At 56.3% G+C, this 276868-nt stretch overlaps 6 protein-coding genes across 13 annotated transcripts; 3 read left to right on the top strand and 3 right to left on the bottom strand.

The window, feature by feature from the left end:
- Positions 1-3441: 3441 nt before the first annotated feature.
- Positions 3442-35241, top strand: YY1 (YY1 transcription factor). The gene is made up of 5 exons (XM_037031696.1): positions 3442-4532; positions 22798-22960; positions 31587-31647; positions 33286-33444; positions 34075-35241. Exons 1-5 carry the CDS (start codon positions 3863-3865, stop codon positions 34255-34257), a joined length of 1236 nt encoding a protein of 411 aa, XP_036887591.1. The 5' UTR covers positions 3442-3862; the 3' UTR covers positions 34258-35241.
- An 8317-nt stretch (positions 35242-43558) lies between these two features.
- SLC25A29 (solute carrier family 25 member 29) lies at positions 43559-55356 on the bottom strand. Its single transcript, XM_037031699.1, has 4 exons — positions 55010-55356; positions 50482-50525; positions 45549-45632; positions 43559-45292 (listed from the first exon to the last, which is right to left on the bottom strand). Exons 1-4 carry the CDS (start codon positions 55041-55043, stop codon positions 44543-44545), a joined length of 912 nt encoding a protein of 303 aa, XP_036887594.1. The 5' UTR covers positions 55044-55356; the 3' UTR covers positions 43559-44542.
- Positions 55357-64998: 9642 nt separating this feature from the next.
- SLC25A47 (solute carrier family 25 member 47) lies at positions 64999-70372 on the top strand. 2 transcript variants are annotated; one of them, XM_037031697.1, is made up of 6 exons: positions 64999-65116; positions 66393-66436; positions 66747-66818; positions 67516-67698; positions 68895-69237; positions 69507-70372. In XM_037031697.1, exons 1-6 carry the CDS (start codon positions 65089-65091, stop codon positions 69785-69787), a joined length of 951 nt encoding a protein of 316 aa, XP_036887592.1. In that variant the 5' UTR covers positions 64999-65088; the 3' UTR covers positions 69788-70372. The 2 variants fall into 2 exon arrangements, with proteins under 2 accessions (XP_036887592.1, XP_036887593.1); XM_037031698.1 differs by lacking the exons at positions 64999-65116; positions 66393-66436 and adding an exon at positions 66445-66614.
- Positions 70373-72716: 2344 nt separating this feature from the next.
- On the bottom strand, positions 72717-93318 carry WARS1 (tryptophanyl-tRNA synthetase 1). Of its 2 annotated transcripts, none has more exons than XM_037031694.1 (11): positions 93198-93318; positions 88047-88204; positions 82982-83186; positions 81946-82054; positions 79850-79969; positions 79308-79490; positions 77764-77864; positions 76888-77000; positions 76584-76757; positions 74442-74582; positions 72717-73804 (listed from the first exon to the last, which is right to left on the bottom strand). In XM_037031694.1, the coding sequence occupies exons 1-11, from the start codon at positions 93301-93303 to the stop codon at positions 73643-73645; spliced, it is 1572 nt and encodes a 523-aa protein (XP_036887589.1). In that variant the 5' UTR covers positions 93304-93318; the 3' UTR covers positions 72717-73642. The 2 variants fall into 2 exon arrangements, with proteins under 2 accessions (XP_036887589.1, XP_036887590.1); XM_037031695.1 differs by lacking the exon at positions 93198-93318 and adding an exon at positions 92330-92434.
- A 51-nt stretch (positions 93319-93369) lies between these two features.
- On the top strand, positions 93370-212059 carry WDR25 (WD repeat domain 25). Of its 5 annotated transcripts, none has more exons than XM_037031690.1 (7): positions 93370-93427; positions 96482-97326; positions 170358-170505; positions 181996-182126; positions 208646-208816; positions 211019-211159; positions 211586-212059. In XM_037031690.1, the coding sequence occupies exons 2-7, from the start codon at positions 96520-96522 to the stop codon at positions 211805-211807; spliced, it is 1620 nt and encodes a 539-aa protein (XP_036887585.1). In that variant the 5' UTR covers positions 93370-93427; positions 96482-96519; the 3' UTR covers positions 211808-212059. The 5 variants fall into 5 exon arrangements, with proteins under 5 accessions (XP_036887585.1, XP_036887586.1, XP_036887588.1 ...); XM_037031691.1 differs by having other exon boundaries at positions 93371-93418; XM_037031693.1 differs by having other exon boundaries at positions 93386-93427; positions 96486-97326.
- Positions 212060-215114: 3055 nt separating this feature from the next.
- BEGAIN (brain enriched guanylate kinase associated) lies at positions 215115-239049 on the bottom strand. Of its 2 annotated transcripts, XM_037031566.1 has the most exons (7): positions 239026-239048; positions 225501-225590; positions 222503-222664; positions 221111-221177; positions 219786-219893; positions 217919-218002; positions 215115-217105 (listed from the first exon to the last, which is right to left on the bottom strand). In XM_037031566.1, the coding sequence occupies exons 1-7, from the start codon at positions 239037-239039 to the stop codon at positions 215789-215791; spliced, it is 1842 nt and encodes a 613-aa protein (XP_036887461.1). In that variant the 5' UTR covers positions 239040-239048; the 3' UTR covers positions 215115-215788. The 2 variants fall into 2 exon arrangements, with proteins under 2 accessions (XP_036887461.1, XP_036887462.1); XM_037031567.1 differs by lacking the exon at positions 225501-225590 and having other exon boundaries at positions 239026-239049.
- Between the last annotated feature and the right edge of the window lie 37819 nt (positions 239050-276868).

Here is a 276868-nt window from a genome sequence, read left to right as displayed (position 1 = left end):
GAGTTCATTGCTTGAATCCTTCCCAATCTGCTAGAAATAGAACTGGTAGAATTAGAATTCAGTTAGCCTCCCAATAATCACTAAATGAGATACTCTGAAAAAGGCAGGGAAAGAGAGCTACCGGTCACTTGAAAACTACATTCTTTATTCTCCCGTCCACCCTGCCCCTTCTCCTACTGCACAGGTGTCCCTTCCTGAACCCTGGGCTCTCACAAGCCAGCCAGAGCACTCAATGGAAGGTTCAGGAAGGGAATCGTGCAGAAATGAGGTGAGGAGACATCAAGAGTTGTGGCTACTAGTCCACGTCTCCCCAGCCATTTGCGAGCTCTGACTTCTTGGAGAGTCTAGAAAGCTTTGTACAGCTCTTAGGATTCTTACGACATTCTTCTTTCTCCTGTAGTTGCTGACACGCATTTCCACAGTAGACTGGAAGCTTTGTATGAATCTGGAGCGTTTGAGTCAGCTGAGAAGGTCAAGCACTATCACACAGAACCACTGTCTGCGCTTTCCACTTCACCTTGTGATGAACCAAAAAGCAAACTGTTGTCCCATGGACAAGCTTGGAGCTGTAGAAGGTCACAGCCATGGTCTTTGCAAGCGGGAAGGGTAAAATCACCCAAACACTGGTGTAAGAGAAAGGCCAGACTACGAGGTGTTAAATCATTTGTCTTGCTGAACAAACAAAAGGACTCTAGAAGTTTAAGGGAACTCTCACTGGCTCATTCATTCTGCCCAAACAGAACAGACACGGAAATAGTGAGATTATCCCTACTCTAGAAGCCCCATGGCTCTGAAATTTCAATTTAACCTGTTCTTTTTGATTGATTTTCACTTTTAGCAGTAAGTACAAGCAGGCCAGAGCTGATACAGCAGTGTCTTTACATGTCTGGTTAGAAGCTATTGGCTTGGCCAAAAAGTTTGTTTTTTTTCCCTGTATGGTGGCTCTGTATTTTTCCTGTATTAGTGCTTAGTTTTTTTTAACTTCATTTGAAACAATTTTGTTAGATTATATTGTGACAGCATCCATTTTTTAAAAAGTCAAAATTAGTGAATTTTTGTGTAGCCATTTTAATATTGAAGGTGGAAAAATACGCAATATTTTGGGCATATTATGATTTACTATTTCAAAAACGGTAAAAACACAACTGAAACACAAAAAAGAGATTTGTACAGTGTATGGAGAAGGTGCTGTGACTGATCAAACGTGTCAAAAGTGGTTTGCTAAGTTCCTTGGTACTACTGACATTTTGGCCAAATAATTCTCTGCCGTGGGGCTCTCTTATGCACTGGAAGGTGTTGAGCAGCGCCCCTGGCCTCTGCCCGCTAAAGCCAATAGCAGGAGAGAGCCAATGTACTCAAAACATCCAAATCAACAAAGCTATTGGTGGAAATGAAAAAGATGTCTTTTATGGAAAAAGTGTGACAGACTTCCTGGCCACCCTAACACTCCACAGCTGAAGAGTGGGAAAATCTCTCTCACCACAGAACACTGGCAGGGGGTGTGTGTGGTGGTCTACCAGGTCACCTTCTCTAGGGCAAGTTTTAAAAGCTCTTCGGGAACAGGTGCTAGGAGAGCATCTTGGAGCATCTCGGTGCTTTCTCACACCTGCCACCCCTCCTGACAGTTTGAAAAACCCTTTTCGGCTCTCTCCACACTTGATCTCGCTCTCTCCACACTTGATCTCGAAGACTACAGACCCGTGTGACTCAGGAGCCAAGCTGCTTAACTGGGTACTTCCCCTTTCCTCTAGGATCTATGGGGAAGTGTCTGCGACTTGCAAAGACATTTTCCCATCCATTAACTAGACTGGGGAAATTGAGCCACGTAACAATTCTCCCACAACTGGTATTCACGTGTGAAATATTTATGCAAAGGATTTTATAAGCTACAAAGCTAGAAATGACTTGTTTCAACAGATCTGACTGAGCCAAACGGAGTGGGTGCAGCACTCCAAGGGATTACTCAGTTTTAAAACTCGAATTTAAAAAGACTATGATCTAATATTCTCAAAAATGAAGCCCAATACCACTTAAAAATAAGTAGGGACCAAATTAGACTGGTCAAATCACTTCTCAAACATCGGAAAAGTCAAAACGAAAATTTCTCTGATGTGGTCTCATATAAAGACATCTACTTATTTTAACAATGGGCTCTTTGATTAACTTATTACAGTTCATCTTCTTCAGGGATTTCAACTGCAAGAACACTATCCAAAAGACAAGAGTAAACATGGAGAACAAGCACGAAGTTCAGCAAATTCACAGGGGCGTTAAGTTGGCGCACAACAAAGACGCACCTTCTCAAGTTCCGTTTTTCATCACTTCTTAAAAAATCAGGCAAGCTTTATTTGTTACTTTAAACTACTGTCAGGTCGGCCAAAAAGAATAGAGGCAAAACCACTTCGCTGCGATATAACTAGCTATTCAGGAAGGTTTAACTTGCCACTAATTTATGAGGAGAAAAAAAACCTAGGCTGTTGGTAGTATAAAGAACAGGGCGGGAAAACTGGATAATTTTCAACGAAAAGAAGGCAAAGCCTGGTGGGTACGAGAGGCGCCTCTAGGAAAGTGAGAAGCGTGAAGACAGCAGTCAAAAGGAACCATGGTTGTCTGGAGGGCCCAGAAAGGGAAGTTCAGAAGGAAATTGTAGGAAACCAAAAGAAGCCACACGACGAGCGGCCGAGACCCGAGTTCTAAGATCTAGCGGGAAGTAGGCACTAACGGCTCCGTCCCAGGTTTCCGCGGGTCACAAAAGGATAACGGACACCCTCCCAACGGTGGACCGGGGGCTCCACGCGCTCCTTCCACCCGCTTGCCCCGCGCGGCCAGCCTGCGCTCCGCCCTGGGCCCAGCAGAGAGAGGTGGGAGTGTGGCAACCGGCGGACATTTTCCTCTGATGCCCGCCCGCCTTTGTTCGTCCGGCCCTCCTCACTCACCCCGCCGCCATCACCCGCTTGAGCCAGGAGCCAAGAGCAAACGCCATCCCACGCGAAAAAGAAGGCTCAGGCATTTCTCGTCAAAACAGATTTTATTGGGGCGCCAGGGGCGCCCCGCCCGCTCCCCCACTCAGCCCCCGACCGTGACCCTCGCGTTCGGTCGACCCGTCCTCCCCGGGTGCACGGGGCCGCACGCACCGCTCACCAGCTCCTGAGGCGGTGGCTGCTGCGGCGACGCCCCGATCCCGTGTGCGGCCCGAGGCGACGGGTTTTGATGCTGTTGCACCGCGGAGGGCGGGAGTAGCACGACTAGCGGCGGCGGCGCGCTGACGTCACGCGCCGCGGGCCAGCCAGCGCTCTCGGGGGCCGTCCCGTCTGCCCCAATCTGGGAGGAGCCCAGGAAAGTGGGCGGAGCCGAGGCGGTAGATCAGCAAACTGATTGGCAGAGGAGGAGGAGCGAAAGGGCAAGCGGGCGAGTGGAAGGGAAGCCGGGCGGGGCGGGAGAGCGCGGAAGTCTCGCGAGGCCGAGCCCGAGCGGAGTGTGGCGGCGGCGGCGGCGGCAGCGAGATCTGGGCTCGGGGTGAGGAGTTGGTATTTGTGTGGAAGGAGGCGGAGGCGCAGGAGAAAGGGGGAAGCGGAACGCCGGCCCGGAGGGCGGGAGGAGGCGCGGCTAGAGAGGGAGGCCGAGGCGCGGCGAGGCGGGGCGCCGGGGCTAGCAGCGGCCGAGCGAGCGCGGGGCGCACCGAGGCGAGGAGGCGGGGAAGCCCGCCGCCGCCGCCGCCGCGCCCGCCCCTTCCCCCCGCCCCCTCTCCCCCCGCCTGCCCGCCGCCTTCCTCCCTCTGCCTTCCTTCCCCACGGCCGGCCACCTCCTCGCCCGCAGCCTCGGAGCCGAGGCCGCCGCGGCCGTGGCGGCGGAGCCCTCAGTCATGGCCTCGGGCGACACCCTCTACATCGCCACAGACGGCTCTGAGATGCCGGCTGAAATCGTGGAGCTGCACGAGATCGAAGTGGAGACCATTCCGGTGGAGACCATCGAAACGACGGTAGTGGGCGAGGAAGAGGAGGAGGACGACGACGATGAGGACGGCGGCGGCGGTGACCACGGCGGCGGGGGCGGCCACGGGCACACGGGTCACCACCACCACCACCACCATCACCACCACCCTCCCATGATCGCGCTGCAGCCGCTCGTCACCGACGACCCGACCCAGGTGCACCACCACCAGGAGGTTATCTTGGTGCAGACGCGCGAGGAGGTGGTGGGCGGCGACGACTCCGACGGGCTGCGCGCCGAGGACGGCTTCGAGGACCAGATCCTCATCCCCGTGCCCGCTCCGGCCGGCGGCGACGATGACTACATCGAGCAGACGCTGGTCACCGTGGCAGCGGCCGGCAAGAGCGGCGGCGGCAGCTCGTCGTCGTCGGGCGGCGGCCGCGTCAAGAAGGGCGGCGGCAAGAAAAGCGGCAAGAAGGGCTACCTCGGCGGCGGGGCCGGGGCGGCGGGCGGCGCGGACGCCGGCAACAAGAAGTGGGAGCAGAAGCAGGTTCAGATCAAGACCCTGGAGGGCGAGTTCTCAGTCACCATGTGGTCCTCAGGTGAGCCTCGGCTCGCGCCGACCCGCGCCGGCCCCCGGGATGTTTTTGTTTTGAAGGGAAGCCATGTTTTATGTGTGTGATGGGCGCCGCCATCTTCTTCGCAAGGCAAGTATGGCGGCCCTAAAAGATGGCGGGCGGGCCGCGGCGGGGGTGGCAGGCGGCTGCGGCCCGAAAAGATGGCGGCGGAGGAGCGGCGCCACCCGCTAGGCCGCAATGGCGTAGTTTCCCCGGGCGGGGCGGTCCCACGGCGCGGGCGGGGCGGGGCCCGCTCGGGCCAACGGACGGCCCGTACGCTCGTTGTCCGCGGCCCCCTTCCGGCCGGCTCCCCGCGAGGTTCGGGGGCGAGGGGCGCGCAGGGCGTTGGTGGGGCGTGCGGACCTCGCGCTGGGGCCCGGCCGAGCCTTCTGCCGCGGTTTTCCCCCGCTTTCCTCTAGGGGGCGTCTCTCACCATCGCGGCGCCCCCGCCCCTTCCCCGGACCATCCACTGCTCCCGGGAGGCGCCTGCCGAAGGGGGCGGGGGCGCCCGGCCCTTTGCTCCCACGCACCGCGCAGGCCAAACCCCGCCCGCGCGGCGCTCGCCTTCGCGGGGCGGGGCTTGCGCGGCACGTAGGGCTGGCGCGTGCGGGCTCCGCGTCGCTGCCAGGCCTGGCCTGTGCTCCCTGCGGCGCGTCGCGGAGAGGGGCCGCGAGTGTTTGTAGATTGTAATTCTTAGCCTTGACGTTCTCGGAAGTCGTTTTCTTAAGTATTTGTCTCTTTGCAAATATGTTGGTTGGTTAAACCAGCAATTAATAAAGTCGAATACATTAAAGTTTTTAGTGTGCTTTTTGCTTGGTAGAAAGCTATCTCCTTATTTTCCCCGTGAAAAGGACTCTAGAAAACGTCTTTGTATTCTTAATATTGCTTTAAATCAAGGCTAGAAAAAAAGATCTAAGGCATGTGTAAATCTTTTACATGAGGTATTTATAACTCAAAAAGCTGGGGTTTTCTTCCACATCCGGGTCTTAGTCATAATTTTTTTAGTTAAGTTCCTGGGACAGTAAATAGATTGAGATTAATCCTGCTGTAGCTAGTTAATTTAGTACCTGTTACCGTTAAACTCAGTATTAAGGTTGCAGAGCCCTGCCCCCATAACTACTTTAACGCTGTTTCATGATTCTGAAAGTTGGATGAAGTCTCCAAACGGGACCTTGGAGTATTAAGGGATTTTTAAAATTCAGAGGGGCGAATGAAATAGACGGTGAAAAGGCTGGACTGAGAAGCTGGTCTGGTTGTATCTTTTGGAAGCTGCTCCGTGGACCTGTGGCTCAGGCCGAAGCCGAGGGGGTCAGAGCTGCTGCCAAAACCTCAATCACAAGTGCTAACAGAGGTCGCTCTGCTTTTCAGAGGCCTTTGAGGTTAACAGGAGCTCCGTGTTCAAACGAAACTTGTCTACTTGAGGACTTAGCGAGCGTCAAACGATATCTCCTGTACATCTTGATAGCTTGGAATGGTTGCCCAGTGATTATATTGCAACTAAAAGCCACGTTTTTGACCTAATAGGAAAGAAATGAGGGAGGGGAGGAGAGGTGAGGTTTTGGTTATGATGAGTTTGCTGAATGTAGGATATCATTCGAAAATAGGTAGAGGTAGCATTAATCACACAGAATTAAATTTACTTTTTCTTGTTGTAGGGCCTGTTGGTTTTATAGTAATCTAGAAACCAGGCATTTTACATGTTCTGCATTTGATCTTACCAAATTGCTAACCTATTTTCCATACCCTGAAAATGTTGTGGTGCGGCTCCAAGTGATACACATCCAGCCAGGTGCAGGGGTGGCAGTCCTAGCTCTGACTGCAGGGAGTTGTCCTCCACTGAAGTCCACACTCGAAAGTCGTACTTCCCCTGTGCAAGTGGCTGCTTACTGATTGCACATTGCACACTTTGGGTTTGTTGTTGTTTTAGAACTAGTTGTGGTACAAAGTACTCTGCACAGAGATGGTTGGAAATATTTGATGGTAATAACATAATATGGCCTATTTCTTGAGCCACGTTTTGTGGTGAACTATCCACCTTCCTCCTCCTTGTGGTTTGAAATTATTATCAAAGAGAAGCTAAACAGTTTGTAATTAACTATGCATGTCCTAAGTTCAAATTCTGAGTACAGTACACTGCAGTTCCATCTTCAGACCTAGAGTGAAAGAATTGGTGGCAGGTGAAGAAAGCAGAGCAGGTGACTTTTTAAGCTCAGTTTGCTCAGTTTGCGTGTGTGTAGACAGTGTGCTCTCGTTTGACCCGAGGCCTGAAGGTCTCAACTGCACTGTGGTTTCTCTCAGGTTGGCATGAGCCCCGAGGTGAGCTTTACCCAAGTCGGAGTTAGTTATCTGAAGTTCTAAAAAGTAACTTTACATGTAGGGTAATATTCTCAGGGTCTAGTTACTTATTAGTGCCTCTTAGTTTAAAAAATAGGAAGTTGAGCCCTGACTGGTGTAGCTCAGTGGATTGAGCAGGGGGCTGCGAAGGAAAGGGTTGTGCTTTGAATCCCAGTCAAGGCACATGCCTGGGTTGCAGGCCAGGTCCCCAGTAGGGGGCACTCAAGAGGCAACCACACATTGATGTTTCTTTTCCTCTCCCTCCCTTCCCCTCTCTCTAAAAATAAACAAATAAGCTCTTTAAATAAATAAAAAGTTGAGTAGGAGCCTAGTATGTTTGTGGAAACCAAGCATTTGGATTTTATGGGTTGTAGTGGTGGTTGTCATTGTTGTGTGCCCTCTCCCTTTAATTTCCACACAGTTAACAGTGATACGTAGTGTTGGTGTCTTCTGAGTGGAACAGCAACAAAGGACTGTAGTTCTAGAGGGTGGGTAGAGATCTGCTTTTTTTTTAAATTGATATAACTCACATGTGCACAGTTTAGTAGATTCTTATATATTCATCAAGTTGTGCGACTGTCACCACTGTCTAATTCCAGAACGTTTTCCCTGTCCCAGAGAGAAACACCATACCTGTTAACTCCCCATTTCCTTCTCTCCGCAGTCCCCGCCAACCAGTAATCTACTTTCTGTTTCTCTGGGTTTGCCTGTTCTGGACATTTCATTTAAATGGAGTTGTACAGTATGTATGTCTGGCTTAGTTTTCAAGGTTCCTTCATGTTGCAGAATGTACTTCCTTTCTGTTTATGGCCAAGTAGAGTTCCATTGTGTGGATAGTACAGCAGCACCTTCTTATTTTTCAAATGAGATGGTTGAGGCCTGGGTAAGGCTGAACACATTTCAGTATTTAATCACAGTTCGACTCTATTTTCAATATACTTTAAAAGATTTTGTTTATATTTAGAGAGAGGGGAAGGAAGGGAGAAAGAGGAGGAAACACCAATGTGTGGTTGCCACAACCTGGGCATGTGCTCCAACCGGGAATCGAACTGGTGGCCATTTGGTTTGCAGGTCAGCACTCAATCCACTGAACCACAGCAGCCAGGGTAGTATTCTTAATTTATTGCTTTAAGGCCCGTGTTCGTTTTTTTCCCCTGGCATTAACTAGTGAATATTCCAATATTGCCAGATTCAGGGCACAATAATACTCATTGCAACTATTTAGGAGTGACATACTATTTTACAGAGTTGTTATAAACTAAATCACTTAACTAAATTGTTAGGTTGAGTGGGGAAGCTAATGATAAACACTGAATATTTAAAGCATTTAGGTTTGAGAGAAGCCTAAGAAGGCTTTAAAAATCTTGATGTTTCATGTAGTTAGAAATTGTGGCCTTCACTCAGGGTTGTTGATACTTTAATTATCTTCTGTTAGACCAAGTGTGGATTGAGTAAAGCATCTTAAGACCAAAAAGCCTTTGATACTAGAATCAGTAAGTTGAAAGAAAGTCAAAAAGCCTTACATTTTTTCACAGTTTTATGTATTAAGAAAGTTCAGGTATGCCAAAAATCATTAGTTGTGACCATTTGCCATTCCCTGTGGATTTCCATTTTCCCCTTTTTTACCGAGCTGTTGTTCATCACGATGTAGGAATGCCCTTGAACATAAAGCCCCACAGAGCCTAGCCAGAGAAGCCCTCTCCAAAGTAATCAAGTCTGCCCTCCGTGGGGCAGCCACAGCCATAGATCCTGATTCCTGGTCTTGGTAGTTCCTGGAAGCCAGGCTTACTGGTAGAGTTTCTGCTGCTGGGGACTCTCCAGTCCCGGTTATTAACCTCTTTTCTGTCCCACCATTGACAGCCAGCTTTCTCTAGTAGAAAAAGAAAAACCTCTGTCAGGAAAAGGTCAGGGCTCCAAGTATTTTAGGCTTTTGGAAGAGAATAAATAAAATAATATTTTGAAAGTATGCCAGACTCCTGGGTATTTACAAAAGGCCTTTTTGTTTGTTTTGTTTTTGAAGTCTGCTTAGTAAGGTCATTCTTTAAATCCACAGCAGAGGACATGCCTGTTGATTTTAGAGAGACCTAGAGAAACATCAGCGTGTGATTGTTGGTCGTACAACGCTTCAGTCTCCTGAGCCACACCGAGCAGGGCAGAAGTGAAAACTTGTTATGATTTTAGGATCTAGATATTTACCTGTGAGTTGTATTCTGTTAGGGGGTAAACTCTCAAATTATATGTTTTTAAAATTTGGTGTCTTAAACATGACTTGGATGTTGAAAATAACATGCATTTCACTACTGTTAGCAAACTCTTAGGAAGATGTGGGAGGTCTTGGAAGTTAATTGACTCTCATGTAAATTCATACCTTCCGTGTACAGTGGGCTTTAATGACAGCGCAGGAAAGAAACCATTTCCTAGTGTTAAGTATCTGGTGGTGTTAGGTCCCATTCTGTTTAACTCTGTGGTTAATTATCAATAACAGCAAGCCCAGTGGTTTCTGGTAATCATATTAGTAACATCATCAAAGTTCCTTTTTAGAGGACACTGACCAGAGTGTCTCAGTTTGGCATATCTTAACATCTGACCTTGGGATGTTTGTAAAATGACTTGTTTGGAATAGGGCATCTGCAGAAGCATTTCCAGTTCCTTTGTAGCAAAGGGACTCTCCTTTTCACATGCCTCCGCGACGATAGGAAGCCACATACTCCATTCCTTAAAGCAAAGCTCTTTAATTTTTACATGACCTGGCGAATATTAGGAACTCTCTTGAGTAAACTTATTTAAAAATCACTTATTTATTTATTTTTAGAGAGAAGGAAAGGGAGGGAGAAAGAGGGAGAGTAACGTCAATGTATGGCTGCCTCTCAGAGCCCCCTACTGGGGACCTGGCCTGCAACTCAGGCATGTGCCCTGACTGGGAATCGATCCTTTGATATGCAGGCTGGTGCTCAACCCATTGAGCTACCCCAGCCAGTACTAAAAAAAATTCTTAATAATCATTCAGTTACTTTTGTCTTGCACAGTGGTCTCAGATAGGATTAAACATTAAAACAGTCTAAATGCTTGTGGTGGACTTTTTCCCTTATCTAAATGTGTATGGTTTCTTTTTTTTTCTTTTTTTTTTAAAGATTTTATTTATTTATCTTTAGAGGGAAAGGGAAGGAGAGAGGGAGAGAAATATCAATGTATGGTTGCCTCTGCTGAGGACACACAATGTATCGTGTGTCCCCTGCTGCCTGCAACCCAAGCATGTGCCCTGACTGAGAATTGAACTGCGGTCCTCTGGTTCGCAGGCCCATGCTCAATCACTGAGCTACACCAGCCAGGGCTTTAAATGTGTATGGTTTCCATATTAAGTAAGTTGAGTTTTTTCATAAGTATCTTTTTTGTTTGTTTGTTTAAGATTTTGTTTATTTATCTTTAGAGGGGAAGGGAAGGAGACAGGGAGAGAAACATCAATGTATGGTTGCCTCTCATGCGTCCCCTGCTGGGAACTGGCCTGCAACCCAGGCATGTGCCCTGGCTGGGAATTGAACCACGATCTTCTGGTTTACAGGCCCGTGCTCACTGAGTTACACCAGCCAGGGCTTAAATAAGTTTTTATAGATTTCTTAACAGGAACTGAATACAGACCTCTGGATGTCACACGAATACATAATGTATATTCTGAATTTTCTAAGACTTTGAAATCAGATGGCTTCAATCTTTGGCTTAAAAACCCCTCAAACAATGTGAATATGCTTAACGTCGCTGAGCTGTAGATTTAAAAATGGCTAAAATGCTAAACTTTGTGTCATGTGTGTTTAACACGCCCACATGGCACAGACATCCTGTTACATTCAGTAAAGTCCAAACTCCTTGTCATGAGCTGGGAGGCTGCACATGCTTTGGCCCTTGCTTTCCTTCCCCACTCCTCCCTTTGCTCCCATTTCCACTTCAACCTTCCTGCCTTCTTTCAAGTTCCTTAAACTTGTTCTTTAGCACTTGTTCTTACCTCTCCTTCCACGTGCTGTGACCTGGTGTTTGCGGTCTTAGTCTAACCACCTCGATTTTCAAGTCTTCACGAAGAGACCTTCTCTCCCCATTCAGACTAGTGCGCGCACACACTCCACTCCGCCACTCTGTTTCATCACTTTTATTTTCCGTGTAGCTGTCTGAGAATGTCTTGCCCTTCTTTCTTTTAACTTGCTGCTTGTCTGTCTACTTCCTCTAGGGTATAAGCCCTGGGCTGTAACCCTGCAGCTGTAGGGTGGCACTAGGCACGTAGAAGATGCTCAGTAATTAACTGAGTGCGTGGGAGTTGTGCCTGAGACCGGGTTGTGGCCTACAGACCCAAATACCGTTCTAGTCTGTTACCACAGGGGCGGCAAAGCCGTCCGGAGGGCGAGGAGCAGTGTTCCCTTAGAAAGGCACGGACTGGATTCATACTCTGGATCTGCCTCCTGCTGCGCTTCCTTAGATGCGTTCCTTGGCATTTCTGAGGATTGATTTCTTCAACCAAAAAACATGGGCTGGTCTCTTAAAGATTTGGTGGAATTGGGGAATGTGATCGTTCGTGGCATAAAACGGGTGCTGAGTAAGGGACAGTCTCCCTGTCTAAGTTCTCTGGTGGTGGGGAAACACCGAAAGCACCTGTGTCTCACTCTCGCCTGTTGCTTAGCAATGAATCTCAGATATTTGGCTCTCCCCGTTTCGACGAAGGTTGGGGGTGGCAGTGGTGAGGAGGTGAGGCCTTAATGGTTAGACCAAAGTTACCGGCCTAAAGTGGAAGGTGTGAAGAAACAAAATCTAGCCAACCCATAACTAATAGGTAAATGTGTGAGTTGGTAAAAAGAGGACATCAGGGTGACGGGGAAAAGGAAGTGTTAGGGTCTCAACCCCGAGGAGCTCCCTGGAAATTGAGGTAAAAAAGGAAACCATAACTCCCCCCATGAACTGATTCTAAGATGGGAGAGACTTGTAAGGAAAATCAGGCTTTTCTGAGGACCGAGTTCTAAAATAAACTGCTTTGTGCGTGAAGGGGACCCTGGCTGGCAGTGATGCAGTGGTCCTAACCAGTCTGGTGTTGCAGTTCTCGCGAGTTTTGGAGTGGCTAAAGACTTCAAGTAGAACCACCTGAAATGCTGCGTAATTTTCTGTGTTCTTTACTTGCTTACTGTAGTTTTTAAACAAGTTAAGCATTCTTTAAAAACCATTAAGCAAAGAGTCTACTGTTCTCCTTAAACCCAGAAGGGTGGGGGAAGTGAACTACAGGAGTTTTGCACACTCCTCTGTTCCTGACACAAAGGTTGGCATTCATGTGTTATCTTGTCTTAGCCTTATAAGGTAAGTGCCATTGTCTTTATTCGTTAACCAAGGAAGCCAAGCAAGGTTCAGAGACAGGAAGGAAAGGCCTCTTTAGGGATGGTCTGGGCTTTGGAGTGCAGACTGGGCTTAGTTGAGGACGATGAGGGGTGGGCAGGAAGGGGAAGTTGTATTTATCAGGTACCTTTTTATCAGACATTGAATCACCAGAGAAAACCAGTTTGGTTGGAGCAGAGGGCAGGTGACTTCTTAACGTCTTCTCTGGGCCTATAGGGGGCTCCCAGCCTTTCCATCTAGTTCCTTAATCTTATCAACAGAATTATTTGCCTCTCAAACTAGACTTACAGTGATTGTACTTTTGGTAACATGCAAGGAAATGGAATAGCTGAGATAGGGAGTTACTATATACCTTTTTTACCTTTTGAATAGTTTCATATGCAGAAAAATAGAGAATGTATTTAAAATGTGAATGAATTGATTATCCTGGTGAAATAAATCAAAATGTGTGCCCCATATATGGATAGCATATATGGATGGCTAGCTTTTGTTTTCCACCTTTCATTTTAAGGGTCAACTGTGTGCAACAATTTTTAAAGTAGTTTTAGACACTTTGCTTCATTGCCATGCTTCGTTCATCTGGACATGTGTTGGTGTCACCCTGTTGCCAGGCGGCGCAGCGCAGGGGTGCACATAACATCTGATATTGAGGATGGGTCACTTAACACCTTTCCCCTCTGCACAGCAGATCTGTTCCTAGAAATGGGATCTAATAATGGCCAGTGCAGACAGTGAAAGTTTTCTTTATTTGCATGCATTTTATAACAGTAAAACATGGAAAATAAAACTAAGAAAAGAAGAATAATAACTTTCATTACTATACTTTTTGAACAAAAGGGAAATTGTACATGTTCATATGGTCTGTAACTGTAATAAATATTAGTTTCTCTTTTGGAGTATAAAGTTAGCAACTTTTATTATCTGTCACATATTTCGCAGAAAAGAGAACATGGCAGACAGGTCAGGGTGGAATGAAGAAAAATGCAGCTTTGAGCTCGTTGCTCTGTTTCCATCAGGGAGCAGGCTCCCCTTCATCATGCACAGTGGCTGCACTTGTCTGTGCTCCTTTGCAGATGCAGCCCTGGGGTTGGTGGGCCCAGCTCAAACAGCTGCAGCTCTTGCGAGAGGTGCGTTTGTAGGAGCAGGTGCAGGAGCCACCATTGGAGGTGCATTTCCAGCACAGATAGGCAGGAAGGCCAAGCCAGAGGCAAAGAGGCACCTGGGCTGGCGCCAAGCATGGCAGAGCCTTGTAAATGTCTGCTTGGCAAAGACTTAAGATTTTCTTCTGCAAGAAAGTCAGTAAAAACTGCCAAATAATAACAAACACTAACATTATTTCATCTGTTGCTTTAATATATCTCCAGTTTTTGGTGAAAGGAGACCAACATTGTTTTTGATTTCTTGCCAGAGAACCCAGCATCATCTCATTTTTCTAGGAGTCTCCTTCAAAATGTGATAGTTTTTTCTCTATGTAATTTTTTTAAAAAAATTAATTATTGTTCAAGTACAGTTTTCTGTCTTTCACTCCCATCCCACCCCACTGTAAATTGTTTATTTCCTTGCATTTTGTTGTTGAATAGTGACCCTCTTTACAATTTTTATACCCTTATTTTTTTTCACCTTTTTAAAAAAGATTTTATTTATTTATCTTAGAGGGGAAGGGAAGGAGAGAGAGAGAGAAATATCAATGTATGGTTGCCTCTCATTCGTCCCCCGCTGGGAACCGGGACCTGGCCTGCAACCCAGGCATGTGCCCTGACAGGGAGTCGAACCGCGATCGTGTGGTTTGCAGGCCCGCACTCAGTCCACTGAGCTACACCAGCCAGGGTATACCCTTATTTTTAAGGAGTCCCAAATTAACTTGCAGGTATACACTGTTTACTGAGCAATAAGTAAAATGCATGTGATATTATGAAAGTGTTCAGTAACCACAATTATTTAGAACATAGAACGACAAAAGGTTTTTATTTTCGGCAAGAATTTATATGTATGTATGTATCACTGACATTGTTTAGAAACGTATAGTGATTGTCAAATGCAGGCTGACTTTTAATCGTTTTATTGTGGTTTTAAAATTCTGTGCATACCACATACCTGCAGCCTGTGCTCATGAGAGACTGCTTTCACTGTGAGCCCCTTGTACTGGGGTGTCATCGAGTGACCGTCCCACCAGACAGAGCTGGTTTTCTCCCCACAGCTGCACATGCCTCTCCAGCCGCTCTTGCCTAGTGTTCCTCATTCTCTAAGTATTGGGATTACCTGGGTTTGGGTTCTGAGTTTTCTCCTCTTTGTCTATAAGTTTTCTTTCAGTAAATAATACTCTATATTTGGTGGCTTTAAAGGTAGTCTTTATGCCAGTGATTTCCATGTATTTCTCCAATCTAGATTTCATTTTGTCCCCCACACTTGTAGTCTCCAAGTACCTCCTTGAGATCTGTCCCCTGGATGTCACACAGATGCCTCAGTGCAACTCCAGACCTGCCCCTCTAGTGTCTCTTCCCCTGTTGCCTTCCATATCAGCCAGTGACAGCACTGTTCTCCAGGAAATGGAAGCCAGGTACTCAGACATCCCTGTCTCACCTCCAGGCATCTGACTCCTTTTCCAGCTGTGTTTCCTCCTCCAGAGTAAAATTTGAGTCAAACCTGCCTGGGAGACTTGCTGATGGAAGTCTTGCTCAAGACTTACTTGAGATGTTCTTTTTGGTAGTAAACCCCACTGTGTATTAATCTTACTGTCAGAAATTGTTCCTTGTTTCAAATAGAAGACTTTCCGTTTTAGTTTAATCCCATTTTTCTCTAAGTGAAATCTCATCATGTAGACCAAAGGTCAGCAAACTTTTTCTGTAAAAGGGCTTGATAGTGACATTGTAGGTTTTGAAAGTCCACAGTCCATGGATGCATCTTGTCTCAGTAGCTGGAAAGCAGCCAAAGGTGGTATGTAAACAGATGGGCATGGCTCTGTTCCAGTAAAACTTTATTTGTAGAAATAATGGAATAGTTGCACACTGTCATTCGTAGCAGCATTATTCACAGCTAAAAGATGGAAACAACCCAAGTGTCCATCAGTAGATGAACCAATAAACAAATGGTGGTGTGCCCATACAGGAATATTAAGTAGGTATGAAAAAGAATGCACGTTTTGTATGTGCTGCTGCATGGATAGATCTTGAAAACGTTACGCTTGGTGAGATGAGCCAGGCACAAAAGGACGAATACTGTGTGATTCCACGTATAGAAGGTGCCTAGAGTAGGCAGATTAATGGAAGCAGAAAGCAGAACAGAGCTTACCTGAGGCTGGAGAAGGAGGAGTTATTTTTAAGTGGAACCAATTTTCTGCTGGGGGTGAAGTTTTGGGTGTAGTTAGTGATGATAGTTACACAATGTTGTGAATATATTTAATGCCACTGAATTACACATTTACAGAAGGTTAAAATGATGATAACTGTTAGCCCTGGCTGCTGTGGTTCAGCGGATTGTGCGCCGGCCTGTGAACCAAAGGGTTGCCAGTTCGATTTCCAGTCAGGGCACATGGTGTGCAAGAGGCAACCACACATTGATGTTTCTCTCCCTCTCTTTCTCCCTCCCTTCTCCTCTCTCAAATAATAAATAAATAGCTAAAATCTTTTTTTAAATGATAAATATTATGTTAATGTCTTTTACCAAAATTAAGGGGGAAAAGAATGAAAAAGAAACAATGAAAATGGGGGCAGTGAAGCAGGCCATGTTTGGCCTCCTGGCTGTATTGGAGAATGTAAAACCTTGCCAGCCTCTACCCTGGGCTTATTTCTTTCATGTTTTATATTCTAATTTTTAAACATAGTGACTGTTCCCCTGGGTGCTTCATCCTGAATTTTGAAACTAAGAACTGAGCCTTAGATATTTCCTCATCTGACTTCTGTGTCACCCCAAAAGTCATACACCGAAGCCCTTAACCCCCAGTGTGATGGTGTTAGGAGGTGGGGCCTGTCAAGGCCGTTAAGGTAGGATAGAGCTGTGGTGAATGGGATTCATGCCCCCTTAAGAAGAGACAGGTTCTGTGTATGTGGCACAGCAAGTGGGCATCTATCTACAAAGCAGGAAGAGGGCCTTCACCAGGAATGGAATAGGCTAGCACCTTGACCTTGGGAACTGAGGCAGAGATTTTGCTTCCAGCTCTTCTTGGTGCCTCGAACAGTGCCAGAAGCACAGGAGGCCCTTGCTTACTCTCGTGTTGAGCTAACACGAGGAATGATTTGGCTTGTGGTTGCTCTGTGCCTGGGGGTTAGCCTCTTTTCTGGCCCAGCAAGCTTGCCACAGGCTTTCAAGGGGGGCTTGCTGGGCACAGTGGTGCTTCTCAGGCTTGGTGTCATTCCTTTCAGAAACAGTGAACACCAGTGGGAGTGAGTGGAGGGAATCAGCTTCCCTCCTGCCCGTCGTGCGCCTCTGTGCCACCTGAAAGTTGATGCCCAATTGCACTTTTGCTACGTGGGAGAGATTGGGGTGTGGTGGTGGTGGCGGGGGAGGTTGCCACAGTCCTGAGAAAAGAAAGGAAAGAGTCTGGTCCCAGGGAAAAGCCGCAGCCTCATGACTTATGATCAGTTAAACTCCTCAACTTTCTTATTACTGCAGCCAGCTGTTGTTTTCTTAGGGCTATCCGTCCATGGGTGGAATTCTTTATCTGTAAATGGGTAACCTGGAAGATACTATCTAGTTCTTCTAGTTCCAGACAAACGGCAGTTGAGCTTAACAGTTACGCACCTAGGTCTTAGAGTTGGACTTCATGGGTTCACATCTGCCACTGACTAGTCAACCCTGAGCAAGGACCCTAACTAACTGCTCTGCCTCAGCTTTCTCCTCTGTGAAATGCAGTTGCTAATTTTCCCATTTCATAGGGTGATGTATGCGGCGATCAAAATAGTTCCTCTATGCAAACATTCAATGAAATGTCAGCTGCTGTTGTATTCTATGATTCCTTGTAGTGACCTACAAGAGTTCCTGAATGGAGAGTGGTGGGAGAAGAGAGGCATTTAAAATATAATAAAAAGGCTGTACTCTATGCTTTTCAATGCTGAGAGGGATTGAACTGGACTCAAACGAACCTATGTTCTGCCTGTATCTTGCGCTTACCCTCTGATGTCATAAAGTGTATGCTATACAGCTTTGGGCAGGGTTGATTTTTTTCTTTTTTCTTTTTTTTAAGATTTTACTCATTTATTTTTAGAGACAGGGGAAGGGAGGGAGAAAGAGTGGAACAGAAACATTGATTGGTTTCTTCTCGCACGGCCCCAACTGGGGACTTGGACTGCAACCCAGCTGTGTGCTCTACTAGGAGTCGAACCAGTGACCTTGGTTCGAAGGCTGATCCTTAATCCACTGGGCCACGCTCTTCTAGGGCAGCTTTGTGCATTTTTTTTGTTGTTGGTGGTGACATTAATTGCAAGATTTGGCGTGGTTGGTTTTTGGTTATGGGTTTTAACACTGGTGGAAGATAATACAAGGTAAGAGTTGAACAAGCCAGCTTTCGCTTTTGAAAGTTCTGAAGTTCCTGCTGTTTGTGAGACAGTTTGATGGAGAAACAGAATGTTTCAGTTAGCATTGAATTTTTGGAGTGTTTGTTTTCTGCTTTGGGCACCAGGGTTGTAAAGGCTCATTCTGGCCTCTGGGCCTTTTTGTCCAGTTTAAGAGGCTAGGCAGACAAAAATTCACAGCAGCATGATTTGGAGTTTGGCAGTGTAACTAGCAATAAGTAATCTAGGAGTTGAAAGAAAAGGTAAGAATCTGAGGCTAGAGTGGTAGTCTCAACAAGCTGTGAGAGAATTTGAGCTAGCCCCTGGGGGTAGGCTGGAATTAGCACTCAGGGGGAGACTGGTGCTTGTGGAATATCTCTTGCCAGGCATTTGTGAATTAGTCCGTGAGAAAAATGGCTGGTTGGAGTAGGGAGGGCATGTGCACAGGAGACATACAGGAAAGACTAGATGGGTTAAAATGGAACCAGACAGCACAGGGCCCTGAGTGCCCAGTTGAAGTACATTTCTGTTAAGGCTTGGTGCCACAGCTGAAAGTGTTTCAGCTCTATTTTGTGTATCCACTTATCCTTTATAGCAGGGGTCCCCAACCCCCAGGCCATGGACTGGTGGTATAGGTACCTACCTATACCAGTCCGTGGCCTGTTAGGAGCTGGGCTGCAGGCATAGCCAAAGGTGAGCAACGGGCGAGTGGGTGAAGCTTCATGTGTATTTACAGCTCCCCATTGCTTGGGTTACCCCCTGAGCTCTGCCTCCTGTTAGATCAGCTGCTGCGTTAGATTCTCAAGGGAGTGCTGGGTCCTGTGTTCCTTAGGAGAATCTGATGCCTGATGGTCCCGGGCGGAGCTGAGGTGGTGATGCCAGTGCTGGGGGGGAACTGCAAGTGCAGACCATCAGCAGCAGAGAGGTCTGACCACACAGACTGTAGTAAATCAGGTGCTTGCAGACTCACACAAAAGCCCTGTTAGGGAGTGGCAAGTGACAGTTAAGCTGCTTCTGGTGGCAGGCTTTAATAAAGCCATCCCCTTACCCCAGTCCAAGAACAAATTGACTTCCGTGAAACCAGTCCCCGGTGCCAAAAGGTTGGGGACCACTGCTTTATAGCATCACTAGAGCAGAAGACAATCGTGAAGATTAGTTAAGAACTTCCACTTCCAGCAAGTCATTTTAGGCTTGAGATAATAATCAGAACTAAGTTGATGGCAGTGGGACAGAGAGAGACCGTTTAAAAATGAGTAGTAGGATTTGGTATTTGCAGGACAGGAGGTTACTTGTGGGGTCAATATTCCTTATCAGTGACCTGAGATGATGGTCACTGACTTTGAGATGGTGGTAAAACATGAGTTACAGACGTCTTAAACTCTTTTTTATTATATTTTATTGATTATGCTGTTAGTTATCCCAGTTGCCCCCTTTTGCCTCCCTCCACGCGGCACCCCACTCTCTCAAATACTCCATATCCAGAGTAATATTCTGTCTCTTCTTGTTTGCTTAGTTTATTTTTTTGATTGAGTTGTTGATAGATGTGTATTTATTGCCACTTTATTGTTCATAGTTTTTATCTTTTTATTAAATAAGCCCCTTTTCAGTCTCATAATCTGAAGGTCCTGAGTTAAATAAGCCCCTTTAACATTTTATATAATAATGGCTTGGTGATGATTAATTTCTTTACCTTTTTCTTGACTGGAAAGCTTTTTATCTGGCCTTCCATTCTACTTATCTTTAGAGGGGAAGGGAAGGAGAGAGGGAGAGAAATATCATTGTGTGGTTGCCTCTTGTGTGTCCCCTGCTGGGAACTGGCCTGCAACCCAGGCACGTGCCCTGACTGGGAATTGAAACACGATCCTCTGGTTCACAGGCTCACGCTCAATTCACTGAGCTACGCCAGCCAGGGTTTGGCCTTCCATTCTAAATGATAGCTTTGCTGGGTAGAGCAGTCTTGTCCGTAGGTCCCTGCTTTCCTTCGCTTTGACTCTTTCTTGCCAGTCCCTTCTAGCCTGCAAAGTTTCTTTTAGAAATAAGCTGACAGTCTTACAGGGACTCCCCTGTTTTTCTCTTGCTGCTTTTCATATTCTTTCTGTATCATTAACCTTTGGCATTTTAGTTATGATGTATCTTGGAGTGGGCCTCTTTGCATCCATCTTGTTTGGGTCTCTGTGCTTCCTGGACTTGCATGTCTGTTTCCTTCACTAAATTAGGGAAGTTTTCTTTCATTATTTTTTCGAATAGATTTCCGGTTTCTTGCTCTTTCTCTTCTCCTTCTGGCACCCCTATGATGTGAATGTTGGATGTACTATAGTTATCCCAGAGACTGCTTAACACCAGGGGTGTCAAACTCATTTTCACTGGGGGCCACATCAGCCTCGTGGTTGCCTTCAAAGGGCCGAGTGTAATTTTAGGGCTGTATAAATGTAACTACTCCTTAACTAGGGCAAGGAACTCTGTGCTACCACTGGGCAAACAAGGTGGAGGGCCAGATTTGGCCTGTGGGCTTTGTGTTTGCCACCCGTGTCTTAGACTGTTTTCATCTTTTTGGATTCTTCTTTCTTCTTGTTCTGATTCGTGGTTTTTTTCTTCCTTACGTTCCAAATCATTGATTTCCTGGCTTCATCCACTCAATAGTTGTTTCCCTGTAAGTTGTTCTTTTTTATGCTGTTGAGGTCCTCACGGAGTTCCTGGAGCATCCTTTTGACCAGTGTTTTGAACTCTGCATCTGGTAGGTTGCTTAGTCCATCTTGTCCATTTTGTTTAGTTCTTTTAATAGAGTTTTGATCTGTTCTCTCATTTGGGCAATGTTTCATCTCCTCATCTTGGCAGCCTTTTTTTTTTTTCCTTTAAATTTTTTTTAGAGAGGAGGGATGGGAGGGAGAAGGAAGGAAACATCAGTGCGTGAGAGAAATATCGATCAATTGCCTCTGCATACCTCCGACTGGGAACCAAACTGGCGACCCCACAGTTTGCAGGTTGGTGATCAACTCACTGAGCCACACTAGCCCCGGCTCTGTATTTGTTTCTGTGTATTAGGTAGAGCTGCTTTGACTCCGTGTCTTGGTAATACGGCCTAATGTAGCAGGGTCCAGCAGCGCAGCCTCTCCTGTCACCCAAGCTGGGTACTCAAGGTGTGCCCTTCATGTGGGCTCAGTATATGCTCCTCTTGTACTTGAGCCTTGGTGCTGTGGGCAGATCAGTGAGAGGGATTTACCCAGGCCACTCAGCTACGAGGACTGGCTGTGACCATTGAGCACCAACCTCCGCCCTCCATGGAGGATCAGCTGTTGCAGGGGCAGCAGGGCAGTGGTACTCCAGCATGGTCTGTAGCTGTCCACTGGGTACACAGGCTCTAGGGTTTCCTGGGTGGTGTAGGTCAAGGTCAGCTTGCCCCACCTTCCCCCGTGTTCTGCCCAGGGCCACCCTGCCTGAGCTGTAAAACAGTCTGAGATGGCTGCTACTTGGGCTGGGCTCAGAGATTCCCAGGAAAGCCAAGCTGTGAATGTAGGCTGACTGCTGCTAGTGCTGGGCCTGGGGCCCCTTCATGAGAGGTCTGAGGGCTTGGGACTCACTGAGGCTGGCTGTTGCTTGTTTGATAGGATTTGGGAAGCTGTGAAGCTTGAGTCAGGACCAGCCATTCATATGTAAAAGTCATGGTTAATAGTTTGGGTGGGCCTGTACCTGGGTGGGACTGGAGTCTGGGGGTCTCCAGGGAGGGGCAAACAGTGTTAGCCAAGTTGGTGGAGTCTTTGATAGGGCACCGGACTGCAGGCTCTGTGGCTTGGGGGGGTGGTGTTCAGAAAAGGGACAATGGTCTTTGCCTGTCTTTCTGTCTGGGAGAAAGCTGTCCCCTGGCTCTTACCTTGATGCCAGACACTTCAGTTCCTCCCTATATGTCACTGATGCCTTTCAAGCTGCTATCCCAGTGCTGGAGCTCAGAGGAAGTGAATGAGTAGGTGAGTCTGTGGGGGGGTTCTTTAAGGGGAACTCCTTGAGGCTTCAGAATTTCTTCCACTGACTCAGTCCCCACTGATTTTTGCAGTCAGAAGTTGTGGGGACTTGATCTTCCTGGCACTGGAACCCTGAGCTGGGGGGCCTGGTGTGGGGCTGGGACTCTTCACTGCCGAGATATCCCTCCTCAATTTTTATCCTCCACCCGTAGGTGAGGGACCAGCCCATTCTGCATCTCAGCACCTCCTACCATCTCAGCACCTCAGTCTGGATGGATGTGGTTTCTTTAGTTCTGTGGCTGTCAGACTTCTACTGAACTCGGTTACTGACGGTTCTGAGTGGTGGTGGTTCTGTATCTTAGCTGTAATTTTGATGTGGTGGACGAAGAAGCGAACCATGTTTGCCTGTGCTGCTGTCTGGACTGGAAGAGCTGCTCTACACTCTTCAAACACATACTTACTGAGGGCCAGCTGAGCACAGGCTTTGAACAGGGCTTTGGGGACCCATGGGGATCAAGGCTGACCAGAACCCCCTCCTCATGGTGCTGGCAGTCTGGTGGGAGAGGCTGAAGGGTGTCATACAGCTGCGGTTTTAAATCCTCAATGCCAGTTGCATGAGGTTAGGGCCACGACTGTGAGACTAAAAGACCGGGGTAGCCGGACCAGAGTGAGAGGAGACGAGTGAAGAATGAGGAGGCTGGAGGGTTAGGCAGCAGTCTACTTATGGTGAAGTTGATGAGTGGGACTTGACCAGTCAGTGGGGCAGGGTTGGTGGTCTGTGGGAAGTGTGTGTGGTCGACAAAAAGCGGGACCCGGTGAGGTGGTAGGAGGAGGAGCAGGACGCTAAAGATAAGCCAGGTGAAGAGAAGAGAGCCAGAGAAGGAGCGCTCGGAAAGACCCAGTGGGTTTGGCATCAAGAATTTTGGCGCCCTTAAGCAGAAATAGGATTTTGAGAGCTTGAGGAGAAAGACCGGGTGCTTATGAAATTGAGATATGGCTATAAATCACCCACTTAAGAAGCTACTAATTGAAAACACTTTGCAGTTTTTAAAGTGTTTTTACCCACATAGACATTTTACTCAGCTCTGGTCATCTTTTGATGTGCTGCAGATGAAAAAAAAGATATTGACCATGAGACGGTGGTCGAAGAACAGATCATTGGCGAGAACTCACCTCCTGATTACTCAGAGTACATGACGGGGAAGAAGCTTCCTCCGGGAGGGATCCCTGGCATTGACCTCTCAGACCCCAAACAGCTGGCAGAATTTGCTAGGTAAGTTGCAAGAACTCTTTTAATCATACTTAAGTGTTTCCAAACTGTATTTTTGCATCAGTATCTTTGTGTGTCTGAGTTTGTGTTCTTACTCTAGGGAAACTTTTGAAAAGAGAAGCAGGTTGTGTTTAGTACTGACTGTGCTGTTACTGTGAGTATCACCATCTTAGATCCTTGAAGACAGTAAGATGAAGTAAATACTCTTTAATCCGTAAGTGACATTGCTTGTGAATAAATAAGTTGCACAAATCTGTTTGGAAATGGATATCTTTACACTGCAGGAGATCTGGGACTGCACTCCTTTGTACAGCGCCGCTGGGGAGGGTTCGCCTGTGGGCATGGCCTTGTAGCATTGGCAGCCATGCTGCCGGCACCTTGTTCATTTAAGCTGGTACGACAGGGAACGATCAGGTGTGCATGTCCTGGACCCTGTGACTGTCCAAGGTGAGCAGTCAGGGAGGGCTGAACCCACTGGATGTTTATTTTGCCTGAAACAGGCTAGGCTCCTCTGCCCCTGCTCCACCCTTTTAATCCTCCCTGGAAGACATGTTGATTGATTTTAGAGCCCCCCCCTTACGCACTGACCTGGGAATCAAACCTGCTACCTTTCTGTTCTTGGGGCGATGCTCCACCCAGCTGAGCCACACCATCCAGGGCACCTCTGTCCTTCCCTTTTTAAAAAGATTTTATTTATCTTTAGAGGGGAAGGGAAGGAGAGAAATACCAATGTACAGTTGCCTCTCGTGAGTCCCCTGCTGGGAACTGGCCTGCATCCCAGGTGTATGTCCTGACTGGGAATCGAACCGCGATCCTTTGGTTTGCAGGCCCGTGCTCAATCCACTGAGCTACACCAGCCAGGGCACTTCTGCCCCTTTTTATGTTATTTATTTTCCAGTAGTGTTTGGCCAAAAAGTTCTTTATAATCCTCACCTGTGGGTATGTTCATTGATTTTAGAGAGAGAGGGAGGAGGACAGAGAGAAAGAGAACCATCAATATGAGAGAAGCATTAGTTGGTTGCCTCCCGTATGCACCCCAATTGAGTGTGTGCCTTGACTGGGAACTCTAACCCACACCTTTTTGGGTGGGGTCAGTGCTCAACCAGCCCAGCCATAGGCCAGGGCCTGTTTGGCAGTTTTGATGAGGGTGTGAGAAAACCCATGAGTACTCTGAAATAAAATGAAAGGAACTGATAAACCCTGGAGCAGAGGGTCTCCTCCCCGCAGTCTGTGGTGGGATGGGGCCTGTAATGCCCAGGAAATTCAGGCGAGGGCTGGGTCTGGACAGAAGAGACCTGCGTACTCCTACACCTTCCGAGGACAGAGTGGGGCACCTTTGTTTCTTTCTCTTGAGAGCAGAGTGGAGTGAGAAAGAGTTGGAGGTCCTGGAGGGGTCCTGGTGTCTCCTCCCAGCCCTACCAAGAACCAGGTGGGCAAACTTGCCCTTTGGAGCCTCTGTCACCCACGTGTCAGATGAGTTTAAGAACTCTGTTGTGTCTTAGCAAAAGGGTTCCGACCCTGTTCTCCTTTCCAGTGAAACTAGCTGCGTGGAAACCCACATAGTCCTGTTGATGACAGTGCGTTTCTGTTGTTACTGCCATTCATGCCTATGTGTCAAATATTAGTACCACCCCCTCCCCCAATACAAATACAGATGGAATCCGCAGGCTATACAGTCATCAATGTATAGAGGTTAGGGATTTGAGGCAGAATGGGCCAAGTATCCTGCCCGTGCTCGCTGTTGTCATGTGTTCTTCAGGTCAGCCTCGTCTTCCTGTTGCCCTCAGGCTGCAGTGAGGACATGATAGGGGCTGGGACACAGGGGTAAAGGTGATGGGACACTGGGATCAGGGGAGCTTAGCGAAGGGCAGTGTTTGATCTGGGCCCCGAGCAGAGCGTAGCGCTCTGGTGGGCTGCTTGTTGGAATGGCGAGAGCACAGTGCGCACACCCCACATCCCATGTGTGCTCATAGCAGCAAGCGGTTGGTTTGCCTGGGACAGACCGTGGCAGCAGGTGGTGGGAAGGGTGATCTGGAGGTCTGCTCCTTAGATGATGGGAAATGGGGAGAGGGTGCTGGTCTGGGCTCCAGGGGGGTAGCCTTTGGTTTCAGGTGCTAATAACATACCATTCTGGTTTAAGGTGGTCTCTGGAAGTTAGGGCTAGAGTCCTCTTATGGGAGGAGGCTGAAAGCCCAGAAGTGTTAGGTAAGTCAGCCCCCAGGAGGTGGTTTTGGAGGGGAAGGCCCCGAAGAAAGTCCTGAGGGAGCCCTTGAATAAGTGGGTAAGAGGGACCAGGGACAGAGCAGGACGATCATTCAGATTTGGAGGAGGGAAGAGGCAGTAAACACGACATCACGAAAGCCAGGGTGGTCCCAGAAGGGCCAGGAGCGGGAGGAGTCGGCTTCTGCGTTGTGTGCTGTGAAGTAACATCAGTCAGTGAGTGGGGGGGGTTTGGCAGAGAGCCAGCCTGTGTGTGGGTGTCATCGGGTGTTGGTGACCTTGGTATTGTCCACCCTCGCTGGAGAACAGGGACAGCTGCTCTGCAAGCTTGTCCCCAGTCCTCCGAACAGAAAGTCCAAGGTCCTTCAAGTGCTAAATGCAGGCAGCATGTGTCACTGTCATGGAATGGAAGCCTCTGTGTTTGTTTCCCAGTGGCCTGGCCTCTGCCTCTCATGGTTGCCTGAGACCTTCCTCATGAGGAAGGGGACCAGCAGGGCCTGGAGCAGATGTCTCAAAGGGGCCATTCGTGAAATTTTGAAACACTAAGGACAAAGAACCCATAAACTTCCGGGAGAAACAACAGGTCACCTGCAAAAGTTCTTTAGACCTGAAAGAGACTTTTTTTTTTTTTAACAGCAATGGATAATTAGACAGTGGAGCAGTGTTTTTGACAAAAAAAAATTATTATAAACAATTTTTTAAGATAGAGGGGAAGAAAGGGAGAAAGAGAAACATTAATTTGTTGCCTCTCGCAGGTACCCCAACTGGGGACACAACCCACAGCCTAGGCATGTACCCTGACTGAGAATCGAACTGGGGACCTTGCGCTCTGCAGGACAATGCCCAACCCACTGAGCCACACTGGTCAGGGCCAGTCATCAAATTCTCCTTTTTTTTAAAAAAGATGTTTACTTATTTAATTGTAGAGAGAGAGAGGAAAGAAGGGTGCAGAGAAACGTCAGTGTATCCTGCCCACCTGCAACCAGGGATCTGGCTCCCAACACAGGCATGTTCCCTGACAGGGGATCTGACCAGCGACCCTTAGGTTTGTGGATGACACCAACCCACTGAGGCACACTAGACAGAGCCAAACAAAGAATTCTTGATTCGGCGAAGCTATCAGTCAGATACAAGATTTATCTTACCATTGCATGCATGCTTTCTGAGGAGGTTCATTGAGGATAAATTCCAGTAAAATAAGAGTGAACTTCAAAGGAAGGCGTTTTTAAAAGCTTACAGTGAAGCCCTGGCCAGATAGCTTAGTTAGAACTCTGTCAAGTACGCCAGGGTTGCAGGTTTGATTCCTGGTCAGGGCACATGCAGGGCTCAACCAGTGAGTGCATGAATGAGTAACATAAGTCATTGTCTCCCCCACCTTTCTCTCTCTCTCAGATCAGTAAATTAAAATTGCTTCTTGGTCTTTTGGCTAAGATCAAGTGTAAAATCAATACATTAAAAAAAATGCAGTGAGCCCTGGCTGGTGTAGCTTAGTGAATTGAGCGCAGGCCTGTGAACCAAAGGATCACAGTTTGATTTCCAGTCAGGGCACATGCCTGGGTTGCAGGCCAGTTCCCAGCAGGGGACACAAGAGAGGCAACCATACATTGATATTTCTCTCTCTCTCTCCTTCCCTTCACTTCTAAAGATAAATAAATAAATTAAAAGTGCAGTGAAAAGAAAACCAAGAAGACAGCTGTGCGAGAGTCTGGGAACTGTGTTCCAGCTAGTGAAGGAAGTCAGTGGGTTGTGAGAGCGTCTGCCAGAAAAGTAGACCCTGCTCAGTAGTGGACAGAGGGGGTAAGATGCTAGATCTTGGTGGCATGGGAAAGAGTCTTCTGAAAGTGAAAAGACACTCAGAAGCCCCCAGGGACGGGACGAGGGGTGCGGTGCTGACAATGTCTGGCGGGCGAGCTTGCGTGACGGCCCGGAGGGAGGGCTCTTCCGGCACCGCAGCTGCCCTGCTGGACTTCTAGAGCAAGAAACGCGGCCCTGGCACACAGTTGTGTTGTACCAGAAGGACTGTTCACATAATCACCTGAATCTGGTGTGTGTCTGTTTTCCATCACGGTCATTTGTGTGCAGAATGGAGTGTGCTCGTGCTCATCCTGACAGTGTACACAGAGTGAAGGCAGAGGGTGGGTACATTCTTGCCCCCGTTGCCCAGGGCACCCTGAAAATGGCATGTAAGAACTAAGCAAAATCTCTCTGATGACACAGAGGGCGGGTGAGACATACTGGAGCTTGGAGTGCCCCACATGCTAGGCCTCCACCGTTTGAGAATGTGTGTAACAACAGCTAAGTAGGATTTCCCAGAGGCCTCAGATTGGGGGCTGGGGCTCCAGCTTTTAGACTTGGGGACCATAGCCCATCCTCTCTGCTTACAAAGACCCACGGGCCCCTCTGCTGGCCTTCAGTCCTCATGCGCTTCCTCTGGGAGCCCCGCTGTTGGCTGCTCTTCCCTCTACAAACTGGGTTGCGAGGGCTCTGGGTGGGACTGGCAGTGGCCCCCCTCAAGTGTCGGGCCCCTGCACACTGACCCTGGACTGCTCAGGCCATTGGTGTGTGGGCATCTTAGAAAGTCATGGTGTTTGGGGGGTAAGACTGTGGGGTGACAGTTTTTTCCTGAAATGTCTTTTTATTAAAGACTTCAGAAAGGGTGAGTGGGACCTGGCAAATTCTACTTCCTGATTAAATTGCCAGCTTTTGAGCGTTTCTCATTATCTGAAGTAGAAGAGTGCTTAGGTCGGTCCCAGGGTGATGGCCTGTCGCTCACCGCCCACCCTGAGACCTTGTCCACAGGGTTGGTACAAAGATGGGTTGTGGTTGTGGAGCTGGGTGTGCCGTCCCCTGACCTCGCACTGTTATGGGGAGACAGTTCCTTTAACCGACGCTGTCTCGTTTGTCTAAGGCAGCATTGTTCTTGGCACAGTTCTGCACCGCGAATGCAAGTGCCCGCTGTACAACACGGGACTTCCATCCCGTCTGCGCAGGTCCCAGTTGGTGGTTCCAGTCTGAAGTCCGCTGAGTTGGCTGAGAAGAGCCTCATTCTCGTTCAGGAGTCATTGCTTCGAAACATTCATCTCGGCTTCTGGGACCTCACAGCTTTAACTTGGCGGGGACTGCTGGCTCGTACAGCGCCTTGCAGAAAGTTGCGCTGGGAACTTCCTGCAGTATCTGGCCCTGGAGTCCAGCCTTGACTGTGTCTTCCCACACAGACACAAACAGGGACAGTGCAGCACCAGCCGCACCGCAGAGAGAAGGCTCTCCATTTTTACTTGAACAGGGGGGCTTCTCTGGGTGGTGCCTGGCTTCTCTGTGGAGTTCCTAGCACATTGGGGAGGCCCTTTGGTTTTACCTGTGTCTGTGTGCCATCTCACGGGCCTTTGTTGAAAAGGGTGGTTCGGAGCCCCAGAACCTTCTGGGTTTTACGTATAACCGGCTTTTTCTTTTTCTTTTCTTTTTTTTAAAGATTTTATTTATTTATCTTCAGAGAGGAAGGCGAGAGGGAGAGAAATATCAATGTATGGTTGCCTTTCATGTGTCCCCTGCTGGGAGTTGGCCTGCAGGGAACCAGCCTGCAACCCAGGCATGTGCCCTGACTGGGAATCGAACCGCGATCCTCTGGTTCGCAGGCCCACGCTCAATCCACTGAGCTACACCAGCCAAGGCCGGCTTTTTCTTTTTTAAAGGAATTAACTCATTTTTAGCTTGGCCCATTTTACACACAGCTGGGGGGTAGTGATGGCTGTTGTTTTCCAAGAGTTGATTGTGCACCTCACCTTTTAATCTTCAGGCTCAAGGCAGGTAGCATTGCACCTTTTTACAGAGTAAGAAACTGAGGCTGAGAAGTTAAGTAATTTGCTCAAGGTCCTGCAGCCAGGGTTGCCAGGCGGCCAGCATCACGCCCCGGTCTGTCTCGTTCGTCGTGCCCATGCTGTCGTCGGTGTGGTCTCCGGTCAGAAGGTCTCTGGAGCCCCGCAGTCCCAGAACCCGGCCGTCCCCGTCACTTCTGACTGGGGCAGGTCAGGAAGAGACTCGGAGTGTGTGGTTGCAGTCTGTCAGTTTCACAATTTCTGGGTTGCAGATATGTAATACGTTTGTTTTTAGTTTGCAAGTTATGTGTCAATTGGTGCCATGAAGACTTTAGTCTTTATTCACAAAACAGGAGCATATATCTTTGGGAGATGACCTTTCCCGGGGTTTGCACTGGAATAACACGGAAAAGCTCCTGGCATCCACCTGCTGCCTCAGGCGCTGCTCCGCCGCGAACACGGTCGGGCTGCCATGGGACTTCAGAGTGGCCACACTTCCTTCGGCTCCCTCACTGTCCAAATGCACTGTAAACTCGAATTCTAAAGTTAATTTTATTGCTAAATGCTCGCACAGGTTTTGAAAATGACATTTAAGTGAAACAGCACTCAGTAATAACATTTTTAAAAAGTTAAGAGTTGCATAAATAATACATGGTACTATTCTCTTTACTTTTGTGTATATTTGAAGTTTTCCATGATAAGAGACATTTTTTTTTTCAAATGAAATTCCTGGGAATGATGTAAGGACGCGTATGTATGGGCATGGGGACCTAGCTGGGCCGCACGGGGCCTCACTGCCGCTCACCTCAGCCTCAGACCCGAGGCGGGTGGGTCGGGAGACGGCGGTCTGCACGGCTCCTTGGCCAGCCCAGTGGGCGTTTGTGAAAGTTGGTTCGTTGTGAGGATTTGCATGCAGTACAGTGGACTTGCTTGTGGGCGAGTGCCGTTCTAGAGTCTGGGTGCACAGCCGTGCAGCCAGCTCCACGGTCGAGACAAAGGGCGAGCACTCTCAGTTGGGAAGACCAAAGCTTAGATATTAATGTTCTCTTTTAAATTAATATTTGGAGTAGAGCCCATTCATGGGCATCACTGTAGTTTTTCAGACTTTGACACAGTGTCCAGGTGGTGCAGTGGCATCACATTTCTGTCCTGGTGTTTCGAACCCCTGCCCGAACTCCAGGACCAATGGCAGTTGAGACAGCAGAGGCCTCAAGTTCATGGCCCCACACACAGCAGGCACTGAGACATTTGTTAACTCAGCATTTGCCAAGGCTCTGAGGTACAGGGCCTGTAGGGTTGACGTGGGGACGGCACACCCAAGATGTTGTCCTCTAAGGTAGGACATTCATACAGTTTTGAACAAATTGTAGAGATGAGTTACGGCTGCCAGATAAAGCGTCTCACCCATGCTCCTCTGGGCACGGGAGTTTAGCTAGCTGACTCGTGAGTCCAGGTGATTTATAAGGTACAAAGCACCAGGTAGTCCTTATCCCCAGCTCGGGAAGAAGGGTGCTGCTGGGGCCTAACAACAAGACGTTGGCAGAAGTCTGTAGTAGAGGGGGGTAGAGTTGCCCTTGTGAGGGGCACGGACGTGGCGGCGCGTTAATGCACCTGCTCCTATCGGAGCGCGAGGTGGCGATACTAGGCCAGAAAGAACACCCGTGACAGAGGTTTAAATCGTTTTTCTAGGAACTCTTAATTTCTCCCTCCACCACCACACGCAGATCTGTAGGGAGCATTTGTAGAAAGTTTTGGCAAAACACCAAACATTGGTTCAGTGGAAATGGCCAGTAGGTAAGTCACGCACTCAGCAGGCTCCCTGGATAGCGATCCCATCAGGGGCCCACTTGGCTGCCCATGGGGTCCGGACTCCTGTTGCACCTCCTGGGCAGGGCCAGGCATCTGTGTTCCTTGTGAGAAAGTCTCTTATTTTGGGGGAAACCAACAGTGGACTAAAAATTACACGGGGTGCAGAGTGCAGGGTGTCCCCACCTGTCCTCTGGTCCGGGGGTTCCTCAAAGCAGCCAGCGCTGACAGTTCCCTTCCAGAGTTGTTAGACCTCCATGCATATGTGTCTGTTTACAAGGACTCTCGGTGCCTTTCAAAAAGAGATGAGAGATCGATTCTGTCGGTGTGAATGCCCACCCGCCTAGCAGTTGTATTGGGGTGTATGTTTTTAAGACGTGCCCCTTATCTATTGCTGCTCCTCATAAGGCATCTTTTTTTATCACAGCCACTGCCCTGGGACACATCACTGCACTCCCACTGGCGGGGCCATCTGTAGTTCGGGGGCTGTGGGGAGGAGTGAAGTACTCGAGTTGCACACGCAGATCGCAGTGCCGTCTTTTGCCGCCCCACTGGCCAGCTCTTAGCCATGGCCATGTGACCTGGGGCAGCATCCCCACCCAGGAAGTGGGAAGAGAGCTTCTCACTCCCAGGTGCTCCTGCTGTGAGCTGGCTCACCCGCCCCCTGGTGGGGGCACGTGGTAACTGAGCTGCCGTGCCTGGAGGGCAGCGCCGGAGGGACTGGTGGGTGCTGGTTGAGTCTGCCCACTCCTACAAATCTCTCTCTGTCTCTCTTTTTCTCTTTTGGTAAGAATGAAGCCAAGAAAAGTTAAAGAAGATGACGCTCCAAGAACAATAGCTTGCCCTCATAAAGTAAGTAACGCCAGGGGAGGCGTTGGCCTGCGGTGGAGTGCTAGAGAGCGCATGCGGAGTCTGCGCTTTCCTTTCTGTCTGCCTGTCTGAGGCGAAGTGAGGGACTAGAGTCCTCCGTGGTGCCGGCTCTGTTCAGTAAAAGCCACTTAAACTTAAATGCTACTAACGGGGTTACTGTGGGTTACCGGTGTTTTATCGTTACTGTACACTGCATATACTGTGTCAGGGTTTTATTTCTTCTTTTTGGATCATTAAGAAGACAATCTTAAGACATTGGGTTGTGTCTCGCCCATGGACCTTTGTGGGACCATAGGCTCATTATGGGAATTTGGAGATTATTTTGGGTGTTGCTAAAGTAAGCCTAATAAGACTTTGTTATTTCTTTCACAATTTTCTTAATTTACTCTGTTAATTGTGTGTTGCTAGAGAGATTCTTAATTGTTTTCAAATGTGCTTTAGTCTTTAAAATAAAAGGGTAGCCTAAAAGGTACTTGGGAGGTACTGGGTTGGGTCAGTTTGAAACTTAGTTGGCATAAACTGACCGAGACTGTCGCACAGGTGCAGACAGACAAAGGCAGAGTTCTTGCATGGAATAAAGAATTTTTTTTAAATGAAGGATTGGAAAAGGACAAACGTAGCTTCATATGTCACCTCTGATTGGTTCCTGTGCACTCACTAGTCCTCCGTTCTTTTTAATGCTCTTCGCGTGGAGCGTTTGAAATGTAAAGTGGTGCTCATTGGGGCCAAGTGCACATAAGCGTTTGAAAACAGTTCTGCCTTCAGGTGCCTGCCATCTCTCTCGCTTTTCTGTCTACTTCTTAAAAATTCCATTTTCTAAATGGAAACTCAGCCTAGGGGGCAAAGCAAAAACTGGCTTTTCCCGCCCACCCTTCTGCCTGTGAAGCTGTCCACTGGTTGGCTTGTGCTGTCCTCCTGTCGTGCTGTCTGTCGTTCCCCACCCACTCCATCACTGGGCAACAACTGCAGAAGAAATTGCAGGGCATGCTTCTCGGAGCGCCGCACGCCTGCCCGCCCGCCCTGCTCTCTGTCCGTTAGCTGCTGCTTTCCCAGTGTCTCACCAAATCAATTTCTTCTGTAGTTGCCATTCCTTGGAGACCCTCTTGCTTCTTTCTCTGTCAAGAAGGGGAAAGAGGCAAAGAGAGAAGAGGGAACAGTAGGCGATGGAGAATGACAGCCCATTCTTGCAGCACAGAATATGGGGCCCACCAAAGGTAGTGGTGGTCTGCCGTCATTTTAACTCCATTTATTTCTCAGGGCTTCTGTTGCTTCATGTGGGGGACGGAGTTGGGCGAGGCAGCTGTGGTGTAGCTGGAAGCCGGGGTGGTGGGTTCTACTCCCAGCTTCCTGCTGCTAGTGGTGTGACCTTGGGCAAGTCTACTTAAAGACATCTCTAAGCCTCAGTTTCCTCATCTGTAAAACAAGGGTTAAATGATAAGGCCTTTCTCAGCTGTCTGTTTTCTGTCTTAAATAATTTAATATTTGTACTGTAATGCTAAGTGAAATGAAAGTGGGGGCTGGGGGTGGTTTTGTCATGGCGTGTCAGTGAAGGCTGTTCAGTGGTTGACTCCTTCGCGCACCTTGCAGGGCGCACCACTAAGCTTCTCTCTCTGTTTGAAGGGCTGCACAAAGATGTTCAGGGATAACTCCGCCATGAGAAAGCACCTGCACACCCACGGCCCCCGCGTCCACGTCTGTGCAGAGTGTGGCAAAGCTTTCGTTGAGAGCTCAAAACTAAAACGGCACCAACTGGTTCATACTGGAGAGAAGCCCTTTCAGGTAGAGCCAGCCCCCCCGCTCCGCGCCCTGCGCCCCGCGAGTGTAGGCAGGCAGCAGCCCGCGCCTGGCGTCCGCATGGGCACCGGAGGGGCTGCCCTGGCTCTTGCCCTGCCCAGTGTGATCTGTGACACGCTGGACACCGGTGGAGTACCCATCTCATCAGGAGAAACAGGGTTGCTAAGGGCAAGCCTGACGCTAACTCGGTCTACAGTTGGGAATGTGTTGAACCACTAACTGGCCGAGAGCTTTTAGAGTTCATCCCAGTTAACATCCTGTCCCCCTTTCAGAAGCCCGTGACCGGGGGTGCAAACTCACAGTGTAGCCAGTGCATCTCACCTGGTTCTCCTGGCACTTGGCACTGGAGACCTTAACGTAGTACCCTGGGACGTCCTTGGTGTTTTGCCTAGTGTTTCTCTTACATGGTATTTAAGCAGCTTGGGGTGGCTAGACCCTGGGTCTTAGAAGACGTTTGTGCAGAGTTAGAGTCCCATGCCCATTAATTCTAGATTGCAGCTTGGACTCCTCCCCTCCCTCCCGCCCCCCAGGCAGGGAGGGCACGCTGGGTTGAAGGTGCGGTCTGTCCCCCCGGCCGCGGCGCTGAGCAGGTTCTCTCTGGTCTTCTCCCGACAGTGCACGTTTGAAGGCTGCGGGAAACGCTTTTCACTGGACTTCAATTTGCGCACGCACGTGCGAATCCATACCGGAGACAGGCCCTATGTGTGCCCCTTCGACGGTTGTAATAAGAAGTTTGCTCAGTCGACTAACCTGAAATCTCACATCTTAACACACGCTAAGGCCAAAAACAACCAGTGAGAAGACGAGAGAGGAGAATCTTGTCGGCCTTGGGAAGCATCTTCCAGGAGTGTGATTGGAAATAACCACGCCTCTCCTTTGTATATTGTTTCTAGGAAAGAATTTTAAAATGAATCCTACACACCTAAGGGACATGTTTTGATAAAGTAGTAAAAATTTAAAAAACTTTAATAAGATGACATTGCTGAGATACGCTCTATCTGGCTCTGTAATCTCGTTTCAAAAACACGGTGTTTTTGTAAAGTGTGGTCCCGACAGGAGGACAGTTCATGAACTTCGCATCAAAAGACAATTCTTTATACAACAGTGCTAAAAATGGGACTTTTCACATTCTTATAAATATGAAGCTCACCTGTTGCTTACAATTTTTTTAATTTTGTATTTTTCAAGTGTGCATATTGTACACTTTTTGGGGATATGCTTAGTAATGCTATGTGTGATTTTTCTGGAGGTTGGTAACTTTGCTTGCAGTAGATTTTCTTTAAAAGAATGGGCAGTTACATGCATACTTCAAAAGTATTTTCCTGTACAAAAAAGTTATATAGGTTTGTTTGCTCTCTTAATTTTGGTTGTATTCTTTGATGTTAACACATTTTGTATAATTGTATCGTATAGCTGTATTGAATCATGTAGTATCAAATATTAGATGTGATTTAATAGTGTTAATCAATTTAAACCCATTTTAGTCATTTTTTTTTTCCGAAAAATACTGCCAGATGCTGATGTTCAGTGTAATTTCTTTGCCTGTTCAGTTACAGAAAGTGGTGCTCAGTTGTAGAATGTATTGTACCTTTTAACACCTGGTGTGTACATCCGTGTAACAGAAAGGGCAACAATAAAATAGCAATCCTACAGAAAGAGTATGGCAGAAAAAGATCTGTAAGCACAGTCTTATTTCTTTTTGTTGTCCAGAATAATTATAATTCTTGAGCCTCCCAGAAATTGGAAGCTAAATAAAGCAACTCAAGTCTCCTTTATTTTGCACTCAATTCCAGTGACTTGTGATTGAAGCGATTTATGGGTATTTTAATACTTCCCGTGTGGACTGAGTTCTGAAAGAGTAGGTAACAGGCGTCCCGAGTTAAGGAACTACCTCAGAGCGCCCCCAGCAAAGGTGTGGCTGACAGGTGTCCCCGGCCTGTGTTCTCAAGGTAAGGTGTTACTGGCAGGGGCCGGCAGGCATCCATTGCCCGGCAGGCGTCCATTGCCCGGCCGCCCTCCTGCAGCTCGTGCTTATGGGCTGCTTGGTTGCGGCGCCTTGGTCCCGCGGGCAGGGTCTGCGTTGCCAGCACCTGCGGCGGCTGGATTGTGTGCTCCGGAGCGGGTACTGAGTGCTGGTTGGCGAGGTGATGAGACAATTGCGCTCACTAAGTACTGTACCTCTCACACGGTGACCTCTTAGGTGTGCGATTACAATTTTTGAATTTTACTTTGAGTCAAACATCAGGCCTGTGAGAATGTTTTATAAACCGCCCCAATAAGCAAAGTCCCGTTTGTTCAGAATTCAAACCTACTGTGTGTCTGTGCTGTTTGCTTGACTCTGCCGGGCAATTGACAAACGAGCTAATACCAGAGACCAACTGATGAGATGCCCAGGACACCAGCCAGTCAGGAACGCGGCCCTGTCTCTGCAGCTTCTCCATTGGTCCCTTGCAGGGCTGATGGCCCGGTCCCCGTGACCCTGTGGCCCTCTGGAATTTTGAAGTGCCTTCTGAATCATAGATGAAAAATTTAACTCGAGACACTTTTTATTCGTTCAGAGTCTGTTTTCCATTGCGTAGTCTGGTGGGACCCAGTTCATCAGAAGAGCCAGCTGTCGCTGGGTGAGCCAGGCTGCTGTGTCTGAAAGTGGGGAGCGTCGGGGAGCCCTGGTGGAGATGAGGCCCCCCGGCGCAGCCCAGTGCCCCACTGGGGCGTGTGCTGCTCTGGCTGGACCTGGGGCAGAGGCCTCCCCAGGCCCCCGGCAGGGCAGCCGTGTGCTGTGGGGACACACTGGCAGCCCAGGAGCCAGGCCCCCGTGTGGAGGGTGGTCCCCCTTGCCGTGCCTTGATCCCTATGGGGATGGCTTTGGTCATCTCTTCTGTCCCTGTCCCTGAGTGGAGTGATCATCGTTCCCCTCAGCTCCATCTCCGTTCATGTGTCTTCTCGATCTGCAGAGTTGGTTTCTGAAAGGAATTGGATTGGGAGGTTGGAGAAAACTGAGCGTGCGTGTTCCTTGTTGGCAGAGCGGCCCCGATTTACACAGTGTAGAAGATGAGAGTGAGCAGAGGTGGGCCTCGCTGGGTGCGGCTTAGACCCGGTTTGCTTGTGGTTCACATTCACGATTCTGCTAAAGACATAATTGATACAACTTTGAAATGGTGTCCTAACAGTGAGTCAGTGGTCTTGGGGGTTAATCTGATTTATAAGTAACACTGATAGACATATTTTCTTATATCTGAGCTGAAATACATGCATGTTTTTAGGATATGTAATATAAAAGCCCAGAAGATAAGTTTACATTTAATAAGATGTTGTTTTCTATTTTTGGATTTATTATTTCCCCCCTTTTTGGTAGTGGGGTTTGGGGGGAGTATAAAATTTGTATAAAGAACTGTCACCACAGAGTGACGTTTATTTTCCAAGGTGACGTTGAACTCACGCTGTTGGTTTCATATGGTGTTTGTGTGCTATGCTCATATTCAAGGCCTGAGGGTTTGAGGAAAATCAAAAGATTTTTTTTCTATCTGGTTTCCACGTAAAGTTCTTTTAAATGTCACTAAACTTGCTAAATTTGAGTCAAGTAAGACCTGTGGCAGAACAGGAAGCCCAGTGCCTGCCAGTGTCCCCAACGGGCCTCCTTTGTCTCTTCCCTGAGGAGTCCCTTCTGTCCAGTGGGCAGCCCAGAGCCGCTCCCATCCGCCTGGGTGGGCGGCACAGGCCTCTGGTGCTGCTCCCGGTCCGTGCGGCAGATCTACCTGTTGCAGCTGATCCCATAATTGTGGCACGCGGAAACCTGGCCTTCTAAGAGTGTGTCGGTTGGAAATCTGATCACCCAACCCCCCTTCAGGTAGAGAGAATTAGTCACTTGTGTCTGACCTGTGTCCCAGGATCAGCGTGGTTCAGGAAGGCAGGCCTTGGTGATCCTCTTGAGTTCTCTGAGTTTCTGGGTTCTCCAGCCTCTCCATCTGACCACCAGCAAGAACAAGGATCCCAGAGGTCAGAACAGTGGTGAGAGCTGAAGCTGGTTCCGACAGGCATCCACTTAATGCCATGACCTGGTCATGAGGCTTCCTTCCTGCTGCTCTGCTGGCCGCCGAAGCCAGCCCCTTGCCTGTCCCTGGATGGCCTCGGACCCACTGGCATTAGTGCAGGTGCAGCACCTTGTCAGAGGTCAGGCCCAGTGGGTCCTGGCAGGTGCATTCATTGCATCTGAACTTGTAACCCGGAGGCAGAGGAGGGAGCCAGCACTCCCAGCTCTGCCCCCTCACAGCGGGCCTGCGCACCCCACAGCCTGCTCTCCAGTGTTGCAGAAGGCACTGCTTGCTTATGCGGAAGCTTTGCCTGAGAGGCCGGCTACTCTGCACCCCAGCTCATGACCTTGATTGGTTTTGATTGTTACTGCTCAGGCTGTGTTCAAGTCCCTGCCTGCCATCTGAGCAGGGTGTTATGCAGGCCCTTCAGACTGCAGAGGCCAGGCCCTCTGCACGCAGGCGAAAGGCAGCCACCTCCCCTCCCGACCTGAGTGGTCAGCAGAGGGGAGCTTTAAGCTGGGGCTGGAGCAAGGCTTGCTGGGAGGGGTGCGTGCATCCTGTTGACACTTAATCCACACTCCTGTTAAAAACCGGAAGGGAATGTAGAACACTGGCACAGGTCAGCAGGCAAATCAAACCTCCCAGAGGCTGGGTGCCCCGTGGGAGTCTGCAAAAGGTGAGGGGCAGTGTCACATTCATCTCAGAGCACACTGATGGGTTTTCCACAGGGGCAGGTTTGATCAGGGTTTGATCAGACTGACTTCTTGTCATTAAGACACTCAGATGCCATAAGAAACAAGTGCGGGGTGCTGCAGGGTGTGGGGGTGTCGTTGTGCCGTGTTCTGTTGGCCACTCCACCTGAGGGCTGCATGCTCTCAGCTTACACTGGAGCGGAAGGGGCGTCAGTACCAAACGGTGTTCTACAGCATCCATAACTCATGAGGCTCGCTTATCTGCAGATGGTGATTGGTCAAGTGATTTTCATAGAACAGTTATGTTTTTACTCACTTTCTGGTAACCTCTGTAGGCCCTGGTTCAAGGACTTAGCATTGCGTCTCATGTACATCTTTTTCTTGAATGTTCTTTGCCATTTCTGGAATTGTCCTTGGTTTTTCCTTAGCTCATAGGTCATAGATGCAGAAGTATTATTGCATTTAAGGCATCCGCACCAAGCAAGATGGCTTTGCATCCAGAAAAACATTTAATGATAACTCAGTTTGAAGCACCAAGCATGTGTAACATGGTTCTATAAAATATAATAAACGCATAATGTTGTTAAGCTTTTTAATGCCTGTGGTGGTGGTTTGTTCCTCAAGCCTCTAGGCCGCCTCCCTCCCCGAGCCTCCCTACCCACCCAGAGCTCCTGGCTGCAAGGTCAGGCCACCTGCACCAGACGCGGTCCCCATGGTCGGTGAGGCCCAGGCTTGGAAGCTCCTGATTCGGTCTCACCAGCAAGGAACGCTCCCTTCAAGTAACTTCTCGACTCCCACTGCCTCTATTTCCCCTATTTCGCACTTGCCCTCGTCTCCACCTCACTGTAACACTTGTGGGGGGGTGGGTCCTCACTCTGCCTGGGACCATGCAGGCCACCGTGGAGATACGCCCCCCGCGAGGGGCCTGGCCGGCCCCGTGGACCCCACCACTAGCACCCCCCTAACTGACTCCCAGCGTGGGCTCCCCATGTTCTATGAAACCGGCCCCGGGCTCGACCTACTCTCTCCGCCTGGCCCTCCTTCACCTCCGGAGCCCCGCTCCCCTCGAGCTCCCAGGCTCTGGCACCCCGTGAACACCACCCCGTGGTTCAGGCCGCAGAGGTGCTAACGGAAGTCGCATGATGTATGGCGCAGGAGGAGACACGGTAAATGAGACAAGGGAAGAGAAGCCGGGTAAGCACTGTGGCCGCGGGGGCGCTGGGGAGAAGCTCTGGCCCAGGCTCTCTCTCTTCCGCCACGTGTCCCAGAAGCGGGGGTCCGGCATCCCTCCAGCAGCGGGCACTAGCCCCTGGTGGTAGGCTGCCCGTCATCCTCCTTTGCCTCAGCTGCCTCCCCTTGCCTCCGGCTCCATCCTTAGACCCCAGACCCAGATGGCACTGGCAGGGGGCTGGAGGGGGCGGCGCCTCCTCCTCCGGCCTCCCGGGGGCGCTGTGCAGCAGGGTCTGCGCATGCGCGCGGCGGCCTGGGCACGTCTGGGGCCGGCGTCTGGAGGTCTACGGCACCCGTCCCGCCGCACGCACACTCGGCTCAGCCTGGGGACCCACAAGGTCGAGGGAGGATGTCTTTGATTCGACCTCCGGCACTTGCGGGGCCTCCAGCTGCTAGCCCTGGGCGTGCCGAGGGGACGCGAACACGTGAGGTGGGAGGGGACACGCGGGGAGGCCAGTCAAATTGGAAAAGCCTCGGGTTTGGGCTGCACTGAAGGGCAGTGACCTTGGATCAGGCAGGAGTTTTATTTTCCCCTGAGGGTGGTGGCGGGCTGGCCCCCAGGAGACCGGGGCGGGAGAGGCACGCATCCCTTGTAGGACCAGAGGGGAGCACTTGCCGAAGGGCCCACCTGAGCAAGGCCTAGGTTTGGGAGGGCTCCTGGTGCGCCCTGGACAAGGTGAGGGGTGGCCTGACCACTCTCCTGTCCGGGATGGAGTTGGGAGCTGGTGCCCGTTGGGGAGGGTGTGGAAGCTGCTGTTTACTCTTGGTTTTATGCCACAGGGAGGAATGGGGGGGTGCCTCTTAGCCCATTTCCACCCCCAAGGCTTACCACCCCTACCCCAACCCCACTCTGCCACAGTCAGCCCTGTCCCCGCATTCATTCTAATGCTGGGTTCCTCACTCCCCACCCTTCTCCTTCGGTGACCTCAGCATCGGGGCTGGATGCGGTCCACCTGTGGCCTGGTCTTCCTGAAGCCCGACTCTGGCCACTGCCACGGTGGCTCCAGACCTTATGCCTCCTGACACCTGCAGCCCTCCATCTCTATCCTAGGGTCTACCTCTCACTGCCACCCTGGCATCCTTGGCCAGTCACCTGTCACCATCCAGCCCCACCAGCCCTGTGACCGGGCTTCACTCCCCCCTACATTCTTGCCTTCCCTTGTTGCTCTCTGGTGAAACTGGAGCTGGCCCTGAACTCTGCAGCCTCTGCCCTCAGCTGTCCATTCATTTCTCTTTCAATCAAACACTTCACGCCCCCTGGCCCAGCATACCCCAACCCTCCTGCTTCCCATCCTGTGTCCCTACCATCCACTGGGAACATTTAAGCCAGAAGGGGGCATCGTGGTGGCCTCCCACCTCTGGCCCCCCTACATTCACTCAGGCATCAGTTCTGCCCATTTGGCTTCCCCAACCCCCCTGGATGCCAGGGGTGGCTTTCAGGGCCTGCTCGACAGGCGGAGGAGCCCGCTGCACCTTGCGAGCTTCAGAGGGCGCTCCAGGGATGGGACCGTGTGCACTGCAGACTTACCAGCACCCTCCTGGGCTCACTTGCAGCAGTGTCTCGCTGTGTGGAGTACCGCTGCCTGTCCCAGCGGATGTTGCCTCCCCTGTGGGGGGCACACAGGGTCCTGAATCTGTCCAGGGTGTCTGTCACTGCAGCCACAGGAACTTGGTCATTAGCCAGCCCAGGCTGATGGTCACAGTTGGGGAACTCCTGCACCCAGGCAGAGGGTGGCTTCTGATGCACAGCCAGGCCTGAGGGAGGGGTGCGGCCCCAGCACCAACTGTGTGACCCTGGACTGGGCCCTCCCCGCCAGTGTCCCCCATTGCAAAACAGAGGCTAAGGGAACCCAAAAGGGTGTGTGCCCCGGCCTGAGCCACTTCCCCTGCTATAAGACCCTGCCGTCCCCAGCGAGGGCTGTGGGGGCCCCACAGTGTCGGACCCAAGGCTTTCAGTTAGGAGAAACGACTGAATGATGAGCAAAAGCAGGCCAGGCTCTGGCCAGAGAGGGGGTTGTCTGTCACATGGAGGGTGGTGTGTCACTGATTCTGTGTGCCTGAGGCCCTTGGGGATAAACAGGAAAGGGAAGAAGGCACAGTGTTTAGTCCAGTGTCCGCACCAGAGGAGGTGGGCAGGGCCACCGATGCTCCCTCTGCACTGCTGGTGCCTGCCCTGAGAACCTGGGAAAAGCTGGCCCCAACTGTCCCTCAAACTGCCACAGGGGCTTCATCTGTCACCATTCATTCCCCAGAGTGGCCACTCCCGCCTGCCAGGGCAGCTGTCCCTTTCTGGCCTTGAGATGCCCTTTGGCTCAGCAGCCTCCTCGGCCTGCCTCCTCTTGTCCCAAGTAGCCCACTCGCCTCAGAGCCTCCTGTGGTCCCTCCTTTGAGTAAAACCTGCCAGCACCTTGCCTTGGCCATAAGGCAAGTGGCTGCAGATGACAGAGAAGCCAAGGGACAGTGCATGAAGCAATGGAGAAGTGACTGGTCTTCTGCAGACCCAGCAGGTTCAGTGGCCTTACCAAGCCACTGGGCTGGCTCTCACTCTGCTGTACCTGTAGGCATCCTGTCCCCATGCCATCGGGGAAAGGTGTCTGTGTCCCGTTTACAAAGCTTTTTCAGAAGCCCCAGCCACTGACTTCTTTCATGTCACTGACCAGACCTGAGACCTGTGGTCACCTCTAGCTGCAAGGGAGTCAGGAAAAGTATTTTTATCTGGACACACAGAAGCCCAGCGCCAACTGGGGTTCCATTAGAAAAGGCAGGAAGACTACCAGAGGGTCTGCCAATATCCCCTGGAACCTGTGACTTGTACCCTTGTTTGGAACAGGTCCTTGCAGATGTAATTAGTTAAGATGAGACCATACTGGAATAGTATGGCCCCTTAAGCTAAGGATTGGTCCTTGGGAGAGAGATGTGCAGGGTAGAAGGCCATGTGAGGATGGAGGCCGGGAGTGAGCGAATGCTTAACAAGCCACCACCAGGCGCAGGAAGAGGCAAGCAAAGGTCTTCTTCCTCAGAACCCCTGGAGCAAACACTGTGACACTGAATTCAGACTCTGACCTGCCACACCTTCAAGAGAAGAAATGTCTGTGGTTGTAGCCCTTGGCTCCAAGATAATCATCAAGGGAAACAAAATTTGGCCACCTTTTGCAGGGAGTGGGCTAGTTCCCATGCACCGGGACTCGCCCAGGGTGTGCTGGGATATGCGCCAGGAACTGGAGACCAGCCTTGGCTCCAGGGAGGGGCAAACTGGAGTGTAAACTGGAGAAAATAAATGGATTAAAAACCCCACATCTCTCCCATCCCTCCCACCTGCTCAGTCTGTTGGTAATAATGTTGAACCACCAGCTTTTGGGGTGGGAGTGGGGGACCCTGGTTCGTAGCACTGGCCTGCATTTTCAGAGGAAAGAGAAATGACAGGCCAGGGACCTCAGCAGGGGAGGAGGAGCTGCTGTCTTGGACCCCAGGAAGGGGACAGCTGGGTTAACAAGGACAGTTCCCCCAGGGGTCACCACCAGTCCCTTCCTGGCCTCCTGTCCCTGGAACTGCAGACAAGCTCAACATTTCAGGCTGGTGCTGGGACTTCACAGGGTGGAGAGGCACAGGACAGCTGGCTCCCCTCCTAGAGGGAGAGCTGGGGGCCCTCTCACCTGCCCCACCCCACAGGTGGGCAGAGCTTTTTGGTGGTGTAGTCGCAAAGGAAAGGGTCCCCTCCAGGAAGCCCTCTCGGGCCAGCCTCCTATGCTGGGGTAGGTCTAATATCCGACGGGTATTTCCATTCAGCCCTCCTCAAGGCCATTTCTGACCTCAGCTGGCATCCCTCTCGGTGCCTTCACCGCAGCTGGGGCCTCGAGGCCAAGAGGGACCAGGCCTCCCATTGCTGAGATGACCAGGCACCCGAGGGGTCCCTCCTGGGCCAAGGCCTTGTCCGGCACGTCCGAGCTCCACACACTCCATCCTCATGCTCCGTCAGCCCCACAGTGCAAATGAGGAAACCGAGGGCCCAGGTGGGCCCCCAGCTCGCCCCAGGTCACACAGCTAGGGCTGCTGTCAGGGCCAGTCGACACACAGGCCACCAAGCCAGCCCCTCTGACTCCAGGGAGCAGTGTGCAATGAAGCCCTGTCTGCGATCCACAAAGCCGACCCTCTTAAAAAACAGAGAATTTATTCCCTTGTGGGCTCTGTACAATGACACCCAGTGTCCAGGGTGGGAGTGCTGTCCTCCTTGGCCACAGCAGCCTCCCGGGGAGAGCCTGTCACATGGCTAAGAACCAGAGCCCCACTCTGGGGCAATGGAGCCCCCTCTGCCCAGACTGGCCGCATCTGGGCCCGCTAACAGGCCCTTCACCACCTCACAGGACACCAGGCATCGAGGAGCTCGCCTGAGAGATGCCGCTGGCTGGGGAGGGGAGAAGCCCTGGCTGGGAGTAGTGGGCTAGAGGTCCAAGAGTCAGCTGACCCGCGCCCCCATCTTACACTTGGGTGGTCTGAGGCTCAGCGGGGGAAGACCTCCTGGGCCCTGGCTGTATTAGAGAATGTGGAGATCTCCTCCCGTTGGCCTTTTCTTCTCCTCCCAACCCCCACTCCCCGGGAGGAGCCTCCGGCAAACCCATGGCTTCTTGGTGGGACCCCAGGTCCCCTCCATGGGAGTGGCAGTAGTAGGGTGAGTATTCCCAGCACTGCTGTGTTGAGAAGCTGGGGTGCCGTGGCAGAGGACTCTGTCCCCCATGCAGCAGAGACTAGACAGGTGGCCACGGAGTGCCCTGGAGCTCCCCGACAGGGAGGATGTGCAGGGCGAGTCCCTGGGCCTCCCACCCGTGGGTCTTGGAGAGCAGGTGGTGGTGGGCAGCTGACAGCCCAGGGCTGGAGTGCTGGTGAGGCCGCAGGCCCCGTGGCCCCCTCTGTAGAAGGGCAGATGCCACACAGGCTTCAGTTCTGAGCTCCCTGGTTGCACAGGGCGGTGTGAGGCCCCGCTGCGCAGCTGAGAACAATGAGCCCATCAAGGTCCCAGCCGAGGGGCCCAGGTGGCTGGGCAGGGCGGTGGGCGGGAGGGGCCCCAGTTTATGTCTGTGCTGGGTTCTGCAAAGGGGCCCTGGGGGTCACACCCTACACCATGGGGGTCAGGCGTCACAGGCTGGAGGGCTGGGCCAGTGAAGGCCCCGAGGAGGCAGCAGGCACGGCCTCGTCCTCAGGCTGGGCCTCCTCGCCTCGAGCATAGGTGAGCACGACAGTGACGGTGGCAAAGGTGGCGGCGTTGACGGGGAAGGCACGCAGCAGCGTGGACGCCAGCCCCCGCGTGAAGACACGCCAGCCCTCCGCACGGTAGCTCTGGCGCATGCAGTCGAGGATCCCCTCGTAGCGCGTGGCGCCCCGCAGCCCGTCGGCCTGCAGCCGCGACTTGACCACGTCCATGGGGTAGGTGGAGAGCCAGGACATGATGCCCGACGTGCCGCCTGCCAGCAGCAGCTTGGGCACCAGCAAACGGTCGCCAGGCTCGCAACCCAGGGCGCGTGTCACCACGTCGTAGGTGAGGAAGTAGACCCCGAAGCTGGGCGTCTCGCGCAGCAGTGTGGACACCATGCCCCGGTTGACGCCGCGCAGGCCCTCCTGCTGGTAGATCTGCGCCAGGCAGTCCAGGGAGCCCCGGTAGGTGCGGGCCGGGCCCGCGTCCTGCAGCTGCAGCCGCGTCTTGGCCAGCTCCATGGGGCAGCAGATGACGCACTGGATGGCCCCCGCCGCCGCGCCCGCCAGGAACTGGTTCAGCGGCGAGTCACAGCCCAGGGCCCGCAGAGTGTTGCCCTGCACGCCGAACACCAGTGCGTTGATGAAGGTGAGCCCCATGAGCGGGGAGCCCATGCCCTTGTACAGGCCCAGCACCTGTGGGGCGCAGGGAGGAGTCAGGAGCCCACCTCCTGCTCAGGGCCGTGGGTAGCCCAGCCCAGGAGCCCATGTCCCCAGGGAGTCTGCACACAGGCGGCCGCAGCCCCAGCCCACCCCAGGTGTTCAGGAGGGCCTAACAGAATTTGATCAGAACCATTTCCAAATGCCTGATTTCCCCAGTAGGCCCGACTCTTCTTTCCTGGCCTGTGGTCCAGTCTGGCAGCCTCCCCACCCCCCACCCCCAGCCACTCACGCTCTCCTGCTTAATGATGGACTGGAAGCAGTGGATGGTCCCACGGTACTGTGGCTTCTCCAGGTTCTGGACCTGAAGCCGCACCTGGAAGGAGAGGGCCCAGGAAAAAGTCAGCCAGTGAGAACCAGGTAGCTGGCTGCCTGTGGCTTTTGGAATTCTAAGGTGGGCTGAGGCCAGGGACCTGCGCCTCTTCAGGGAGGGGTATCGGTGAGCCAACAGCCACTGGATGACACCAGAGGGGCTGGGACCACCCCAGACCTCAGACAGGCAGCTGCTGAGTGTACAGACGGAACAGAACTAGCTCCATCTCACATCCCAGATCAAAGTTTCCCACTGTGACCTCTGACCGTCCTCACTGTCCTCCCTGAGCTCCTCAGTGCCTTCTGGTTGATGGTCGGTGGTCTGTGCTCTTTAAAATGTGACCGTGAATACTTTTGTCTGTAACAGCTGGACGGCATGACAACCTAGATGAACATCAAGCTGGTGATAGTGTCAGTTACAAGCAGTCATCTGTCACAGGACCACGAGGAGGTACACGGCCCCTGGCACTACCGCATCCTTGTCCCCTGGCCTGGTCCGTCCCCCGGGCCCGAGCCGCACTGTGAACTGTGCTGTGCGGGGTCTGGCAGTGGAGAAGCAGGGGAGCATCTGCCGAGCTGGCGGGGCGGCTGCGCTCGCTCCGCCCCAGTCTTCCCGGAGGCCAGTTGCCCTGCAGTGAGTCCTGCTGTATTTGATGGAGTTGCCTGCTTCATGGTCTGGTGTGAAGACACCTTCTGGTTCTGGTGGCCACTGCACCTCTGCCCCACTGGGGGACTCCCGGTCCCCCATTTCACTGTCTGTGCAGTGTGCCCACTGATGCATGAGCATCTCTGGGAACCCCCCACTGTCTCGGTGGCAAATCATATTCAATGCCCCGGGGGCTCCTGGCCTAACACCCTGTCCTCGTCTCCCCTCATCAGGGACTGGCACCCAGCTCCGGGCACCAGACCACCACACTGAAGGCTGCTGCTCGGGTTCTGCCAGTGGCCCCTTGTGGAGACAGAGCTCACACGTTAGTAAAGTCACAGGAAAGCAGCTGACAGCCTCCTTGGGGACATCAGCAACCCTGGGGCCTGGGGATTAGGCCCATGGTCCCTCCCTGTGAAAGTCTTCTTTGTTGACTGACATCTTATCTCTGAATTGGCTACAGAGCCCCAGGTGCAGAGCAGGAGGCACCTTTCCAGAACTTGGAATCTGTGTCATGGGTGGGGTGGGGCTAGGCGAAGCCACATTCTCCCCTGCCTGACTCAGAAATCCTCACTGTGACCAGGACCCTGGCGTGATGGTCCGTCCGTGCCAGGCAGTTAGGACTGGGGTCTCGGGCACGCTAATCATCGGCCTCAGCCGGGGGGGTTCGACCGCTGCATTTTCAAAGACAGGGAGACGGAGGCTCAGAGGCGCTTCGTTCTCCCTTCCGTGTTCTGGCGTCTCCGGAGGGGCCTCTGTCCTCCCTGTGGCTTCCGACACCACCACGAAGAGGCTGTTAGCCGAGGTGGCATGAAGCAGAGCTATCCCCTCCTTGGCTCAGATTTTTTAACATTGGCAGTGTCTTTTTTTCTTTTTAATTTACTGATTTTTATAGAGTGAGAGGAGAGAGAAGAGAGAGAAAAGCATTGATTTGCTTTTCCACTTATTGATGCATTCACTGGTTGCTTCTTGTATGTGCCGTGACCGGGGATCAAACCTGCAACCTTGGTGCGTTGGGACAGTGCTCAAACTAACGGAGCTCCCTGGCCAGGGTCTCGACAGGGCCTCAAAGTCTGTGCGGACTGGACAGCCTCATTCGAGCCCAGGCCCAGGCCCGCTTGGGCCCCACAAGAGACCACAGAGGCCCTTCTCCCGTTTCTAACCCCTGGGCCTGGGGTGAGGGGCTTAGAAACAGCAAGGGCTTTGTGGTGTGAGGGGCTGGGTTTGGGGGGAATGTGGCCCAGGGAAGATCAATGGCCCCGCCCCTGGGAAAGTGGCCGCTTGGACATAAGCCCGGGAGCCTCCCAGCTCCCCCCAGGGCTTGGAGACCCCAACACGAAGACCCCCTGACCCAGAGGGGGATGATTTTCCTCAACCAGCCCCGCCCAGGTCCCAACCCAGGACCTGTGCCAGGCTCAAGTGCCCTTCCTGCTGTCCCCGCCCCCTGCTAGGACCTGGAGGGAACTCGGGGGGGGGGGGGGGTCCAGGCCCATGGTCTGGTTTGGGGAGGAGAAGAGAAGCAAGTGTGTGGTCTACCTGGGGGCTGGGGCTTTCGCTCGCCTATGATAGACTTCTGTTTCTGTCATGGGTGGGGCAACTCCCGCAAGGTTAGGCAACAGTTTCGACATCACCTCTGGACAGAGCCCCAGGGCCAGCCCCCACCTCCCAGCCCCTCCCAGCCCCGGGAGAGCCACACCCTGGCCATGTCACCTGAGGGAGGGCAGCAAACTACCTTCCTGGGAAGGTCCCGGGCTGAGGACAGTGGCTGCAGTTCTGGGCTCCACAGAGGGAAACCAAATTTTAATAAAATGGACTCTGGCCTCAGGAGTGAGGTGGCAGAGGGCCCTGGAGGGGAGGGGCTTCGGGGGCTGCCTTGTCCTCCTTTTCCCGAGGCTCCTAGATTTGGGCACTCAGCACCTGTGCTCTTTCCTGAGCGTTCAACGTCCATTTCGACGGTGGAGCTGGGAAATGAACCCTGCTTTTGCAAAAGCAAGAATATATGTGGGACTGTGCGCATTTCCATTTTGCAGGAGAAATCATTAACGGGGGAAAGGCTACCTGAAGGACTGTGGGGTTTTTTCTTTTGTTTATACGTCTCTGTAATGGTTACAATTTTTTGCAACTCGTATTACTTCCGTAACAGAAAGCGAACCGACAAACAAACGTGTGTGTGACGTTAAACACGTTGAAACACCAGCTGCCCACGGGGCCTCGAGGGCGGAGGGGCTTCCGAAGGTGCAGACGGGAGGTGAGAACAGGCCTGCCTGCCTCAATCCGTCCGCTTTTCTGCCTGTCCCGGTTTTCTTGTAAGGGCAGTGTTTAACTTTCATAGTGAAAAGAGCCAGTAAAAAATACAAAGCCATTAGAACATTAAATGGAGCCGAGTGAGTGTGCCCTCACTCAGCACAAGGCCACAGTGCGAGCCCCCAGGAGAGCAGAGCCGTTACCGTGGCCAGGGGACAGCGGCGGCCCTGGGGTTGGCCTTACCCTTTACCCAGAAACAGCTTGTCCGGGTGGGATGCTGGTGGGCCAGTGACAAAAAAAAGGTCACAAACGATTTCCTCTTTCCAGATGCCAGGTAAGAGGGGTTCCAAAGGGCAGCCACTCAGGGGGCACAGAAACTCCCACACCCCCAGTGCCACAGTGGGTGGAGCTCCAAGGGGTGGGGGTACCAGGCGGCGTGTTCCTGGCCTGGTGGGGACAGACGGAGGCCGGGCAGGGCCCAGGCTGAGGCACAGCTCAGAGACACCTCCGCAAAGCAGGACTGGGGTTGAATCAAAGCCACTTCCGGGCTGGACGCAGCTTCCAGTGGCCTTTCTAACATGTGACCACGAGGTATAAACTCAGTGAAACATGGCCACTGCTCGCCTGTACGGGCTGCTGGGCTGCGGGCAGGCCTCACGGGATACAGCTGGCGGAGCTCGGGTGGCCGTGCAGACAGGCAGCACCAGAGCCTCACTCTTAGTGGCCCAGGGGGGACACAGGCGGCCCCTGCATTGGCCAGAGAGCCTGGCCCTCCAGCCTCCTCCCCAAATCCGCCTGCAGTGGGATGGAAGGAAACCCAGACCACTTGGAACTTGCGCGTCATCCCTGGTAAGTTACACCGGGAGCACCGTTTGGGCCAGGACAAAAAGTGACAGGACCGCGGCACTGAGCCAGTCAGCTGGCAGCTCGGCCCCCGCCCAGGGCCCAGGGGCTAGCCTTGTCCAGGTCAGAGCCAATGCGCAAGGCCAGGCCCTGATGCCTCTGCCACTCGAGGGAACCCAGCCTGGAGTTCCCAGTCCTTTTCTTGGCCAGGGAACACCTGGGTTCCAGAAAAGAGGAGACACGAAGTCCACCTCAGCCCCAGCCAGGCATGCGGTGCTTGCCTGCACTCAGCCCACAGGCAGTGGGAGAGGGGCCAAGGTCAGCGAATACACTGGACAAAGGTTTGGCTTCCTGCCCTGCCGGTTACTATAGCCACCCTGGCCCTCTGCTGCCTGCCCCCGCATCCTGTGAGCAGTGAAGGTAGGTCCCGGCCTTGGCTGGTCTGCGGACAGAAAACCCCCAAACAGGGAAAATCTTAGCCCAGACTTCCCAGCAGGAGAACACAGGTCTCCTAAGTTTCTGTTCCGAAGCATCCGAGAACCAGGAACTGGCCGGTGTCTTGGGGCACGGGGCTTTCAGAAGAGGGAACAAGTGCCCACCCACCCGCAACCACGCCGCAGGCCAACACCTGCCCTCAGGAAGGGGTCACTTGTGTCTGGACTGCGGCCATCCCTGCTCGGTGCAGGTCGCCTTCACGGCACATGCCGACAAGTTGGATATCTCGCATTTATGTATGTTCCTGCTGAGCTTTTCTTTGTTTTAAGAAGCTGTCAGGAAGAGTTCTTCGAGAACACTGTGGGGTCCCCACTCTGGGTGAGGGTAAACTGGTCCCCTGGCCTCAGCTGGCCAAACCCCAGGGGGACGCCAACCTTCAGCTGCCGCTGGGAAGTGTGGGGACAAACCCTGGGGGGAAGGTCGCTCAGCTTAGAAGGTAAGCGGCCCACCTGAGCATCAGCGAGAGCCCGGATTCTGCTTTATTCCAGAGCCTGTGGGAAGACCTTGAAGGTGTCCCTAAGGTGGACTCTGGCAGGGAGCCTCTGGCCACACAGACCCTGCAGGCTTCTGTCCCACGCCTGCCCCTCCCCAAGGCCCGAGACTTACAACACGACAAGAAACTCACCTTGACCGTGTCAAAGGGGTGTCCCACCAGCACGCCTGCCACACCTGCAGCGAGAAAGCACTTGTGACCCAGATGCCCCAGAAACTTGCAGTGTCGGGTAGAGTGCTCAGGGGGACAACGCAGGGCTGCCAGACTGAGCAGGAGCCAGTTCCCGGCTGTGTGCCTGGCTCTGCCCCCATGAGCCCCTGAGTCCTTAGGTCGGGGGTTGGGGGTGGGGAGCATGTGAGGGTGACCTCCCAAGGGTCACACCATGATCTGTCCAACTCACAGCTGCTGTCTCTCCCTCACCCTGTTGCTCACTGCAGTTGGAAACAGTGAGCTGTGGCTAAGATGGTCCCAACGCCTCCTGGCACAGGTGGGGTACTCCAGAAACTTTGAACTTGGAGCCAGACCCTCACCCCGAACTGAATTTCCTCTCTGTCACTTACCAGCTAACCAAGCTCCCAGAGGACTCAGCGTCTGAGCCTCACCTCGACAGTCCAGGTGTGAGCACCGACTTCCCCCAGCGGGTCCCCGGGGAGCGCCCATCCAGGACCAGGTATGCAGCTGGTGCCAGGTGACTGCTTCCCTTGCCCCACAGTGGAGCTGCCTGGTGCCTGGGGCAGCTTGTGACCCTGCAGTCGTGCCTGGTTATGTGTCAGACCGGGCCTTGCCGCAGCCCAGCCTCCCGGAAGGGGAAGGACGAAGGCTTATAAACACTCTCGAAGTCCGTGCGCTCTGCGCCTCTTAGGCATCCCCACGACTGGGCAGCCCTGCTACCCCACTTCAGGGAGGAGAAACAGGCTCAGAGAGGTTGAGTGACTGCCACACTGTCCTCCCCAGAAATCTGCATGTGTGCATCCAGAGCCCGCTTACTGCCATGAGTGGTCGTGGGTAATGAAAACCGCGAACACGCGGAGTCTCTGTCTGCCATCCCTGCGCCCCGTTCGTGCCCGTGCCACCTCCCCAGATCAACACCTGTACAGAAAGGACTTTCGGCCCATCAGGTGCAAGAAGAACCTGGGGCACGAAGCTGGAAATGGTGGAGCTGGGATTCGAACCCCACGACACCAGGAGAAACGCCCTCTGAAATCAGCTCTTCTGCACAGGCCGTCTCTTCCAAGCCAGCAGAGAACGGTTCTGTGAGGTGTTCTGGGCGGGGCCTGCAGGGCCGCGGCCTCCCAGGCGCCTTCTGGCTTCCGGGGCTGCTGATGGGGGGTCTGCCCCCAGCGGGTGCTCTTCTCCTGGGTCAGTAACTGATCTGTTCTGACAGGAAGCCTCTGAGGTTTCAGGAATGTCACAGGAGGTGCCAAGGGTGCGTCCTTTTTCTTTAGAACAAGTCTGCTTGGCACTCAACTAGCCCTGTTGTTCTGTGGCCTCCCCTTTTCCTGCTCAGAGAAAATTCCCAGTGTCACTCACTCATTAGGGCCGTCACCGCCAGGCCGTCTCTCCTTCCGGAACCCCCATACCCACAGGTGCATGGGGGGCCTATCTTTGCCTCGAGATACCACATCTGTGTTTCTGGTCCTGAGACTCATGTCGTTTCCCGAGTTTGAAATCTACTTTTGTGTTCATTTCATGTTTTGAATCTGAAAAACCTAGTTCTAGAACCTCCCTTTTGGGGCTACCATTGGATCTGGGGGCTTGGAACCCTAGCACTTGCCCAGGGTGCACCGATCGGCCTTCCCACCCCCTCAGCCGGGGCCCCTCCAGCCCACCAAGCCCCTGCAGCCAGGCCCCCAGCTGTGGGGACCCAGGGAAGCACGTGCTGGACAGGATGGAGGTTCCCTTCCTGTGCTGGAGGGTCCTGCCTCCGGCTCCAGGCTTGTCTCAGCCCCTGAGTTGGGAGGGGCAGACCCTCACCCGGCAGCCTGGGTCGGGAGGCCCCAGGCAGACTCAAGGGCAGAAATTGGCATCTTCTCATCTGCAGGCATGGAGTGGGCCGGAGTGGGCCGTGGGGACTGCCTCCCCCAGCCTCCACCCAGGCCCCCAAAGCCACCTTCTTTCAACCTCCTGAGAGCCAGGAGGCCCCTCCAGGCCATTGCCCCGAAAGGGTCCTGAGGCCACAGTTGCAGCAGCTGGTGTGGACCTCGTCCCCCAACTCCAAACCCAGTGCCCACTGTCCTGCATCAGCTGACACTCCGGGGCACCTGCCATCCCATGACCTTCCAGGGCAGGACGGGGACTGCCATCCTTGAGGCACCTGGCCGCAGAGGTGGTGTGAGGGGGTACCAGGAGGGCCAACCTGTCCTGGCTCCGGGGGTCCTGCTGCCCACACTGGACTTCTCTCTGCACCTCCTTCTATCCATGCCCCCGAGGGAGGCCTCTGGACTGCTGGCCGGCAAGGTCCTGCCCCGCCTCTCTAAGGGCAAGCTGCACAGCTGACCCACTCTCATATAATCATAAGCCTGCTGTGCTGTCCTCCCCCAACTCGGAAAGTGAATCTGCAGGGGCCCTGAGGAGCCCAAACCCTCCCAACATGGAAGCAACGTCGAAACGTGGGGTTCTGGGGCCAGGCTTCGAGGTAGGGGCATCATTTGCACATGGTTCCTGGACAGCCTCCCTGTGGGGGCTGGGCCTTGCAAGGGACTGAAGGTGGGTCTGGTATACAGCCAGGTCCCTGTCCCTTGGGCTAAAGGGAAGAGGACAGCCCCTGCCCTACTCTGTCGGAGAAGCATGCAGCATGAGTTTGTGCTAGTCCCTCCAATTTTTAGGGCCTAGGTTTCTCCTGGGTCAGATGAGGCCAGGAGAGGGTTCCAGGGGACTACGGACCCTCTGCCCCCTTTCTGGCGGCCACTTCCATCCTCATTTGTCCCGGAGGCTGGGGCCTCAGCTCACACAGCTGGGAAGTTGGGCACCACCCACCCTGCCCTTGCATGTGACCCCCAGTAGGACAGAGGCTCGGCTGGTGAAGCCCTACCCCTCAGGAGGGCAGGGAGCTGGATGCTGGGGCTTGGATGGGATCTCTCCTAGGAAAGGCTCTCCAGGAAGGGGCCCTGCCGGATCAAGGGCGGAGCCACTGCACATGTGGGGCCCTGTCTCTAAGCTGGTGGGGCCTCGGGATGAAAGTTCCAAACCCAAGCTCGAGGGACGCCTGCAGAAAAGCCTGCCTCTGGGGAGAGAATCTACATTCCCCAAGAAGCTGGGAAGGGGCACTGGCCCCTGGACAGCCCCCACCCTCGGAAGCACACCCCCATGGTGACTGGGGAGAGGGGAGCTGGGGCCTGGGAGGGGCCAGCAGAGGTGGCTGACACTAAGGGGGAAGTAAAGGTGAGCAGAGTGGGAGCCAGCTGACAGCAGGATCCACCAGGCCCCAGCCCTGCTTCCAGTCTCCTCTGGTGCCTGGGCTCGAGGGAAATTCTCTGCCGATTTGCCAAAAACTCTGGGGTTTTGACCCCCTTTTCAGGCTCCAGTCCTCGGTTTCCTGAGGCCTGACTAGAGAACAGTCTGATAAATTTTTAAACCCCTTCCCACACATCATGCCCCAACACACTCCCTTCACCAGCCTCTTTCCTTCCAGAGCTTAAGGCCACTGAGAGTGGGCACTGCTCTCCCGCCAGGGCGCCCACCGCTGGCGGGTGTTGGAGGGGAAAAGTTCTGGAGGTCACAGCTGGACAGGTCAGGACACCCAACCAGCCGTCTCTCTGCCCAGGAGGCAGGGCCTCCCCCGTCTGTCAACTCATCACCAAATCCCTGGTGAAACCTGGCTCCCAATTAATATCTGTTGCATAAATTAACTCTCCGAGTAAAAGCTGAGAAACTAAAGGCCAAACAGGCAGGTGCCCCAGCCAGCCCACAGTCAGACTGCGGCAGAGCCAGGACTGCACACTGACTCCGGAGACACAGACTTGGATCAGCTTCCGTGAAGGTGTCCCCGCCGGTGACTTCTCCTTATGCCCAAGGGGCGTGTCGGGCCCACTTGCACACTCGTTTAGAGTCGACCCCCAGCAGCTCACTAATAGGCGTAAGAAGGGGGTGGCACGACAAAGAGTGACTGGGGTCGGGTCGGCGCCTTACGGTGCCCCCCCACCCCCCACCCCCGCCTCCAGGCTAGCCCGATAGCAGGTAGTCCGGTGGCTCCAGCTCCGCCTAGATGGCCGAGAGGAAGGAGTGGAGACAGCCTCGAACTTCAAGGGCTCAGGGTGGGGACGCTGCTCCAGGTAGGACGGGGATGGGGGAAAGGGGAGAGGGAGAGGCCCCCGGGTCCTCGGGCGAGGAGAGCGTAGGGGGCGGCGGGGCACCCTCCTGACTGTCCCTGCCTCCGTCAAATCACATTGCCGCTCCCGGGCCCCAGACCTCCGTTCCCGATGTGCCTCGAAGGACTTAAAAAACACTTGCCTCCTGGACAGTGCGCTAGGCGCCCTCGGGCCTGGTGTCTATTCACGCCCACGAGAGTCCTGAGGGACGAGGAAATCCCAGGGAGCGGGCCAGCCGCTGGACCGAGCAGCGGGCAGGTGAGCCAGCCTCGAATCCCGGACGCCAGGCTCCGGAGCCCGAAAGCTGGAGCCCCGCATCCCCAGCCCCGTGCGCATTCCGCCAGTCTCCTTACCCCCCGCGCATCCAGCCAGGAAGTCGAGCGCCATTGCAGGGATGGCCGTCCTTCCTCCGCGTCCTTCTCCTTCTCCGGCCCTTTGCGGGGCTGGTCGCCGTCGGGAGCCACCCGGCTCGCTGGGCTGGGGCTCGGTCTGGCCGCCGCCTCCTGGCGCGGAGCCCCGGTCAGATCCGGGGCTGGGGGGCGGCGGCGGCTCAGCGAACGACTCCTCACCTGGCTCGGGTTCCTCCCCGGGCGAATCCCGACCCCGCGAAGCAGTCCTCAGGCACCAGTGGTCCCTCACTTCGGGCCGTGCGCCCCGCCTCTCAAGGCTGCCTGCGGCCCTGGGGCGGGGCGCGGAGCGCAGCCAATGGGCGGAGGAGGCGCGGACAACGCCCCGGGGCTTGCGCGCTGCCACCGGGCCTCATTGGCTGGGCGTGCCGGGGAAGGGCGGGGCGCGGGGGGAGAAGACGCGCGGGGGAAGGTGCTGGGGCGCTGCAGACAAAGAGTGTGCTTTGTGCGCCCGCCCGCACCCGACTTGTAGTAGGGGAGACTTCGGGTGTGCGCGGAAGTGGGACCTTGGGTCCCGGCCGGAGAGTCCACACACTATTCGCAGCCTGTGAGGTCTGGGAACCTCTAGTGTGTCGCCTAGGCGAGGCGTGGAGTGCGCTCGCTCCAGACGGGGTCCAGAAAGCTGGGACCTGGGTTCTGATCCTCACTCCGCCGCCGAGCATCCGTCCCCATTCCTCGCCTGTGTAATGGGGACACTGCCGCGGAAACGGACGCTGAGAGCCAGGACCCTCCAGGCTTGCAGGCTCGGACACAACTAGTTGCGATTTTCTTTCGGCGACGAATCGCACCCTCCAGGAGCCTTCGCTCTCTCGCCTGCGCGCCCGCTGGGCAGTGGCCTGGGTTTTTTGGCCGCCCGACCCAACACGGGGGGTCTCGGGGACTGAGCGCTCCAGCGTTTCGGGCGGTGGGGAGCGAAACTGAAAAAGGAAAGGGGCCTGGGGTAAGAGGCGCGGCCCGGTCCTCGGAGTCCCGCACCTGCTGGCGGACTGCGGAAGCCACGGAAACCTGGGGAGCGGGGCAGGTTCCTGGACAGGGCCCAGAGCTGCGGGGCGGAACAGGCCAGATAGCAGCGTGTCTCTCCACGGCAGCCAGGGTACGGTTCGGCCAGAGGGGCGGCTCAGGGAGTGTGCTCGGCTCAGGACACAGCGGGTAGCTGGGCGGTGGGAGGAGCGGGTAACTCAGGCACCAAATCCACAGCCACCACCCGCACCCCGAGAGTCCTCGAGATGGGGCCCACTGCCTGGTTCCTGGGCACGGTCCTGCACGGCAACTTTCTCTCCCCTCCCTTCCCCAACCCTCCCTTGAAATCCGGCCTGTCCGGGTGGGGCTGAGCTTGGCTGGGATCTCTCCTTCACTTTGGGAGTCAAATAACAGCCAAGCCAGGGGCCAACTTCCTTCTCCATCCGCCGGCGGTCAGGACCACACTGCGGAGTTCCGGGTTGCAGAGCACAGAGTTCTCGTAACTCTCGTTTTAGCGGTTCTGATGTCAGGATGGAGATTACAACAGATATACCTCATAGACAGGTCTTAAAGATGCTATGTATTTGGTACTAGAAGACATACAGCAGGCAGACGTAAGCCGTCAGGAAAGCGTAGTGATACAGAGGCCACTGGGAAGCCAACCACCAGTGTGGTTTTTGTTTCTTCTTAGACTCTGAACAGCACAGTCCCTAAGAAGAGACCCACACCCAGGTCTGCTGACTCAGTCCAGTGCTCCTGATGGCTGGTGGGTCCTGAATTAGGGGTCTGGAGGCCTGGGCTCGAATATCACCAGCCTCTCTGACACAGTGCCAGGCTCAAGGAGGCTGGGGGTCGGCAGAGGGAAGAGGGGGAAAAGTGGCCAATGCGCCAGACAAGCAGTAGCACGTGGGCCTCAGAAGAAGCTCAGACTCGAATGGGCAGTAGTTGACCGTGGGGATGCTCAGGTGGCAGGAGGCCTCCAGACCATGACCATTGAACGGGACAGCCTGTATCCAGGTGACTCACCTCTAGGAAGGGGTGTCCCTGGGTTGTCCAGGCCCCAGGAGGCCAAGTGCAATAGCCTGCGGCATCCATCCCCGTTTGGGAGGTTTGAGAGGAAGCCAAGTACCTTAACTGTGCAATAACTCAAATGAAAAGGTTGAACAATACAGGTGCCTTCAATGTCCTGCCTGGGGCAGTCTGCATGAGCCCTTGTACAGATAGATGCGGATGGAACAGAACCAGCTCTATCTCACATCCCAGATCAAAGTTTCCCACTGTGACCTCTGACCGTCCTCACTGTCCTCCCTGAGCTCCTCAGTGCCTTCTGGTTGATGGTCGATGGTCTGTGCTCTTTAAAATGTGACCGTGAATACTTTTGTCTGTAACAGCTGGACGGCATGACAACCTAGATGAACATCAAGCTGGTGATAGTGTCAGTTACAAGCAGTCATCTGTCACAAGACCACGAGGAGGTACACGGCCCCTGGCACTACCGCATCCTTGTCCCCTGGCCTGGTCCGTCCCCCGGGCCCGAGCCGCACTGTGAACTGTGCTGTGCGGGGTCTGGCAGTGGAGAAGCAGGGGAGCATCTGCCGAGCTGGCGGGGCGGCTGCGCTCGCTCCGCCCCAGTCTTCCCGGAGGCCAGTTGCCCTGCAGTGAGTCCTGCTGTATTTGATGGAGTTGCCTGCTTCATGGTCTGGTGTGAAGACACCTTCTGGTTCTGGTGGCCGCTGCACCTCTGCCCCACTGGGGGACAGTCCTGACTCCCTAGGGGCCCAGCAGTCTGGGACACAGAAGACACTCGATAGCTGAGCTTTGGGAAGCTCCTTAGAGGGAGGTCCCCTTTGGGCAATTCCTGCAGGGACCAGGGGAGGGACCTGGGCGGGCGGCAGGGGACCCTGCAGACCTCCAGCTTAGAGGTGGGGCTGGTGTTGAGGGATCCGGTGTTCAAGCTGGGGCTTGTTGGGTGTGAGCACAAAGGTCCTGTCTGTGGGGAGCAGTGTAGGGCAGCCTCTGGGGAAGGGAGGAAGGGGTCAAGGCAGGCGCTGGGAGCAGATGGGGTCACTTGGGTGCACTGCTTGCTCGGTTACCAAACTGTAAAACCACGTTTCTCCTGAAAACCTCGCACGGAGGAGGCACGTACATCTGTGTTGTGAGAGAGTCACCCAGGTGGCACAGAGTGACAGAGCGTCACTCCATGCTGGTGGGCGTGGGAAAGAGGCAGACATTCCTCCCTGACCTCTGCTGCCTCCCTGGCAGTTAGGGAGAGACCAGAAAGGAAAACATAAAGTCATTGCCAAGTCCATGCAACACCACAGCTTCCAGCCTGCATTATTATACCAGTGAGGGGTCTGTTGTTTTCATTCATTTCCTAAGGATAAAATGACAGCACAGAAAGTGCTTTCTCAGAGTCCTCCTGTCACTCCCCTCCCAGGGGAGGGCCAGCGTTTGAGAGGCAGGAGGGCTCCAAGGACAGAGCAGCAGGAGCACAGCGAGTGAGGAGGGAGTGCCCAGGGGACCGGGGTTCAAGCCAGGTTACCGAAAAGTGTGGGGCGGAGTTTATGTTTGGTACAGGGTTTGTCATGCTTTACAAAAGGTAGGTTCGGTGTGGAAAATTAGAAACACCGGCAGGAAAAGCAAGCGCCTCAGTTCTCTTCTCCACCCTGTAACCCACTGAGTTCAGTGAAAGGGGTGTTTGGACCCGGAGTTGGGGGTGGGGGCAAGGCTGGAGCTCAGGGTGAGTGGGGGCTTGGGGGCAGGCCACAGACCTGCTGTGTGGCTGTGTGGCCCGGGGAGTTAGGCTGTGCAGGGGACAGTGTGCGGGTGGCCAGGGGCCTGCGGTGCCGGGGTGAGATGGCCTGGCTCTCTCTGTAGGTCTCTGTTGACACCTTTCCAGGAGACAGAAGAGTTAGTTTCTATAATGTTATAAACCAACATCACCTTGATTTTGAAAAAGAGTTGATTAACTGGCTGAGGCACTGAAGGTTTTCCTGAGGGCACATCCCACCCTCTGGACCAGGGGTGGAGAATCCGGGCCCCAGAAGGTCCTCTACCTGAAGACGATGCCTCTGGGAGCAAGTGCGTGGCTTCGTGGTGAGGAGCCGAGGACCAGCGGCTGGTGTGTGGCCTGGCCTCGACCGGAGCCGGCTCTGCCCGACGCACCTCTTTCTCCATGTGAACGGCTGTTGGCTGTGTGGCTGTCTCTTGGGCAGCTCGTCAAGTCCACCACAGAGTGGACAGGCCTCTCCGCTGAGCCTGCCCTGGGCCTCAGATATGAAGGACCTGGGGCCACCTGAGGACAGTCAGCCACTGTCCTGGTGGCTCCCCAGCCCCGACCCGTGGTGCCCAGAGGTCTCTCATTGTGTAGATATAGAGAAATTTACTTCTCTCTGTTGAATTCATTTAACCTGAAGTTGCCAAAATGCTGGGTGGGTTTCTTGCCTCTTCCTTCGGCCGGAGAGGTTCCGTTTCCCCTGGGCGACCTGTCTAGGTGTGCTGTGGGCCTCCCTCTGCCATGCTCCGTGGCATTTGAAGCTCACTCGGCCTGGGGAGGCCAGCTTGGCTGGATGAGATGCCCAGAAACCCAAGATGGGCAGTGATATAAATATACACTTGGCAAATTTTTAGTCTAAAAATAGAACTAAAGGGGGCCTGCTGGGGGAGTCCCTGACTGCCCTGAGGACCAAAGGGGAGGTCAGCAGCTTGGATCGAGCCTGAGCAGGACAGGAGGGCACAGCTGACAGGGCTCAGCCAAGTGTCACAGATGCAGTGCACAGCCAAGTTGTCCATAAAACCATGCAGGCCTCGCGGAGTGCACCCTCTGGGCAGGCCTGGGCTGGGCTGGGCCCCGGAAGCTGGCCGGGCTGTGCCCTCTTTAAGGGCACTGAGCATGTCCCTGGCGGACAGTCAGTGTGAGGAGGCATGGGGGAGGGGGCAGTGGCCAGAGGAGGGCAGTGTGCCCTCACTGGAACCCTGGGCTGAGTTGTAGGTGAAGCTGGAGTTGGCACCGCAGGGGAAGCGAGAGGACAGGAGAAGGCAGAGAACAGCATGTGCTGAGGCCAGGGGCTGGTCTCGGACACCACAGGCAGGCCCCAGGGGAGAGATGGCTCCGCCTCCTGTCCCCAGGGCCATTTCACTGGGACTGTGGCTGAACCCCAGCAGGAAGCAGTTCCTGTGGCACAGTGTTCCAGAGGCGCTGATAAGGAAAAGAAGCAAAATCGCGAAAAGATAGGGGGAAAAAATTCCTGTTTACCTGCCCCGGACTGGACGGCAGGGCCCAGGCCTGGGCGGAGGGGCTCTCACTTCCTGTGGTCTCTTCTGTCTGGATTTTTAAAATAACTGGTAGCGATTCCTTTTGTTATGAACGGTGAAAATGCATTTAGGGTGTGTCAAGTTTCTTGGGGCACCAGGGCCACCAGGGGGCCTGGCCCAGCCAGCCCAAGGGGGCCATCGCAGCGCCTCCTTTCCCAGAGCCCTTTGTGTAGGTCCGGGCTTGAGGTGTTGGCTCGATGTCTGTCTCCCCCTAGAGGGCAGTGTGGCCTTCCCTGCTCCGGCTGGGTGGGGCTGAACATGGCGCATTCCGGTGCTGGTGGAGGAGGCTGAAGACAGGCCTAACTGCTAATAACAATAACCCTTCCAATTGGAAGGGGTGGCCCCAGCAGGCAGCCATGGGCTCTGTGTCTTGCCATCCATGCAAGACTCAGCTTGAGTATTCCCCCCAAACCAGGCGAGGCTCTCCCGAACTAAGACCCCAGTCTGCCCAGCTACCCCAAGGCCTCTTTGCCATTTACTGAGTCAGGTCAAGCCAAGTGTGAGCATCTGACTCTGGCCTGGGTCCATTCAAATGTCCATCTATCATCGGTCTATCTATCCATTCATCCATCAAGCCATCTATTTATCTATCCATCCATCTATCCACCTACTCACCATCCATCTATCTACCAATTCACCACCCATTTATCCAGCCACCCACCCACTCACCCATCTACCCACCTACCCACTCATTCTTCTGTCCATCTATCCACCCATCTCTCCACACACCTGTTCCCTCATTTATTTACTCCCATCCACTCATCCATTCTGTCATCCATCTATCCATCAGTTCATCCATTCATCCACCCACCCATCCATCCATCTATTCATCCACCTCTCCATTCACCCTTTGATCCATCTGCCCACCCACTCACCCTGCCATCCACTCACCCACTAACCCATCCATCTATCTTCTCATTATCCATCCATCCATCCACAGACCCTCTCACCCATTTATCTACCCCCCACCCACCCACCCATTCATCCAGCTTACCACTCATCCATTCACTGACTTGTCTACTCATGCACTTTATTCAGCAAGCCTCCGCAGGGTGCCTGCCCTATGCTGGGTGGGGTGGGCTCAGAGACAAGGCCAGCACGACTCTGCCTACCAGAAGCTCACAGCTGAGTGGGGAGATGCTTGGACCTGTAGGAAGCAGCCTAGTCAGAGAGGTGGCATGTTTTCCATTTCTGCTGTGAGGAAGGGTAGGGTTTGGGCATGTTTGCTAGACAAAAGGCAGATGGAACTTGGCTGCAGTGACTGAGGGAACATGCTTGTCTCAAATACCTTTTCTAACACTGCCTCCCTCACCCCACTGCTCCCTGTTCCCTCCCCCCACATGTCTCTCTCCTTGGCCCTTGCCACCCTCTAGACACTGGTCTGTGTTAACTGCTGTGTCCCTGGGCCTGGAGCGTGCCACCCAGCAGTGTTTGTTGCATGAGGGGAGGGCCTGGGCAGGACTAGACTGTTGTGGGGGGGTAGATAATGCAGAGGGGGGCTGTGCGGATGGATTGCCAAAGTGGACCTGAACTTGAACTTCAGTGGTCTGACCACAGGACGTCATGCCTCACCTGATGTGGGTTGCAGGGAGAAAGGTACGCAGGGCAATTTCTGGGCTCTTGGCTCAGGTGCCACAGCATGATCGGCACTTCCCATGCTGAACGCTCTGTAGGAAACATGGGGCTAGATGGCCCCCTGTTCTCTCACGTAGACGACGCCCTTCAAGCTCCCTCATCAGCCAAGGCATCAGCCTTACACTCATGGATTCATCTGTGGGTGAATCCAAACACCGACTGTATTTGCCCTGTTCTCAACAGGCCTGTCACCTCCTTCCTTCTGGAACCTATGCTCCTATTGATGCAGCCTCGGCATTTGGCTGACCACTTCCACAGGGACATGCTTGGAGCTTGCCCTGACTGGTCGCAGATTTGAGGCAGGTACCATCCCCATTTACTGGATACAGAAATGGAGGCTCAGAAGGGTCAAGGGGCAGGCCCCAGGCCCCAGAGCTCTCATGAGCCATAGAGTGTGGTTTGAACACAGGCAGCTTGGCTGCTAACCAGACTAAACTGCCTCTCTCGAAGTCCAGGACAGGCATCGGGGCTGGCCTTGGATGGGCCACATCCTGCCCTTTGCCCTCTGCCGTGGCAGCTGCCACTGGCAACTTGTGTCCCCTGCTCCCAAATGGCTGGGCAGGCGTGGCGAGGCTGCCCACTGCTAGCTCTCAGCCTGCCTGGAGCCAGTCTGCAGGTCCACCTGCCAGGACATGTGGCCTGCCCTGACAGGGCTGCCTGGGCTTGCAATGTTTATTTTTATTTTCATTATGTTTTTATTGTCGTTCAGGTACAGTTGTCCCCATTTTCCCCACATTACTTTTTTTTATTGCTGTAAGTTTTGATGTTGATGAGAACTGGGCTCTAGCCCTGGCCAGTGTGGCTCAGTGGATTGAGTGCCAGCCAGTGAACAAGGGGGTCGCAGGTTCGGTTGCACGTGCCTCGGTTGCAGGCCAGGTCCCCAGATGGGGGCGTGCGAGAGGCAACCACCCACCGATGTTTCTCTTCCTCTCTTTCTCCTTCCCTTCCCCTTTGTCTAAATAAAATAAAATAAAATAAAATAAAAAGAACTGGACTATATAACACAAGTGAAACGCAGTGGTAAGCTGAGCAAGTACATTTAAAAGTGAAGTCGCAGACTTGATTTTTCTGTGCATTTTTTGGTTTTTCGTTTAAAGAAAAGTATAGCCCTGGCTGGTGTGGCTCCATGGATTGAGTGCTGGCCTGAGAACCAAAGAGTTGCCGGTTCGATTCCCAGTCAGGGCACATGCTTGGGTTGTGGGCCAGGTCCTAGTAGGGGGCGCATGAGAAGCAACCAGACACTGATGTTTCTCTCCCTCTTTTTCTCCCTCCCTTCCCCTCTCTAAAGATAAATAAATAAAATCTTTAAACAAATTAAAGAAAATTATAAAGTCAGCAAGCACTCCCAGGTGAAAGCACAAATAAAATAGATGGATTGGATAGTTAAGATGAGGAATGAAAATAACTCTTCAGAGTTAAGATGGAGAGAGTGGTTTATTTTGCAGCCAGAAAGAGAGCACAGGGTGGTGGAGGGCAATTAGTGGAACTTGAGGCTGCCCTGCCCGTCACGCTCCCCCCCCACTGCTGACACCCCATTTTCTGCTCTTCACAGGGCTCTCTCGAAGGACACCTTCGGCCAATGTGAGCAAGGCCTTTTCGATGTTTTTTTTTTTTTGCTTCCGCATTCAAAAACATCGAAACATTCGAGTCTCAAAAACCGAATTCCATACCCCTTTGTGGCACGATCTCCTCTGGGTGTGGCTCTCAGTCGTCCGTTTCACACTCACTCGTTTCCCACACTCACTGGCACTCTCCCCACATCCTCGCTGGCACACCTGTCCGCGCTTCTCAGCCTTTGCTGCTATCTTCAAAGCCTGCCTTGGTGGTGAGGTCGCACACTGGGTGACGTCACTCTTCTGTGGTAGGGGCTGTAAGGTGCGAGATTGCGCCTGGCCTGCCGCGGTGTGTCCCTTATCTGTAGCTGGATCCTCTTTCCTTGTAATTCGACTGTTTTGATCTTAAAGTCTATTTGATGAGAAAATAAAAAAGTACACGTTAAAATATCTCATGCAAAGGAATAAACGATGTTTCCCAGTAGGAAAAAACACAGCCTTCCTAGGTTGCAGAGCCAAAAGAAAACCATGGACCCCGTGATGTTACCACTTCCCCTCTCCCCTGCCCCTCCAGGTTTTTGGTCAGGGAACACCTCAGGCAAGTTCATGGTCTCTCTGAGTCTCAGGGTCCTTGCAGGGCTGCAATGGTTTTGAGTGAGGAAAGGACGGAAGCAGCTTCCTGGCAGAGCAGCTTCCCTTCCATGAGTGTCCTGTTTGGTGGGTCCCGTGGGGCTTGGTTCCCTGGCTCAGCGAGCTCTGCTCGTGCTGGGTCTGCGCTGGGCACTGGGGGCGCAGCGAGGAGGAGGAGGGTTTGCCCAGGCCCTGGGGACAGGGAAGACAAATGTGGACACAGCAAGGACAGTGTGGGCCCTGGGCACTGTGAAGGGCCTGGAACAGGCCCGAGTGGCTGGTGTTCATGCTGGATCCTGGAGGGCTCTGGCCGGCCTCCCTGGTGTCAGGCAGCGGGGCCCATTGTCCCCACTCCCTCCCAGCCAGCTGGACTCCTTGAGGACCTGGCCTGGCCTCCGCCCGGCCTGGCCAGTGTTTGCTGAGGGTGTTAGTGAAGCAGCCTGGAGGGTTCCCAGGGCAGGAACAGTTCTAGGGGCGTCAGGGAGACCCAAGGACACAAATGAGGCCTGAGCAGGGGCTCGGAGGGACAGGGACATCACATCCCCATCCCTGGACCTCCCCAGGAAGAGTCTAGCTATGGTCTGGGACCCCCACCTGCGGGCCCTGTGGACAGTGAGCCCGTTTCCCCAGAGCCTGACAGCTCCCTGGCCTCCCCCAGACTTCCCACAGCTGGGTCCTGCTCCTGAGGGCACCCGGGCAAAGGGCCTTTGTGGGGGTGGGGGAGATTCCAGGTGGGCATTGACCTGCCTGCTTCCCAGCATGACCTCTGCCTTCTGGGCCACTGGTCAGTGGACTCCTGCTTCCTGCCCCCTGCCCCCACTGCAGCTATTTAAGGGCTGAGAGGAGCTGCAGAGGCCATCCCGGTGGCGGCAGCCGCACTGTACTGTGCTCAGGCAGGGAGCCCCAGGGCCTTCCCCATCCCCCGCACAGTCCATGGATTTCATTGCTGGAGCCATTGGAGGTGACAGGGGGAAAGCAGGACCTTGTTTGCGGGGCTGCTCCTTCTCGGGGTGTCTCTGCCCCGGGGGTGGGCTCTGGCAGATGCAGGGTTTGAGGAGTCACCCCAGAAGTGGCTGGGACCTGGAGTGGGCCATGGGTGCTGGGTGCAGGGAGGACAGTCAGCTCCTGGAAGACTCGGGTAGCAGCGCAGGCTGGGTGTGTGGGGGGGGCTCAGCTGGGGAGGCTGAAGGCAGTTCCAGGTCTCAGCATAGGCCAGGTGGGGGCTGGGCATGGCCTGCAGGGAGAGGGCCAGGTGGGCCCTGGGAGAGAGTGGACAGCGACTTTCTGGAAGCTGTGGGCAGAGGAGGGGCGGGCCGGCCGCCCCCACCCCATGGCCACGTATGAGTGTGTAATCGGCCAGGCTGGGCCCTGGACTGTTTTGGTTTCTAAGGAAAGGGCTCGTTGTGAAAGACCAGCCCAGAAGGGTAACTGCCCTTTGGGAAACGGGCTCAGGCGGGGCTCTGGCTCTGCCCAGCCATCCCCTCTGCGGGCTGCTGAGGATGCTTCGGCCCTCGCCTGATCATGTGAAACAGTGGAGGGCTCCTGGGACCACACTTCTGAGAACAGGGTGGGAGGGGAGGGGTCTTGCTGAGGTCCTACTGTGTGCAGGGCCTGAGGCCAGCTGCTGTCTGAGGAGGAGGCTCAGAGAAGGGGATTGATTTGCCCGAGATCACACAGCCTGGAAGGGCTCCTGAATCCTGGATGTTTCCTCCGTGGCCCATGGGAGGCCTGGGCAGAAAGGGCCCCTTCTCTCTGCTGGGTCCTGGGTCACACGGACCAGGGGTAGGCCTTGTCCTTGGGGGACTCTAGTCCTAGAGGCAGAGACGGCAGGCTGTGAGACAGCAGCAAGGCCACGGGACAGGGCTCAGATCAACACACTCGGGGTTCCAGGCAGCCCTTGGTGAAGCTCCCACCCCCAGACAAACCCTTCACAGCCTAAGGCTTGAGGGCCAGCGCTGCCTGGCCTGGAGACAGGGCCCAGCAAGCGTTGGACCAGTTCTCTCAAAAGCTGATACTGGAGGAAAGGCCGGGGAGCAGCCTAGGCTTTCAGAAAGAGACATCTGTGGGCCAAGACTCCAGGCAGAAGAAATTGCCAGCAGCCTCTCGGAGTCTGTGTGTCCTCCTTTTCAAAACGGGGCGGCTCTTGCATTGATGAGTCATCATGTGGACGAGGAGTGTGTGTCTGTCCCTCCCCGCTGCTCCCTCCATCCTCACACATTCCTCTGCTTTCCTTCCAGGCATCTGCGGTGTTGCCGTGGGCTACCCCCTGGACACGGTGAAGGTGCAGCCACAGTCAGGCCCTGCCCCATGTCCCAGGGCCCCTGCCTGTGTGTGGGCCACCCTGAGAGTCTCCTGTACCCCATCCCCTGGCCAGAAGTGCCCTCTAGCATGCTCACCTGACCTAGCCCGCCCCACCGCCCTCACGACTGCTGTTCACTCTCTTCCAGCCTGTGCTTCAGGTGTCTCCTCTCGCCTGGTGCTTGCTGTCCCTGCTCTGCCCACCGTCAGCATGGCCATGGCAATCCAGGAGTGGGAGCTGCCCTTGCCCCAGGCCCACAGCCACCCGCTCCTGAAGCCCACTTCTCCCACAGGTCAGGATCCAGACGGAGCCCAAGTACACAGGCATCTGGCAGTGTGTCCAGGACATGTATCGCCAAGAACGGGTAGGCGGGGTCAGGGTGATGGGCAGGGGTGTCGGGGCCTTGGACCCCTGGCTTGCCACTCGCCAACAAACCAGACGGTGCTCATCCCTGCTCGGAACCTTGGTTCTCTCGCCTTCCAAAGGCGAACAGTAGCATTGGCCTCCTGGAGTCTTCTGGGGGCCAGAGCTGGGGTGTCTAGCATACAGGGATTTTGAAGGAGGTCCTACCTCCAGGAGAGGTTGAGAGGGGGTGTGCCGGGGCTCTGAAGGTCTGGAGGGTGGGCTGCGTTTTTGCATTTCTGTCCCCTGTAGCCTGGGCACTAGTGGTGCTGGGTGGAGGGATCTGTCCCCAGGATCCAGGTCAGAGGTCTTTCCAGAGGAGGGACACAGGGACATTTACAAAGGTGAAATTGGGGCTTGGTGCTGGCCAGGGATGAGCAAAAGGAACACAGCCACCACCAAGCACGCTAGTGCAGCAACCCCCTCCTCACACAGTGGCCCCAGGCCCAGCTCGGCCCTCTGTCTTGTCACTTCCTTGTCCCAATGTACGGGGACCCCCTTTCACAGCTCAGGCTCCTGGGGTGCTAGGCAGTGAGTGCTCCGCCAGAGCCCCACAGCCAGGGAGGGCCTGCATGGACAAGACGGGGCTGTCCCCTGGACCTCCTGGCCGGACCTCTGGCCTGACTTGGGCCCTTGGGTCCTGTTCACCTGTCCACCAGGTGCGGGGCTTCTACAGGGGCCTCTCGCTGCCTGTGTGCACCGTGTCCCTGGTCTCGTCCCTGTCTTTCGGCACCTACCACCATTGCCTTGCTCACATCTGCCGGTTCCGGTATGGCAGTGCTGATGCCAAGCCCGCCAGGACTGACATCACGCTGTCAGGTTTCATCTCTGGCCTCGTCCGTGTGAGTGGGCTGGATGAGGGGTCCCTGGGTCTGCAGGGGTGGGCAGAGGCTGGGAGAGCCTGGGAGTGCCTGAGAGGTCGCCAAGCCCAGAGGGCAGGGAAACTGAGGCTCAGGGCAGGCAGAGACTGGATGGAGGCTGGGGGACTATGGGTGAGGACTCAGCTGACTTGTTAGCTGAGGGGACGTGAGGACACCAGGGAGCCTCTCTGACTCTTCATTGGTAAGTGGCATCATGCTGAGGATTAAGTGACATCACATGTAAAGTCCCCCATGCAGTCTGACAGGCAGAAGTCCCCATGAAATGGCAAAAACATTATTAGTGGCATGATGTTACATCTTTTAAAGACATTACTATTATCTTTGCCCTGGCTGGTGTGGCTCAGTGGATTGAGTGCTGGCCTGGGAATCAAAGGATAGCTGGTTCAGTTCGCAGCCAGGGCACATGCCTGGGTTGCAGGCCAGGTCTCCAGTAGGGGGCGCATGGAAGAGGCAACTGCTCATCGATGTTTCTCTCCCTCTCTTCCCCTCTCTAAAAATAAATAAATAATTTCTTACCCTTGCTTGAGGACTTGCTTATTGATTTTATCATTTGAAGATTTTATTTATTTATTTTTAGAGCAAGGGGAAGGCGGGGGGTGGGGGAGAGGGAGAAACATTGATGTGCGAGAGAAACATTGACTGGTTGCCTTTTTTATGTGCCCTGATGGGGGATCGAACCCACAACCCAGGCGTGTGCCTTCACCGGGAATGAAACCGGCGACCTTTCAGTTTGCGGTACAACGCCCAACCAACCCACTGAGCCATACCAGCCAGGGCTCATGTTAAATGTTAGTATTATTAGCCTGACATTTAGTGCTTATGTTAATTAAGTAGTACATTGATATGTCATTAACAGATTAATTATGTGATTAAATGCTTTCATGAACCGGACTCACAGACATTTACCCGACACCTACTGTGTGCTCAGCCCACACTATGCCAGGGTGAGTGGGTAGCCGAAGATAGCACTGGATTTGGCTTTGGTGGGCAGAGTTGGCGTTGAACGCCCCTCCACCAGGGCCACAGGCCAGCCTGAAGCTTCTCTGGCTAAGGTTCTCCCATGTTGCCACGGGGAACTGGAGGCTGACAGGGGCGCCAGGTCCAGGAGTGTGTGGCAGTGCCGGTGCCTCCTCAAAGCTGCCGTGTCTCTGGTCTAGGTGTTCCTGACCTCGCCTACCGAGGTGGCCAAGGTCCGCCTGCAGACGCAGACGCAGGCGCAGGCGCAGACGCAGGCGCAGGCGCAGATGAGGCGGAGATCCTCGGCCTCAGTTGCAGTGGCGCCGCCCTTGTGTCTTGCGCCTTCCGCAGGTCCGGTGCCTGGGCCCAGGTACCGTGGGCCACTGCACTGCCTGGCCACTGTGGCCCGTGAGGAGGGCCTGCGGGGTCTCTACAAGGGCAGCTCGGCCCTGCTGTTCCGGGACGGCCACTCCTTCGCCACCTACTTCCTCTCCTACTCCATCCTCTGCGAGTGGCTCACTCGCACTGGCCACAGTCAGCCAGGTGAGTGGGGCGCTGGGGCCTGGAAGGGGGTGCAGGCTCTGCCAGCGGGAATTGAGTCGTGTGTCACACTGGCTGCCCAGTGCCTCCCGGGATGGGAATCTCAGTGCCCTCTACCGGGAGGGTCAGGACTGCTCCGTTTGTCTTGAGGGAGTCACGTGGGTGGAGTGAGCCCCGCTCCCTTATAACTGGGCCCTGCCCTGGGAGCCCCACCCGCTCTCCTCTGGCTCCACCTGTAATGAAGGCACTCTGACGTGGGTCTCCCCCTGCAGATGTCTTGGGTGTGCTGATGGCCGGTGGCTGTGCGGGAGTCCTGGCCTGGGCTGTGGCCACCCCCATGGACGTGATCAAGTCTCGCCTGCAAGCGGACGGGCAGGGCCAGCGGCGCTACAGGGGCCTCCTGCACTGCGTGGTGACCAGTGTGCGGGAGGAAGGGCCGCGGGTCCTGTTCAAGGGGCTGACGCTCAACTGCTGCCGCGCCTTCCCTGTCAACATGGTGGTCTTCGTCACCTATGAAGCCGCGCTGAGGCTCACCCGGAGCCTGCTCGAGTAGTGGGTCCCCTGCGCAGGGGCTGACCCGCTGGCAGCTTCTAGAGGTTGTTGTAGCTGGAGGAGGCAAAGGGGAGTATCCCCACTGGGCCACCACCCAGGATAGACAGGAGCCACACCGAGGACAGTCAGCTGGGGCCTGGTCTTGGCCTGCCCAGCTAGGGACCTGAGAAGGCCAGGGGGCCCAAGGGGCCCTGGTATTGGCCTGAGGGTCACATGAGCCAGGGGGGAGCAGCCTCTTGCATGAGGACATCAGTCACCTGGAGTCATAGGGACATGTGGCCAGTTGTTCCAGCCTCCCTGTCTCCTGTTTGGAGCACCCCTGCGTCCACACCTCCACCATTTCCTCTGCTGTCTTCCTGGCCACCTGCCCCCAGCCCCACTCAGCTGCCCACTGCCATAGGGTACTTTTCACCCCTTGTCCCTTAGGTGCAGCTCAGCGGTGCCCCCGATGGGTTCCCGGCTCTGGGCTGCAGGAGCAGCACTGCCGAGAGGCCACGTGAGCTGGGGAGAGCGGGCCGTGCACTCTCGCTCTGCTGGAGGCTCGGAGGGGGGCTGTTGCAATTAAACACGTGACTGAGGACATTCAGGGGTGCTGCTCTGTGGTCTGGCGACCAGTGTCCTTGCCTTCGAGTCATCCTCAGAGGCCAAGCCCTCCAAACCTGTGTGACTTGTGCTCCCACTGGGTGGATGGCTGGCTCTGCTCCCTCTGCCTTCGGGCCTGGGGCTCCGGCCGGTGGGCTGAGCCCTGCCACAGGGGGCTGCTCAGCGTTTAGCACAGGATCTGCTCTCCTTGCCGCCCCGCTTCTCAAATCCATCTGAGCCAAAGTGGCCCCGGCCTGTCCTAGCCAGCTGTCTGGTCCCACCATTGCCTGGACCCTAGGCTGGCAGCCACCTCTCTACAGGGGCCCAGAGAACTGCGGGGCGCCAGGCACCTGACACAGCTGATGCCAGGTAAGGAAACAGCTGAGGCGGAGCCAAGCCTCCATGAGGCTACGCAGCTGTTGGGTGGGGGGGCTCCCTTGGCCCCAGCCCTCTCTCCACACCACATGCCATTCGGAGATAGGGCCGTTGGGGGCTGTTGGGGCCCAGGGCTGGCAGTACAAACAAACTTGTTGGGTCCGCACGGCAGCAGCCCTTGGGTGAGGCCTGCCAGCATCTGCCTCAACCGCACTCAGCCCTCATAGACACTGGCCTTGACCCTGTCTGCAGACAGAAGAACCTCCAGTGTTCTGGCCACACAGCTTGCTATTTCCAGAACACGTGGGTAGGCCGTCCCGGCCTGGCTGCTCTGCACGCTAGCCTGACCAAGCCTTAGCGTACACCCCGTGCTCCCTGCCCAGTTAACTGCCCATTTCAGACCTGACTGCCTCCAGGAAGCTGTCCCTGCCTAGCCACCAGGTTTTCAGGTGTCCCCTGCTCAGGTCCCTCAGGGCTCTGGTGTTTAGTCAGGTCACTCACTCCTTCGCCCACCCAAGACTGGGAGCTGCCCAAAGGCAGCAGGTGTCTGATCTGGAGTGCGTTGGCTCAGTCTGGCCCACGGCAGCTGCTCGGGGCTGTGGAGTAGTAGGTGTGGACGAGTGAAAGCCTGGGGCCCTGCAGCACTTCCCAGAGGTCCACCCAGTGTAGATTTAAAGACACTGGCACTCTGGCCAGGTGCTGCGAGTAGGGTATCGGCGAACGAGAGGCTTTGCCACGTCAAATCTGACGCCGCATCTGCATGCTCCAGCCCTGGAGAAGGCGCAGGCTGGGGGCGGTGGGCCTGCCGGTGGTTGGGAAGTAGCTTTGCCGGAAGGCCTTGCTGTCCACAGCCTCTAGGTAGCAGGACCCTTAGGGCCGACCCAACCCTTCTCCAGAAAAGGAGGTACTGGGGTGAGGATCGGGGGTGGGCCCCAGAATCAGTGGGGCCAGAGCTAGGTCTTCCCACTAACTGCACCCCTTCACAAGCTCAGGGTGGACTGTAAGTACCACGTGGGAGGTGATGGGTGTTTACCCAGCAGACCCGAGCTGGGTCCTGGCCTCCGGAAGGGTGGATGGCTGAACGCCGCTGGGAGAGCAGGTCTGTCCGAGGCTGTGGGCGCCGGAGGCCACAGCGCCCTTCTCCCTCTATCTGAAGTGCTATCCTGGATGTGTGCTCCCTCTGGCTGCCTGTTCCCCCACTCAGTTGTCCTTGGCCATGCAGGGTGTCCTCTATGCTGTCCCCCAATGCAGCTCAGCTGGTGTCCCCACCAGACTGGGGATTGAGGTAGGTTGAGGTCTGATGAGTAGACATCAACAGTCAAGAGTTCTGGCAGGAGCCCCACCCTCGGGGGCTGGGAACCAACCTGGGGTCACCCACCCCACCCCCCGCAACTTCTGGTGGGCGGGCCACCACATTCCTAATCCTGGCATCTGGGGTGGGGGTGGGGATGGACTTCAGAACCCACAGGTTTTAGCCAGAGGAAGGACAGGTCTGCTGTCCCAAGAGCAGGAAGTTAGACTCACTGTGTGGTCTTGGACATGTGACACTCCCTTCTCCAACCTGTTTCCCCACTTTCTAGATGACAATGGTGGGTAGAGTGAGCCTGGGGCACCCTGCCTGCTAATGACCTGGCCTGTCACTAGACAGCCCAGACTCTGCCTGCCACACGGCGCCTCCCAGGGGCGAAAACCAGGACCTCTGCTTGCATTCTCCCCAGGCTGTGGGAGCACGAAATGAGGTGTGGGGCCAGACCAGGGAGACTGCAGAGGGTGGGACAGGTGGAATGGATGCTTCCCAGCGGGTTTCTGGGCACCTGTGTCTCAGTGCCACCCCACCTGCATCCCTAACTGGGCCCCCAGTGCCCTCAAAGGCCGCCCACAGAGGGGCCACATGCAGCTCTTAGCAGCAGGTGCCAGGGGCCTGAAGCGAGGCCCGTCCCTGCCCAAACCCCAGATAGCACACCACGCAGGCTGGACACAGTAAGTTTATTCAGGCCAACAAGCAACATGGGGACAGTGCTCAGGGGTGGACCCTGTGCCTCTCCGAGGGGCTCTCCCAAACTGTGGACGCACTGCCGACCCGGGCTGCTGCATGCTGTCTAGCCGCACCTCCCACCCCCACAGACCGCCACGCCAGGCAAGTGCCGAGACCAAAGTGTCTGCAGAGGCGACAGCCCCTGCCCGGCTCTCAGAGCCTGTGTGCAGGGTTACGGGGCAGAGGCAGACAGCACAGGGCAGGCCAGGGACGGGGGCGGGACTTCTGGGGACACATGCGGTCCAGAGAAAGTAAACTGAACGTCTCTCCCGCAAGGACTCCGTTTAATTGGGGTGGCCCATGCTAGCTGAAACCTGGTGTTCAAAGTGGCTCTCCGGCTGGGAGGCCTCTCAGTCACAAGCACAGAGTGGTTCTCACTAGCAGTGCGTTTGGTTTCAGGGGCAATGGGCTGAAACACTGTGTCCATCAGTCCCCACCCCGACTGTTGGAAGCACTTTCCAGTCTTATTATGATGGTGGCATTTGGATTCTGGATGTGCACAGACTATATAGGCTCCTTTTGCCAGCAGGCTGTAAGAGTCTGTTTGCAACTGCAGATATATTCACACAGGACTCCCACTCTGGGCCAGAGCAGGCTGGCCAGTGGGCACCAGCCCCCAGAACTCCGTGGCCTGAGGCTGCCTTACGGGAGAGACTCCAGAGGACCAGGCCCCACCCCCTGGCACCCAGGCAGTGCACAGGGCTCCGTCCTCGGGAGACAGAAGGGAAGACATTCACAGGGAGAAAGTGTTGGCAGACATACAGGACGCCCAGATGCCAGGCCCAGTGACTGCAGGGGGCAGGGCCTGGCGTAGCGGGGCCCCTGGGCTGGGGGGTCGGGAAGGGCGTGCAGGTAGAATAGGCATTACTGGAAGTCGTAGAACAGCTTCCGGGGGGTCATGAACTCTCTGACCATCTCGTCTGTGACCTCCCTGCGCCGGGCCTGGTGCTCCGCGACCAGGGGCTGCAGGGTCTCCACAAGCTCCTTCTTGAGCTCACCGGTGAGCATGGCTCCGCTGGTGTAATCCTGCCGGAGGAGAGACCGTGAGGACCGGCTCTGCCTGCCCTCGCATAGCAGAGGCGGGGAGGCTGCTGCCGCGTTCTGGTGTGCTCTCCAATTTCCTCCCCAGTGCATTGCTCTCCCTGCATGCCCACTTTATGCCCTTTTATCATGGTTGTAGGCTGTTACCATGGAAACTCCCCCCACCCCCGTGCCAGACCCTAGTGACCGCCACCTCTGCTGTTCGGTCTGTCCTGACTGTCCACACACCGGGTGCTCTTTCTTAATCAGGGCCATGAAACTGCAGAAGGCCCCAAGAACTGGAAAGCCCGGGGCAAGGCTGCAAGTACCCTGTGGGGTCTCCACGCCCATGGCAACGCTGCTCCCGGAGAGGCTGTGCCAGGAACATTGTCGCCCCTGGTGGAGCCGGCAAGCCTCAGGTTTACAACTGTGGCAAAGCCCTGCACCCTTGGGAGGGCGCTGTTCTCATGTGGACAGTGTCCTGACTCGCATGTGGTTACACCCTTCCATGTGGCTGCTAGGCAAACAGCAGCTTGCCTCTCCCCTTCCGTGAATATCTGTTCTCGAGGGTTTGGGGTGCATGGGTGCAAACCCATCGACCCCCTCACTTTCAGTCTCCTGGGCCCGGAGGTCCCCGTCTCACCTTCCTGATCTGCTCCAGCTTGTCATCGTCCTCCAGGAAGAAGGTCAGGTACATGTATGACACGTCCACGTCGCAGTTACCCCCGAACTGCCTGTGCTCCTCAATGGTGTCTCTGCCTCCAGAAAATGCATGTTTGTTGACCTGCATTGGCCAGAGACACAGACCGCTAAGCCAGGCCCAGCCGCCTGGCTGGGACCCGAGAGCCGGCAGTCACGCCGGATCCTGACCGGAGGGAGGCCGTGCTCAGGGGGGCGTCAGGAGGCCCGCCAACGGCTCAGTCCTGCCAAGCCAGGGTCCCTGCAACAGTGGGCCTCGCCGCAGGGAGGGGCTGCGGGGGGCGGATTCACTTCTTGCCCCCATGCACCAGAGAAGAGTTGGGAACGTGTCATGACGTGTGGGGGAGATGTCCTGGAAAGCTCTCGGGGACAAGCTTCGGAAAGGGGACAAACGCTGATGTCTCCAGAGAAACCTACACAGCCGGGGGGGCCGCCACCAAGGATGGGGCACAGCAGCCCCCCAGCAAGCCCAGCTGCTGCCTCCCCCCAGGAGAGAGTGGAGGCAGGGGTGGATGGCTCAGGGGCCGGAATTGGACCCAGGACACGGAGGTGGAAGGCCTGAAGGCACGGCCCACCTGACACTTCAGGAGCTACTACGGACAGACAGACTCACAGATGCATGTCAGGAACCACTGAGGAGTCTCGGAGAAACTGGGGCCATGAGGGAGAGGAGAAAAACCAAGGACAAAGTTCCTCTCGTGTTCTTTTAGTGGGCACTGAAGACACTATGTGCAAATGTCACCCCATTGTTTTTGAAGGGGAATGGGGTGCGCAGAGTCAGCGCACCTCCGCGGGGAGGTTTAGTGGGCCTCCCCAGGGGCCCCCAGGACAGGTCACCAGCTGAACGCAGCACACGAGGTAAGGGGAAGCCACCTGCTACAGGCAGCCCCATGGAAGCTCCAGAGAAGAGGAAGCTGCCTGAGGAGCTGAGGTGTGGCCTGCAGGGCAGAGTGGGGGCTGGCAGGCAGGCCCCTTTCCTCTTCCTCACGGAAAAGAAGCGAGTCATGCAATCAACGTATTTGAACCGCAGAAGCTGCAGAAAATATGAAGTAAACAGGCCAGGGCTCGGGGCGCTCACAGCAGGCCCACGGCAGGCAGCCGGTGGCCATGCCACTGCGTCCTCGAGCGGTTCCTGCTGTGACTCCGAGAAGAGGCAGACACCGCAGAGTGGGGTTTGAGTTCAGGATGCGTGCTCAGGGCCCAACCCTGCCCTGCTCGAGGCCACTCGTGCCCCGGCAGCCTCTGCAGCCGTGCACTGCCCAACTTTGCTCACGGCCCACCAGCCTGCGGGTCTTTGCGGGTTCCTCAGCGAATGACAGGCGCCCAGAGCCAAGGACTTGTTTCAAATAGCACCCCAAAACCAAAGGGAACCTGCTCCGCTGCAGGGAGCAGGAGCTGCCTCTGTGCCCCGTGCACACCCACGCTGGACGCCTCGGCCAGCTGGGAGAGGCAGAGAAGGAAAGGAAGCTCGTTGCCAGGGGGGTGGGGTGGTGCCGTTTCCTTGAAGAAGCGTTTTCCCGTTGTGAACCAGAGCCTGCCTGGGGCTTTCCCGAAGGCCGGGGCCAGCAGACGGCTGCACTGCATGCTTCAGACACTGGTCTGTGCCCCTACCGTGACCTTCCAGTCTGCAAACACACGTTTGGTCTCAAACGAAACAGCAGCTCAGACTAACTCCTAGTTCACATTTCTTTGGTGACTCAACAAATATTGACTGAGAGCCCTCGGTGCACCGGGCCAGGCAAGGCCGTCCCATCAGAGGGCACTCGCAGGTCCCAGGTCCCGGTGAGCACCCTCTGGGAGAACACCCGCCTCCAAGGCCCGTGCTGGTGGTGGCTGCTCAGGGGCCAGGGGTGCCGCTGGTTTTCAGGGGTGGAAACGGCGCCACACTGGTCAGCCCAGGCCTCATCCTTCCCATCTCTAAAAGGAACACACTGTGCTCTCCCAGTGGGAACTGAAATGAAGAACCGTGAGTGAAGTGCTCGGCCAGCCCTGGAGCCAGCTCTGCTCAGAAACGCCCCGAGCTGCTCCCTGCGGCTGAAGTAGAAGGCAGTTTGGGGCGCGTGTGGCCCTCCCCCGCCCTGCTCACCTTGTCCCTGATCTGCTTGGCCGTGTCTGTGAGGAAGATGGAGGAGTTGGCGTCGCTGGCGCTCATTTTGGTCTGGGCCCCCTGCAGCGCAGGGAAGAAGGTCGAGTGCAGCAGCGCTGGTTTAGGGTAGCCGATCCTGGGGGCGACGTCCCTTGTCATCCTGAAGTAAGGATCCTAGGGGCGAAGGGAGGCCTTTGGAGGACACCCGAGGGGCCTTCACAGCGGCCCCGTTTCCAGTCTGTGTGCGGAGCCGCCTCTCCCACTGGCCCACACAGTCCACCGTGACACCCCGCCCTGCCCGGACCTGGTCGATGGCACAGGGGATGAGGCACTGGACGTCCGTCTTGTCTCCAAAGATCTGGGGAAAGGAGTTGCTGAAGGAGGGAGCGGCCTGGATGGCAGGAAAGCTGATCTTCCCTGAGAAGGACAGAGGGCCTTCAGCGGGAGCCCGCTCCAGGCGGTTTCTCCCCCGACTGGGAGGGAGCGGCTGACATAGGCTTTCTCACCACTAGAAAGGCAGTCTCACTAACGGAATCCTGAAAACTACAGCAAAGGAGAAGGAAAACACCCAGGGGCCCAGTTTGTGTCTCTCTTCATCTGTTTTCTCTATGCATTCGAGTTGTGATCATATTCTACGTTTCCCCCTTGCCTTTTTCACTGAGGCACTGGCCCAGGCTGTTGTTAAATACGTTCTATCTCCTAAATGTATCACTTGGCATTTAGTGATTTCCACCCCCCCACCCCCGGGTTTTAAGTTGCCCCTCACGGTGTGGCCATCCAGTGCCGCTGTCTTAATGCTGCCACTGTCACCTGCCGAGACCCACCCAGGGGGGACTTCTGGCGGCCCCCTCGCTGCGGTCCCGGGCACTCAGCGCTCATGCACGCTCAGGGGCGTACCACGAGCGGCTCAGGGGCTCTGAGGCCGTCTGTGCCCTTCCTGCTTCCTTCTCAGCCTTAGAACAGACAACTAAGGAGAGCGGCAGCCTGGGACCCTGAAGTACAGCTCTGTGTGCCCAGGGCAGTGGCCAAGGGCATCACATTGGCTCTTCTTGTTACGAGGAAACCCCTTGGAGGTCTCTCAAAGAGACCGGTGCAGGCGCTGCCTTGGTGGTGGCAGCCCACCCTGGGCCAGCTAGCTGTGGGCAGGTGGGTGGGCGGGCCGGGAGCAGTGACTCCTCACCAATGGAGTCACTGTCCGTGAAGCCAAAAATGCCTTTCACTTGGTTGAAGGTCACATGCTTCTGAATCTTCACCACGTTCCTGTAGAAGCCTGGGCTCGACCTGAAGAGACAGTAAGAATCAGAGCCCAGGCACAGGGCCTTCAGTCAAGGTCAAACCCTCCAGTGGTGAAACCGATAGGGGCCACGCTGGCTGGGTTCATGGACATGGGAGGGAGGTGGCCCACAGCCACTGCAGGCACGGCACTCGCAGCCGGACTGGCAGGTGTGCCTCAGCCCCCAAAGTGGCCGGCACGGGGGGTGTGTGTGTGTGTGTGCGCGTGCGCAGCCCACTAGGAGACAGCAGGCAACAAGCAGAAGAGGCTGGAACACAACCAGGCTCAGGCCCAGTGGCCGACAGGAAGCTCCGCATGCTGCCAGGCTCAGTGGCCGGCTGTCCTGGGGGGCTCAAGGATGGGAGCCCCAAGGGGGCGCTTCTGGACAGACAGTGTTCTGTGTTGTGGGAGACCATCACCATCTGCAACTTGGTACCAGGCAGCTTGCCTGGAACGACGCCCCCGAGCGCAGGAAGGAGGGCCTGCCTTGGTACAGCCAGTCCCTGCCTCTGGCTAGCACAGCACCTCCACTGTGGGGTAGCTGTGCTGTTTGGACGGGGTGGGACGGCCTCGACAACAGGGCTCGCTCGCCTGCGTGGGGAGGGGTGTGGACTCGAGGCCTGGATCTGTGGCAGCCATCCTGTGAGCAGAGGGAACTTGGCTAAGACTGAAGCAAATGGGGAGGGGCAGTAGCTGATCGTAAGACAAGACCCTGGCCCTGTGGCATCTGAGCAGTGTTTCTGAAGATGGCCTTGACCGTTCCCAGGAGACAGGCCCCTTCCCTGCTGCAGCGGCGCCCACTGGTGAGGAGTAACACATTGGGCTGCGTCCCACAGATGATGGCCTGAGTATTGGTCCACCCCTGCAGAGAACACCTGCCCTTCACACCTCCAAGGCTGAACGGGCGGGTCCCAGAGCAGCTCACGTGGCCAGGCAGGGCCAGGTGCAGCGTTGGGAGACCACCGACGGCAGCACTCGTGAGCACTTGCCGGGCACCAGGTGCTGCTTGGGGCGCATGGTGTGTGGCGCCTCAGCAAGCCATCGCGAGGCTCTGCGCACAGGTTTATTTCCTCCCGTCCTCACAGGGCTTGGCACCACCTGGCCTACTTGCTGTGATCTGCCCGACTCTCCTGGTTGGAAGGTGTCCTGAGAGAGTGGGTGGACTGTTGCCTCACTGGCCATGGGACCCCAGCAGCAGCCTGCCACGCAGCAAACGCTCTGCCAACACCTGTTGACTAAGGGGGCTGGGCGAGCAGACGGGGGCTGCCCACTTGCTGCTGAGTCTCGCGGGAGGCAGAGGCCAGGGTGTGAACACAGGTGCTGTGGGCCCCTCTGCTGGGCCACCTCTCACTGGTACGGAGCCCCTTCACAGGAAGCGGGGGCTCAGAGAGTGGAGCCCCAGAGGCAGGAGGTTGGCTGGGAGTAGGCTGGGTCAGGTGTTCCCTGCTCACCCCATGTAGTCGAGGTCGGAGAAGATGAAGGTCTTGTTGATGTCAAAGCCGCAGGCGATGATGTCCTTGGCGTTCTCCACGGCATAGCCGTAGGCCTGGTCCAGGGTCAGGTCCTTCCACAGGTACTTCTCGTCGTCTGTCATCTGGATGACCAGGGGCACGTTGAACACGTCCTGCAGCCACCTGAGAGACAGAGGGAAGAGGCCGACGTCTTATTCTCCCTGCAGAACAACGCCGTTCGGTGCCTGAACATGCAGTTCCTACCAACAACTTGTATTCAAACCTCCTCGCCACCCTGACTGGTGCGGCTCGGGTCAGTGGGCTGGGCAGCATTCCGCAAAGCGAAAGAAAGGTCGCTGGTCTCACTCCCGGTCAGGGCCCACACCTGGGTGGCAGGTTCGGTCCCCTGATGGGGCCTGTACAAGAAGCAACTGATCACTGTTTCCCTCCCATTCAGGTTTCTCTCTCTCCCCGTGTCTCTAAAAACAATAAAATCTAAAAAAGAAAAAAAAAAGGAGGAAAGTCCCCGACACAACACGTACTTTGTGAAAATGAACGGGATGAGGTGGCCCAAATGCATGGCCTCGGAGGAGGGGCCCCGGCCCGTGTACAGGTAGAACGGCTTCCTGTTCTCATAGGCGTCCAGGACTTGGTTCATGTCTCTGTGGGGAAGAGAGGGGCAGCATGGGCTTTCTGGGGAAGCCAAGGGGCTCGTGTTCACCCAGGAGTGTTGGGACGCGCGTGGAGAAGCTGGTGTGTTACCCTTGGTGCTTGTTAGAAAAATGACAGGAAACATCTGCTGGAATGGTCTCTCCTGTGATTGTTTTAAAAATAGAAGACACAGAGGTTTAGAATAACGTGTTAAAAAAAAATGGAGCTCCGGCTGGTGTGGCCCAGTGGACTGAGCTCTGGACTGTGAACAGAAGGGTGGCTGGTTTGGTTCCCAGTCAGGGCACATGCCTGAGTTGCAGGCCAGGTCCCTAGTGGGGGATCTGAGACAGGCAACCACACAGTGATGCTTCTCTCCCACTCTTTCTCCCTCCCTTCCCCCCTCTAAAAATAAATAGAATCTTAAACAAACAAACAAACAAACACTGGACTGGGGAATTTTCCCAATTACCAACACTGATACATCATCTGCTTTACCCACTGTCCTGGGTGACGCCAGGCCAACCCTGCACAGTTCCTGTTTGGAGCCACCAGGTCCGAAGAGCCAGGCTGGGGAGATGGCAGGTCCCATGGAGTCTGACTTAGGGAGTCATTCTGGAGTCACCTGCCCTTCCCGGGGCGGGGTCCACAGACGAGGCCCCCCCAGGGACCCCTTCCTGGCTGTGTCAGAACCGTGCGGCTGCTGTTTCCACATAGCACCTGCCCGGCCCCATCCTCAGATGTGCCCAGGGTCTGGGGTGACATCTGGGGAGCCGCGTTTTTCAAAAGCTCCTCCAGAGACTGCGACATGGGGGCAGGGCGTGAAACCACCTCTCTGAGGTGAGACTGTCTCTTGGTTCTGGGCAAAGTCTCCCAAAATAAGAGAGAAGCAGGGGCCCTTTCCGGAGGTCTGGGCGGAAGCCACCCCGCAGGATTCAGAGAGGGCCTCTGCCGAGCCCTGGGCGGGGCCCCCCGAGCCCATCTCTGGGCTGACAGGGTCAGGGGTGTTCTGACTTTCTGTGCTTACACTCCCCCACCCCTGTGGGGCCACAGCGGGCATTCTCACAGTTGAGGATGGCCCAGAGCTTGCAGTCCCACGCTCCCCTCGGCTGACACGGGCACTCGCTGCGTCTCTGTTTGTGCGGGACATGCAGAGCGGGCCCGTCTGCAGACTCAGGGAGAGGGCTCATGGTTGCGGTCAGGGAGAGGGGCGGGTGGGGACCGGCTGCTCAGGGCAGGGGTCTCTTCTCAGGGTGACAGAAATGCTCTGGAATCAGTGGTGATACCTGCACAACCTGGTGAACAGACTGGAAAAGCAACTGTTTATCTGCAAAAGCTGAATGAAATCTCACGAAGGAAAAGGCTGGTGAGGCCTGGGGCGCTCTGCCCCTAGGATTCGAAATGTGGGGCTGCCTGGTGACCCGTGTGCCCTCCTGTGACTGTGAAGTGGGGGCAAAGCAGACACCCCCGGCGCCCTGCGGTGGGAGGCAGAGACCCTTCGGCAGCAGTTCACTGTCTGATGTCGTCATGGCGTCCTGGTCTGAGCGGGGGTGGGGGGGTTGGGGGTGGGGGGGTGCGTTCTGCTGCGTGTACGCTCCACTGGTTTCTCTTTTGATAGGATTTGTGAACAGGCCAGCACAATGCAAGGAAGAGGGCCTGTGGCTTCAAAGGAAGCCTCTTGCTTACTGTGTGGGAAACGCTGAACTTGGACGTGATCTGGCATGAGCCTCATTGTGAATTCCCCTTGCGAAGCAGGCTGAATGCAACCTTCCCCCCGTGAAGTGGGCCGTCTGCAGGACAATACACTAAGGGCCAGTGGGCGGAGGGATGGGCACGATGCCACCGCCAGCTGCTGATAGGGCAGAAGGTGGGTCCGGGTCCCTGACAACTGCCTTCCATGGTCCCCACAGCAGCAGGCAGCCTGAGGGAAGGGCGCCCACCCCGTGTGAAGGACTGGAAGGGGTGAGCGGGCCTGTGGCCGGAAGCTGACCTGTGGGAGAAGAAGATGCCTCTGCGCAGGAAGCGGTGCGGTCTTTGGCCGGTGGCTCTCTCGATCCGGTTCACCAGCTCTTTGTCAATTTTACTGCTCCCAAATCGAACTGGAAAAAGAATTGGGGGTGAGGAATCAGCAGGAGGTTTGGTGATTGGGTGTTACTGAGACAAAGGGGCAAAGTAGAGATCCATGCAGTCTCAGTGAAGCCAACCCCCAAGGTCCCTGCTCTGGCCCTGCCCCGAACACAGAGTCCAGTGTCTTCTGCGGTGATGCCGACAGCTGAGATCACCACGGGCTTAAACGACGCACAGAGTAAAGTGCTGTTTGGTCTGGGACTGGGTTCTGGTGGGAAACGTCCAGAATGCACATACGGTGCTAGTGTTCATTGACTTATGGCTTCCACACGCTGACAACGAGACTTCTAAATATTCAGCAGCGGTGGGACCGCTCTGATGCCCGTGCCGAAGCGAGCTCACCGTCGCCGACAGGCTGCACTCACACAGCTTGGGAAACGGCTGTGATCTGGATTGGCACATCCCAGTTCTGTTTCCTTGACGGTTAGCAGTGGTCTCAGAGGAAGGACTTCCTCATGCAGCAAGCTTCTTGAGGAAGGCCCTGCAAGTGATGGGGGGCCACCTGCCCACAGCCACCTTTCCTGAGCTGACTTCCAGGCTTCCAGCTGCAGGAGCAGCCACCTGGGGGAGAAACTGCAGCGACCTGTGACGGACCTCTAGCCACTGAGCAGAAGACAACGCCAGGGGCTGCAAAGGCGTCCGTTTCCGCAGACCCTTCCCACGTGCTGCGTGCTTCAGGCAAGGGCAAAGGCCCCGCGAGCTCTCTACGAGAGGTCGCTGCTTTGCAATCAGCTTTACTTACAGCTTAGTTTAAAAGTCACGCTTTAGGAGTGGAACGCACCACCAAGAGTCGAGGCCATGGGTTTTCTTGGCACGGGAGCTGGACTGGACTTGGAGCTAATTCAGCAGCAGGGGCGTCCCAGAACCACCTCTGCAGGGCGGGCTTCCCCAGGACGTACCGATGAGCTTGTCATAGTCGATGCCCTTTGCACTGCTCGTCTGTACCGTCCACGGATCCACGAAATCCTCCTCGGCTTCCGTGGCACTCTGACCCGCGGGTGCCAGGTTCCCGGGAGGGCTGTCGACCTTGTAGTCCTCCCCGGTGGCAGCTCTGTAGGCCATTTTCAGTGACATCAGCAGCTTCACTGCAGAATCCACTTCATCCTGAGCACAGGAGACAGGTGCAGGTAAAGATGTCAACGAGAGCCAACACTTGCTGAGTGCCCCTGCTGCTACCCACAGCGCCTCGGTCACCACCCCCAGCCTCCCCTTGAGGCTGGCCTTCCCATCCCCGTCCTTTTCCAGCTGGAGAAACTGGTGACGCACAGAGGTGCAGGAGCCTGCCCGTGGACACACAGCCAGCGTGGGCCTGACTGCACTCTGTTTCTACCTGTCGTTCTAGTGCTGCGGCACCACCCAACTCCGCGGGGGTAACAGGGACACAGCGTCCACAGAGCTCCCCAGCACCGCCAGTGCAGGGCCGCCCGCGCTAGGGCCTGTGCTCAGGCCTGCCGGGCTCTGCACTGAGCCTGCTCTCACACTCGCACGGATGAGGCGGATGTTTACAGAGGCCTAAACAACACGTCAGCAAGGACAGCGGCAGCAGCTCGAGTCGACAGCACAAACAGAAAAAGGCCAAGAAAAACTGCAGGCTTTCAGGCCACGAACTGAGGAGGGAGTCACAGGAAACACCTGCACTACTGCCTGAATTCTGTGCACGGCGATTGTTTCAAAATAAGCCTAAGGAAAACAAAGGCGAAGTGTACCCTGGGACCCTCTGGAGACGAACTGAAGACCCCTCTTCCAGGAGCCCGATGTCTGGCACTTCACAGAGGCCCTGATGAGGCAGAGCCGCCGCATAACTGGCCTGGCTGGGTCAGCTCACAAGCGAAGGACACCCACAGTCCAGTCTGCTTGCCACGGAACACACATGCCTTTGCGTTTAGAGCGTTTAGGTGACGTGCCGTGAACTGGACTTCCCAGCACGCAGCCGCCCGGCAAGCTCCACTCAGAGAACCGCCCGTCTGCTTGGCCCCTGGGCTGCAGGGGCCGCTCCCGCAGGGCGACCCTGCAGACACGTGTTCCCACTCTGAGACCATCTGGACTTCAAACGAGTTGGAGCTGCGCAGTCAGTGAGCCTGGGGACAGACCTCACACACAGCAGAATGTGCGCCCTGGCGAGAGGGGCAGGCGTGTTCCTCACTTCCTCTCTGCAGTGCCGGGCTTGGCGCTCGCAACAAAGCAAGTGGTTGGCAGCGTGGCCTATCCAGGGAGCTATGGAAAGGACCAACGAGTGCACTGCAGTCAGTGGCCCTGTCACCTCCTAGTGTGGTGCCCTCGCACAGCCAGTCTCATCCAACTCTGCCGGCAGCTCAGAGGCCTGGTGAGTATCACTCACACAACCAGCGTCCCTGCTCGGAGACCGTCTAGACTCTGAATGGGACTGGAAGAGATAAGCAGGCTTGTCTGTCCGTTTTCTGCCCACATTCTAACGTGGACCAGAACACTGAGATGGAATTCTGATGCTCTGAAAAAAGGCCAGACACCAGAGACTATACACTACCGCCTAGCACACTGCTGCCGCCCCGTGTGCCGCCACCCCGTGTGCCGTCGCGTCGCATGCAGGTCGAGCTCAGGCCAAACTGTCCGAGGTGGAGGAGTGGGGCGAGGCGGGGGACCCTGTCGAGCACTGGGAGTGACTGGGGCCGGTCACACCAGTGTGGGCCTCACCATGAATACTCACTGAGCTGCCCGCCTGCAACCCCCACCCCTCGGAATGAGCGGCGGGTTTCAGTGGAAGAAGTTCACGTAAAGGAGGAGGACGGGCTCCATTCTCCATCCCCACCCCCGTGACCAGCGTCGTTCTCGAGTCCTGCTCCAGCTGTGTGTGACCCCTGCCACTGTCCCCTGCCAGAGTCCCCGATTCTAGCTCCCAGAGTGGCTTCTTTGGCTGAAAGCAACTTTCTGGAACATCAGGAAGTCAGGGGCGTGGCAGGGGTCAAGCACAGTCTGCTTCTGAACTGTCTCTGCTCAGCTCTGGTCCAGTGTGCACCCCGACCTGTCTCACTGAGTGGGCGTCAGCTGGCCGAGCGCAGGTGAAGCCATGCTTCCGGGAGGAACGCCACGCTGCAATGAGCACCGCCTGTCTGCTCAGATATGAATGTAGCTGTGACCACTAAGAACTACTAATAAAACATTTATTAAATGTTAGTCGAATTTAATGTTAAATGGACAAAATGATCACGGTCAATTCCCAAAATTGGGAATTTATCTATGGGATAAATAATCAACGGTTTGGGTCCTTCTTTTAGGTTTCTTTGCAAGGGCGTAGCCTCACCCACGAGACCTGGCCGGTGGGCAACCTTTCTGTGAGTAGCCAGCTCCCTGGTTTTGCCATCACTTTCTTTCAGTGCCACTAGTTCTTTCCTTCTAAATGTCATGGTTTGTTCGGGGCCCAGAGAGACAGAGCACTGTCCTGGGCGAGTGCGAGGTAGTGGGCGCTGTCTGGTGAAGAGCCGGGAGGAGACTTTTGAGAGGAAGACAACGGGGTTGAAGGTGTGAGCCGAGGGGACCCCGGGGCACGGGCACCCCAGAGCAGAAGGGCATGCCGGGTGCTGCTCCAGGCGGTCTCCCTCAGAGACCCGCTGCCCAAACGGCAAAGAAGTCTCCAAGGAAAGTGAAGGCCTAACCCTACGAGGACAAAGGGAGCTGAGAGGACACCGGCAGCCGGAAAGCTACAGGATGACCGGTAACGGTGAGAACGAATGCTCGAATGCTGTGGGAATACTGGGCAGTGACTGGACTTACTGGTGGGGAATCCCAGGAGGTCAAGGCCTCAGTAGCCTCAGATCCTCCTGGAAGTGAGGGGGCAGTAAGCGGGTCACAAAAATAGGAGTGCTGGTTGCATGTGTGTTCAGGAAGCCGCTACTCCGGTCTCCCCCCAGGGTCCTCACACAGCCGAGTGGGTGCCCCACCCCACCCAGAGGTTTAGGGTCTAGAGAGGAACGGTGAACTCTGTCCACCCTGGGGCTCTGCCTCGCAGGGCAGCACCCTGAGAACAGGGAGCCCGGGGTGGGACCGGGCTGCCCCTCTCCTCTGCTCTACTCCACTGCACGCTGCTGGCAGCAGATTGCTCCTCTGGACAGCAGCCTGGAGGAGCCCCTTTGGGCACTCTGCCTACCTCAGAGAACAGGCCTGTAGACCCCAGTGCTGAGGACTGCGGACCAAAGGGGGCGGCCGGGCTGCTCTCCAGGGCAGGGTGACCTGTGCTGGTGAGCCCCTCCCCCAGGTGGCCAGCCCACCACTGGTGCCTCCTGTTTTCCTCCAAAACCCCAGCGGCTAGCTGAGCACCAGCACATGCCAGCACATGCCAGCACATGCCAGCACATGCCAGCACATGCCAGCACATGCCAGCACATGCCAGCACATGCCAGCACACGCCGGAGGGTTGCCCCTGATGTGAAGCACTGAAGGAAGAGTTANACAGGCCTGTAGACCCCAGTGCTGAGGACTGCGGACCAAAGGGGGCGGCCGGGCTGCTCTCCAGGGCAGGGTGACCTGTGCTGGTGAGCCCCTCCCCCAGGTGGCCAGCCCACCACTGGTGCCTCCTGTTTTCCTCCAAAACCCCAGCGGCTAGCTGAGCACCAGCACATGCCAGCACATGCCAGCACATGCCAGCACATGCCAGCACACGCCAGCACACGCCGGAGGGTTGCCCCTGATGTGAAGCACCGAAGGAAGAAGTTAACTCGGAAGGAATGGAGTTTATAAAGGGGGCAGAGAACATCGGGAAAATGATTGCAGGGTCTCAGAGAGAAAAGGACACAGTAAATTGTGAGGAGAGGACCACTCAGAGGTCAAAGAGCATGTGGAAGTTAAAAATCATAGGTTAAGTGGAAAAACATGAAGAACAAGACAAAAAATAAGTCAAAAGTAAGATCAGAGGACCAGTCTTTGAATTAAATAAACCAGAAAAGAAACAGAAAACAAGACACCAAAGGAAGTGTGATTTCTGAGACGTGCAGCTCACGAATTTCTGGTTTGAAAGGAGCACTGAGTGAACACCCACCCCAAGAAATGTCCAAACCCCGGCACGGAGAGACAGGCCCTGCAAACGCGCGGCGGCGCACTTCCGCCTCAGAGCTCTACACCAGGCCCAGCCTCAAGTGCTGGTGGAATAAAGGCCCTTTCAGACCACCTGCGAGCCCCCCCCACCGTTTCCTTTGCAGTCATTTTCTCAGACCACTGGAGGGGGGGCTCTGCCCAGCGACAGCTCACCCAGAGCAGTAAGACACAATATCAGGAATTGGATCCCAGAGAGGCGAGGGAGCCCTAGGGGGACAACGAGGGAAGGGCCCAAGGTGGGCAGGGTGGGACTCCAGTCCAGAGCAAAGCAGGCGCAGGGTTGGGGAGAGACCCGCCCCCAGAAGGACTTGATAGCCTCGTTGGTATGAGGGCCTCCAGGGCAGAGCCACCCAGTGAGGGTGAGCGTGAGACCCACTGCCGTCGGTCCCTAGCACAGCCAGGCAGAAAGGGATGCAGACGAACGGACTCCAGGGAAGACAAAGCTGGGCAGGCAGGGCAGGCACTCAGTGTGCACAAGGGGCCGGCTGCAGGCAGCGCTGCCTGGGCCAGACTGATGTCAATGCTGCCATCACCCGAGGACACGGGTCAGGAGGCTGGAGGGACAGGGATCGCTTATGGGAGTGCCAACTCCCTACCTCCCTCCGGGAAAGCCTGGGCCTGTGCGGTCACCGAGGAGCCATGGAATGAGCACGATTTTTAGAAATACAGGAGGTTACATCGCAAAAGATTCGGCTAAACCCACCGAAAACACGTGTTTCTGGGGGCAGGAAGTGGGGAGCGTGGCGGACAACTTGGCGATGTGCGCCCGCACGGAGGACGGGGACATGGGCAAGGCTGCAGCCAGTTAGAACCAGTCACCGAGGGGGCGTCCGCTCCTGGGCAGCGCCACCTGACAGGTGAGGCTGGACGCACACGCAGAGGCCCCGCAGAGTCACCTACCTTGGACGCCTGCCCCGCCTTGAGGGCCCTCACGCGCTCCCCTTGGGCAGCTATGCTGTGGAACAGCTCCAGTGGGGAGGTACTGCTTCGCTCGTCCGCCATGTCCCGAACCTGGCTGCGGCTGGGCCGTGCAGGGGCTGCTCGGTGGCCCGGACACGCTGTGAGCGAGAAGAGGGGAGAGAGTAACACAGCATTGCAGTGGCTTCTCCCTTCTCGTAGTTAGTCCTTCTTTCTCAAAAGGCTGGAGGGGAGTCATGATAAAGAGTGTGGATAAAACACCACTGATGGAAATATGAGCAGGAATTTGGGACCACGAGTAAGAACAAGTGCCAATGGTGAGCACTGAGGGAAGCCTGCACTCCGGATTTAAGGGCTGCCGAGGGGCCGCTGACGGAGACCGAGCACGCCGCACGCAGGATCCAGGGCACAGGAAGCACTGGCGTTTGCTGAGGGTGTCGACACCAAAGGGCTCTGATGGCCCCGAAGACATTGGGCAAACTGCTGTTTACCCTTCAGCTGTGCTGCACATTAACTCCCAGACGGTGGCCGCTCTGACTTGCGCCGAACAGCGGCTTCCTGGGTGGGCCAGCTGCCGTTCTTAGAGGAAGCAGGACTTGGGTTTCAGACGAGGTGGGAACTACATGTAGCCCGTCCATCAGACGTGCAGAACTCGGAGGTGGGCATACCTACCTGCACCTGCTGCTAGCCATCATTTACTATTAACCTCGAAGCTGGAGGCACAGGGCAAGCCACTTGGTGCCGCTTTGGGGCGGACACTGGCCACGACCAGTCCCCTCTGGGTGAGTCCCTCCCTATTCCTGAGATCTGCTTTCTTGTCTATAAAACGATGCCATCAGGAACCTTTCCACCTACCTCAAGGGGTGGTATGAGAACAAACGAGAAAAAAAGTACATGGTAGTGTTTTATAAACTGTAAAGCCAGAGATCAACCCCTCTGGAGTGCTGTTCGTGAGGGCTCTGCCCCGACTGCTGCTGCACCTGGACTGCGGGGGACAACGGCAACAGGGCCGTGACAGAGTGCTGTCCTCGGGCACCTCTGTACCTGGTGCTGCTCTGGGCACCTTCCACACGGCAGTTCACTGAAGCCTCAGGAGACAGCTTTATCTTGCAGATGAGTAAACTGAGGCACAGCAGGTAAGTGGCAGCAATGGGACACAGAGTCCCGCAGTTGGACGGGAGAGCCTGCACCCTCCAACAGTATCCCACAGGCTCCTGGAGGGGCCTCCCTGCCGCCGACCCCCCCCCGCCCCGCTGGAAAGCAGGCGCAACGTTGCAGCACGCTGCACCACCGCGCAGACAGGTGTGCCAGTGCAGGTGAGCACGCAGTCTAGCCCAGCCGGGGCCCGTGGCAGAGGTCTTGTGGACGACTGCTTTGTCCTTTAACTGTCTGAAATCGTTCCTAGTAACTCAAGGACCAAACACAGGTTTGAGGGGAGATTCACTTTCATTTTCCAATGGCTAAACGCCCGTTTGGGAAGTATGTGCATCCCCACTAAGCTGTTCCAAGTGTGGTCAGAGACCACGATTCTTTTCCCTCCTGGCTGAGAATCGCCTCAATTCCCAGAAAGGGAAGTGTGGGGGCATACTTAGAGCAGGAAGTGGGAAGTTTAGGGAAGTCTGTAAAAACGAGAAGAGCCCTAACCTGTGTGGCTTAGTTGGTTGGACGTTGTTCTGAAAAGTGAAGTTGATGGGTTCGATTCCCGGTCAGGGCCCAGGACTGGGTTGCAGACCTGGTTCCCGGTTGGGGTGCATGTGAGAGGCAAGTCTCCTCTCTTTCTCCCTCCCCTCCCCTTTCTAAAAATAAATAAATAAAATCTTTTAAAAAAAGGGAAGGAATGTGGAAGAACCTCTGCCTGGCACTAGAGGCCCATATCAAATAACAAAGGGAAGAAAATTACTTTTAGGCACAAGTGATCAAATATCATGTCCAGATTCTTGATATATACAGCTGGGTGCACAGTTTACTAATCCTCCCTTAAGGTCATCGATTGGCTCTGCCACTTAAAGCAAAACGACATGTCAGCCGATTTTACCACAGGCTGATTGACACACACGAGACGTCAGTTCCCGCAGCACCTCCCCGCACTACAGCAAAGCTGCGAAGTCTGTGAGTAGGATCCAAATCAAGCACAGACGGAAAGTGCCCTGGGAAACCCCTGGGGAAGTGCCAGGGGCCCTGAGCGGCTGATCCCCGCAGCCAGTCTCCGCCTGCCGTGGAGGCCACTGCAGATGAGCAGCCGGACAGGGGTGTGCCTGGAGGGTTCGAGTTGTAGGGAACACGTGGACCTTCCTGTTTTTTCTTCATTCTCACCAAGGATATGTTTTTTGATTTTAGAGAGAGAGCAGGGATGGGAGGGAGGGAGAGAGATGGGGGGAGATATCCGTTGTCTCCTGCACGTGCCCCAATTGGGGATTGAACCTGCAACCTTCTGGCGTACGAAATGACGCCCCAACCAACTGAACCACCTGGCCTGGCCAGCATAGATCTTTAAATATCAGAATCCCATTTAAGAAGAGGCACATGGAACTAAATCTGACCGAGGGGAAGATGAGTCTCCCTGCTCCTATGATCACAAGGCGTGGGAGTTCCCACCGTGCGGGAGCCGCCTGCACCGAAGTGTGTGCACGTGTGATGCAACTTCATGAGAGATTACACCGGGCAGGTCGAAGACGAGGAGGGAGAACGTGCACCCACCCATTTGCCACCATTTCTCCCACCTAGTCAACACCCTCTTTCATTTCTTAAAAAAATTTTTAAATCCTCATCTGAGAATATGTTTATTGATTTTGAGAGAGGAAAGGACGGAGAGGGAGAGACCTTGATGTGAGAAACACCCATTGGCTGCCTCCCCTACGTGCCCCAGCTGGGGATCAAACCCTCAACCTAGGCACGTGCCCTGACCGGGAATAGAACCTGTGAACTTTTTTGATGCATGGATGATGCCCCAACCAGTGGAGACACCCAGGCAGGGTGTCCTCCTTTGTTTGTTTATTTGTTTGTTAACTGACTGTCAGAATGCAGTTGGGCTTCAGAGGTGCTTAACCTGGAGTTTGGAACTCGGGACTTCACCACTAGCTGGCAGGCACGTCGGTGCACACAGTGTTCCCAGCAGAGTATCCAGGTTCCATTTTCTTTTCAAAGGGGTGCAAGAAGCCAAAGGGCTAAGGACCATTGTCTTAAGCGGTAACCCCATAAACTGTAACATTATGGAAAACTGTTTCATCTATTTAACCAAGACTATAACTTAAAACAAAGAAATGAAAGTACAATCTGTGAAGCCATCTATTATCTCCTCTAAAAAAGCGCTGGGAGTATAAAGTCCAACATGGCATATTCCCTAGTGGATCACAGCACAGCTCAGAGAGAAAGCAACAAGACTCTTCAAAACTAACTCTCACTCCCCTTCAACTTGAACCTCGTACTCATTTGGAAGGTCCCATTGTTCTGGAGGCACACACCAGGCACCCAAAGAAACTGGGTGCGGTTTTGGGATGAAAAGAATAATCACAGAACGTTCCAAGGAAAACACAGGGTCGTAACTCAGCACACAGCTCAGCTCAGAACACACGGGTCTGCCAGGGCCCTGCCGTTTGGTGTGAGGGTGGCCTCAGGACAGCCAATTCCGGAGCCGCTGGGAACCACTGGGGAGGTGACACAGAAGTTTCTGGATGCCTGGAAAACCAGGGGCGGGATACCATCCCTCACATCCTGGATGCAGGGCGCGGGTGACAAGGGCCTTGGACTCTCGAGTTCCCAGAGGACAAGAAGATGGCTTCTTTAGAGCAAGGGATTCTAACACCTCTAACCTCAGAACAAATTATGTTCACTTTCTCTTTCATAAACCCTGAAGAGGAAAGGTTATTTTCCTCCCCAAATGAGAAAATGAACATTACCTTAAGAGGCAAAGAAGACATTCATCTCTACGAAGTCAGACAAAAGGTATTTGAGCATCACAGTGAGGATGCTAATGTGTTTGGATGCTGGCTCTTTAAGGGGGTCTCGTTGGTGAAGAACATCACAGCCAACACGAAGGTGCTAAAACTCAAGCCGGGACTCTAGACAGACAGCGGGCGCCCAGCATCTCCATCTCTGGGGAAGCTGGGAACCACCTGAACTTTTTTGGTCAATGGGATGAAACAAAATGCCCAGCCTTGTGATTCTAAGACAGCCTCTTGCTCTTTAAGCCAAGGTTTCTAGCACTTTAGTAAAAGGCTGGTAAAAATATTATTAAGCTAAGCCTAACCAAAGGCAGCAGTACATACCTGGGTTGTGGGAGGCACCGCAGGGGCGGCAGTTGGAACAGCTGAGACTGCTCTCGGCAGCTGGGCTCTTCTTTTATAGTGTTTGCCCTCTTTCTTTCAGTTTCCTTCTTTTAAAAGCCCTTTTTATTTTAACCCCACCCTTCAACTGTTTGCAGAAGGGGTTTCTTAGAAATCACCCTGTTTCTCACCAACACCTGACTCTTGACCAATTTCCCTAATGAGACTGCCCAATCAGGGGCGGGTGGAGACCAATGAAACCTTTTTGACAGTCCAGCCCTTCACTGCATTGCATGGAGAGTCCAATCATTGCATCAGCCACCGCATTCCCCACGCTGGCCTCGGGATAACCTTCCTGCCCTCTTCCTGGTCCCCACCCAGACATCCTGGAATGTCCCTGCGACTGTTGTGCACTGAGGCAGCGCAGTGTAGTAGAAGGATCAGGAGTCTGGGGTCACACGGACCTGGGTTTTAAAGCCAGCTTTGGCACTTTCTGATTTCAAGACCCTGGGCAAGTCAGATTACCCCTCTGCTTCATCCTCGGTTTCCTCTTCTGTGAAATGGGCATGAACAAGACTCCCAGCTTTACCGTGGAGGGGGCTAAGTGCGATACTAAAGGCAAAGACCCTGGCTTTGAGAAAAGGGACGGGGTGGGAGAAGATGAAGGTTCGGTGCCGGCCGGAGTGGGCGACAGGCCGGGTGTGGGAGCACGGAGAAGGGCGCGAGGGGCGGGGTGTGCTAGAACTGGTAGGCAGCGAGCGGGCTCTCAGGAAGGCACTGCGGACCCTAGGGTGCGGGAAGCTCCAGGAGGTCCAGATCATCAGGCGCCGCCCCGGCCTCCCCCCCCCCCCCCCATCATTCCCTCACTTACCAGCCCATGCGGGCCCGTCAGCACTCGGCAGCACCGGTTCAACCTCCTGGGCGTCCGTGGAAACGCCGTCCGGCTGGAACAACTTCCGGGAACGACTGCGCCTCATTGGGGGGGAGCGGACGTAGGTTACCGCCGATTGGTTGGCGGCCCTAGCGTCAGCGGAACGAGGCTGGGAGGCGGAGTGCAGGCTGGAGGGGCAACGGGAAGACCGAGCCCTTCCGGTGCGTGCGGTGAGCGGCGGGCCTGGGGCGGGAGGTTGGCTGGTACCCGGCGGCGCCCGGACTGCCCCGCGCCCTTCAACGTGGACCTTTCCCCGCCGCTGTTCAGTCCTTCCTCTCCGGTTCTTCCCGAACGCGCGGTGTTCTAGGCCATCCTCACCGCTCGCTTTGACCGCTCGGCTAACTCCTATTCATCCTTCAAACCCCGCCTCTGGTTGTATCTTGTTTGTTGCCTTCATTAGTGTGTGGCCTCCGGCATAGGGTCCGTGTTTTGTGTTGAACCGCTGCCCACACCAGACCCAGAATAAGGATTAGCACATGGTGGGCGATCAGGAAATTGAATGAGAATATCCGATTTTTTGGTGCTCCCCCTCCCACCAGGTGCTGGGGATCAAACAGTGAACAAAACACGGTAAAGGTCCTTCCCTCGAGCCGCTGACACCAGTGAAGGTCATTGTCATGCCCTCCTCATTTCTCCCATGAGCTTTCCTTCTTGCTGTACCTCTTCCTTTTAGTTTAATCACCCTGTCTTTCCGTGAAACATTTCCCATTTCCCCTTCGGCTTTAGAAAGAGAGAAGGCAGCCAATACTTTCCCCCTAAAATTTGTCTTTGTCCCAATGGTTCCCAGTCTCCTCCATTTTTGTCTGCTTTCTTTGTCATCCTTGCCTCTTTCTCTCCGACCTCATTTGATTAGATGTGTTGCTTCTCATCACCTGTTCCCTCACCTCCCCTGAACATCACGCAGATGCCACCTGTTTTAGGGCACCTGTTTTTGGCCTCCCTATAGCAAATTGCTACCCCAAGCCCACAGCCCCCTGTATTCAAGTTCCTACTCCCCCCCTTAGGATTTCTCACCGCCTGGCACCCCCTATTTCACTTGACTATAGTTAGTTTTCCCTACTGGCATGTGAGTGAGCATGGGGCGCACAGGGCATGGTTTACTCATGTTCACTCACTGTGGTGTCCCTGGGGCCTAGTGTGGGTCTTGGCGAGTAGCCCATCCTCCAGGGTTTACAGACGGAGTGAATGGATAGTACATGAAGCGGACACTATCAGGATCCCTGTCCTGTTGTCCACCTTCCTGCTTCCATCCCATCCTGCCACTTTGCCTCGTTAGGAAGTGGGGCCAGTGGGCCCCAACCCTGTTGCACTCGGATGTTTTGCTGTAGACCTTGCCTTTAATTCTAGTCATGGGCTCCTGTGAGCTGACTGCTGTGGACGACTGGGAAGGTGGGAATCCTAATGGCTGAGCACAGGTGGTGGGAAGGAACCTGGTGGGTTCTCCTTGACAGGAAGGAATGGGATGATGTGCCCAGGAGTTGAGATGTCTGATCAGGATGGGCCTCAGGATGGCATTTAGAGAACAGAAATGCCAAATCTTCCACAGGGCTCAGTCCCATGAGTTTATAGTTAGTCCATTGTGTTATATTTCTATTTGAGATGGGAAGGCTCATTGTTGAAGTTTTCTTTAGAGGAAGGCTTTGTGTGTAGATTAGGCTGCAGACGGAAGTAAAATTTTGGGAGGAGGCAGATGACCTAGTTTGTTTAGGGGGAGTGGCACCCTTTGGGGAAAAGGTGTGGAAGGGGTGGGGTGTTCGATTCCAGGGGGTGTGAAACCCACTCTCTAGGGGGAGACAGGCTGTCTGAAATGGCTTGGAGATGACCCAGAAGGACTCTCCCGGCTCGGCCATAATGCACCTGCATGGTTTATTAAGCTGTAAACCTGGCTTTCTGCAAAACTTGGTCCTTGCTTGAGCTATCTATGCTGCTCCACCGCGCCCTCTGCTGTCCAGGATGGGACATGTTCTGCATCCTTGTTTTCCTTTTGAGGGTACTTCCTGTTAACATCAAAGAACTGAACTCCAGATGGCATATTTCCTTCTAGAACCTAGTTGGCAACAGTTTTATCATGTGTGATGGTTCAGAACTTCAGGAGGAATTTTTTAGACAGGGGACATTCACTGTTGTGTGAGTCTGTGTGTTGGAGTGAAGCAGGCAGGTTTGGATGACTGACACACTCAGGCACCTTCGCCTTGGGTTGTGGGTCTGCCTGTCCCACTGGCTTAGAGTGGAGGTGGGGTGTGTGGGGGGAGTGTTCAGGGCAGAGAGAAGATAAGGACTGGAGCACAAGGAGAGGGCAGCGCCGAGGGCAGCACGCTTTCCCCACCATGTGGTGTTTTTCCATTTCAGTGTTTTCAGACCTGACCTTGTCCCTGTCGATGAGGGGGAGGCCGGTGAGCTCGCTGCAGGTGTCTTTGTGTACCTGTCTTTGTGTGCCTGTCTTTGTGTGCCTGTCTTTGCACACATGTGTTGGTGCTTGTGTAGCAGGGGTGTTGCAGTAAAAACTCGACGTGTTTACATTTGTAATTGTTTTTCCAAAGGTGTCTATTTTTATTAGTATCATTTCTCTTTTATTTTTATTTTGATTGTGTGATTGACATATAATATTGGTAAGTGTAAGGGACACACATGCTGATTTGAGACATTGTCCTGTTGCACTGTGATCACCACCATAGCGTTAGCTAACACCTCTGTCATGTCACATAACGGCCATTTCTTTTTTGTGGTGGAAAAACATCAGCCTCTGGGTCAGCTGGGTGACACTTCCTGGTTGCTCCTATTTTTTCTTTTTTATTGACTGTATTGGGGTGACATTGGCAAATACAGTAATGTAGGTTTCAGGTGTACAGTTCTGTAGTACGTCATTTGCATGTTGCACCGAAAGGCATCTTTATAGTCCTGAGTCTTTCTGTGCAGGTATCCTGTCTGTGGTTAGTCAGGTCCTGTTTCATATCTTTCAGTAAAGCTTTAGTTTTCCTCATGTAGGTTTTGCTAATTTTTTTGTGGTTGTTAAACTTATCCCCAAATTTCCATAGTCTTCATTTTAAAAATGACATCCTCTAACGCATCAGGCCTGGTGTATAGAAGAGCCCTCACATTTTATGTTTGTTCCTACGGGTTTTTCCATCTTTGACTTGCTGGATGGCACGCTTTCTCTTACCTCTGCGTGGTGGTCAGTATGGGTCCGTGCATGAGTCCTGACACCTGGCTTTGTTTGGTCTTAGGTAGTTGGCGCCCGAAGGACAGCAAGAAACTGTCTTCAATGGCTTCACTGGTGGCTTATGATGACTCGGACTCGGAGGCTGAGAATGAGCCCGCGGGAAGTGTCATTGCCATCGGCCGGGCGGAAGACACTTGTGATGCGGTCCAAGCGCGTGGCCAGGGTTCCGCATTGGGAGCCCCGGACGGGACGGAGCGGGGTGCACTGCCCACGAAGCACTGTTCTTCTGAGGACCCAGCTGGCCCGTGTCTCCCGCCGGCTCGACTCTGGAGAAGTGGCCCAGGGTCTTGCCCCAGCCAGAGGCTACAGTGGCCCAGGACAGAGCCTGAGGTCACCATCGCCACAAGTGGGCCTCCTTGTGCTTCCCTGTGGCTCAGTCACGTCCCTGCTGGCCATGTGCCCCTGGCAGTAGCCCTGGTTAAGCAGGTGAAACCCTCCTGGGGAACTTGTGACCCCCCGGAACCACCTTTCTGTGCCCAAACCCAGTCTGGAACCCCAGGTACACGAGGCAGCTCTCTTCAGAAGAAAAGGTGTGAGGACTGTGTTGTACCCTACACCCCCAAAAGGCTGAGACAGTTGCAAGGATTGAACACAGAAACAGGCAAGAGTAAAGCTGCGGAAGCCAAGGGTCCCCCCACGGGGTGCCCCCCAGCCCCCCTCGCCGTGGAGCCCCGGGTGTCAGAGTTTATTCAGCCGTATTTGGACACTCAGTATAAAGAGACCAGGATCTCCAGGAGGGTGCTCTTCCACCTGAGAGGCCACCGGGGCCCTGCCAACAGCGTTCAGTGGTGCCCAGTCTTTTCGAAGAGCCACATGCTCCTCTCCACTTCCATGGATAAAACCTTCAAGGTAAGATGCGAGCGGAACTGCTCTTGTCAGTATCCTCAGGACCAAACTGCTGGGTGTTTGATTCTGCACGACAGTGGTGTGGGGTCCCAGGCTGAATGTGTCTTCTTGGGAATCTCTGGGGTGCTCTTTGTTGTGTTCAGGAGGAGGCTCTTGGTGCCCCCCCCCCATCGTCAGTCCCTTCTGTCACAGGCCTCACTGGCACTGCTTTGCCTAGGCCTCCAGAGTACGCTAATGAGTCCTTATCCCCTGTGGGGGCGCTGAGGTCGTCAGGACACTCTGTAGCCCACGGGGCTGAGGTTGTTGAGCAGGACCTGCCAGAGGGATTGGAGAGCAGCCCAGGGCCAAGCCCTGGGACCTCAGGGCCCCTCTGTGACTCCTGTGGCACGCTGAGCAGTGCCAGCCCTGTGCCTGTGCTGTGCTGGATGCAGGGGCGCTGGGGGGCCCTGGGCAGGCGCTGTGGGGTAGGTCATGGCCACGTGGGAGGCCACGTGGGAGGCACTCACAGTGCTGGGCTTAGGGCTGTGAGGATGGGACCCCCAGCTGGACACAGAAGCACCACAGGAGCCGCGTGGAAGGGATGGCGCCCAGCCTGGGAGGGCTTGGTGAAGGCCTGCAGGAGGCACATGGTGACGCGGGTGGGGAGGGATGGGGGCATCCTTGGGTCTAAGCACGGAGGCCTTCAGGGGCCTGGTGGGGGTGAGGGGCCAGGCCAGAGAGGACTGTGGGTGCCCTGCTGGGGACTTCCAGTTTACACAGAAACTTGTTTTTCCATTGTTATTTATTTATTCATTTGTTAAATGTTATTTATTTTTGGAGCAAGGGCAAGGGAGATAGAGAAACATCAGTCAGTTGCCTCTCCCACACCCCCTACTGGGGACCTGGCCTGCAACCCAGGCACACGCCCTGATAGGGAATCAAAGTGGAGACTTTTTGGTTCGCAGGCTGTCACTCAATCCGCTGAGCCACACAGGCCAGGGCTGGTTGCTCTTTGTTTAACTTACTCTGAAGTAACAGACTGGCAGGGAGCAGGCCCCAGCCGCACAGGTGTGCAGTGTAGCAGGTGTATGGTGCGTGCCCGTTACCTGCCCCAGCCTCTCTGCGCAGTACTGTGTCCGCCCTCACTCTCCTTGGCACCTGGCCACCCAGCACGTCACTGGTGTGCAGTGGGGGGCTGAATAAATTTGGGCTGAACCCAAGCTCCTGGAAAAAAATGGCTTTGGAGTTGGAGCTGGCGGTAGCTGGTTAGCCGGCTTGAGCTGCCCCCTGCAAGTCCTGTGTCTCCTCTGAGAAGGGCAGAGTCATAACCGTGTGTGCGATCTTGTGAGAGAAAAGTGCACAGAGCCCCGGGCACAGAGCCATTCGCCCCTGAGGTGCCCCGTAGATGCCAGTGACTCCCTCCATTTCCTCGGGGTTCCGGAACCAGCCTGCCCGGGACACTGTTTGCAAGTTCTCTTTCGAACCTCTGCCCTCAGGAGGCAGCTTCCGCAGTGAAGAAAGGAAGCCCACCCGCAGTGACACCTCTGATGGGGGCCAGTTACCGGTGTAATTTTTTTTTAAATATTTATTTATTTATCTTTAGAGGGGAAGGGAAGGAGAGAGGAAGAGAAATATCAATGTATGGTTGCTTCTCGTGCATCCCCTGCTGGGAACTGGCCTGCAACCCAGGTATGTGCCCTGACTGGGAATCAAACCGCGATCGTGTGGTTCACAGGCCTGTGCTCAATCCACTGAGCTACACCAGCCAGGACCGGTGTCATTTTTAAGCAGCTGCTTTGAGTCCAGAACTGATTTGCCCGTGATCTTCTGCAGCAAGGCTGGAGAGTCATGCGGGGGCAGTGTCGCGTTCGGTCTCCAATCTAGAGCCCAGGGGTTTGTGCACAGCTCTTCAGGGCTCCTCTCGTGCAGCTGGGGATTGGAAGTTTGCTGGGAGGCTTCTGGCCTCCCGGTGCACGTGGAGATGTGCTTGGGCCGGCCCTGGGAGCCCCTGGAGGGTGCGGGGGGCGGGGGGGTGGTCTGGGCCAGGCCAGGCGGGGTCTGGCAGGCCTCGGGTGGGGCTGGGGTCAGAATGAGCCTGGCTTGGGGTTTGCTTCCAAGCCCAGCAGCTTTGTGACCTTGAGCAAGGCACTTGACCTCTCTGAACTGGTTTCTGCCTCAGTAGAACAAGCTTCTAGATGGCTGGGGCCTCTCAGGTGGAATGAATGTCCAGGTGCCAGATGTCTAAAACCCTGGCCCGACGCTGAGCACATGGTGGAGTTTTGTGGGGCGCAGTGTGGTTGTCGGTGGACCACCCGAGGGATGTGGGCAGCCCCTGTCTAGTCCCTTGAGGGTTGGGGGTGGTGGCAGACACTGACAGAAGAGTCTTGAAGGGCAGGCTGGGTCGCCATGCACAGAGATGAGTGGAGGGGTGCAGGGGTGGCTGGTGTGCCCTTCTGGGTGCCTGCTGCCCACCTGTGCATGTGATTGTGTCTCCGGATGGAGAGGGGCAGGCCTGGAGCCCCGAGGGGGTCAGTTCCCACCTTGTATCAGTGGGGGCTCAGAGGGCCCTGCTTGGATCCTGTTGGCCAGGAATGTGTAGGTTTCCTGAGCAGAGGCGTCCCCATGTGAGTTTTTGGACAGAGAGTGTCTGAGTGAAACCACTGATCTGTGCGCTGCATTTGTTCAGTCGTGTATCGGGTCCTGTGGAGTAGGTGACTGAGTGTCGGTGCACAGGGGCCCCCATGGAGGGGCCCTGGGCAGTCAACTAGCTGTGGCACCTCGTGGCCAGAAGAGGGCGCAGTTGGTCCAGTTTGGGAAGGCTGCTCTGGCTGAGGGACTGTCACTGTGCTGGGGGTGATTCACTGAGATGGGGTCCGGGGCCTTCTGCTGGGGGCTGCCCTGGGCAGGCCCACCTGTTCGAGGAGCTAGTGTGTGCTGCTCCGCCCAGCAACCTCCAGGGGGCCCTATCCACCGCACTGTTTGTCCCTCTTGGCGAGGCTACAGGGGTGGCATTGGAGGTGGCCCCAGGGGCAGAGCATGGCTGCTGTTGTGGCTGCTGGGGTCAGGGTCTCCCAATCCTTCCCCCCCTGTGGTGCCTTGACAGCCGGGGCAGTTAGAAACCACAGATGCAGCCGTTAGCCAGGGCGCCCTCTGCTTTGAGGTGTTCGAGTTGTCACTGACGGAGGTATTTGGCGGATCAATGTGGAGCGACTTTTCAGGGGGAGGCCTCGTGGCAAGGGCTGGGGGAGCCCGGGTCCAGACAGACAGGGCAGGGCACTGGGCGGGGCGGGGCTGGGGGCGGGAGGGGAGGTGCTGGCCAGGCCATCGGGTCTGTGTGTAGCCTGGCGGGCAGCTGGCAGCCCTGGGCAGGCAGTGCCAGAGGATGGGCGTGTGGTGGGCCTTGGGGGTCTGTGGTCCGGCGTGTGACGGACGTGGGCACAGGAGGCACAAGGACACTGGCTCTGGAGGCTGGAAGGGCCGTGGGTGCAGGCAGGTATCCTCACTTGCTTCCTCCCAGTTGTGGGTGGAGAGCAGATGGTGGGTGCAACAGGCAGGGGCACCCCCAACTCTGTGCTCCCTTCTGTAGGGTGCTGTCCCTTTGTTCCTGTTAAAGTCTGCCGGAGTGCCTTCTCCCCACTGGATCAGGAAGGAGGGAGGAGTTTGGGGGCGGGCGACACAACACTTCAGTTTGAATTCTCTGCCACTGATTGGCTGTGTGATCTCTGGCAAGTTACTTAACTTCTCTGACCCTCAGCCGGTGTACAAGGCCTGTCTAGAAAGTATCCAGTCATGTACTATGAAAAATAGAGACATTTATTGAAGAAAACACAAGATACAAGAAACATTGCAGAGGACAATGACGCCCTAGTCCCATTTAAAGTAGGCACTTTGGGACCTCACAGAGTTCTCCCAGTCACCATCAGCTGCCCTGTTGTATTTTCCTGAATCTCATTGATGGTCTGAAATCTCTTCCCTTTCAAAGGTGATTTTAGTTTTGGGAAAAGCCAGAAGTTGCAGGGCACCAAATCTGGGCTGTAGCGGGGCTGAATCACCTGGTGATTTGATGTTTCACCAAAAAACTCAGCACGAGCTGTGAGGCATGAGCAGGTGCGTTGTCGTGATGACGCTGCCAATCACCATTTACCCATAGCTGCAGCCTGCTGAGTCATCCAAATAGGTTCTGTGGAGGAATGTTTGAATTTAATGCAAAAATTGATACAGATTCGTTGTTCTACTCACTCAGTCGTTTTGAATGTGACGGCCACACAGTACATGTGCTCACTCAGCAGCATCTACTGGCCCTGCTGACTGGTACAGTGAAGGTGTCATTGTTCCCGCATGCGCATTCCAGTCCACTCTCCTCGGCTGCCAGGTTCCATTGATGTCACGCAAACCGTTCTCCTTATAGTAACAGTGGCTGGACTCTTTCTGGACAGACCTCGTGTGTAAAGTGGAGCTAATGACACAAGCCTCTCTAGGCTTTTGTGAGAAATACATGATGCCGGCTGTGCGTTGCCTAGTGTGGCGTCTGACGTACAGTGGGCCCGTCCCGTGCGCTCCTGTTCTCGCGGCCTCCTCTCCTTGCACCGGTGCACCCCTGGTTCCGGGTGTGCCGTGCTGCGCAGATTTCACGCTACTTGAGCAGGGGTCTGGCGAGACCTGCTTCTATATTCTCTGTAGCCCCCGGCACAAGGATTTGTACATGTTGAGTGACCAGTGAAATTCTTTTAAGAAATTTTTGAGTTTTATTTCCAGCCTTGGGGAAAGAATTGTGTTTTAAGTGCGTAAATCCCATTTGCCACTAGGGGGCACAGTAAGACTTAATACAAGCAGCTCACTGCCAGCTTCTAGAATCTGGAAGAATCCTTGGTTCAAGGTAACAGTTACAGAAATACGATTTTTTTTTTCTGATCAGGAGAAAAACAGCACAATCATCTGATTAATCCACAGAACGTGGAGTGCCAGTTCCCTCACCTCTTTAACGTGTAGCTTTGGAATCCTTAAGTCTCAGTTGGGCACCTTACAGTGGGAAGACACTTCTTTTAATATATTCTTACTGCTCTGTGAGCTGTAAAATATGCTTCTATTAGTTTTGAAAAATTTACAGCTTGAGAAATTAAGCAAAATAAAACAATGACTCATAACTCCGCACTGCTGCCCTGCTTTCCTGCTCAGCGGTCCCCGCCTCCCCCACCTCTGCTCCCCGTAGCTGAGATACCCTTCGGAGACCCTGTTATTATGCGCTCCTCCCGTCCCTGCATGTCCCTCTGGGCCTCAGCACGTTTGCACGCCCACTGACCGTGAAGGCGGAGCTCTGACCCGTGCCCCCTCTGGAAGGAGGCTTGCTCTTGGGGACCCATTGCCCATGCGTGAAGGCCTGGAGTTCTGAAACACGGGGTTACAGATGTGGCGTGTGAACGAGGGGCTGCTTATCTGCTGCGCGGAAGGATTTGCTCGGGGAGTTCTTTCAATAACAAGCTCCCTTCAAACGCTGAAAAATGAATGTTTCCTTTTTGATCATGAATGTAATAGACGCTTATTGTGAAAAACTTTGAAAATGCAGAAAATGTGAAGCATGAAGATTAAAAGAGAAACCATTGTTAGTCCCAACCCTGAGCAGGCACCTCACTGACCCTGGGGACCTCGCCGGTCATTCGTTGCGCATGCGTGTTCACAGAACGGGGCCGTCCCCCGTAGTGGTAGAAGTTTGGAGCACCCCTCTATTTTTCATACTGTCTGTAATGGGGATTTTTGTCACTTAAGAAAACTCCCTGAACATTCTCATGGCTTCTCGAACTCCAGACTTTGCTATTTCCATGTCATTTCCTATGGCATCCTGTTTTTTGTTTTAAAGAGTCCATCCTTCAGCCAATGGCTGGATGTAAATATTGTCCTTTTTACTGCCTTGGTGCATTCAAGACGGGCTTTAGCTAAATAAAGCCTTTGTGGGTGATGAGTGGAACCTGAGTAGATTGGCAGCCCCGGGTGTGTTGTTACAGCAGACTTCCGGGTTCCCATTCCCTAACAGGTGCTTGGTGGCTGTGTGACGTTTGGAAAAGCACTTAGCCTCTCTGACCCCCTAGTTTTCTCATTGGTAAAATGGGGATAATGGCCACCTATTGGGGTTGCTGCTGTGGAAAAGACATGGCAGGCGATGATGTAACTGCTCTGCACCTGTGCTGATTAGTTAGCAAAGCCGGAGAAAAGACGAGTCCGAATCCTCCACTTAACGGAACTTCTGCTCTCATGAATCTCCGTGCAGTCTGCCTGTAGACACATAGTTTTCAAGAGTTTCAATGCCAGTGTCCCTGATGTCGATACTTGAAAAGTGTTTGGTGTTGTCCGCCCCAGGCCATTTGCCCGCACCCTCTTCACAAACTGCACCCTTGGAAGGTACGGGCTGCAGGGCTGGGTCCACGGGCTCAAATTGATCACGAGTAAATGTTGGCAGGTTTGCACAGCCTTTGCCTTAGCCTTGGGCACTGCTGGGAGGAGCGATTGACACCTGAAGAGACTCAGGAGTGAGTCCCACTTTCCTCTGGCCAGGGCTGTGCCAGATTCAGTTGGGTCCAGTCCCCCTTCTTGTGTGCATCTGAAAGAAAGGACTCTGCTCTGGAGGGTGAGCACCCAAATCGAGGTCCCTCCATGCGGCCAGTCAGTGGTGGGACTGCCGAGGGACCGTGAGGCCATGGCAGAGGATGGAGAGAGCTCACTGTTCCCGAGTGTTGGCCACCTGCTAGGCAAAGTTCCAAGCGCTTCATCTGGTCTGAGGCCAGGGCTGCCCTTATCCTCACCACACAGATGCGCCAGTGGAGGCACAGCGTCAAGGTCAAGGGGGCTGCCCACATGCCAACCGGTGGGGGCCAGATGGGAAGCTGGCTGTCCAGCCGCACTCCCCCAGCCAAGAGCTCCCAGCCCCACTCTGCGCTCCAGCCTCTGAGAGTAAAGGGTGGGAGAGCACGTCTCTCCCCCAAGGGGTGCCCGAGGTCCAACCCGGCTCCGAACCCTAGGGCTGTGTCCCAGGCACGTGGAGAAGGGGCGATTTCCGTGGTAGTTCGGATTTACATTTTTATGTATTGTAGGATTTGGTTGCTGTATCACTGTTAGCGTATTCTGTTAGGGTATCTTAGATGTGCTTTGTAGAAAGTAATATATCTCAGGTTCAAAGACAAATTTATGGATTCAAGTGCCAGAGTGAAGGTTTATTTCAGTTTTGAAAGAATTATTCTTGGTGGATTTTGCTGGATGAGGTGGAGACATGACTCGCTGTGTGGAGGAAGGAGGTGGGGGGCATCACGCAGACCATGGGCAATGTATTCCGAGCAGGAGGCAACACCGCTGGGGGTGAGCACACACAGCTGGGGGGGGCGCTGGGCGGCTGGGGAGTCAGTGAGTAGCTGTGCATCCGGGTAATTAGGTGGAGGCCAGGAGGGGGTGGGTGGAGTGTGCCTGCTCGAGCCGAGGTCACCTGACTCCGTCTTCATTTGACGGGCCCAGAGAGGGACAGGCTCTTGCCTGAGGGCACCCAGTGAGGTCAGGTGGCCGGTGGCACTTACCAAACACAGCTCTTCTCCTAGCAGTGAAGGTTCTCACCTGAATTGCCCCAGGGCTGGAAGTGAGGGTGTCAGGCCGCCCCCTAGGCCACTGGGGCTGCCAGAGGGCCATGCGAGCCTGCACCTCTTGGGAAAACCCTGAGGTTGCAGGAGGACTGAGGAAAGGACCGTGTGGCAGAACCCAAGCTGCGTTTTCTGCTCTTTGAAGACTGCACCTGGTCCAGCGGTCCGGGTCCCAGGGTGGGGTGGCGTGCTGGCCAGCCGCTGACCGCAGAAAACAGCCCCGGGGAAGGTGCGGGCTGCACTCTGGGAGCCAGTTTCATCCAGTCTCATCCCTTGTCATAAAGGGAAGNAGGGTGTCAGGCCGCCCCCTAGGCCACTGGGGCTGCCAGAGGGCCATGCGAGCCTGCACCTCTTGGGAAAACCCTGAGGTTGCAGGAGGACCGAGGAAAGGACCGTGTGGCAGAACCCAAGCTGCGTTTTCTGCTCTTTGAAGACTGCACCTGGTCCAGCGGTCCGGGTCCCAGGGGGGGGTGGCGTGCTGGCCAGCCGCTGACCGCAGAAAACAGCCCCGGGGAAGGTGCGGGCTGCGCTCTGGGAGCCAGTTTCATCCAGTCTCATCCCTTGTCATAAAGGGAAGAATAGAGCAATTTGGGAAAATGCTTTTAATGTAATTGAAAAATGCAGATTACAAAATTGGCACACTTAGGCGTTGAGACAGTCTAGTGAGTTATTTCTCTCCGCTTTTAAAGTTTGGGCACAGAAGGGTCTAAAGCTGCCCATCTAGTGCCCAGGGATGGCTCTGTCTTTCTCTCTTAAAAAATGAGCTGTTAATTTAGGTTCCAACTTTGTTTTATCGTGAAAGTAGTAAAATATTGAGGAAACAATGAAAAAAAGATAAAGAAAAATGGCAGAAGTTAAAGAGGTAACCACGCACTCTTTGCTGAGACGTCGAGACTGTGAACCCTGCTTTCCAGGCGGCACTTCCTTCCAGTCTTTTTTCCCACCCGCCTCAGGTTCTGACCAGATTCCAGGCACTTTGGTTTTGTGACCAGTGTTTCACGTTTACATGGTGGTCACTTCCCCTGCAGGTTGATAGTATTTTCACCCCTCACAAGATGGGGTGGGTGAGTCACTCAGCGTCTTAATTTCTTCTCCCAGCTTCTGCTGTTTCTGGTTGGGCATTGTCCCGGACGGACGCCAAGCGACCCCACAGTGCTGTGCGGCAAGGTGTGGTCAGGAGGTGCCACTTGATTGAGCCTGGCCGGGGCAGGACCCCTGGGAGCCCAGTGCCCATGGCCCTTCTCTGCCAGCTTCCCAAAGCCCCTTCCCTCAACAAGACAGAAGAGAGCCTGTCTCAGGCCCCCTTGTGGATACTGTGACCCAAGCAGAAAGTCTTAGAAGCCTGGTACCCACGCGGCCCACAGCTCTGCTTCGTCAGGGGTCCTGGAGTCACTCACCGGCCTGTCCCTCCTGCCTGGAGGGGGGCCTCCGCCCTCAGACAGGGGCCGTGGGGGGATGGGCACTCCCCGGGCCGGGGCCTGGCACAGGCTCTGACTGGGGCTTGGGCCGTCGCTCTTGGAAAGGCTGGGTGTTCCTGGGTTCAGCTTCTAATTTTTTAGAATCTTTTCTCTCTAGTTTTCTATCTCTTTGCCTTTATTTTTTTCTGGGAAATTCCCTCTACTTGTTCTTTCAATTTTTTTTATTTCGTTTTTCTGCTGTCATAAACTTTAATTTTTTATTTTTCTGTTGAACAGCTGACGGTTTTTAAAACTTTATTGATTTTAGAGAGAAGAGAGAAAAACACTGGTTTTGTTCATTCCGCTTGTTTAATACACTCATTGGTTGCTGCTGTATGGGCCCTGCCAGGAATCAAACCTGCAGGCCTGCGTGTGTCGGGACGGTGCCCTGACCAACCGCACCAGGTAGGCCAGGGCTATATGTAAACTTTTTTACTGATGTAGAACGCAAATTCAGAAAAGTGTTCTGTCCTATCATATTTTTACATTCCAAGAGCTTTTTCTTGTTTTCTGAATGTTTCTTTTAAAAAAATTATTGCATATTTATGAGGTTTTCTCTTAGCTCTCTGAGCCACTCAGAAGTTTTCCTGTGTTTTCCCAAGTGTTTGTCTTCTCAGTCCTTTGTCTTTCTGTACTGGTGTCTGTTCCGGGGTAGAGCACGCTGGTTCTGATGGCAGAAGCCGGGGTCATCGGGGGACCGCACGTGTGACATTGGTGCTCTCTCGTCCCTGCTCTGTGTCCCAGAGAGGAATCTGCACCCTGGGGCTGGGGCTCTCTGCAGCCTGCGTTCTGGCCTGAGCCAGGGGTGGGGGTGCCTGGGGCGTGGCTGGGCTCGAGACCCGAGTCCCCCGTTCCCCTGCGGGGTCTTTCCCTGCTGCCTGCCGCCCGTTGGCTCCCGTCAGGGCACCGGCCGCCAGCCACCGGCAGCCTCCACTGTCTGTGGCTCGCGGCGCCCGCTGTGTGGAAACGTGGCCGTGCAGCCTCAGCCCCCACTGCACAGTCTCGGCTCCTTTAAACGTTTGCTGATCTGACGGGGTCTTGTTTGAGAACCAGGGGCATTCGTCTGCGTGCAGCTCTTTTCGAGCCCAGGCTGCACCTGGTTGATGCCGAACAAGTGTGTGCGGGCCTGGCTCCCTCCGTCAGTCTCCTGCCACCTTCCTGGGCAGCCCACACGCTGACGGCATCGACCCGTCCTCCTTCGTGCCCTCGCTCGTGTGTGTGTGTGTGTGTGTGTGTGTGTGTCGTTGTTACCGGTTCTTCTTCCCCACAGATGGAAACCTTTTTTTGGTGGTCGAGTCTGTGGACCTTTTCCCCTTTGTAACTGTCCCGTGGCTCTAGAGATGGCATGCCCTCCCCCATCCCCAGAGCAGTGACCAGCTCCAGCTGGTTTTGGTTCTCATCATTGCTCCAGGCCTTCCGCCGTGGCCTGGGCGGAGTGTGCACTCACCGAGAATTGCGCTCTGTAGGAGGGAGCAGCCCCGCCCCCCTCCCCCAACGAGGCTGCTAATGATTTCAAAAGACTTCGTCCCCACCCACCTTGTGCCTCAGGGCTAAGCCACAGCTACCCAGACCTTTCCTCAAACCAGAGGTGTTGCTTTTGACCGCCAGAGAAATAGACACACAGCGCGGGAGGAACAGGAAGGCACAAAGAAAAAAATTGCCCACCCCTTCTCCACCCAGAGGCCACGACAGTAGCCTTCTTGGTACGTTTCCGTCCCGTCTTCAAAAGAAAATTCCACTGTGGCAGTTGCATTCCAGCCACATGTATAATTTTAACGCTCCCACTGCCTCGGCCACTGCTGTGACGCGCTCTGTGTGCCGGTTTTCAGAGTGGTCTGCGAGCCCCCAGGGGGCCTGTAGACCCTTTCACGAGGTCTGCGGAGTGAAAGTTATCTTCATAATAGTGCCTAGGGGGGACTTGCCCATCCCACTCCCACCCTCCTGAGCGCACACGGCGCGTTCTTGAGGCCATGGGGAGTGTGCTGTCACCGCAGATTAAAGACGGGGCAGCCACGAGAACCCAACTGTCTTGTATTAAGCCAGCCGTGAAGAAAAATGGCAACAGTGTGAACAATGCCCTCTCACTAAGCTTTTTTCTTGGGAAACGTGCTTATTTTTCATCAGAAATTTTACGTTGACAGGTAATGGGTTTATTAGGGTCACTTTTACATCAGTTGACACTCCAGATGCCTCGGTTTTGTTGCCTGTGTGTTCACCGTAGATCTGTGACCCGCCCCTACAGCGGCTCTCCCAGATGCCCCCTGACCTCAGCGAGCGCCCCGGGCCTCCGTGCCTGCGTTTGGGGTGCACGTGCCTGGGCGCCGGTGGACGTGCATCGCCGCTGTTGTCGCCCGCTCCTCTTTGGTCAGATTGACCCTGCCCCCCCCATGTGGAGACAGTTTTGCAGTGCCGCACGATGGCACTGAAAAGATCTCCCAGCGCCAGCAGACACCCCAGTCTCGGCCGTCCTTTTGTCACCCGCCCGTCCGTCTCCCGCCACGGGGGAGTGTTTTTTGCAGAGCACACACAGTTCCGCAGCCGGCCCGGCCTCTGGGCTTCACAGGGCCGTCAGTTTTCCCGGCTCCACGACGCTCTGTCGCGTTGATTAAGGGTAATTTACTCAGCTGTCCTTGGACACTTGGGTGGTTTCTAATTTCTGCTATTAGAGATAATGCTGCAATGCTAGTCTTCGTGCACGAAGCCCTTTGCCGCTGGATCGTCCCTGTCAGGTTGATTTCCAGAAGTGGGGCCGCCGGGTCGGGGCCGCCCCTTCTCTCGTCCAATCTGTCTCCTGTCAGCCTGCGTTCCCGGAGGACTGTGCCGATGGGCGCTGCCGCTGCCGAGCCTGCCCAACCACCACCTATTCAGCTTGACTATCCTGCCGAGAGTTTTCCCCGGGAGCCCCAGGGGGCAGGCCCTTATCTAAGGGAATGGGGTCTGGAATTATTTAGACTAACACCAAAGTTACTTTCAGAGCATTTGAACCTGCTGCCCGTTTAGCATTCGAATTCCCACACGTGCCAGCGTTGAACGTCTCCCGGGCAGTGCGCTCTCGCCCCTCCTGTGCGTGTTCACACGGCCCCCGCACCTGGAGGGAGGTGAGCAGGGCTTCCACACACAGGTGGGCTCTTTCTGAGCTGCTTGGTGTGTTGTTTTGAAAGGCACACACACACGGATTAAAGCACATCTTCCTGGTAACCCTTACACAGGTGGTTGGCCTCTGTCCTGCTCTCGTCACGTTCTTACCTCTCATTCGTGTGTGTTCTGCAAGGCCCTGTTTCCTTGGAGACTCATCCTGATGCTGCAGCCAGCGAAGGGGATGGCAGGGGAGCACGGTGGCGGTCCTCCGGTGCTGGGGCAGATGAGTGAGCCGCCCTCCGGGTTGCTCCTGGGTCGGCCGTGTGTGAGGAAGGCCTCCCAGAGCCCAGAACTGGCCACCTTGGGGTGTGGATTCTGTGCAAGGGGGACAAGTATGGGAGGTGGGGGAGGAATCTTGAGGCCCCTTCTGGACAGGTGTGTGCTGCCCTTCAGGGAGCCCCGCACTGGGCCCCTGGAGCCTGGCTCTGTGTCAGGTGCATTATGAATGCCTGGAACGAGGAGGGACGCCCCCGCCCTGATTTCTCCAGGCGTCCGTACTCTCCTCTGTGAAGCGACTACCTCACAGCCTGCGAGGGTCCAACAGGCCGGGTGTGGGGGCCACTCTGTAAATGTGAGGCCTGAACAAATGGAGGGTATTGTCAAGAACTCCAAGCTGGAGTTGGTCCGGCATTTGCCTCCGGAGCTGCGTTCTTCAGCACCGGAGCCTGCAGCCCACTTCACCTCCGGTGACCTTGACTCGTTGATCAGGCGCCGGTGAGTGCTGTGGATGCCCGGGCCTCTCAGGATGAGTGCTCTCTGGGCTGGGCCCCCCACTTGCAGCTCTGCAGAGGGCTGGGCTCAGGATGGCCAGGCAGCCGTGTGAGCCTGCTCAGGGTGAACCCCCCAGGCCTGTTTCAGGGTCTCTGTCTGTGGGGCAGGTGGCCAGGGCCCCCGAGGATGAGTGGGTGCTGCCACAGGGTCTGGGACAGAAGGCCTGGTCTTCCCACATCTTTCTTCCTTTGGTCATTTGTTCCTCCACCTGCTAGTGCGGAGCTGGCTCTGTATAGCCCTGGGCCCAGAGGGAACCAGACACCCCCTTGCTGGTGAGAAAGCTAGTGGGGGAGTAGGTAGTCCAACATGCCGGATGGAGTGTGACAGGCCCTCCTCACTGGGGATGGGAATCCAGAGGACAGAAGGATGGGTCACTGGAGGTGGAGGGCAGGACAGGCTTCAGGGAGTGGGGAGGCCCGGCTGGGTCCTGGAAGATGCAGTGAGCAGCTGGTGGGTGGGGGTGTGTCCTGTTCCCACGGCTGTGCCGCAGGGAGGGCCGGTCTGCCAGTATTGGGGTCTGGTGAGGGGAGCTGGGTGGGGCTCCATTTGGGTTTTAGGCCAGGACCGTTGGCCACAGGAGGCCGGCTGCTGCTTCCTGGGCTGGGCTAGGGCAGGCCCACACTGGTGTCACATCTTGTGGGCCTGCAGAGGGGTACATGGCATTTGGCCAAACTCAGGAGTCTCTCTGTGGGCTGGACCCAGGCCCCGTGCTGCCTAATGGTGCAGCTTTGGGAAAGTCAGAGAACTCTTGGGACCTCAGTTTTCCCATCAGTGAAGTGGGGGTAACAGTAGCATCTGCCTCAGGCTTCTGAGGACTGACGGGAAAACCCATGGAAAGCTCCTGGGAGAGTGCCAGGCGTATTGTGGGCACACTGAAATGGAAGCCGGCATCATCGCCGACCCTGTGCCCATTTTACAGAGGAGAACACGGAGAACCAGAGAGGGCTATGGAAGGGCATGGAGCTCCTAAGCACAGAGCCGGCGTTGCTCTGCATTCCAGGCTGTTCTATGTCACCTTCCTGCTTGGGGATGCTAGCAAGTTGTCACGTGAGTCTGGGCAAGGCCCTTGGTCTTCCTGGCTGTCAGTCGATTCATCAGTAAAGTGGGAAGAGCTCTCACGCGGGCTCTGCGATGACAGGAGTTTTCTTTCCTTGTTCCGGAGGAAAGCGGAATACAGAGTAGGTGCACCTCTGAGTGGATGGGCAGCCCTTGCCCAGGCTACGCCACTAGGCTACGCCATTAGGCGGCTTCCCTAAACCTTAGGAATGGAGAACTTTGGGGGTGGTCTCCCCACCTCCAAGTTGTGTAGGAGATGTCCCCAGGGGGGCGCCAGGCTCTGGCAGGGGCTTGGAAGCTAAGTCAAAGTCACGATTGTTCTGCGTCGCTGAAATGTTTGCATTCACGCTCCTAGGTCATGGGCTCTGGCTGATGCTGGCAGCCTGTGTGTTTATTTATTATTATTAATCATGAACCCAGGATGGATTTGAGGAGATTTACAATAAGAGATATGAATACAGGGAGGCTGTTAAAACACAATAGACCACGAAAAGCCACCCCAAAGGAGGAGGCACAGAAACCTGGTTCCGAGCCAACTGCTGGTCCCTGGCTGGCACCTCCCATCCTGTGCTACAGCCCTGGGGCAGGAGTGAGGGGCCGAGGCCAAAGCGCAGCCTACACAAGTGGCCCAGCTGTGCTCAGGGCCGACGCGGTCTCTTCCTGGGGCCACATGTCCCAGCTGCCCTGTGGCGGGTTGGTGGCCAGAGCCGAGGCCGGGGGGTGTCTCTCGGAAGGTCAGCCTGGGGAGCTCACACTGGGGCCCTCGCGTGTGGGCCCTGGGCCGGGCTGCCCGGGCTGCTGCCGCCACTCTGCACCTCACTGTCTCTCCTGCCCAGTGCCAACACCACCACCCAGCTCCACCAGCCACTGCGAGGACTCGACATGCTGGGGTCAGAGCCTGGCTCTCGGAGGCGTGGTGGTGAATCTGACCTGCGGGGGTGGGTTCTTGTGGTGGATGTCATGGGGCATTTGGCTCAGGTCCTTCATTCGGCCCCCTACGGAAGAGGACATGTCGCTGGAGGGGGTGGCTGGGAGGTGCCCCTGCGTACCCTCAGCCCCGTCCAGACCAACACTGTGCACGCTGAGTGTGGCCTGTTTGTCACGGCCTAGAAACACTTAGAGAGTTTGAAGCAAAGGGAACATACTTTTTAATTATTTCTTTGCTTGTCTCCAGCAGTACTGTTGTCAAGGAAACTGAAACCTTTGAAAGCGTCTCAGCTTCCCGGCTGGAAGAGGGTACTCGTGCGGTGCTTATGCTGTCTGCGGAAGCGAACCTGCCATTCGGAACAGGGTCTGTTTCTTTCAAAGGGGCTGCTTCCTTCGCTTCTTACAGATGGAATCTTTTGACCTTTTAACAGAAGATGGAAGGCTGTTCCTGGTATTTTCTCTTATAAGAATTGCCTGTGTTCTTGACTCCAGTGTTTAATTCACACAGTGTGTGCTGCCAGGTGTGGCGCTGGGGTGGAAGCAGGCTACTGAGGTGGGCAGGGTATCGTGCCCTCCCTCCCAGCATGCCCAGCCTCTGTGGGAAAAGGACAGGTGGGCAGACAGGTCCGGGGCAGCACATAACTGCTCTGGTGGGGTGGAGGGTAATATGATGCCACGGGGCCCAGGGGACAGCCTGGGGAGGGGCAGTGTCCACGGGAGTCCCAAGGGGTCTCAGAGCACGGATGGAAGTTATTCAGCTGCTGAGGGATGGAAGAGCCTTCTGGGTGGAGGAAACAGACTAGGCCGGGGTGCAGGGTGTAGCCAGCACACAGAGCCCTTGCTCCACAGTGCAGGGGTCACTCCTTCCTTAGTTCCCAGCTGCCCAGGGAAGGGACCCTACTAACACGCTTCGAGTTGAGTAATTCCCTTTTGCTGCAGGGGCGCAGCCTGCGCTGTGACGCTTCAGCCAGCATTCCAATAAAACTTGTGGGAATTAAACCCTATCAAGGGCATTGGTTTGGTATGAAAAAGAGAAATCATTGTTAGAAAACCAGGAGTCTTATTTTTAAATGGCCCTTGTTCTTTTTTTTTAAAGTTTAAAAGTAATTTTAAAGGAGGAGTTGTGAAAGTAATCCAGAGGGTTCCCATGTGCTGGCCGCCCAACTGCCCCCGTGGTGACAGCCCCTGTGGCCCTGGGGCCTCTGCAGAACCAAGGCCCCCACGCCAGCACAGCTCTGCTCCCTGTGGGCTTGGTCTGGGTGTTACCTGCTTTTCCACTGAGGCCCCCTTTCTCTTTCAGGATCCAGTCCAGGGGTCCCATGTAGCATTTAGAACTTGTCATATTTTTTAATGATTTGTTATTTCTTAGGAGTGGGGAGTGGACTGAATCTTGTCCTGGCCACTTATTCTGAGTGGTCTGTGCTGAGCCAGCCCCTCCCACGGCCCCTGGCGGGTGCCCCATGTCAGTTGGTGCCGCAGCCAGGCTCAGGCCGGTCGGCGGGTGGTTTCACGGCCTGTCTGCCTGTGGCGTCCTGCACGGCCCCAGCAGAGGGTTCACGTGTCCCTGAGGCCTCCTGAGAGCTCGCCAGGTGCAGGCACCCCTCTCCTCATGGTTGCTGCTCGGTGATGGCGGTCCCCCTTGCCGCCTGTCTCCTGCCTGGATGTCACCCCGCTGGCCCTCTGGCCTCGGGGCCATGGTGGACGTCAGTGACAGGGTCTGGCCGTTTTCCCCACAGTGGTGGCGTCTGCACCCCCTTCCTGCGGTTTGTCCAGTGATTGAGTGTGTCTGGAGGCAGTGATGGAGAGCATTACATTTAACGAGTGACTCGAGCACACTGCGAGCAGATGGGAGCTCAGCTGTGGGTGGCTGTCCCTGACAGTCGCCTGCCCTTGCTCCCCTTCTTCTCTTTGGCTCCTCCCCATCACCCCCCATCCTAATCCTCTCTTTCCCATCTTCTACTTTACTGTTTTCAGCATGCTTTCCTCTGGCCCGACCCCCCAGACGCCTGCTTTCCTTCCGCCCAGCCCCTTCCGTTCTCGCTCCCTCACTCCCTCGCTCCCTCCCTCCCCAGTTTCAGTTCCCTTTTTCCAGTCCCTTCTGTGTGACAGGCCAGTGAAGCTGTTGCCACGGAAACAGAAGCCCGGCAGAAGCTCCTCTGCTTTCCGGATGTTTCTAAGATGATGACGCAGATCATGTTGAGTTTGGAATTCTCTAAGCCCTGGCCCATGGCCTCCAGAGTCCCTTCATTTTCCAAAGGCCAAGCTGCGGCCTCAGCTCATTGTTCAGCTTGGATGGTCGTTTTTTTGGGGGTGGGGTACTTCAGAATTTGAGAAATCTACTTTGCCGTTGCTCCCAAACGCTGGTTGCAGCTGTGTGAGAGAAATACTCAGCTGTGTATCCTTGTGCCCACGGAGGGCCAGCGCCTGTGAAAGGCGGGCCCCTCGGGCTCCTGGGCAGCAAGCAGCTCGTGGGCAGTGGGCCCTACACCTGAGGTGAACTCCTGGGGCAGAGGCTGGTGACCCCGAAGGGTGATGGGGCCTTGAAAACTCTTCAGAGGCTTAGTTTCACTTAACAGGTTCGAGGAAGACCGGGTGGCCTGGAGTGGCAGGGCTGGGGCGCGTCTGGGCCCTGGAGAGCCCACCCTGGCCCTGGTCTCAGCAGCCCAGTGGTCCGGCCATGTCAGCGCTGGGAGCAGCCCATGGGCCCGCACACCAAGTAGCTTTGGGGTCCCCTCCGAGGGCAGTGGGCTCCTGGGCCTCCGTGGTGCTGGCACGGGGTGGTGGCAGTGCTGTCCCTTTCTGTTTGCAGGGGGAGGGGGGCTGGCGTGGCCCTGCTTGAGGGCGTCAGGAGCGCCAGCTAGAGCCAGCTGAGAGCTCAGCCGGGGAGGGTCTGTTCACTGCGCGGGCCACGCTGAAGTTTGTACGTACTCCCAAAGGTGACGTCGCTTAGTGAAAACCTTGAGCCTTTATTACTGTGCCCCACGGGTGCCCAGGCCCCACCTTTGTGGAGATGCAGAAATACTTGTATTAATAGAGGGTGTGATGAAGCGGGAAAGGCGCCTCCTGCCTGGGTCTGACTGGGCCTGCGCTTGGGGGGTTTTATTTCCGGATGGTTTGAACCACTTCAACACCGCCCTTTCCACCCGTGACCTGACAGCACCCACAGTGTTTCTAGCTGGTCGCCGCGACCGGGGTTGGCGATAGACCCCACCCAGCAGTCACGAATGGATGCTAATCTGTGGTGTTTTTGGTATTGTTTTTATTTTAGAAGAAAGGTTTAAAATTAGCATAGTAAACCTCTGTGGGCTCTTTGCAAATACAAGAATATCCACGTTAAAAACAACTTTCAGGAAAGATGTGTGGTAATGAATGAAACATCAGTGAGTGAAAACAAGTGTGTTTAATTATTCAAGCAGAAGTAGTAATTTAAACTAATTATTGCTTGCGGATTTCATAATTCAGTTTTTGTCTTGAAATACTATTTCCTCTGGGCCTCCAGGGCGCGTTGGCGGCTGCTCCGGCTCCTGGGCAGGCGCAGCCTCCCCTCCCTGTGGCCACAGGGTCTGCCCCCCTGCCCCTGCCGGCCCCCTGGTGGCCTCAGCCTCCCGTGGAACCCTCTTACCACCCAGTTAAGCATTTTCTTTCTTACCACCTTTTCGGTTGCTTCTGGAGCCCTGGACCACCTGCCCGTGAGTCCTAAGTGCCATGGGGCAGAACCCCTCTCCTTCCCCAGTGCTCTAGGCCTCTCTGTCCCTCTCACAGCCCGACAGAGGTGACCTGGAGCCAATGTCCCTGTGGGCCTACAGGGCAAGTCCTTGTCCTTCTGTGCTGTCCTGAGTCCGGTGTCCTCTGCATGCGCTCCCCTACCCCCCACCCAGGACGCTGACCACTCCTTTCCAATGGGTTCTGGTGTTCCTTTCAAAAAAGTCTTGACACTTTGTCTTTTTTGGTTTTTCACCTTTTTTTCTGACTTGAAAGAAAAGTGTTTATTTGAAGGAACTGAAGGGTACCCGGACTGTAGGGCACAGGGAGCGATCCCGGCCTTAGCCTCGCAGCGCAGCCGTCCTCTCCCTGGGGCCTTGCCATTGCGCCCGGACTTGGCGGGGGTCAGCTGGCACAGACTCCTGGGGGGCCCAGCCCTCCTCTGCAGCGGCCCCTGCTGGGCTGTGAGATGCTGGTGTTGCTGGAGGAGCCGCAAGGCCGGGAAGCCTCCTGCACCTCTGCGAGAGACTCTGAGAGCCTGTGCGTCGCTGCTGCGCCTGGGAGCACTCCCTGCAGTGACAGGGCCTCCCAAGCCCCCGCATCACACTGGCTGCCTGGGACAGATCTCGGCAGTGCCCCTCAGAAAGTGAAGGGAAGGCTTTCTGTTTGCACGTTCTTCCCCAGCGTCCTCTGCCCAGCTGTGGCGACAGCTGCTCTCCTGATGTCTGGTGGCCATTACGGCCTCAGGGTAATCACACCCGTTCCATCCACTGCCTACGAGCTCCAGGGCCATCAGCAGATCAGGAAGGCAGCCTCTCCTTAAGATGCCCCCACCCCCTTCCTTTGTTATTACTTTTTCCTAAAAAACAGCCCTCTGACTTCACAGCACGATCTGGGCAAGCCAGTGACTCATCTCTTGTCGAGGTTATTACTGTGGACGGGGACAAGATAGGTGGGCCTCGGGGGCGGGAGGGAGCGATGAGCTGGCCATCCGGTGGGAGTCCAGCACGGAGTCTGCGCGCGTGCAGCTGCTGCCCCTCCGCCCCTGCTGAGCCCCCGAGCAGGTCTGGCTGGCTCTCCCTTTGGTTTCTTGTTTGGAAAACACAGAGCCTGACTATGAGCTCTCAGGCCCTTCCAAGTCCAATGGCTTTGAGACCTCCAAGCTGATGTTAGCTAGGTGAGCGGCTGGGCGGGCTGCATGTGGCCCCCTACTCCTCCCGAGGAGCCGCTGGAATGAGCTTTCTGGGTTCTGTGGTTAGGAAGGGTTTTCTCTGTGCGGCCTCCAGAGGAGGTGGCCAAGCGAGTAGAGAAGTTGCTGACACCCTGTGATGCTTGGGGAGTAGAACCCGGGACGAAATAAGATGCTGGGGGATGAAGCCCAGGCAGTGCCTTGGGGAGACCCCTGGGAGGACACCCTGCATTGTGAAGGTCCCTCCCTCGCCGAGGAGTTGACAGCCGAGTTTCACCACCTTTGTGAACCTTCCTGGCTGGCCTTGCATCCCAGCGGTGCCCCATAAGTGGTAGTGGGGACAGGGGGTGGTCAGCATTTCTGTCGGAGACCGAAGCTTGTCTCCCCTGTTGGATTGGAAGCCCCGATGCAGGAAGCAGAGCTGACCTGGGCTCAGGTGAACTGGGACACCCTGGCTGCATGAAAGCATGTCCTCTGGCCGAGGACTGAGGGCGGTCACTGGAGGTGGAACCCCGAGGGGCTTTTGGGATCAGTGGGCTCCCGGACGGAGCAGGGCTGACTTGCTCTGGAGCCATGGTTCTCTCTACTGGGGTCCCAGGGGAGGCCCTCAGCCCCTGCCCTCCCCCGTTCCCTGTGAAGCCGGGCTCCTGCTGCAGCGCCTGCAGGGCTGCTGCCCACGGTCCTTCCCAGTTCCTTCCCGGGAAGACGGAGCATGAGTCTGCATCCTGTGGAGACGCTAATGCACACACAGTCAGTGTGGAGGTGGGGCTCCATTGCTAGATTGCTGATTAACTCGGCTCTCTAGGAGACTGTTTGCTGCCCAGAGGGAAGCTGCCAGAAAGAAGCAGACTGGAGTGGCAGGCCCACTCCTCTGACTGAACCGCACCTGGAGGGCCGGCCCTCAGACCTCTGCACACCAGTGCAGGATCAATACTCTGGCTTGCTCGGCTGGCCGGCAGCTTCCAGGGAATGGAGTGGACGACAGACCCCGGGGACGCGATGCCAAGCGGAGCATTAGGTCAATTCCCACGGCTCTGGGTTCTGGCTTGCCTGATGAAGTACCTCAAGTAGAAGGGGGGCTGTATGGGGGCGGGTTTGTCGTGGCCTGTACCTGGTCTCCTGAGAACTGCAGGTGGTTGGCTCCCCAGTTTTGGTGGCGACCATGACTCCCGTTTGCTGAGATCCCACTGAGTGCCCAGCGCAATGCCTGGCACTGTACCCGTGGCCGGTGCCCCGAAACTGCCGTGACATGGATTGCACTGCCCGTCCTGTGGTGGGGGGCCTGGGAGCATGTCACTAGCAGGTGGCAGAGCTGGGACTGGAGTTCTGGACAGTTTACTTCCAGTGCCTGTGGTCTTGCCCCTGTCCCCTGTGACCCGAAGGAGTGAATCAGATACTTGCATTATCCCCAGGCTTAGAGCACAGGTGGCGAACACAGGGCCTGCGGGTCAGATCTGGCCCGGCACCTCGTTTCCGCCCGGCAGCAGTACGCAGCTCCTTGCCCCAGTTAAGGAGCAGTTATACTTATACAGTCCTGAAATTACGCTCAGCCCTCTGAAGGCGACTGAGAGGCTGAGGTGGCCCCTGGTGAAAATGAGTTTGACACCCTGCCTTAGAGGCTCCAGCCCAACCCAGACACGTGGGTGGGACCCAAGTGGAAAGCAGAGGACACAGCGGGGAGGCTGGAAGTCCTCATTGTCACCTGTGAGGTGTGTCCCAGCACGGAGACCTGCCACGACTGGAGGCCCAGTGGACTGTTGAGTGCAGCAGGTGGACGAGACTGGGCGCCGCAGGCAGGTGCACTGTTCTCGGCACACCCAGCAGGTGTGGGGACAGCGCGGTGGCAGAGGAAGGGCAGAGCTGGCAGCTGCGGTTGGCTGCGCGTTCACGTTTGCTGGGCTCTTTCCGTGGGTGGCCCCGCTCTTCTCACAGTCACTGGTAGGCACTTTGCTTCCACTTCTCAGTGGAAGAAGTCGAGGCTTAAGCTGATGGTTTTGTATTTAATGTGAAGAGCTGGGGGAGGCGTGGGGGACTTGCCCGAGATCACACTGCTACTACGTGGCGGGGCTGGATCCCACGCCATCCAGCTGGCTCGATTCCCCTCCCTGTGCCTCTCCAGAGCGAATCTCCGAAATGTGCAAGCACCCAGGGACCCCTGACCTGTCTGCACACCCCCCGGCCTGTGCTCATCATGGTCAGGGCCAGACCTTGCCTCTCCTGTGCTCTCTGCCCCGCACAGAGCCCGTGCTGGCATTTCCGTCACTAGTGGGAAGGAAGGGCAGACCCGGGGCTACTGGCAGATTGAGGCTCTGTGTCGAGACTCCACAGCCCCCGCAGACGGGCCCTGCCTTTCCTCATTCCCTGCGTTCTTAGCCCTTGGGACTCAGAATGGCTCTCTGGGCAGGACCAGCAGTGTGGAAGTGTGAGGGGCCTGACTTGTTAGGGATGGCAGCAGTTCCGCATGTGGCGAGTTCCACCCGGGGACCAAGTTTGCCGAAGTTCTTCCAGGGAAGAAGGTGGCTGCCAGGCAGAGCCTGAAGTTCGGTCTAACTAGTGACCAGAGGGTCTCTGAGAGGCTGTGATGAAGTGCACTCAGGGCTCAGACGTTTCATTTGCTCTGGGTCCTGTATTCCTGAGAGGTTGCTTTTGGAGTCTCTGGGATGTGCTCACATGTTGGGGGTAATTATCCTTCTTCAACAAGCCCCCCCCCCATTTACTCAGACCCACACGGCTCTCACAGACCAGGAGGTGAGGGGGGGGAAGGTTTTGATTCAAGGCCCTGTCCATGCCCCTCACTCAGGGAGACTGGGACTGGAAGGCCGCTTGGCCTGGGTGCATGAGGCTGACCCCCTGGGTGGCAGATGTTGGGGTTTGGACCAGACAGGTGGTCCTGGGCGGGAACCGAAGGCTGTCCCGATGCTCCTTGTGTCCTTTGTCTGGGTGCCTTTGGTGGGCGCTGGTGCCTCCCAAGGCAGCTGCTGCTGGGGGCTGTTTGGTCTGTGCAAAGCAAGGAGATCCTCTGGACCACCTCTCTGCCGGGGGCTCCGGCTCCGTCCTTTCCATGGGCTTTAGAGGCAGCTGTCCCTTGAAGCGTGACGTTAGGGAGGGTGGGGACCATAGTTCCACAGTTTAGTGCCCAAGCAGGCCCCTGTGCTCAGGTCCTGTAGACTGAGTCTGGGCACTGGCAACTGGAGCAGGGACAGACTGGCTGGTCCCTCCCTGAGAGAGCGCTCTCGGTGCTTGCCAGTGTCCGGACAAGGAAGCCAAGATGGGCCATGGGAAGGACCCTTGGCAGGGGCAAACCACGTGTTGGGGAGTGGAGAGGAAGGGAGCAAGTCCTGAGGGGGGTAGAGGACACCTGAGCCTGCTCTGGGGACCGAGGGGTGGGGGTGGGGGTAGGAGAGAGGTGGAGCTGGCCCATGGCCCAGGGAGCAGAACCTCAATCCAAGGGGGGGTGCTGGTGTGGGGAGTGGTGGTCATGGTAATGGCCTGCATTGGGGGGGGGTCTGGGCCCTGTGAGGCAGGTTGGGGGACCTAGCGTTTTTCTTGTAGAAATCGGAAGCCCCAGGAAGTCTGGGAACTGCTGTGTATGCAGTTGAGGGAAGAAAACCTGGGGAGACCCTGGTTAGGCTCCTCCGATGATCTGGGGGGGCCCTAAGGTACCGCGCCTGGGGCGGGGCTCCACCCCCCACTTTGATTACCTCTTCGCCGCTCTGCTCCTGCAGGCTCTCCAGGCTTCTCTGTAAAGTTAATTAAACTTTAGGGTCTGAAAAATGCCTCCACTTCCTCAAAACCCGTTTTTACATATATCGAATTCCAATATTGCTTAGCCCTGTGTGGCAGGTGTTAGGACTGAGGAAATCTGAGATGTGGGAAGGTCAAGGCTGAGCCCCCACCAGCCCCCCACCCCCAGTCTCTGAAGCTGAGGCCACCTGAGGACGAGGAGGAATTATCTGCACAGGCTGCACAGGGCTCGGTGACGCAGCCGAGACCCGAGGAGCGGCATGCTCAGTGACTCATCAGACCTTTCCCAGACACTCCTGGTATTTTGCTGCTCTGAAGAGATGAAAGTCATCAGCACTCAGCGCTAGAGGGTGACGCCAGAGCAGCGCGCAAGCGAGCCGTCCAGGCTCATCCTTCCTGCGCCTCGGGTCTTGTTTTCCTCCTGAAGTTTTGGGAATTATTTTTTTGTAATGATGTTTGTTTTCTTCTGATTATTAAAATAACGTATGCTCATTGTAGAAAACACATAAATGCATTAAATAGGAAATAAAATGCATGAATTATTTCTCCATTACAGTTTGATTAAGAATGTTTTGCTTGTGCAAAGCAATTTTGGAGCACTATACTTAATTTTATTTGGGGGCCTGTTGAGATCGGCAGTTTGCAGCCCAAGCCTTGGGGGCTGCAAGGGTTCCATGGATACTGTGGGGGGCTGTCTCTGGGGAGGGTAAGCTGGAGGGCTCGAGAACAGCCCCCCTCTAATCGCTCTGCTGCTCTCAGTCCCATGATGGGGCTTTCTCACATGGCTGCCTTTGAGAAGACAGCTCTGTGGCTTATTAAATTGGAGTCTCCACAATCTGGGCCCAGCCTGCCGTTTTACAAGTGAGGTGTGTTTGGCCTGAGGTGGCGCGGCGGCTTGGGGCTGGTCTTCCTGCTTTCGGTTCGGCATTGCCTTTTAGAATATGAATGAGTTAGAAACAGCAGCAATGAGACGTGAGTGCCCCTGTCACAAGCCATCTCCGTGCAGAGACCCCCCCCCCGCCCCCCCGAAGCGGATCAGGGGTCTCCAAGGGCGAGCTTTTGAGGGGAGGGGAGGGCTTGGAGCAGCTGGCACTGGAAGAGATGAGAGGTAAAAGCCCCTCCCCGCTGTTAGGTGCTGAAGCAGGAGACACTGCTCTGGGTGACCCCTGGCTGTACGAATAATGAGAAGAAATTAAGTAAAGACCGCTTTTCCTGACACTGATGTATGAGAACATGGAGTAACTTTCTACAGGAAATTGGAACAGGGATCCCTTTAAATTGAATTTGCAGCTGTGAATAGCAAGCCCACGTTGGCCCTGCATGTCCTAATGCAAGTTAAGTAAGCAGTTTCCTGGGTAAGAGTTAAGTACTTTAGGGATGCAGGTTAGTGTCGAGGCCAACAGGGCGCAAGTTAATAAATTGCCTCTCCCGTGTATTGTCTGCAAAGACGCAGAAGTAATTTGCTCCCCGCAGAGCTGCGCCGGAGTCTCAGACTTGTTTTATTACGTTTTTGGCCTGATGCGTTTGTTCCCTCTCATTGGTTTTGTTGATGATCATCACCCAGCCCCCTTCCATCTCCACGGATCTCTCTGGATTTTCATTGTTTGCGGTAGCCACCAAAGTTTACCATTTTAGAGAGTGTTGTAAAATAAGAATACTCTGGGCCAGGGCTCTTCTGGGTTTCCAGAAGGTGATAGCTAAAGCTCTGTTTTTAGAGGGCCACGCAAGGTAGGAAAAAGCAAGAGCCGCCTGCCTCAGACGGGTCAGTGTCAGTGCCGGGCCTCCGGCAGCTCCTGGGGAGTGACTTCCTGGGGTGTGGGCAGGCTCCAGGCCCATGGGCGGGTGGGGGCAGGTGGGCGCCGGCGGGCACAGAACTCAGGCTCGCAGCCGTGCTGCTGTGCAGCTCTTGACCCTGAGGGCCCAGAGGAGGAAGGGTGTTGCAGGCAGCAGCTGCACAGCCCTGGCTGATGTGGCCTAGTGGGTTGAGTGCCGGCCTGTGAACCAGGTCACTGGTTTGACTCCCAGCTGGGGCACATGTCTGGGTCTCAGCTGGGGGTGTGTTAGAGGCAACCATACGTTGATGTTTCTCTCCCTCGCTAAAAAATCTTAAATTCTTTAAAAAGAAAAAAGAGAATAGCAGCCACTGTTCATTGAGGACATTGAGGGCCTGCAGGTTTCTGACACCATGCCGGGCTATCCCTAGCTCACAATGTAACAAATTAATTCATTAACAAGGTAATTATAAATTGTAGAGTGCTGTGTACTGGAAAATAGAAATGGCCGGCGGGTAGCGGAGAGTCAACAACAGGCAGGCCTGGAGTGGAAGTGGGAAGAGGCTGCGGGGGTGGGGTGGTGGGAGCAGGGCATGGGCGGGACTGGCAGGAGCGTGGCGTGGCCGGCAGTGGCTGGCAGGGAGGGGATGCTCCCTTGCAGTGGCTCTGGGAGGTGCTTTCCTGTCTTTGACTCACTGTCCATCACACAAGAAGCCTTTGGTGAGCCAGTCAGTGGCCACTCAGTGAAGGCCACTTGGGCATGCTGAGCTTGAAGCCCTGCTTTTTAGCTCTGTGACACTGGGCCAGCAACCCCTTGGTGCCTCAGTTTCCCTTCTATGAAACAGGCAAAATTGTCAGAGGGTGTGTAGTTCCCTTAGTTTACAGTGCCCACAGTGTCACTATCTGTTTTCAGGATCCCCTCGGCCAAGCAGACACTAAGGATTTGAGGCTGAACAACCGCATACGTACCTGTGTCCTAACACTGTCACCCCTGTGGGTCACACACAAGTTCCCGAAAGTCAGAGGCAGGTTGTACTGCCTCCTCATTTCCTGGCCCACATTGGTTTTCATGGGATACTTGCTTTTTGTCCCAGCAGCGGCTAAACCTCCAGCTTTGCAAAGACGTGGTGTCGCGGAGGGAAACGCGGAGCGATCTGGCATCGGCGCGGTGGGCCGCCTCCGTGTCCACAGGCGCTTTTGCTCTCGTTCAAAAGTTAAAGTCTCCCACCCTGGCCAGGTAACTGCTTGTCCACCTGATGTGCCAAGGTTGTGGGTTGGAACCCCAGTTAGGGCAGAAGAAGCAACCAATGAAGGCATCAATAAGGGGAGCAACAAATCGATGTCCCCCCCGGTCAATCAATAAATTTTGAAAAAGTTAAAAAGTCCCTTGGTACCTTGGTGAGTTTGCTGGGGTGTTCTGGGGTTCCTCGGTGCCCACAGTGAGATCTGTGGTGATACGTGTCTTGTGTGGCTTTGTGAAGATGAAATGACCCATGAAATGCTCAGGGCAGTGCCCGGCGCGGGGTGCTGGTAGCCAGTCGTCCCCCTCAGTCCCTATAGCTGGGATAACGGTGTGTCCTGGGAGTGGCGATGACACTGGTCGTGAGGGTGTGGACACGGCAGCAGGAAGAGATGGGTGTCTGTGTCTGTTGTGGTGGGTGGTGGTGAGCAGGCACGTGCATCCGAGGTGGTGAACTGGGTGCAGACGTGGGCTCTTTGGTGACTCTGCAAGTGTGTGTGTTCGAGATGGCCTCCAGCGTTTGTGCTGCGTCGCCCCCCCCTCGTCCATCCGGAAAGCCAGGGGGGCCCTTCGGTCCGCCCCAGGTTCTCCTGCAAGCGAGGGGGGGAGTGGTTCGGCTTGGGGTTGGCCCTCTGGGCAAGTCCAGGTTGTCGGGGGACACGGCAGGCCATAGGTTTCATTCAGAACGAAGTGGAAAGCCAGCGCAGGCTTTCGTGACTTTCTAAGGGGTGAACTTTATGTAGAGGTGTAATTTAAAGGTAATAAAATTCCCCTGTTCTAAGTGTGCTGTTGGGTGAGTTTGGACAAATCCTCACACTTGGGCGGTCAGCCCCACCCTCCAGCTGGGACGCGGAATCTCTGCTTGACCCAGAAAGTTCCTAGCGTCCTTCTCAGCCAGCCTCTGCCCACCTCGGCCCCAGGCACCCAGGGGCCTGCTATCTGTCCCTCTAGATTCGTTCCGTCTGCTCCAGAGTTTCCCATACACGGAATTAGACCCCAGGGGACCCTCTGTGTCTGGCTTGTCTCACATGACGACGTGATGTTTCTGATACTCACCGTGTTGTGTGTATCAGCTCGTTCCTTTTCTTAGCTGAATGGTTTCCACAGGCGGAGAAGGTCACTGTCTGTCTGTCCATTCTTGCATCGATGGGCATGTGGTTCGTTTCTGTTTGGGGCCATTAGAGGCACACTTTGTGAGTGTTTGTGTGGACATGTGCTCCCAATTCTCCTGGGCAGACATGGTCTAGGGTGGGCTGCTGGGTGGTCCGTGACTGTGGGTTTCCCTTTGCAGGAGGCCCCTGTTTGGAGCTGCGCGTGACGCCCCTTTATGCACATCTCTGAACCATCCCTGGGTTTCTGGCTGGAGAGCCGACAGTGCATGGGCTGGGCTGGAAGCAGGGATTCTGGCGGATTGGCCACTGTTGGCCATTGTTGGCGTTCCGCGAGTGAGGACAGTGGTCAGGTGGGGTGACGGTGGGGGGGCAGTGGGAGGAGCCTGGCTCTCAGGGGTTGTTTGGGGACAGACTGATTGAGACTTGGCTATGGATTGGATGAGGCCGGGAGTCAAAGGCAGCGCCTGGTGTGCATGCAGACTCAGGAGGCTTCCGGCCTGTTACCTCATTTCTCTGAGGCTCACTTCCGTGCAGCCTGGTAGGACTGGCAAGTGCACGCTGTATTTTCTAAACAAAGAGGGGGCGTGCATGGGGGGCTGTTAACAGGCAGCCTGCAGCAGTCGCAGGCTGTGCCGGCTTGGTGTCCATCCGGAGGCCGCTCCCCGTCCTGCCTGCGCGGTCTCCGGAGCACAGCTGCTGGCCCGCCTTCTCCGGACGTTCATGCAGCGAGCAGCTCTGGCAGAGACCTGGCGCCTCTGTTTGGAGCGGGTCTTCCTCCAGCCCAGGTGGTAAAGACGGCGTTTCCGCAGAACAGAGGTTGGGCGGGTTTATCGCAGCCCCTTTCCTTTGTCAGACTCAGGCTTCCCCACGTTCGCCTGCCCTCTGACCAGCAGTGCCCGGCCCTTGTGCTCTCTGGGAGTGGGGCTTGGGGAGGAGCGCAGCGTCCTTCCTTCATCTGGCTCCTGCTGGTGCTGCGAGTCACCCACTGTGTTTGTCTCTGACCGGGACTCTCGTGTCTTCTGCAGTCTGTGTGACACGGTGACAGGCGAACTGGTCAGCTTGCTGGCAGGGGTTTCTCTTGGGGCCTGATGAGGCCTCTGAGCTGCCCCTGCTCTCCCGCTGTCCCTCCTGCTACAGCTCTGTACGTGCTGCCCCCAAGTGTGCGAGTGTCAGTTCGGTGGCAGGTCTCGGGTAAGGGGACAACATGTGACTGGGCAGAGATGGCTCCGGCCTCTGGGAGCACGTGGTGTTCAGCCCTGCGATTCTGCTGTCACTGAGATGTGACTTCGTCTGCTCACCTTACTGTCCCGGATGCACCTCGCCCCTCTGCACTCAGTGCCCCGGTCTCTGCGTGTCCTCCTGGCTGCGGCAGGGGCGAGATGCGGTACTTGGACATGCCCGCCTGCCGTGGGAGCTGCCAATCCCCAGGACTGCTGCCTCCACCGCTGCTGTGCTCGGGGTCATGAATGCCCGGGGCCGCACCTCCAGCTGCGGGGCTCGCACTGAGGAGAATCTGCCCCCGTGCCCGGCCCAGGGAGGCTCACGCACACAGACCGGCTCTGGGGGGCCTGTGCTGGCCGGGGGTGAGCGCTGAGCTGATGGTTCAGAAATCCCATTATTTCTGAAAATCAGCTACTTGGCTGCGTAAACACACTTGGAGGAGGGAGTCTAGCCAATCACCCCAAGCTGGGGGTAGAGCCTGGCCCCGCCCCGCCCCGCCCCGCCTTCCTCCTGGGCGGGTAGCAGGCTGCTCTGCTGGTGGGCTCCATGGCTGACGCCTCCGCTCACATTCTTACCTACCTGTTACCTGTGGGCACCCCTTTGTTAACACCACCGGCTAAGGGAGGGAACAGCGTACCCCGGGGAGTTCATCAGCAGGACGCTCAGCACCTGCTGGGTGCTGTGCATCCCTCGCAGTCCTCAGTTACCCAGTGAGCTGGGGGGACAGAGGACCGTGGTCCCAGAAGTAGACAAGGAGCTGGGGTGGGGGCAGGCTCTTTCCCAAGACCCGGTGACCTCCCCAGGGAGGACATGAGCGCCTGCTGCTGCTCCAGCCGCCCCTCCCTGCTGCTCGGCTGAGCCATACCTCCTCCTGCCGACAGGGGTGCTAGAGACCAAGCCTCTGCCTGGCCCGCTCTGCCGCCTGAGTCAGCAGCCTGTAGCCCTCACCTTGACTCTGGCAGGCACAGAGTCTTTGCTGCTTGTTCTGCCCGACCCAGATTGGCTGCAGTGACCCTGAGCTGTCCCTGCCCATCCATGTCCGTTGCCTGTCATGATGGGCTTTGTCATGGCAAACTGCCCCTGTGCCCTGGCCTGGACGCTTGTGCTCCATGTGTGTTCATGTAGGTTGACATGAAGGTCAGTACTGAAGTCCTTCTGTCTTGCTCTCTCACTGCCTGTGGTTTTGTTTGTCACACACACAATGACACCCCTAGGCTGACCTTCCAACTTCTGTGCCTCTGTGACAAACGAAATGTTCGAGCAGTGGCGTGGCAGTCTCTGCCACGGGGGAGGACAGGTCTGCATGGAGGTGGCTTTACGGGACAGCCCTGGGGGTCACCGTTGGGCTGTGCCGAGGGGAAGTCCCCTCCGAGCCAGCATCGGCCTGTGGTGTGGGGCAGGGGTTGGGGTGGGCTCACACCCACACCTCTCGAGACTCCCACGGCCTCTCTTCTGCCCCCTGAGACCAGAACCTGGCCTTGAAAGGCCTTGCCCAGGAAAGTCCCCTTCTGCTTCTCTGTGGACAGCCCCCCCAATACCCTGCCGCCTCTCACAGCCTCTCCTGCTGTGGGCCTCGTCCTGAGGTGGCCTTCCCTTGGGGTCCTCAGATGAGCAGCTTTTAGAGTTGTCGAAAGCTCTGTTGGAAAACAGAAAAGGCTATTTCATGGGAAGATGATGACCTTATTAACTATGATTAGGCAATTCGCAGAGGTTTCCAATATAGTCCGGCATCGTGCCTGGTTGAAATGGGGGCACATTCTATGGTAATGTATTTGGGGATGTAATAGTCTTTAACACGTTAACAGTTTAATTTCTTCTGGAAGGTTTGGCAGCCTGGTGTTTCCATTTAGAAAGCCAAATGTAGTTTTACAGTCATCGCATTAATATAATCATTGTAGTTTTGAGCAAGTAATTTCAGACACGAACACCGAGAGTTGTTTCCGTAGCTGGAGGAGGCTCTCGGCCGGGGAGGCGGTGCCTCCAGCTGACCTCCCGCAGGCCGCACGTCAGGCACGGGGAGTGTGCCTCCCGACCCCGGCCCGTCCTGGTGCTGTGGGCCCCGGAGGCGAGTCCGCAGGGTCCTCGCCTGTGTGACGCCAAGGGAGCCGCTGTCCTCGGAAGGGGTCTGCGCACCGGAGCTTGTGCTCAGAAACGTCTCCTGGGCTCCTTGTGTCAGGTCGCCCTGAGCCCTGCGGTTGTGTGAGAACGTGCCTGGGAGTGGCCAGGACTTCTGAGGGCACCTGGAGGCTGCCACTATCAGGGCAGGGAGGCCACTGATGCCTCCGCAGCTCCTGCCCCCAGCCCCGGGCACGTAGCACCGGGTCCTGGCTGCCCCCTGTGTCCCCACCTCCCTTGGCCAGCTTGGCCACCTTGGCCACCTGGCCACAGCCAGTCACTTGGGGCCCGTGTTTTCGCCTTCCCCTCACAAACTTGTTTTTGTAGCTCTGCAGGCATTATTCCTACACTGCTTTGGGTTCTGTTTGTAAAGCTTCACCTCTATTCCCACTTCCACAGCCTTCAAAACAGCTGTCTTCTTCCGTGTGGTTTACCACGATCGACTACATTGTGACCCTGCTGTCGAGCACTGAGGTTTGCTCCAGCAGGTTTTTATTGTCGTTTTATGCGCAAGGCTGCAGTGGCCGTCTTTCTGTGCACAATGTTTAGCTTCTGCGTGCTTGTTCACTCAGGCTTGATTCCCAGGGCTAGCATTATTAGCTAAGACTACGAACAACATTCTTTTTAAATAAAAAATTTCTTATGATGCTAATAGAATAGGATAAAGTAGAAAAATAAAGATGTCTGGTTGTCCCCTCCTGCAGCATTCACCACCAAGTCAATTAGGAGTGTTCTAGGCTGCAAGTAACAGACCCCTGCCTGGAGTGGCTTCCCTGGGCCAGCGGCTGCGTCTCAGGGAACAGGATGTTCTGGAAGGGTCCTGGTCTGGTCCTTGGGAGAAGCCAGGCCACTGGCTGTTTCCCTCTTTCTGTCCCACTGTCTTTTCTCTTACTTTTAATTGAATTTATTGGGGTGATACTGGTTAACAAACTCACACGGGTTTCAGGTGTGCCATTGTACGGCACATCACCTTACACTGCGTTGTGTGTCCATGCCCCCAGCCCAGTCTCCGTCTGCCCCCACTTACCCCCCACACCCTCCCTCTCTCCATGCCCCTCTCTGTCCCACTGTCTTGGTGGTAGGGGCTCCTGTTTACACCGTGTCTTCCTCCCCCTCCCGCTTCCCCTCCTCCCAGACCTCCCTCTGCAGCTTCTCCCATCTCTTCCACTTGATGAGCGTTTCTGCCTGCCTTTGGTCCTCAGAGTGTCCCCCGCCCTTGGACCGTTCCTCTGAGATGCTCACCCCTGCTTCTGCACGCCTCGCCTTGGCAGCTGCCCGCGTTTGCCAGACTGAAGCGGGACGGGGTTGGGGCAGAGGGAGCAGAGCAGTGTCGCAGGGCTCTGACTGTCTTCAAACGAGTCACCACTCCCACTGTTTCTAGTTCTGTGGAGTCCCTTGGTTGGAAATAGCCTTTGCTCTCTGCTCTCTTCCGTGCCTCTGGGGAGCGGATGGAATTTTCCCGGGGCCTGTCGGTTCCCCTGGGTGGTCTCTCAAGGAGAAGTCTGTTGAGCGCCCACCACGTGAAGCGGGGCTCCCAGGGGAGCGGAGGACACAGGCGGGAACTCGTCACCTTGTCACCGTTGTGCAGAACCAGTCCAGGCAGGTATAGAAGGCGGCGATGGTGACCCCCAGTCCTGTAGAACATTAGGGATTATAAGAGACTCCCACAGACCCCTCACCAGATTGAACATCTATTCATATTTTGCCGAGTTTGTGTTGGGTTCCTCTTGTTTTGTAAAGTGCTGTAGGCGAAGCCAAGCCCAGCTTCTGTCCGTGCCCTGTGGGGGCCTCTCTCCTGAGGCTGGCAGGGTGCTCCTGAACATTACTGTGTGTATTCTGTTCCATAAGCAATATTGGCGTTTTAAAGATGTGCAGAGACGTCATCATACTTTATATTGTTCTGTAATTTGTTAAGACATTAAATATATTTTCACAGGGCTCTCATGCATGTGCCCACCCATCTGTCTGGCCCATTCATCTTTAACTGCTGTGTAGTATTCCAGGGTGTGAACACCCTAGAGTTTATTCCTTCACTTCCCTGCTTGTGGGAGGTTGCATTGTTTTTCCCCCGTATGTCATGCAAATAGCATTTCAGTGAGCGTGCTTTTCAGTTATCTGTTACTATACGTAAAGCACCTCCCAATTCAGTAGCTTAACACAGAAATGTTCATTTTGCTTAGGAATCTGCGGTTTGTGCTGAGCCCGGTGGGGGGAGCTCATTTCTCTGCCCCTCGGCGCGGTGTGGGGTGGCTGTGGGTGACTCTGCCTGGCTGTCAGCTGTGTCTGCGTCACTGTGCCGCTGCTTGGAACAGTGTGTGTGGCCCCTCCACGCGGCTCCCCTCCACGTGGCTCCCCCCACGTGGCTTCCCCCCACATGAGCCTCCCCCATATGTGGCTCCCCCCACGTGGTGGCTGGCTCTGTTAGAGGGCGAGCTGTCCAAACTGCGGCCTTTAGGGCCTGGCCTCAGAAGATAGGCAGCGGCCGGTGCGTCTAAGCCAGCGGCTGAAGCTGGCTGCCCTTGAGGGTGCGGAGAGTTAGGCCGAACCTTCAGTGGGACAAGTGTCACCAAGTTTGCTGAGCACTTTGAAACTGACACCCTGAGCTGTGTCTCCTCGCACACACCTGTGAGGGGTTCCGGACGTTCAGGGGGTTGGCAGGCCTCGATGCGACACGTGCCCCCCGGGCCTGCCCCGATGTTGCTGGAGTGCTCTCCTGGGTGCTGGCCCTGCCACCGCCGCCAAAGTGCGGGAAACTCTGTCTCCCCACAGCCTCCCCCACATTTGCTGTTGGAGGATTTGGTTTTTGCCCCCCGTGGGGGAGTGCGGAAGAGAACCTGGTTTTTTAAATCTTCCTGCCCTCTGGCGAGGCAGAGGCCCACCACCTCCCGGGTGTTGGATTCATTTTCCCAGCTGGTCGCCCTGGAGAAAGCAGAAACGTCAAAGTGGTGTTTTTTGGCTTATGATGTCAGTTTTCAAGAGAGAAGTGGTGAGTATCCCACAGAGTTTATTGCAAACTATTAAGAAGACCTCGGAGTTTCTATTGGTGTGAGTCATTTAGGGAAAACATGTGATTTCAGTAACTGCAGGCTGTATTTGTAATGTGACGGATTTTCATTTAATCTCTCACCTCTCTATAATTTGCCCAATTTAAAAATGCCCTGAAGCTTGCTCTCCCCCGGTCTGGGAGTTCTGTTCCTGCTCTGTGTTACCACAATCGCTGTGATAAGAAGCAGTGCCGATGCACGTCTGTCTTTGAGCTCTCGCTGTCTCCTCGGTCATTTAATTACTTCTGGGCCCGATTTCCTCACTCTGGCCTCCTGCCAGAGTGGTGTGTTTGATGCCTCTGGGGACAATGCCACCCATACTGACCTGCCGTTGGGGGTCAGTGGGCCTCCAGTTGGGGGGCTCACCTGGACCCATGGGCTGGGCCCTCTCTGGGCCATGTGTCACCTGCTGCCCACACACCCCTTGTTCACAGAGACTGAGGAGCGGCGGCAGAGAGACCGGGCCTGGGTCCCAGAGCCTTGGGGCATCTCCAGTGAACGCACTCAGAATTGGTCGGTATGAGCTACTGGCTTCCCTCAAAAACAGTTAGGAAATAGCCACATCGGACCAAGAGTTTTAAAATGAATTCCAAAGCTTTCCTCGAAAAGTGAACTTTGAGCTATTTCTTCACTTAATCCGTCAGAACAGCCTGTCCCCGGCCAATGAGAGAACATCCTCTCTCTGCCCGCCTCCCCAGGGCTGTTCAGCTTCCGGCCTGTGTTCAGAGCCTGAGCCTCTGCCATGGGCGCGGGGCCCCATCTGTGTGTGCCAGGCCAGCCCCGGGCCCCTGCGGGCGTGGGGACGCAGCTTCAGACTCCCAGCCAGGCCACCGTGAACTGGCGTGCCTGCGGGTCCTCTAGATTGGTTGAGAGCCACCTGTCCTCTTAGGGTCGCTGCCACCTTCTCCAGGCCTTGCTGTGGGGGTGCAGGTCACTCTAGGAAGCTCGGGCAGCAGCATCTGTCCTGGCCAGGCTTGGTGCCGGTCCTGGGCATCCCTGGCCAGAGACCGGCAGGCCCAGCCAGGGCCCCAGTGGCCGTCTCGTGGCGCTCTCCCTGTACCAGCCGGAGTGGGTGGAAGGAGGAGTCTCGGTCTGTTCTGTTGGCCGGGGAGGCTCTAGGGTGTGTGCCTTCGCTGGTCCCTGAACCGCATGGGCCAGGCCAGTGGGCCGGGCCCTGAGCCCCGCCTTGCCCAGGTCGCCCCACTGCCAGGGAGTGGAGCTTCGGAGCCTGTGTAGTTTTCACACCATAGCCTCGGTGCCAGCGAAAGTCTGATGAGGGCAGGACAGCAGCCTCAGCGCTGTGACAAATTTGCAGCCTGCGGGTTTGTGTCCTGTGTAAACAGGCACCCTGCCTGCCATGCTAACTAGACCTCGGATCTTACTTGCATGCCGCTTGTTGTGTTGGACATCGGGCACCTACCCAGGGTTCCTGTCCAGTGACCCAGGTGTGACGGTCCAGAGCTTAGCCAAGGGGCCAGCCTCCTGTGGGCTCCTGAGGTCCCCGCTGCCTGCTTGGTGTTTAGGCTGGAGCATCCTGGGCCGGGGGTTCGGAACCCACATTCTGGGACCAGCCCTTCCTGGGTGGGGTCTGGGGTGGTGAGATTCAGGGGCCCGGTGGATCTCGGGGGCCCCTTTGAGCAGCTGCCTCCGCTGCCACCGCCCAGGGGGTGCCTCCTGTGGACCAGACCTGGCTCCTTCGTCCTCTCCCATCGGTGGGTGAGTGTTAGGTGGGGAGAGACCCGCCAGGCCGAGCCTCCCGTGTGTATTCCATAGTAGACGGGTCTGGAGGCCTGGCTGGCCTCTGCACAAAGCCCACCAGGCAGTGCTGCTGTCCGGGGCGATGCTGGGAAGTTCCGTGCGGACGCAGGCTCTTTGGAAGGCCTTGTTACCTTTGGTTTTGAAGGAGTTCTCCCAAACGGAAGGCTTCACTCCACAGTCTCCGTTGGAATCTCACAGCATTCCCTGGCTGCGGCGCATGGACTCTGCACCGAAGCTGTTGCGTGTGATGGGTGAGCCAGGGACAGAATCAAGGTGGTTCCAGCTGCGTTTCAGGCACCGGTGTGTAGCCAGAGAAGCCGTCTGGGGGAGGAGCCCAGGCACATGAGGGCGGGGTCAGGGTGGGGCTCGCTCCCCCCCCCCCAGCTTCTTAGAGCTGACATCTCTACCCCACGGGTTCGCATACTTGCAGATGAGCCCAGGCTGCTGGCCTGCGGGCTCCTGCAGGTGCATTCGCAGCCTCACGTGGGGTAGTTTAAAAATTAATAGGTATCTCCTTTATTTCTCTTTCTAACAGCCAGTGCTTGGAATTAATTTTTTCTGGCCCATTAACTCTTGTGGTTAAGAGGACAAATGAGGCTTTCTGGGACAGTCCATCACAAAGTCACTGGGAGTCAGTGTGGAGAGGAGAAGGGGCCCCATCCTGAGCTGCGTCCGCCAGGTGGTGGCTCTCCGCAGCGATGCTCTCCTTTGTCTTTCTTCCTCTGCGCTTTGGGGAATCAGCCTGAGAAAGGGCTGCCAACTGGGAAGAGTTAGTGACTGTTCCTCCTGAGCGGGGCTGCCCTTCCAGAGAACTGCGGGCACCTGCCTGACAGCAGGCTATAAACTCGTGCTCCAGGTTCTCCGGAGAAAGCCTGACTCTTAGGCCGCGGAGCTGTGGCACCGCGTTTTAGGCAGTCATGCGGGGCTATCGGAAGGCCACGAGTGCCACGAGGTTCCCCGGTGCCAGCTTGGGAGTCCCACGGTGTCTGTCAGTTGTCCTGCCCGTGCTCTGCGCAGGGTTGGAGGGCGGACCAGAGAGTGTGCCAGCACCTTCTCTCTGCAGCTGCCTTGGGTCCCGAAGCCCATCTGAGTGCGTCCTCCATGCATGCCCCAGCCGTCTGGAGTGAGTGCCTGGCCCCGCACTCAGCATCCTTTCCTTTGAGGAGGAAGAGCCCTGCTCTCCGTGTTCACGAGGGCCCACTAGGCGCCGGGTCGGTGCCTGGCAGTGGAGCACACAGATGCTGCTGGTGTGGCTGCGCCCTGTGCTCTTGCTGCCGGCTCCCTAGACCCCATCGCCCTGCCATGTGGGCCCTGTGCCCATGGCCTCTGGTGGCAGCTGCTGCAGTTGCAGGCAGAGGGTCTCGAACACCTCTGGGGGATGGGGGTGCTGAAGAGGGACGGAGCGAGGCCTGTGTCCTTGCCCAGCACAGCTGGCTGCATCTGCAGGGCCTTTGCTGGTGCTTCTCCACCTGGAGCTCGCCGCTTCACCCTCTGCTTTCCTGGGGAGGCCTGGCCCCCCTGGGAGCGCTAGCCACAGGCACTCCCCCCCCCCCCCCCCCGCCAAGGAAACGGCTGTCCTGTTCTCCTGTGCGAGGGGGCGTTGTCTGTAGCTCAGGGTGCAGTGCTCGCCATCTCAGGTCCCCAGCCGCAGCCAGAGGCAGGTGCCCTCCAGGTGGCAAGGGTAGCTCGGTGGCAGGCAGCCCGCAGGCGGGAGGACAGTGACTGAGTCCAGGCATTCCCATGTGTGGCCAGGCGGGCCCATGTGGAGTCGTGAGCCATGCATGTGCGAGTCACCGTCGTTGTTCCCTCCTCTCTGGAGGGCGTCTACCTGAGGCTGAGTGCTGAGTCCTGAGCCTGTCCCTAGGGCTGCTGAGCCATGGTTAGCCCTGGTGAGGATCACCAGTGACAGACCCTCCCGGTCGCCTCTCCCTTCGAGGCGCCCTGCCTGGAGCCACCTCACTTCCTCAGTCAAACAGATTTGTCAACCTATTTTTATCTGATCCCTCCCTCCAAAGTACCCTGCCTTAGTTTTTATTCTACTTTGAAAGGAACTTTGATTGAGTTGCACATTCATATTTAAAACCTCCTCTGTATTACTTTTATGAAATTGGTTTGTTTTTCTTCTCACCTTTCACGAAGCAGCGTCCCCCTGAGCCCCCTGCGTGTCTAGCAGCAGTCACTGAGCCCCTCGGGGCTCCTGAGTCATCTAATGCAGTGTTCCCGAGCACGCAGCCTCACTGCCATCTGAATCAGCGGGCGGGGCTGTCACCAGGAACTTTCCTTCCAAGCTTCTGGCGCTCATTTGTAAAACTTGGGGATGTTGTTTTTCCACTGGGCGCTCGTGCTTTCTCCCGTGGGGTTGGCAGGGTCTGCAGAGCAGGGCCGGTCCCAGCCCTCTGCACCCCCTGCCCCATCAGAGGGGGCCACCCACCTTCTAGAACTCTGGCTCTCCCTTAGTCACCGGCTGCTCAACCCTGCAGACCAAGAGGCCCTGCTTGGGGCGTGCATGTGTTCTTCAGAAGGCGTGTCCTGAGGCCGGCTTGTGGCTCTGGCCTGTGAGTGGTGGCAGGCCAGGGACAAGGTTCACCTGGTCCCTCATCCCCCTTCCCTCTTGGGGAGGTGGAAGAACCTTGGCGTTCGGCCAAGGCGGGGGGTGCTATTAGTGGGCCACACACGGGGAAGCTCGAATTCTTAGCCTGTTTATTAATAGTGAGACCTTGTTTTGGAGTGATTAGCTCCAGGAGGGCAGAGGGTCTGACCCCATTTCTACCAGCATGTAAAACAGTGCCTGGCACCAGTGGGGAGCCCCCCGGGTGGGTGTCGGCTTCACTGAGAGTGGCAGGTCCTGATTGGTGTGTAAGCCACATGATTTTCTGTGTTAGATGGCTCCCCGCTTGGGCCAGAAGGGCTGCTGTCCCTGTTGGCAGGTGAAGGCACCGAGGGTAGAGGGGATTTGTGGTTTGTTCTGGGTGACCCAGTGAGAGAGCCTGCCCCCTGCTGGGCTCGGGGAGGACCTGCACAGATGGGCTTGTTCCATTGCACCCCTGACAGGTGGCCTGTGCCTTTCTGGCTGGCGGGGAGGGGCCCTGGAGGTGTCTATGGCAGAGGCACCCTTATCCTCAGCCTGCAGGGACAAACCCCTGGAGAAGGCCTTCCTTCTGGCCTGTCCTGGGTCTCCCTGGCCAGCCTGTAGGGGGCGCTGCCTGAGTGAGGGAGTCAAGGGAAGGGCATGTTACCCTGCCTGCAGGTGTAAGTCCGCGCCTTGTCTGCCCCCTGGGTAGGTGGCGCCTTCACTCCTAGGTGTACCCCTGTTTTATCACTGTGGTTAATGAATGCAGGACATGGAGATATTGACGTGAATTGATTTGGGTGTCTGTCCTTGGAGCTTCAGTTAATAAAACAACTTTTCATAAGACTAGTGGTTTTAGAACATTTAGACTTAATTATATTTTCTAAAGGATTTTTCTAAAATTATATAACTGCTTCGCAAGGTACTTCAATTCCCTAGTTAACTGAAAGAAATTGGTTTTTCGTTTGGTTTTGCTTAATACAAATTTAAAGTAATATACGTTTGATAAAAGCAGTTAAAGGATTATTTATTAAAGCCCGCCTCCCCATATAGTGGGACAGAATCTGTGGGAGCGGACTTAGGTGTGCGGTGACGTGAGGAGCCCCAGCGGCCGGGGACCCAGGTGGTCGCCCTCGGGGAGGCCCCCCAGCCCCCCTCCCAGCGTCTCTTCTCTGCGGTGTGCATCCCACCTGAGCGTGTCACTCTCAGCGCACCAGCCAGTTTTGATCTGTGACAGTGAGGGGTGTCAGGCGTTTATCCTCACCTCACCCGGGTTTGGGAGTCGGCCAAAGGGAGCAATTTGACAGTAAGGAAAGACGCGAGAAGACAGGAAGTGTCCAGTGGAAACGCCAGTGGGAAAGAAGGCGTGGCCAGTCAGCGGGAGTTGGCCCGCTGCTCAGAGCCGCCGGCTCCTCTCATCCCGGGTTTTTGGGGCACCTACCGCGTGGCACGGCATCCCCCAGAGCGCAGCCTGCCAGGAGGGGCCTCGCAGGGCCCTCCACCACGTCTATCTTCTCTCATTCCTTCCTTTCAAAAATGTTTTTGTTTATTGCTTTAGTGAGGGAGGAAGGGAGGGGGCGGGGAGAGAGAGAAACATCGTTTTGTTGTTCCACTCATCTCTGCACCCATTGGTTGATGCTCGTGCGTGCCCTGACCGGGGTCGAACTGAAACCACGGGGCACCGAGGTGTTGCTCTGACCGAGTGAGCTCCCCGGTCAGGGCGCTCCTTTCTTCTTCTTTTCACTCAGTGTAATTGCAGACTTCCAGGAAAGTTGGGGGGTTGCTGCAAAGAGTTCCGGACAGGCCTTTACCCAGATGCCCCACGTGCTAGATAGAGTTGTCTCCTCTCCCTCCCTCTCTGTTGATCGGCCAGTCTCTCCATTTTTTCCTGAACCATTTGAGAGGAACTTGCAGACCGATGGCCCTTTACCCCTGAATACTGTGATGTGTATTTCCTAAAACAACAAATTCTCTTACCTAACCACAGTGCAGTTTTAAAATCAGGCAAATAACACGGAAACAGTACTCCACCCACTGTGTGCACCAGATCAAGTTCTCTCTCTCTCTAGCAGCATTCTAGTAGTGTCCTCTGTAGTGGCCAAGTCCGGGATCAGGTGTCCATCGCCTTCGTGGCCATGTCTCCCTCATTGGTCTTCGTTCGGAGCAGGTCCTGTCTTTTGGGACATGCACGCATCTGAAGAGGACCAGCCAGCTGTTCTGTAGACTGTCCTGCATTTTGGGCTCACCTGGTGCTTCGTCCTGACCAGGTTCAGATGAGGGACTTGGCGGCAGGAATGTGGCAGGCGTGCCGACGTGTCCCTCTGTGTGTCCCGTCAGGAGGCACACGCTGTCACTTAGTCCTGCAGCTGGAGAGGTTAACTTTGATCATGTGGCTGAGCTGGCACTTGCCAGGCTTTGCCAGTGAAGTAACTGTTTATAATTAAGAGGTACCATGTGGGAAGATACTTTGAGATTCTGTTATTCCTCAGACTTTTATCCACTGGTTTTATCCACAAATCTAGTGCCCATAACGATTCCCTTCTGTGTCGGTTCCTGTAATAATGGTTAGCGAATGGTGGTTTTTAAGTATCATTTTTTTTCCTACTATAAAGAGAAGTTTCCCTTTCCCCCATTGGTCTGTTCGTTTATTTTACACCACTGTAGATTCATGGGCTCTTAGTTTAATAAATCTAGGCCGTTTATATCATCTGACCAGTAGAAACTCCTTGGAGATGACTCCATCATTCTTTGGGCACATTTTTTAGGGGGGTCACAGAAGGATGTTCCAGGTTCATCTCGTTTTGTCTGTGCTCCGTTTCCAAGGACCCATCTCCTAGGAGCTCTGGTTCTGTGTAGCGGAGAAAGTCATTTAGAGACCAAGATTTCGGAGTTGGGGTGCTCATCGCCATTGGGGTGTCAGTGTTTCTCAGCAGACAGGGCTGGGCAGGGGACGTGTGCTTGCTCATGCACACACACACACACACACACACACGTGCATGGGCGTGCCCAGACACACCTCTCGTCAGTGCCTTCTGTTCAGCCTGGGAGAGCATGCGGCTTTCTCTGATCCCAGCCAGCACCGCCGGGCTCCTCCTGGCCGGTGCCATTTCCACATCTGTGGTTCTCAGCCGGGGTGTGAGCCTCGGCACCCACCTTCACAACACAGTTACAACCCACTCCATCTAGAGTTCCAAAAAGTTGCTTCTGAACTGCCGCCCCTGCAAGTCTGCTCGTTGGAATTCATTATTGGAGGGTTTTTTGTGTGTGTGTTTTTGTCTTTAACCCGCCGATGTGTGGTCCAGATGTGTTCAGGTGTTCCTTGGGTTAGTTTTCTCCTTCTCCCTTCAGTGTGGTTTGTTGTTTGTTTCAGTCGCAGTTTGGTTCATGTATTGTTTTTCTCTTTTCTGTTTTAGGGTTTCCCTCGAATCTTGGGGACTTCTCCCCTAACCCTTCCCCCACTTTCCTTTTTCCTCCCTCCCTCCCTCCCTCCCTTCCTGGTGAACCACTGACGTATTTCCCAAAGTCCAGTCTGTACGAAAAGCTCTATTTAGAGAGGCACCCCCACCCATTCCCTTTGCCTCACCCCCCACCCCTCAGCCTGCCCTGCCCGTCACCAGTCTCATTGGTCTTCGGGGTTTTTTCCCCAGATGGGTACTTTCTTATTTTCCCTTCTTTCTTCATAAAAAGTAGCATGTTTTAGCTTCTCTTTTGCATTTTGCTTTTTTTTCCCACTTAACACTGTGTCCAGTCAGGCCACCACTGTCCCTTGCGCCCCCTGGGGCTTTACCACAGCTTGCATTGTGGTCCACAGTGTCCTCCCCTCTGGCTGTCCCTTGGGTGCGTGGAGATGAGTGCATGCGCCGTGTGTGTCCTGGTGCTGATGAAGCACCATCCTCAGGACACCACCCCATTCCCACCGCTGTGCTCGGAGGAGGAAACGGAGGCTCAGAGTGGTAGTGGGAACGCGCTGAGCATGCGCAGGCTGGGTCCCGGGTCCGAGGCCGGTCTGTGTGGTGCCCTTTGGGCCTGCGGCTCGTTTGTGATGGCTTCCCCACGTGTTTGCTGTGCCCGCCCTCAGTCAGAAGGTCAGGCGCATGCAGAAGGTGCTCCTAAAAGCCAGGCTCATGTGCCTGGGGCCCTGTGACAAAGCCCCAGGGCAGGGCCGGGCCCCAGGATAAACCATCAGACATTTCACTTAACTTACAGCTGTTTTCTATATCGTCCTTCTAGAACTTGTGTTGGTGTGTATACGTGTTTTATAATGCTTGTGTCCATAGAATAATATTTATGTACTTACAACTGTGTGCTCAAAAAATTTTTTTAAAGATTTTATTTATTGTTAGAGAGAGGGAAAGGGAAGGAGAAAGAGAGAGAAACATCAATATATGGTTGCCTCTTGTGAGCCCCCTACTGGGACCTGGCCTGCAACCCAGGCATGTGCCCTGACTGGGAATCGAACCAATGACCCGTGTACAGGCCAGCACTCAATCCACTAAGCCATGCTAGCCAGGGCCAAACATTTTTTTTAAAGTAATAATGATATGTGATTAAGACAGTTTGGAGGCCACTGAACACTGCTCATCAAGCTGTCTGGGAGTTGAAAGGGCCTGGCCGGGCCTCTGATCCAGAGTTGGGGCCCGGGACCCCATCTGCCCCTCTGTGAGGACCCACGGGGCAAGCACCCATTGGTTCATGCCACTCGGTTGAGCAGTGGGGTTGCCGCAGGAAGCGGACTTCAGCTGGTGGCTTCAGTGCAGACAGACGGGGGGCTGCCCAGCTGAAGGCAGTTAGACCCCGAGGGACGAGCTCAGCGCTGTGCATCACCCAGGAGCCATGCCTCTGTGGGACCTGGGGTCCGACATGACTTCAAGGAGAAGCAAGTGATCGCTGAGGAGGTGCCTGAGCATGGGTGGGAGTCCTCAGGGGAGAGAGCGGTCCGCCTGGAGGAGGGTGGAGAGGGGCTGCGGTCCACCAGCCGAGGCTCTCTTTGGCCTGGGCCCTCTTCTCTGCTAAGGGGGTGGGAGCAGCGCCAGCCCCAGGGGGAGCCATGCAGTGTCCTCCGAGGGCAGCCCCAGGCCCTGCACTTGCTGGTTCCTCCACTGAGCAGCCGCATGTCCTTGGCAGGTGGCCTGTCTGAGCCTTGCTTATGACTTTCTGCCACCTCATCTGACGTAACCCTCCCATCAGTGCGGCCTTTTCCATACGGGACCTTGAGGCTCAGGCTAAGTGCTTTGGTGGGTCACACAGCTCGTCGGAGGCCACAGCAGGGCTGGGCTTGGCTTCGCAGCACGGCCTGCGTGCGCTTCTTCCTGAGGGTCCTCTTGTACTTGAGAGAGGGGTTCAGTCTGTTTTCACGTTACTTTAGTGTTTTTTGGAACACATTTCCTCGGTTTATTGCACAGCAGTCTAACTTGCAACGAATAGTTGTGCATCAGGCTCACCTGCTCGAATGGTGTTTTATTGGCATCTCAGTGGCGTCTGGGTGGATTTGCAGTCGGATGCTCTGGTCCTCCCAGCTGCCCACTGACCGGCACTGCGGCGTGGCGTGGCCCTGGGTGTGGCCTGCGCTGCTCTTCGGGCAGGACCAGCATCCTCTGGGCCGGGTGTGGAGTGACTTTCAGGGTCAAGGGGGGCGCCTGAGGAGCAGGGGAGGGAGGACCAGTCCCCGCATGGCGGGTGTCACTTCGCCATGTCGTCAAGCCCTCCTGAGGTGGGTGTCTACTTGGCCACGTCTGGCCAGGCTCACCTGTGCAGAAGGCAAGTCCAAGTCTCTGCCTCCACACCCACCGAAGAGCGGAGGGCAGCGCCCACCCCAAGAGCAGGGGGGACGTGCTTCGCTTGCCGGGCGCCCTGCTGCTGGTTGTCCCCACGCTGCTCCATATGCGGAGCCATCTGCGCCGCCTTCTTGTTTGGGAAAGCGTGGCACAACAGTCGTAGCGGCGCCGGGTGGCTCGCAGAAGGCCTCCGGCGCTGGGGCTGCGCCTTCGCTATTTGAGTCTGTGGGAACTTGGTGTGGGGCAGCAGCAGCCGGGCTTGCGCCTGCTTGTTGAATGAACGAATGAGTGAACGAGCGGATGGATGGATGGATGGACAAGTGAGTGCTTGACGCATGTGGCAGAGGGCTGAAAGTGAGGGCGGAACAGGAGGAGGTGAGACCCAGAACCACAGGCGTTTGCTGGGGACTCTCCGGCCCTGCGCCTGGGAGAGCAGCTGGCCTAGGGAGCAACCTGCCCAGCCCCTCTGTCTCTGCTGCTGGCCTCAGCCCTGCCTTCCCCTGGTCTCTGCCAGACCCACTCCCGGGGGACCCCCAGTGCCTGTTGTGGCCTGGCCTTCCTGTCCATGTGGCTTCAGCCCCAGTGCCTGGGGCCAGTGTGGTAGAAAGAGCCCCCAAAGCTGGGCTCGAACCCTGGCCTCGGGCTCCCTGGCCGTGTGGCCTCGGATGCCTCACCCATACGTGGGGCAGTAACCCCTTAGTCCGCAGAGAGGTTGCAGGGAGCAGGACACGCTGTACTGCCAGCACCAGACACTTGGACACACGGTCCTGCCCGTGGCTCTCATCTCCTGTCCCCTCACCCTGTCCCCCGCAGGCTCGCTAGGGCCCTTCCTCCTGAGGGGCGGGGGAGGGAGGGAGGGAGGCTGCAGCGGGCGGCATGCCCACGGCGCTGCTCTGTGGCCTGAGCCAATGGCTGGGGGCCGGGGGTCGCAGGGGTGGCCGCCTCTTCCTCTTGCTTTCTCATCCTCATCTCTTCTCAACGCCTCTGTTTTCTCAAAAGAAAGAAAGAAGTGGTTTGAGTCAGGAAGAAGCCTCTGGGGCCCTGTCTCACACAGTGTCCCATTTCTGAACCGGAGTCAGTGAGAGTAAACAAGGCGGTGGGCGGATTTGCACAGGAGAAGAATAGTTTTCTGATGATTATGTAAATATTGATGTATTCTGGCTCTCTCGTTTTGTTACTGGTGTCTGATTTCCTAGTCTGATAATGAAGTGTAATTTGGAGAAGCGTTGCCGAGACAGGCACGGCCAGGATGGAATTCAGTTTGTTCAGCAAACTCAGATTCAGTTGTTCCTTTTCCTCCGTCGGTGGGGAGCCCCTCCATGTCCCTGTGACCTGACGACAGCCTTCAGCCCAATGAAGATATGCATCTTAAACACAGCTAGGAATTCAGGAGAGGGTTATAATATTGTCGCTTAATAAGAAAATGCGTTCGTCGGCAGGATGTAAGATTTATGGGCTTCAGATGGGTTGGAGTCTGTGGGTTTAGCCCTCTGTGCTCCTGTGACTCCTGAGGCCGTGAGTAAGGTTTTTAAATTAAGTCAGATCGAATCGAGTGAGCTGTTACTAAGCGCCCAATCCTGCTAGACGGCCCCCCTAGCCCACGCCCGCCTGTGCTGTGGCTGCAGGGAGGGCTGCTGAGCCCCGGCAAGGCTAGCCCACCTGCTCAAGAATGCCCAGCTGGCAAATCTGGGTGGTGGGGTTTGAAATGAGGTTTGATTCCTGGGCTCTTTCCTCCCCAGCTGGTCACAGGCAGAGCTGATGAGGGAGAAGACACAGGTTGAGTGGCTTTGCACACGTTATCTCGGTTAATCTTGTTTAATCTCAACCACCCAGTGAAGTTCAAGTTTGTGGCATTTTTTTTTTCCTGTTTTACATCTGAGAAAAGTAAGGCTCAGAATGGTGCAGAGATGTGCCTTAGGGCCACACAGCTGGTAAGAGAGAGCTGGGATTTGAACTCAGAATGGTCTGGCTCCAAGGCCAGAGTTCTAACCAGAGCTGTGCTGGGGGGGCCTGCCTTTCCTACAGCTCACGACTGACCCACTGGCCTGTGGAAATGGTCTGGCATGTGCCTGGGGCGCTGTCCTGTCAATTGAGGTGTGGCCAGTGCAGAGCTGAGGCCAGGCTTTGGGGTCCTGGGCACCTGCTAACTCTGTCCCTGGGCAAGAGGCACCCCTCCTCTCTGGCCCTCAGTTTTCTCACCTGTGATGGGTGGGTGTCATGACGCCATCCTGGGGTGTTGGGGGATACAGATAATATACATGCGGCACCTGGTGTGTTGTCCGGTGTGGTCTCGGGCACGTGAGGGACCCTGCAGGAGGGACCCTGCTCTTGGGATTGTGTTTGTCTCTGGCACCGGCCGTGGCTCAGAGCTGCTGTGACTTCAGCCCCCAGACTGCTGCGCATCACGGAGCTGAGTGCCAGTGGAGACGGGTGACTCATTCCCGGCATTTTGGGTGGCGTTGCGCAGTTCAGCCTGGCACAGCACGCCACACCCACGGCAGGTGTTCAGGCACCGTTGGTGTTTGTGAAGGTGATAAAATTGCCCGGATGGAGGGAAGCTGTCACAGTAAGAGCCTGTTCCTGTCTCATGAAAGTTAACTTGCAGCCCCAACAATTGCGGGGCTGTTGGGAAGTGTCCTCTGGGTTTGTCGCTGGGGACAGGAGTCTGCGGGGGGCCGCCGTGCAGTCCCTCGTCCCTGGGAGGACGGCGGTCTCCATATGTTGCGTGCTCAGCAGGCCCCTCTGCACTGGAGCAGATTTAAAATGAGCCCCCGGGACAGCTGTTTGTCCTTCATTCTCTCCAGGTGGCTTTGGATGTCTGCGGTACTTGTAACCGAGGTCCCTGCCACCTGCAAAGTGTTCGGTGCACACTGTGGTCTCAGGTGCTGTGGTGGGGGCCACAGGAACCCCGACGCACGTGTGGTACTCTCGTGAGTCCCTGAACAGCCCTTTCCAGGCACCCCCTGAGGAGGCAGCACGCTTGCCTTAGGCAGACTGAGCGGTTGCAGTGTGCACTCTGACCAGGCCTGGGCCGGGGCTGTGCTCCTCCTTCCGAGACTGCAGTCGGATCCTCCTCCCGTCTCTGTGTGAGGCGGCGGTCACACCAGGGTGCCCGGTGCTCTGAATGTGCAGGGACCCCTCGACTGCTAAGTGGCGACTTCCAGGTTGCAGACAGGCAGCCCTCGAAGGAGGCCCTGACCGCGGGCGGCGTGGGGGGGGGGTGGCAGGTCGCGGGGTGGAGGACAAGTTGTCCCGGTGGCATGCTGCTCGTCTGTTTGCAGCAGCTGTTGGCTCGCTTGTGGAATGGGACTCCCCCGTAAGGTTGTGGGGTGGGGGACTGGCCACTGAGGGCCATTTCGACAGAGAGGCAGGCCGTCGCCCCATCAAGGGGAAGGAAGGCTGCGTGTCCTGGGCTGCGCCCTCCAACCCATCCAGGCAGACTTCCCCTTCTGGGGCGTGTGGGCTCCTGTGTGGGAGAGGCATGGTGGCCATCCTTGGGCAGGTGTCCGGCAGGTCTGTGTTACTTCTGGTTACTTACGAAGAGGCAGGCGGGTGGTGGGGGAGCCAACCCCATGAGCTCCTCAGCTGCAGGTGTGTTGATGGAGCAACCAGGCTGTCATTTGGCCAGAGATGGTCTGCACTGGGACTGTCCCCCAGGACAGCCCTTATTACAAGCATAATGGACGTTTTCCTGTCAACCCTGCAACGGTGGAGGGTGCAGTGGCCGTGTCTGTCTGGCCTCGGCTCTCCGCCTGGGCTCTGTGCTCGCTGCACTCTCGGCCTCTGCTAGATGGGCCGCCTTGCTGGGTCTGCACAGTGGGCCCAGGCGCCGAGGCTCTGCTTCCTGGACTGGGTTTCTAGAACGTTCTGGTGCTACCATTGTGCTGGACACTTAGGAGGCTCTTTGGTCATTTGCTCACTTAGGCATCAAGCGTTTGCTGAGCTCCTACTGTGTGTTGGGGCCCAAGGTGTGCAGAGCTGTGGGCTGAGGGCCCGCTCTTTGAGGGGACCGTCCTGGGGGTAGGGGACAGATAGACGTCCATGGCAATGATTGTATGACCGGAGGGTTAGGGGCGGACCAGGGCCGCCCTCCATGCCAGGGGAGTGGGAGGGTGGCACAGGCGATTTGGGTCCCAAAGGGATGAGATCTCCTTGTGGGAAGACCTTACCTCAGGGGTTTTCTGGGGGGGCTGGACGCTGGGGCCTAGGGCCTCAGGGCGCATGGGGGCCATGGGGATGGGGTTGGGGGTGGCTGGGGGGGCCCCAGGGCCTCTGGCAAGAGCTTCTCTGGGGGTGTGTGGCTTGGCCTTGCAGACAGGCCAGGGCTTCGTGGAGAACAGCGGGCAGCAAAGGTGCTGAAGCTTCTGCTCAGTGTCCTCATGGGTCACAGTCCCGCACCCATTAGGGCTGTCGTGAGGCTGACGTGAGTGGGGACAGCGAACTTGACACGCCCACTCATCCGGGTGCTGCTGGGGGTGGTAGGCGCGGCACGTGCTGCCTGCGCACTGAGTGCCAGGTGCTGGGTCTCTTGGGTGTTTGTCCCCGTCTGTGGCGGTCGCCCAAGGGCTCACACGGCCAGAGTGGGGGTCTGAGGCTGGGCTGCCCCTCTTGGGCACGTCCATACAGGAGGGGTGGGGCCCCTGTGAGGGAGTGTGAGTGTAGAGGCGTCTCTGAGCACAGCCCACCACAGCGGTGGGCTCGTCACACTGTCTGTGAGCTGGGCAACAGATTGGACATGTCCTGAGGACTTGTTCTGTGGCCAGCCCTTTGCTGGGGGTATATGTCTTCACTTGGCTACTAAGCCAGTATTCAGTAGGCACCAACTGTATGCCAGGCATTCTGCCAGACCCTGGTGCCCTGGTAGGTGCCTGGTGGGAAAGAAGGAAAGTCATCATGTGTCCAGCGATGTGGACAAGTGACATTTCAACATTGAAATAGGGGGCATATGCTGCTAAAATGCTACATTCTGGACCCTACCCTCACAAAACAGCCATAGGCAGCCCCCCTGCCCAGCCCCCAGCAGTACAGACTCCAAGGGCCTCTGTCCCTGGTGACTCCATGGCCGCCCAGGGCCTCCCGTCAGGCCCACCCTTCCCCCTCCAGCCACGGCCCGCGGAGTGTCGCAGGGCCGTAATTTCATAGCGTGTGCAGTTGGTGACGCAGCTGCTGCTCCGTGTACCAGGCACGTTTGCCAACCTTTTCAGGGAAACCTCCAAGCTGTTCTTGGAACTTGGTGAAATTGCAGGAAAAAAAAGTTATGTTTAATAACATTTCATCCTGTGGGGCTCTGCAGCCAGTCAAGGTATAAACGAAAGCCATGTCTAAAAGCCATTCCTTGATGTGATTCAGGGACTCAGGACAGTGCAGTCACACCGTGTATGAGGTTTATGAAAACATTGTGCCTGACGAGAAGAAAACATCTCAATGAGTTACTTGATCTGCTGCCTGGTTGCTGGTTCCTAGTTCAGACCTCATGCTTGCGAGGCAGCCCACAGGCGTGTGTTCACCTGGCGCTGCGCTCACAGCCTTGTCTCTCCCAGGGGTGGGGGCCTGGGTGAGCTGGGGGTGCCTCCTGGCCGTCGGACGCCTGTGCAGGGACAGCCTCGCTAGGCTTGCACCATGTGGGCCGCTGCATGAGGGGCTGGATCAGAGACGTGCCTTACCTGCCCCCCGCCTGTGTCTCCGCTGACCCAACACGCAGGGGTCAGAGTGACTGCCGAGCTTTGTCTCTCCACCTGGAAAAGCTGTCGGTGGAGTTGCTCTCGACACCGGTGCCGTTCGTGGCAGCCGCGGAGCTGGGCGTGCAGTGGGGGCCGCGCGGTTCCCTGTTTTCCGTGGTAGCCAAAGCCTTAATTCAAAAACAAATCAAGTCCTGCAGCTGTCACTCGATCGTCTGCGCCCCCTGACCTCTGGGGACGAATGCCATAGCTCCTGCCTCCCGTCACTCTCCTTCCCCGTCGCCCCCCCCGTGGTGTTCCCCCGTACTTTCTTCGCTTTACCCAGAACTCAACATTTCTTTGACAAAAGCATGCATTATTTAGAGCCTGTCGCTTCTTGAAGTTCTTTAATTACAGAATTAAAGCGAAGTAATGACAGTTTAATTTGTTCTTTCATTAATTGGGAGCGCTCGGGGCTGATGTGAAAGGAGTACATTTGGGAAACAGGAGGGATCTATGTGGGATGAGGAATAGCCCTGGGCCTTCCCTGCCCCCGCTGGGTGCTCCAGCCCCTCCTGCAGCTTGCCGGTTCATCGCCCAGCAGCCTCGAGGAGGAGACAGTGTCTTTTTCTGCCCTGCAGATGAGGAGCTTGAGACCCACAGAGGTGACATGACAGAGCCCGACCATCCAGGCAGCCAGAGGATGAACCAGGCCTGGGACCCCTGTCTTGTCCATGTCCATGGCCCCACTAGGTCCTCAGCCCCCAGCAGTGGCCTTGGTGCCGCCAGGGGCTGCCTGCGGGGAGACAGATGCACCCGGCCGGGTGCACCTGAACAGCTAGCTGCATGCAGTCATGCCGGGCTGGACTCGGAAGCTGGGGGAACACGGTTGCCCGAGAAAATGAAAGCGGAGTGGGGTAGGGGGCCGGCGCTCCAGTGAAGCGGATGGTAATTTTTCTATTTGGAAAGCAGCAGTTTACCCTTTTCAGAGACATGGCAAAGTGCAGAGGCGTGCCTGCAAGCACATCCTGTTTCATTTAGTTGTGGGTTAGGACAGCTGCCATGGGGACAGCAGGACGCGAGTCTCTCTAAAGCCTGTGGTGCAGTGGAACCAGGTGCCTGGTGCTCCGTTGGAGCTGGGCCCCTGGGCTCTACTCCGCCTGGGTTAGGACAGGTCACATTGCCAGCTGAGGCCAAGGCCAGGGCAGCTGCTGGAGGTCAAGACGACAGTTGTCAGGGCAGCTGCCTTTCCACGGACACGCGTGGCCAGGTGTCCTCCTCTGTCTGCATACTTGAGACCCGCCTCACTATGGACCCTGCTGCCTGGCTGGGGACGTCCCTGTCACACCTGCATTGGCCCTGGTGGGCCTTTGCCACTGGACTGAGGGAGGATAGTAGGCACACTCCCATGTGCTGCTGACGTGGTTGGCAGCGGCCGGACGGAGGCCCCCAAACAGCTCCTCGTCCTTACTTTTCGTGTGCCCATCACAGGGTCATGCCGGCACCAGGCGGTGCAGGAGGGGAAAGAGTGCCGCGGGCACGTGGGGTCCTTTGCAGTGTGCCTCCTACTGTGTTACTCGAACCCCCTGTGGGCCACTGCCCCCACTCCCAAGTGCTGTGTTCTTCCTGTTCTCCGGCTGGCGAGACAGCAGCCCAGACGTGTGGTCATCTGCCCCGGCTACGTTGGTGGAAGGGGCACAGCGGGGTCAGGGTGACAGGTGTCTGCAGAGTCCGTGGGATCCCACCCAGCCTCAATGGCCTTGTTGCTGTCACCCAATGTCCCCTAGGCCTCCTGCTTGCTCCCGAAGCGCCTGTCTCCCCGCAGTCTCACATTTCTACCCTGCAGTCCTCCCTTGGAGCTTCGGAATCTACTACTCACGCGTCTCTCGGCAGTGAAGTCTAGATGAATTCAGGATTAGGGGATTCGGTTACATTTCATTATTGTTTATTAAAAACCATGCAGATGAGCCATGGAGGAAAGCAGCTCGCATTGTGCTGGGCCCCAGACGGACAGGGCTACTGAGACAGGGGACAGTGGAGCGCCCCGGGTGGAGGGGCGGCCGGCCTCCCAGCCTCGGCCCTTCGGCGTCTTGGTTTGTAACTCCTGCCCCGACAACTTTCAAAGGAGCTTTTAAACTAGTTTATCATAAACCTGTATACGCAGTGAGAGGATTTGAAAGCTTGCTGTTGTAAAGACGAAAGGGGAGCTTAGAAGCCACGTCACACGGGTTGGGGGGGAGGGGGGACGACCTGGGCCCTGGGAAGGCAGCCAGGAGCTTCCGGGCTGCCAGAGGTGAGCCTCAGGCCTGCTGGGCCCAGGTTTCTCACTTGTGGATTAACCGGAAGCTTCTGTACACCTTTGTTGTGAGGCCCCTTGGTGGCCTCATTGAGCTGCTCACTTCCCTGTGGGAACAGGTGGGCATGGAGCCCATTTAGGACCATCTAGGAGAAGGGCCAGGATAGAAAAACACCCTAACCAGAGTGTCGGGGGCCCTGGGAGCCCCGTCTCCACTGCCGAGGGGTTAGGGCCCCTGCGTGCAGACTCTGTGCTGCGTCGCACCATCACCTGGCTGGGTGGCTCTGACTGAGGGCCCAGCAGTCCCGGTGAATGGCTGTGACCCCCCCCCCATCCTCCTGGCAGTGCCCTCAGGCCCCATCAGCATCAGAGCAGAAGGGACCCGCCCAGCGCCCCGAGCACCTGCTCCTGGGGTCTGCGGGGCGGCTCGCAATGCCGCCGAGCTGCAACCGCTGCATTGTTGCTGCTGGTGAGCTGCAGCAATGAGAACGTGAACGTTCAGCAGGCGGTGCACAGCGCAGTAATTGTGTCCCGTAATAATTGTTGTAGGAGACAACTGCCAGAAGTTAAGCAGCAATTGTGCTTAACTCAAAAAAAAAAAAAAAAGGAAGCCACAAGCCCTATCCTTAAGGTTATGAGCAAGAGTGCAGGAGGGACAGACAGATGGCCTAAGGGACAACCGGGCTGTTTGTGATCCGTCCAGTTGCGGCTGATCACACCCGGCTCCCTGGGGACTGCTGTTCCCTGATGTCTTGAGTTCCCGCTGCTCTGAGTCCAGGTGCAGATAAAGGGGATTAGACTGTTACACTCACAGCCAAGCACTTTCTGTAAATTACAGGCTATGGGACCACAAAATCACTGACTTAAGTGCTATAGACTTATCATTATTATCCTATTATATAACTCTTCTTAATCCTTTAGAGTCACTTGTTAAACTTTTATAGGTAAAAATAATTTTGTGCTCATTGAAGTAATGTAATTATACAGACTAATTCAAGACTATTGGAAAATTTTTGAGCTCCATTTATAATACTACCTAACGCATTCAAGACACAGTTTGTTAGGGAAAGAGAAATATCCAACCCAACAGAAGCCCAGGCCCCACATGAGTGGGTGCCCAGGGCCTCTGAGTGAACCGGAAGCTTCTGGAAGCTGGTTAATTAGCCCTTACCTGCCCCTTTTAAAAGGAATTAGACTTAAGGTTGTTTCTGAGCAGTAGATGAGACCTGTAGACCTAACAGGGTTCTGTGTTTGGACGCCCACCTGCAGATCACAAAGGTAATTCCTGGGGAGTGCCCAGCAGCCCCGGGGGCAGAGCAGTGTGCATCCCTGCAGGCGGACACAGGCGCTGCTCGGTGTCCAAGCAACTGCTCGCCCACTGCCCCGAACAAGCGGTCGGACGGGTCCGTGGGTCCTCCTCTTCTCAGCAGGGCTCTGGGTGCTCTGGGCTGGAGTGCTGTGTCGTGATGTCTGATGCAGTGATGTGGGCACCGTCGGACAGGGCAAGGGAGGTGGCAGAAGCCGGGTGCTTCTGTGGCTTAGTGATTTTCAAAAACCATTTGCGAGATTGAGGTAATGTATTTCCCAGACTCAGGCTGTTTACCCCTTCCCACCATGCTGAATCAGGCTGTTAAGTCCTCTGGCTGCGTGCACTTAGGGGAGAATGGTCAAGTTCAAGGCCCTTGCTGTTATCTGTGTTCTGCAATTCTGGAATGGATGAGTAACTGCATTTTTAAAAATGAAGTTTTTAAGAACATTGGAAAATGTTAAGTGCACAAAGCAGGATGTCAGATTGTGTATTCAGTTGGGTCTCGGAAAAACAAAGCCTGTGCAGGAAAAGACTGTGCGACCTTGGCAGTGGGGCCACGGCGGCTGCAGTGTCTGAGCGTCTGGGCACCAGCACGGGGCCCTCTGTTCTCTTCAGCCCCTCCCCGGCCCTCCGACCAGGGCACCAACCCAGGTGCCCAGGTGCGAAGCAGCCGGAGGGGAGCACAGGACCCGGGCCCTGGTCCTGGGCCCTGGTCTGGGACCTGTTGCTGCTCACTGTGTGGCCCTGGGTGGCTTCCTTCACACCCAGAGCCTCAGTCTCGTCACCTGTGAAGTGGCCCGGGGACACCCGCCTCAGCAGGGTGCTGTGGGAATTCTGTTTCCCGGGGTTAACCCTCTGGCATGTGGGGGTAGGGGTGTCCAGAGAAAAGATGCTGACGGGGTGATAAAAATGCGTGTATCTCTTTCACAATCACAGGCCTTATAAAGAGAATAAAGTGGGAGAGGAGCAATGACTGAAAATGGAAAACAGCCCTGCTGACCACTCTGTCCCGAGCATGCTGACCACTCTTTGCTCGTCCCGAGAAAGGGGGAGGGCCTGTGGTCCCAGATTCTCACTACGCTGCACCTCCAGCCCTCACGGAGGGGAGGCACAGTGTGCTCTGGGAACATCTACTGGGGCCTTTAACAGCTTGGGGGGTCAGGAGGGCTTCCTGGAGGAAGGAGCATGTCGACTGAGACTGGAAGGAAGAGCAGGGGCTGGCCAGGGAGAGAGGGAGGCAGTTGCTTCAAGGAGAGAAGGGCCCAGGTCAGACCAGAGGTTTCGAAGGGTGGGGCTGCCAGGTGACAAGTGGGTGAAGCCACTGTGAGCAGGGGACAGGGCCGGCAGGTCCTGCCCCCTGCTGGCCCAGTTCCACATGTAACCCCCACTGAGCCCACTGCTGGACAAGGCCTTGTGCCAGGAGCTGGGAGCCGGCACCTCCTTGCTGGGTCTCTGGATGGACTTTTGGGGGGAGGGGTGGCATTCATTTTTGTGCATATTGAGAAATCTTGACAAAAACAATTGGGGAGGGGCCCTGGCTGGTGTAGCTCAGTGGATTGAGCATGGGCCTGCGAACCAGACGATCGCGGTTCGATTCCCAGTCAGGGCACATGCCTGGGTTGCAGGCCAGTTTCCGGCAGGGGCCAGTTCCCTGCAGGGGATGCACGAGAAGCAACCATACATTGATGTTTCCTTCCGCTCTCCTTCCCTTCCCCTCTAAAGATAAATACATAAAATATTAAAAAAAAACAATTGGGGAGGGCTGGCAAGAAGCCCCTTGGCTGATGGCGTGGGCCTGACAGAGTGCGCCCACTGGGCAGCCCTGAGTGGCCTCCTCGGCGAGCGGAGACTGCCTGGCACGGCTGTGCTGGTTGCTATGGCCGCAGGACCTGTGTGGCCTCACTTCTGAGAGTGGCCACCTCTGCGGTGGGTCCCTGCCCTGGCTGGCTGGCCGGTGGTGGTAGCAGAGGCTGTCTCAGCCAGGTCTCTGGGCAAGCCGTCAGAAGGCTGTCCCCGGGACAAGGCTGTGCACTGCAGCCAGGACCCAGGCCTGGCCCCCAGCCTGAGGCAGGGGGCAAGTTGAAGGCCGTGAGAACGAAGTCAGACTGCTCTCAGGAGCTGCATTGTGACGGCCACTGCCCACAGATGAAACAGACATGCCGACCTGGCTCAGGTGACACGTGTCCCCTCGCCCTACCTCTGCTGTCGCTTACAGATGTGATGCCATGATATGGCTATGGGCACAAGAAGTCCCATGTGCTGTTCTCTCTGCCTCTATCACCACGGTGCCCACACTGCCCGAGGCACCCCACCTTCCCCACCGCTCTCCTCTGCCTCACTGTCCCTCTGACCCACCCCCAGTCCTCGTGGTCCTCCTCTGGACAATGTGTCCTCAGCACCCCCAGCTTGCCTGCTGCCACCCTGCCCTGGCCTGCTCTCTCCCTCCGGACACTCTCTTCACTGGTCTCCCCCAGTGAATGGTCTCCCCCATCGTCCTGGCCTCTTGGGCAGCAAGCAGCCTGCGTGTTCTTTAGGAAGGACGTGGTTTTCCACTGGGCTCTGCTTTGTCTAACCTTCAGCAGCCTCCTGTGGCACATGGTAGTGGCAGTGTTGCAGTTCTCCACATGCCAGCCGAGCCCTGTGTGATCTGTGTCTGGCTGTTGCTGTGTCCGCCCCCTCCCCCTCCCCCTCCCCCCTCCCCTGCTCCCCCGGGCTCTGGCAAGGCTGCCAGTTCCTCCTTCCTCAGGAGCCCGCCTCCCCCACCTGTCGAAGTGAAGTTTCTCGCACTGTTATCTTCAGAGCCCAGTCTTTTTCTTCCCCAGCTCGTGTCCCCCACTGTGACGCCCGCCTGGGTATTCTGTGCTATCTCTCTGTCCCACTGGACTCACGTGAGCTGCTTTGTCCCCCGGGGTTCCAGCAGCGGGCAGCGTTCTTGGCGCATGGCGGGTCCTGAATAAGCACCTTCTGACTAGAGCCTGTGGCTGTGTGAGAGTCGCCCAGTCTTTCTAAGCCTCCGCTTCCACATCTGTGAAATGGAGATGACATTCCTGCTGACATCACGCGTCGGCGTGAGCTTCCCGTGGGGCTGTACTTTGGAAAAGTGCTGTGGAGAGTTATGCACCAAAGTTAAAGGGTAGCATCATCCCTGCTCCCGGCCAGGTTGGACCCTCCTCTTCCCCTCCAGCTGCTGAAGGAGAGAGTGAGCGAGTCTGAGGCTGGAAGAGTGGACGGTAGTGCGAAGCCCCTTTGTTATCTGTGTTCCTGGTCAGTGCACCAAGGAGCAGAGAGGCCTGAGGCTCGAGGACGGAGGGAACAGTCGACCTGGAAAGGCCCCTGCACGTGCTTCCCAGGTGCTGTCCCTTGGGCTGGCGCAAGACCCTCCTTGCGGGTCCTCTGAGCACCAGCGCGTGCCCTGGGCTGGCCAGCCAGGCTGCGGTCCTGCTCGGGAATGACGGGGAAGGGGAGAGTGTGGGGAAGATTGGAGGCGGGCAAGTATTAGACCCATTTGCCAAAAAAGAAAAAGGTAGTGTGAGAAGCTGTCAGTAAACGGTCACTGTGGGCAAAATTCTAGAAGGGATTTGTGTTGGACTCTTGGTAGCAAGTGGCAGAACTCTCACTCCTAGCATTTTAGGCTGAACAGCGAACCTGTTGGCTCAAGAGGTGACAAGGCCAAGGGTGGAGCAGCTTCAGGCAGGGCTGCACCCAGGGGCTCAGGCTCAGGTGTCCTCATGCCTCAGTCTCTCCTTCTCTGTCATGGTGTGCTCTGGTCCCAGGGACAGGAGTCCCTGTGGCGGCCGTCTCAGATCAGGGCTGCTCTCGTGCAGCCCCAGTGAAGAGATGTGCCTTCCACTCGACTGCTCGCTGCGGCTTCGGGCTCACACCACTCTGCCTCTGACGGCCAGGCCCGGGGTTGTGTCCTTTGCAGAAGTCAGGGTCCAGGCCTTGTGTGCCACAGTGGCAGGGTCAGGCCCAGGTGGGTCCCCAAGGCAGGGTGGGTGCTCGTACCAGGAAAAGGGCAGATGGACACTGGGCAGTGGAATCCATGGCAGGGCAGGGTTGGAACACAGGTGTGCTTGCCGGGAGCCAGCATTCGTTTGCCAAAACCATTCATTCTTTTATGGGTTCTTGGATGATCTGGGGATGTGGAGGCCAGAGAATGAGTGAGCCTCGATTTGGAAAGGCCTTTAGAACGTTGGCAGTTTTATCTCGTCCTTTTTTGCCAAAGAGCAGGAACGAGCCCAAGATCCTTGTGATGCCAGAGTTCCGGGCTGTTCTTGTGAACATGGATGGGGAGGTCGGGGACCGCCTGGCGGTACGGTCCAATTGCTGAAGATAGCAGTCAACTCAAAGGTGTCATGATTTGCTCTCAGAATGAGGGCGTTGTGGTCTGCCTTCTTCTGTTCCGCAGCCTCGAGATAGGCTCACTGGGTGGTGTCACAGAAGGGAGGTCTGGTTGTCCAAGCTGTAGACGGCCCAAAGCGCGTGTAGCCAGTCTTTTGTCCATCTTCCATTAATGTGTGTCTGTTGGTCCATCCATCTGTCCATGTATCCATCCATCTATGCATTGCATCTGTCTTTTCATTTGCTCAACAAATACCGTATTTTGCCGAGTATAATGTGCACCCCTGTTTAGCACTGCCCATGTATAATGTGCATCCTTATTTTCCCCTCAAAAATTTGGGCACAAAGGTGTACATTATACACAACAAAATATGGTAGTTTTCAGCATACACCAGAGCCAATTCAAGACACTGGGCATGGAGAAGTGAGCAAGATGGACAATGACTACTGTCCTCACCCTCCCGGAGCTCACGTTTCAGTGGGAGAAGCAGACAGCACACGCACGAACAGATGAAGTACATGCGTCAGCGTGTAGCTGACACTTTGAAGAAGAGCAGGGCTGGCCCAGGTGAAGGCGAGTGGTGGGGCAGGGTGCAGGCTGGGTGGCCAGCGCGTGTCTCTGAGTGGAGGCCCAGGGAGCCCGTGCCTGTCTGCAGGTGTGCAGGCCCTGAGCAGGGGTCTTAGGTGCGTGAGGAGCAGCCAGAGTGCAGACACCCTGGTTCCAGGGGTGATGGGAACACGAGGGTTGGTCAGGGGGCCCAACCGGTTGGGACACCCGTTTTGAGGCTCTCACAGCCGTGCAGGGGGAGGTGATGGTGGCTCGGATGAGGCCGGTGGCGGTGGAGCTGATGAGAAGTGGCTGGGTTGGGGACATATTTTAAAGACAGAGCTGGTAGGTAAGGGAAGAGTGTAGAAGAGGACTGTGGCACTCTGGACAATGTAGGGTCAGTGACTCAGTCGGGGAGTCACCGTGGAACAGCTACAGGGATGTCAGTGGGAAGAGGGCTCAGAGTCTGCCTCCGTGTTGCGTCCCTGCTGAGAGCAGGGTGTGGCGGGTGGGGCCGTGGGCTCGCTGTGACCGGAGGTGGGAGGGTCTTGGTGGTAAAGCCTGCAGCCTTCGACCTGGGTCTGGGTCCTGCTCCACCTGTCACAGCGTGACCGGGGGCAGGTAACCTCTCTGTGCTCGGGTTTCCTCATCTGTCACGTGACAGTGATGATGGACAACCACCTTGCAGGTTGTGCTAAGGATCGAGTTAATCATTACAAAGTGCTTCGAAGCGTGTTGGACCCGGAGTGACTGCTGAATACATGATGACCGTTACCTGGGGCTGAGAGATGGGGTGGCGTTTTCTCTCAGAATGGTGCCCGGGACTGCGGTGCTCTCAGAAGGGGCTCTGGCTTTCCCGGGAGCCCTGCACTCCCCGCCAGCTGGGCGGCCCGGGAGCCCCGAGGGTCATCCCCCGAGACAAGGAGGGCGGGCCTGGTGACCGGCCACGCCCCGTGCATTCTTCGGCGGCCTGCTCCTGATCCCTTTTACTCTGAGAAACTCTGCTCTGTCCTTTTTCCTCTTCCGTTGACATTTAAAACTCCCCTTTCTTCTGGCCTTATTGAATAGAGAGGATAATTTCGTGGGATTCTGTGTGTAACAAATGCTCCTGTCCTTACAGATTCCGAGTTGCTCCTCAGCCTTCGTTTTGCAGGCCGTCGCACCATTTGGTATAGAAAACATCCCAGGAACCACTTAGGAGGACGGTGTGAGGTGGAAGTACTGCTTTAGATGTTGTCATTTCTGCAGATGGGGGCCTCCTGTGACAAAGACACCAGCCGAGGTGCCCTGCTCCTGGGGACTCCAGTGAGGGTGGCCGGGGCTCCTGTGCCGTGTGTCCTCGGAATGCTCTGTGCTTCCCTGGCTCTTTGCGAGCTTCCCTGCAGCTGGCAGCGGCGGGCTGGGGAGTTGTGCACGCACATTCATCTTCTCAGGTCATTTCTGGCTCCTCGTTTATTCCTGTGGTCTGTGATACCAGTTTGTAGGTCACTCGTGTCCTTGTCATCTCTGTGACTCCCACAGGACAGATGCCTCCAACCCTATCACTCTTCTAAGTGTTCCTCCTGAGGGCGGAGTGCGGGAGAGCTGCCCAGAGAGGAGCTCCAGAGGTCCGTGTGGAGGGTGCCCTCAGAGTCGTTAGTGGGGTGCTGAGCAGCACACACGTGGTGAGGGAGCTCCTTCAGGTGGGGGAGGGACCACTTAAAGGAGCAAGGCGAACATCCCCTAGAGCCAGAGTGGGAAATCCTCATAACTCACAAGGCTGTTGCCTCAGCAGTGGGTACAATAGCCCTAAACGAAGTGCTCCTCCAGTGCCCCCTGTCGAAGCTCAGAACTCTCCAAGCGAGGAGCACCCTGGTTCTAAGGAACCAAACCGTGTCCCAGAACAACCCTCAGGAGCGTTTGTAGGCACACAGAAATATAAAACACCTACTGAAGTAAAAGCCACTGTACCAGCATTCCAACAGATTACAAGGCATGCAGAGAAGTAGAGAAATCTGAACCATGATGAGAACACAGATCGGTCAATAGGAACAGACACGGAAATAGCAAGATGGCACGATTAAAGAATAATAACATGAAACCAGCTGTTGCGAATATGCTCCATGTATGCAAAAATGTGGATAAAAGCATAAGTATGTTATGGAGAGACATGTAAGATAGGGGAAAGATATAAAGCAAACTCTAAAGATGAAAAAATGTCTTAGATAAAAATATACTAGATGAGATTAATAACAGACCAGAAACTATAAAAGAAACACTACCAAATTGGAAGAAGTAGTTACAGGAAGTATCTAAAATGCAGTAGAGAGTAAAAAGCCGAGGGAAGAACTGAACAGAGCACGAGGGAGCCAGGGCCCAGCTTACACCCCCTCCGTGTCCATGGAATCAGAGCACGCAAAGGGAGACTAGGGTATTTAAAGAAATAATGGCTGGAAATTTCCCTTAGAAATATATTTTATTGATTATGCTATTACACTTGTGGCATTTCCCCCCGTTTATTCCCCTCTGCCCTGCACACCCCTCCCACCTGCATTTCTCCACTTTAGTTCATGTCCATAGGTCATTCAGGTAAGTTCTCTGGCTTCTCCATTTCCTATACTATTCTTAACCTCCCACTGTCTATTTTCTACCTACTATTTATGCTACTTATTCTCTGTACCTTTTCCCCCTCTCTCCCCCTCCCCCACTGATAACCCTCCATTTCTGTGATCTCCATTTCTGTGATTCTGTTCCCTTGTTCTAGTGGTTTGCTTAGTTTTTGTTTTCGTTGTTCTCGCTTTTCTTTTAGGTTTATTTATAGTTGTGAGTTTGTGTCATTTTACTGTTCATATTTTTTTTTGTCCAGGGCCCAATGTGATCTTTTATTATAATTTTTTAAATATATTTTATTGATTATGGGATTACAGTTGTCCCATTCCGTGCCTTCACTCCCCTCCACCCTGCACACCCCTCCCCCACCATTCTTCCGACTTTAGTTCATGTCCATGTGTCACAACTTCTTTAGATTTTGTATTTCCCATAGTATTCCTGCCCTCCCCCCTGTCTCTTTTCTACCTACCGTCTGTGCTACTTATTCTCTGTACCTTCTCCCCCCTTCTCCTCCTCCCACTCCCCTGTTGCTAACCCTCCATGTGATCTCCATTTCTGTGGCTCCACTCCTGCTTAGTTTACTTTTGCTTTAGGTGTGGTTGTTAATAACTGTGAGTTTGCTGTCCTTTCACTGTTCCTATTTTTTATCTTTTTCTTAGATAAGTCCCTTCAACATTTCATATAATAAGGGCTTGGTGATGATGAACTCCTTCAATTTGACCGTATCTGAGAAGCACTTTATCTGTCCTTCCATTCTAAATGAAAGCTTTGCTGGATAGAGCAATCTTGGATGTAGGTCTTTGGATTTCACGACTTGGAATACTTTCCAGCCCCTTCTTGCCTCTAAGGTCTCTTTTGAGAAATCCGCTGACAGTCTGATGGGCAGTCCTTTGTAGGTGATTGTCCTCTTACCTCTAGCTGCTTCTAGAATTCTCTCCATTTTAATCCTGACTAATGTAATTATGATGTGCCTTGGTGTGTTCCTTCTTGGGTCCAACTTCTTTAGGACTCTCTGAGCTTCTTGGACTTCCTGGAAGTCTATTTCCTTTGCCAGATGGGGAAGTTCTCCTTTATTATTTGTTCAAATAAGTTTTCCACTTGTCGCTCTTCCTCTTCCCCTTCTGGTACCCTTATAATTTGGATGTTGGAACGTTTAAAGATGTCCTGGAGGTTCCTAAGCCTCTCGTCATTTTTTTGAATTCTTGTTTCTTCCTTTTCTGTTTGGTCATTTTTTCTTCCTTCTGGTCCACTCCCTTGATATGAGTCCCAGTTTCCTTTCCATCACTATTGGTTTCCTATGCATTTCCCTTCATTTCAATCAGTTTAGCCTCCATATGTTCCTCTAATTTGTGGCTAAAATCAACCAATTCTGTGAGCATCCTGATCACCAGTGTTTTGAACTGTGCATCTGAGAGGTTGGCTATTTCTTGGTCACTTAGAATTATAGGCTCTGGGGCTTTGAGCTGTTCTTGAGTCATAATTGTTTTGGTCTGTTCGTGCCTGTTATGTTTGAGGGATGGAGCCTTAGGTGTTCACCAGGGCAGGGTAGCCCAGTCACTGGGTTGTGACGCTGTATGTAGGGGTGTGGGGTCAGAGGGGAAAAAATGGCGCTTTGCTCCGCTCTCTCTCAGATTTCTGTCCCCTCTGCAGCTTCCCACAAGCAAATTTGGGCCCCTCTGGTGCTGGTTCCCGAGTGTGTGGGCCTGTGTACCCTCCAGGACCATGTGGGTCTCTCCAATGAACTCTCTGTGAACCTGGGAGCCTATCCTGGCACCTCAACCCCAAAAGTCTTTTCAATTGGTGTTTTTAGGCCTTGGCCTGAGTGGTCTGTCTCACTGCTCGCTCCTTCGCTTGGTTTATCTGCGTGCGAATGTGTGACCGCGGTCAGCCAGCAGCCCTGCGCCCTCACTGGGTCCGCCTGTTGCCACCCCACGCCTGGGATCTGCTAACTGCCGCCGCCTACGCTCCTGGGTTCGTCTGACTGAAGGATCTTTCCTGCCCGACCTACTCTGCTGCTGACTCTGCCCCTCTTACCAGTTTGTCTGAATGGTTCGTTGTTGTCGGACTTTCATACAGTTCAATTTTCTGTGTTTTGTCTGCGTTTTTGTTACTAAAACTTCATTGTCTTTAAACTTAGTTGTGCAAGGAGGCACAGTGTTTCCACCTATGCCTCCATCTTGGCCGGAAGTCTACCGTTCATAGTTTTGATCAACTTCTTTTTCTTAGATAAGGCCCTTTAACATTTCATATAGTAAGGGCTTGGTGATGATGAATTCCTTGAACCTGACCTTATCTGAGAAGCACTTTGTATGCCCTCCCATTCTACATGATAGCTTTGCTAGACAGAGCAGTCTTGGATGTAGGTCCTTGCCTTTCATGACTTTGAATACTTCTTTCCAGCCCCTTCTTGCCTGCAAAGTTTCTTTTGAGAAATCAGCTGACAGTCTGATGGGAGCTCCTTTGTAAATAACTGTCTCCTTATCTCCTGCTGCTTTTAGAATTCTCTCTTTATCTTTAATCTTGGGTAACTTAATGATGATGTGCCTTGGTATGTGCTTCCTTGAGTCCAACTTCTTTGGGACTCTGAGCTTCCTGGACTTCCTGGAAGTCTATTTTCTTTGCCAGACTGGGGAAGTTCTTTTTCATTATGTTTTCAAATAAGTTTTCAATTTCTTGATCTTCCTCTTCTCCATCTGGCACCCCTATGATTCGGATGTTGGAATGTTTAAAGATATTCTAGAGGTTCCTAAGTGTCTCCTCATTTTTTGAATTCTTGCTTCTTCATTCTGTTCCAGTTGAATGTTTCTTCCTTCCTTCTCCAAATCATTGATTTGAGTCTCAGTTTCCTTCCCATCACTGTTGGTTCCCTGTAGATTTTTCTTTATTTCACAATGCGACCTTCATTGCTGCCTGGGTCTTTTTTATGCTGTTGAAGTGCCCAGTGAATTCCTGGAGCATCCTGATAACCAGTGTTTTGAACTGTGCATCTGATAGGTTGGCTACCTCTTCATCACTTCATTTTACTTTTTCTGGAGCTTTGAACTGTTCTGTCATTTGGGCCTTTTTTTGGTCTTGGCACACTCGTTATGTAGCAAGGGGCTGAGCCTTAGTAGGGCGGGGCAACCCACATCACTCCTTTGTGATGCTGTATGTGAGGGCGGGATCCGAGAGGGAACAGTGCTGTGTGCTCCAGTGTTTGCCATATTTCACTCACTTCCCCTGCTACCCACAAGCAAATTGGGCCCTTCTGGTGCTGATTCCTGGGTGGGTGGGTTTTGTGTACGTTCTAGGGCCCTGTGGGTCTTCAATGGACTCTCCTGTGAGGCTGAGAGTTTCTCCTGCTGCCGCCTCAACCACCACAGGTGTTTTCAGTCAGAGGTTGAGGCTTTATTTCCCTGCTGGGACCCTGGGTTGTGGGTCTGCCTTGCTCCCCAGTTGTTCCTCCTGGTTTATTTGTATGCAAATGTGGGACCACCTGGTCCTCCAGCCTCTGCCTTGCCACGAGTCCTCTCCACCTGGCTGCTCGTCTCTGCCCCTCCTACCAGTCTGGATGAATGTTAACTCCTTGGTTGTCAGACTTCCATTCAGTTTGATTTTCAGTCAGTTCTGGTTGGTTTTTGTTTTTAAATTTGTTGTTGTTCTTTTGGTTGTGCAATGAGGCACAGTGTGTCTACTTATGCCTTCATCTTGACTGGAAGTCTGGAAGTTTTCCAAATTTGAGGAAATTAGAAAACCACAGATCTTAGAACCTCAGTGAACCCAAAGCACCAAGGTACATCATAATGGAATTTCTTAGAGCCAGTGATAAAGAGGAAAATCTTGAAAGCAGCCAGAGGAGTGAAAAAAGACCAGTTAAATAAGAGGAACGGAGATAAGAATGACAACAGACTTTTTATCAGCAATAATGCCAGAAAACAATGGGACAACATAAAGTACTAAAAGAGAAACAAACGATTGTCAACCTAAAATTCAATACCCAGCAAAGTAGCTTTTTTGAAAGAAAAGCAAAACACTTTTTTAGACATTTAGTAGCTGGAGTAATTCATTGCCAGCAGGCCCAGCCTACAGAAAATGCTCAAGTTCTTGAGGGAGGACAGTGGCCCCAGACGGAAATCCATGTCTTCACAGAGGGATGACAAGTCCCAGAAACAATGACTCTGTGGGCAAACGTGAATGCTTGTTATTAAAAATCACTTTAAACAATGAGTGATTGGTTGTTTAAAATGAAAATAATCTGTTTTGTGGAGTTTATGACATTTATAGGTATAAGGTATGTGTTAACAAGGTATAAGGACTGAGGAGGGGGAAGTGAGGTCTCTTGTGTTGGTTCTTTAAGTCAAGAGCTAATATTAGCTCTTGAAGGTAGACTGTGATGAGTTACAGATGTATGCTATGAAGCTTAAAGCAACTAGTAATAAAAAAAGGTTTGTGATGAGTAATTTAACAATGGGAGATAAAATGAAATAACAAAAGAAGGTGAAAAAAATAGAAAAGAGGGAACAAAGAATGGATGAGATCAATGGAAAGCGAGTAGCAAATTTAAACCCCAGCCATATGAAAAGCAGGTGAAGTGGTCTGCTAAACACCCGTTTATTTTTTATTTATTTATTATATTTTTTAAAATACCCACTTAAAAGACAAAGAGTATTCAGCAGATAACAAGGCAAGGCCCAATTATATAATGCCTCTAAGAAACCTACCTTAAATATGAAGAGACAAAAGGTTAAATGTAAAAGAGGGAAAAATATGCCAAACTTGTAGTAATTTTTTAAAAAAGCTAGAGTGGCCACATTAATACCAGACAAAGTAGCTGTCAGAGCAGAGTATTAGCAGGGAAAAGAGAGCCGTCTCACAACGATAAGAGATCAGTCACCAAAGGGCAGAACGTGAGGTGCATAACCGTTGGTGCATAATTACTTATACACCCAATAAAAGAACTGTAAAATACATGAAGCAGAGCTGATAGAACTGAATGGAGAAATAATTCACAATTACAGTTGGAGGTTGTAACACCCTTTTCTCCATAAACAATCGACCAAGTAGACAGAAAATCACTGAAGATACGGAGGACTTGGACAACGCTGTCATCCACCTTGGACTAGTTGATGTTTATGGAACACGTCATGTAACCGCAGCAGAATGGTCAGACATCCTTTTTGAGTGTACTGTATTCTAGGCTATAAACAAGTCTCAGTAAACTTAAAAGGACTGAGATCAATCAATATATTTTTAATGATGATAATATTAAATTAAAAATCAATAATAGATATCTGGAAAATTTCCAAATATTTGGGAACTAAACAACGTACTCCTAAATAACCCTTGAGTCAAGGAAGAAATTGATAGGGCTATTAGAAAACATTTTTAACTAAATGCAAATGAAAAATACATATAAGTTGTGGAATGTAGTTAGAGCAGTTCTCCAAGAGTAATTTATAGCATTAAATGCCTTTATTAATAAGAAAATTTCAAATCAATTAGCTCATACTTTAAGACACAAGAAAAAGAAAAGCAAAGTCAACCCAAAATAAGCAAAAGAAAGGAGATAAAGATAAGAGCAGAAATAATTGAAATAGAAAAGCAAATGAACAGTAGAGAAAAATCAGAAGCTAGTTCTTTGAGAGCTATAAAAGTGATAAACCTTTAGCCACTCATCAGGAATAAAAGATACAAATTACCAATCTTAGGAATAAGAGAAATACTGTCTAAAGATATGAAAGGATTCCTAAGGTAATGTTATGATCAGCTTTATATCTATGGATTCTACAACTTACATGACCTGGATAAATCCCTGAAAGACCCAGATGATGAAAACTCATGGAGAAGTAGACAGTCCCCAAAGCCCCATATTTAATAAAGAAATTGAATTCATAGTTAAAATCTTCTCACAGGCCCTGGCTGGCGTAGCTCAGTGGATTGAGCACAGGCCTGCGAACCAGAGGATCGCGGTTCAATTCCCAGTCAGGGCACATGCCTGGGTTGCAGGCCAGTTCCCTGCAGGCCAACTCCCAGCAGGGGACGTACGAAAGGCAACCATACATTGATGTTTCTCTCCCTCTCTCCTTCCCCTCTAAAGATAAATAAATAAATAAATAAATCTTCTCACAAAGAAAACTCTAGGCCCGAATGACGTCACTAATGACTTTTACCAAACATTTAAGGAAGAAATAGTACCAACATGTTGTGGGTTGAATTGTGTTCTTTTTAGAACTCAAAGGTTTGAGGTCCTAACCCCCACTGCCTCAGAATATGTCTTTATTTGGAGTGTCTTTAATAGAGGTCATAGTGTTAAAATGGAATTGTTAGGATGGGCCCTAATGCGGTGTGACTGGGTGTCTTTATGAAAAGGAAAGATTTGGATACAGGCATAAAGGAGAACACCAATGTGAACATGAAGACAGCTATCCATAAGGTTCTGGAACAAATTCTTCTCTATTTGATTGATTGATTGATTGATGTAGGTATTCATTCTTATGCTATATTATAACCCAGTAAGAGCTGTTTGCTTAATGAAATGCAAGGTTTGCTTAATATTTGAAAATCAACCAATGTAATTCAGTCTATTAATGGACTAGAAAAGAAGAACTATATAGTCTGATCAAGAAATGTATAAAAAGCTTTTGACAATCTCAAGCATTTATTCCTGATTGAAACTTTCAGCAAACCTAGAAATAGATGAGAATTTTCTCAAACAGATAAGGGGCATTTATGAAAAGATTAGCTTTAGCATTATACTCATCTGTGTAAAAACTGCTTTCCTTGCAAGATCAGGAAGAAGACAAGGATATCCGCTCTCACTGTGTCTATTCAGCATTGTACTGTAGATGCTAGCCAGTGCAATAAGGTAAGAAAAAGAAACAAAAGCTATCCAGATTGGAAAGGAGGAAGCAAAACTGTCTTTTTCGCAGACAACGTGATTGTCTATATAGAAAATGCTATTGAATCTACAAAACTTCTTGAATTAAGTTTAGCATGGTTTCAGAATTCAAGGTCAATGTATAAAACTTAATTGTATTTCTACATATTAGAAATGAAGAACCTAAAATTAAAAATACCATTTATAATGTTATCCAAATATGAAATAATTAGGCATACATTTGACAACAGATGTCTAAGATTTTTTCATTAAAAAAACTACAAACCATTGCTTGGAGAAATTAAAGAATACCTAAACAAAAGGAGAAATATATTATGTTCTGGCATCAGAAGCAAGCCTCAATATTGTTGAGACATCTCTCTAAATTGGTGTGTAGATTCAGTGTGTTGTGAGCACTTGAACACACCCACCCTGCAGGTCCCAAAGCTTTTGCAGACAAATGACCTGGTGAAGTCATGGGCACTTGGCTACAAAGGCTTGTGCTGAGCTATGTGAGTCTGACAGTGGTCTCTAGAATCGAAATCCCTGGTGGTGGGGCTATCAGACGATGGATAGGAGACCTGGAGCCAGGGCTGAACTAGGAGGGCCCCCTCCTAGGGCCAAATGGGAGGTAGAGATTCACCCGGAAGTCTGACAGCCATTATCTCCAGGTGGTGGAGTTATGGATGAATCTTATTTACCTCTTTCTGTTTTTATTTTTTTGACTTTTTAAAAAGATTTTATTTATTTATCTTTAGAGAGGAAGGGAAGGAGAGAAGGAGAGAAATATCAATGTATGGTTGCCTCTCGTGAGTCCCCTGCTGGGAACCAGCCTGCGACCCAGGCATGTGCCCTGACTGGGAATCGAACCGTGATCGTGTGACTTTTTTTTTTTAAAGCAGAACAGACCTATTTCCAATGCAATCAGAGACACAGCAATTCTGCAGTTGGTTCTTACCTCATTTTGGTTTTTGTACTGCTGTGTAATTTGAATGTTTTATAAGGATATTGCATTTGTTTTCATAGTCAAAAACAAGGCAGGCAGGTAGGCAGGAAGAATGTGACCGAGGGTAAAAGTAGGTCTTAAGAGACCGAGAACACCTGGTAGGGCCGTATCTCATTAACCAGGACATGGAGACTGCAGCGCACCTGAGACTCACAAGCACCACATTTTACTTGTCATGTTCTTTCCAAATCTGACTTTCGTTGGACAAACAGATTTGGTTTCTAGTTAATACGTTAAGTCATCTTAGAATATTCGACAGAAGACTTGACTCCTTAATTCTGTGAAGGTAGATTGGGATCCCTAATTACCTAGTTGAAAAAAGGTACACACTTCAGGCTGCTGTGGTGTTTGGGAATTAATCTTTAAAACCTGACAGTAAACATTAAATTCAATTAGGGAGAACGATTAGCAGAGATTCTTCTGGCCTTCACCCTGGGTAGCTTTGAGAAGTGGCTGACTGGTCTGCGTTGATTCTGATGCTGTTGTTGTGTATGTATCAAGTGGGAGAGCCAAGTATGCATTTTTCACTTCAGAGAGGAGTTACTGGGCAGTTAACAGATGGGTGGGTTTCCGTAAATGTGTTTCCATCATGGATTCAGGAGGCCCCCTGGCCAAGAATTCAAACTTCCCGGTTTGCTGCTTCTGGTCCTGTGCCGCAGAACTCTCTGCTCTTCTTTCTTTTTTCTTTGATTTTGGCCACCATCCATCTTTCCTCCCCCCTCCCCTCCTTTCCCTTCCCCTCCCTCGCCCCCATCCCCCTTGCTCTCTTTCTCTTTTCCTGTTTCCTTTCCCCTCTCCTTCCTTCATCCCCCCTCCTCTTCCTCATTATAAATTATGAACTATTTTAAGCATCGAAGTATAGAAAGTGACATAACAGACACCTGTGTGCCCACCACTCTGATTGTAAAATCCAGGGCTGGTCCCAGCTCTCATTTGATCAGCGGGTCCGTGGCATGGTACCCAAATCGGTCTGTTTCTCCCTCGCTTCCAGGAGACCCCTCTCCTGTTTTCCCTCCCACCTCTCTGGCCTCTCCTTCTCAGACTCCTTTCTGGTTTCTCCTTAGCTTGTTCGCACCCCTACCTGTCAACGCCAGGCCTCCTCTCTGCTCTATGTTGATTATACCTTGTGACTGAAAGATTGTCAGTGACAGTGACCCCCAAGCTCAGCCTCCACCCGGGACCTCACCCTCATGTGTCCAGCTGCCTGCCTGCTCCGTTTCCTCAGATTGAGCTCCTTGTCTTCCCTAAACGTGCAGCTGCTGTCATGGGCCACCCTCCTGCCCTACTGTTCCTCTGGGCGCTCTGTCCAGAGCTGAGGAACGTGGCCTGCACTTTTCTCCTGCCCTCCTACCCCACCCCCAAGCCAAGGAAATCTTGTTGGTTCTACCTTCCAAGCAGGGCCTCTTCTCCACTGTCCCCAGCTATCCTCTTTCCACTTGGTTCTCACTGAAGCCTCTCACCTTCCTGGCCCCCCCTCTCTGCCTTGCACGGCAGCCAGAGTGGCCCTGCGCCCACCTGTAGGCTTCTTCCCCCATTTCTGTAGAGCTCCCTCCTCCTGGTCACCCCCTCCGGGTCGCCTCCTCCAAGAGGCCATTTCCAGCCCCTTATGCTCGCCTGGTAGCCCTTCTCCTCCTTCCTTTATAGGCGGCCAGATGTCATTGGTGCCTGAAGTACTACATGGGTTCTGCTTGCTCCTCCTGCCCAGAATCTGTCCACCCCACTGGAACCGAAGTTTGAGCCAGGGTTTTGTTGGAGTTGGGTCCTGCTGTGCAGCACCTGGCCACTAGTGGGTGCTCAGGAAAGGCTTGCTGAGTGAACGTGTGGATGAAGGAGTTTGACGGAGAGCGATGTTTGGGCCTGTTGGCTTCAGAGCAGATTCTCTCTCTCTGCCTCTCTTCAGAGGAAAGAGAGCATGGTGTTCCTAGCTCCCTTCCCGGACCCTTTGATTCTCCCGCCGTCCCCAGGAACGGCCAGCATCTCCATGCCTGTTTTTAGTCTTGCTGAAAATGTGCAAGTGAACAAGCGAGACTCTCAGTCCATGGGTGTTTTAAAAGTTGCAGCGCCTCACTCACCTTCAAGTGCGCGGCTCAGTGGCCTTAAGTTCATTCACATTGTCGTGCAGCCGTTGCCGCCCTCCAGTCCCAGACCCTTTTCATCCTGCAGAATGGAAAGCATCCCCACTAAATGCCCGCACCCATCCGCCTGCCCCGCCCCCACCAGCTGCTGGCAGCACCACCCCCAGTCCAGTTCTGTGATTTCGATGACTAGAGGACCCTCGTAGAAGTGGAGTCAAACCCTGTCTGTCTTTTGGTTGGCATACCGTCCTCAAGGTTCATCCACACGCTAGCCTCTGAAAGAATCTCCTTCCTCTTTATGGCCGAACATTCCACCGAGTGGACCGACTGCATCTCGTTTATCTGTTCATCTGTCGATGTGCCCTTGGCCGCGTCCACTGCAGGCTGTCATGAGTAGTGTGCCCGTGAGCACTGGTGTGCACGTATCTCTTTGAGGCCCCGGTTTCCATTCCTTCGGATCATGTGGCGATTCTGGGTTTATTTCTGGAAGAAGTGCCCTGCTGTTTTCCATGGCGCCGGACCACTCTGCATCCCCTCCAACTGTGTGCCAGGGCTCCAGCCTCCCCACATCCTCGCCAGCTCTGGGTCAGCCCTTCTGTTTTCGACAGAGGCCATCCTAGTGGGTGCGAGGTGGCATTTTCAAAACTTAGATGGCATTATGCTATGTGTAAGCAGCATGACCTGTGTACTCAATGTGTGTGTGTGTGTGTGTTTACTCTAGCCATGTTACACCCTGTGGATCTAGTTCATTGATTTGACTTTTTTCTCTGTTCAAGTTAGACTTGTGCACAGTTCTGAAAAACAGCCAACAGCAGCACCCTGCACGCCACGCCTCTGCCCTGGACCCCACTCCCCTCGGAGTGCCGCAGCAGCTCCTTCTGCTACTCCCATCCGTGTTTCTGCGTGTGCACGCCGCGCTCTTTGGCTCTTCAGTCGGAGGGCCCAGCGGGGGCCCTGGCGTGGAAGACAGGTCCTGAGCTCTCAGGGGGCCACTCTCGACCTCCCGCTTTCTTGAGCTCAGACACTCACGTGCCCAGAAAACATGCGTCTGGAACCTTCATCCTCGCACGTCGAGAGCCTGCAGGATGCGCTTGCTCACCGCGAAGGGGAGGGTCTTGCTGGGACCAGGTGTGTGGGCGCGTGTGCCTGCACTTTGGGCTTTCTCTCAAGGAAATGAAGTTGGGCTTCCTGTGCGTGGTCGAGAGAGTGTCGGGACCCTGATGGTACGACCGGGGGCCTGCCACCCCAAGGAGCAGCACGCCCACCAGCACCTCGGCTCAGCTCTCTGCTTCCCTAGGCGCTGCCTGCTGGGTCCTCATTCCTCCCACTGCCCTTGGGGTGAGGAGGAGACCAAGGCCTGGAGGCCAGCAGCTCAGGGGGCCCCGATGCCCACCTGTGGCAGGAGCTCTTCCTGCTCCTCACATTCAACCTCTGACCCGCCCCACAGGGTCGGGGAGTCCAGCTGCACGCCCTTCGGCCTTTGTCCTGGACTAGGTGGTGGTGGGTGGGATTTCCTGGGAGAGCAGGTGACAGCTGAACCCAGGCTCTTAGACACCAATGGCCCTGCTTCTCAGAACATCCAGCTCTATACTCGAGGGTTTGATTGCACATTCCAGAAGTCAGGAAGTGTGCCTGGCGCTTTCTGCCACAGGTCTTGCTCCCCTTGGAGAGCCAGGGCGGGAATGGGGGACAGCGCCATCTCTGCCCAGGGGACAGAGCTCTGCCCCTGCCCTGTGTGAGCACAGGCTTAGCACAGGCATGGCAGGCTGCTTCCTGGGTCCGAGGCCTAGAGCAGGACCTGTGGAGATGGCTGGCTAGGGGCAGGGCCCACGCCAGGGCTGAGAAAGTCCCATCCCAGGGGTAGGCGTCAGAGGTGTGGCGAGACTGGGCACAGCTGTGAGTATGGGTAGCTGAGGGGCAGAAAGTGGGCCATGCTGTTTTCTTGTGGGCTCCCTGAATCCCAGAACATTTCTGGGAGAAGCTCCCCTTCAGCTCGCCAGCTCCAAGCCTTTACCTTTGCACCAGGAAGCGTTTAGCCTCTAGGTCCTGTTTTGATGGTGAAACAAAGGGAACCCAGTCCCGCTTCAGGACGCTCCTCCTCCTGTGGGGACTGGGCTGAGCCCCCAAGGCCAGGTACCCCGTTGCTGACGTCTGGCGCTGTGCTTGCCCCACAGGTGTGGAACGCCGTGGACTCGGGGAGCTGCCTGCAGACCTACTGCTTGCACAGCGAGGCTGTGCGGGCCGCCCGGTGGTCGCCCTGTGGCCGCTGCATCCTCAGTGGCGGCTTCGACTGCGCCCTGCACCTCACAGACCTTGAAACAGGTGTGTTTCTCTGTGTCGTGACCCCCAGGGCACCCCTTTCGGTCAACGAGTCTGCCTTCGCCTGGGGGCGCTTCTCCATGCCGGCATCCGGCATCGGGGCCGTGGGACCCAGACCTCAGTGGGACCCAGTGCAGGTTCAGCTGTCGTCCTAGAGCCGAGCTTCTCCCCAAAGGGCTGGGGGCAGGCCCATGCCAGCCCCCCAGAGGACAGAGCCCCAAGGTCGTCTCATCCCCCAGCTGTGGGGCTGGATAACAAGGTGGCTTTTTAATCAACTTCTGACATTTAATTTGTACCGAAATAGATTTAACTTTATCACAGTGTCCTTTGGTCAGAATCACTTTGGAATTCCTGTCAGTCCGTTCCCGTTGACAGGCGGTAAGGAGCGATTCCAGCTAGTAAGCCGAGCCTGTGGACACGCTCTGCTTTAATGCCCACACTGCATGGGCGCATGGGTGAGGCGGCGTGTGCTGGGCAGTTCCGACAGGGCCCTTGGACAGCTGGGCGAGAGGAGACAGGTCAGTGGAAAGGACTTGTCCCTGGGCAGCACCCCCCCTCCCATGAGGCAGGCAGGGTCAGTACCAGCCCCAGCCACAGCCCCACACGGGCGGGCCCTGGGCAGTGACAGGTGAGGACTGAGTCGGGGCACACTTCTACCCTGACTCCCAGAGCAGAAGGTGACTGACTGCCTTCTGCTCCTTGGGCTCCTCCTGGGTCACTCTTCCACTGGGACCCCTTCCAGAGCCATGAGGGGAGACCCAGGGGGCCCTTGAGCCCCTCTCGGGGCAGCCTCCCTCCCCTGCCTGGCCCAGCAGGGGAGGCGCTGGGGTCTGTGCCCCTCCTGGGGCCTAGCGACTCCTGGTGGGGGCGTGTGCCTAGCTTCTCCCCAGCAGTTCAGACGAGGTGCAGGAAGGGCAGGCGGCAGGTGGGTGGTTGGGGTAGCCGCAGGCTTTGTCTCCCACCTCAAGGGCCCTCGTCTCCGGGCTGCTGTGCAGCTCCTCAGTCAGCCCTGTGCCCTCTTGGTGCGCAGCTGGTCCTGGGCCATGGGCTCTGCACACGACATGCCGGTCTTCACCTCGGCCTGCTGCCTGAGATTACTTCCACACTTTCCAGGTGGGGAACTGAGGCTAAAGGGCTGAGGGGAGAGGGGCTTGCTCAACACGACATTCTCAGTGTTGGAGACACGGGTGAACGGGCCCCAGGACCCAGCCTGGGGGAGCACATGGCTGCTGGGAGGCCCGGAAGTACAGAGAGAATGCCAGGTGCACTGATGCAGAGAGACAGAGGAACCAAGAAAGCATCTTGCCTGGGAGATCAAGGAGGACTTCCTGGAGGAAGAGGAACTGGGGCTGAGGCAGGAATTAGGGGGACAGAGAACTGGGGTGCAGGGGTATGGTTGAGTGGGAGGGAAGTGGTTCTCAGCAGATAGAACAAGGACAGAGTTGTCACGGGAGCATGAACCGTGTGGTGTACGTGGAAACAGAGTGCAGGGAGCTGGGGGAGCCAAGTGTGGGGTGCAGGAACAGGAGCCTGAGCTTCATGAAGCTCCAGGCCCATGGGGTGCACATTCCCCAGGCACATGCTCCCCACTACAAGGTCGCTGAGTATCCATGGTGCCACCGTCCGCCCACCTGTGGCGGGAGGGGCCGCTGCTCATGCTGGTGGCACTGTTGGGTCAGTGGAGCACAGGTTCACCGAGCAACATCGATGGATTCCCAGTGGCCCTTCGTCTCTCTGTCTCCTTGACAAACAGATGTTTCATGGTCGTGAGTAGGGGTGTGTGAGTGGGGGTACGGTTCTGAAATCTTCAGACTGTCAGAGTCCTCCTGCCTGACAAGCTGGGGACCACCACAGCAGGTGGCAGCAGGGGCCTCTGCTGAGGCTGGCGCACTCTGGGCAGACTCCCTGGTTGCGGCAGCTGGCGGCTGTGCCTGAGGCCGGTGGAGAGCTGGAGGTGGAGGCCACTGGCAGGCCCTTGGTGGTGGGACTGGGGCGGCGGGGAAGTGCCCGGCCCCGCCCAGGTGCCCCCCAGCTGCAGTGTGCCCCCCAACTGCGGTGTGCCCCAGGGCCTGCCCTCAGAGCTTTGCCGTCCAGTCAGGGAGGTGAGGGGGACTTTTCCACACCTCCCTCCTCTGCTAGGGATGGTGCACACCGCCGGTTCACTTGTTGAAGGCCCTTACTCAGTACCTGCTGGGTACAGGACCTGGTGCTGGGCTGAGCGGTGAGTGTGTTGGATGCCCTCTGTCCCTTGGGGGGAGGCAGGAATGAGGGGTTAGGCACTCATTCGTGGGGAAGTCCTCAAGCCCCTGGGTTGGGCCGCCTGCTGAGGGGGTTGTCGGTCTCCTTGGCCAGTGTGGAGTGCCTGAAGGCTGGGGCCTGCCCTGTGGTCTCTGTGTGGCCTTCACTGGCCAGGCTGGTGGAGGAGGCCTAGCGGAGGCTTGCCCCTGCTGGGCGGTCAAACCTGTCGGGTCATCGGGTTGGTTTGGGTGTGGCAGCCCCCCCCCCCCCGTCCGTGAACCCCTCTCCGCACCCTGACCCAGGCTGTGCCAGGCGCCCCTGCCTCCATGGCTTTTGGCCTTGTTTGGCGTCTTGCCGGTTCCCATCACCAAGTCTGATCTTCTTCTCTGGAGCTGCCTTGCCTGCTCGCCGCCGCCCCCCCCCCCCCAGCAATTGGGCTGTTTCATTTCAATCTAATGAGAACTCCCTGCCAGGAGAAGGCTGTGCGGGGCGTTTTCCCCGAAGCTCTGGGGAATCAGCCACTTGGTACCTGTTGCCGTTAATGGGGATCTGGCGCCAAGACCAAGACCATTTAATCCTGGTGTCCTCCGTCAATACCATTAGAGATCTGTGGGCCCTAAAGCGTCAGTACCCGGCCTGAAATACGGAGGGCCGTCAACACTTTATCTCATTAATTTATAGTTCCGACGGGCCATTGGCTTACAGAGCAGCCATGAATCAACACCTAAATAAAACCCGCTCACAGATTAATTATTTTTATGCTCTTGTTTCAGCCCGTAATCTTCCTAACAAAACGCCTCTGGTGCATGCGGCTGAGGCCCCTCAGGGAGCGCCGGCCCACCCCACCAGGGCCTGCTTCGTGAGTCAGCTGTCCTGCCCACCAGGTCAGCCAGTCTCCTCAAAAGCCTGGGCAAGCTCATTCCGTTCCAGGCAGTGCAGGTTTCTTGCTTGTGCTGCCCACCTGGTGGTCGCCCCAGCTGGGCTGTGCAGGCCTCCAAAGTAAAGGAGACGGTTCTCTCCCTAGAGCCCCAGGGCCCCTGGCTGGGCAGGGCACCCCGTCCTTCCTGCGCTGTGGTCAGCTCTCCCAGCGTGATCCCTGCCCATCTGTGCACCAGGGGCATGGACAGGTGCAGATTCGGCCCTGCCAGCTGCCTGAGCTGCCCGAGCGGGGTGTCCTCAGGGAAGTGCCTTGGCCTGTTTCTGCAGCTGGGAGAGGGGCTGCTGGGGCCTGGCTGGTGGGGCTGAGGTGGGTGCAGCTGAGATGAGGTGTGCGGGGCCCTCTGCACAAGGCCCGGCACACAGCAGGCCCTCGGCCAAGGGTACCCCTCCCTCTCCTCTGCCACCCCACGGACCCCTCAGACAGCAGGAAACGATGGCCTTGTTCCCATGGAGTGTCCAGAGAGCGCCAGTTGCTGGGCCTTTTCCCCAAATGGGGCAGCTTGGGGGGCTCAGTTCCAAAAGCGCAGTGTTCTCCTGATCTGGCTTGCTAGCGTGGCTGTTGGTTCCATGCGTGGATCAGGGGCAGACGGGGGTGTCCCAGCTTCCCTGCCATGCTCTGCTCTGTGTGACAGCCTGGTAGTGGGGCAGCAGCTTCCTCCTGCTGATGGGATGGCACGTGCCCCTTGTCTGGGGTGGAGGTCCTCTTCCCACAGACCCCGCTGTCTGCAGCCTTGCTGTCCCCAGCCCAAGGCTGGCCCCCGCTGCTCTGGGGGTCTGTGTGCCTTTTGGTGAGGGGGGTCATGGTGCATGGAAATGGGTGACCCACTGGGTCTGTGCCCATCAGTGACCATTCCTCTAGCTTGTCCCAGAGGGTCTTCCGGTGCCCTCACCTTAGCTTGGGCCCCTTGGGGCCCCATCTCAGATATCCTGTAAGGAAACAGGGTGGCAAAGTGGCCAAGCACTCGCAAGGGCCAGGTCTGTGTTACAAGTTCAAGTTGAAATGAGTAAATGGCTGTTAGACCCTTTGCTTATTAAACAGTCAGTGTCCACAGTAACCTGTGAGGGGGCTGTTTTTGTCCCCATTTCACTGACCCAGACACTGAGGCTTGGAGTATTCGGTGAGTTGCCTAAGGCTATACCGCCAGCCCCAGCCCGTCGACTGGTGGAGGCATTGCCCGCTGACACTCGGGAGTGGTGTGCCCACACCACACCTGCTTTCCCGCTGTGGACAGTGTGCTCAGGCCGACTCCTGGGGGCCCACTTGGTTCTTAGCCAGCAGCTGGCTTGCCACCTGCGGAGGGGGGCTCAGGGCTCTGGGAGGCAGGCACGCCCAGGCGGATCTTGACTAATCCCTCTGATTAAGTGACCGGATGAAGGATGCTTCTCCGGCTTATCGACAGCTGCCGCTTCGGTGCGAGAAATGCCAGCCCTGGTGGTTTCCGAACACTTGGCCTGAGAAGGGTGAGCAGCATCCAAGGGAAAACCCCGGAGAAGTGCTCCTGGGCTCGCAGGCTCCAGGAAGTGGGCGTGGGAGAGGCTTCCTGCTGGGCCTTTAGAGGGGCCTCGGGCACCGAGACCGAGTGTCTCCCGGTGCGTCCCAGATGGCCTTGGGGAAGGGTCTGTGGGCGCCTCCTGTGGCGGGCATGTGTGCCAGGCTCTCCATGGCGCAGGCCCGGGGTGCGCTTGCTCCTCGGGTCCCAGGGGCTTTGCTGCTCCATCCAGATGCGGAGGCTCTGAGCTGCCACCTGCCACCCCCCCAGCTTCCCTCCCTCCCACTGACACAAGCAGGACCACAGGCCCTGGGCCTTTCCCCCTTGTCCCCAGTCATCATGTGTGACCCCACTCTGAGGTGCCCTCCCTGAAGCCCTGCCCCGCATCTCCTGGGCATGTCCACTCTCTGAGGCCGCACCCCCATCAGGCCTGGAAGGCCATCCTCGCTCCCACGCACTCTGTCCTAAAGAGTGTTAGCCTTGCCCCACCTCCTCCCACAAGGCTCTGCAGTGAGAGGCTGACCCTAGTTGCAGAAGACGAGTCAGGTGTCACTGAGCTCCGGGGGTCCCTGCCAGCCCGAACTGCACATCCTGGGAAGGGCCTAGAGGCCTTCCTTGTGCCCTCCTGGAAGCCAGGCTTGTGCCAGCCCTCTGGGTGCAGGAGAGCTGGCTCTCCATCACAGCGCTGTCCCATCTGTCACCGGGAGAACAGGGTGGGGGGATGTGGGTCTCCGTGGGTGGGGACCTGTGGTTGGTTTGCAGTGCAGCGTCCCTGGTAGGTAAACCAGCCCCTGTGCACAGGGTGGGCACAGCAGGGTGCAGAGTGCCAGGCTCTGTGGTCGGGCGCAGCCCCATCCTGGCAGGGAGCCTGCCCATGGTCCTTTCTGTGTGGTGGGGGTGTGTTCTGAGTCCCAGGACAGTGACAGGAAAAGCCTTTGGGATGTCCCTTGTTTGCAAGTCAAAAAGGTTTTTATTTTTTTAAATCCTAACCTGAGGACATGTTCATGGATTTCAGAGAGAGAAGGAGGGAGGGAGGGAGGGAGGGAGGAACATCGATGTGAGAGAGAAGCCTTGATGGGTTGCCTCCTGAGTGCACCCCACCTGGGGGCCGAACCCACAACCTTTCAGTGTACCGGATGACTCTCGACCAACTGAGCCACCTGGCCAGGGTTAGCAGAAAAGTTTTTTAAAATTTTTTGGGAAATTCAGTCTTGCTCAGATAATAAAGACCCGTGGCTCAACTCACTGTAAAGAAATAACGCTACCGTCACTGCTCTGTGTTCCGTGTTCTGTGTTCTGTGCAGCCGCCACAGCTGCATGTCAGGCTTGTCCATCGTTGGGAGCCGGCCAACCTTCCTACATCACTTCTCATGCACACATGGCCTTAAGGTGAGTTTTATTTCCCGGTGTTGCGTGTAGGGTCCCACGGGTGTGAGGTGGCCGCTGGCTGACCCAGAGGGAACATTCAGGCCCATGGGACTCTTGCCCAGGCCCTTCCTTCCCAGGACTGTGCCCCGCGTGCCCAGATGGCCCCCATTTCTGATTCAGAGAGTTTGATGTGGAGTTAGTAATCTTTTCTCGTCACTTTGAGTCAGGATGGTTAAATTTATAGCTGGCTGACTGCGTCCCTGAGGATGAGCGTGACGATATTGACTTTAGCGACATGAGTCATACGCTGCTTGGCTAGGAACAGAGGCTCCATCCCCACAAGCCGCCAGCACCCACTCCCCCTTGTCGGGGCCACCTACACGTGGCTGCGAGTCTCCAGGTGCACACTGATAGCTCAGGAGAGGGGAGGTCACAGGCAGCTTGCAGGCAGGCGCCAGGGTGCCGAGAGCTGGGTGCTGGCGACAGGTGCAGCCTCAGTCCCGGCAGCTTGTGGGCCCTGGACATGTGTGGGCTTTGCTGAGCTTCCCCTCCCCGAGCTCTGAGGCAGGTCATTCCTGGCGACCACAGCCAGCTGTGGCAGCACCTGTGCAGGCCTCAGGCAGGCCCAGAGGTGGCTGGGGCACGGGCACCACGCGTGGCTCATATCTGAGCCGGGATGGTGGCCAGAGGGTGGGCGGAGGAGGAGACCCTCGTGGACCAGGATCCCTGCCTGCCGGCAGGGTCCCCCAGGCAGGCTGAGGGTGGATGGGTGGTGTCAGCCCGGCCACATATGGTGGTCCCCACTGGGCGCCTCGCTGCTTCCACCTGAGAAGGGAAGAGGGGCCAGTCTGAGGGCCGCCTGGCCAGTGTTGCCGGCTGCCTTCTCCTAGCATGTTGGCGGTTGGAGTGTCGGCAGCAGTGTGATGTCGAGGACAGGCTGAGACCGGCTTTGCTGTAGCCGCAGCTCTGCGTTAGTGACAACCCGTGTTGCCACTGTGTCAAGGAGTAACAGGGGTGACTTTTCCTAACGGCGAGGGCGCTGAGCAGTGCTTAAATGGTCGGCTTCATTATAACAAGGTGGGGGAGTTGGTGTTAGTGGGTTCAGTGTTCCAAAACTCCATTTCCTATAAGCAGCGTACAGTGAACACGAGAACTTTCTACGACGAACATGTAAACAGGCGAGACAGTCTCAGGGTTAGAGGTCACATGGCCGTAACTGCGTTTCGCGTGGCTTTGCTGGAGGGGGGCGTGCCAGAGCAGCAGCCCGACGGGTGACGAATGGGGCGCGGGGCGGGAGCAGACCTGGCGAGGACGGACCTTCGCCTGCCGCGGGCCGGTGTTCGCGTCCCGGACAGTCTCTGACCAACGTTTCCCAGCCCCCGTCCGCATCTGTTTAACCGGACAGACCGGCCCACGGCACTGGGCTCGTGCCAGCTCACGGAGAGGAGCCCTGAGTCGCCGATCTCCCAGGGCTTCTGCTGGTCAGAGCTTGCATCCCTTGGCTTCAGCTTTTAATGTGATGAGGGACGAATCCAGTCATTTTGGGTTTAATTTTCTTCAAACAGCGACGGTTCCCTTTTGTTGTTTGCTGGGTGGCCTGCCTCGAGGACGCTCCAGGTCCCCGTGGCATGGAGCCCTCCTGACGGCCTCGTGTTCATGAGGGCACGTGGCACACAGTGCAGGGACCTGCCTGAGGCCCCTGCACTGCAAGGGACAGTGCTGGGCAGGGGGCCTGTCCGAGGGCTCCCAGCTCTCTGCTGACCGCCTGCTGCCGCCAAGAACACACAGGTGAGGGCGGCCCGTCCCGTCAGGGCCTGCTGACCACGCAGAACTTCCCCCTAGTCTTTCCCATGAGGCTTCTGGAAGCTTAGTAGAAAAATTCTCAAATCTCTCAGTGTTGGGTCCTTGTGTTCCTTAGCAAGGAGCGTATGGAGTAGCAAAGGAACGCCTGCTTGTTGTAAGTGGAAGCGGGAAGGAGACACAGCTCCCGTTGGTCTTCTAACTGGAGTACATTAGCGCTTACAAGTCGTAGGTTCTGTCTCAGCCTCTTCAGGGCCTTGAAGCAGAAGAAGGTATTCGGAAGTGTTTTTTAACAGCGAAAAGTTCAGTCATCTTTTAGCGACTCAGCTTTCACTCCTCTGCCCAGCATTTCTCCCCTCTGTTGGCGAGAGGGCGCCGCCACACTTTTCGGAGAGCCGCGGCGAATTCGCTGCCATTTCTGCAGTAAGCATATGTTACGTGCTCCGGTCCAAGAAACAGAGAAGTTTTTCTCCCGGCAGATAGAGTGTGTTTTTCCTTTTGGACTCAAGGGTTGGCAGTGAGTTCCAGACGAGCAGGAAGTCGGCAGTAGGCATGGTTGTCTCCACCAAGAGAAAAGACCTGACCCACGGGGACCTTCTCGGTGGGGGGCTGCAGTGGCGCCTGTGAGCTCCTGTTGCATCCAGGGGATGTGACGATGGCTTCTGCCCTCGGCCCCCAGCTGAGACCCCCACCCCTGGGTCAGAGGCAGCATCCTGAGACCAGTGCTTCAGGAGGGAGGCCCACCCTGGGTGGCCCACAATGCTGCCCTGTGTCCACGATGGGTACGCGAAGAGCGCAGGGGCCAGCCGTCTGTGGCATTTCTCTGGGCACGGACACTTACTCACAGGGCGTGTCATAGCTGGTCCCTAACCACCCCCTTGGGTTCCAGATGATTTTCAGGAGAGGAAAAGACGAATGAGCTTGAGGAGTCCCAGGCTTCCAGTTTGGCGAACCCCCGGGGGCTCTGTGCTGTCTCCCTGAGAATGGTGCTTCTCGGCTGGCCCGCGGCACGGCATGGCGCCCAGCCTGCCTCAAGTCTGCTCGCCGCCCGGTGCCTTTCTTCCAGAAGAATTCTTTAGTTTTAGAAAACTTTACTACAACAACATTAGTGTCACTTGAAGTCGTTTTGCGTTGGTGAATCTCATCCGAGGGTCGGCCCGTGTCAGCCCATGCAGTGCTCTTGCAATTCAGAAATGAGTTTCAGGCGTTGTCCGCCTTGTTGCAGCCGCGGTTTCTGGTTCCAGTTTTAAGTGGCGTTTCGACTCCCACCAGGCCGAGCACTCCGGTTGCCCTACCCGCTGTCCTCGAGTTGGGCGGCTGGGCTGTGGTTTGTAACCCCTTCCCCAACGTGGGTGACAGCACGTGCCTTGGCCAGCTCTCGAGGACGTTGCCATGGCACAGGGTGGCCGTGAGCGTCCTCCTGCAGGTGTGTGAGTGCAAGATGTTACGGTTCAAGGGCTTGTTGAGCTTAAAGAAGTACAGAGTCTTCACTTGTGAAAGGTCAAGTGTTTCCAGAACTTTCCCTGATGACAAGCGGCTGCTGGGTATGGGCCCCTTGAAGACGCCCGGAAGTAGTCAGCGCACTGTCGTTCATCAGGCGAAGTGAGGCTGGAATGAGGAGCAAGGGCAGCTGCTTCCCAAAGCCCTCTTCTGGGGAAAGAACCTACGAAAACAGATGTTTCTGATTCTTTCCACGGTTCTGTGACTTTCGAAACCAGAAATGACATACCTGTGTCACCCGTGACAGCTCTCACATCTGCACCTCGAACTAGGGGCCACATTCTTCTCATCTGCTTTAAATTGCTCGCTGTGACGGTGTCGGTGAGTTTTGAGTGGGGCCAGTAGGAACCTGAGCACGTCGCCCTCCTTGGGGACCAGGGGCGGGAGCCATTCTCGGGCACCGTGCATGGGGCAGGGCTCTTCGTGCTATGCGGTCACACATCGCTGCTGCCGGGGGTGGGCAGCTCCCTCTCTGTGGCCTGGCCAGACTTCCATGGACAGACCGACGCTGCGACTGGGCTACTTTCAAGTCACTGAGTCAGAAAAGTTCCCTGCCCTTGAAAAGAAAATGGAAGCACAGTCGACCCTGTCGCTCTCGTCAAAAATGCAGTATTAGAGCTAAGAGTTTCAGACAAGTTTGTTGATACTCTCAGGACATGGTATGTGGGCGTGTTTTTAAATAACAGCTATCTTCTCCTCGTCTCACCCTCTAAAATTCCCGATGTTTGGTGGACACCCACACACACTGGCATGGTGCACTGTGCAGCCCCGCCTGTGCCGACGAGGGAGGGGGGCTCTTGCGGACCAGCCGTGCCACCAGGCGGCCTGGAGATTGCGGGTCTGGGCCAGCGGGGTCTGTGAGGGCTGCTGCTGGGGCCCCGGTGAGTGTGGCCAGTGGCTCTCCTGCCTGCCCTGGTGGTTTGGTGGAACGGGTCACTAGTGAGGGTGGAGCTCACAGCAGGGCAGCCTTCAGGAAGTGCCTTCTGCGGGGCGTGAGCAAAGGCGCTGCCCGGGTCCCGTGGAGGACGTGATTCAGCGGGAGACCCCAGTGTTCTTGGCCTCCAGTTTCTTGCGTCCCTACTTGCCCTCTGCCTCAGTCCAGCTGGAGCTGTTTTCTGGGCCAGTGGCCATGAAGGGTGTCCCTCGTCGGCCAGGGAGCCCCTGTGGGCACCTCTGCAGGAAGCTGCCTTCACACTTCTGGTTGGCGTGGTGTGCAGTGATACCACGCCTGGTGTGGGAGCAGGGACGTTGCCTGGTGGCCTGGGCCCTGGGGACACGTGCAGAGGTGGCCCTCGGACTTGGTGGTGGCGCCTGTTGCCAGCCTGGCTCCTCACTGCACTTCTAGGAGCTGGAATCTGCCACGTGAGAGCGACAGTGACAGCCAGTGCTTTGGTGCAAGGTGGGCAGAGTGGCCCCGGCCCGGAGCGCAGCAGACTGGTGCAGGGCCCAAGTCAGATGGCCCGGCACGCCCCGCCTGTGTGTTCCTGGGGGCGTGGGGACATCGCACAGGACACGTGCGGGCTCCATGGCAACTTCAGGATGGACACTCAAGGGCGAGGGTGGGCCCGAGTCCTGGACAACCTGTGAGGCTCCGGTGCCTGCACCACCTGGGTATCGTGGGTATGGGCCAGGGCAGGTTGCCCATGCTTGTCACTCAAGGGTCCTGCCACCCCTACTGCCCAGCTCGGTGCCAAACCGTCATGGGTGAGGGGAAAGGTGTGATGCTAAGGGGGCTGATCCTAAAAGGAATCCCTTCGAACACCCTGCTTTTCCTCGGACCTGTAGAACCACAGGCAAAGACTCTCCCATGTGGGCAGCTTTGGAGATGCCCCTCTGTCTCCCCAGGGGCTGGTTCTTCTCTGTTGAAAGTGGGCCTGGGGTGGTTTAAATGAGTCGGTAAACACCAGTGTTTTGGAGCACGTTGCAGGTGGTGCTTATGGGCTCAGCCGCCCGTTTAGCCCTGGGGAGGGGTTCAGCAAGAGGGGGGCAGCAGAGTGTGGCCAGAGTTCCTGCGGCCACTCTGCTGTTTCCGGAAGGTCTCTGTTGGCCTCCCAGTGCCCCGGCGGGCCGTGCTGGCCCGTATTTCCGTGCCAGGTGAATCTTTAAGGTATTTATGTTGTGATCCGAGTATTTTCTCTCTGCTCTTCCTGTGTCGCAGGAGCCCAGACGTTCAGTGGGCAAAGTGACTTCCGAGTCACCGCCTTGAAGTTTCATCCGAAGGACCATAGCCTTTTTGTGTGCGGGGGCTTCAGCCCTGAGGTCAAGGCCTGGGACGTCAGGGCCGGCAAGGTAAGCCCGCCCGCCACGGGGTCTTCTGCGGAGAGCTCGCCCTGATGAGCAGGAGGATCGGGCAGGTCGGCCTCTCCCCATGGGGGGCTTCGGGTGGAAGAGTTGCCACTCAGTAGTCTGTGCTCAGCGTGATGTTTAGCTGTTTTGAAAACAGTTTCGAGTTGTGAAGACGAGTAAAGCACCACAGGTGCGATTCTGTACGGCATGTTACCAGCCATGTTTATTGAGCACCTACTGTGTGCAGGTGCTTCTAGATGCTGTAAAATGGACCCGCCTGGGGTTACCCAAGGGACCCAAGTGTGGACATAGGTCACAGGTGCAGAGGAGTGCTCTGTGTGTGCATGCGAGTGTGAGTGCAAGCTGGAGGGAGGGCGAGTTGAGGCCGGCATTTGGGGGCAGGGGCAAGTCTTCTTGGGCGAGACCGTGCTCCTCCAGGGCCCTGCAGGCTCCTCCCCGTCAGCCCCACAGAAAAGGGAACCCCACCCTGCCCTTCATACAGCTTGCTGCTTCTGCTGCCGTTACCGGTGTAACAGGTGGCAGCTTTGGCCCTGCTCTGCCTGTCGCCCTCCGACCCAGCACACCAGGAGGCCCTGCCCTAAGTCTGGCTGGAGCGGCTCTTGCCTCCTGGCTGGTGTGACTGCAGCAGTTTCCCGTCTGGGCCTCTGTCCCCCTTTTCAAACCCCTGGGGTCTGTTCTCAATGGCAGACGGAGGCAGAGCGGGCGGTCACAGGGTGAGTCAGGGCCCCCGAGGCCCGTGCACTCTCGGGAAAAGCAGTGTCCCTGCAGGGCCCCAGGTCCCCTTGATCTTTCTCCCGCTGCCCCTCCCCTCCTGCCCCGCAGGCCTCCTTGCCTTCCCCAGAGCACCCCAGCACATCCGAGCTTGCCCTGCCTGCCTGGAATGTTTGCCTCCCAGTGTTCTGCCAGCGGCTCATGCGCCACCCACTGCACAGGGTTCTGCTCAGAGGCCCCCTCTGTCTGCTGAGAGGACACCCCATGCCACCAGAGGTGACCTGGCATTCATTTGTCTCCTTTGCCACCTCTCTTTTTCCGTGGCACTTATCACCTGGCATACTGTGGATTTTACGTGTCCGTGTATGTCTCCCTCCACTCGAACGTAAGATCCTCCAGGGCAGGGATTCTTGTCTGTTGTGTGTGTTGCCGACTTCAGCTTCTAGAACAGGCTGGCTGGCAGAGCAGATGAGGGGGAAGGCGGCATCACCGAGAGTGCAGTACAGGGTCAGCCGTGTGACGTGAGGGCAGGCCCCGGCGGGAGGCTGTTCGCGCCATGTGCCTTGGTTTGGATTGGCAAGGGGAGCCCTCCAAGTGAGGGGGGTGCTGGGAAAGGGCTGAGGAGGGGTCCACCGCGGGGTGACGAGGAAGAGCCTTACCCACTCAGGGGTTTGATGGGGTTTGGGAGGCTTGGTTTTGAGTTCCGGGAGGCACTGCCCTGGTTTGAAGGAGGCACTCAGCCGTTCGAGTTGTGCAGGGTGGTTCGCCATAAAACTCGAGCTGAACTTGACTCTGAAAGAAGAAGGTACAGAATGTCAGGGGGAGTCCTCCAGTCAGGACTCAGTGTCCCAGCCTGAAGGGCTCTGGCCTGCTGCATCTGCACAGGAGGTTCTGCCCAGGGCTCTCCCTACATGGCGGCCCCCCAGCAGGCCTGCCCTGAGCGGAGGCTGGTCTAGTGGCCAGAGGGGCGGGGAGACCAGACAGCACCCCTTAGGCCAGGTTGGCGCTGCCCACTGGCCTCTGCAGATGCAAGGGTGTGGGGCTTGGAGACGCAGCCCGGGGCAGGCGTTGCTGTGCTGGGCAGGCAGGCCCGTTGCAAGCGTGCCAGCTATTAATGTGGTTGGAGGCATCTGTGCCAGATTCTGACCCCGACCCCACCACACCCCCACCTCCATGGGGTCACAGAGCCTCTGGCCAGACTGAGGGGACAGCTCCTTCTGGCCCCAGTTGTTACCTCTGGCAGATGTAGTGAGGGCCTCAGGTGGATGGAGCAGGACAGGAGAAGGAGAGGGCCAGCACTGGCTCCCCGCCCTGGGGCTCCCCGCACCCCCCCACCTGGGGCTGCCACCTGGTGGCTCCAGGCTGAGCCTGCTGGGTGCTGTCCTGGGTGCTGAACGCCGAGCCTCCCAGGCCGGTGCAGGAATACCCACCAGCCACGTGCTTGGCTTTTCCAGATCATAGTCAGGGTTGGCTGGAAACTAATCTCAGGTGGAAGCAGGCGAGTCACAGACCTCAAAAAAAATCAAGACCTACTTCCCCTCTTAAATACAACAAAAAGGCCTGTTTTGTTGTAAAAGTAATGTGGGATCTTATTTTTTAAAAAAGAGAAAAGAGAGGGATGGGAGAGAAGGGTTGGCGGAGCCAAGGGCAGACTTAGCCTAACCTGGGTGGATCCGACTGCGCCGTCGTCTCCCTGGTGGTTGTTGGGGCGAAGTGCACACCCACCCAGGACACCGTCCAAATGCTGTCCCGCTTGGACCCAGTGATTGAGCTTGGGGCGCAAGCTTAAAGAAAGAGACTGTGATGTGGGAGCACCCCACAGGCAAACACAGGTCTCACCGAGGGCGTGCGAGAGCAAGGGCGGGGACGGGTGTTTCCTGTGGCGAGAGGAAGACGCCTCAGACATCGCTGGCAGGACAGCAGGTCTCAGGAAGACACATTCTCTGGGCACACGCCCTGGACAGGGACACATGGCCGGGGTCTCCGAGGCTGAGGAGTTGCCGAAATGCCCGACTTTTAAGCTACTTTCCAGTCCTGCCATCTTATGATTCCTTAAGCGTAGCCACATGGTGGGCGTTGGGGTCCCGGACTTCTCTGGGGCAGCCCAACTCAGTCCCGCAGTGGGCAGCGTGGCTCCTTTCTTCTCTTCTGGGCCAGTCTCTGCCCTCACGCCCGCGTTCCTGCGGAGCGCCCAACTTCCCCTCCAGCGGGCCAGCTGACTGCTCACCGGGCCAGCTGACTGCTCACCGGCGCTGGCTCAGTGCAGCTCCGACCAGGGCCCCTGACCTTCTCCCTGAACGTGCGTGTGCACTGNCTTTCCAGTCCTGCCATCTTATGATTCCTTAAGCGTAGCCACATGGTGGGCGTTGGAGTCCCGGACTTCTCTGGGGCAGCCCAACTCAGTCCCGCAGTGGGCAGCGTGGCTCCTTTCTTCTCTTCTGGGCCAGTCTCTGCCCTCACGCCCGCGTTCCTGCGGAGCGCCTGACTTCACCTCCAGCGGGCCAGCTGACTGCTCACCGGGCCAGCTGACTGCTCACCGGGCCAGCTGACTGCTCACCGGGCCAGCTGACTGCTCACAGGCGCTGGCTCAGTGCAGCTCCGACCAGGGCCCCTGACCTTCCCCTGAACGTGCGTGTGCACTGGCACCATGGTGTCTGCGTCTGAGCTCCATGTCGCTGCGGGGGTTCTCTCCCACAGCCCCCCTGTGTTGCTGCTGGCCTGGGCTCTGGGAGAAAACCTGGGCACACAGTCCCCTGCTGCCACTGGCTGTGGAGGTGTGAAACGTGGCGGGGGCCAGCCCGCCCCCAGGGCCNCCCCCACCCCCCCCCCGGGCCCCCCCCCCCCCCCCCCGCACTGCAGGAAATGCCAGGGGCCATTGCTTTAACATTCACTGTAAGATGACTGTGTAGTTGAATAGGAAACGGGTCAAATTTGTAGAAAAACAACAGGCCTAAAAACTACCCTTTTTGTAAGACTAAGCTGGGGAACCCCAGCCTCAGCAAACACCCCACAGTTGAGCAGGACCAAGCCCTGGAAATTAGAGCAGCAATGGACAATCTAGGGTGCATGGCCCTGGGCTGGGAGCCCAACCTCTGCCCAGTCCCTGCTCCCTTCTGGGGGCGGCTGGCCAGGGGTCTTCCCATGCTCAGCTCCCCTCACTCCAGGGAAGAGAGTGGCAGGTGCACACAGCCCCGGAGACCTCCAGAACCCGGCCCCATGGCTCGGGGATAAAGTCTCAGGGTCAAATCTGCTCTGACGGGCCAGCTCCCTTTTGACCTCTGTTGGTTTGGCAGGAATCCTCAGTACTTCCTGCTTCTTCAACATCCCTCCCTCCCTCCCTCCCTCCCATCTTCACTCCCAGATCTTGAGTTGGTGTCTTTCTTGACTTCCTCTTGGATCATGTGCTGGCCCCTCCCCAGGTGTGTGTCCTGAGGTGCAGGTGGTGGGGAGGCTGCTGGCTGGGTGCCCTCATCCAGCGCCTTGTTGTCACACCCCATGAGGTGATATCCCAGCAGGGTGTGAAGACCCCGAGGCCTGGGATTTGCCACCTTTGCTGCTGTATCTCCTGGACCTACGGTGGGGGCGGGGCTGTTGCATAAATGTCTGCCAGCCCCAGTTAAGAGTGATTTTTAAGATTCCAAGCGATGGACATGCCCAGGTGAAGCAGAAGGAGTCACCACGTACAAGGGGGGCCCTGACAGCTGGAATTGTCTTTCGGAGGGCAGGCCCCTGGTAGTGCAGGCTTTCCCCACTGGGTGAGTGTTTAAGGAACCCGCTGGTATCAGTGCCCCAGCTGGTGGTGTGGTGAGAGGCTGCATTCGGCTTCAGTGAGTTTTTTTTGAAGACTCTTTCAGTGTGTTTGCCCATTTCCTGACGAGTGATTTACCAGTGCGCCTGCCCACACCCCACTGAGTGGTCAGCAGTTCTTGACTGAAAATGGTGTGATCCTTCCCCCTGTGCCCCAGTCACCCAGTGTTACCCGGAGTGACTTGTTTTTGTTCCCCTGGATGAAAAAGTCCTCACAGGGAAACATTTTGCTGCTGTGGAAGAGGGGACCAGAAACAGCAGAAGCGCTAAAAGGCACCGAAACTTGTAAGCAGGGGAGAAAATGTCTCGAAAGGTGTAGCGCACCCACTGGCGAGTACTGTGAAGGGGACTGAAGTTTGAACGTGTGAGGGTGAACACACACTTTTTATGAATTCCACTTTTTTGCACTCCCCCCCCCCATATTCATGTGTCATCTCATGCCCCTGCTGTGGGCAGCCTTCTCTGAGTGCAGTGATGTGGGCTTGCAAAGCCACAGGGGCTGTGACCGGGGGGGGGGGGGGGGGGGGGCTGACCGGANGGGGGGGGGGGGGGGGGTGCTGACCGTAGCATAGCGGTCGGAAGCACCCAAGGGTATTGGACCCAAGGCAGTGGGAGGCGAGGGCCCAGGGTTTTGGGAACCTCTCAGGTGAGTCGGCTGTAAAGCCTGAGCTGCACGCCACCGCCCTGGGGTCTGGCAAAGGCGCACCGATGAGACCCCTTTGTAGGCACCTGCCTGCGAGGGGGGGTGTCCCTGAGGTTTGCATCCCCGAGACGCGGCTGCCTTGGGACTGGTGGCCTGTGCTCCCGGCTCTTCCTGCCATCAGTTTTCGTGGCATTGCAGGCAGGTTGCTTATACACCCTAATGAGGTTTTGATTACTTTCCATTTGTCTCTTTCATCGGCCTTATATTAAAAACCCTTTTTATTTGGACTCTTTGTACTTTCTGCAGCTGTAAGTTTTGCTTTAAACCAAACTTCTTATGCAGATGAGAGTAGGAGACCAAGGGAGGCAGAGAGATGGGGGAGGGCGCCCGTGAGCCTGAGGCAGAGCCCTGCGGCTTTGGGCTGTTCCTCGTCTTTTCTGGGCTCCCGATGCCTGCCTTTCTCGTGGCACTTGGGCTGGTGCTCTCTAGTCCCTGCAGACTGGAAGTTCTGTAAGCACTGACCGTGGTGGCAGGTGCAGCACTCGCCACCTGGTGAGCTCTGTGCTGAGCACTCTATACGTGTCCCGTGTGCTGCAGGACCGTGCGGGCAGGCGTGCCGGGCCCTTCCATCACCCTGTCCCACTGACGGCCTACTGGGGTTCAGAGGGGTTCCAGCAGCTGGCACACGCCGGTTGGCAGTGGGGTAAGGTCTTGAACCAGGCGGCTTGACTCCCACACCCTTGCAGCCCTCACACTTGCAGCCCTCACATAGTGGGTGCAACCTTAGTCTTGGGTGTGAAGAGGCTGTGGTGGTGAGAGCTGTGTTTTGTTCCTGGGGAGGCCTGCCTGGGGGGGGAGCCGGAGTGCAGGAATTCACCCAGCCCTGTGGCGCACAGCTCAGCGCCTCCTGTCTGGGACTCACCCCAGGCAGACACAGGGCCCTGCATCCCAGGCCTGAGCTTATGACCCGGCGCCTGGGTGAGAGGGCCTTTCTGCACCCACGGTGGGGAGCCGGTTCCCAGAGGTCCAGCTCTCAGCGCAGCGGTGTGGAGCTTGGATGTGAACCTGGGTCTTATCCTAAATTCTCCCTCTCCTGATTGCGGAAAGAGGATGCTTTGCACTTATTGATGTCACACGTTTTCTGAGCCACCCCTGGATGCCAGGCGGTGTCCCAGGATGTGGGCAACAGAACCCAGTTGGGCAGCCCTGGCCTCTGGGAGCTTGCAGTCTGTACGGGGTGGCAGGAGCCCCTCTGGGAACACGCGCATCTTTGCTCTCTGGTGTGTCTGCAGTCTGCGGCCGCCTTCACAGGCCACTGGAATCCCTGTGTGTCTTCTGGGCTGTCCAAAGTCTTGGGCAGAGCTGGGGAGGTGGTTCTTTGGAACCAGGACCTGAGACCTTCTGCCCAGCCCAGCCACCCTCCACAGCCCTTCCCGGGAGCCAGCAGGCAGCCCCTGTCTGAAGCCGGCTGGGGAGCCCCGCTCAGTGCAGATGGCAGGAGACCTGTGGCACCTGGGCCAGGCCCCAGGTCTTTCCTTGGCGCTCCCTCAGGCGGTGCCACTCTTCAGAGAGCAGCAGGGCGTGTCCAAAGTGGTGGAGCAGACACTGGACCTGCAAGGGTTACATAAAATGCCGGCTTCGTGCAATGCTAAGTCGGCTCCTTTATCATGCATTTGCCTTGAAAATGGGCTGTTATACTAAAACCTCTCCTTGAGATCTTAAAAAATTTAATATTCTTACTGAAATTGACTTAGATTTATGCTTGAAAACTTACTTCACTTTGCCATAATAACCAAGAGTGTTTGAAAGATCCTGGGCTTGATGCCCTAGTTTTCATCCTAACACACTTCAGATGCTCACTCGGTTGTCTTTGGTGACAGCTTTGCGCAGAGGTGATGCGCACAGTCCACTGGCCCTCGAGGGTTGGTTGTGCGGCCGTCGTCACAGCCCACTCAGGACACTTACTGCCTCGCAAAGGAGCCTGGTGCCCATGGAGGCTGCCCAGCCCCTCCTGCTCCTCCAGGCCCCAGGCAGCCCTCGCCCCCTCTCCGTCTCCATCCGTTTGCCTGTTCTGCATGTCTCACGACCATGGGATCGCACGCAGCGTGGTCTCTGGTTATGGTCGTCTCACGGCCGTGGGATCACACGCGGCGTGGTCTCTGGTTCCAGTGGTCTCACGACCATGGAATCGCACGCGGCGTGGTCTCTGGTTATGGTAGTCTCACGGCCGTGGGATCACACGCGGCGTGGTCTCTGGTTATGGTCGTCTCACGACCGTGGGATCGCACGCGGCGTGGTCTCTGGTTATGGTCGTCTCACGGCCGTGGGATCGCACGCGGCGTGGTCTCTGGCAGCTGCCCCCTGCCCGGAGCACTGTCTCTGCGGGGCCCGTCCACAGCATGACCTGTGTGTCAGCACGTCGGCCTGCATGCGCCTGGACAGTGCTCCCTTGTGTGTGCAGACTGCACCATGTCGACGCACTCGCCTGTCGGCCTCACACCCTGACTGGTGCAGCTCGCTGAGCTGGGCAGGTCCCACCCATCAGCAGGTCATCTGCTCAGGCCCCAGTCGGGGCGCACGCCTGGGTTGCGGGTCCAGTGCCTGGTCAGGGTGCGTACAGGTAGCAACCCATCGATGTCTCCCTCTCACATCGATGTTTCTCTTCTTACCTTCCCCTTCCTCTAAAACGAAATAAAATCTTTAAAAAAAACAGTCTAACTTCCTGGCTGCTGTAGATCCTGCTGCTATGACCCGCCGTGTGCAGGGTTTTGTGTGGACGTGTTTTCAGGTCTGTCAGGCTGCTGCACCACGCAGTGGGTCAGTGGGCCGCGTTTCGAGGGCCCCCCGGCTGTGGCTGCGCCCTGCATGTGCCACCAGCAGGGTCTGAGGGTCCAGTCTGTGCGTTTTCAGCAGCACTTGTCATTGGCCTCCGTGCTCACCCTGGCCCCGCAGGCGCCGAGTGGCCCTGCGTCAGGACGCCGCGGGCTGTCCGCCTCCTCGCGGACGAGCCCTGGGCTGGCCTGCCTGAGAGAGCTGGGTCGTTTCGTCCGAGTTGCCGAGTCGAGATGCACACACTTGTTCATTCCTAAAATTCCGTGTTACCCTTTGGTGCTTATAGGTTCTCTCTCCTCCCGGAAGGATATTTGTTTCTTCTTTGTGTCTTCTCAGTGTGGCTAGAGATTTAGCCCTCTGGCTGGTCATGTCAGTGACACATTGGCTTTTCCCCACCGTTCTCTATTAAATTTCATTAATTTCTGCTCTTATTTGTATTTGTTTTTGCTTGCTTTGACTTTAATTTGTTCTTTTTCTAATTTCTTAAGGTGGCAAGTTATATCGTTGATTTGAAATCTTTTTTTAATGTCAGTATTTTAATTTGTTACATTCTCATATAAGCCCACATATATGATATATTTAAACTGTCATTCAACCCAAAAATATTTTCTAATTTTATTTTCACTTCTTTTTGATCTCTGGGTTACTTAGAAGTGTATTGTTTAGTTTCTAAACATGATAGGATTTTCCAGAGATCTTCCTGTTGAAGAATTAATTCCTAGTTGAATTCTGTCAGGGTCAGAAAACACACTCTGTACAATGTCAGCCTTCTAAAATTCGTTAGGACTGGTTCTGGGGCCCGATGGCCAGTCTGACCGAGTGTCCCCTGCGCTCCTGGCAGGAGGACGTTCTTTGCTGCTGTTGGGCGGGGCGCTCCGCAGGTGACAGTGTGGCCAAGCTGGCTGGTGGTGCCATCCGGTCTGCTTCTCCATTTCTTGCCCATTTTTTTGTCTACTTGTTCTTTCAGTTGCTGGCGGACAAGTGTTGAAGTCTTTGTGATTGTGGAGTTGTGTGTTTATTTCTCTGTTCGGTTCTATCATTTTTTGCTTTATGTATTTTGAAGTTGCTACCACAGCTCCATGGGGGGTCTGCTCTCAGGTCAAAGCTGTTAGAGAAAATAAGGGAAAAGAGAAAAAGAAAACAAGATCAAAATAAAATAGCAGCTCACCTCTGTGCTGGTCACTTCTCCAAGTTTTGACCTCTCTTCCTGGTCAATCTGCTTCTGTCTACTCTGAGAGTTCCTGGGGAATTGCTTTTCGTTTTGTCCAGGGTTTTAGCTATAATCAGTGGGGAGAGAGGCTGGAGGTGGCCGGTTGGGTTTTGAACATATTTGTTCCTGGCCTCGAGTTTCCCCTCTTCCAGGCAGATGCCACCTGCCTTGCAGTTTCCACTGACATCTCCTCTTCAGGGACTTCTCCTGGAGCCTCACTGGATTGGGTGTTCCCTCCCCACCACTGGATTGGGTGTCCCCTCCCCCCAGATCGGGTGTCCCCTTCTCTGCCACTGGAAGGTGAGTCACATAGGCGCTGCGGACATGAGGCTGTCACCCTGCCTGGCACTGTGGACCTGCGGGGCCGATGTGGGCTGCGGCTCTGTTAGTGTTTCCAGACTAAGTGCCGCGCCAGCCTCGGTGAGCCTGTGGCGTAACCCTGGGGTTTTATGGTGGTAGCAATGTGTGTGCAGTCCAAATTCAAGCCCCAGATCGGACCCAGCCGCTGAGGGTGCTGACGGAAGCACGTGGCTGTGGTGTGCCCCCATGTCTGTGGGCCGGTGGCTGCAGCCACAGCCTTTGCTTTCCCTGAAGGGGGACAGCCTGGTGCTCGCTAGCAGGTCTGGTGTGATGCTGAGGCCAGGGTGCTGGTAGTCCTGCGCCCCACGGTCCTGAGGATTGACTGAGACCCGTGGGAAGCCCCTAGCAAAGTGCACAGCACACAGTAGGTGTTCAGTTAATGCTGCCTGCCATCTTGTTCTCAGATGATCGCCACGGGACTGTGCCCTTCTCGAGGTCATGATGGTTGGCAATCGGGCTTGTTTTCGGTTTTGCTCAAAGCTGAGCAGAGGTTGGACCTTTCCCCGAGCCAGGCAGCCACCTGACCGCAGCGTCAATGACTGCTCTCTGCTGAAGGTATTCTCTACTCCAGGGCAGTAACGGGGTCCTCAGGTTGATCAGAGCTTGGATAGACATCTCTGTGCATATAATTAATTTTTAAAAGAGAAACAAATTAATTTTTGCCTAGTAAGTATGGATGCTCAGAATATGGGGGAAGAGACAAAAGGGGGACTTTAGGAGATGCCACAGTGGGAACCCCAACTCCAGGAGCTCCAGGCACACCCCCCACGAGTTCCGGGAGGTGCAGGGAGAGGCCCCCTCTCTGCACGGGCCCCACCCTTCCCCACAACTCCGGGGAGATGGTGCCCCACCCTCCTGTCTAAGTTCTCTGGGGGCTGCTTTTCCATTCCTCCTGGGGCAAGGTCTGGGGGTGCCCCTGGTGAGTCCCGCACATCTGGTGTCCCCACTGTCTGGGCCTCAGGTTCCCCATCTGTCAGAAAGGGGCTGAGCTTTGTGACATGTCTCCTCTCTCGAGCAGACCCCGGGTGTAGCTGGGAAGGGCTGAGCTGAGGCCTCATACCATGCCGTCATTTCCCTCCCTGGGGGTCACTGGGATCTCAGGGTGACTGGGTGGGAGCTCAGTGTGACGGCAGCTGCGGGGAGGTGTGGGAGGGGTCCACAGAGGAGGGAGCTGCTAAGTCTGTGCAGTACTTCTGGGGCGTGGCTGGCAGAGTTTCACAGGGTGCATAGGAGCTTTCCAGTCAGCAAGCCAGGGTGGGGCATTTAGGCAGAAAGGATGCAGAGAGGCACGGGTGTGAAGGGTTCGATGGGTGAGGGAATGGGGAAGGGTCTGCATGTGCACGTGCAGAGCAGTGACAAGAACAGAGGTGAGCCTGGCTGTCTGAGTAGGGCCTCCACCTGGCCGTTTGCAGGTTGTGGCCTAGAATTGAACATGCCAAGGGGGGCTTTGGCACCAAGGAGCCCTTCCCAGGCAGGCAGATACCCAGCATGCCAATGACGTTCGCTTTCAGCAAGGCTCGGAGCCAAGGCCGGTCCTCTGGGAACCCAAGCCAGCTCATCAGTCACACCTCGGTGTGGAAGGGAGGGTGCCCTCCCCCAGCAGACAGTTATTAAAGTGCGCCATCTTTAAGCCTCATTAAAGAGTGTTAAATGCTAATGAATTTAGAGAGGGGTGTCTTGGGGCCTGTCTCCTTGGAAACGTTTGAGAGCAGGTGCTCCATAATGAGCTGTACCTGTTTTAAAAGGGAGCCACAAGGCCACTTTGATAGGCTGGGCCTCAGGTGCTGATGGGTAAGTGTGAACAAAGCTGGGGGAGGCCATGGAGATGCTTTGTGCTCTCAGAAATGCCGTGCTCTGGTGGTTTCTATAGAAACCACTGGCACCCAGGGGGAGGGCTGCTGAGCCCCAGTCTCATTTACGGGGCACACGGCTGCGCCGCCCCAGCCTCGGAGGCTGGCGGCCTCCGTCCCCTGGGCAGGGTGGGTCTGGTTTCGGGGACGAAGTGGGACAGATGTCTGTTTCGGTAGCCATAGCCCGCTTCAGGGACCCCTGCTCTGCACCGGCTGCGCAGTCCCAGCTGGGCACACTCTGCTGGCTCTTTCAGCCCGGCTGCGACGAGAGGGCACTTCGTGCGCTTGTGCCTCCAGAGCGCTCTGAAGGAACTTTTTGTTGCCGAGAAACTCCGACGCAGCCCGGAGCGGGGAGACCCCTGACAGCCCTCGTAGCCAGCAACCCCGCTCGGCAGTTAGACACTGACGGCCAAGCTGCTTTGTCTGGGGTCCGACTGGTTTTCCCAGCACGGGCCTCCCTTCCCAGCCCCCTGCTCGACTGTTTGGAAGCGAGTCCTGGAAATGTGCTATTACTTCATTTGTACATACTTTTGTTTCTTTAAAAGATAAGGATTTAAATATTATTGTAATAAAACGGTCACGTCTAACAGTGTAATAGTAACTCCTAACATCCTCACATCCAGTCCATATTCAAATTTCCCCGACTACCTTGTTTTTTCAAGCATCTTTTAAACAACTGCCTGGCTCCAGTCTCATCTCTTAAGACTTGTTTATTCTACACTTTTCTCTTCTTTGTTTTCGTTGTAACTTACTTACTGAGGAACACATCGATCGTCTGTCCTTTGTTTTCCTGATTGCATCCCCTGCGGTGTCATTTAACACAACTTCTGATCCCTCTATGTCTTAGAAACTGGGAGCTCCGTGCGCGCAGACCACGGGGGCTCGTTACTCTGGTGCTTGTTCTGATTGGGGGGGCGCTGCAGCGGGCTGGGGGGTGCAATTCAGCACTGCCGGTGTTGCTGGGCCCTGTCCTCCCCACCCTCTCCTTGCCTCCTTCCTTTCCTTTTCACAGCAGGGATCTACGTGGAGGCTTGACGGGATTCAAGGATTTTTCCCCTCTGCAATATTTGATCAGACTCAGGCTCAATTTTTTGGCAAGAACGGACAGGCCGTTGTGCACACTTCTGTCAGGCGGTGCCTCCTGTCTGGTTGAGCCACTGTCAATGATGTCATGACCGACGGGGGTGCTCAGGTCCTGCCAGCTTGGTGGCCGCATTACAGAGTCCCCATCAGCTTGTCACCTAACGGTCTCACCCAACGGTCTCCACAGTTCCTGGTGATCATCGCCTCTGTCCGTGAATTCACTGGGGGCCACGGGACACCACTCAGGTCTTTAAAGAAAGCTCTGCTTGCTGCTTCGTCACCTGAAGGGCAGGCCGGGCAGGAGAAAGCTTCGCTCCTCTCCTTCACCTGCAAGCTCTCGGAGTGCTTGCTTCCCTAGCTCTCCCCAGAGGTGCCCAGTTAGGTTCTGGTTTGTGCTCTCTGTAGTCACAGTGTGAGCTCGTGGTTTATCGTGCCTCTGACATGTTTGGGTCAGTGTGGCTGCCATCACAGTTCCAGGGTTCCAGCTGCCCTGCATTGGGAAGTGAGCTTCTTTAAGTGGGGCTCCTGTGTCTTTTTTTAACCAGTCCACTGGAGGTAAAACTTAGACAGTTGGCGTGCACAGTTCAGTTCGTGCTGACTGACATGTACGTCCCTGGAGCCACCGCCACACTCAAGGTCCAGGATGTCCACGACACTTGGAAGTTCCCCCGCCCCTTTGCTAGGGGTCCCCTCCTCCCCTCCAGTCCCTGGGCAGCCACTGATGTGTTCGGCCCCCAGGAGCAGTCTGCTTCTTTCAGCTGGTGTCGTCTCTTCCCGATTCATCTGCGACCTCAAATGTGCCAACACTCCTTTGTATCACGGAGTGGTGGTCCAGCGTTTGGGTGCATCACGGCTTGTCTGGTTCAGCCCTTCACCTGCGATGGACGTTTTGGTTGTCCCCAGTGTTTGGCTGTTCTGCGTTAAGCTGCAGTGAATTTTCATAAACAAGTCTTATGTGGATATATAGTTTTATGTCTCTCAGTTCACCTGGGAGGGTAATTGCCAAATGGTGTGGTACATGTATGTTTAAATTTGTGACACATTTCCGAACTCTTTCCAAGGTCTGGTACCGCTTGGCGTTGCGTCAGTGCTCTGCATTCTTACCCACGCTTGGTCCTGTTGGCCTTTTCTGTCTTGGTCATTGTGCGGGGTGGCAGGGGTTGGGTGCGCCTTTAATTCCATTCCCGTGATGACCGATGGTGGGGGCCCTCTTTTGGTGGGTTGACCAGACGTTGGAATGTCTTCCATTGCGAAGAGTATGTTCAAATATTTTGTGTATTTAAGATGGTGATGACAATGAAGCCGTAGGAGTTCTTTGTCTGTTCTGGGATTATTTCCTCCTAATCCCTGGCTTTTTGTATTCTATCTAAGAAGTCTGCCTACTGTAAGTTTGCAAAGATTTTCTCCTGTGTTTTCCTCTAGCAGTTTCATAGTTTTCACTTTTAGGTGTATGATCATTTTGAATTAATTTTTCTGCGTGGTATGAAGTTTATTTGTTTTGTTGTGTGGGCTACCAGTTGTTTCAGCACCATTTGTTGAAAAGACATTCCCATTCCTATTAAGTTGTTTTGAAACTTTGGCTGAAAATCAGTTGGACTTGTCTGTGTGGGTCTCCCGTGGGTCCTCGGTCCTGCCCCATCGGTGACACATTTACCCTTTCACCAGTACTGCACTCTCCGGGTTACCGTGGCTCGACAGGAGTTCCTGAAGTGGGATAGCGCAAATCCTTCCACCCTGGTTTCCTTTTTCGAAATGGTTCTGACTATTCTAGGTTCTTTATATTCCCATTTCTGTCTGTTTTTGTTCATCAGAAAAAGTCTTTAGGTAGAAAAACAGACACACAGACCAATGGAACAAAATTGAAAGCCCAGAAATAAAACCACATGTATACAGGCAAATAATTTTTGACAAAGGAGCCAAAAATATACCATGGAGAAGAGAAAGCCTCTTCAGTAAATGCTGCTGGGAAAGTTGGAAAGCCACATGCAAAAGGATAAAACTAGACTTCTATTTGTCCCCACCTACAAAAATTAATTCAAAATGGATTAAAGACCTAACTATAAGAACTGAAACAATAAGTTACATAGAAGAAAACATAGGGACTACACTTATGGACCTTGGTGTTAGGGAGGATTTTATGAATTTGGCCCCAAAGGCAAAGGAAGTAAAGGCAAAAATAAATGAATGGGACTATATCAAACCGAAAAGATCCCGTGCAGCTGAGGAAACCAACAAAAGAGGCAATCCACCGAACAAGGAAAGATGTTTGCAAACCACAGCTCTGACGAGGAGTTAACACCCAGAATGTACAAAGAACTAGTACAACTCAACTCCAAACAAACACACAGTCTAATTAAAGAACAGGCAGAGGGTCTGAGCAGACGCTTCTCCCAAAAAACATCCAGCAGCCCACAGACACGGGAAAAGATGCTCAGCTTCGCTGGCTGTTAGGAGAACGCGGACCAGCGCCACACTGAGATGCCCCCTCACCCCGTCAGAACGGCTGCAGTCCGCCAGGCAGGTGGTACCCGGGCTGGGGAGGCCTTGCAGGAAAATGAGCACCCCCCCCCGCCGCCCCCCCGCACTGCTGGTGGGGTGTGAGCTGCACAGATGCCGTGGGGAAATGGCCCTGGGCCCCTCAGGACATTAAGCGAGAGTTACCGTGGGGCCCAGCACCCCTCTTCCGAACATCTCCCCCACAAGTCCGACAACATGTTTGTAAAAATGCATGCGCCCCTGTGTTGCTATGGCATTAGTTGTGGTGGCCAAGACTGGGGACAACCCCGGCCTCCTCCGACGGGGGGGGGGGACAGCTAAAGGGGCTGCGGCACAGGTGGCCCGTGGTGGACACCGCTTTGCCGTAGAAGATGCGGCGTCCGGGGCGGCACGATGGACCTCGAGAGCATCATGCTAAGCTAAATAAGTCAGAGAAAGTTGAGAGACATGTGATTTCACTCATGTGTGGGCTATAAACCTGACAGCAACAGCCCTGGCTGGTATGGCTCAGTGGATTGAGTGCTGGCCTGTGAACTAAAGGGTTGCTGGTTCGATTCCCAGTCAGGGCACATGCCTGGGTTGTGGGCCAGATCCCCAGATGGGGGTGTGTGAGAGGCAGCCACACATGGATGTTTCTCTCCCTCTCTTCCCTTCTGTCTGAAAATAAATAAATGAAATTAAAAAAGAACTTTTAAAAACTGAGAGCAATGAACGAACAACAAAAACTCATAGATGAGGACAGCAGTATAATGGTTCCTGGAGGGTGGAGGGGCACTCCGGGGAAAAGGAGGCCGAGTCCGCCGTGATGGAGGGAGACGCGACCTTGGGGTGAGCACACTGATGACAAATCGCAGAGTTCTACACGTGGACCCGTACAACTTTATTAGCCAGCGGCACCCCCGTGCGTTTAACTAAGAAGGATGTAACTGGCACGGCCTAAAAGGCTATGGTTTTGCCTTCATTTTCCAGGTCGGCCCCTTTGTAAAAGAACACACCGGTGAGAGTCAAACAGGCGTGCGGTGAACCGCGTGCATTTTACACATGCAGTTTGATGAGTTCTGACACACGTGCACCCAAAACCATTGCCGCAGTCGCGATCAGGGGTGTTTGTCCCCTTCGAATGTTTTGTGTTCCTTTTGCAGTCCCTATTGCCACTCCACATGACACACTTTGTCTTTAGCCCAGCCGCTGATCTGCTCCCTTTCACTGAAAGTTCACGTTTTCTAGGACTTTTGTGGAAATATGGTCATACAGCGTGCACTTGTGTCTGTGGCTTTTTTCCGGCACAGTTACTGTGGGAGTGAACCACACCATCGTGCGTGGCTGCGACCACTTGTTCCTTTGCGTGGCTAAGGGGCGTTCTCTGCACGGTGCGCCGCAGCTCACCTGTGGCGGTGGCCGCAGATTCCGGGCCGTGTTTTCCATAAAATAAAGGACACGCTTCCTGTTTTCACCAGTAACTTTACTGATGTGGATATTTGGAGCACGTTGGCCATCTTTCATGTGGTAGAACCTTGATTGTTCTCAATCTGTGTCTTGATTTGCTCACTATCAACCTCAGCTGGTCTACCTGGCCAGGGAGCGTCGCCCAGCGAGATGTCTCCAGCACGAAACCCTGCAAACCACTTTGGACACGTTCAATCAGTCATAGCACCTTCTCCTTACACCACACAAATCTTGTTTTGTATTTCAGTTGTGTTTTTACCTTTCTTGAAATAATAAAGCATAATATGCTGGAAATGTGTATTTTCTTCCATCTTCAATACTAAAATGGCTACACAAAAATTTACCAATTTTGATGTGTTTCTTTTAAATGCACGCTGCTGTGACAGCTGACACAATACAGTCTGACAAAATAGTTTTGAATGGAATTAAAGGCAGCTAAGTGCAACTAGAGCCATCGTGTAGAGAACTTCTGGGCCCGCCCAGTAGGCACCACTGGTAGACATCCCGTCGTTCCCAGTGTCCGGTTGTCACAGGCGAAGTTGCTGTGCACAGTCACCCACAAGTGTTTGTGGGAGCACATGCTCTCCGTTTTCTGGGTGTCACGGACTGAACTGTGGCTCCAAGTCCTGTGTTGAAGCCCAGCCCCCCGTGTGGCTGTGTTCCGAATCCTTTTTAAAATTACTGATTTTTTCTTATGTTAGTTATTTCCTGTTTCAACCTTGGGGTTAATTTTGTTTTAGCCGAAGCCATTGTTGTGAAACTTGTGTGCCCCTCCAGCAGACACTGGTGCTGTCCGCCCCTCTGGGTTTGCCAGCTGCACTACGCAGCTGTTGGCGCTTTGCTTTGCATCTTCCTTCAGGTAAAAATACTTTCTAATTACTTTTTTGATTTCTTTGTGATTTGTGGATTATTTAGCAGTGTGCTATTTAGGCTACAAATACTTGGGAATTTTCTAGATATCTGCTAGTGATTTCCATTGTGGTCACAAAACATGCATTGTCTGTTTAAGTCCTTTTAAATCCCTTGAGACTTGGCTGGTGTCCTAGGATATGATCTGTCCTAGCAAATGTTCTGTGTGCACTTGAGAAGAACGTGCATTCTGCTGTCGTTGGGTGCGATGGTCTCTGAATGTCAGACCGAGGCGGTCGATGGCATTATTCAAGACTTCTGCATTCTTTCCGAGGCTCCCATTGGTTCTCCTAGTTAACACTGACTGCTTGAAATTTGTGGCTATGATAGTGCATTTGTCTTACTCACTTTTAAAGTCCTTTTAGTTTTCCTTTGTTCATTTTGAAGCTCTATTATTAGGTGCATAAACATTTAGGATTGTTATGTTCTCCTGATGAGTTGACTCTTTTGTCATTGAAAAGACCCATTTCATCCCTGATATTCTTTTCTCTGAAATCCACTCCGCCCGCTGTTAACAAAGGCGTTCCTGGTTTATTTTGATTCCTGTTAGTATGACACTTTTTTCCATCTTTTTACTTTAACCCGTTTGTGTCTTTATATTTAAAACACGTTTCTGGTAGGCAGCATTTAGTCGAATATTGATCATTTATTTTAAATCTATATAATAATCTTACCCCGTTAACTGGTATATTGATTCTGTTTTCATTTAGCGTGATAATTTTTAAAAATATGTTTATCGATTTGAGAGAGAGAATGAGAGAGAATCACTGATGTGAGAGAGAAACAGCACCTGGTTGCCTCCCATTTGTGCCCTGACTGGGGATTGAACCTGCAGCCCCGGAATCGAACCCCCAACCTTTTGGTGTAAGAGATGACGCTCCAACCGAGCTACCCTGGCCAGGGCTAGTGTAATTATTGGTATGATTGGATTTAAATCTATCATCTTGCTATTTTTTTTGTTCCATCTATTCTTTTTCTCCCCCCCACCCCGTCCTCTCTCTTGGATTAATTTAGTACTTGGCCGCTCTGGAGTCTGTGGTGCACTTCTTTACCTTGTCAGTCTGCTTCAGACCCTATTGTATCTCTTATTACTTGTATAAGGAACTTACCACCGCATGCAGACTTTAAATTCCACCTCAGGGTCTTTGTTCTGTTACTGCCGTGTATTTTACTTGGCATATATTACAGTCCCCACAATGCATTTGGGTTCTTTATTTTTTGCTGGAAACAAAATTATTTTTTAAGCATTTTAATGACAAATATTTTATATTTCCCTACGTATTTACTATTTCCATTGTTAGTCATTATTTTGTGTAGATTCAGGTCTGGTATAATTTTCTTTCTGACTGAAGGACTTACATTTTTGTTTTCAACAGTCATGTACATTTCTCAAAGAACATAACTGGAGAAAAGTGGTCTTTCATACTCACCCAGTTACATACCATTTGTCTTGCCAGGCCTTTATCCGAGAAGTTTCGGGTTGCCCCTGGTGTTACTTCTGCTCTGCAGCTCGTAGCCCTCCCTTCAGCCTTTGTTTTGGACAGAGCAGGTGTGTTGGTGGCAGGTGCGTTGATGGCAGGTGCGCAGCATTTGTCCCACCTTTCGGGATCTTTATTTCCTCTCCCCTCCGCCGTTTTCAGCGCGTCCCCCTGCGCCTCGGCTGCCGTAGCTTCTGGGGGGAGTCCGTGCACAGTGCTGCAGCCGCCCCCCACCGGGTGGTTTGAGGGCTTTCGTTTTGGGTTTTTAGAAGTTTGAGCATGTCAGGGCTTGGCGTGTTCTTTGATCTTTGTCCTGTCTGTGGCTTGCTGAGCCTCTCGACCCTAAATGTATGCCTTTCAGCAAATTTGGACACTCTCGTCAATATGTCTGCAAATACACATGTATAAGCGCACATGCCCACATATCCGCTCTGCTCGGCTCACAAACGATTTTAACTGCCGATATTATCCTGCAGGTACCGAAGACAGCTCTGCTTCCGGTCCAATTATTTCTTTTGATCTGTGAGTTCACTGAGCCTTTCTTTTGTCATTTCCATTTTGTTACTGGGGTTATCCTTTGATTCAGAAAATATTTTCAGTTCTGAAGTTTTCATTTAAAAACATATAATTCCTGCCCTTGTCTGTGTGACCTAGTGGACTAAGTGCTGGCCTGGAAACCAAAAGGTCACTGATTCGATTCCCAGTCAGGGCACACGCCTGGGTTGTGGGCCGGGTCTCCAGTAGGGGGCGTGTGAGAGGCAACCACACACTGATGTTTCTCGCCCTCTCTTTCTCCCTCCTTTCCCCTGTCTCTACAAATAAATAAGTACAATCTTTAATAAAATAAAATAAATAAAAAGTAATAACATAATTTCGGTTTCTCTCTTGAGACCATCCATTTATTTCAAGGGTGCTTGTCTTCATCTCACGGAGGATCAACGTAACAGCTGTTTCAGTCTGTCTGATAATTCCAGGACCTGGGGTATTTCAGGGGTAGCAGTGCCCCATGTTTCACATGGTTATTACCATTCACATGTTCCTGGTTCTTCACATGCCAGCAGTTTCCGAATCTGTCCTGCAGTTTCAGTATTGCGTCATCAGGCCCCGGGTCCTGTTAAAGTCGTGTGGAGGGAGAGCAGGGATTTGTCCGTCTAGACAGGCAGCAGCCCAGCTGGACGCAGTTCTCCCTCCCTCTGTGGGCAGTGGCTCCGCCTCAGTGTCGGCACCGCGGTGATGCTGAGGGTCCGAAGGGCTGCTTTGGGCAGCGGCTCTGGGGGCTCCGCCTCTCATGGCTTCCACTGGGCTGCTTCGAGCTCCACGCGTGTGGCTTAGGGACCGGCCCGGGACACAGCTGGCTCCCACACAGGACCAGAGGGCTCCGTGCTCAGCTCTCTGCTCTTCGGTGTTGCTCCCCGCTCCTGCTTCCCCAGGGCCTCCCCTCCCGGTGCCTCGGCCCAGAGAGAGGGAGTCCTCCCCGAGCCTCAGCCTCCTGCTTTGTTGCCCTGGGTCCACGCCGGGTCCCTCTTCCTGTTTTTACGCTAAGGGCACGGCCCCCAACTCCTCTGGGTGCGCGGTGCTGGTGCCGCGGCCCGAGCAGGGTGGCTCTGCTCCCGGCCGCCATCTGGGTGGGGCCGTGGGGGTAAGGGGCTCTCTGGCTCACAGGGGCCCCTTTCTTTCTCCCTTTTGCCAGGACGATGTATTTATTGCAGAATTTTTTGCTGTTCATGCCTACTGCGTCATTCCCAAGTTCAGTCAGTCCGGGAGTCAGTGGCAGCCGGTGAGAGACCAAAGGAACAAGCAAGCACGCGAACAATGAAAACCCCACAAGCCAAAGCCTCACTTGCCCTACTGGTTCTCTTCCAGCTTCAACTCCCTTTCCCTCCCCACCTGCGGCTACTTTTCACTCTTCGGGTCACTGCTGCTTGAGTTCTGTCCCGAGTTGCCAGTTGAGATTTGTGGTGGGGCTAAGGGGCCGTAGTGGGCTCGCCTCATGTGGGGCTAAAACTAGATTCTGTTCTTTTGAAAAACTCAGCCCTTACTCCTCTCTAGTATGTTCCGAGTCGTCTCGGCTGCTGTGTGCTGGTTGCTTCCTTCCACGGTGCCCCGTCTTCGTTGCCCCCCTGAGGCCTCTCCCCTCAACACGGCACCTTCGTGCCGGAGAGTTCGCCGGGGCTCTCACGCATCTCCCCCAACCTCGGCCCATCTCCTTGCCCCCCGAACTACCTCCTCTGTAGTCACAGCGCCTGTTGTACCGCCCTGGTCTGTCCCGTGTCACCGCTGGGTCGAGCCGGGTCAGAGGCCGACCCGGGTCAGAGGCCGACCCAGTGTTCGTCAGCTCCTCCCGAGGACACAGCTGGGAAGCGGTTCTGTTAAGGAAAAATGTGCATCATTAGGTAATACCGACTTTTCCAATTAAAATTTAGGATTACAGAACTTTTCTTCAGCTTCTTTCCTTTATTTAGTTTTTATTTCTTTTGTACCGAAAATTTGTATTTCTATCTGCCTTAATGCATTTTTTTTGCTCTGTAGTGACGCTAGCGATTTAATGGCTGAAAACAGTTTAAGATTTCTCACAGTTGTTTTCGTCCACAGTGTATGGCTAATTAGCATTCACCATCAAATTACTGTTCATAATGTGTGTTCAACTCAGGACTCGCCATTACATTACTGTGCGTTAACGCCTTGGAATAAATCCTACTTCGTGGCTAAGTTACCAGCTCAATACGTGCTTTGGTTCATTTGCTTAATTTTTCTTTCATGCTTTAGAGACTGCATTTGAGGCTAATTTTGTGTATAATGTTATAAAACATGTGCGTTGTCCTCGAGAAGGGGCTGGGGAACTGCAGCTCCTGGGTCCCGTCTGGTTTGTGGTTTTCCGTGGCCGTAACACACGCAGCGGGGACCGGATGTGGCCCGTTCGGCCCTCCACGGAAGCCTCTCACACTCTGTCCCCAAGCCCGTCCGCTCCACTCTGCTCCCTCCCTGCTCTAGGGTCAGTCTTGTTTCTTTCTGGTGTCTTCCTCCTGGTTTTAATGTGAGCCAACACAGACAGACATTCAAAACCAACGATCACTCACAGCATCTCTCTCTCTACTCTCCACCTCCCTCCTTGCTCTTCTCCCTGAGCAGCGGGTGGAGGTCACCACCCCCCTCGCCCTGCACTGGCAGGGAGGCGGGCCTGGTGGTTCTCAGCCGTGGGGCAGTCTGGAGTGGGTGTGCGGGAGCTCACTTCACTGGCCCTTTCTCAGTATCGATTTCATTTCTTTTGGTTCTTGCCAGCAGAGTTGCTCTCGGTGGCCCGGTGCACGTGTCTGTGGGGGTTCAGCCAGTGTTGCTTTGGGGCTGGTCCCTTTGGTGGGGCTGTGGCTTGCACACACAGCTGGGCAGCAGGCCAGGGGGTGCTGGGTCTAGGTTGCCCCGTCGTCTGCACGGGTGCGTGCCGTTTGTGTTTCTGCCCCGGGAACCCCCCAGCCGCCTAACGAGGTGTGTCACCCAGCTTGGGGCTTTTGCTAATTCCATAGGGAAGGACTGTGTTTGTGTCATTTAAATGGTCATGTCTCCCGAGCAGGATCGAAGGATCAGGCACATTCCCTTTTATACGACCTTTCCGTTCATGGTCTCACTCGCCTCTTCGTGGCCGTGGGTCCCTTTCATCTGCTCTCAGAAGCTCTGTGATCAGTGAGTGGGGTGGTCTTCACCTCTGACATCAGTTGCAAACATTTTCCCCATTTGTCTTTTTTGCTTTGCTTATTCATTTACTTGTTTTCATGTCAGATGACAAATGTGTATTGTTATTATTACCATCATCATTTTGAAAATGATGTCAGAGTCACCCATCATTTGTCTTCTGGCTCTGGTCTTTGAGTCACAGGCAGGAAAGTTCTCCCCACTCCCAGATTATAGAAAAGTTTGATCATGTTTTCTTTTCATGTTTTTATAGCTTCTTTTTCAAATGTATGTTTCTGACCCTTTCTGAATTTACCAACTTGACTGGCCATCTTTCCTGTGGGATTTGAACCCATCCCCCTGTACCCTCACGCCTTGACCCCTGCCTGTGAGTGTTTGGAGGTCAGGGTGCAGGGATTGCAGGCTGGGGAGGAGGGGCTGGCTGGGGACTCACGCTCTACCCTGGGGACTGAGGCTCCCACTGGCAGGGAAGAGAAGGTTCACGAGCGTCTGCTGAGCAGTGGCCACTGAGCCAGACACGTCACTTCTGTTTCCTCCCCAGCCAGAGGTCCTGTTATTATCCCCACCTTCAGGTATGGCGACTGCCACTCCCAGAGGCAAGTTGCCAGCCCAGGGCCGGAGGCTGGGAATGGGCCACCAGGCTCTGACTCCCAGGCATCTGCCTGCCCCTGGGGAAGGGGTGGCCCTGCCAGCCTTGCCGGTGCTGATGTGGCATTGAGCACAGTTGCTCTGCACCCCCCCCTGCCCCCACTGTGGCCTCAGAGCTCCATGGAGGGCCAGGTGCTCTTCTGCCTCCCGTCCTGAGCCACAGGAGCGCCCTGGGAGGCAGTGCCACCTCCCCAGCACCTGCTGGAGCTGGTGGCAGCAGCACTGTGGGCATCGCCGCAGCCCCCAGTGCCAGCTCATTGCCAGCAGCCACGGGCCTTGAGGTCACTGTTTTCACGTGTTGAGTTCATTCATCCGTTTGTCCGCACATCCACTTGTCTAGCCTTGAGTTCAGTGCCGTGTGCTGCCTCAGTGCTGGCCAAGGTCACCTGGGAAGGGACCTCAAGTCCTAGGGTTAGGCAGGAAGCCTGGGTGGTCAGCTGAGGGAGCACAGGGTCATGTGGGTGTCCAGAGCAGTGTCTTTGCCTTCAGGGTTGGGTACCGGGGACTGGTGGGGGCTAAGAGGCACAGAGCTCGCTATGGTCCTGCCAAGGCCAGACCCAGAGAGGGGAGGGCCCCACGGGCACACGGTCGGCCAGCAGCTGGGCCAGCACAGGAGCCCTGGCCCACATGCCGACCTCACGGCCTCTGCAATGGCTGGGACCCAGGGAAGGGAGAGGTGTGCCCTTGGGTGAGTGCCAGGGGGCCCAGTTATCCAGGTATGTCTGGCCTGCCACACAGGTGGCCAATTTTACGGACATCAGGTGGTTTTCATCATAAGTGGATGTGACAGGGTCACACCGTCCACTTTCCCCAAAGCTGTGGACATTTGGCCAAGTGGCCACCTCCCCAGCAGAGGTCCCCGGTTGCCAGGAGAGCCTGGGGAGGCTCCCTTCTGGATCCAGCTAGTTAGGCCCGCGCAGCGCTGGCCCACAGCCCTGGGAGGGGACACGCCAGCTGTTGGAGTAATTAAGGTCGCTGTAAAACCCGCCGCCAGACGCACGAATGGCTGGCTGCCCTGCCCTTTCCCGGCACGAGCGGTTGTGGAGCTGGCAGATGGCGCTCGGGCGATGGCTTCAAAGGCCAGCCTTCACCTGCAGTGGCCTCACTGGCGAGCGTCGTCTGTAACACGGCTTGTTCCCAGCCATTCGATTTGTGACACCCTAATGAATTGGGCCGTTTCCATCCATGTATTTGCAGGAAAGGTACAGAACAGTGGTTCTCGTTCTCCTAGGAAAGTCAGTCGCAGGAGGCGAGAGGTGTGTCAGTGGGATGTACAGGCATTTCTGGGGTGGACAGACCATGGCCCGTTGTCTTATCGGGAGACGGTTTATGTGAAACCCCGGCTAGTGGCTGGCATTTGGTGGGCACTCGGTGAATGGCCAGGCCCTCTCTTCCTTCGTCCTCTCCTGGGTCGGTGTGTGTCCTGGGAGCCAGTGGGAATCGTGGTGCCGAGGAGCTCTGACACCTGAACCTGCCCGCAGGGCTGACAGCTGTGTGGGCACATGTGGGTGCCCACAAACGGCCTTTCTCTATAGGCTGGTGGGGCTCCGGGGATGCCGTGTGTCCCCATCGCTGGGCCATGCCCAGGGACACAGGTTGGGCCAGGCTTAACACTTTCTTGGCTGTGCTGTGCTGCAGTCTTTCCTTCCCTGCTCCTAGCCTGAACCTCGGTGATGGAGAGAGCTTCAGCCAGAGAGGGAGGCAGGCAGGCGTCCAGGCCCCTGCATGGCTGAGGCAAATGCAGGCATGGGGTGGCTGGTGGGGAGGTGGTATAGGGGAGGGGAGACGGGACTGGTGAGGGGCAGGTAGGAGGAGTGGATGGATCTGCACCTGGAAAAGAGGTTACTTCAGAGCCAAGATGATGGGCCCTCCCCTCCCCCCTCCTTCCCTCCAAAGTAGATTCTAAACATCACCTTGGGATGGCACTTGGGATGACCATGTGAGTTGGAAGGCAGTGTAAGCTTATCAGAGAAGATGTTGGGGATGCTGTGGCCCCTCCCGGGCCCTAGGGTGCTGCCCCAGCTCCAGACTGGGTGGGCCAGAGCCTCTTGGACAGTGCAGCCGCTGTGCCTGTCTGGCCGGGTCCAGGGCTGCCCTTCCATCCCCACTTGGTGAGAGGGAGGGTCCCGGTACCCTGGGGGTGGGCCGGCCAGCAGCTCATCTCCCTGTCCTGTGTTCAGAGGCCTGTGGGGCTTCCCTCTCTCTTCTGCCCTCGACCACCTTCAGGCCTCAGGGGCCCACCCAGAAGTCACCCTCCTTGGGGCCACCTCTGCAGGGGCTCAGAGAAGAGCAATCAGTTGGGGCCCACCTGCCCCAGGAATTTGTCCCTGTGGTTAATGAGGTAGGAGCTGGCCGGCAGGCGACTGGGCTATGGGCCTCAGGGCTATAGCCAGGGCCGGGAGAAGTTCCACCACCCCTGGCCCTGTGACCTTGGTGACTCCCTGCAGACCTCTGAGCCCTGGTGTTGCTCATCTGCAGGATGAATCTCCAGATACGCCCCTACATTGTCTCTGTGGAGCCTGCATTGCGTGGGAATTTGACATGTACACATTTGAGAGGATGATAGAAAATAAAACTCTGCGACACTCAACAGGTTGTGTGAACTCCAGTTTTTTAAAAAAACTTAAGAGGTCTCAGCCCCGGGCCGAGGTGACTCAGATGGTTCGTGCTGTGGCCGAGTGGTGGCACCCTGGGAGCTGAGAAACAGGCGGCGAGGGCAGCAGGTGGCCCCAGGCACCGTGCCCTGACTCGACCTGGCAGTCGAAAGTCCAGCAGTCTGTGAATTTGTTCAGTGGCGGTTCTTGTTAGTCCTGGTACTGGAACCCCTGCCTGCCCTGCCCTGCACCTGCTGCAGCCAAACCAGCTGTCTTGGAATGGCAGGCAAATGTGATAAAATGCTCTGAAGAAAGCGGAGCAACTGCTGGATACTCCGCCACATTAGTTTACGAGGCAGGAGGCTGTGGAATATTGGCGATGATGCTAAGAAACCAAAAGAGGCCTTCAAAGCTTGCCTGTGCGCTGTGGTGCTGGCTTTGTGGTCTCCAGGTACACTTGCTCCCAGCACCAGTGGGGGTTGGGTGGCCGTGGGGCTCTCCATGAGGACGTGCCACCAGGCAGGGCTGAGGGAGGTACTGCAGGGCAGGACCCTGGGCAGATGGACGTTGGCCTGGTGGGGCCAGAGGCCCCGAGGTCTGTGTGCAGCAGCCCCAGTGCCACGACTTGGGCCGCTCAGCCAGGGACACCTCGCCCGCCCTGCTCACCAACCCTGCCCGCCCTGCATCCCTGTGGGGGTCTGACCCGGACTCCTGGGGCCCAGCCTGACCACTGCTCACTTCTCGCAGGTGGTGAGAAGCTACAAGGCGACCATCCAGCAGACCTTGGACGTCCTCTTCCTCCGGGAAGGCTCCGAGTTTCTGAGCAGCACAGATGCTTCGAGCCGGGACTCTGCTGACCGCACCATTATCGCCTGGGATTTCCGGAGCTCTGCCAAAATCTCCAACCAGATTTTCCATGTGAGAAACCACATGCGAAATCACTTTCGGTTTCAGCCTAGGACGCGCCCATATAGCCCTAGGTTGTCTGGGCTCCTGGGTCACTTCCTATGGGAGGCGGTTCAGCAGGCAGGATCTTTGGCGACATCGGCTGCCTGGAGTCTCTCGGGATGGGGAAGGCTCCTATGAGGCGCCGGGGGTGCCTTGCCAGGCTTCACGTTACAGTCACTCCCTCACTGTCCTCCTGCTCGTCCCCACCCAGCACAGCCACTCCATCAGCTCAGGGTTTAGAGGTGTGGCCAGTCCAGGTGGACCGGTGGACGGCCCGGCAGCCCGAGGTGCTCCTCCCCTCTGCCACCCCAACCCACCCGCAGGAGTCCACAGTGCCGTTGCAGAGCAGCTGTGGCAAGGGCTTCTACTCAGGAGTTCGGGCAGAGACCCTGGAGTTAGAGCACCTAAATTATGGCCCTGGGTTTGTCGCTGACAAGCTGTGGGCCCTGGGACCAGTATTTAGCCATTTTGATTCTTGTTTTCCTCTTAGAAAGTTGAGTATGAGAATATTATTTGTCTCAGAGTGGTTTTGAGAATTGAAAGGGTATAGAACAGTGAGTGCCAGGCACAGAGAGTGTTCCATAAATGCATGACCTGTTTTCACCACCACCACCACCACCATAATCTTTTACAATTCCAAGTGAGCCATGGCTAATTTCTTTGGTGTCTCCACCCTGAATTTTAAATATGTATCAGGTGTGCATGCATACCTCCTCCCTCTCCCCATTTCCCCTTGTTTTCAGAGAGTTCTAAGTGACTCTGAGCAAACCTGCCTCTAGACATTCACTTCAGGGCCTAGTGCATCCCCCTGGGAAGGTCAGGCCCTGGACTGGCTGGGTGGGCGTGCCTGACCACCACCCAGGCTTCCTGCCTCCGTCAGCCCCAGTGGAGGGAAGAGAGAGCGAGGGAGGTGGACAGAGAGCTGCTTGCCTGAGCCATCCACCCTCCTAGAATCACACCCACTTCCCATCTGTGTGGGCGAGCAGGTGCCCTGCCTGGCAGCAGCATGCTGGGAGCCATGGTGGGGCCACTGTGGCATCCACACCTGTGATGGGCACATCAGTCTGCAGCTGCAGGTTACGAGTCTGTTCCCTTGGAGTTTGGGCTCACATAGAGACAACTGAAAGACAACTCTAGGAGCACGAAAGGACAGGTGTGGTTGAGGAGGGAGTCTGCGGGGCACCTCTGTGTGCCTGAGCCCATCAGACCGAGAGGTGTGTCCGCCGGGCTTCCGAACACTGTCCTCCCACCCATCTCTCGCCTGGTCACATGCCGCCTACCCTGCTGTGCATTTTGGCTGCGTGGGGCCCTGGGCTCTGCTGCCCCCAGGGCCCCCATGGAAGTGGGGAGACAGGCATGCAGGTCCATGTTCCAGCCCCGGGTAGTGGCACATCACTGCAAGCCTGGAGGTTTGAGCCGTCTGAGAGGCACTCCCACACGGTTCTGCAGGGCAGCACGTTGGTCGGTGTCACTGGCCTGAAGCACAGTGTTGGGAGGGCCTGCCCCCTCCAGAGATGCTGGGCAGAACCTGTCCCTGACTGCTTCCGGAGTCCGGTGGCACTGGCGGTACCAGGCTGTGGCTGCATGCCCTGCCCCCTGCACGCCAGGGTCTTCCAGTGGCTCTGCTCCCGTTTACCCCACCCCTGTGGCCTCCTCTCCTGGTGCCTCCCTCTGTGAGGGCGCCTGTGGCCGCGCTGAGGCAGCAACAAGGTCATCTCCCCCCACCCCCCAGGATCCTTAATTCCATCTTCAAAGGCGTATAGGGAGGCATTCCCAGGCCCCAGGAATTAAAACGTGATCTGTCTCTCGGGTCCCTTTTCAGCCCACCACAGGGGGCCCCGAGCAGCTGCAAGCATGAGAAGCGCGCTTCCACCTGGATTCCCCCCGGGAGCACAGCTCTGTGGACCCCTTGGTAGCCCAGTGAGAGCCGGGTCAGACTCTGACCTGCAGCCCCACAGGGGCATAAGTCTGTGTTGTTTTAAGCTGCGAAGCGTGGGGCAGTTGGCTGCAGCAGCAACCAGAAACTCAGACCTGAAAGCTAAGGCCCCGGGGGGAAGGGCCAAAGGACCCTGAGCAGAGTCTGGGGCCGGCGGGGGTGGGGTGGGGTATGTGCAGGGGTGGCAGGCCCGCCCTGGAGCGTCCTTCACCCGCCTGTGGCCCGGCCTTCCCCAGGAGAGGTACACCTGCCCCAGCCTGGCCTTGCACCCGACGGAGCCTGTGTTCCTCGCGCAGACCAACGGCAACTACCTGGCCCTCTTCTCTGCAGTGTGGCCCTACCGGATGAGCGGAAGGCGGCGTTACGAAGGACACAAGGTACCGCCTCCCTGGCTCTTCCGGGGAGGGCTGAGCACGGGCCTTCCGTGCGGCAGGTTCTGTTTCTGCTTCCCAGGTGACGGCATGCGTGTGGCCTGGTGTCCACGTAAGGCCCCGGGCCCTCTGTGGCCCTGCCTCAGGCCCCGGCGGTGGGGCAGGAAAGGGCTCCTCTGATTTGTTGGCTGGTGTAGATGTATCCTGGGGGCTAGGGGGCAGGGCAGAACAGGGGTGGGGGCCTGGGGCTCGGTGGCTGTCAGCAGGCTGGACACTGTCAGCTGTGCTGGGGCTAGACTGTACTGAGGCAGCCTCAGGAGGTGGTCTGCCTCAGCCTGCCCCTCTGCAGACTGGACGTCGTGACCCCCAGCTCCCCGATGAGGCTGCATCAGGGCCACAGCGTGGCCTGCTCACCCATGTCACTCTCTGCAGGTGGAAGGCTACTCGGTGGGCTGCGAGTGCTCCCCGGACGGCGACCTGCTGGTGACGGGCAGCGCCGACGGCCGGGTCCTGCTCTACTGCTTCCGCACGGCCAGCCGCGCACGCACGCTGCACGGGCACACACAGGCCTGCGTGGGCGTCGCCTTCCACCCCGTGCTGCCCTCCGTCCTCGCCACCTGCTCCTGGGAGGGTGACATTAAGATCTGGCATTGAGCCTCCAGGGCGGGGACTTCTGGACCCCTGCGCCCGGCTGCCCTTCTTGGGGGTGGGTGGGACTGACTTCTGAGGTCCACTTCGGGTCGGACCGGCTGGAAGCCACCCCGCCCTCGTCACACCCCTCAGTTTCCCTGTCTGTGAAATGGGGACAAGAGCCCTGGTGTCGGGGCCGTGAGGGCCGCCTGTGCGGGAGTGTGGGCGCGCTGCCCGCGACCACAGTAAATGTGAGACTGCGCTGCCGCTCAGGTGGCTTTGGTGGTAGCTGTGTTGGCAGTTTCCCCGCTGCCCTGTTTGCGGCCGCTGCAGCCCCGCAGTGGGAATGCCGGGAGCGGGGGAAGGGGCAAGCCCGCCTTCATGCCCTGATGAGGGGTCCCTGGGGAAGTGGGGGCGGCTCCAGGGCGAGGGGCTGTCCGCAGCAACTCTGTGCCAGAATGAGGCAGGCCCTCCAGTGTCACGGGCCCGTGGCCCCTCCGCGCAGGCGCAGCCAGTCCAGTCCACCCAGCCCTGACAGGTGTGCACGCCGCCCATGAGAGTATGTCCGCCCAAGTGCCTGGGCGACGAGGGGAACCTCAAGGAGTCGGGCCAGGAAGACCCAGCTGCTGGGCTGTGGCTGTGGCAGGCTGAGCACTCATCCAGGACTGTGACTGAGGGGCTGCCCAAAAGCCCAGCGTCGGGGGACCACAGGAGCTGTGGCTCAGGACAGAGGGTTCCCACAGTCTTGAAGGCTTCCTGGAGGGGGCAGACTGCGACCTGGTGAGGGGACACCCCCAGCAGAGGACCTGAGGAGAGGCCCGGGGTGGGTGGGGCTGGAGCAGGTAGAGCTGCAGGAGTAGTGGGCACCTGCTTCTCCGTGCTGGGCCCGAGGGGTAGGGAGATACTTGGGGGTCCCCAGAAGCCACGGGGGCTCTCAGCACCACTTCTCTGAGGGTTTCAACAGCTCCATGCCCTGGAGGTGCCAGCTGCCTGCCAGCCCCGCTTTGGGAAGTGACTTTATAGGGAAGAATGGGCGGTGTGTTCTCCGCCTCGATCTCACTCTTTCCAAATGCTCTCTTCCCAAGAGCATTCTTAGAAGTTCCCTCTGATCCTCTACAGGGAGGTGGGGAGTTCACTACTTGTGATTTTAAAGCACGAAAGCTAAATTTAGGAAGTGTGGAGCGGGAATGGAGAAGAAGTGTGAGCTCACCTGTGCCCCCCTTCTCGGGCTGTGTGCCTGCCCATGCCTCGCCTGTCCACCTGAGCTGCCGGTCGGAGTCCATCGTGGGGGAAGGACCCCTGGCCTGGAGATGCCAGGGTGGCTGTGGGTGCTGCCCGCCTGGGCCTGACCATAGCGTGTGGAGCTCATACAGCACCCAGCGAGGTGGGCACGGTCCCCGCTGTCCGGCTCAGGAAACGCATTCGGAAGGAAGAGGGATGAGCCCGCGGCTGTCCAGCTCCAGGACCTGTGCCCTCGCCCTCCCTCGGGGCCCCTGCAGCCTGGAACTCTGCGTGGAACTGTCACCTGTGTGGGGCTTCTTGGGGGTCCCTGTCTTCAAGAGCCAAAGGGGGAACTGGGGACTTGCCCAGAGTCACGCAGCTGGTGGCAGAGCCCACTCTGTACCGCCTACTGGGGTGGGAAGGAACGTGTACATGGGCGGGTGGGTGGGGCCCCTGGGTGCACCAGGGCTCTGAGTGGAGGGAGCGGGGGTTGGAGGAGGGCATCCCACACCAGCTGCGGCTGGCTTTGGAGGCCCTGGTAGGACAGCTCTGTGGGGTGTGCAGTCCATCTGGGGGCGCCTTGGGCTCTGAGGTGACAATGTGGGGCTGGGACCTAAATCTGTAGGGGCCTCTGGGCCGAGGCTGCGTAGCCCTTGGGGTTCTCAGCCCTGCTGTGCTGTCACATGGCTGGCATGATGGGGGGGGGCTGGGAGGCTCAGGCCCGCCAGGGAGGCCTCTGAGAGAGCAGCCACTGAGAGCCAGGGCAGGGCACTCCCCTCCCCCTCCCAGTTGCCCTGTACATCAGCAAGGGTCACTTCTTCCATCTGCCCATGGGGAAGTGGCCCCAGGGAGGGGAGTGGGCTCCTGAGCCCCTGCACAGCTCCTCTAGCTCTGGGGTGAGGCGGGGCAGGCTGCTTTCTGGGCAGATCTGCCCCTAGAGGGCAGCTGGGACAGCTCTGGCCTCTTCTGCAGAGGGTAGCTCCGGGCCGGGAACCACAGCCAAGGGCCTCCCCACCCCAACTTGGGGTTGCCTGGCGAGAAGCAGACCCAGGAGACATGCAGTTGGGTGGGTGACGGAACTTCAGGGCATGCACTGGGCCAAGGTGGCCCCCTTTGGGAAGTGCCACTGGGGCACCCTCAGGGCATTACGGGTAACTGGGTGCATGGAGAGATGAGGCAGCTTGGCAGGAGCCCAGAGGAGCACGCCCACGCAGATGCCGCGGGACAGAAGTGCCTGGCCCGGGGGCCGGCTGCTGTGCCCACTGTGTCTGAGGAGATGAAGATAGGTGTGGAAATAGCTCCGGGGAATGGGAAACTCTTAGAGAGCAGATGTGCAGAACAACCAGAACTGCAGAAATGGGAAACGTTTGCAACTCAAACTGAACACTCAGTGTTGGGCAGCTGGGAGGGCCGGCAGGAGAGACGCGGTGAGGACACAGACGCAGACTGAGCGCATGGGCCGTCCGAGGGCGCCAGGCAGAGGGCACCGCAAGGAGGAGCGAAGGGAGAGAGGGGGCCAATTGAGAATTCTCCAGAGCTGATGAAATAACACCGACCCACAGACAAGGCTCCCCATGAATTCCTGAGGAGGACAAATCCACACCCAGGCGCACCTTGGGGAAATGGCAGGAAACCCGAGCCAAAGGGAAGGTCTTAGGTGGCAGGAGAGAACGAGGCAGATAACCAGCAAGGAACAGCTCCCAGGGGGTGGGGGGTGGGGGGTGGGGCAGCGCAAACAGCATCCTGGATGTATTCCCTGCCCCCGACCCGGGTGAGACAGGCATCTTCAGAGAAATAAAAAGGGGGGTCACCAGCAGAGGCACAGTGAGGGAATGCTGAGGAACCCAGACATGAGGGACGTCTGAAGTGCAGGACAGGGGCGCTGGCAGAGGACGGAATGCAGCAATGACACCTAGCAGCTTAGTGGGGGCTCTGACTCTGGGCAGCAGCCATTGGGTGCAGGCACAGCTGTCAAGAGCAGGGCAAGCGGGTCGGGGGGACACCCAGGGCCACAGCTCCCGGAGGTCGAAAGGCAGTGGGGAGAAGAAACAACTCGGACCCGAGCTTCCCACCGATGTCTTTTATTAGTGAGTGTAAAATACGGTACCAACAGACGGCATGCATCGCAGACAGGAAAGCAAGCCACAGGAATGGGAGTCAGGGCCTCATCGCATCTGAGGTAGAGCAAGGGGGGCTGGGGAGCGGGAGCTGGGGGGCGAGCACCGGCCCCACTCGGGACGACGGACTGCGGGAGAACTGGGGGCACTGTGCCAGCCACGCGGAAACAGCTGAGAACGTCTCACATCCCTGCACCCGTCCACTTCCCCTCTTTGTGCAGAGAGCTTCGGGGTTCCTTTGTCACCGGCACTCTGGGCGTCTCCACGAGACACCCTCCCCCCTCTGAGGGCCAGGCCCCACTTGCCCTTGCCCGGAAAAGGGAGCTCTGTGTTGGAAATGCCAAGGCTGCTGTCCAGGGGGCTGGAGGCCTAGTGCGTTAAGAAAGACCCTTTTTCTCTAGAAAAATAGTTTCGCTTTATAAAAGGGGGGAATGCTCATCTCAGGTGGGGAGAGATGATGTTCAAGAAACGTTCTCGGCGAGCTCCGTCATGGTGGGGCGGGGGACACGAGTGGCAGAGGTCCTTTTCTCGGGCTGCACTGGGTTAAGTGAAAGGAAGGGCTCTTGTGGGCAGGGCCTGGGGGGAGGTGTCTGGGGGCAGGTGAAGAGGCCCCGGGGTGCGGGGTGGGCGGCCTGGCGCCCCGTGGCCTTGGCCTGCAGGCAGGCGCTCAGTTGAGCAAGGTTCCGTAGAGCTGGGCTTTCGTGAGACTGTCCTTGCGGCTCAGCCCCGAGCCCCCGGTCCGCGGGAAGGCCGGCTGGGCACTCAGGCGGGCGGCGGCGTGCATTTCCGGAGAGGCCTCCATGGAGCTGGGCTCCAGGGAGTCTCTGGAGCTGTGCAGGCTGTGCTCGGGCTCCGGGCTGTCGGCCACCCCACACAGGTGCCCCCCAAGCCTCTCCCCCTCACCCTCGCTAGCCGAGTAGCTGGGCCTTGGGCTGGTAGGGCCACCGGCCCGGAGGAAGCAGGGCTCTGCCAGGGGGCCCTGGGAGAGGTCGTCACCCTCCGAGAAGCTGTCGGCCTTGTAGCTGGCATAGAGAGGGCTGGCGCGGCCCTCGGCCTTCTCGCCTGGGCTGCTCCCGCCGTAGTGGCGTTCAGGGAAGCTGCAGGGCGAGGCCCGTCTCGCAGCCACTGGGAAGGAGTAGGCGCCAATGTCCTCCACACTCAGGGGCCGCCACTGGCTGCGCGTGTCCTCCCGGGGCAGCCGGGCTGACCCCGGCTTGGCCCGCAGGCTCCACAGGTTTGGGGGCACCAGGGCCTGCTGGGGGCCTGGGGAGGTTGGGTAGCGGTAGGGCCCTGCGGAGTAGGGGGACAAGGTCCGTGCGAACCCCGGGGCCACCTCAGCCTCCAGCGGGGCCGCTGCCACAGCCGCGGCCTTAGCGAAGCGCAGGCTGCCCGGGTAGGCGGCGGGCGGCGGGCGCTGGAGCCGCGGCTCGCGGCTGTTCAGGTAGAGGGCCTGCTGTGAGGCGGCCAGCGTGGCGCCCTGGCCCTGCTCCTTCTCCTCAGACGTGGCGCTGAAGCTCGAGTAGGAGCTGGATGTGGGCAGCGAGCCTGCGTAGCCTGGGAAGGCCTCGCGCCCAAAGGCCACTGGGAAGGCCGCCGCCTCGGCCTCCTCCTCCTCCTCTGCAGCACTGTCGGTGGAGTTCTGGGCCCGCAAGAAGCCCACGTCAGTCACTGACGCGTCCACGCTGGGCCGCCGGTCTCGCGGTGCCTCCTCGGGGCAGTAGAGGGCTGTGTCACTGCAGTAGACATCCCCCTTGTAGGGGGGCCTAAGGCCCGGCTTCTCCGCCCTGTCTCGGAAGGCCAGGTCGCGGGCGGAGGCGTCCGACAGGCGGGAGGACAGGCTGGCGGGGTCCGGCTTCTCCAGCACCTTGGCGATGACGCAGGCGGGCACGCTGTCGGCGTAGGCCGGGCGGCAGAGCGGGGAGGGCAGGCTGCAGCCGTGCTGCTCCAGGTGCAAGCTCACGCGCTCCTGGAAGTCCGAGGGCAGCTGCAACGGACAGTGAGGGAGGGCGGGTGGGACAGGGCCGAGTCAGCCTCGGACTCACCTACCAGCAGGCAGAGGAGCCACCACCTGCAGCCCAGGCCCAAGACGCTCCTGGATTCACCTGAGGACCCCGGCCTGACCCAGCCCCGCTTGGGGCTGCAGTTCCCGCCTCCCTTTTCCTCCCACCCAGGCAGGGGCTGACTGGTACCCCCACGGGGTCCTGGGCACTTCTGTGTGAGACAGACTCAGAAACATGCAACAAAGACCCAGGGCCTGGTGCCTGTGGGGACGTCCCACTACTGTTTGATCTGTTTTGTGAGTGTCTCAGTGTGGCCCAAGGCAAGGGAACAGGGACAGAGGCCTGGGTGAGGTGAGCGTGAGGAGGGGTGGGGGGCCCTGGGTCAGCCTGGCTTGGGCACCAGGGAGGCCCATGGCCTGGGCTGAGTCACGTCCGTGTGTGGCCAGTTCTCTCGTCTCTGAAGTTGGCACTGCCAGTCACTGCGCCTGCACCAGGCGGCGGGGTCTCTGTGAGGCTCACAGAGGGTCACTCAGTGGGTGGAGGGCTTGGAGCCAGGACAAGGAGCAGCCTCCCCGAGGACACTGAGGGGGTTTCCAGGCTGTCCAGGCTGGGGGAGAAGCTGTGTGTGGGTGTGGCCTGCCCCCACGTCTCAGGAAGGTTAGGAGCCCGCAGGAGCAGGAGGGGCTCAGGCTCACCCCATTTCTGTCCCTCAGGGCTGGGGGGTGGCCTCAGGTGGGACCTACACGGAGGAGCCCTGAGTGGTCCCGGGGCGCCTGGCTGGGCGGGGCCCACGTTACCTCCGACACCTTATGGACCCTGCCGTAGGTCTGGCTGCACTGTAGCAGCTGGGCCGCTAGATTGCAGTCCTTCCTATAGAGCTCCTGAAAGACAAGAGAAGGCATCGGCCAGGAGCCCGCCCCCCGCCCCCCCGGGTCCCTGTGCCCTGACCGGAGCCCAGGGTGGCTCTGCTGTTGGCAGGACAAGGACTCTCAGGGGCCTCACGCTGTCACCTGCAGAATGGGGGCCTTGGCTCTGACTGGCAGCTGTTGGGGTGTGGAGGGGCCCTCTGTGGTCCTAGGGGGGAGCCTCTTGCCAGGTGAGGGCAGTGGTGGCAGAAGGGCCCCAGGCATGAAGGCTGGCACCTCGGGGATGCGCCACTTCCCCGCCCACACCCCTGTTCTCTCGGTGTGGCCTGGCAGTGGGCTGGCGGCTGCAGGGCTAGGTGAGTGGGGCCCAGGGGCTGTGGGACCCAGGTCTAGGTGGGGACCCGCTCAGCCTCCTGAGCTGAAAACAGATGCAAACAGTAGGACTCAGGGGACCTGGTCACTTTTTGGAAAATCTCTGTTGCATGTGCCTGTGGCTGGGCCTGTCATTCCCATCCCCACCCAGGGACCCTCCTCGGTAAGGGGGGGGGCACGAAAGGAGGCGGAGGCCGCCCCTGCCAATCCCCAACCCGGCTCCCCTCACCTCCACCTACCGTGTGAGGCTGAGGCCCCAACTTGGCCTGCACAGTGGAGGGAACCTGGGTCCCAGCCTCTCAAGACCCCCTTGGGCCTCTGGGAGAGGACACAGGTGGCTGAGAGCGGAGAACTGACCCCGGCATCCCCGCCCCGCCCCCCGCCCACATCCACGGTCTGTCGCCTTCTGGCTTCCTTCCAGCTTCAGCCTGGAACCAGCACCCAGGCCCTTCTGCCCGCTCCCACAGCCGCCGTTCTGGCTGGGCCTCCACCTGTCTTGCCAAGACTGTTGCCATGGCCACCCCCAGTCTCCCCACTCTGGCCCTCCTCTCTGCGGTGCGTTCCCAGCAGGGCTGCCTTGTAAGCCCGTAAAAGTGGATGTCTCCTCAGGCCGCCCCTCTGCTCAAGACCCTTCCAGCTCGTGTCACTCAGGATAACCTGGTCTCTACGGTAGCCCGCGCAGCATGGCCTCCCTAGTTCCTGGCCTCTGCTCCAGTTGCACCTGCGCTCAGAACCCGTTCTGGCTTCTCTGCTGCTCTCCAAGTCACCCAGGCTCACCTAGGCCTCTCGTCTCCGGACGCCCCATAGGGTGAGGCCAGCTCCCTCACCCTCTTCAGGCCTCGGCTCCAGCCACCTCTGCCGGGAGCATCCTACCGAAACGTGCTCGCCCAGTAACTGGCAACACCCCAGCCCCTGTCCCCTGCTTGAGTTTTCTCGGCAATGTTTAGCACTTCTAACACGCCCAGTGTGAGTGTCTCTCTTGCTCCTGTCTTTCTTCCCTCTCAGATGGAAGCGCCACATGGGCAGGTGATTTTTTTACCCGTGTTGTTCACACCATGTTCTCAGAGCCTAGTGGGGTCTGGCAAGGAGCAGACACTAATTAGTGAATGTGTGGCCAGCGGTCAGCGATCCATGGAGGGTGGCTGGGCCCAGTTCCTGAGGCCCTTGATGTCAGTCCCTGGGGGTGGCCACATGGCTCTGGTGCCCACGGGGAGTGGCCGTGCCCCAACCCTGAGGTCAGGAAGCCCTGGTTTGAGTGAGAAAATATGTCCCAGTATTCCCAACCTCGGACCTGTGTCCTTCCAGGACATCCTTGGTGGTGTGTCCAGCTGGGCAGCCCTGCCCTCCCTCGATAGCCTGCCGCCCCCCTGCCCGGGCCAGCCCCTCCCACCTGGGGGCGGAAGGGTTGGAGGGACCTGACACTCACATTGTCCTCTGACAGCTTGTCGATGGTCACCTTGGCCTCCAGCAGGTGGCTGTTGAGGGCAACAATCTCGTGGCTCAGCGCACGCTTCTCCTCCTCATAGTGCTGGCCCTGGGGTGGGGGGGCGGTGGAAGGAGGTGGCCAGTGCTCAATGGTCAGCCCAGGCCTGGGGCTCAAGTCCAGTTGCCCCCTCAGGGCCCCCGTGTGCCCTCTTGCAGCCCAGCATGACGAGCTGTTTAGAGGCCCACGGAATGCAGGGGCAAGACCACAGACCACCCCAGGTTCAAATCCACACTGCCCCAGCCAGCCAGGGGTCCTCAGGTGCGTCACTGCCTCTCTGAGCCTCCGTTTCTCCTCTGTGCCATGAGACAGCAGGGTCCGGCCTTCCGGGGTCTGGGGTGTGGCTGAGTGAGGGCGCCTGTGCTCAACATACAGCCTGGCCCATCTCACTCGACAGATTGGGAAACTGAGGCCCAGAGAGGAAAGGGCCCTTGTCCAGGGTCCCAGCTGGCCCCGGGCCCTGGGCCTGCCTGCCATGGCTGTCTTACAGCACCTCGAAGGCTGGTGTGCGCTAAACGCCCAGTTTGATTTTCAAAAACAAAAGCAGCCTGTAACCAAAGGAGGAGAGGCAACTCCTGCCTTCGAGGGAGGGCAGGCACCAGCACCTACCCTGCCCTGCCTGGACGTCCAGCTTTAGGAGTTTTCTCTCCAAAGTCCAAGAACATGGACGGGGAAGCCCACTGTCACCCGCCGACCCCTCACGCCGAGAGCAAGCCAGCCCTCAGTGCAGGAAAGGCAGTGCTTCCGAGGGGATGGGCTTGCATGGGAGCGCCTCCGGGAGGGATGCTGTAACCCCTACCCCCACCCCCACCCCCCACTGGGCTGTGTGCCGGCTCTGGCTCACTTGTTTAGCACTGCTGTAGTCCAGATCCGGCTCTAGCTCATGCAGGGCCTGAGCTGGGGCCTCTGTCCTCCCAGGCCCATGTCTCTAGGCTGTTGCTGAGCTGGAGTCTCCGTCCCCAGTGCTTGTCGTCTCCCCCTCAGCCCTGTTTACCCGCCTCCAGGTGGGGCACTCACACTCTGCTGTCGAGGCTCATGGGGTCTCAACCCTGTACCTCGCTTGCACTTACTGAGAACCCCACTCAGAGTGGAAAGGGTGGGGCAGGCCCAGCCCTGTGGGTGGTGGGGTAGGGGGAGTGTGCCCCAGGAACGAAGGCCTGTGACCCAGCTCCTAAATGGACAAGGGGGGGACAGCAAGGCCCCACCAGAGCTGGGGCCCAGGGGCTCAGAGCTGGGGGCAGGGCCGTGGACTTTGGGGTGGCCCTCACCATGCGATACAGCTTGTCCTCCAGCTCCTGGTTGATCCTCTGCAGTGCCATGTAGTTGCTCTGAATCCTGGAACAGGAGGCAACAAGGCCACCGCTGGGCCAGTCCTGGCCTCCCCAGGACCCCCACATGGCTGCAGAGCTCGCTGAGCAAGGCCAGGCTGGGCCCACCCACCATGCCCTCCCTGGTCTAACTGCTCCTCCGCATGGCAGCAAACATCTGGTCAAAGCTGCCTGGCTGGAGGTCTTTCCCAGGCCAGGGTTGAGGACCCCTGGGGACAGGAGGGAAGGCCTGGTTTCCACAAGTGACTGCCCAGCCCTCACTCAGGGCCAGTTTGTTCCCACATCACACACGGCGCTGACCAGCCCGGCTACGAGTGTATGTTCAGCAGCATATGCAGTGGGAAAAGACTTAAGACTGTGTGCCGGGCCCTGGGTGATGGTGGTGGTAAGACATGGTCACTGGAGGGAGGGCGACAGTGCAGGGGAGGGCAGGCCTGATGCCCTGTGCCTCCGCTGCTGCCATGCAGTGTGGAGTGAGTATGACCGTGAAGGAGCCTGGGACAGTGACGGGCCTCTGGACAACCTGTGTCTAATGTTATTCTCCCCCCACAAACAGTAGGGAAGCTGAGGCCAGAGGTGCTTGAAGCGGCAAGTGCAGGGCTGAGACTTTAACCAAGACCATCAAGGTCGACTCCCCCAGGACTCGGTGGAGACGCTCAGAAAGTCCAGCAGGATAGGGCCCTTCAGGGAGGGACAGGCCACCGCCTCTCTGGCCACTCCTGTCTCGGGCTGCACCAGCCATGATGCCCTGTAAACATTTAAAAGAAGCCAGGCCAGCAACAAAGTCTGTGATCTCTCTGCCTCTTCCTAAAGGACTGCATGTTCCAGAATCACGCCCATCTTCAGCCGTCTGCTGGCAGACCCTGTGCGTGGGCTCATATGGGTTTTAAGGGAGTAGTAACTCGGGGGTCCCACAGCCCTCCTGGCATGTCAGTCACTGCCGTGCTGCCCAAGGGAACTGTCCCTAAGCTCTGGTTCACCTACACGGCTAGACTTCGATTTTCCCATCAGGGCCCCGGGGGACAGTGGCTGGGTCCCTGAGGAGCCAGCTGGGGTCTGGAGATGGCTCTGTGTCAACCTTCATGAGACAAGGAGTGAGCTGTGGATGGGGAGGTGGCTGGAAGGAGTCCGGCCTGGCAGGGGTCAAACCCGGGTCCGCAACCTGGCTCAGTAACCCTTGGCACAAAATGCGACTTTGGAAACGGCTTACCTGCAGTGGGCCCAGGGCTCCCCACCTGCTAACGGGGCGACCAGCTTGGCTGGGAGGTAGAGCGCCGGCACCATAGGTCTCCGAGCCCCGCCCTCGGCCCCGCCCAAGTCCCGCCCCCTGACCTGCGCAACTTCTCCGTGACCTTCTCCAGTTCCTCCTGGGCGCGCCGCAGCTCGATCTCCAGGTAGTGGCGCGTGGAGTCGAACTCGGTCTCGAGCTTCTCGAGCTTGTGCGTGGTGTAGGACAGCCGCTTGCGCAGCTCGCCCTTCTGCTCCTGCAGCGCGCTGCAACGACACGCGGCGGCGGGCGGGGCCACCACGCTGAGCTCGGGAAACTGAGGCCCGTGCGGGCCCGCCGGTCGCGCTGCATGCGCCCGGCTGCACTGACATCCACACGTGTGCGCGCGCACCCCCCACAGCCCCTTCCCAGGGGGGCGGCCCTCGAGGCTTAGGGACACTTGGGGTCAGTCCCTGGGCCTCCAGCGGTGTCCCAGCAGAAGTCAGCCCCTGCAGGGTCACCTCGTTGACCACAGAACCTGGCCAGTATTTGGGGAGCTACGGGATCCTGGACAGGAGAGCACCCGTAAGCACCCGGCCTCATGAGGCCGGCTTCTGGACAACACAGCTTACGTAGGCCCCCGCTTTTGCTCCTTTGCAACGTTGGGTAGGGACGCTATGTCCCACAGGGGGCAATGCCATGCCCTCCTGTCCCCAAATTGGCTGTGTGGCCCCAGCAGGCTGTTTCGTAGTATGGGCGAGGGGGACGATGGATGGGGATGACCAGGGTCCAGAGCGGTGGCCAGCTAGCTGCACACAGCATTGGACACTCAGGAAAGCCCAGGGCTGCTTGTGCCCCCTGTGCCAGGAAGACCTCCTCGGCCCAGGCCTGGCTCTTGGGGCTCTGTGTTTCCCACAGACTGGGGGCTCCTCTACGACCCCAGGGTGCTAAGCCCAGGATGCCCAGTAAACAGACAGGACAATCCACCCTTTGGACTGCATGCTTGCCCCTGGGAAGTAGGGACTATCCCCCCCTTTTCCCGTGGCCACAAAGCCCTGGTCCAAGAGAAATTCTGCCCAGAGACATGCACAGGTGTGAGGGCTGCAGCCCTTGTCACAGACACAGGTGGCATCTGTGCCCTCCAGAAGAAGTGAGGGCATCATCCAGCCACCCACGTGGCCCCTTGAACCCTGAGTCCTCCCCCTCGTCTGGCCTCCTCTGCCTGGGCCATCACTGCCTGCTCCAGACCCTGGCACTTCTGAGACCTGCGATCCCAGCTCACCATGCCCCTCACGCCAGCACACCCCATCCTGGAGACCAAGTACCTGTGGGGTACTCCACAGCACCCCTGCCCCACCCCTCAGAGCCAGCTGCTCTTCCTACCCTGCCCTGTGGCCACCACCCACAGGTACGGCTGGGAGCCTGCCGTCATGCCCACTGCTCCCGTGACCCAGCCACAGCGTCTACAGCCCCCCACCACCACCCTATTTCCTCCCCTCCCTCCTGCCCTGCCTCATTCCCAGCATCTCACAGCAGTAAGACAAACATGAGTCCTGCCCCACAAGCCTGCGGTCTCAGGGGAGACATGATGACAAGGGAACAGCTTTGTCAATGAGGCAGGTGTGGGAGGCAGCTTGGCGGAGCTGTGAGGTGCGGCCCAGGCTGAGCCGGAGCCTCCCCAGGGTTCCTGGGCAGAGGCCGCCCACTCACAAGGTGCCCACCCTCCAGAGCCCCCGTTTACCCTTGGCCTCTGGGAGGCTTTACATACTGGGCGGCTGTCCCACCGACCCTCAGATGCTGTTCCCACCCTCGCTGAGCCCTTGACACCCGGCCACCCCAAGCTGTGCCCTGGTCAGTCCTGGGCTGACAGCACCCCTGGGCCCTAGCTCCACCCTCTCCTGACCCCACGCCTGCTTGCCAACCGGGACCCTCAGTCACAGCAAACCCCCGGGGCCCCAGCCACATGGCCCCCATCTACGCCACCCCAACTCTCTCTCATCTGCAGACCCCGTGACCTTGCCCAGGCTGGTCCCCAGGGCCCTGGCTTGCACTCCAGCCCCTCCCTATACATCTTGGGAAAACCCCCCCATGCCCGACCCCACCTGGACCCCCACAGGCCTCCATTCCCAGTCCGGTCCTCTCCCTGGGCCCCCGCTTCCCTAGGTCCAGCCAGCCACCGGCCTCTTCCTCCCAATGGCCCACAAGCACTGCATACTCAGTGTGTTCAACGTTGACCACTTTCGGGCATGGCCACCCTCAGTCCCCAGTCAGACCATGAGAGGCTGTGGTGACCCCTCTTTGCCCCTTACATCCTATCACCAAGCTGAACCAAGTGCTGGGGTTCAGCTTCTCAGAAGCCTTGGACACGTCCCCTCCTTGGTCTGGGTCAGAAACCGCCCTGCTCTCCCCGGGCGCTAACCTGAGCCCTGCCTGGCCTCAGCCCGTCTCCACCCAGGGGACACCCTCACTTGGGAGGCAGGGCTGTCACGGTGGCCCCTGTGCCACCCTGGGACATCGGAACCACTGAGCGATGACACCAGAGGCAGGCCCCCGGTGGAAGCTGGGAAGGTGGGGGGTTGCCCCGCCCAGGCCCAGAGGCTCGGCCTCCCCCTAGAAACAGACCCCCAGATGTACAGGGGGGTGTGGAGGTCCAGCCATTGCCACCACGCCCCCAGGCCAGGGCTGCCCTTCTAGGCAGGGGCCTGGGGGAGCCCTGCTGAGATCACAGCCCAGTGTGGCCCCCAAGTCCAGGCGAGGTGAGGCGGGCTCTGAACCCGACGTGACAGGGCGGTGGGTGGGCACCCTGGCCCCTTCTTGCTCGTGGCAAGCCTGGAAGCACTTCTCTGCCTGCCTCTCGGGAAACAGGGATAAGGTCCCCGGTGCAGGGTGGGGCTGGAGGGGTCCCTTCCTGCTTCCACCAGGGCCTCATCTGGCCCCAGGGGAGGCCTGGGCCCAAGGACAGAGCCCGCGTGAGCCCCGAGACGGCTGCACAGAAAGGGGCTGGGAGGGTGTGTTGGCGTCGGGCACCCGTCCCTCTCGGGGCCTCCCCGTCTGCCTTGGGCAGTTCACGAGGACAAGGGACGCAGGGACCCCAGGGGGCCGCGGAAACAACAGGCATGTTACCTGTCCCAGAGCGAGGGCGAGGACCTGGCCAGTCGGCCCTGCAGGACGCGGGACTGCCCGAGGCAGGAGGGCACCCAGGGGCTGCGCAGCCTGTGGGCGAAGAGGACAGAGCTGCTCAGAGCAGGGTGGGGTCGCGCCAGGCCCCCAAGGGCACACATCGCGGGGGGGGGGGGGCTGCCACCTGGCACAGGGACACCTGGGCAAGGGGGCCGAGTGGGGGAGCAGAAGCCGGGGCAGGGGGCTCCAGCCCGTGGGTTTGCCACCCTGGCTGGTCAGTTCCCTGTCCCCTCTCAGGCTTGCACCCACATCATGGCCTTGGAGGGAGCCCCAGCTCCGGGTTCACCGGTGGCTACCAATCCTTTTCGGCAGGACCCACTGGTCGGAGACCCAAGGAGGCAGGAGAATGCAGGGGAGCGTGAACCTAGCTCCCTGTCTGCCGGAGGCAGGGACGGGCTGACCTGGTGGGCGGTTGGTGGGGTGGGGCTCTAGGACCTGGCAAATATTAGGGGCCCAGGGCAGGCCGGCTTCTCCCTCCTCGGCACCCTTTTCCACCCCGCCCTGCCCGTGGCCTGTGGGGCTGGGCGGCAGGTGGGGTGGACGCAGTGTGGACAAAAGTGAGAAGGGACCCTGTCACCCTGCCGAGGGCAGCTGGATGTCTGTCAGCCTCAGCGAACCCTCAGGTGCCCCTCCTGTGGTCTCTCCAGGGCCTCGGCAACCCGCCAGGCCCGACAGAAAGGCTCTTGAGACCGCCCGGTGACGTGGCGCCTGACACACGGGCATGAGGAGAAGGAGCACGGCCATGCCAGCAAAAAGCGGCGACCTGCAGACGGCCGGGAAAACCACGGCAGGAAAGGACTATTTGTTGCGCTGTGACACCAGGCAGTGGGGTTCTGGGTAATCTAAAGTTCTGTTATACTTTTCTGGTTTTGTCCTAATTCCGGCAGTGAGGACAAAAAACATCAAAGAAAAATTTTTACTAAGGATAAATTCTGGTCCAGAAAAAGAGGAAGATCTTAAGCGCGGATGTGACAAGCAGAGGGGGGGGCACAGCGGGGTGCTCCCCACCTTGGCTATGGGCCCCACTTTCCTGTCTATAAAATGGGCCGGCCTGACCCCGGACCGTGCAGCGGCCACTGTACCCCAGAGAAGTGAGAGAGTGAACTGCCTGCCGTCAGCTGTCTCGCAGGGCCAGCGATGGCCCTCGAGGGCGCTGGTATGACAACGCTTCGGGCCCCAGCGATGGCGACTAGGCTCAGGGTCACCCCTAGTGGGGCTCACGAGGCCACCATCCTGTGCTTGCTGCTAGGAGATAGAGGGTAGGCCTGGGAGCCAGGGCTGACCTGCACTGAGTCAGGGGGACCACGGTGACCCCGGGTCCCCGCGTGGGTGCCCTCACCCTGTGTCTCTGGCATGCTTGGATCCTGGGGGCTCCAGGTGTCAGCCGACATCTGACTCCTCCCCCAGGGAGTGGCTGGCTCAGGAACTGGGGGAGACTAGCTGGGCCAGCTTTGGGGGTGCTGTGGGACCAACTGTGGGTCTTCAGGGATAGGGTGGGAAAGGGACACTCAGCCTGTGCCAGGACCGTCCCTCATCTTGGCCTGGGAGGAGCGACCCCATCAGCCCCACCATACAGACACGTAAATGGCCACAGCCACCAGGGGCTGCCCTCCAGGAGCACCAGGCCATATACTCTGATCCCAGCACACCTTCTGGAAGGGACCAATGGCCCTTTCATCCGAGTCCCTCCAAATGTGCCCACACACATCCGTCCTCCAGGCCACGATCCACACGGCCCCTCCTCCTGGAGTGGCCCTTGCTTTCTTACTGAGTCTCCAGACCACCTCCTTTTTTGTGAGGCTCAGCTCAAACACCACCTCTTCAGGAAGCCCTTCTTGGTTCCTCCCTCTCTTTCCTCATCTCTCCCCGTCAGCCCCAGACTGTCTCCTGCTGCCCCTCCACTACCTGTGACCGCTTGGAGCCCTGGCCCGAGGGGTCCGCCCTCTCCACTCCCCGAGAGGGCAGGGCTGGGTGTGAGGCAGCGGGGGCCTTGCAGGCTGAAGGGGTCTGGAGGGTCCGAAGCTGCCCCACAGCCAGGTGAGGGCGCACGTCCCTGTCTGCCGTGGCTCTCGGTGCCAGACACTGGCTCCAGTCGTGCTCCAGCAGCGCCAGATTGCTTGTGACTCCTCACAGGCCACAGGCAGCTTCACATCCTGGTGACTTTGTCCTCACATCCCCTCTCCCAGGGTAGCAGTCCCTTCCCTCAGCTCCCGTTAGCTCCTTCCCACCCAGCGCCTGCGGGGGGACCCGGACGGGGTCCATCACTGCTCCTCAGCGAGCACCACAGGGGCCGAGTCCCTGCCCCATCTGCTGCCCAGCGATGGTGCAGCCCTCCAGCTCCAAATGTCCCCCAAGAGCCAGACGGCACATCCCTAGACCCAGCCAGACCACGCCCCGCTTCTGCTCAGAATCCCCCGTAACTTCTCACCCCGAATCCCTGCCCCCTGGGACTCAAGACGGCCCCACCTTGCCCTGAGCTGGCACGCCTCACGCACCCTGGCCCCTCTTTCCCCACCTCAGGACCTCTGTCCTTGCCCCGTCCCTGTCCCTCAGCCCTGGTCATTGCCTCCTGGCCCTTTATAGGCCTGCCCTCCCCCCACTCTGCCTCATTCCTCAGGGGGCACAAGCCTGACTGCTTGTCTGTCCCTCCCTGGGGGACTGGCCCTCCTCAGGACAGCCCTCGGAGGGCCCAGGGGTGCATCCCTGCAGAACCCACCGCCTCTGACCCCCGCCCCCAGGGGGCAGAGCTGAGCCTCCGCAGAAGGCTGCCACATGCATTTTCCTCGGGAGGAGGGTGGTTCCTGGGGGAACTCAACGTCTCCAGAGTCCTCCTCTACTCTCCTTGACCTTGGTCAACACCTAGCTGATTCCACCCTCTGTGTCCCATGGGAGCCCACTCTGGACCTTTCCCAAGGGGCAGGTGGTTTGTGAATACCCCCACCAGTGCCTTCCAAGGACCCACCCTGCCCCAGGCACACGAGCCAGCCTCTCCACCTAATCTCAGACCACCCATTTTACAGATGAGGAAACTGAGGTTCACAGCGATCACGACGGTCACACATCCTGGCCAGGGCTCCATGCCAGGCCAACAGTCCTGCCCCGAGTACTGGGGTGACAGGTCTCACAGTGTCACCATGGTGCTTCTCAGTGAACATCCCCGCAGGCAGCCAGACAGGATGTGGTTGTCATCCATGTCGCTGAGGGAAGCAGCAACCAGAGCCCCAGGGTGGGGTGGGGAGTCGACGTGTGTGGGGTCAAGGGCCGTGGGGCCGTGCTCCCACCGGAAGCTCTCCCTGGAGGACAGCAGTGCTGGGTGCCCACTGGCACTGCGTTGAGGCTTGGACACACCTGGCCAGGGCCTGGACACCCACCTTGTTGACCTCAGGTGTGGCGGTGCCCCAGGCTTCCGGGTGGCCCTAGTCAGAGAGGCCATCGAGAGAAGGCCTGGGGACTTGGCTCCCAGAGAGGACAGAGATAAACAGCAGAGCTTTGGGGGTCTAGGGGGACTGGGCCACCCAGGACAATGGGGCACAGACCCTGCGTGTCCCTCAGTGCCCACTCTCAGCAGGTTGTTCCCACTGATGTCCACCCCAGTCCTCATCAGCCCTGGTTGGCAGACAGAACCCAAGCCCAGGGTGCCTACGTGGCACGGAAGTCACGTGGGGGCACAGGCAAGCCCGACCTGGCCCCAGCCCCCCGGCTTGGGGCTCTGTCAACCCCTTCCAGCCACAGGGGCTAGGGAGATGACACAGACAGATGCCATGCTGTTTCCCAGAGCCCAGGGCTGGGAGGGCGACTGTCAGGGGCAGGGCACGTGGGGCCCCAGCACTGGGCCTGGCACACAGCCGTGGTGAAACAGCGAGCCCAGGGGCAGGGGCAGGGGTGGGAGGGGCGGTGATGCAGAGAAGGGCCCTCAGTGCTTGGGAGGGGCTGTGGGGGTCCGGAACCAGCCCCACCCAGGGCCCGGGAGACTCCCACTGTATCTCCAGGGAGGTGGGACCGTCCAGCGAGCCCACTGCAGACAGCCACTCATTCCCGCCCAGTCGCCGGCGCCCCTCGCCCCTCGGTGCTGCAGCTGCCCTCAGCCACTCGCCCACCTGTCCTCACGGGCAGTCGGTCACTAGGTCACTCCCTCAAGGCCCTGCCCCTCCCTCTCTCCACTGCACTGGCACTGGGGCCACACCCCAGGGAGGTGAGGGCCACCTGTCCCCGCAGAGGTGGCAGGAGAGCTGATGGGCCACTCAGGACTCTCACTACACTCCTGTCCCCTCCCTCTCCACATGCAGAAGGACTCCTTCACCCTTCTTTTCTCTGCTCTGCCTCCCAGCACCTCCTCTGCCGCCCCCTCTCACAGCTGCCCTCCTCGCTTCCGCTTCCTCTTCCGCCCTCACCAGGTCCCCACCTGCCAGCATCCCCACGACACCACCCACCCGGCACTGCCGAGAAGCCCCCCAGGCTGCCCCACGCCCGCGCCAGGCTGGCTGCAGCCCATGGGAGTTACCCCTCCACCCAGACCACCCATGTTGCCCTCTCTTCTGGAACATTCTGTCCAGACCTGAGCAATCAGCTACTTTCCCCATACTGAGAAAAACCCTCTGTGGACCCTCCAGGTGCTGCCCTGCTCCACGGAAGTGTCCGTCCTTGCTGCCACCCTCCGAGGACCAGTGCTCACCTGGCTCTTGTCCCCTCCACATCACCAACTTGCCCTGCCTTCTCAGCCCTCATGGGATTCGGGCCTCCTCCAGCAGACAGCGACCCAGGACCCCTCTCTCCTCCCGCAGACCCCGCCGCGGGCTGCCCTTGTGGGCCTCAGCTCCCCAGTGGCCTGGCCTCCAGCTGCCCCCCTCCCCTGGGCACACTTACCCCATGGTGACTGCACTACCAGTGCCGGAGGTCCCCTGGGATTCTGGCCCAGGGCAGAGACCACCTGACCTGCGGAACCTCGCCTCCAGACCACCCGCCCCTTCTCCCTGGAGCCACACCCCACCGCTGCCCGCCCACTGTTTTGGAACCGCAGCCCAGCCTTCTACTGGGCTGGTGCCTCCTATACCACCCCCCCGACCCCCCCACCCCCGTCTGCTCTGGGCCGGATCCTTNCCCCCCCAACCCCCCCCCCGCCCCCCGTCTGCTCTGGGCGGGATCCTTACCTGCCCTGCTCAAATCCTGCTCGTGCAGGTCCACCCCACGGGCAGGGCCTCCTTGGTGCCCGCTGCACCGCACCTCCAGCCTGCCCTGTCCCTCCAGGCTCCAGCCACACTGAGCACCTCCTGCCTCAGAACCTTCGCACCTGTGGTTGTAGCGGCCCCGACTCCTGCCCCGTGGCCCCCGGGCTGCTCCTCCCCCGCACGATGGTCCCGTGCAGCTCTCTGGCGGAGGCCTTCCCTGAGCCTGGCTGGTAGGGAGCCCAGGGAGCATTTGCTGAGTGAATGAGGGGAAAAAAGAAAAAACACCCACACGCACGTGGACCCATTTTACAGATGAGTAAACTGAGGCTCGAAGGGGGAAGTGCCTGCTCCAGGTCAAAAAGGCTCTGGCCTCCACCCCGCCGCCCTCCTTAGCGCCTGTGCTCCCGCTTTTCCTGCCTCTGGGTCCTGGGCCTCTATGGTTTGGCTTTGTTTTTCTGGCCACGCCCAGAGAAATTGCTTCCTCCAGAGACTGAACTCCCCAGAATGATCACCAGGGGGCAGGAGCTTCAGTGTCAGCCAGTCCCAAACTTCGCACGGGCCACACTTACATGAAACCAGTCTCCAGCTCTTCATCTAAAGTTTAACTCTCCTTGGGCGGCCAAGCAGGGAGCAGAGGGGCCCCGTGGTGGAGGGCAGCCTCCAGGGCCCGGAGGAGAGGACGTCCAGTGGCCCCCTGAGAGGCAGGACGCGCCTGGTGGTCTGCACAGGGGATGCAGCTGAGGGGGTTGCGCAAAGCCTTGATCAGGCCCCACCCTAGTGTGGACGTGGCCAAGGCCTGGGCATGGCTGGGGCCGGGCCTGGGGGAGGGGTAAAGGCCCTGAGAGCCTGGCCCTGAGCAAGGGCCCAGGGCCTGGTTCTCTTGCCTTCGCCTTCACTGCCGGGGCAGTGTCCACAGGAGGACTGGCAGCAGGCTTGGGCGTGGGGCTGTTCCTCTGGTGGGGAAGCCAGGACAGGCAGCCCTAAAGAGACGGCCCCAAAAGAGGTGTAGTGAGCTGCCCAGTGGGCCCAGGAAGCCCGCTGGTCGCCCTGGTATATGGGGCTCCTTGGGCACCCTGGTCCAGCCCCTCTTTCCTAGCACCAGATGGGCACTGCTGGTTGGTTGTCATTCTCCTCTCCATCTCCCCCTCCAGACTGAGGGACCTAGAGGGCAGGGCTATGCACACCTGGGCCTGGGCCCCACCCATGTCCCAAGGCCACCCCTGACCTCCATCCTGTGCTCAGAGGGTGTTTGCAGGGAGTTCTGGTGTACGAAACGACCACCAGGTCAGCCCCACACCCTCCGGACCTGGCTGCAGGGCTCCCAAGTTAACCGCCCAGTGCCTGCCCTCCTGCCCTGGAGCTCGTCTGAGAAGGGGCTGTGGCTGAGCCCTCTGGTGATGAGGTTCATTACTGCCCACCAAGGAACCTACGCTGGCTGCACCAATCGGACCTCCCTGCCAGCCGGCTCGCCGCTGCAGACAGACTCGGCACCAGTAATTGGATCAGCGGGAGGGCCTGTTTTCCAGAATTCGGGGGATCGTAAAGGTAATCAGGACTGTGGGGGGCTCGTTGGTGACCCTGGATCGTGGGGGCGGGGTGCAGCTGGCCGGCCCCGCACCCCTTCGCACCCTGTGGCCTCTGCAGGATGCCCTTGGTGCCTGCTGGTCCCACCTTGTCCTCAGCACCCCTGCCCACACCCACAGGAGGCAGTCCCGAGGGGGAAACCAAGTCTGGAAGAAAGGGAACTATGACCCTGGGTCTGAAACTCACCCAGTTGCTGGAAGGAGGGTGCCTTTCTGAGCCTCAGTTTCCCCTCTGTGATCAAAGCTTGAAGGGGCACTTGGGCCCATGACAGCCGCCCCTGCCAGCTCCCCTGTGACCACCCTGCTGTGTTGCCTGTGAGGCCATCGGTGTTGTGCTCCCTGCCGCCGCCTCCCCTGAGGCCTGGCGGGCGCTGCCCACACTTGGGATGAAGCTGCTGTGGCCCAGGGAGCAGGTCTTTGTCAGGGCGCCTGACGTGCGAGCACAGGACCCAGGATGAGGACCCCCCCACCCTGGGTGGCCTCTCTTTCCAAGGCCCCTGCTCCCAGTTGTCATCCGTAGTTTCCTGGTCCTAGACTTTGTTTTTTAAAGATTTTTTATTTATTCCTTTTTAGACAGAGGAAGTGGGGGAGAGAGAGGGAGAAAAACATCAATGTGTGGTTGTCTCTCACATGCCCCGTACTGGGGACCTGGCTCACAGCCCGGGCATGTGCCCTGACTGGGAATCGAACCAGCAACCTTTTGGTTCACAGGCCGGCACTCAGTCCACTGAGCCACACCAGCCAGGTCCCAGCCTTGGCCTTTACCCCTCCTGCCCGGGCCCAGGACACAGACCTGACACCCCCTCGAGGGGTGGGGCATAGGAAGCAACTCAGCCTGTTGTGGGTGTAGAGTGAGGGTGTTCAGGAGAGGCCAGGGCTGCCTGCCTGTTGTTAGTGGGGTGCACAGCACGCCCTTGCTCTGAAGCATCCGCCCCCAGGACCAGGGACGTGTGCAGTGTGTCGCCCTGCTCTCAACTCTGAAATTCTCGTAGGGTCCTAACTCACCACGGGGCTGCTGGCCACATGCCCCGCCCCAGCTCACAGGGTCCTCTCCCTCCCCTGGGAATAATGTCACCTGCCCAGTGCGTGAGAAACGGGGCCTGGGCAAACTGAAACCGTGTGAGAGAGGGGGCAGGCAGTTACCAGCCAGAACCAGCCCCAGCACCACAAATCACCAGCCAGGCTCCGCCTCTGCGATTTAATCCTCCAAACCCGTTCTCAAGTGGATGAGATTGTATTATTGTCCCCAGTTAATAGATGCAGAGACAGAGGACGAGAGAGATTCAGACACTTGTCCAAAGACACACTGCCAGCAAGTGTCAAAACTGGGACTCAAACCCAGGTGACTGCCTTCTTAATCTTGTATGTCATCAGAGAGCCTTTGCAAAATAGTGGGAACTCAGATGGGCTGTGGGGCCAGGAGGCTTTGAAGGGAGGGACAGAAAAAGGTATGAGAGAGCAGTCCGCGTGGAGGTTCCCTCTGTAATGCCCTGGCCCCCAAAGGAAGAAGTCAGAGTGCGGCTGTCATTCACACTTAAGTGAGAATTAGTCTGGCAACCTTCTTCCAATAGGACCTGGTTTAGAAGTGGGGCAGAGAGCCTTGAAGGACCACTCTTAAAGAGGGACTGGGCCTGCTTGGGATGGAGTAGGAGGGGAGAGACAGAGGGTCAAGGCCAAATCCCTCCACAGTGGACTCTCTCTCAGTGGGTGATTTCGAATTAAAAAACAAAAAGAACCCTCCACCACTCCCTGAGGGCCAAGGGAGGGGAGTGGGGGCACCTACCATGTGTCAGTCTTAGTTAAGCATTGGGAATAACCAGTGGGATGCTGTTCTGAGGGGAGACAGATAATAAAGATGAATAAAAAATCACAAGTCCATGGGGGATCAGGGGATCAGGGGTAATCAAAGCATGGAAGGAGTGGTGGGGGTGTGATTATAAATAGAATGAGTGGTCAGGAAAGCCCCCCCCCCCCGACAAGGAGAAAGATGTGAAAGAAGGGGAAACAGGAGTCATGTGGGTATGTGGGGAAGAACTTTCAGGCAGATGGGAACAGCACGTGCAAAGGCCCTGGGGCAGGAGCCTTGTGTCCGATGTGCTTCAGGAACAGCGGGAAGGCCTGGTGGCTGGAGGAGACTGTCTCCAGGTAGTCAGCCTGGAGTTTCCGCCCATCCCTCCAGCGTGGAGAACGGCATCTGCCGTGGGCAGAACCACAACTGCAAACCCATCACATGAATGAAGCAAAAACCAGTGTGGGCAGGAGCCTGGTGTTCATGGGGAAAAAGAAGAAAGAGCCCAGCCTCAAACCATACACAAAAACCAATGTCAATAACTTCGTGACATCAGAAGTTTCTGAAACGAGACACAAAAAGCTGCAATCAAAAAGGAACGGCATACAACATTCGACAGGATTAAAAATAACTTCTGTTCATCAGAGGACCGTTTAAAGCGGGAGAAGCAAGCGAACAGCAGGCGGTGCATTTGCCACGCGTGTAACTGACAGGGACTATCCGAAGCACTCGAGACCAGTGGGGCGACTTGACAGGGAAACCGCACTGAGGTTTTCCACGAAAGAGGAAGCCAAACAGGAGCAAGTCTGGGGAAGGGCATTTCCTGCCTCCCGGAGACTCAGCGGCACGCCCGCCTCCCCGCGGGGCCGGGGGTCGGAGACTGCGGCGATGCGGGCACTCCGAGTACCGCTGGGACGCTGACGTGACAGGCAGAAGCGCCCGGGAGAGTGCGGCCTGATCCTCTAAAGCTGCCTGTAAGTCCGCCCTGTGCTCCTGCAGTGCCACTCCGGGGGACACCCCACAAACCCAGCCTGCTCCCCAGAACGCCTGCACGCAGCTTCATCCTTAGCGGTCCGGGATGGAAGCCGCTCAGGCTCCCATCGACGAACAACTAGACTGAAGTCACTCACTCGTGCCACTCCTTCCCCCAAGACAGCCGGCACCGGCTGCTCCCTGCGCCCGAGAGGGTGATTCTGGCCCACATGGCATTTGGGTGAAGAGCTAGGTTGAGAACCGCCGGGATGCTCCGCACAGGTGAGGTTCCAGTCCCGAGCAGTGCGCTCCATGCCGGAGCCAAACCATGAAAGAAAACAGGGCCGCCTGTCACAGAAGTCGGGGGCCTGGAGACTTCAGGGGAGCAGGAGGGAGCTGTGCTTGGGGCAGGGTCTCGGGAGGCATGTAGGGGGCTGGCTGCATTCAGCTTGCAGGGGGGGAGATGCGGGGCGGTCACCAGGTGGTCGTGCTAAACCTCACAGATATTGACTACTTTTTCTGGATGGTCGTCGCAGTTCACAACTTTGAAGACTCCTATTTTGGGGGCAGGGGTGGGCTCAAGCCGGGAATAGCTCTGGGCCTCCTGGGCACCTCCTTAGTCCCAGGCACCATATGAGGCAACTGACCCGCTTTCCTGTAGGACAGGAGGGGACTGAGGCTGACACAGTAGAAGGAGCCTGCCCACAGGCACGGAGCAGATGAAGCGGCCGCGGCGGGGGGTTGGGGGGTGGTGAGGGAAGAGGGCCCTGTTCAGAGGAAGGCAGAGGAGGGGATTAACTTGGGGATTAGAGGCACCATTGGCTCTGCACCCGGGCCTCAGCGGCTGGGACTTGCTAATGTCCGAAAAAGCTGGCGCGAGTCACTGGGTCTGAGGGAGTGTGGGGCCCGGGCTGTGCAGCCGGCCGGCCCGGAGCAGAGGTGGCCAGACCTGAGGGAGCCCTGCTGCGTGCCGGACCTCGCCAGGATCAGAGCCAGGCTGTGCTCGAGATGGGGTGGGTGGGCAGAGGACACTCCAGGTGGCCTGGAGAGCCAGGGGACCTCCACTCCCTACCCCTCACCTATCTCCCTGAAGGCATTTTGCTTCCTCAGGCCCCCAAGACTATGCACCTCTTGGAAGGCCCTTCCTGTCCGTCCTTGCAAACTCCTAGTCTTCCTTCAATCCTGGGCTCAAATGTCCTTGCTTCCAGGAAGCCCACCTTGATTCGCCAGGCCAGTGTCCCCGACTTGGGCTCCCTGGGAAGATGTGTGGATGGGACCATGTCCCTGTCCTGAGACAGGGTCTGGCTGTGGGACTTGGCCAGTGACCAGGGTCTGGCTGTGGGACTTCCCCGGTGGCCAGTGTGGGACTTGGTACACAGAGAGGGAATGAGTCCACCTGGGGGTGACGGTCACAAAAGCCACAGAGAAAAGCTGACATGGAGGACAAACAGTTTGTCATGTGGACATGAAGGCAGGTGGAAGGGCATCCTGGGCAGAGGGAATCACACAGGCAAAGGCAGGGAGCTGTGGCGGTGACAGCTTGCCTGGGATTCAGAAGGGGGACTACAGGGTGGGGCCAGGGACCTGGGTGGAGGGGCCCGGGCAGGGGGACCGCAGCTGCACACCTGCCCACCCAGGGTGCTGCCCAGGCCTGCAACGGCATGGCCTTTCCACTCATTCTGAAGTACTCGCTGGACCTCCCTCCAGCCAAGCTGCAAGGGTGGGAGGGGCGAAGTGCCTGCCCCACGCTTCAGACCCCAGGCCAGGCTGGCAGTGTGCAGAGTGAGCGCTGGGGGCAGGAGGCACGACCCAGGCCCAGGCCCCTCCAGAGTCCCTTCACTCGGACGGGACCAGAGACCTGTCCTCTCCTGCTGGGGCAAGCCCTGTGCTTCCGATGCCCCACAGGGAGCCTTCGCCAGGGTCCCCCTGCTGTGGACCAGGTTCCAGGTGGGGGATGTTGTTCCCCCAACAGTCCTGCATGGCGGGGGTGATGGGGACACATACTTTGCAGATGGGAAAACTGAGGCCCAGAGAGGGTCAGGAACTGACCTGACACTGGGTCTGTGGGACCCTGAGCCCTGCGACCTTCTCTGTGCCAGGCCTTGCTGACCAACTTCCCCTGCCCCTCGCCTCCCTCCCAGCGGCTTAGTTCTGGACCCCGAGGACACTTGGTGCAGAGCAGCGGCAGGGGCGGCTCCCGCACTGGCTCCACCCCACGATGGCCCGGAAAGGCCCTTGAAGCAGCTCTGGGGACACCCGTGGGGTGAGAGGGAGAGGAAGGCAGGATCCTCCCCAGTCCTGGGGGGCTACCTGGTCCCCGCCAGCTCCAGAACTCTGCCTTGGCTGAAAGGCCATGTCTGGTGAACCAGACGCCCAGGCCCTGGCCCCCGGGATCGGCCTTCAGGACGCAGGTTGGGGAAACCCACTGGCAGAGACGCCTGGTGCCCTCAGTGGCTGGGGCAGTGGGAGTGCTCACTGGGCTCCCCTGTCCACCTCTGTCCCCAGCCGGGCAGGCTACATCTTTGTCCCTATGACTCAAAGCACAGGGTGGGAGCCCCGGAGCCTTGGCTGGGTGGGGAGACGGAAGGAAAGAGAAAGAACCACAGGGCCACCCACCCCTCCAGGCTGGCCTCCTGGTGCCCCATGAAGGCTACCTTTTGTCCAGGTCCCAGCTTTCCCCTCTCCCATAGGGAGCCCAGCCCTGGTGGGGGTATTGGGGAGGTGACAGCCAATGAGGGGTCCCTGGGGGGCCAGAGCCTGGGCTGCTGCTCCCTGGGCCTCACCAGGTGCTCCCCCCGACCCCCCCACCTTGACCATGACAAGATGCGCCTGCCTGACAGACATCAAGTCTTGGGTCTCAGCAGCTTTGACCTAACAGGCTGGACCCCTCTTCCCAGCTCAGGAAAAATGGGTCTTGGCCCTGTGAGACCCCCAAGAAAGAGCTGCACTCCAGCTCAGCGGCCAGGAGAGGGCCCTGCTCTGGTGTCCAGCCGGGTCCTCCGCTGAGCCACCTGTCCCCAGGCACCGGGAGCACCAAGAGTTACCTGGGAAGCCCGGGCCCCTCTCCCATGGACCCAGGAGCCTGCCCTGGTACCAGCCAGGGTCCTGTTGGGTCCCTGACCCTTGGGAACTGGGGGCACCTGCTAGCCGGAGTCCTCTCCGCAGATGCCGATTGGGACCAGGGCGGGCGGGTGGGGCAGACCCTGCCGGCTTGGGCCGATGGTGCTGAAACCCAGCAGCAGAGCTGGGCCAGCTGCCCACGCAACGCCTCGGCTCAGGCTCCGGAAGGAAAACACGTGTGTGGGGGGGCGGTGTTCCCAAAGTGGGGGTCAGGGCGGCCAAGGGAAGTCTCAGAGGAAGTCATGAATATTCAAGTTGCCTGATCCCCGGCCTCCGAAGGGCCAAAGGCAGCCCGAGGAGCGAGGGCTAAAGTTTAGCGCCCGGCGGGAGGCGGCGGGGGACACTCCGCAGACACCGTCGCGGGATTCCCCCAAATGGCTCCGAGACCGGACCACTCTGGCCAGCGGCGAGGTCTCCATCTCCCGCCCCCGCCCCCACAAGGCATAAACTTAAAAGCCCAGACCCGGGCAACTGTCTGCGGGGGTGAGGGGACCAGCCGGCGCCGGAGACCCGTGCGGAGCAGCGCGAACAGAAACCCAGAGGGTCCCGTGGGACGATCCGGAGTCCCGGGTCGGGCGCGCGGGACCGCCGAGGCCGCCGACCCCGGCGGCGCACCCCGGCCCCCAGCTGCTGGGGCCCCGGTCCGGCCGGCCGCGGGGTCCCCGCGGGGGCTCCCCATTGTCTGGCCGCGCTCGCACGCACCACGCACGGCACCCCGGCCGGGCCGCGCGGCGCGGCGGCCCCGGAGATGCGCTCCCGCACGGCCCTCGCCCCCTGCCCGCCAGCGCCCCCACCCTGACCCGGCCCGCAAGCCGCGGCGCGGAAGAGGCTCCACTCACCTGAGTTTCTCCATGTCTGCGGCAGAGGCCTGCGAGAAACCAAACAGAGGGTCAGCAGGCAGGAGGCGTGCGCTCCGCGGCCGCGCCGGGCGGAGCCGGGCACCGTGGGCACAGGCGGGCGCGGCGGCGGGGCAGCCCCGCGTGGCCCGCCCGGTGGGAAGCCCGGCCCGTGCGACCCCAGTCCCCACCACCCAACCGCGGTCCCTGGGACTCAGTGGGTGCGCCGGGCACCTGCCGAGTAACAGGTGAGCCCTCCCGGGCCGCTGCGCTCCCCAGCACGTAGTTACGCCTCCCCCCAACACTCCGGGGGGACGAGGGGGCTGGCCCGGGGACTCGGGAAGTCGCGGCTGAGGACTCCGGGTAACACAGCCCGGAGCGCTCCGGAGCTCGCCAGAAAAAGGGGGACCCGTCTGGGTCCTGTTAACACTTCCGCGGCTGCAGTCCCCGCCGCTCCCACCCCCCACCCCCACCCCCCACCCCGGCCCCGCCCGTTAACCCTTCCAGCCCCGCGCTCCCTCCCGGAGGAAGCCGAGCCCCGAATCTCAACATCTCCGAGTAGGAGAGTGTGCGGATCCGGGAACTGGGGGCCATCCGGGATCGCAGAACCTGACGCTCGGAGAGCCCGAGGGTGGCGGCGCTCCGGACTTCAGACCCCTCAGTCAGGGACCCCGCCGCCCTCCCATTCCGTGGTTCCGGGCCTGGCCCGCCCCTCCCGGGCCCGAGGGATTAACCCTTGCGCGACCGACTCGCCCATGGGGCTCCCTGCCGGGCTTGCGCAGACCCGCCGGCGAGCGGCTCGGAGACCCTCCCCACCCAGCCCCGCGCAGTGGGGCAGCCCCTGCGCGCGAGGCGGGGGGACCCACCCGTTGCCGTTAACCCTGCGGGCGCTGGCGAACGACCGGGACCGCGAGCGGCCCGGGCGGGATCGCACTTCCTGCGCGGAACTGGGGGCACCCGGCTGGCTCTCCATCACTCGGGAGAGGCCGCTCCCCAGGGCTTTCCCTCGTCTTTCCGTGCCAGGACAGACATGAAAGGGGGATGGGGGCTGAGCCCAGGGACCACCCGACACACCTGGGAAGACTGATGACTGCCCATCCCGGCCCCTCGCGCCGCGTCCGCCGGGAGCGCGCTCCGCTCCGGTCCGGGCCCCACGCCGCCTCCCCCACCGCCCCGCCGGGCGAGGGCGCAGCCCGGCCGTCAGCGCCGAGCTGGGAGGCCTGGCCCGGGGCCTGGGCCAGGCTCAGCCACCAATTCCCCGGGTGCCCAGGCAGGCCTTCCCCGGAGTCCCCGGCCTCAGTTTCCTCACCTGCAAGCTGTGGTTGGGGGTAGCGGAGAGCGGACTAGGCGCTCTGCTGCCCGTCAGCACCGCGGGCTGCGAAGGGGCTGGGGTGGGGGAAGGAATTTCAGCAGAAAGGGTCCACGAGGGGCCCCGATTGGCAGCCACACACGATCCCCGACTCTCTGAAAGTTGTCTGAGACCACGAGCCTGGACCCCCTCTGTGTACCCTCTTCCCCAAGACAAAGAATTGGCTGCTCAGCCCACGCCTCCCCCAACCCCCTTACGTACCCCAGGCCCACCTTTCCCACGTCCCCATCACCGTGCTCGGCGCACTGGATCCTAGCATACAGCAGGCGCTCAATAAACACGGACAGTTCATGCCTGGGTCCCACAGCACCGTGGCGGCTCTTTTCCAGCGGCTTCCCTTCGGGCTCTGAGTTCCCGGCAGGAACCCTGTCCCTTCTCCAGGGCCGCCCCCCCACCCCACGGTGCCCAGCAGGCCTGGCCTCCCCCTGGCCGGCGCGCAAGGTGGGAGGAGCCCTGCGTGCAGAGGCAACCCCGGACAGGTCGGACCCAGCCCAAATGCTCCTTCCTCCCACCGGGAGGACTCGTCCTCATTTACTCATTAGCTCTGGGCTGACCTCTCGGGGTGGGGAGGGGGCAGCAAAGGAGGTGACCCCGCCTCCAGGGGCTAAGAGTCGAGAAATGAAACCCCCACTCCAGTCCTGAGAGCCGACGGCCAGCAGAAAGGCAACAGTAAGGACGCTTCCACCCACCACCCCTTGCAGTGCGGGGTCCACTGCAGAGCAAAGCAAAGCTCAGGGACATGAGCCCAGCTGGGCCTGGACCCCAGCCCTCAGAGGCTGGGGACATCTGTCATGTCTCCGGTTGTCTCGGTCACTCATAGGGAATGACCTGCCAGGAAGTTTGTCTAAAATTAATAAGAATGTATTAAAATTTAATTTTAAAAATCTAGAATTAATTATTTACATTGAGTGTTTCGGCTCTTTGAAAGGGCCTGTCTGGGAATTTCTCCCCCAAGAAGGGCCTCTAGGAAAAGCTGTTGAGTTGCCCTGGTGGCAGTGGGGTGGGCAGGGTAGGAGACAGGAAAAGGAAGGAGCCCCTGCCCCAGTACCCTGGCAGCCTCTGCCTTCACTCTGCTATTTCAGAAGCCTGACTCAGATCCTAGGACTTCTCAAATTCTCCCCAGACCCGGTGCTGTGAGGTAACCACTGCCCATACTCTTAAAAGCCATCTCCTCCAGGCAGCCCTCCACGGATACCCGGCAGATTTGTTGGGCGCATAGCTCTGTGCTGTCCCTGGCTGGGGCCTGTCTTTCCCCCGTGTGTCCTGTGGCTAGCCCGACACTTTGCCCAGCCGGTGTGTGCAGGGAGGAGAGCAGCCCTCTGGGGAGGTGCTGCACCTTTGGCCAAAGCCCCACACTCAAATCTTAGCTCTGCAATTCATAACCCTGGATTGGGGGTGTTCCCCAGATACCCTTCCTGTGGACAAGGAGACCCCTGAGGCTGGCAGAGGGCGGCCCTGTGGACTGGGCACAGGAGCCTGGGGTCCTCCTGGGTCTCCAGCCAGAGGTAGGGAGTCCACTCCAGGAGTGCAGGGACAGGTGGGGACTGTGCACGAGAGGCCTGTGTCTCCAGGGTGAGATGATGGGGCAGGAAGTACCCTCAGGGCCCCTCCGGCCCCCCTGCAGGGCCTCCAGACACGTGGGACCCCCAGCTCTCCGGACACAGGTGGGATGCAGGTGGGCACTCTGGGGGCTGTCCCTCTAGTGCGCTCCACAGTCACAGCCTGATGCTGATTCCTGCAACACCGTCTGCCCCAACTCACCCCTGGTCCCTTCCGGGTGGCCTAGCCCCTCTGGGTCACCCTGTCCAGCGATCACCTGCCCTTCCATCCGCATCACACAAGCCCCACTTGTTGGTCAGGCCGCACATCCCTGCCTCAGTCCCCGGCTGTCTCCTCCCTCACTGCACTGCCACCAATGCCTGCCCCTCCTGCCCCTGGTGCTCCTCTCTCAGCCTCCTGGCGACCACCATGGCGCCCTCACCTCCCTCCCTCAGCCTGCTTGCTTCCTCCCCTGTTCCCCGAGTGACTCCGAGCTTCAAGAGGGCCACCTGGATCAGAAACAGGTCCATCCCGGCTTAGTCCACCTGTGCTGTCCCCAGCGCAGCCTTTGACCCAGCGATGGAGCTCAGTCCCATTTAACCCTCCCTGAGACTCAGAGGTGAGTCTTGTAACACCCATTTGACAGATGCAAAACCAGAGGCCCCAGGAGGGAAGCCCTGCAGTTCCCATGCTGCGTGTGACTGGGAGCCAAGGCCCTCACTCACCCTCCCTGGGCACCTGGCACAGCTACAGAGGCGCACAGTAGGCTCTCCCCAGAGGCAATGCCACCTGCCAGGCCCCAGGGAGGGACTGGTGAACGCTGACTCGGCCCTGCCTACTCGGCACATGCCAGCCATGCAGGCCACACAGACCCACACCGGTCCCAGGCTCACCCAGCTCACTCCTGCCTCGGCGCCTTTGCTCGGCTGGGCCTCCCTTCTCTGGCCGCTCATGTGAAGTCCCACCAAGTGACTTCTCCTCACACTGTCTCTCTGGACCCCCCTGCTTTGTCCTTTGCCTGTCCCGGCCCTGCCCCCACCCCTGTGTTCTAAAGGACCCCCACACACAGCAGAGTCTCTGCTCGGGCCACAGAGTCTGTATCCCCCCAGGCTGGCACAGAGGACTCCAAGGGGGCGCGGGGGGGCAGCTGGGTGAGTGCCACAGCTCCTAGCCCCCAGCCAGAGGTATCTGTTCTCCAAGGGGAGTGCCAACCCATGCCCCCGCCCCAGCCTGCCCCCCTGCGAGGGCCCCTGGGTGTGAATGGTGCCTGGAACCCTGCCCAGGAAGCCCCTCTGGAGACTTGGGGTCTCCCAAACCGTCTTGTATGCGGCTGTGTGACCTTTGGCAAGGCTCTCAGCCTCTCTGAGCTCAATCCCTCCTCTAGGGAGGATGGACAATTTGTAAAGGACATTGTGAGTGACAAGGTGGACATGTGTGTAAGGGGCTATCTCGGGAACAGGGCTGCTGAAGGACTGTGGTCGCTCCGTAGGGCCAGACCTTTACGGTAACAGGCTGGGTTGGGCCCCTTCTAAGAGGCCCACACCGCAGCTCACCTTCCTGCACTCACTCAGTGGGTTCCTGCGCGCGCGCGCGCGCGCGCGCCCTGTCCCAGGGGCGCATCAGTGAGCAAACTGGAGGAAGTTCTCTGTGCGCCCAGCGCCGACCTGCTCCGGGGGAGATGGATTACGTGGGACATCAGCTGAGGGCCCCTGGGTCCCAGTGCATCTGCTGCGAGAGTCCTCTGAGGAGGAGGGGTGGGCGGGGCCGCCTGGGGTGGTCCCTGTCCACAGGGAAGTCAGGGTGAAACCTGAGCAGAGCCCCGGGAGTGGGGCGCTAGGGGTGGGGTGCCTGGCGAGCTTGGGGAGTGTCTGGTCACCAGTGGGGAGCAGGGCCTGAGCGGAGGGCCTCCTGGGACATGGCCATTGACATGACTTTGGCTTCTGCCCTGAGGAGACTGGAAGTCCCCACAAGGCAGGAGAGAGGTGTGTTCGTCATGCTGCTGAGTGGGGATGTGCTGAGGGCTGGGTGCCAGTCCTAGTCCCCCTGCGTAGGGACCAAGGTGGAGGTGGCAGACGCCCTGACAGACCAGGGGTGGGTGCAGAAGACAGAGCCACAGACAACGACACTCAGTCTTTGACCTGAGCAACTGGAGGAGGGTGGGAAGATGATGGGAACTTGGGTCAGAGCAGCTGTTAGAGTCTGGCAGGGCCAGCGACAAGGGGGTGGGTTCATGAGTCCAAAGTGTAGAGGAGGGTCCAGGAGATGTGAGCCTGGGAGCGGTCTGCATAGAGATAGCACCTAAAGCCACCGTACCAGATGAGACTGCCAAGGGAGTGAGTGCAGACGTGGAGGACAGGGTGCCCTGCCAAGGTCAAGGTTCAGGGAGGGGGCAGAGCCAGCCAGGGAGACAGGGGAGTGGGTGTTCTCAGGCGGAGGGAGGGGTCCTCGGTGTCACAGATTGTCCTGAGCAAGAAGCTGGCCTCTTGTCTCTGAGTATCACTCACAGGGCTAGCCTATGCCAGACACATGGTAGGTCATCCACCAGAACCTTAGCTGCAAAAGTGGGCTTCCTGTGGGTGACCAATGTCACACAGCCAGCTGGAAACATGTGCCCAGGCCCTGGTCTCAGGGTTCCCAGGGCCATCCCTGCTCATGGGCTCGGTGCGGCCCCTGCCGGATCCAGCTGTGAGTGGCGGCGGACGGCTGTGCTGACCGCGGCTGCGAACTGGCCTCCGCAGCTAAATCTGGCTGGCTGGCATGTTGTATTTGGCCTGCGAGAGGGTTTTAACATTAGAAAAAAAACATTCGAAGCAACATTTAAAAATTGGGAGAGTTTACATTTTAAAATCCGTATTTTTGGCTTCTACTGAAATTTTGGAAGATCTGGCAACTCCTGCCCACATTCCCACGTGGAAACAGTCGGGTAGCGGGAAGCAGCTGCCCCTCCAGAGGCGGGAGGGGCCCCGTCTAACCCTCAGGCTCATCCTGCAGATGGGGAGACTGAGGCCAGGGGGCCGAGTGACTTGTCGAGGTCGAGGTCGCTCTGTGGGACAGTCGCTCAGACAGAACCCAACCGTAGCTCTGGGGACTGCCAGGCCTGGCACTGGGGGTCTTGGCACGAATCCCATCCTGGCTGCTTCTGGGCCCCCAGCCTGCCTCTCCTTCCATGACCCTGGCCCTGTCCTTCCCATTCTCTCCTTCTGACCCTTTCGGTCACAGGAAACGGCTGGCTTGAGTCCTTCACACTATAGTATGAATGAGCTTTGGTTCCAGGCCTGTGGGGAGGGAGAGCTGGAGGTCCTGGAGACCTTCTCCAGTGGCTTCCTGTTTGCTGGACAATGAAGGGGAGGACAGGGTCCCCTGTACCCACTCAGGCAGATGGGGCAGAGCTAGACAGACACCAAGGACCCTGCCCCGGTCCATGGCCGGTCCCTGAAGGAATCAGTGGTCACACTCCAGGCACTGGCCTCAATCAAGGGCTTTCGGGGTGGCTGGCTGGAAGCCAGGGGTCTGCCCCGCTTCCTCAAAGCTTCACCTCCACTTTGGCAACCGTCCTGGGGACCCAGGCCCATCCGGGCCAGGAGGGCAGGAGGCATCCAGGAGAGGGCCCGCCATCCTCTCCCCAGTGAGTGAACTCTATCCATCTTCCCAGTAGCTGACTGCCATCACCACCCAGTGAGGGAATTCTCCCTGGGGCCAGGCTGCTCTGCCCTTCACCCATCGCCCCTGCTCTCCACCCCGCCGGAGAGACTCGGAGGGGACAGAGCTCACCCGGCCCACCCAGCTGCAGGTCCTGGTCTGGGAAAGGGCCTGGTTCTGGTGCTCCCTGTCTGTCTGGTTTTGAGTATTTGACAGGAGCTGGAGGGGAGGGAACCCAGAGTAGGTACGGGGGACGAGAGGTGGCCTGGGGTGGGGGAAGGGCTGCTGCTCCCTGGGAAGAACACTCCGGCTGGATGGCTGCACTGAGCTCCCCCTGCGCCTCTGCCAGCCCCCGCTGCTGCCCATGGTGCCATGGTCCCCATGGTCCCCACGGTCCCCATGGCCCTGTGCTGCCTGGCAGCCCCGGGAGGCCTGTTGAAGGAGCCTGGAGAGAGGATCCTCTGGAGGACTGGGCATCGCAGCGCTCCCCTGGGGCCCAGCCGTCCTCAGAGCGGGGGTGGGGGGGCGAGGTGTACGGAGCCCAGAGAAGCAGGGCAAGGGGGCCGGCTCACTGGGCCCTGTGGAGGAGGCAGGGGACATGATGCTTCCCTGTGGCCAGGCAAAGGGTAATGCGAGACCCTCATCCTTCCTTCTCGCTGCCTGGAAACGGAGGCCCAGAGGGGGTGGGTGGCTTGTCCAAGGTCGCACAGCAGGCAGCAGATCCCGGAGCTGGGGACTCCCAGGGGTGCCTGGAGGCTTGGGAGTTAGACCACCAGCCCGTGCTCAGCAAGTATCCGCTGTTTCCCCCGGGGTTTGTTTTCACGACAACGCAGCCTGCCGTGAAGCTCTCCTGGAGCGTCTGTCTGGTGCTCTGCACTGGCCCGGCCCTGCAGCCCCACCTCAGTCCTGTGCTTGGAGAAGCTGGACAGGGCACGGGGGCAGAGGCCACATTATAGACAGCCCATGGGGACTCCTGGGCCCAGGGGACACGGATGTTTGAGGGGAAGAAGGTCAGAGCCAAGGCTGGGGTCCCAGCCCGCAGGGGGCTGTCATCCCGACGTTCAGCCGAGCCCTGTCCCCAGCACAGCTGAAGGCCTGCTGGGTCTTTCTGCGCATCTGCCTGGGGCTGGGGGATCCGAGGTGCAGAGGGGCCTGCATTCCCGTCTGAAGACCTCCCAGCCCGTTTGCTGCCATGACCTGGGGCACTCGGCAGGCCCCCATAGCCTGCTCCCCCTCCCAGGAAGGGGGGTGGCTCTGCAGGATGTGGGCCCCCCACCTGCCTGATGGGGCCGTGGTGCTCCACCTCACGTGGCAGCGTCTGAGGCGCCACAGTTCAGAGGGCTTGTGTGCAGCCCTGAGGCGGCCCTCCCAGGGCCCTGCCAACGGCGGTGATATTGTTGTCATTACTCACGCGGAGTCCTGCCTGCCCCAACGCCAGCCTCTCACCTCGGAGAGTCATTCCTGGGCACCTGGGTCTTTCCGGTTACAGATATTATAACAGGGGTGTGATGCAGGAACCCAAAGGGGTCGGCCAGGACTTGGGGGGAAACGGCACAGGGAGGGGCAGGGGAGGAGCCCCAGGAGATGCCTATCCGGCTGCCTGCTGGGCTGCTCTGGGGCTGGGACTCACCCCGCATGGAGGCTGCCAGGGGGAGGCAGCTCTGTCTGCGTGCTCGCCGCTGCCCAGGTGGGGCCCGCTGATGTCCACAGCCTGCCTGGGCCCCAATCTGCCTGCAGGCTCGGCTGCCACCTCTGAGGCTAGCTGGGGGCTCAGGGCTGTGGTCTTCTCCGGGGCTGAAGCTCCTGGGAGGGGCTCCTGGACTCGGCCCGGGCCTCGCTCACCAGGGGAGGACTCTGGGCTGCAGCCTCTGGGCCCCCGGAAGGCCTTCAGGGTCCCGGCGTCCAGCACCCGTGCAGCAACCTCATCCAGGAACCGAGAGAAAGGCAGCCTGGCCTCCTGTCGCCGGCTCAGGCGGGCGAGGGGGCTGGCGGCCGGCTGGCAGTGCGTGTGTGGGGACTCTGGGGTAGGTGATGCCTGTGTCTCCTCTCGGCCAGGCCCTGCTGCCCAGCTGGGGCGGCCTGTCTGGTCACTGGGGCTCCCACCTTGGCTGGGGCTTCGAGGGTCCTCTCTGTGTGCTCCTTCCCTAGGGGCTTCAGCCCTGTATTCCTCAAGGGAGCCATGGCTGTCCTGAGGGGGGCCCTTGGGGTCAGAGCCCCGGGCCTGGGAGCTGGCCCCAGAGAGCATCCTCTCCAGTCAAGCCTCTCCTGGTGCCTGGCTGAGCCCACTTCTCTCCTGTGGGGCAGGGACCCTTGCGCACTCTCAGGGGGGCAGGGCTGCCCATCCCTCACTGGGCAGAGTGGCCACTGAATGCCTGCCTGCCCATCGATCCAGAGAGCCCACGGCTGGGGAGCCTCCCGCCCCCTAAATTGATTCTCACTAAATGAGAGCGGGCTTCCGGGCTTAGAAAGTGCTCTAGAGGTCAAGGACGTGTCCTGGGCTCTGCCTCAGCCTGGGGAGGCAGTCTGCACCGAATGAGCACTGGCTGTATACAGGGAAGGGGGCTCTGGGTTGGGCCTCGTACACTCACTCATAATATCTCCTGTCTCCCCTGCCTGATGGGGTTCGGGGCCTGGGGAATGGTAGGCAGCACTCGGCTGGCTGTGACAGGGTGGTGGCAGGGCCCAAAGGGGGTCGTTAGAGCCACATCCATCTGGCAAGACAGGAGGGTGTGATGGAGGCTGCTGGTTGCCCCCTGTTCTCCCATTCTTCCTTAGCAAAGAACCCTCATTTCATTCTGGGAGGTGAGTCGCCTAGCTGAAAGACTGCACTTCCCAGGCTCCTTTGCAGCAGGGGGGCAGCCAATGAGATAGAAACAGGATTTGTGTGGCATGACTTCTGGGGGAACTCTGTAGAGGGGATGGACGGCTCCCTGGACCCCCTGTTCCCACTCCCCACCCTCCTGCTTCCTGTCCGGAACAGGGAGGTGATGGCTGGGGCTGTTGCAGCTGCGGACGCCATGAGGGCAGCTGTGGCGGGAGCCAAATGAAATAAATAAAGGGGCAGAAGGACCGAAAGAACCCAGGTTCCTGATAACCACTGAGTCGTCACACCAGTCCCATGCCACAGCCTCTGCCCCCCAGGCCTTTCTTCAACCCAAAAGAAGTAACTCCCGGGCTCATTTAAGCCACGGCCACTTCCAGTCTTCGTTACTGGCGCAGTTTCTCAGGGTGACACCTGGGACTGGGGAAGGAACAGCGGAAGGGCCAGGGTCAGGCTGGGGCCCCGCTTCGTCCATGCAAAGGGAAATATGTCTGTCCGGGGCATCTCGGGAGGCAGGGGTCCAGGCAGGACTCCGTCCTGGGATCCAGTTGCCTGACCCTAAGGGAGGTCAGCTGGGGAGGCAGTGGGGGCCTAGGGCGGCCAGCAGGGGGGCAGATCTGCAGCCCAGATTGCCGCCTGCTTGCGGCTGAGCCCCTGCCCTCGTCCAACTGGCAGTGCCCGGACACCTTGCATCAAGTGCTAGGCACCCCTCCTTTGCGGGGCTTGGCCGGGCACCCCTCTGGATGTCCCGCAGCACCCCTGACTGAATGTCTGAGAATCCCATGAGCTCAGGTGCCTGAAACAGGACTGGGGGCCGCCGGGGCCCCTCCCTCGGCCTCCTCCTGCCCCGGCCCCTAAAGACCCAGGCGATTCAGCTACTCCTTACCACCTCCCTCCATCCCCACTGTCACCTTGCTGGTCCAGAGTGCCACCACGTCTCACCTGGACACCTGCAATCACCCCTCCCTGGGACCCCTGACCCTAAGCTGGTTCAGCTCAGTTCCTCTCCCAAACTCACCAGAGAGAGCTTTTAAGATCCCAGGCCAGGTGAGCAGGCCGCGTCCCACATTCACGCCCCCTGCCAGGCCCCGCTGGCCCAGTGGCTTTGGGCGCTGCTGCTGCATGCCCCTCCCTGAGGCTTTCCTCATCTCCCCCTGGCCAGTGTGGAGCTCTGCCGGGTCGCAGGGCCTTTGCACTTGCTGTCCCTCTGCCAGCAGCATGCTGACACCCCCTCCCCTTGCTCTCCTTCTCCTCACCTAACTCTCAGGGCCCCAGCTCAATAGCCAGGCACTCCCCACCTCCAGATTAGGTCAGGGACCCCCAGGGCACCCTCTTATAGCCCCTGGCCTCATACCACAGCCCCCACCTATAATTGACATGCTTGTGATCATTTGTTTGTTATCCGTGTCCACTCTATCCCAACCCTCCACACAGGGTGGGGCACACAGTAGGTGCCCAGTAAATACTTCCTGAGTGTGTGAGTGAGGCGTCACAGGTCCTGGTTGGTGGCACATGAGCTTCCCTGGCCGGCTGTGGGCCTCCTTGGGGCTGGGCACGGGGGAGGGGTCCTGGGGGGTATCCAGGCTCTTGAGGAGGCCACTGTGTCCCTCCCACCCCTGCAGTCCCCTGAAGGCCACCCCTTTACACCAGGACAACACCCTTCGCAGCAGCAGCCAGCCAGCCCCTGCTCCATCATCTACCGACACAGACAAACCCAAGGTCAAATACCCCTCCAGCACCCCAGCAGGGCCTTGAACACATCGCACACACCTTGCGGTCACACAGGGACAGAACAGCCCCAGCCCCCAGGCGGCACTGGGAAATGGTACGGAGGGCGCAAGCCGGGTGCCGCCAGCACAGAGCCTGGCACCTAGTAGGGCCTGAGGGATCCTCAGCACAGGGCTCTGATTTGTCCATTCCCTAGCATTCCCTGAGCCTCTCCTAGAGTTGCCGGCTGCATCAGACAAGTTCCCGTTGTCATAACAACCCACTGGCTCTCCGCCGCCTGGGCCAGAGGCCCTGGAGGACGCTGTCGGCGGCCGAGTTTGCAGCCTGGGCCTGCTCACCTTGTGCAGCCCAGCTGCCTCTCTTGACCTGGCTGCCTGCCTCTCGGCTCCTCCATTTCAGCCCCTTTCTGAGCCCTACTGTGTGCCATGGCACACAATGGGTGTGCATCCACACTGTGGCCCGAATTTCACCCCACCCTGGGAGGCAGTGCAGCTGTGAACTCTGTTTTGTGCTAAAAAGAGCAGTCTCAGGGAGGCAATGTGACTTTCCCGAGGTCACACGGCTCGGATGCAGCACACCTGAGAGGGGACCCTCAGAGGTCACGCACTCATACCTGTTTCCTCTCCAGGACCCCTCAGACCCTCCCCCGCTGCCTGCCCCAGCCCTGTCCCCTCACCAACCCCTCCACGCCCTGGGAAGGGCGCTGCTGCTGGGGCCTCCTGGAGCTGCACCCGGATGATCTGGACGAAGGGTGCTGGGGGCCCTGTGGGACGGCCCCTCGGGCATCTGCCAAGAACTCGGAGCCCCGCCCCCCTTCGTTCTCCTGAGCTTAATTCTTAAGCCGGGAATTACTCCCCTGCTCGCAGCAGAGGGCATGGGCCCTGAGGGCTCCTGGCCAACAGCCAGGCTCGCCTCACACCACGAGCCGCAGCAGAGAGTGGGGCTCAAGCGGCCACCTTCCGCTCGCCTTCCCGTTCCCACGCAGAAACTTCTGTCACCGCCCCCTTTCACAGACAAGGACACGGAGGGTCTGAAAATCCTCACACCTGTCCGGTTAACCACCTGCTCCCTTGCTTCCCGATGTTTCCACACTGGCCTGAGAGCCCTCAAGCGCAGCTGCAGGTCTTAGCTGTCCCAAGTCCCCAGTGTCCACGCCTGCTCTGTGTGCGGCCCAGACCTTCTAGGACGTCCCCTCAGACAAGGAAGTCCCCATGGGATTCCCTGCTGGTCGTCCACCTTTACAAGGAGCCACACGGCTGTTGCACAGTCCCCAAAGGGTTTCCTCCAGCAGCATGTACGTGGAGAGGCCTAATGCCTCCCGCCACTGCCCCCCCCCAGCCCCCAGCCCCCTGCTCTGCTCTCACAGACACCAGCATATAGGGCAGGTGCGTCCAAACAGCAGCCGCGGGCCACCCGCGCGTGGCCCAGCACATTACAAGTTCACTTAAAGCATGGGGGGGGGGTTCTGTGATTATGCGTCGCAATGTATTTAACATGTGGCCCAAGACAACTCTTCTTCCCGTGCGGCCCAGAGATGCTGACAGGTCGGACACCCCTGGTAGCGGGTAAAGACGGCCTGCTCATCGGCCACCATCCATTCATTAGCACATTCCCACTAATGCCCCAGCACGCCCTTCCACGCCGGCACCTGCCACCCGCGGACGTGGGTCTACGTGTCCACCCACCATCATCCACTCGTCCTTCTGTCCGTCCATGGACACACAACCCCCACACGTGTGTCCATCTGTGCGCAGGTCCTCCGGCCCATGCCTGCACCCACGGGCTCCTGAGCAAACGAGACCTTTCCCAGAGGGCACAGTCGTGCAGGGCACGCAGCAGCCTTGGGACCTGGGGCCAGCTCTGATTCTGCAAAGGCGGTAGCCGGTTGGACGGCGCTCCGACGCTCTGCTGATTCCCGGGATAACCTGAGCCTCCTCCCTAACTGGTGTCGGCTCAGGCTGAGACGGTGAGGGTGCCCTTCACCCCCAGCACGCCCAGGGCTGGTCTGAGGCACCGTTTTGTTGTGGCGGCACAGGGGGGTCCTCACCACTCTGCCACAGCAGGTTGTGCTTGATGAGATGGGAAGGCGGGGCCACCCGTGTCACACCCCGGGCAGATGACTGCCCGGCACCCAGACGAGAGAAAGTGATTAAAACTGACCAACCTCACTGTCTTGCTTTGACTAGAGAAGGAATGGATGTCCCCTAGAGTTTAGAGTAGGGGACACAACTCGGAGACCAGAGCGGCCAGGCAGATAAATGTCCGAAGTGGACTGGGTCGGTCTGCATACACCCCCAGGGGCTCGCCCCTCTGAGGGCTCATTGGCTGTGCAATCCCAGTGGTTTGTTGCCACGTGGGAATGTGGGCCCAGTGTTACCAGGGCCTTTTATGTGCTTACTTTTTCGAAGATTTTACTTATTTATTTATTTAGAGGGGAAGGGAGAGGAAAAGAGGGAGAGAAACATCAATGCGTGAGAGATACACCTATCGGTTGCCTCTCACCCAGGCCTGTGTCCTGTCCAGGAATCTAACCGGCGACCTTTTGGTTCACAGGCTGAGCCAAATCCACTGAGCCACAACCAGCTAGGGCCAAGTTCTTTTTTTTTTTCTAAAAGTCCAGGTGTTTCTATGAAATGCTATTCGTTCCTTCATACATATTCTCTGCGTCCAGCTGCGCACCCTTCCATTCCTATTTCCATCATAGTATTGACATTATTCAAGCCCCCACCCATCCATGCTGGTCCCACACACTGACCACATCTGTTTAGCTCCCATCCACGTTCTGACACCTACATCCATCCGCCCCTTGGTCCATCCATCAGTCGACATGCACCCACCCATTCAAGACCCTCCCATCCGTCCACCTACCCGTCCTGCCACCTGCCTTGGAAAAGCACCCCCCCTCCATCAGCCCACCTGTGCCTCGGTCGCTGTGACCTTGTGCTGCTCATCCAGTCCCGGTCCCACATCCATTCCCCCTTCCCTCCTCCATCCATCACTACCTATCTCACCGCTCATGTCCACTCACCTCTCCTCCTATCCACCGATTCCTGCAGCTTCCTATCTGTCTACCCACTGGTCTGTCTGCTCCACACCTCCCTCATTGGCCGTCCACCTGCCGTCCACCACTATCCCCTTCAGTCCGCCCATGGTACTTCTCTCCCAGTGAGACCCACAATCCCCGCCGGCACCCCCTGCAGTGCAATGGGAACTTCCTACATCTCTCTTCCCCAGGTAGGGCCCAGGCGGAGCCTGTCTCCATCCCCGACTTGGTTCAGGGTCCGCTAATTGATCGGATGGCCGCAGTCCCCTGGTCTGGCACAGAACGGGGCTCTAGCTGACCCCACCCCAAGAGGCCTGCCGGGGCTGCTTCACTGGCCTCTGGCCTCATGACCCGCTGGGGCTGTGGCCACTGTGGGTTCTCTGATCTGGCTGGAGGGCAGGAAAAGCCAGGAACACCTGCCATGCTGGCCAAGGTCCGTGTCTCCTGACAGTGGGCCCTTGAAGGGCGAGGTGTGCGTCAGCTTCCCTGCAGGCCCCAGGGAACGGTGTGGGGTGGGGCCCACAGGGAGGACCTGGCGGTGAATGTAGGGCTCAATCGCTCCACCGCTCACTTGCCCTGGCTCCCATCGACTTCTGCCGCCACAGCTGATCACCTTCGCCTGCTCTCAGGCCACGGAAGTCCCTGCTCGGACGGGGGGAGGGACTGAGCCCCAGACACTGAACCCGGAGAGGGCTGGGTCTTGCTCCAGTCACGCAGGGGGTCGGTGGCAGAGAAGGCGCTGGAATCCGAGGTCCCACTGACTCCCATCTGGGCCTCCCCAACTGGAGAGAGACCAGGTCTGGGGTGACAGGCGTCTAGGGGCAGTTCCAGGCCGACACAGTGAGCCTTGGGGTTACTCCTGGTCCTGTCCCTGGGGCTCTTCACCTGATGTGAGGGGAGAAGCCACCTCTCCCTGCCCCGTGGCCATGCCCTTGACCTCCACACTCCAGCAGGGCTGAGCCTTTTCTGATCCCTGTACTTTTCCCCTCACCTCCAGCCCTTGGCCGGAGCTGCACCTCAGACACCTATCTGCCCTCACCTGCTTGGCTCCTACACAGCTCTGGGGCCTCGCGAGTCTCCTGGGATTTCGGAAACTACGAGTGGACTGTCTCCAAACAAGCCATGGATTCACGGGCTACTCTCCTAACCCTGCCATCCTCCCACCATTCCTTCATCCACCCGTTCTTTCATTCCTTCATTCATTCTTCATGTCACTAAGGGCCTATGGGAGCAGAGGAATGGCCCTATTTTGCCGTGCATAATGTGCACTTTTTTTGCCCAAAATTTTAAAAAAAGGTTTTATTTATGTATTTTTAGAGAGAGGAGAAGGGAGGGAGAAAGAGAGGGAGAGAAACTTCCACGTGTGGTGACCTCCCACGGGTCCCGTACTAGGGATCTGGCCCACAACCCAGGCACGCACCCTGACTGGGAATCAAACCAGTGACGCTTTGGTTCCCAGGCCAGTATTCAGTCCACTGAGCCACACCAGCCGGGGCTGCCCAAATTTTTGAAGGAAAAATAAGGATAAACATCATACACAGGTAGTATTAATTCTGTATTTATATAAAAGTTTTTAACTCTTTTATTTATGTTTATGCATTAAAAGTGTAACTCTAGAAAGCAATAACAGTGTCTATATGCAGAATAATACCCTGAAGTAGGATAATCAGTTTTGTTTCTAAATATAAATAAATAAAACATGGAATTACAGAATTTTAAAACGAGACTTTTTTTCCTGAAAGTTTGGGCCAAAAACATGGGAATGCACTGTACATGGGAGCACATTATACATGGCAAAATACGGTACTTCCATGTAGTGCCATGGAGATGACATGTGAAAATGTGTATACTAGACCTGGCACATAGTAGGTGCTCAATAAATGGCAGCTATTGTGGGCCAGGCCCTGCACCCAACAGTTTTTGAGAGTGGATGGGATCACATTCCAGACTGTGCCAACTCTCCTCTGTTCCCCGACCTGGAAGTGCCCCGCCCCCCACGCCAGCCCCTGGGGAGCCCCTCCCTGTGGCTGTGGCTCCAGGCGGCCCTCCCGTTCCACTCGGAGTCTCAGGCACAAACAGCCCCAAGTCCTGACAATAAGAGGAGCACAGAGCACAGATATCTTTAAATACGAGACAGTAGTTCAGGAAGGGTCTTCCCCAGAGCCCTGCCAACCCTTGCCCGGTGCTGGGCGCTGAGCTGCCGGGAAGAAGGCGCATCTGCCAGCCTGCTCACTTTTCTGTGCCACCCTGATTATAGTGAGAGTTGGGAAAATTAAGGGTTTTCGGGGATGCTGCCAGAGCCTGCGCAGCCGTCTCCCCGCCCTGCGCACCACAGATGCCAGGCTGAGCTGCCTTCACAGGCCACTTGCCCCAGCCGCAGCGCCACACACGGAATGGCGGGAACTGCGCAGCCCAATTAGTAAGGGGCTTTCTCCCACAGTCCTCACTGGCCCCGGAATGGAAAGGGCCTCTGCTGTCGTTGGTGGGTGGGGAGACTGGGGCCCAGAGCGGGGACCTATCCACGGCCCCCAGTGATCTAGGCATCAGGGCCCGGGAAGGAGCCATGCCCATGGAGACCCTGCCTGCCCTGAAGCCCAAGGCCCCTGGTCTGCAGGTGGGCCTGCCTTGGCCACACAGGGTTCCACATTTGCGGGTGCTCCTCATTAAGCCACTCACTCTAGGGTGCCTACTCTGCTCCTATCCTGCTGGCTCAGGAGACTCCAGGATGTCACCCACGCTGTTCCTGCCCCCGAGGAATCACAGTGGTGATGGGGTGGGGCCCAGATGAGGGAGGAAATACCTCTAAACTAGGCAGGAAGCGGAAACGCTGGGGCCGAAACTCTCATTCAACGTGCTGGGGTTCAGGGAGGGTGAGTGCGCTGGCTGCAGGGCCCTGGGCCTCAGTCTCCTCTCCTGTAACTGAGGAGATTGACAGCCCGAGCCTTGCGGGTACTGAATCCAGGGCTGGCGCTCCCACTCGCGGCAAACGCTCAGTGACCCAGCCCTGGGTCCGGCCTCCTTCTGGCTCCTCAACCTTTCTCACCCAGCGGGTTCTGGCCCTGCCCCTTCAAGGGCAGGATGGGAGGAGGCCTGCCTGCCCCCTGGCTACCTGTCCCCAGACAGCGGCGGGTCCCAGATGCTCAGGCCTCATCCTGGCCCCCGGTCCCACCCTCGCTCCCGCCGCGCGTGGTGGCGGGTAAGGACCCCAGCTATGGGGGGCCCAGGCGCGGGGACTGTCCGCTCTGGGGGCATGACAGCGCCGTGGCCGATCCCGGCCCCGCCCCTAGAGTGCCCCGCTTCCCCGCGCGCCGGGCCCGCTTCTCCGGGCCAGGGAAGCGTGCCTGGCAGGGCCCTGGCGCACCGACACCAGGGGGGGCGCCGCGGGGAGGGGCGGGGAGGCTGGACCGTCGCCCTGGGCCTGGCCGCCTCGGTCGCTGTGCAGAGACCGCCCCGCGGCGTGGGTAGCCCCGCCCCGCCAACGCGCGGGTGTCGCCGCCGCGCCCTCCCGGCTCGCAGGTACTCACCGCCCGCCGGAGCCGGCCCGGCCGCCGTCCGCCCGTCCACATGGCCTCGGGGCAGCCGCCGCTGGCCGCCGCCGCCCCCGGCCCGCGCCCTCTCCACCAAGGCCGAGCGCGCCTGGAGCCGGCGCGGCCGGGGCTCCCCCACCCCGCCTGGCTTCCCGCAGGGAGCGCCCGCCCCCCGCCCCCAGCCCGGCTTCCCGCCAGCCCCGGCCCCGCGCAGCCGCGGCTGATTCCGCGGCTCCCCCCGCAGCGTCCAACCGGGGACACTCGGGGGGCGCGGGGCCGGCCCGGAGCGCGGGGCGCCACGTGGGTGCGGGCACCGAGAAGGAATGGCGGCTGGGCAGGGAATGAATGAACCGTGCGAGCGTGAACGGCAGAGCATGAATGAATGAGTGCCTTGCGGGCCGTGGGAGGAACGACTGAAGGAGGAATGAATGCAACGGGGACCATTGAATGGAAGAATGTATTTGTCCTTAAAGCTGGGGGTCCTCAGTACTGACCTCTCCAACCCGTCTGTCCATCCATCCATCCATCCACCATTCATCCCCTCCACACTTATTGGACACCTACTGTATACCAGCCCTGCTCTAGGTCCTCTGGATATGGAAGCGAACAAGCCACGTTTCTGCCCTCCCAGAGCTCACATATTACAGAAACAAACTTCAGGGCCCTAGGGCTTGACCCAGCCAAACTGCCCCCTCCCCAGGCTCCTGCTGTGTCCCATCCCCAGTCAGTGGCTTCCTCCATCACCATGCGTGCCCGACCTGCCTTCTGGTGGCCAAGTGATGGGAGGGTCTTATTCCCTCCCAAAAAGCTCAGGAAGGGGTGGGGACCCCTAGAGGGTGAGTGTTGTTCCAGGCCCCTCCGGCTGGGTCACCCCCTCCCTGCTGCCAGCAGAGCCCCCCAGTTAGGGTGCGGGGTGAGCTGTACCCTTTCCTCCCAGAGGCAGTGGGCAGTGATTCTGGTGACCCAGGCCAGGCCTGGGCCTCCTCAGGAACCAGCCTCAGTTTCTAGGGCATCAGAGCTTCTTGTGGGCAGCGGGACAGTCTGCCCAAGGGCCCAAGCCCAAGGGCAGCCACACTGGGAACCCAGGGAAAAGGATGTTGTGTGTCAGAGGTCACAAAGCACATGCACTCGATGTCCTCCCTCAGGCCCTGGTGGCCCCTGGTTTGCACATGCCTACGCCGCTTCCATTCCTTTTCTTATTGTGGTAAAATATGCATAACACAGAAGTTACATTTTAACCATTTTCTGTGTGCAACTCAGTGATATTAAACACATTCATTGCGGGGTAGCCATGCATCTTATGTTTTATCTGTGTCTCTGCAGCCCTGCATGCTCTCATTTAATTAGGGAGCAGGTTGCTACCTGGGGCCCAGCACAGGGCTGAGAAAAGGCGTCAATGGCCAGGGAGGTGAGAAAACCGGCACGGCGACTGGAGCCCAGTGGGGGCAGGCAAAGTTCTCTCTCCTCCCCGTTAGGCCTCCGTACACTAATGGTTAACAAATGGGACAAGGGTGCAGGGAGATCCGGGGGGGGGGGGCAGGGTGAACCTCAGAGGACACCCGGTGCCTCCAGTACCCACAGTCAGGGCTTGGCTGTCCACACCCCTCCGACTGGGCCCTTTCGGGGTCACTGTGGAACCGGACTCTGCTCGGGCCCTTGGTTCCCCCAGCCTCTGACCTCTGCCACTGCCCTCCAGGGTTCTGCAGCCGTTCAGGCCGCGTGGAGGGTGGCAGGCGGCCCAGAAGAGGTCTCGGGGGTCTGGGAGGGCCCAGCCTGCCTGCCGCCCGCCTGCCAGGCCTCCTGTCCCTGCTCTCCTCAGGCCCCAAGTGGTCAGGAGAAACGGGGGGGGTGTGGATGTACACATGGGGCTGTGCCCACTCCTCCCCCCCCAGACACTGGTCCTGCTCAGATGGTGCCAGAATGTTCGCCGTCCGCCTGGGCTCTGCTGCTGCCAACGCTGCAGATGGCTGGGGAGGCGGGGGAGGGGTGGGCCGGTGGGGACGGCTGGGCCTCAGTGCCGCAGCTTGCGCGCTGGAGCTGGGGCCGCGGGGAGGCCCCAGGAGAGCCCCTCCGCTGTGCTGCTGCAGCTCGGTCCCACTGACAGCCAGTCCCTCCTGCCCCCAGCTCACTGACAATGGCAAGCAGGGAAGACCGCCAGCCTGGCTGTGGGGGAGGGGCTGAACCCCTTTGGCAGATGGGGAAGCTGAGGCTTGGAGAGGCAAAGTCCCTCATCGTGGCCACTTCGCAAACAGGGGCTAAGCTAGGGTTTTGACACCCTAGTTCGGCAGTCACCCCCAGTCAGGGGCAGTCACCCCCAGTCAGGGCTCACCTCTGGAGTCTCTGAGGGGTCCGTCCAGGTGGCGTGACCTGATATCCTGTCAGGTGGGCTGGTCAGGAAAGGCCTCTGCAGCCAGTGGGAGCCTGGAGCCCAGGCAGCATCCAGACAGGCTTCCTGGAGGAGGTGGGGTTTCAGCTAAGGGTGGGGAGAAGGCCTAGAAGTGGTACGGCTTGGAGAACAGGCCCTGGGTGGGTGTGGGCTTTTCCCAGGCTGTCTTCGTCATCTGGGCTTCTGTCGACCACCCCGGCCGCAATCCCCACCTGCCATCTCTCAAGCCCGTTCCCGATTTTATTTCGTTCATGGATCTCGGTACTCTCCAACGTGGCCTGATTTATTTGTTTGTGTCTGCACATTGATCTCCCCAGCTGGAGTGTGCGATCCTCGATCGGCGGGGGGGCATGGACAGGAATGAACAAATGAATGGGTGACTTGGGGTCGGCGGGGGATGGAGGAGCCTGGGATGACACCTGCCTTCTGGTCCTGGTGGCCGAGTGGACAAGGGGTGCCTGCAGGTGGGTCTTGGAGACCCTACGCCAGGGGCAGGTGTCCAGCACCCCTGCCTTGGGGCCCCAGAGTCTGCCAGTCCCAAGCGCAGGCAGGTCCCAGCCTTCCTTCCCTGCTGCTTTCCCTCAGGTGGGGATTAGAGAAGCTTCTTGGAATGTGAGCTCTGGAGACCCCGGGGCAGCCGAGAGGTTTCCTCCCCCACAACCCCCCACCCTGAGACGCCCTTCCATGGAGCGTCTGCTTAGAAACCTCTGCTCAGGCCCCCAAGTGTCCCCTTTCGGAAGCCTTCCCAGATGTCCCCAGGCTGGCCACCCCACCCTCGTTGGCCTCCCCCATCACCACCCTCACGGCCGAGGCTGGAATAGTTTATAGCGAGTCCGCACATCACACAAAAGGGGAAGTCTAGCACCTGCTTGCACACCTCGGGCGATGAGAATTTCCCTCCCTTTCTCCCGAGAAGTCTCCCTGGTTGGATGGTCGCCCAGAAAATTCTGAGCTACAACCTGTCCTTGGTTTCCCTGAAAGAACAGGGCTAAGCCCCCGCCCCAGGCAGGAGCACATTTGGCCGGCACCCTCCGATCTCCTGTTGTCAGCTCGGCTGCTTCCTTGGAGGGTCTCTGCTGAACCGACCCCCACGCAGCCTGCCTGTCTTGCTCCAGGGGGACAGCCACATCGAAGGATTCCCGAGGGACATGTGCGCTTGCTGTTTCTCAGCATGAAGTAGCCTTTCCTGCTCCCTTGGAATACGTCTTGGGCATTCTAAAAGGCCTTCTATTCTCCACTGAGGTGCCACCTCCTCCAGGAAGTCCTCCCAGATCCCTAGCTCCTCTGTTTCTCTGTGCGTCCCTAAGCTTTGCCCTGACCTCACTGGGTGTCATTGCCCAGGGATTTCCATTTCTACCTCGCAGTGGGCCCTGTAAGCAGGGCTGGCCTTGGTTCCAGGAGTTTCTCTAAAACCCACAGGGGCCTAGTACCGAGGGCTCAAGCAGCTGGACTGGTGGGCAGACACTGAATAGCTGAACGAGTGAATTATTGAATGAGTGAGTGACTGTGGAAACACTGAGGACTAAGCCCCAGTGTGATGGGAAGAGAGGGCGGCGGGGTGGAGGAGGTGCCTGGAGAGCTTTGGCACCCAAGCCAGATGGGCCTGGGCGGGACTCCAAGCCAGCCATAGGGGGAGGAGCCTGCAGGAGCCTGGGCCGCAGGGCAGGGAGTCAGAGCCCAGCCCTGGAAGAGGCCCAGGGGGTGAGAACAGAGCAAGAAGCAGAGCCTGAGGTCAGGGTCAGCCTCTAGCCTGGCTGCTGGGAGACTGGGTGCCACCTCTTCTTGTGCTCACCTGGCAACAGCCCGGAGCCCTACCGGTGACGGAGGAGGCGCTGGCAGCACCGAGTTAGTATGCTCTTTCGGCCAAAGAGCGGGAACCAGGAATGTCTGGAGCTGGGTGGCCCCGGACACCCACCACTCCCAGCCCAGACCTCCCGCCTCCCTCCAGGGGGTCCACACAGTCCCCCACTTGCCCCAGCCTTTGAAACCTGACAGGTCAAGTTGGTGTTTTCTAAGACGGCCTGTCCAAGGTTCTGCCAGAGCCTGGGTATGCTCCTGAGGGGCTTGAGAGTTTTACAGGTGAAACTGCCCCCTGGGACCCTGCCTCTTCTCAGGGCTGGCCTCTCCCACACTGGGGACGATGGCCTTGGATGCCACTCCTCTTGGTCCCCTCACTGTCTGCCTCTCTCCAGCCAAACCACACCCTCTGGGGGCAGAGAGTGCTGGCCCTGGAGGCAGCCAGGTCTTCGGATCTCAGCGTGGCCTCATCCTTACCCGGAGAGAGGCCCTCCGTGGCTCTGCAGATGCTTAGTTTCTACATCTGAGGACGGCACAAGAGCCCTTCTCTGTAGGATCCCTTGAAGGTTGGGAACAAGGTCGGACGCGTGCCCAGAGGCCCTGCGGGATTATGGCCCCGTCGGATCATGGCACTGGGTCTGGAGAACAGAGCAAATCTGAACTCTAGTCCTTGCTGTGCAGGAGGGTGGGGGCTGGCCAGGGACTCCCAGACTCTGATCAGCCCCCTCATGGCCCCGTACTCAGTCCCCAGGGGGGATTGAGTACCCCTGAGATTGCTCCCCCTCCCTCCCCAGCAGAACTTGGCCCAGGAGCACAGGCACCCGCCCAGCTGAAGGACTGCCTTTCCCAGCCACCCCTGAGGCCAGAAACCTCCAGGCGACTGCATCCTGGGAAACTGCACGGAAGAAATTAAAAGGGACATTTGTCGTTATTGTTGTTGTTTTCAAAAGCTTTATTGAGGCCTCATTGACTTAACTATCATTACCTGTCACGTTTCAAGTGCACGATTTAATAAGTTTCAGCACATATTCGTACACGTATACCGTGAACTCACCACTGCAATCAAAGTAGCTATTTCTATCCCCTGCTGACGATTCCTTCCGCCTCTTTGCATGCTGTCCCCCCCCCTTTGCGCTCCCCCCAGGAAACGCTGATCTTCCTGCCTGGGAGGCTTGTTTGCATTTCCTAGAGTTTCACATCAGCGGAGTCATGTAGCGGGATTCCTCTCTCTCTCTTTTTGGAGGGAGGGCGTGTCCGGCTGCTTCCTCTCAGCATAATGGTTCTGAGATTCCCCGATGCTGTGTGTGACAGTCCACTACTTATTGGTGAGTGACACTCCACCGTTCGAGTGTGCTTTAGTTCGTTTAGCCGTGCGCCCAGGAGTGGGTGTTTGTGATTTTCCACTTTTTTGTCTACCTAAGCAAAGCTGCCGCGGGCCTTTGCATCCTCTGTGTAGACTCGTCGCGTTAGTTTCTCTCGAGTAGAAGGACGTGATCCTATGGCAGGTGTCGCTCTGGCTTGTTAAGAAACCGCTCGACTGTTTTCAAAGTGATTGCGCCATTTGCCATTGCCCTCAGTAAAGTGGGAGAGCCCCGGTCGCTCCAAGTCCTTGCCAACATTTGGTACGGTCGGTCTGTAGTTTTAGCCGCTCGTAATGGGCGTGTCGCCATGTCTCGCTGACATTTTAATTGTCACCTTCTTTTTTTTTTTTCATTTAATTATTTTTCAAGTACAGTTTTCTGTCTATTACTCCCATCCCGTCCCACTCCCCATCCTCCTCCCTCCCTCCCATTTCCACCCTTCTCAGTTGTTGTCCATGTATCCTTTATATAGGTTCCTTTAAATCCCTCCCTTATTTCCCCTGAAATTCCCTCCCCTCTCCCCTCCGGTCACTGTCAGCCTGTTCTCTATTTCAGTGTCTTTGGTTATATTTTGCTTGCTTGTTTGCTTTGTTGTTTAGCTTCCTGTTAGAGGTGAGATCATATGGTATTTGTCCTTCAACACCTGGCTTATTTCACTCAGCATAATGCTTTCCAGTTCCATCCATGTTGTTGCAAAAGGTAGGAGCTCCTTCTTTCTTTCTGCAGCATAAAATTCCATTGTGTATATGTACCATAGTTTTTTGATCCATTCATTTACTGACGGGCACCTAGGTTGCTTCCAACTCTTGGCTATTGTAAATTGTGCTGCTATGAACATTGGGGTGCATAGGTTCTTTGGTAATTGTCACCTTCTGATGATGTGAAGAATTGACCTTCGCCAAGGGTCTGCTTGATCTTTGACCCACTTCTCAGGTGGGTTGTTTGCGTCATTCGTTGCTCTGTTGCGAGTGTTCTCCGTACGTGCTCAGCGTGAGTTCTTGGCCAGACACCTCTTTTACAGATAGTCTTTCCCAGTCTTTGCTTGCCTCTTAACTTTCTTAAAGGTGTTTTTTGAAGAAAAGAGTGTTAATTTTGATAAGGTCGACTTTATTAATTTTTCTTGTGTAGTTTGTTTTTATTGTGCTAAGCAAAGTTTCCTAATCTATTGTTTGTTGCTAGTAAGTAGAAATACTATTGACTTTATGTCTGGCGATCTTGCTAATCTCATCTGTCAGTTCTAATAGCATTTTGGGGCCTTTCTTACGTCTTTTTACATAGATAAGCATGACATCTGTGTATAAGGACAGTTTTACTTTTTACTTTACAGTCTGTATGACTTACTCAATCTTTTAAAAAGTTTAAATTTTTTATTGATTTCAGAGATAGAGAAAGGGATAGAGTGAGAGAGAAACATCAATTTGTTGCTCCACTTATTGATCATTCATTGGTTGTTGCTTGTATATGTTCTGACCAGGGATTGAACCTACAACCTTAGTGTGTTGCGATGACCCTTTAACAAACTGAGCTGCTTGACCAGGGCTGTATGACTTTTGTTTTCTTGCCTTATTGCACTATCTAGGACCTCCAGCACAGTGTTGAATGAAAGTGGGGGGAGTGGACATCCTGGCCTTGTTTTCTTCTTAGGTGAAAGCAGTGAATCCTTCACTACTAAGCTGTTTCTTAGATGGCCTTTATCGAGTTGAGAAAATTCCTTTCTGTTTCTAGTTTACTGAGTCTTTTATTATAACAAGAAGCTGAATTTTTGTCAAAATTTATTTTACATCTTTTGAGATAATCATATGTTGGATTCTTTTTCAGTCTGTTAACATGCTGAATCACACTGATTGATTTCCAAATGTTAAGCCTATCTCACATTGCTAGGATAAACCCCACTTTGACATGATGTCATTCCTTTTATATTGTGTTGAATTCAATTTGCAAATATTCCGTTAAGGATTTTTGTGTCTATGTTCCTGAGAAGTATTGTTCTGTAAATTTATTCTCCAGTAATGTTGTCTAGTTTGGGGATCAGGGTAATGCTGGCCTCAAAAGATGTTTTAAAAAGTTTCTTCCTCTTCTATTTATTTATCTTTGTAATATATTTTATTGATTATGTTATTACAGTTGTCCCATTTCCCCCCTTTATTCCCCCCCACCCCGCACTCCCCCCCCCACCAGCATTCCTGCCCCCTGCCCCTTGGTTCACGTCCATGTGCTATGAAGTTCTTAGGCTTCTCCATTTCCTATACTATTCTTAACCTCCCCCTGTCTATTTTATACCTACCATTTATGCTTCTTATTCCCTGTATCTTCTTCCCGGTTCTGTCCTCTCATCCTCCCTGCTGTTAACCCTCCATGTGATCTCCATCTCTGTGATTCCATTCCTGTTCTAGTTGTTTGCTTAGTTTATTTTTGTTTTTGTTTTTTTAGGTTTGTTTGTTCGTAGTTGTGAGTTTATTGTCATTTTACTGTTCATATTTTTATCAACTTCTTTTTCTTAGATAAGTTTCTTTAACATTTCATGTAATGATGGCTTGGTGAGGATGAACTCTTTTAACTTGACTTTATCTGGGAAGCACTTTATCTGCCCTTCCATTCTAAATGAAAGCTTTGCTGGATAGAGTAATCTTGGGTGAAGGTCCTTGCCTTTCATGACTTTGAATACTTCTTTCTAGCCCCTTCTTTTTTTAAATATATTTTGTTGATTATACCATTACAGTTGTTCTAATTCCCCCCGTCATTCCCCTTCATCCTGCACACCCTCTCACCCACCATTCCCCCCTTTAGTTTATGACCACGTGTCTCAAGTTCTTTAGACTCTATATTTCCCCTACTATTCTTTCCCTCCCCCCTATCTATTTTCTACCTACCGTCTATGCTATTTTCTGTACCTTCTCCCCCCTTCTCCTCCTCCCACTCCCCTGTTGCTAACCCTCCATGTGTTCTTCATTTCTATGGTTCCGCTCCTGATCTAGCTGTCCTCTTGGTTTGCTTTTGTTTTAGGTGTGCTTGTTAATAACTGTGAGTTTGTTGTCCTTTCACTGTTCATATTTTTCATCTTCTTTTTCTTAGATAAGTCCCTTCAACATTTCATATAATAAGGGCTTGGTGATGTTGAACTCCTTGAATTTGACCTTATCTGAGAAGCACTTTACCTGCCCTTCCATTCTAAATGAAAGCTTTGCTGGATAGAGCAGTCTTGGATGTAGGTCTTTGGATTTCATGACTTGGAATACTTCTTTCTGGCCCCTTCTTGCCTGGAAGTTCTCTTTTGAGAAATCAGCTGACAGTCTGATGGGAACTCCTTTGTAGGTGACTGTCTCCTTTTCTCTTACTGCTTTTAAGATTCTCTCTTTATCTTTAACCTTAGGTAATGTAATGATGATGTGCCTTGGTGTGTTCCTCCTTGGGTCTAACTTCTTTGGGACTCTCTGAGCTTCCTGGACTTCCTGGAAGTCTATTTCCTTTGCCAGATTGGGAAAGTTCTCCTTCGTTATTTTTTCAAATAAGTTTTCAATTTCTTGCTCTTCCTCTTCTCCCTTTGGCACTCCTATGATTTGGATTTTGGAACGTTTAAAGATGTCCTGGAGGTTCCTAAGAGCCTCCTCATTTTTTTGAATTCTTGTTTCTTCATTCTGTTCTGGCTGAATGTTCATTTCTTCCTTCTGGTCCACACCATCGACTGAGTCCCAGTTTCCTTCCTGTCACTGTTGGTTCCCTGTACATTTTCCTTTATTTCACTTTGCATAGTCTTTACTTTTTTCTCTATTTTGTGACCACACTCAACCATTTCTGTGAGCATCTTGATCGCCAGTGTTTTGAACTGTGCATCTGATAGGCTGCTCAATTGCTTAGTTGTATTTTTTGTGGAGCTTTGATCTGTTCTTTTATTTGGGCCATTTTTGGGGGGGGTGCCTGTTACATAGTAAGGGGTGGAGCCTTAGGTATTTGCCGGTGTGGGGCAATACGTCACTGTGTTGTGATGCTGTAAGTCGGGGAGGGTCCAAGAGAGAACACAGTGCACCTTGCTCAGCTCTCAGCCAGCTCTCAGTCACTTCCAATGCTTCCCACAAGCAAACTGGGCCCTTCTGGTGCTGATTCTCAGGTGAGTGGGTTTGTGTACATTTTAGGACCCTGTGGGTCTCTCCAACGGACTCTCCTGTGATGCTGGGATTTTCTCCCACAGCTACTCCCCCACAGGTGTTTTCAGTCAGAGGTTCCGAGGCTTTGTTTCCCTGCACTGGAAGCCTCGGTTGTGTGGTCTGTCTTGCTCCCCCGTTGTTCCTCCCGGTTTATCTGCTCATGAAAGTGGGATCCCCAGTCTGCCAGCCACTGCTTTGCCTGGGTCCTGTCTGCTCAGCTGCCCATTTCCGCCCTTCCTACTGGTCTGGGTGAGTGTTTCTTCTTTAACTCCTTGGTTGTCGGACTTCCACACAGTTCAATTTTCTGGCGGTTCTGGTTGTTTTTGTTTTTATTTATTTTTATTTTTATTTTTTTTTGTTTTTAAATTTGTTGTCCTTCTTTTGGTTGTGTGAGGAGGCACAGTATGTCTACCTATGCCTCCATCTTGGCTGGGAGTCTCTCTTCTATTATTTTTTTAAAGAGTTGTTTAGACTAGGTGATATTTCTTTCTTCGGTGTTTGGTATTACTAGTCAGAAAAGCCACCTGGGTATGGAATTTTCTTTGTGAAAGTAGGTTTTTAAGTACTCATATTATTTATTTAATAGACATAGGGCTATTCGGATGTCTATTTTTAATGTAGTATTTTTATTTTATTTATTTTAATATGTTTTATTGATCATGCCATTATAAAGTTGTCCCAACTTTTCCCTTTTGCTCCCCCTCCACCTGGTACCCCCTTCCCTCCAGCAATCTCCTCCCTTGGTTCACGCCCATAGGTCATGCATATAAGTTCTTAGGCTTCTCCATTTCCTATAATGTTCTTAACCTCCCCCTGTCTACTTTGTACCTACCAATTTGTGCTTCTTTTTTTTTTTAAGATTTTATTTATTTATTTATCTTTAGAGGGTAAGGAGAGAGGTAGAGAAACATCAATGTATGGTTGCCTTTCGTGTGTCCCCTGCAGGGAACCGGCCTGCAACCCAGGCATGTGCTCTGACTGGGAATTGAACCGTGATCCTCTGGTTCACAGGCTTGTGCTCAATCCACTGAGCTACACCAGCCAGGGCCTCAATTTGTGCTTATTAATTCCTGTAACTTTCCCCCTATTTTCTGCCTTCCCCCTCCCAACTGATAATCCTCCAAATGATCTCTATATCTATGATTCTGTTCTTGTTCTGCTTGTTTGATTAATTTGCTATTTGGATTCAATTATTGATAGTTGTGAATTTATTACCATTTTAATGTTCACCATTTTGATCTTTTTCTTATTTAATCCCCTTTAACATTTCATATAATAAGGGCTTGGTGATGGTGAACTCCTTTAGCTTAACCTTGTCTGGGAAGCACTTTATCTGCCCTTCCATTCTAAATAATAGCTTTGCTGAATAGAGTCATCTAGGCTGTAGGTCCTTGCTTTTTATCACTTTGAATACTTCTTGCCAGTCCCTTCTTGCCTGTAAGGTCTCTTTTGAGAAATCAACTGACAGTCTGATGGGAACTCTCCTGTTGGTAACTGTCTGCTTTTCTCTGCAGCTTTTAAGATTCTCCCTTAATTTTTAACCTTTGGCTTTTTAATTTTGTGTCTTGGTGTGGTCCTCTTCGGGTCCAGCTTGTTTGGGACTCTCTGTGCTTCCTGAACTTGTATGTCTATTTCCTTCACCCAATTAGGGAAGTTTTCTTTCATTTATTTTTTCAAATAAGTTTTCAATTTCTTGCTCTTCCTCTTCTCCTTCTGGCACCCCTATGATTCAGATGTTGGTATATTTAAAGATGTCCCAGAGGTTTCTAAGCCTATCCTCATTGTTTTGTTTTGTTTTGAATTCTTTTTTCTTCCTGCTGTTCTGATTGAATGCTTTTTCCTTCCTTGTGTTCCAAATCGTTGATTTGATTCTCGGCTTCCTCCCCTCCACAGTTGGTTCCCTGTGGGTTTTTCTTTATTTCACTCAGTGCGACCTTCATTTCTTCCTGGGTCTTTTTTATGCTACCGCAGTGCCCAGTGGGTTCCTGGAGCATCATGATAACCAGTGTTCTGAACTATGCAGCTGATAGATTGCTTATCTCCATTTTCTTTAGTTATTTTCCTGAAGTCTTGATCTGTTCTTTCATTTGGGCCATGTTTCTTTGTCTCTTTGTTGTGACAGCCTCCTGGGTTTGTCTCTGTGTCTCAGGTAGAGCTGCTTTGACTGCCTGTCGTGTAGTGCGCCTGTTGTAGAAAACCACACCTGTAGGTTGTGTGGGGTGGAGCCTTAGGTAATGGTCAGGGCGGGGTGACCTGTATCACAGCTCTGTGGCCCTGTGTCCGGGAGGGCTCAGAGAGGGGACAGTGCCGCTGCCTGGTCTCTGGAGATGGCCCAAGAGGAAGCCGTCTCCCTGGCGCTCGCCCCCTTGCCAGTCACCCCACTTCCCCCCTCCTCCCCCTGTGCCACTGGTGCCCTTCCAGCTGTCACCTGGTGCTGAATCCCAGAGCGGGTGGGTCTGCGTGAGTGCCATGTCTGTTGCGGGCCCTTTAAGGGGAGTCTCTTGTGAACCCTGCAGTTTCTTCTGCCACCCCAGCTCCCTCAGGTTTTTACAGCCAGAAGTTGTGGGGACTCCTCTTCCTGGTGCTGGAGCCCTGGGCTGGGTGGTCTGGTCTGGGGCTGGGGTCCCTCACTCCCAGGTGTCCCTCCTGGTTTTTATCCACCACATGTGGGTGTGGGACCACCCGTTCCCACCTCTGTGCCTCTCCACACTAGTTCGAGTCTTTGAGCCTCTCCGTGCCTCCACCCCCCCTACCCGTCTGGATGAATGTGGCTTCTTTAAATCCTTGGTGGTTGGACTTCTGCACAACTCAATTTTCTGACAATTCTGGGTGATACTTGCTGTGCAGTCTAGTTGTATTTTTGACTGTAGTTGTGCATGGAGGTGAAGCGCGTTGACCTGCGCCTCCATCCTGACCGGAAGACCGGGGTATCTACTCATTCTTGAGAGAGCCCTAGGAGGCATATCTTCCAAAGAATTTGTCCAGTTCACTTAAATTGCCAAATTTGTGGCATGAAGTTGTTCAAAATATTCATTCCTTATCCCCGTAATATCTGTAGGATCCACAGTGATGTCCCCTCTCCCATATCTGATATTAGTAACCCTATGTTCTCTCCCTCTCTTCTCCTGACCAGTCTGGTTAGAGGTTTATCAATTTTATTGACTTAACCAGCTTTTGGCTTCATTGATTTTTCTATTGTTTTAAGGTTTGCCATTTCATTGATTCTTGCTCTTTATGTTTTTCTTCTGCTTACTTTTGGGTTTTTCTCTAGTTTCTTAGGTAAAAACTGAGGTCATTAATTTCAGAGCTTTCTTCTTTCATAAAGAAGCACCCATGCTCTCATTTTCCCTCCCACCCCTGGTTTAGGGACATCCCACACATTCCTACAGGTCATGTTTTCACTGTATTCAGCTTAACAGACCTCCCAGTTTTCACTGTGATTTCTCCGTTGATCCACGGTTTATTTAGGGGTGTGCTGTTTAGTGTCTAAATGTTTGGTGACTTTCTAGGCGTCTTTCTGTTATTGATTTCTAATTTAATTCCATTGTGATAGGCGGGCATACTTGGTAGCATTTCATTCTTTAAAAATGTATTGATTGGTAGCTGGGGCTGAAAGAAAAACTCCTGGGTGCATCCTTGCCCTGGGACAGTGCCTGGGGCAGCTGTCACTCAAAGGCACAGAGGAAAAAAATTTATTGAAACTTGTTAACTGCTCCAAGTTTGTTTATCTTAGTAAACATTTTGTGTGCACTTAAGAAGCATGTGCATTCTGCTGTTGTTGACCAGCATGTCCTATAAATGTCAAGGTCATTGATGGTGTCGTTCTGATCTTCTGTATCCTTATTGATTTTCTGTCTGCCCCTATCAACTAACTAAGAGAACAGTGTTTGAATCTCCAACTATAACTGTGGGTTTGTTTATGTCCCTTTGAAGTGCTACCAGTTTTTGCATCATGAACTTGGAAGTTTTGTTATTAGCTGCACACGCAGCTGAGATTGCTGTGAAGTGGAATTGAACTCTTCTTCATGATAAAACTCTCCTTCCCTGGTAATATTTTCTCTTAATCTCTTCTGTATGGTATTAGCATAGCCACGCCAGCTTTCTTTTTAGTACGAATAAAGCATATCTGTTTGTACATTGTTACTGCAAATCCCGCTAATCTATCTGTGCCTTAATACTCAGGGTGGGTTTCTTGTAGACACGTGAGTGAGTCTTGCTCTTCCAGCTTACCTGACAATCCTGCTTTTTGATTGGTGAGTTTAGGCAATTTGTATTTAGGAGATTATTGTTACGGTTGGATTATATCTATTATCCTTAGTACTTATTCCCTGTGTGACCCGTCTGTTCTTAGATGCCTTCTCCCTCTTCTTCTGCCTTCTTTTGGATGAACTGATAACATTGTTATTTTATTTTACCCTCTTGTTTGTGCATCAGTACCCCGCACTGATTACTACATAATCGTGATGCTCACATACACAGCTTCCTTGGAGTTTGTGTGCCATTATTTAGTGGTTCGGAGCTCCCAGAATGCAGTGCTAACTTATCAGACTCCAGCTTCAAACAACACCAGACCTTCGTGAATTATCTAAGAACCTTGCTACAACAGACTTCCACTTTCCCCATCCTAGACTTCAGATTATTTTGTTGATACTTTACTTCTACATGTGCTCTTAGCTCCACAATGCATTGATAGTACATTTTCTTTAAACAGTAAATTTTTATTTAAAGAGACCTTGAAAAAAGAAGAAAAAGAGGACTTTTATACAGGGTGGGGGGAAAGTAGGTTTACAGTTGTTTGTAGGGGAAATAATACAATAATTAATATAGAAAAACACAAGAACGAACCCTGTGTTCACCCACTCACAACTCAGAGTAGGCGGACCTGCGCCGGCCCACCCTGTGCTAGCCCACACGACAGCTACGGCCCCCCTCCTTCGTCCCTTTGTTCCTTCGTGTGGACCCCAATACCTTCTGGTATCCAGTCCTCCTGGTGGCAGGACCCCTGTCAGCGTTTGGAGCAGGCTGCTGCTGGCGATTTCCTCCAGTTCTGAAGGTCCAAAACTCCTTACTTTACCTCCGTGTCTGAAAGTTGTCTTCACTGGGTATTACATTTTAGGTTGACTTATTTCTTTCAGTCAAGATGTTGCTCCACTTCCTGATTGGCGTGGGCGGCTTCCAACAGGAGTCTGCTGTCGTCCTTCGTTTCGCTGCACATTTGTGTCTTTTTATCTGCTCGTCTGGGTTTTCGGAAATTGGCTATACCATGCACGGCCTGCTGTAGTTTTCTTTCTGGGTATTTTTTTTTCCTGCTTGAAGTTCATTGAGATGCTTGGCTCTGTGCATTTAAAGTTTTCATTAAATCTGAAAAGAAGTTGGTAAATTATTTTCAGATAATTTTCTGTCCCCCTCCCACCCTGCCCCTGGGCTCCAGTTACCGGTGTGTTAGGCCACTTGCCGTGGCCACGCAGCTTGATGGCCCTCTCCTCCCCCCACTGCCCGGCCAGCCAGTGTCCTCCCTGTGCTTCATTCAGATCATTTCTGTCGCCTTCTAGTCACTCATTTTCCCTTTGGAAGGGTTGAGCCCAAGACTGGAAGCGAGCCCTCTCCGCTGCCTTGTGCCTTCTCCCTGTGCAGTTCTCTCTTCCCTGGCGCTCAGCACCATGGGTTAGAGATGTCTGGGCTCTGAATTCTGTGTCAAATCTCAGAGAGCCCGCTGGGCTATATTCGGGTTTCTCTGGAATGTGGCCTGAAAACTCCAGGGCCAGCTAGAGGGCCATCACTTCGTTTCATTACCTTCTCTCGGGACTTCTGTCCTGGGCTGTCTTTTATCCAGTGTCTGAAAGCCAGAGTTCTGTGTGTGTGTGTTTATGTGTGCGCACATGCGCAGAGTTTGAGACTGAAGGGTGAATCTGATCCCTTTCACTCTGTTTTGGTTGGAAATGGAAATGCTTGGCATGACTTCTCAAAGCAGGACAGCTGGGCAAAGCCTCCCTTTGCATCCCCCTTTCCTCTTTCCTGTTATTAGGAATTAAGATGTAATGGTCGGAGCTCCAGGAGCTTTCTTACACCAGGAGGTGACTTGCAGGACAGAGGGAAGTGGAAGGATGTGTGAGAAGAGAGGAACGGAAGGAGCCCAGACCTCTGATGACACCATGGAGCAGACACACCTGCTCTGCATGGCAGGCTTTTCTGTTTCTTTTCCTTGAGAGAAGAAATTCCAGTGTGTCTCCTCCTGTATTATTTTTCCAATTTGCAGCCAAACCTAATGCTCATGGGTACAGCCCCTCATCCCGCCACACCCCAATTTCCCTCCCAAATGCCCAATGGGTGCCCGGAGGATGTGGACCACCAGTGGGGAGTGAGGAGGCTTGTGTGGACCTGTCATTCCATCGGGCTCTGGCCCTGGTCCCCCTCTGCCTTCCACGGCTGGGCTGCGAGTGGCCTCTGGTCCAGGCTCGGCTTCCTGACCTTTCCCCTGCTCCTCAGAGACACCCCCCACGTTCACCCCCCGCCGTTCCCCTCTCAAGGTGCCAATATCACAAGCAGTGGGGGATACAGGGGCAAGGGTGTTCCCGTGGTGTGCGGGGCACAGAGGTGGAGTCTTCTGGAAGGCATAGCCTTGGCAGTTTGGTGGTCTAGTGGCAGGGGCAGGGAGGAGGGGTGGCACGGGTGACGGGGGCAGAGCCAGGCGTGGCTAGTGCACAGATGGTCTGACTGCATTCCTGTTCTGCCCTGCTCCTACCGTTGACCGCCGGCAGGGGGCCAACCCTGGCTGGGGCCTGTCCACCCGACACCTCCCCTCACCTCTTTGCCTGCCCTTCCTGGTCACTAACAGCTCCTGTTGCCTCTGGTTGTCTGCTTTCCCGCATCTGCTCACCAAGCCCGTTGCGGCCGTGCGGCTCGGGAACAGGCACCTGAGGCTGCTGGGCAGACGGAGGAGACCGGGGCGCTGCTGGGGACTCGGGGAAGCCCCCAGGGGGGGGGGGGCAGCAGAGCAAAGGCGGCAGTTCTCTCCGCCATGGGCTGTGTGTGGGGTGATGCTGGAGCCAAAGGCCACTGTGGGGCAGACACGCCGGGCCAGGAGAGCAGACGGGCGGAAGGGTCTGAGTCCTGGGGTGCAGCCAAGGTGCCCAAACAGCCCACCCTGCACCCCCTTCTCAGGTAATGCGCCTTCCTGCAGCTTGGGGCAACCACACCCCGTGAGGTGGCAGGCCAGTGTCCCTCATGGAAGCAGAGCAGAGACAGGAGTCACCTCCTGTCCATCATCACGAGGAGCAAGGGACTCCAGGTGGCGCGCCCCTGGGGCCGGAAGTGCTTGGTTTCCTCCCTGGAAAGGAGGGGTATCCACAGCCAGAAACACCTGGGTCCCAGGCGGTCCCCACCCCACCCTGGGGCACACAGAGGACTTCCGTATTCTCTATAATGTTTCTGTATTTCACATGAAAAGCGAACAAGTTGAGACAAGTGAACACAATGCTCGTGATTGTCGTGGCTGTGAGGCGGAGCACAGCTGCGTGCTCTCCGTTCCACGCACTTTTCAGACGAACAGAGAGGCAGGGAGGGGCCGCGCTGCCCTGCTCCCCGCACCCGGTCTGCAGGCCCTGGGTCTGGTCTTGGGACGCGTCCCTGGCTCTGCCCTGACTGGGGGTGGGGAGGGTGAGGAGGGGCTGGCCAGGCCAGCAGCCCTCCCGTCGTCCTTGGGGCCAGCTCACACGCCTCCCTGCAGCCGCCGTCCTCCCAGCAGAGGAGCAGACGGTGGCTCCACGGGCTGCCCAGATGCCCTCTAACGTCTCTCCCTTCCCCGCCACCTCTCTCGTCCCCACCACCATGCCCAGGGTCACGTCGCCTTTCAGCAACTCCTGGCCAAGGCCTGCTCCGGGCCGAGGGCCTGCAGCCCCTTGGGGGGCCAGGGAAGGGCAGGGGGAGATGGGCTCCGGGGTGGGGGAGGTTTGCACTCTGCTTCTGCCACGCAAGAGCCGTGTGCGGTGCGTGTCTCTCTGTGTGTGGAGGAGGAGCCTGGGCGTAGGGGATGTGATCCAGGAGCCCAGTATAACCGACGGTCCTGCCTTACTGTCGGGGCTTTAAAAGATGGTCCCTGTGGGAACCCGGAGTGTGCCTCTCACGTCCCAACACATGTGTGGCAGCAGGAGCCCTTGACTCCTCTCTGCCCAGCAGGTCCCCTGGCTCTGATCAGTGTCCTGGTCCCCGTGGCACCACCTCCCACCCCTAGTCCTCATTCCAGTCCTTTCTGCTTGTGGTGGCCAGGTTTCCGCAGAGGGTGACTTTGAGGAGGGACGGGCTTGCCAGCACTGGGCAGGGGGAGGGTGGACAAACAGCATGGCCAGGTGCAGGTTCAGGGATGGGGTGAATATCGGGGGAGGACGGGGACTGTCCAGCCCCGGGGGCTCAGAACAGAGTTCAAATCCCAGTCTAGTTCAGCGTGTCTGAGGGACATTGGAAAGTCACCCCTCCCCCAGTGTACCCCTTGGTGAAATGGGCTAATGTTGCTGGCCAAGGGGCTATTGAAAGGAATGTACAATGTCCGCCCTGGTGACTGCCCACTCACTGGGCAGCGGGCCTCCCCTTCTGACCTCTGTGGGCTGGCCGGCCACACAGCTCCAAGGCCAGGGCAGAAGGGCGCCCTGCCCTCTGTCTCTGGCCGTTCACTTGCATTCTTGTCCTGGGCCACCCGGCCACCAGGTCACCCACCCTCTGAGCAGACGACACCCTGAGAGCTGGGCTCGGATGTCCCATATGCACCTTCCCCGTCCCGGACAGCCGGCTCCAACCTGTCTGGTGCTGCGGCTCGTGTGTGGGTTAAATGCCGAACGCGCGGCGGCTGCCGTTCCACGATTACTGCCACAGAGCAACCCCCACGGCTCTCACACCACCCTCCTTGCCAACATCTCTGGAGGCACATATGTGTGAACTGTGTGAGGCAAAGTTGACGATTTCTAAGCTTGAGTGAACCCAGCCTCCGTCGCCCTCCCACACTCTTCTCTCCCCACTTCCCGGGGGGGGGCTGCTCCCCTGGTCTCACGCTCTGCAAGGCGACCGTCCTGGGCCTTGCTGCTGCAGGTTTCCTTGGCTTCTGAAATTACCGAGAGAGAAGGGAAGGGCCCTTGGGTGTCCTTAGTCAGTTGGGTTTGCCACGTGGCACGCCAGCCACATGGGCCCATACATTCACCTTGCCCCTCCTCCCTGCCCTCACTTGCCTCCAGGGACTGTAGTTACAGCCCCAGGCTCCTGTCCAAGCCCCAGGTCAGGCATTCACGGCGTCTCGGTGTGTCTGCGAGCTTTCAGAGCCCGGAGCTGAGTGACTGCTGCAGTGATAAGCAGAGGGCAGCTGAGCTGCCCAGCCTCCCCCCCTGCCCCGGCCTTCTCTGCAGAGGCCTTACTCTGTGCGCCCCTTCCGTGAACCCCGAATTCTGGGGCCCTGCCCTTGGGCCTCAGGCAACCAGGAGAGTTGCTGGATTCCTTATAAGACACTGTAGGTTACAAAGAACCAAAAACCTAACTCCTGGTGGCTTCAACATAAAGGGAACTTACTGGCTTATGTCAGTGGTTTTCAACTTTTTCATCTCATGGCACACATAGATTAATTACCAAAAAATATTTTTTGCCAGTCTGACAAAAAAATAAGTTGGATTCATTCACACTGAACAGCTACTGTTGTGTTGGCTGCTGTCGTTTTTATTTTTTTAAAGATTTTGTTTATTTATTTTTAGAATGAAGGGAAGGGAGGAAGAGAGGGAGAGAAACATCAATGTGTGGATGCCTCTCTCACCCTGCTATTGGGTCTGCAACCCAGGCATGTGCTCTGACTGGGAATCAAACAAGTGACCCTTTGGTTTGCAGGCCAGCACTCAATCCACTGAGCCACACCAGCCAGGGCTACTTTCATTTTTTTATTTTACAATCTAAGGGAAAAGAGGTCAGTGCACCTGACTGAAGAGTCCGGTATTACATGTTTTAAAAATTCTTGCAGCACACCAGTTGAAAATCGCTGGTGTATGTAACTGAAATGTTGAGCAGTTTCAGGTAAGACTTGATCCAGGAGGTCCGAAAGACTGTCACCCCAGACCCAGCTATACTCTGTTGTTCTACTAGGTTTCACCCTTGGGGTCCATACAGAGCCCCCCGCAGCCCCAGCCACTTTCCTCTTGGTATGAAAACGTGGGCCCTAGGGCAAATTCATATGCTTAAAGCTCCCATCACCCTATGCTGGGGCAGAGAGAACCATTTGCAGAACTTCCTTCTCTTACTGGCTAGAGTTGGGTCACATGCCCACCCACCCAATCATTAAAGCCAGGGAGTGGGACGTCCTGATTGGCTTAAGCCAACTGTGACCGCTATCACAGTTGTAGGGTAAAGTGGGGGGCGTGTGGTCTACAGTGGAAAATCAAGGCTGAGGTAGTTGGCCAGAAGACTCGGGCAGCCATGGCACATAGTGACGATACGTGATCATTTATTGAGCACCCAGAGGTACCGCAT

This window comes from Sturnira hondurensis, unplaced genomic scaffold, assembly GCF_014824575.4.
Source record: "Sturnira hondurensis isolate 20B ecotype Veracruz unplaced genomic scaffold, ASM1482457v3 Scaffold0021143, whole genome shotgun sequence".
In the NCBI taxonomy this organism is placed as follows: domain Eukaryota; kingdom Metazoa; phylum Chordata; class Mammalia; order Chiroptera; family Phyllostomidae; genus Sturnira; species Sturnira hondurensis.
This window is presented reverse-complemented; position numbering and strand designations above follow the sequence as displayed.

Excerpts from the sequence above, each read along its gene's own strand:
- YY1 (XM_037031696.1), top strand. The coding sequence starts at position 3,863 with ATGGCCTCGGGCGACACCCTCTACATCGCCACAGACGGCTCTGAGATG. Across the intron at positions 4,533-22,797 it reads AGTCACCATGTGGTCCTCAG|ATGAAAAAAAAGATATTGAC; the intron begins GTGAGCCTCGGC and ends GATGTGCTGCAG. Across the intron at positions 22,961-31,586 it reads CAGCTGGCAGAATTTGCTAG|AATGAAGCCAAGAAAAGTTA; the intron begins GTAAGTTGCAAG and ends TCTTTTGGTAAG.
- SLC25A29 (XM_037031699.1), bottom strand. The coding sequence starts at position 55,043 with ATGGCGCTCGACTTCCTGGCTGGATGCGCGGGGG. Across the intron at positions 50,526-55,009 it reads CCTGGCTGGATGCGCGGGGG|GTGTGGCAGGCGTGCTGGTG; the intron begins GTAAGGAGACTG and ends TTCTCGCTGCAG. Across the intron at positions 45,633-50,481 it reads ACCCCTTTGACACGGTCAAG|GTGCGGCTTCAGGTCCAGAA; the intron begins GTGAGTTTCTTG and ends CTCTCCTTCCAG.
- SLC25A47 (XM_037031697.1), top strand. The coding sequence starts at position 65,089 with ATGGATTTCATTGCTGGAGCCATTGGAG. Across the intron at positions 66,437-66,746 it reads ACCCCCTGGACACGGTGAAG|GTCAGGATCCAGACGGAGCC; the intron begins GTGCAGCCACAG and ends CTTCTCCCACAG. Across the intron at positions 67,699-68,894 it reads TCATCTCTGGCCTCGTCCGT|GTGTTCCTGACCTCGCCTAC; the intron begins GTGAGTGGGCTG and ends TCTCTGGTCTAG.
- WARS1 (XM_037031694.1), bottom strand. The coding sequence starts at position 93,303 with ATGAGGCGCAGTCGTTCCCGGAAGTTGTTCCAGCCGGACGGCGTTTCC. Across the intron at positions 79,491-79,849 it reads ATCCCGTTCATTTTCACAAA|GTGGCTGCAGGACGTGTTCA; the intron begins GTACGTGTTGTG and ends TCTGTCTCTCAG. Across the intron at positions 77,001-77,763 it reads CACGGACAGTGACTCCATTG|GGAAGATCAGCTTTCCTGCC; the intron begins GTGAGGAGTCAC and ends TGTCCTTCTCAG.
- WDR25 (XM_037031688.1), top strand. The coding sequence starts at position 95,722 with ATGTGTTGGTGCTTGTGTAGCAGGGGTGTTGCAGTAAAAACTCGACGT. Across the intron at positions 182,127-208,645 it reads GGGACGTCAGGGCCGGCAAG|GTGGTGAGAAGCTACAAGGC; the intron begins GTAAGCCCGCCC and ends CACTTCTCGCAG. Across the intron at positions 211,160-211,585 it reads GGCGTTACGAAGGACACAAG|GTGGAAGGCTACTCGGTGGG; the intron begins GTACCGCCTCCC and ends CACTCTCTGCAG.
- BEGAIN (XM_037031566.1), bottom strand. Across the intron at positions 222,665-225,500 it reads TCGCCCTCGCTCTGGGACAG|CGCGCTGCAGGAGCAGAAGG; the intron begins GTAACATGCCTG and ends GTGTCGTTGCAG. Across the intron at positions 217,106-217,918 it reads GGGTCCATAAGGTGTCGGAG|CTGCCCTCGGACTTCCAGGA; the intron begins GTAACGTGGGCC and ends TGTCCGTTGCAG.